This window comes from Macaca fascicularis, chromosome Y (assembly GCF_037993035.2).
Source record: "Macaca fascicularis isolate 582-1 chromosome Y, T2T-MFA8v1.1".
NCBI lineage: Eukaryota > Metazoa > Chordata > Mammalia > Primates > Cercopithecidae > Macaca > Macaca fascicularis.
This window is the reverse complement of record NC_132903.1, coordinates 9,624,810-9,913,167: the sequence shown is the minus strand read 5'-3', so window position 1 is coordinate 9,913,167 and position 288,358 is coordinate 9,624,810. Positions and strand designations below refer to the sequence as shown.

The following is a 288,358-nucleotide window of genomic DNA, read 5'->3' as shown; positions in this document are numbered from 1 at the left end:
TCCCAGGGAGATGAGAGTTTTATCTATGAGACCATGACTGAGGGTGTTGTCTTTCTTTCAAAGATGCCCTGCCCAGTGAGGAGGAATCTAGAGAACTAGTCTGGCCACATCCACTTTGCCACACTTAAGTGAGTTCCATGCAGTCTAAATTTCCTGATGTCTTCCTGAATGCTGTTAAGGGGAAAACCACCAACTCTTGCCTAAGTAATAGCAGTCGCCCCTCCCTGCACCAAACTTGATTATCCCAGGTCAACTTCTGTGTTGGAAATGAGAATTTCAAGCTAGTGGTTCTTAACTTGCTGGGCTCCGTGGGAGTGGGACCCACTGAGTAAAACCACTTGGCTCCCTGACTTCAGTCCCTTTCCAGTGGAGTGAATAGTTTTGTCTCACTGGGCTTCCAGGTGTCACCCGAGGTACACACACAAACACACACACACACACACACACACACACACACACTCCTGCAGCTAGTTCAATGTCTGCCCAAGTAGTCACACAGTTTTGTGCTTGAAACTGAGGGCCATGATAACATAGGCACACTAGGGAATCTCCTGGTCTGTGAGTTGCAAAAACCATGGGAAAAGTACAGTATCTGAGCCAGATAGCAGAGTCCATCACAGCTTCCCATGGTAGGAGAGGGAGTTCCCAGTCTCTTGTCCTTCCTAGGTGAGACAACACCCCGCATACACCCACTCTGAACTTCCTTCAGAGTTCAGGGGTCTTCCAGGCCTGCTTCTGCTTGTCCTCTGTGGGTTGCACCCACTGTCTACCCATTCCAAATGAGGTAAACTGTGTACCTCAGTTGGAAATGCAGAAGTAAACCACCTTCTGCATTGGTCTCACTGGGAGCTGCAGACCAGAGCTATTCCTAATTGGCCGTCTTTCCAGATCTCTGCTGGCTTTTATTTTTATTTAAAGCATGCACTGTTGAAATTCCAGAAGTTTAACTTGTGATACCTAAAAGCAAAAAGTAAAAGAACAGTGATGAATATTTTGATAAATAAGTCTGTCTTCAATTTTGAATCAGAGGCAGTGGCATGTTTTGTGAATAGTAAGGAAAAGCTAACAGACCAAAAACATGTGATTTCACCTTTTGGTTCACTTTTGAAAAATCAGATTTAGAAAAGCAAAACCTCCAGACTTATAATCTATGTCAAGTGTTTAGCATTGCAAAATATATTGTGAAATGGAAATCAGTGCTTTTTGCCAATTCCCACAGAAAGTAATTTGTACTCTAGAAATTCCTGTTGCTGCCTTAATATCTGTAAAGGAATCACTTGTTTGAAAGTGTTCTCTATATAGTGCAGCATCATGCTAATTAAGCAGATTGTTTCATTCACTACAGTTTAGTATAGCATTGTAGAAACCATGAATTTAAGAAAAATAAATGCTATATGTACTAGCATAAATTTTTTTGGTTTTACTAAGTAGAGCTTAGAGTACGTTTTAAAAAATGTTTTCTGTGGCACAACACGTGCATGCTTTTCTGGGGGCAACAATATAAATATAACAACAAAAAGTCAACAATAAAATAATGCTCAACAACACTTGTCATCAGAGAAATGCAAATTAAAATAATGAGATAGCCCTGTACATTATAAAATTGATAATTTTTTAAACATACAACCAAAATTGCAACAACAACTCTCACTGTGTTGCTTGGGGAATGCATTTTATATATATATAGACACACACACATACACACACACACATATATACATAGAGAGAGAGAGAGAGAGAGACAGAGAGCTGGGTGTCATAGCAGGGATGTCTCATCCCAGCTACTCAGGAGGCTGAGGCAAGATAATTCTTTGCAGCCAGGATACAGAGATTGCAGTGAGCCAAGACCACACCACTGAAATATAAATGAATGCAGCCTTGGCATAAGAATGAGACTTCATCTCAAAAAAAGTGTGTGTGTATATATATGTGTGTGTGTGTGTGTGTGTGTGTATTCACATAGATATCATATATATCATTCTATACACAGATATCATATATATGTGTGATTCTGTTAAGAGAATGAAAAAACAAGCCACAGACTGAGAAAAATATAACAAACACATCTGAAAAGTGACTTGTATGTACAATACATAAAGATACTCTAAAAATCAACAGGATAACACAATGAAAAGGTAAAGACCTGAATAGATAACTCACTAAGGAAGATATAGGTATGGGAAACAGGAACACCTAACACTGCTTGCTGAGTCCCTGCCGCTTTGCTGAAGCCTGAGGTTTCAAGCCATCCCCTCGAGAGAAGCAGTGGTTGCTACAGCATCAGTGGCTCCAAAGACTATCCCCACATACACCCACTCTGAACTTCCTCCAGAGTTCAGGGGTCTTCCAGGCCACTAGACAAGCTCTCTCAGAAGGAGTCAAAAGCTAGCTGCTTTATTTCTCAGCTTTTCTTAAAGTTCTGGAGGACACCAAGTGTCCTTAAGTTGGAAGTTTTATTTTGTCCTAAGAAACTTGAGGCACTGTAAAGTTTTAGGAAAGCTGGTATTCAACAGACATTTGTATCCATGTAGAGATAAAGGTTTTGACTGCAGTTGTTTTTAGGAAGTTCTTTTAGAATGGGTGGAACAATGCATTGTTATTTTGCTTTCCTCAAGAGAGAAAGCACATTAAAGTAGTAAGTAAAAGCCAAATAGGGAGTCATTATAAATTAATGGACACTATTTAGTCTGTCATTTTTCCTGTCTTTTTTTACTCAAAGTATGCATTGATGAAATCACCAGAAGTTTCACTTGTGATGTCTAAAAACAAAAAGAAAAAGAACACTAAAAACTCTTTTAATCTTTTAAAAATAAGTCTCTGTCTTCAAATCTGAATATGAGGCACTGGAATATTTTGTGAAAGAGGAAGAAAAACTAACAGACAAAAAACATGTGATTTCACTTTTGAAGAAGCAGATTTAAGAAGCAAAACCTCCAGACTTCTAACTTGTGTCAAGTATTCAGCATTGTAAAATATGTACTGAAATTGAAATCAGTGCTTTTTGTCAATTCCCGCAGAAACTACTTTGTAATGTATAAATTCCTGGTGCTGCCTTGACACCTGTAAAGGAATCACTTGGTTGAAAGGAATCTCTACATAGTGAAGCATCACACTAATTCACCATATTGTCTAATGAGATATGATTTACTATCTCTTCGTAGTAACCATGCAATTAAGAAACATACCAGAATAAATGATTATGTATACTAGCATATTTTTCTTAGTTTTCACTAAGTGGAGTTTACAGTACATTTTTTTTCTAAGATGGAGTCTTGCTCTGTACCAAGATGAAATGTAGTGGCACATTCTTAGCTCATTGCAACCTCCGCCTCCTGGGTTAAAGGGAATATCCTGTTTCAGCCTCTCGAGTAGCTGAGACTATAGGTGAGTGTCACCATGCCCGGCTAATTTTTGTGTTTATAGTAGAGACAGAGTTTCACCATATTGGCCAGGTTTGTCTCGAACTCCTGACCTCATGATCTGCCCACCTTGGCCTCTGAAAGTGCTGGAATTACAGGTATTAACCACCATATCCAAGCCTAGAGTTTGTTTTTTAAAATTGGTTTTCTGTGTGGCACAACACATGGATGCTTTTTTGGACCAATCCTAGAATAATAAAAATAATAACAAAAAGCCAGTCTGAAAAAAATCACATATTGTATGATCCCATTTCTATGACATTATAGAAGAGTCTACAGAGACAGTAAACAGACATGTGATGTACAGTGGTTTGTAAGGACAGCGACTGAGTTGAATAGAGGAATAGGATTATGGAAAAAGGCAAAAATAGGCCAGGTGGGACTGAACTCCCTTTGATTGGTTAGATTGTGTTGCTTATGTGGAAGAGCCAGTAGGGTGTAGTGTTAGCATGAATAAAAAGCCTCTGACTTCTGTCCTAGGAGAGAAGGCTCTTCTTTTATAACATGTGAAACTCTATGAGGGCCAGTTTTGAGGAGACTTTTGTTGTATGTGGTAAAATATACATAACATAAAATTTACCAATCTAAACATTTGTAGGTGTACAGTTCAGTGACATTATGTATGTTCACATTGTTCTGCAACCATCACAATAATTTTACATTCTCACCAGCAATGCACAAGAGTTCTAATGTCTCCACATACTCTCCAACACTTCCTTTTTTTAAAAAAAAAAATGATATTCTAAGGGTTTTAAGTGGTAATCTCATTATGGTTTAGATATTTATTTATGTTAGTAATGTTGAACATCTTTTAATGTACTTATTGGCATAGATTTGACAATTATTTATTGAGCATGACACCGAATGCACAGAAAACAAAAGAAAAAATAGATAAATTGAAAATGAAAACTAAAAACTTTCATGTATGAAAGGACACTATCAGGATAATGAAAAGACCACCAGCACCGTAGTATAAAATATTTGCAACTCATATATATGGTAAGGGTCTAATATCCAGGATATAGAAGGAACTCGTACAACTCAAGAACAAAATGTCAAACAATCTAATTTTTAAAAAAATGGGCAGAGGACTTAAAAATTCTTTTCCCCAAAGATACACAAATAGCACACAAAATGATGCTCAACCTCACTTACCACAGGGAAATGCAAATACAAATCACAGTAAGATACCACTTCACACTCATTATAATTGCTATTATTGTTTTAAAAACATTAACAAGTGTTGCCAAGGAAATGGAGAAATATGAATGTAAATGGTGCAGGTGCTGTGGAAAATAGTTTGGTGGTTCTGCAAAGAGTCAAACATAGAATTACTATAGAACCCAGCAAATTCCCTCTCATATATACACAGAAAATAACGTACAACAGGTATTCAAACAGAAATATGTGTACACATGTTCATAGCAGCATTATTCATAATAACTAAAATGTGCAAACAAACCAAATGACCCCCAACACATAACAGAAAAACAAAATGTAATATATTCCTACAATGGCATAATATTCAGCTGTAAAAAATACTGAGACACTAATAGTACAATGTGGAGGAACTTCAAAATCATTGTGAATACAGAAACTAAACACAAAAGACCACATGCTGTATAATTTCCTTTAGATAAATATCCAGAATAAGGAAATCCATAGAGACAAAACAGAATACTAGTTGCCAGGTGTCAGAAAGAGAATAGATTTTGTTGTAGCTCTTTAATAGGTAGAAAAGTTCCTTTGGGGATGATGAAAACAATTTGGAACAAAGAGGTGGTAGTTGCACAGGAATGTTCATGTACTAAATGTCACTGAGTTATATATTTAAAAACAGTTAATTTTATATTATGAGAATTTTACCTCAATAAAACAACAACAACAAACATCCCCAGCATTTTCTCAGCAGGGTGATTTCTCTTTCCATGGTGTGCCCTTAGCCTTAGGTTCAAATCTTTCCACAGTCCAGAACTTCCTGGGACCTAACCAACCACATTCCAGGCACATACTCCAGCCACACTGTCTACCAGCTTCTAGACTTTTTATTTGTGGAAGGTATCTGAGTTACTGGCAACACATCTATCCAGGTCTGCAGCAACATCAATTCTGCCTCCTCAGGTGAAAGACTTCAACTGAAGGGCATAAAGCAGAAAAAGAGACTGAGGGGCCAGGCACAGTGGCTCACAGCTGTAATCCCAGCACTTTGGGAGGCCAAGTTAGGTGGATCACGAAGTCAGGAGATCCGGACTATCCTGGCTAACACAGGTGAAACCCAGTCTCTACTGAAAATACAAAACAAGTAGCTGGGCATGCTGGCATGCTATTCTCTTTCCACGGTGACCCCAGGCTCAGTCCTAGGACCAGACTGCAGAACACTGAGAGAACAAGCTTATTAAAGAGACAGAGAAATGGGTGAAGTAAGCAAGAAGAATCTGCAATTCCAATTTTTCTGCAATACATGTTTAAATTATGTGTTTAATAAAATTAGATGTATGAGTACATATATATATAATGTTTACCTTTAAAAATGCATTCTACCTGCATTTCATGTGTAGGATGATGTTATGGGTTACATATTGATATTTAAAAGGTTACGATACTGAAACAAATTAACATATTTGTAATCTCACATAGTTACTGCTATAGTTTGGATATTTGTCTTTACAAATTTCATGTTAAAATTTGCTATCAGTTGGCTGGGCGAGGTGGCTCACACCCCTAATCTCAGCAACTTTGGGAGGAGGAGGCAGGTGGATCACAACGTCAGGAGATCAAGAACATCCTGGCTAACAGGGTGAAACCTCCTCTCTAATAAAAGTACAAAAAAATTAGCTGGGCGTGGTGGTGGTCACCTGTAGTCCCAGTTACTCGGGAGGCTAAAGCAGGAGAATGGTGTGAACCTGGGAGGCTGAGTTTGCAGTGAGCAGAAATCGTGACACTGCACTCCAGCACAGGCAACAGAGTGAGACTCTGTCAAAAAAAATAAATAAATAAAATAAAAAATAAAATAAAATTCTATATTGTTTTAACTACTTCAGCGCTGTAACAAAAATAAGTTATTAACACAAGAATAAAAATGTTGATGGAGGTTGTGATGTCTCTCCTGGCCTCCACCCCTCACCATAGTGCAACTCAGCACCTCTTCTTTCTCTGTGTGATGATCTCTCCCCAGAAGCAATCCTAGATCATCTGCAAACCACACTTCGGTAGCTATGACGATGCGTGGCCACAGCCTCACTCAAGGGCCACTTTTGTAAAGTCAGAGTTAGAGGCTAGGGCTGGGAAATAAGTCCCAGGGTAGTGCCCCTCCTCATTGCTGGGTGCTGCAGACAGGGTGTCTTTTCCTCACCTGGCCACCAGATGTCTCAATGCCACTGACTCTCCTGGGCGGGTCCTGAGGAGAAGGCTTCATTCTCACATGGACACAGCACCAGGTGTCCTGTAGCAACAGCCCCTTCTGTGTAGGTCCAGAAGAGAAGGAGACTTCCTCCTCATCATGGACGCGGTGCCAGGTGTCTCCAGGTGTCCCAAAGCTGTGATCACTTCTGGGCAGTTCCTGAGGAGAAGGAGGCTTAGTCTTCACCATGAACATGGCCACAGGTGTCCCCAGCTACCTGGAAACCACAGCCCCTCGCGGGTGTGTCCTGAGGAGAAGGAAGCTCTGTCCGCACCACTGGATGGCTGCCCTACTGCTCAGAGTCAGTTTGTAGGATCTCTGTATGGGCTCCATGCACCCCCTCATGGTAGAGCTGGAAAAATCTCTGAAAGTCAGGGCGGATCAATCTAGGTGGTAATCTCAGGAAGTGGAAGTGAAATAGAGTCCACCTCCCCATACGTTGAATGGGGCTAAGAAGCAAAGAAGATGGTCAATAGATTTTTTCTATATCAGCAATAATGAATAGGAATAATTGGAATTTGAAATTTTAAGACACCATTTACAGAGTACCCCCAAAATTGAATCCGTTAAGTATTAATATAACAAAATATGCAAAATTCATTAAAAAACATTGAGTCACCACTGAGAGAAATCAAAAGAAATATCAGTAAATGCAGACAAGCCAGGTACTGTGGCATATGCCTGTAATCCAAATAGTTTGGGAGGCTACAGCAGGCAGATCACTTGAGCCCAGGCAGATCACTTGAGCCCATGAGTTGGAGACCAGCCTGGGGAACATGATGAAACCCCATCTCTACTAAAAATATAAAAAATAAGACAAGTTTAGTGGTGCACGCCTGTAAAGGCGTGGTCCCAGCTACTTGGGGCACTGAAGTGGGAGAATCTCAGTGAGCTGAGATTATGCCACTGCACTCTAACCTGGGTGACACCACAAGACCCTTTCCCAATAAATAAAGGCAGAGAAGTTCCTTGTTTTGGAGAAGTACGCTAATTATTATTTTAGCCTAATCCCAATCAAATTCCAGGCAAAGATATCAAGAAAGTAGAATACATAAAATAAAGCTGAGAAAGAACAAAGCTAAAAGACTTACACATCTGGATATGAATACTTACACTAAAGCTACCATAATAAACAAGAGTGTGGCATTGATGATTTGAATAGGCAAGTAGATATGTGGAACAGAATAAACAGCCCCAAAACAGACCCAAGTCAATTGATTTTGTAAAAATTCAAAAACTATTTTTTGGAAATGGTAAGTCTGTTCCACAAGTGGCAACAGAACAACTGGAAACTATATAGAAACAAAAGAACATAGACACAAACGTTGTAATTTAAAACAATTAGTCAAAAATACCCATAAATTAAAATTTTGCAATGCAAAGTTGTAATGGGAAAATATCTGCATGGGCTTGGGGTTTGTAATGAGTTATTAGCAAGTCCATGAAAGAAAAATAAATGGATAGTGTGGACTTTATTGAAAATGGAAATGTCTACTCTGTGAAACATTCTGTTACAGTTGGGCATGGCAGTTTGAGCCTATAATCTCAGCACTTTTGGAGGTCAAAGCAGCCAGATGAACTGAGGTCAGGAGTTCCAGATCACCACGGTAAACATGGTAAACATGGTGAAACCCCGTCTACTAAAAATACATAAGAATAAAAATAAAGGAATAAGAATAAAAATAAGAATAAGAATAATTGGGAGTGGTGGCATGGGCCTGAAAACTCACCTGCTCAGCAGTCTGAGCCAGAAGAATCCCTTGAACTTGGGAAGTGGGGATTGCAGTAAGCCTAGATCGGGTCATTGCACTATAGCCTTGGTGACAGAACAAGACTCTACCCCCACACCCCCAAAGAAAATCCACTTAAGAGAGTCAAAAATCAAGCCACAGACTGAAAAATTTAGCAAACTCATCTGAAAGGTGACTTGTATATGCAGTATACATAGAAACTCTAAAGCTCAGCAAGATAAGCAATCCAATTCCAATGTAAAAACCTGGGCAGATACCTCACCAAGAAAGATAAAGAGATGGAAAACAGGCACACCAAACACTGCTTGCTGAGACCCTGCTGCTTCTGCTGAAGGCTGACTGCAAGCCTTCCCATGGCAAGCAGCAGTGGCTGCCAACTGTCCTGAACTACCCAACCTAAGTCCTTCCTCCAGGGCCCAAGTTTCCCCAAGGCACTGGGCATGATGCTCTCCCAGAAGGAGCTGGAAGCTGATTACTTTATTTCTTTTCTTAAAGTTCTGGAGGTTGCCAAGTGTCCTTAAGTTGGAAGTTTTATTTTTGTCCTAAGCAATTTGAGACCCTGAGAAGTATTATTAGCAGAGCTGGTTTTCAATCCACACTTGTCTTCATAAATAAATAAAATAATTGGCTCCAATTGCTATTTTGTATGTTCTTTTAAAATGTTTGGTACAATGCATTGTTATTTTGCTTTCCTGAAGACATAAAACACAGAAAAATTAAGTAAAAACCAAGTTGGGAGTCATCATAAATTCATGGATACTATTTAAGCTGTCATTTTACCTGTCCTTTTTTTCTTTTAAAAAATTATACTTTATGTTCTAGAATACATGTGCAGATTTGTTACATAGGTATCCAAATGCCATGGTGGTTTTCTGCACCCATACACCCATCATCTAAGTTTTAAGCCCTGCATATATTACGTGTTTGTCTTAATGGGCTCCCTCCACTTGCCTCCTATTTTTCTGACAGGCCCCAGTGTGTGATGTTCCTCTCTTTGTGTCCATGTGTTCTCATTTTTCAATCCCCACTTATAAGTGAGAACAGGTGGTGGGTTTTCTGGCTGAGGATGATGGTTGCTAGCTTCATCCATGTCCCTGTAAAGGACATGAACTCATTTTTTTTTTTAGTGGCTGGATAGTAGTCCATGGTGTATATGTGCCAGATTTTCTTTATCCAGTCTATCACTGATGGGCATTTGGGTTGGTTCCAAGTCTTTTCTTTTCTGAATAGTGCTGCAATCAACATACATTTGCATGTGTGTTGCTAGTAGAATGATTTATAATCCTCTGAAATACTTCTGTATACCCCATAATGGGGTTGTTGGGTCAAATGATATTTCTGGTTATAGATCCTTGAGGAATCGCCACACACTCTTCCACAATGGTTGAACTAATTTACACTCCCACCAACAGTATAGAGCATTCCTATTTCTCTACATCCTTACCTGCATCTGTTGTTTCCTGAGTGTTTAATGATCACCATTCTGACTGGTGTGAGATGGTACCTCACTGTGGTTTTGATGTGCATTTCTCTAATGACCAGTGATGCTGAGATTTTTTTTTTTTCATGTTTGTTGGCTGCATAAATGTCTTCTTTTGAGAAGTGGCTATTCATAACCTTTGCCTACTTTTTGATTTTTTTCTTGTAAATTTGTTTAAGTTCTTTGTAGATTTTGAATATTAGACCTTTGTCAGATGGATAGATTGAAAAAAAAGTCCCATTTTCTGTAGGTTGCCTGTTCACTCCAATGATACTTTGTTTTGCAGTGGAGAAGCTCTTTAGTTTAATTAGATCCTATTTGTCAATTTTGGCTTCTTTTTCTGCAATTGTTTTTGGTGTTTTTGTCATGAAGTCTTTGCCCATGCCTATGTCTTGAATGGTATTGTCTAGGTTTTCTTCTAGGGTTTTCATAGTTTTAGGTTTAAGTCTTTAATTCATCTTTTTTTTTTTTTTTTTTTTTTTTGAGACGGAGTCTCGCTGTGTCTCCCAGGATGGAGGGCAGTGGGGCGATCTCGGCTCACTGCAAACTCCGCCTCCCGGGTTCACGCCATTCTCCCGCCTCAGCCTCTGAGTAGCTGGGACTACAGGCGCCCGCCACCACGCCCGGCTAATTTTTTGTATTTTTAGTAGAGACGAGGTTTCACCGTGTTAGCCAGGATGGTCTTGATCTCCTGATCTCGTGATCCGCCCGTCTCGGCCTCTCAAAGTGCTGGGATTACAGGCTTGAGCCACCGCGCCCGGCCCTTTAATTCATCTTGAGTTAATTTTTGCATACGGTGCAAGAAAGGGATTCATTTTCAGGTTTCTGCATAAGGCAAGTCATTTTTCCCAGCACCAGGGAATCCTTCCACCATTGTTTGTTTTTGTCAGGATTGTCAAAGTTTGGGTGGTTTTGGATGAGTAAATTACTTTAAGGAGTATGGTCATTTTCACAATATTGATTCCTGTTATCCATGAATATGGAAATTTTTTTCCGTATTTTTGTTTCCTCTCTTATTTCCCTGAGCAGTGGTTTGTAGTTCTCCATTAAGAAGTCCTTCAAATACCTTGTAAGATGTATTCCTAGTTATTTTATTTTCTTTGGAGGAATTGTGAATTTGAGTTCACTCATCATATGGCTCTCTGATTGCCTATTATTGGCGTATAGGAATGCTTGTGATTTTTGCACATTGAGTTTGTAGTATGAGATTGCTGGAATTGCTTATTGGCTTAAGTAGTTTTTGAGCTGAGACAATGGGGTATTCTAAATATGCAATTATATCATCTGCAAACAGGGACAATTTGATTTCCTCTACTGCTATTTGAATACCCTTTATTTCTTTCTCTTGCCTGATTGCTGTGGCCAGAACTCTCAATATTGTGTTGAATAGGAGTGGTGAAGGAGGCCATCATTGTCTTCTGCCTTGTGTCTTGTATTTGCAAAGGGAGTGCTTCCAGCTTTTGTCCATTTAGTATACTATTGCCTATGGATTTTTCACAAATAGTTCTCATTGATATGTTCCATCAATACCCAGGTTATTGAATGTCTTTAGGATGAAGGGATATTGAATTTTATTGAGTCTTTTTCTACATCTATAGATATATGGTTTTTGTCATTGGTTCTGTTTATGTGACGGAATATGGTTATTGATTTGCATATGTTGGACCAGCCTTGCAGCCTAAGGATGGAGCTGACTTGATCATAGTGGATAAGGTTTTTGATGTGTTGTTGGATTAAGCTTGCTAGTATTTAGTTGTGGATACTCACATCAATGTTCATCAGGGATATTGCTAACATTTTCTTTTTTTGTTGTGTCTCTGACAGGTTTTGGTATCAAGGTGATGCTGGCCTCATAAAACAAGTTTGCGAAGAGTCCTTCTTTTTCTATTGTTTGGAATATTTTTAGAAGGAATGGTACCAGCTTTTCTTTGTATGTCTAGTAGAATTCTGCTGTGAGTCTGTCTTGTCTGGGCATTTTTTTTTTTTTTTTTTGGTTGGTAGGCTGTTAGTTGATGCTTCAGTTTCAGAACTTGTTGGTCTATTCAGTGATTCAAATTTTTTCTGATTTAATCTTGGAAAAGTATATGTGTCCAGAAAATTTTTTATTTCTTCTTGATTTTCTTGTTTATTTGCATAGAGGTGTTTATAATATTCTCTGATAGTAGTTCATATGTTTGTGGGATCAGTGGTGACATCCCCTTTGTCCTTGTTTATTATGTCTGTTTGATTCATCTCTCTTTTCCTTCTTTATTAGTTATGGTAGCAGTCTATCTATTTCATTAATCTTCACAAAAAAAACAGTTCCTGGATTCATTGATTTTTCGAATGGCCCCTTCCCCTTGGTAGTCCATCTCAAAGAGATCAGAGTATTACCTATAAGACCCTGACTGGGGCTGCTGCCTTTCTTTCAGAGATACCCTGCCCATTGAGGAGGAATCTAGAGAGCCAGTCTGGCCACATCCACTTTGCCATGCTTCAGTGAGTTCCATGCCGGCCAAAGTTCCTGGCAGCTTTCTTAACACTGTGAGGAAATCTCCACTACTCAAGTCTCAGTAATGGTGGTCACCACTCTTCCCATCAAGCTTGATCATCCCAGGTTGACTTCAGACTTCTGTGCTGGTAGTAAGAATTTCAAGTAGTGGTTCTGGGCTTGCTGTGCTCCATGGGAGTGCGACATGCTGAGTGAGACCACTTGTCTCCCTAGCTTTGGCCTCATTTCCAGGGTAGTGAATGATTCTCTCTCACTGGGGTTCCAGGTGCCACTGTGGTATAAAAATAATCTTTTGAGGTTAGCTCAGCATCTGCCCAAGCGTCACACAATTTTGTGTTTGAAATCCAGGGCTGTGGTTGTGTAGGCACACTAGGGAATTTCCTGTTCCGCAGGTTACAAAAATGAGAAAACTGCAGTATCTGGGCTGGGTAGCACAGCCCCAGATGGCTGTCGTCAGCTAGGAGAAGGAGTTCCTCGTACCTTGCACTTCCTGGGTGAGGTAACACCTCACCCTACTTCTGCTTGCCTTTCATGGGCTGCACTCACTGTCTAACCAGTCCCAATGAGATGAACTGTGTACCTCAGGTGGAAATGCAGAAATCACACATCTTTTGGGTTGGTCTCACTGCAAGCTGCAGATCAAAGCTGTTCCTATTCACCTATCTTGTGAGATCACTACTGGCTTTTATTATTATTTAAAGTGTGCACTGTTGAAATTATCAGAACTTTTACTTGTTATGTCTAAAAGCAAAAAAGGAAAAGAACAGTGAGGAATCTTTTAATAAATAACTCTCTCCCTTCAAATGTGAATCTGAGGCAGTGGAGGGTTTTGTGAAAAGTGAAGTAAAACTTACAGACCAAAACCATGTGATTTCATATTTTGGCTCACTTTTGAATAAGCAGGTTTAAGAAGTAAAACCTCTAGAGTTCTAATATGTGTCAAGTATTCAACATTGCAAAATATATACTGAAATTGAAATCAATGGTTTTTTTCCAATTCCTGCAGAAACTAGTTGTACTCTATAAATTCCTGTTGCTGCTTTGACATCTGTAGGAGTTCAGTCAGGATGGTGGGGAAAATTATAAGACACAACCCTTCTTGGAAGGCCTGGGGGGTTTGCATAAGCTCCAGTAATAAACTTGGCTGAAGGTGGCCTCATCCCCTTAAACAAATTAGAATAGAAACAAAGGAATTTGGGAAATTTATCTAACTAGCTTGTTTATTCATGTGATCAGTCCTAAGTCTAATCTTTGATTTACCATGGGTGCTTAATAGCTTTCAACTTGGGAAGCCCACAATGTCAATTACCCTTTAGTATTGTTGACTCAAGCCTTTGTCAATTAATCTTTACTGAAAATGTGAGTCTCTCTAGCTGGTCAGGACATGGTCACAACTGTTTACAGCATTCTACCTGGAGTGTGTCCATGGCCTGGACCCTCAGCTGAACAGACAAAGCAGAATAGCTGGGTGTCAGTGTACTTTATTAATCCATTGTTGGATAAGGGTCTGTGGGACAGACCCCCACAGGCACCAGTGGGACAGACCCCCGCAGGCATCTGCATAGGAGTCACTTGGCTGAAAGATATCTCTACATAGTAAAGTATCACACTAATTCAGCACATTGTCTCATTAACTGCAGCTTACAATCTGATTGTAGAAATCATTAACAAAAAATTACAGGATAAATGCAACAATATGTACTAGCATAATTTTTTTTATTTTTTTCTAAGTAGAGCTTAGACTATGTTTTATTAACATCAGTTTTCTGTGGTACAACATATGCAGGCTTCTTTTTGAGGAATTATAGAATAATTAAAAAACAATAACAACAAAAAAAGCCAGTGTGAAGAGATCACATGTGGTATGATCACATTTCTATGACAGTATAGAAAACTCTATAGAGATGGTAAACAGACCTGTGACGTATAGTGGTTTGTAGGGGTCAGGGAGTGAGTTGAATAGGGGAATAGGATATTGGCCAGAGGCACAAATGGGCCTGTTGGAATTGGACTCTGCCTGGTTGAAGAGGTCGTGCTAAGTGTGTGGAAGAGCCAGGAGTGTATAGTACCTATAAGGGTAAACTGAGGCTGGAGCTGAACCGGGAACGAAGTCACAAGGCAAATGGCAGTGAGAATAGCTGTTATTAGGGCTTGCCGGTGAGGTTCCTCGGTCCAAAGGTATGGGCTGAAGAAGTTGCATTGAGGGAGGAGGGTAGTGACTTCTTACAGCCAGAGAGGTAGGGAAGCTGGTTGTGCAAACAGGGCCTGGGGGGTCTTGAAACTACTAGGGCAGGAGTTAAGTAAGGGTCACGAGGAAGGGGTCTTTGGAAACTGCCAACCGAAACTGCTGTTTATGAACTTGTGGAATGCAGGTGAGCTGCAGGTCATGGGGGAGTGTGGCTGCCCAGCTGGAACCTCTGATGTATGTAAGTCTGCAGGTGTGTACAAGGGTGAAGGGAGTCTTTAACAAAAGGCCTGCTATGCCGGGTAATGCCGCCATGTTGGGTCTTGATTCCTGCCTAACATTCCGACCTCTTTCTAATAAGAAATGGGGCGATGTGTTTATCTGGCTGCTTCCTGCTGGTATGGGTCGTCGTGGGGTTCTTTGGAGGTCGGAACTCGGGTATAGGGGTGGAGCAGCATCTGAATGAAAGTGACCTGGGAGACTTCTTTCACGCGGTCCTGGATGAAGCGGAGGACACAGGGAGCTATGAGTAGCAAGAAGCAAATGATTAGTAAGGGGCTTAGAAAGAGTAGGACTTAACCAGCCACAGACGACTGCCACCACCTAAGTGAGGGCCTTGATCCAAGGTTTTTCTGGTGGAGTCTTTCCTGAATCTTTTCTAGAGTGAGGAGATTGGTTTCTACTAGTCCTGACTCATTGATGTAGTGTTCAGCCGGGAAGGGGAAAGGAGGGGGTTAGGTTAGAGGAGTTAAAAGGGCTGGGTGAGGGTACTGCAACCAGTGGGGGCTTATTCAAGGCTACACACAGGAAACAACGAGAGATGTTGTGTACCTCGGCCATGTGTACCACTTGAGCCCCTTTCCTGACTAAGGTTAGCCAGGAAAAAGGATTGCTGCTGTCCTGGGGCTTGTTGCCTGGGCTAGAGTGGGGATGGCTTCCTCCTGTTTTCTGATGTCAGAGACCAGGCTGACGAGGCTGCTTACAACCTCGATGTAGGCCTTAAAGATCCTGAGTCGGGCCACAGGATAAGACTCACTGTGCCCACCAGTCCTAGGAAGGACAAGATCTCTTCCGCATCCTGAGGAGGCTGGAGAATTTCAATGAGGCTTATTCTATCTGCTGTGAGGTTTTTGTAGTGGATGTGAGGAGTATGCCTAGGTAGGTGACAGAAGGGCTGCAAAGTTGAGCCTTAGCCAGGGTAATCTGATAACCTCGGTCACCTAAAAAATTTAAAAGTGTAGCAGTATCTGCAAGGCAGCACTCCTAGGAAGGACTACATAGTAATAAGTCATCTACATATTGCAATAATGTGCTGTGGGTCAGGGGACAGAGGACAACATCCTGTGCCAGTGCCTGTCCAAAAAAATAGGGGCTATCATGGAACCTTTGAGGCAAAACAGTCCAAGTCAGCTGGGAAGAAATATGAGTGTCTGGATCTTCCAATGTAAAAGCAAACAGAAAGTGGCAGTCTGGGTGTAAAGGGATGGTAAAGAAGGCATCCTTCAGGTCAAGGACAATGAAATGGATGGTGTCAGGGGGAACATATAAGAGGAGTGTATATGGATTAGGAACAACTGGAAAGGTAGGGACTACTGCCTCAATGATGAGGCGTAGGTCCTGTACAAGGGCTGAAGCCCCAGAGCTTTTCCATACAGGCAGGATAGGAGTATTACATGGTGAGTTGGTGGGAACTAGAATGTGCTGCCAGAGCAGGCGTGTAATGATGGGTTTTAGTCCTTGTCAGTGTTCAAGGGAGATAGGGAACTGGGGTCTAGAGGGGAACTTAGAAGGGTCTTTTAGTTGGATGCGGACAAGAGTGTGGTGCTAGGCAATGATCAAGGTGGAGGTGTTCTACACCTCAGGGTTAATGGGGCCTGGAAACGGGAGTAGGGGGTCAGCCTGGTGGGGTTTGTCAGGGGAGAGAAGGGGTAAGAGGAACCTGAGGTGTGCGGCGGGGTTGGGTCAGAAGTGAACTGAGGCCCCTAGCTTGGAGAGGAGATCTTGTCCTAACAAGGGGACCGGGCACGAAGGAATGATAAGATATGAGTGCAAAAAGAAAGAGCCATCCAGGCGGCAAGACAGAGGAGGAGTCTGGCGGTAGGTGGAGCGAGTGCCATCAATTCCCATGACTGTGACAGTGGAGAGATGACTGGGGCCACTGAAAGAAGGCAAAACAGAGTAGGTAGCCCCCGTGTCCATATGGACTTACCTGCTACCTGAAGCATAACCCTGGATTTGGTGAGAGTGAGAGGGATCCCCAAGTCTGGGCCTCTTCAATCTTCGTCAGTGTCGAGGAGCTGGAAGGCGCCTCCAATACCTGGAGGAGGGTCATCACGTGGAGGCACAGCGACCGTCCTTAGGTTGGGGCAATCTGACTTCCAGTGGCCCATCTTCCAACAGTTCGGATAGGGGCGAGTTGGCTCCTTTGGGTGAGGGCACTGCCTGGCCCAGTGGCCATTGTTGCCGCACTTGAAGCAGGCACCAGGTAGCGCTCGGGTAGTACCTCTTTTCTGGGAACTTCTGGAGCTGGCCAGCCTCAGGGCTGCTACCAAGGCCTGGGCTTGGAATTGTACCTTGTGTTTTAGCCTAGCCTGTCGTTGGGCCTCAGCTGCTTCCTCCCTGGAGTTGTAGACCTTGAAGGCCAGTTTGACTAATCTTGGATGGGAGTTTGAGGGCCTTCCTCTGCCTTTTAAAATTTTTTTTGGATATCGTGGGCCGACTGAGAAATGAAATATGAGGCCAAGATGGTTCCTCCTGCAGGGGAGGCAGGGTCAAGGCAGGTGTACTGAATAAGTGACTGTCAGTCAGTTAAGAAAAACAGCCAGATTTTCATCTGAGCCTTGGACTACCTCCTTTAACTTATTAAAACTGACTGACTTATTGGAGGCTGCCTGCATGCCAGCAAGAAGGCACTGGACCATCATATCTCAGCAGCGGTGGCCTGCCTGACCAACCTGCTAGTCCTAGTTGGGCTCGGCTGAGGGCAACGCCTCAGTGCCAATTGGCATGGCATGGTCAGTTAAATGAACCTGGTCAGCGTGCTGCCTGGCTGCCGCTAGTATATGCTCCTGTTCCTCAGGGGACAGGGATGAGGTCATAACGACATGGGGATCATGCCAGGTGAGGTCATACACCTGGCACAGGTATCTGAACTTTTTGAAATACTGAGTGGTGTTGGTCGAGAAAGAACCTACACGCTTTTCAATCTTAGACAGGTCTGCCAGCGAAAACAGCACATGGACCCGGACTACTCCTTCAGCACTTGCCACCTCTTGAAAGGGACACAGGAGGTTGGTCCCGGACCGAGCATGGGCTGAGACAGGCGAGGAGGGGGAGGAGGTGGAGGTAGGGGAGACAGAATCTATCGGGTTTGGTGAGGGCACAGGAAAGGTGGAAGGGAGGGGAGGCATTGACGAGGACGGGGATAATGCTAGGTCAGGGTAAGGAGGAGGTTGGGTGGGAAACCAGAGGGGTGGCCAGGATAAGGTGTCAGGAGGCTCAGAAAAAGGAGGAATCATCCCTCTCCTTGCTCGAGGGAAGAGACCCTGTGAGTAGGACCTGAGCTAACGAGCACTGGGCGCAGAGATCTGGGTGAGAACACAAGTCCCAAAAGGCTTGAACATAGGGTATCTCATACCATTTGCCTAGTCTCTTGCAGAAGTTGGTCAGATCTGTGAGGATGTTAAAGTCTAGAGTGCCTTCTGCAGGCCACTGGGACTGATTATCCAATTTAAACTGCGGTCATGCTACTGTGCAGAAGAAAATGAGCCGCTTTTGTTTTAGGTCTTGGCTGAGACTTAAAGTCTGGAAATTAGCCAAGAGGCACCTCAGAGGGGATTTTTGGTTTGGTTTGGACAGGGTAGTTCCCATGGTCCTAAGGCTGGCAGTCCAGCGGCAATGGGAGCGTCCTCTCACTGCCACGCAGAGTGCGGAGTACGGTGGCTTCCAGGGTGATTGGATGTCTCCTAGTTCCTGGTGCCAAGGTCACAGTTGACCAGAGAGAGCCCCTGACGGGGCCACGCATTTCAGACAGGGACTCCCTGAGGGAGCCTTCAGGACGGGGGGTAAATTACCCAACAGTGATAGAATTGAGTCTTAAATGTGGTGAGATGGCTCCAGGCTTGAGGAGGGGATCCTGGCTTAGGGAGAGGAGAGCCTGCCCTACCTGGCAGGGGTCCAGGAAGGGGGTCTACTCCTGGGTTTTGGCACCAAATGTAAGGGTAAACTGAGGCTGGAGCTGAACCGAGAACAAAGACACAAGGCAAATGGCAGTGAGAATAGCTTTTATTAGGGCTTGCAGGCGAGGTTCCTTGGTCCAAAACTGTGGGCTGAGGAAGTCGTGCTGAGGGAGGAGGGTAGGGGCTTCTTATAGCCTGAGGGGTAGGGAAGCTGGTTGTGCAAACAGGGCCTGAGGGGTCTTGAAACTACGAGGGCAGGAGTTGAGTAAGGGTCACGGGGAAGGGGTCTTTGGAAACTGTCAACCAAAACTGCGGTTTACGAACTTGCAGAATGAAGGTGAGCTGCAGGTCATGGGGGAGTGTAGCTGCCCAGCTGGAACCTCTGATATACGTAAGTCTGCAGGTGTGTACAAGGGTGAAGGGAGTCTTTAACAAAAGGCCTGCTATGCCGGGTAACACCACCATGTTGGGTCTAGATTCCTGCCTAACAGGACCAATGTAAATAAACAGCCTCTTACTCTAGGAGAGAAGGATCTTCTTTCATCACACATGGAACTATTTCAGGACCAGTTCTCAGGAAGCCTTTGTTGTACGTGGTAAAGTATACATAACATAAAATTTAACAATCTAAACATTTGTAGGTGCACAAGTCAGTGGCATTAAGTATGCTACATTGTGGTGCAACCGTCACCACCATTTCACATTCACCAGTGATGCACAAGGGTTCCAATCTTTTCACATACTCTCCAAATCTCCCGTTTTTTAAGACATTCCAGTGGCTTTAAAGTAGTAATTTCATTGTGGTTTAGATATTAATTTAGCTAATGGCTAGTGATGATGAGCATACATTCATGTGCTTATTGGCATTGAATTTGTCAATGATTTCTAGGATATAACGGAAAATGCACAGGAAACAAAATAAAAAATAGATAAACTTCATTAAAACTAAAGACTTTTGTGCATCAAAGGACACTATCAGAATAGTAAATCAAAAATCCACACCATAGGACAAAATATTTGCAAGTAATATCTAAGAGTAAGGCTCTAGTATCCATGATATTGAAAGAATTCTTACAACTCAAGAACATAAAGACAAACAACCCAATTTAAAAAAATGAATAGAGTAATTGAAAGTACTTTTCTCCAAAGAAACACAAATAACACATGAAAAGTAGCTCAACATCACTCACCTCAGGGAAATGCAAATCAAAGCCACAATAAGACACCATTTCACACCCCTTATAACTGTTATTATTATTTAAAAAACAAACTAACAAGGCTTGATGTGGAAATGGAGAACTGTAAATGTAAAATAGTTCAGCTGCTATGGAAAATAGATTGGTGGTTCTGCAAAAAGCTAAACTTAGAATTACCACAGAAACCAGCAAATCCCCTCCCATATATATACACAAAAAATTGTAAAGCAAGTATTCAAACAAAAACATGTACACTTATATTTATAGCAGAATTATTCACAATAAATAAAATGTGGAAACAAACCAAATGACCACCAATAAATAATAAGAAAATAAAATATAGTATATCAATTCAATTGCATAATATTTAGCTGTACAAAGGATTGAGACACTAATACTACAATGAGAAGAAACTGCAAAAACATTGTGTTTAAAGAAGCTAAACATTAAAATCACATACTGTATGATTTCATTTATATGAAGGTCCAGAATAAGTAAGTTCATAGAGACAGAAAACAGATTAGTAATTACCAGGGGTCAGAAAGAGGACATCTGTTCTTCTCATATTCTAAATATCACTAGTGTACACTTTTCTATGATTCTTCCTTTAGTGTGGGCTGCTCACAGGCACAATGCCCTCATTACCCTTGGGAAGTGAGCATAAGCAGTGTGTTTAAGTAGTTATATGCATGCCCATCTGAGGTTTCCTTACTTTTTTTGGTGCAATGACCCCAGAAAGTCATACTCTGCCATTTTATCTCTTACTGTGCACACCTGGATTCATTCACCCAATATCCGAGATTTTATTGGAAGTCCTTTCTCTTCCTCCTTGGTGCGTGAGTTTAATTATCACTTTAATGTTACCAGTTCTGGATCAGGAGGAACTTGTCTCTCCCTGACTCCAGCTGCTAAATATTATTTTCAGAGAGCCAATATTATAACTGTCCAACCATCACCCAATGACCTGATATTTCTGGTGGGTGGGTAGGAAGAACCCTCTGCTGCCCCACTCATGCCTATCTAACTATGTGTTACAGACCTAGTGGCCATTTTCAGCTCCAGATAACTTTTTCTCTGCTGTATTCCAAGCCACCCAGTGATCAGTGATGCCTCCTGAGGGTTCACAAGGTTTTCTGAATCTTGCTGTACTATAATCCAAATCTCAGCACATAATATTCATGTGTTATCACATTCCAGTAAAAGGAAAACAGCATTTTCTGAGATACTGGGGAGGCCCATTTTCTTAATGTCCCTCAAAGCGATCAGATTAGGGGAGCTTTCATGGGCTTTGAGTCCCAGCCTGCTTCCCAGTAGGTACAAGCAGTCCTACTGTCTGGAAAAGGGATCACCACAGGGCCACCCCAAAATTCTTTCTTTGTCTCATGTCCTGTCATTGGTCTCAACCAAAAACCTGTAATTACTAACCCAGGACATCCTAAATTTTGGAACTTGTGCCATCTCTCAAATCAACTCACCAATCACTCCTCTGGAAACATGATGCACTTGTCTCTAGCCTAAGAGTTTGCCCTGCCACACAGAGACCTCAAAATACAGAGGGGCAGCTAAAGCCCTGCTTGGGCCTATTCTGAGCCTCAGGTCCTCTGCCTTAGTGATCTCACTCCCACAGAGTGAAGACCTAAACCTACTGATTGAGGGAGGGCTGTCCTTATAACTAATGTGATTAACTAGGTCTGGACTTTGTCAGAAATCAGTTCCCCAACCACAAGGAAACTGGGGCTCTTGAAAAACTCATCTGACCAAAGAAGTCTGTCTACACACCCAGAGTCAACATGGGGTTCGCCTGAGGGCTGCAGGAAGTGGGGACCCTCTCTCTGCACTCAGGTCTTCTGCCCTGGCCTACTGGGCTTGATTTAGGTGCTGGCAAAGGGCTGTTGTGAGCTGCCAGTAATTGGAAAGCCAGTTGAACACCTGCTCCACAGTAGAGCTCATCTCCAAGTTCTCCTGCCCCAATACTACAAAACTTATGGGGGAGCAGGGGTCAGAGAGGTGAGTCTGAGAGATCATCCCACCAAGAACGGGGGTGGGAATCCTGCCTAACCTCTCCACTGACAGCAGATATGGAATTCAGTGCACTAGCAAATTGGATAAGAGAATGTCTCCTGAGCATGTACTGTCTGGGTTGTCCCAATTCCTGGCCAGGCCATCTATGCAGCTGCATGTGCACATACCCCTAGGTGGGTCCCTGCTGTCCTCCAGGACAGCACACCCAAGGCCAACCTGAGTCCCTGGAATGGCAGCGCCTGCAGAACTGTGCCACCTGTGCTCTACAAAACCTCTCTGCAATCAGAGAGCACCTTAGACCTTGGCTGTTCCCAAACAAGACTCATACATCTGAGAATGTGCCTTTCTCTTTCCTGAGGTGACCCTGGGCTTAGTCCCAGGAGCAGGGTGCACAGCACTGAGAGAACTAGCTGATTGGAAGGTACAGAGAAGTGGGTAAAAGAAACAAGAAGAACCTGCAATTCACATTTTTCAGTGATACATGTTAAATTATATGTTTAATAAAATTAGATGTATGAGTACTTAAATATAATGTTGAGCTTTAAAACTTGCATTCTATTATGTGCATTTCATGTGTAGACATGATGCTATGAGCTACGTATTGATATTTAAATGGTTATTATAGTAAAGCAAATTAATATATTTGTAATCTCACATAGTGACTTGTATAGTTTGAATATTTGACTTTACCAACTTCATGTTGAAATTTGATCCCCAGGGTGGGAGGTGGAATTAAGTGGGAGATGTTTAGGTCATGTGGGTGGAATCCTTATGAAGGGCTTGGTGCTGTTCTTGTGGTAATGAGGGAGTTCTTGCTCTATTAGCTTCTCATAAAAGAAAAGCATGGAACCACCTTCCCTTCTGTTGCGTATAATCAGATTATAAAATATTATTGTTTCTGTCTGGCTTATTTCACTTAGCATAATTTCCTCCATACTCCTCCATATTGTGGCAAATGTCAAGATCTCATTCCCATTTAGGGTTAAATAATATTCCATTGTACTGGACACTTAGGTTGTTTCCATATCTTAGCTATTGTAAATAATGATGCAATGTACATGGAGTACAGATATCTCTATAAGGTGATTTCCTTTAGTTATGTGCATGAAGGAAGAGTTGGTAGGACATATGATAGTCCTATTTTTAATTTTCCAGAAACCTCCATACCTATTTCCATAATGGTATACATTACTGACAAGAGTGTACAAGAGTTTCATTTACTATCCATCATGGCTAACATTTGTAATATTTGGAGCTTTTTATAATTGGCCATCCCGATGTGAGTTAGGTAATGTCTCATGGTAGCTTTGCTTTATAATTTCCTTTTTATTAATGATGTCAAATATGTTTTCATACACCAGTTGCCCATTTTTTATATGTTCATTGAAGAAATGTCTATTAAGAGTTTTTGCTCATTTTTTAATCTGGCCATTTGTTTTCTTACTATTGAGTCATACAAGTTTTTATAAATTTTACATCTTCACCCATCATCTGATGTATAGCTTGAAAACATTTTTTCCAGATCTTTAGGCTATTGTATTTTGTTGATTTCCTTTTTTTTCTTTCTTTCTTTTTTTTCTTTTTTTACTGTGCCGAAGCTTTTATATTTGATGTGGCCTTGTTCATTTATTTCTGCTTCTGTGGCCTCAGTTTTTGGGATGTCCAAAAAATTACTGTGAATGCCAATGTTAAGGAGGTTTTCCCCTATGTTCTCTTCTAGGTGTTTTAGAGGTTGTAGTCTAAAATTCAGTGTTTTTCAATTCATCTTGAGTTGATTTGTGTGTATGATGTAAAATGGGGGTCCAATTTTATTCTTTAGCATATGGAAATCCAGTTTTCCCAGCACTACGCATAGAAGATGTGATCCTCTTCTCATGATGTCCTTTTGGTGGACATTTCAAAAATTAATTGACTGTATATGCTTGGATTGATTTCTGGACTCTGTTCTGTCTCATTGGTCCATATTTCTGTTTTCATGACTGTTTTAAATAAGCCAGTGTGATTCTTCCTACTTCATTTTTCTTTCTCAAGGATTGTTTTGACTCTTTAGAGTCTTCTATATTAATGTACAATTTGATATTTTGTTCTCTATTTCTGTGAAGAATGTCATTAATATTTTGTTTGGATTGCATTGAATCTGGATATTACTTTGAATACTATGAACATTTTAACTGTAGTAACTCTTCCAATCCATAAACATGCACCATCTTTCCATTTATTTGTGTCTTCTTCAATTGCTTTAATCAATGTTTCATAGTGGAAAGATCTTTTACTTCCTGGTATAAGTTTTTCTTAAGTATTTACTTTCTTTGATGTGCTTAAAATGAGGTGAGATTCTTGACTTATCATTTAGTTAATTATGTGTACAATGACTGAATTTTTTGTTTAGTTCTAACAGCTTTTTAATAAAATATTTGGGGTTTTCACATACAGGATCATATCATCTACAAACAGAGGTAATTTTACTTCTTGCTTTATTATTTGGATGCCGTTTTGTTTTTCTTTCTTGTCTGATTATTCTTGCCAGCACTTCCAGTACGATATTGAATACAAGTGGTGATAGTGGGCATCCTCGTGTTATACCAGATCTCACTGGAAAACCATTCAATTTTACATTGTTGACTATAATCTTAGCTGTTTTTTTTTAATGGCATTTATTACAAAAACTAACTTTCTTTTTATATCTAAACTGTTGAGGGTTTTTTAATCAGGAAAAATTGTTGGACTTTTTCAAATGCCTTTTCCTCATTAATTGGGATATATGTATGTTTTTAATCTATCATTCTGTTAATGTGAAGAATCACATTGATGTATTTGTACATATAAAAAACCAGCCTTGCATGCCAAGGATATATAATCTTGGCCATAATGTATAATATTTTTGGCACATTGTTGGATTCAGATTGCTAATATTTTATTGAGAATTTTGCACCAATGTTCATCAGACAGACTGACCTGTAGTTCTCTCTTCTTATGAGGTAGTTGTCTGCCTTAGTATCAGAGTGATATTGGCCTCACAAAATATATTTGGAAGCATTACATTTAACTTTCTCTTTTTTTTTTTTTTTTGAGATGGAGTCTTTGTCACCCAGGCTGGAGTGCAGTGGCTGGATGGCAGCTCACTGCAAGCTCTGCCTCCCGGGTTCACACTATTCTCCTGCCTCAGCCTCCTGAGTAGCTGGGACTACAGGCGCCTGCCACCATACCCAGCTAGTTTTTGTATTTTGTAGTAGAGACGGAGTTTCACCGTGTTAGCCAGGATGGTCTCGATCTCCTGACCTCGTGATCCACCCATCTCGGCCTCCCAAAGTGCTGGGATTACAGGCTTGAGCCACTGCGTTTGGCTAGTTTTTTTTGTATTTTTTAGTAGAGACGGGGTTTCACCGTGTTAGCCAGGATGGTCTTGATCTCCTGACCTCGTGATCCACCTGTCTTGGCCTCCCAAAGTGATTTAACTCCTTTTTTTTAAGAGTTTGAAAATGATTAATATTCTTTTCTGAATATTTGGTAGATTTCAACCCTAAAGCCATCTGGTCTTGGGCTTTCTTTGTTGGAAAGTTTTATAAAGTCACTTCTTCAGGCTTCATTTATAATTAATTTATTTAGGCTATTTCTTCCTAACTCAATCTTTGTAGGTTTTATTTTATTTTGAATGTATTCATTTCCCTAGGCTTTCCAAGTTGTTATCATATAAATGTTCAGAATAATTCCCTTTGATTCTTTTTATTTCTAACATATCTGTTGTAATTTCTGTTATCTAATTTTTAATTTTTTTCAGTTTTATCTTTTCCTTAGTTAGTCTAGCTAAGGGTTTGTTGATTTTTTTTTACCTAAAATTTAACTCTGAATTTCACTGATTATTTCTATGATTTTTAGATTCTCTATTCAATTTCTTTTTGTTTTAATTTTTATTATTGTCTTCATTGTGCTAATTTTGGATTTAATTTTTTCTTTGTCTAGTTCCTTAGACATATTGATTATTTCTGTAATTTTTAGATTCTCTATTCAATTTATTTCTGTTTTAATTTTTATTATTGTCTTCATTGTGCTAATTTTGGATTTGGTTTTTTCTTTGTTGAGTTCTTTAGGTACAATGTGGGGGTGCTTCTTTGGAATTTTTTTTTTTAATGTATGCATTTATTGCTATAACCTTCCCTCATAAAGCTGCTTTAATGAATACCATAGGTTTAGCTACATTTTCTTTACACTATGATTTATCTCAATATATCTTTGAATGTTCATTTTTATTTTTCCTTTCATCCATTGATTGTTTAGGCGCAATTGTTAAATTTTCGTGTATTCATGATTTTTTCCCAAGATTCTTCCTGTTACTGATTTTTAGTTTCTATTATGATGGTCTGAAATAATATTAAATATGCTTTTAATCTTCTTAATTTTGTTAAGGCTTATTTTATGGCCTAACATACGGTCTTCCGAGAGAATCTTTCCTCTGTGTTACAGCAAAATATTTATTTTGCTACTACAGAATAGAAAGTTCTTTCTAATCCTGTTGGGTCCATATAATTAAAACTACAATGTAAATTCAGTATTTTCTTTTTAATTTTCTGTAGTGTTTATCTATTTTTTGTTGTAATTGAGGTACTGCAGTTCCCTACTATTATTTTATTGTCATTTTCCCTTCTTGTCTGTTTATCTTTGCTTTAAATATTTAGGTACTCCAATGTTCAGTGCATATGTATATAACTGTTATATTCTCTGGATGAATTAACTGCTTTATCATTAATGATGACCTTCTTAGACTTACGACAGGTTTTGACTTGAAATCTCTTTTATCAGATATGAGGATAACCACCTTTAATTTTTTTGATTTCCATTTGCATAGATTATCTTCTCATATTTCTTCACTTTCAGCCAACGTGTGTCCCTCAAGTTTAAGTGGGTCTCTTGTAGATAACATGAAGTTGGATGTCATTTTAAAAATCCATTAGGTCACTCTATGTCTTTTTTTGGATAATTTAATTCATTTAAATTCAAGATAATTATTGATAGGTAAGTTCTAACTACTGTAATCTTGTCACTTGTTTTCTGATTGATTCATACCTCATTTTTTTCCTTTCTTACTTCGTTGTCTACTTTTAAATTTTTTCTGCAGTGAAAAAAATTGATTACTTTGTCTTCATCGTTGGTGTAGCTACTGTAATTTTTTGTTGGTTTGATGGCTATCATAAGGCTCACATAAAACATAATATAGTTAATAGTCAATTGGTTTAAGTTGATAACTTTGGCCACATAACTGTAGACTGTTACCCTCCCTTAGAATTCAGTCTTTGATACCACAATTTACATATTTTAATATTTTGTGCCTTCCTTAAAAACTTATTATTGACAATACTTTTGCTGAATTATTTAAAACCTTCTCTACAATTTTTTTTTTTTTTTTTTTTTTTTTTTTTTTTTTTTTGAGACGGAGTCTCGGTCTGTCACCCAGGCTGGAGTGCAGTGGCCGGATCTCGGCTCACTGCAAGCTCCGCCTCTCGGGATTTCGCCATTTTCCTGCCTCAGCCTCCCGAGTAGCTGGGACTACAGGCGCCCGCCACCTCGCCCGGCTAGTTTGTTTGTTTGTTTGTTTGTTTGTTTGTTTGTTTGTTTGTTTTTTGTATTTTTTAGTAGAGATGGGGTTTCACCTTGTTAGCCAGGATGGTCTCGATCGCTGTCCTAGTGATCCGCCCGTCTCGGCCTCCCAATGTGCTGGGATTACAGGCTTGAGATATGGTGCCCGGCCAACATTCTCTATTTTTCTCTTTTTCCTTATTGTTTTTAGAATCCTCTTTATTCCTTAATCTTTGAGAGTTTGATTATTACTTGCCTTGGAGTAGTTTTATGGAATGTTAATATTTTTGGTAGTCTCTGGTCTTTCTGAACCTGTACATTCATAATTTTCTCCCATTTTTGAAAGTTGTTATTATTCATTTGAATATCCTCACTATACCTTCCTCTTGCTGAGCTCTGTCTTGAACATTACTAGTTCTTAGATTTGCTCCTTTGAGGTAATTTTGTATATCTTGTAAGTGTTTTTCATTCTTTTGCATTGTTCTTCTATTACATTCACTGTGAATTTGCTAAAAACGTGTTTTATTTTTTTATTTTTATTTTTGGAGACAAAGTCTCAGTGTGTTGCCCATCCTGTAGTGCAGAGGCATGACCTTGGTTCACTGAAACTTCTACCTCCCAGGTTCAAGTGATTCTCCTGTCTCAGCCTCCTGAGTAGCTGGAATTATCGGTGTGCACCACTATGCGCAGCTAATTTTTTGTATTCTTAGTAGAAACGGGGTTTCTCCATGTTGTCCAGGGTAATTTTGAACTCCTGACCTCAAGTGATCCACCCACCTCAGCATCCCAAAGTGGTGGGATTACAGTTGTGAGCCACCATATCTGACTCTAATAACCTGCTTTAGAACTCACTGCTTCTTTATTTTGTTTGATCTATTCTGCTGTTGAGAGCCTCTTGAATTTCTCACTTCAGTTAATGTATTTCTTAGTTCCAGAAATTTTTTATTTTTTAATAATTTTATTCAATTTTTAAAAATTTCTCTCAGAAGCTTATTGGTTCCTTTTCTTTATTGTTTTAGAGATCTGAATTTCATGACAAATGGCTATTTTGAATTCTTGATCACAGAATTCACTGACAGCCATCTCATTAGTTAGCACTGGTCAATGGTTTATTGACTTGTTCACTTTGAAAGATTATGATTCCCTGTTTGGTATCATTTCTTGTGGTTATATATCTATATCTTTTTATTGAAGGACGGGTTATTTACTCCATTCTTCTCTCTGTCTTATTTTGAATGTTACTGAATATGTTTGCTTTGATGTTTCTTTACAACATACCTATTGCGGGAGTTTTGTTTGCTTGCTTTTGGCTTGGTCAGTGCCTGTGTTCTGGTAGTAGATGGTTCCTTAAGCCTAGGTTTGCCTTAACTCTAGCAAACTTCAGAAGACTGCCACTCCCCTATCTGAGAGATCCTGAAAGGCATATCCTAATAGTGTGGGAAGGCTGGCTATGGGTTTGTGCTCAGGGAAATTATGAAATATACCTCCTACCTCATGGCACTACTGTGCAGGCACTCTGCTTGTGCATCTCTGTAGCTGGGATATCTAGGTTGGATATGGTAGTCCTAGCTTTCTGCTTTGTTCCTGGTCATCCTCAGAAATTTTTCCTCTTTAAGATATTCACAAGGTTTCCTGTGGATTAGGCAGGAATAGGTCTCCTGTCAGGGAATCAAAAGTGGTGGGGAAGCTGGTCATCCACTTCAACTTTATTATATCCAGTGTAGTAACAATAAGCCATAGAATTTTTGTTTGTTTTGTTTTGTTTGTTTTTTCACACTTGCTTGCCAGGAGACCAAGGGAGGAGTGTCATGAATATAAAAGCCTAACTTTCTTACCATCTGCCTGGTTTCTTCACTTCTCTGCCACCTAAGGAGCTGTCTCACTCTCATATTTGAGTTCTGGGTATTGCCAATGATAACCTCTGCTCTATATATTTGTTAGCAGTTTCCTGAGTGTGTTCTGGGGGGACTAGGTTTGCAGGGGGGAATGATACCAGCTTCCTTTATTATGCCATTTTTTTTTTTTGTAAAAGTACTCTCCTCTACTTTGTGCTTTTTCCATATCCTTGTGTGTAAATTTGTGTTATTAAATTTAAATTTCTTCCTTTGTATTTATGTGTTTACAACTATATATTTCTCAGCATTGATTTCCAGAAGTTTTAGAATGTTTTCATTTTTCATTTATCTGCAAGGATTCTTTAGTTCCTTGCAGATTATTCAGTTAACCATAGGTTGTTCAAGAGTGTATTATTTAGGTTCCAAATACTACACGTTTTTCTGTTTTTAGAAAATGGGTCTTGACTGGGCAGGGTGGCTCACACATGTAATCTCAGTACTTTGGAAGGCCAAGGTGGGTGGATCAACTGAGGTCAGGACTTCAAGACCAGCTTGATCAATATGGTGAAACCTTGTCTTTACTACAATTACAAAAATAGCCAGGCATGGGTGCATGTACCTGTAGTCCCAGCCACTCAGGCTACTGATGCAGAAGAGTTGCTTGACACCACTAGGTGGAGGTTGTAGTGAGCTGAGATTGCGTGACTGCACTCCAGCCTGGGTGACAGAGCCACACTGCATCTGAAAGAAAAAAGAGAAAAAGAAAATGGGTCTCTAAATTTATTACATTGTGGTTGGAGAAAGCATTTTTATGTGGGATTTCAATAATTTTAAATATAATAAGACTTGCTTTATGGCCTACCATCAGTTCTCTTCTGGAGATAGCATGGAGAAAGATGCATATGCACTTTAGAAGAATGTGTAGTCAACTTGTGGAGTGTTTTCTATATATCTGATAGCCTTATTTTTTTTACATTGCTGTTCAAGACCTTTGTTTTCTTATTGAACTTCTGTTTGGTTTCATCCATTGTTGAAAGTGGGATGTTGAGATCTCCAAGTATTATTGCAGGGCTGTCTACCTCCTCAAATCTGTCATTTTTGTTTATATATCCTGAATATTTATTATTAGGTTTATATGTAAGTATTAGATCTTCTTAATGAATTAAACATTTTTTATACTTCATCTAGTTTTATAGTTCATCTAGCTGTATTTTGGTTACTGTTGCATAATTATTTTTCCTCCCTTTTAAAACATTTAAAAAGTTATTCTATCAGTCATGACTTGTAACTGGAGTTTATTTTCATTTAAACTAACCACTGATAAGAAAGAATTTATTTTGCTATTTTTGTCCCTGTTTTCTACAAGTTTTCTTTTGTCATTGTTGTTATTCTTCAATTCCTCTGAAAACTTCTCATTTTTGCATTTGATTAGTTTTCTAGGGTACCATTTTGACTGCCTAATTTCTTTTCAGTATATTTTAACAGTTATTTTCTTAGTGGTCATTAAGGGTATTATAATTAATATCTTAAATTTATAAGAATGTATTGTGAATGTATTGTTGACATAATAAAAAAAAATTTCCGCATACTGCTGCTCCTACATTCTGATGCTTTTTTTTTTTTTTTGTCAAAAATTGCTTGCTATACAATATAGGCTAACAGTACAGATATATAATTATTGTTTTATTTTTTGTCATCTTTATTATTTTTATTTTACTTTATTGAGATGCGATTTCAGTCATACAAGCTAAACATGGTTCACTACAGACTGAAGCTCCCTGGCTAAGGGATCCTCCCACCTCAGCCTCACAAGTAACTAGGACCAGAGGTGTGTGCCACCACAACTGGCTAGCTAATTTTGTTCATTTTCTATATAGACAAGGTCACACTTTTTTTGCTTTGGCTGGTCTCAATTTTCTGTACTCAAACAATTCTCCCACTTTGGTCGATATTAAAGGTGTGAAATACTGTGCCTTACCTCTTGTCATTTATATCTAGTAGAAAAATCACCAAAACTCCAAATACAATAATATTTGCTTTTATATTTTTTGTCTAGTTACTTTACTGATGTTCTTTATTTCTTTATTTCCACATCAGTTACTGTGTATTGTTCTTTCATTCCTTACTTCCTTCATCATATTTTGAAAGGCTGATCTAGTAATGATATACTCCCTTTACTTCTGTTTGCTTGGAAATGCCTTACTTATCCATAAATTTGAAGTTGGATTTTGCCAGATAGTGAGTTTATGATTGACTTCGTTTTTATTTTCATCACTGTAAACATGTCACCCAAATTACTTCTTTCCTCCAAAAATTTTAATGAGAAATTGGTTGTTAATGTCATTGAGGATTACTTGCACGTGATCACTTACTTCTGACTTGTTTCTTTTAAAGTTTTCTTTGTATTGTCTTTTGTCAATTTCAGTGTATTTGTTTCAGTGTGGACGTCTTTCGGTTTATTCATCTTGGAGTATTTTTTTCTTTTGAAATTCTTGGATAAGTAGATCTGTATCTAGCAGCACATTGGGAAATTTAAGTCACTGTTTCTTCAAATATTCTTTCTATCCTTATCTCTCCTTTTCCTGTGGGGATACCATTATGAATATGTGATATACTTGATGATGTCCCTTGTCTACCTTAGTTTTGTTTGTTTTTCTTGTTTTTGCTTTCTTGTTCCTTAGACTGAATGATATCAATTTTCATGTTTCCTGATTATGCTTACTGCATGCTCATGCATGCTATTAAATCCTTCTAATTTCAGAGTATTGATTTCATTTTCAAAAATAATGTATATGTCTTTATTGGTATTTTCCATTTTTGAAATACTGATCTCCTTGTTTCCTTTAGGTCTTTCAGAACATTAAAGTCAAGTGAAGGAAAATATTTGCCTAGTAAGTACCATGACTGGGCTTGAAGTACCATTTATTTTCAGTATTTTCTTTTTGAATGTGCCATTTTTTTGTCCCTTTGAATGCCCTGTATTTTATTGTTGAACACAACACTTTGGATATCATTCAGCATATCTGGAAAACAGATTCCTGCCCTCCGCAACTGCTTAGTTTTGGGGTTACTTGTATAGCAACCTTCTAATGCTATTTTTGTACTCTCCATTCTTTTTCATGTATAACCACTTAACCTGTGTTCTGTCATCCTATTGGCCACATACTGTTTTTGTCACATTTTTAGAAAACATTCAAAGAAAAAAAAAAGGAAAAGGGGAAAATAAAGAAAAGAAAAACTGCTCATACTTTGCAGATAGACTCTTTGAGTAACTCCAGAATTTAGCCAAAAGTCAAGAAAAAGTGAAATGGATATCCATATGTTCAGTACTGGAAGCATGCACAGAGAAGACCTTGAAGACCATGGGCTCTAGTGATCTTCCCACCTACTGCAGTGAGCCCTGATCATGCCACAGAGAGCCCTGATCATGCCACAGACATCTAACCTGGGCCACAGGGCAAGACTCTGTCTCTATTTAAAACCAAACCAAACAAACAACAACAACTCACTGAGAGTTTTTTAAAGCTGATTTTCCACATTAATGTCCTTCCCTAGCCTCTGACTTACAGGCATTTTGTTTGTGCCCTGCTTGACCTGATTGTTATCCCTTGCTTCATGTGGCTCTGATTAGTATATTTCTTTTGCACAAATGCCTCCTAGGAGTCAACTTCTTCCCCCAAGAAAGCTCTGATGTGGGCTAAAGAAAAGCCTTTGAGCAAATAATGTTAAATGGAACCTGAGACCCTGAGACAGGTCAAATCACACAATGGACTTTTTTTTTTTTTTTTGAGACGAAGTCTTACTCTGTCACCCAGGCTGGAATGCAGTGCCATGATCTTGGTTCACCATATTCTCAATCTCTGGGGTTCAAGCAATTTTTCTACCTCAGCCTCCTGAGTAGCTGGGACTACAGGAGCTCCATGCCACGCATGACTAGTTTTTGTATTTTTAGTAGAAATGGGTTTTGGCCATGACAACCACAATTCTTTGAGATAAGCTTCGCATTTTTCCAACATGTATCAAAAGCTTTACCTAGAATTTAATCTTCTTAACTGTTGCCATGAAGTCATGGAGTGGGTGATGATGGGCAGTTAAAATGCCACACACCGTCTTGCTAAAACTCAGGGGTAAGGTCTTTCTTCATTAAACACCTCCTAGTTCCAGAGCTCCGAGAAGTCAAGTTCAATTTTTTTTTTCCTCTGCCTTATACCCTTTAAATTTAAACTAATGAATGTTAATGACAGTATAAAATAGAAACTTTCTTAAATTTTCCTTACTTTCCAATGTTTAGGAAGACTTTTTCTGAAGTACAGTCTTACTTTGTCACCCAGGCTGGAGTGCAGTGGCGAGATCTCTGCTCACTGCAACCTCTGCCTCCTAGGTTCAAGCAATTCACCTACCTCAATCTCCTGAAGAGATGAGATTACAGTCATGCACCACAATGCCTGACTAATTTTTGTATTTTTAGTAGAGAGGGGTTTTGACCATTTTGGCGACGCTCTTGACCTCAAGTCATCCTCACACCTCAACCTCCAAAAGTTCTGGGATTACAGGCCTGAGCTGTTATGCCCCGCCTGTTTAGTATGATTGCATTCAAGGCTGCTTCTATCATTATCATGAGAGCCATCTTCTTTTTGTTATTATAGGAAATAGTTTAGAAATATACATTTTTGTTAATAACTGTTAAGTGATATAATTTTATTATTTTCCAAAAATACTGAGAGTTCAGTTAGTTTATTTTACCACAGTATCTTAGTTATTACAAATGATCAAGTTCCATCTTGGGCCTGTTTAATCTCACATTCTGTAAGCTATTTGAGTGTAAAAAATTAATGATATAATTAGACTACATAATATACAGCTTATATATTACATATAATAAAATGTAAGGTTGATATTTTAAGATAATATCACATTCATCTTATGGAATCATACCCTCATAAGAAAAAATAATTACATTTGGTAGTTGTAGGCACATCGCTATGAAGTCCAAAACACACTCCACAAATTTTATTGGGAAATGAAAGATGAAATATTATGACTGTCTTGGAACTATGGCTCTAACCAGTAAGGAGATGGCTTGTGTATTCTATGATAAAAAGAGTAATAAATAATGAAGCACTTGAGATTTTCCCACATGTTTGTTTCCTGTACTATTTACATTTTAAATGATAAAAAATCTAAATAATAAATGTAATAATAAATTTAAGTAATAAAAATATTTAAACATTTAATTATATTAATTAAATGGTCAATGTACATTCTTTTACTCATATAATAGACTCTCAATTACAGAGAAGAATATGCCAAGTCCTCACCTCTAAATGTCTTATAGCTAGGGTGGATAAAAATGGAAGAAGTCAGTGAAAAAATAGCAACTCAGTCAAAATCTTGTTTTATAATAATCTATAGAATTGGTATTCAAAAATTTAATACTGAAATTACAAATTGTTATTATTACTTAAAATATTAAACACTTATAGAGACCTTATTATATCTCTGAATTTTAGCCTAAAATTGTGCATGTAACAGTAAATAAGACTGAAATGGCTCCTCACATTGTGAAGCAATTTAATAGTAAAGCAGAAAGAAAGAAAAAGTAGATGTTTATTAAAAACAGGAATGATTCTAGACGTGCAATGAAACAAATTGAACATGGTAATGCAGAAGCAAGAGGTCAATTAAGATGTTGATACTATCATTTAGGGAAAAATGAACGATGACCTCAACTGGAATGTACAAACAGAAATAAGAAAAACATCTGTAAATGGTAGATAATACAAAATTTATTATAGGTAAAATATGAAAGAGATGAGGGAAAACAATATATTTGGAATATCCCGAGTTTTTGTGTTATGTAGATGATGTATTTTTGGACATAAAATGATGTCAGGGAGACATGTGAAGTATAGAGAAGTTCAGGGGAAGTTTTGAATTTAGCTTTCTTGATCTTGGTAGACTCATAAGAAAAAAAGGCACCATGCGTAGGAATCCAGAGGTCATAGCACTGGCTGATTTCATTGAAACTACAGGTTTAAAATGTAAGAGGCCTTTGTCTCAAAACAACAACAATAAAAAGCCAGTAAAAAAGGTGTAATGGTGTGCATCTGTAGTCCCAAGTAGTGGGGAGACTTAAGAAGAAAGATTGCTTGACCAGAGTCAAGATTGCTTGACAAGAGTGGCTTTGTTTAATTGGGTATAAGTCCCCCATCCACTTCAGCCCCTCACCCTCCTGTTGTTTTGATTCCTCAACTGGTCACTTTGCCATCCACTCTGCCTGCTTCTTTGTACCCTTTCTTCACACATGAGCACCAGTAATCACCAGTATACTTGTGCACCTTCTGCTCACCCAATCCCTCTTTCTCACACTCATTCAGGTCTGAAACCTTCACCCTCAGTTTCCCTTACCTGTGCATGCTTTTCCTGTCACTTCTATGCTGCTCCAATATGTGTGTGTGTGTGTGTGTGTATATATATATATATATTCTTTACTAGATTTATTGCTTCACAATGAATTGTGAAGATTTCATGGACACTTATCAATTCTCCAATCAAAACCCCTGTGATTTCCTATGTCTGTCTTTAATCTTTTAACCCCATCATCTTCTTAAGCTGAGGAGGATATTATGTCACCTCAGGACCCTGTGACGATTGCCTTCACTGCACAGTTTGTAGAGCATGTGTGTTTGAACAATATGAAATCTGTGCACCTTTTAGAAAGAAGATAACAGCGATGTTCAGGGAACAAGGAGGATAACCTTAAACTCTCACTGCCAGTGAGCCAGGCGGAACAGAGCCATATTTCTCTTCTTTCAAAGCAAATAGGAGAAATATCACTGAATTATTTTTCACAGCAAGGAATATCCCTGAGAAAGAGAATGCATCCCTGAAGCTTCTAAAATGGCCTCTTTGGGGGAGCCTGTCTTTTATGGTCATAGACAAAGGGATGAAATAAGCCCTGGTCTCCCATAGCACTCCCTAATTTCTTAGGATGAGGAAATTCCCACCTAATAAATTTTGGTCAGACTGATTGCCTGCTCTCAAACCCTGTCTCCTGATAAGATGTTATCAATGATAATGTGTGCCCAAAACTTCATTAGGAATTTTAATTTCACCCCATCTTGTGGTCCTGAGATCTCGCCCTGCCTCCATTTGCTATGTGATATTATATACTTTGTGAAGCATGTGATCTCTGTGACCCACACCCTATTTGTACACTACATCCCCTTTTGAAAATCTCTAATAAAAACTTGCTGGTTTTACAGCTCAGGGGGCATCACAGAACATGCCAACATGTGATTTCTCTCCCGGTCACCCAGCTTTAAAATTTCTCTTTTGTACTATTTGCCTTTATTTCTCAGACCAGCTGACACTTAGAGAAATAGAAAAGAACCCACGTTGACTATCAGGGGTGGGTTCCCCTAATATCTGATGTACAAACGTGGTTTCTCCTTTTTTCCTAAGTACATGTGGGAACTTGATTCCCTTTGGTAGGTGCGGACCAAATAGCATCACTGTGGTCCACAGATACATATGTTCGACTCTTTTACAACTGGTGAGTACTCTATGTATGGTCTGGGTTAACTGTGGGTCACGTGGAGTCTAAATACCATACTTATCTCTACTATATTAAACTCCTATTAAAACAGGGCAGTGCTTGAGTGCCTATGGAAAATATGGTCACTCTATTCAGGACAGTGGAACAATACTGTCCTTGGTTTCCTGAAAAAGGATCCTTAGATGTAGAACTATGAGATCATGTTGGTGCAACATTCAGGGAACTGGTCTCCACGGGGAATTATGTTCCCGTCACTGTTTGGGGTGATTGGGCCTTGGTATGTGCCGTCCTGATGACATACCAATCCTGTGACCACCTACAGTTACCTCAGTTTTCTGAATCTGACAACCCTCCACCTCTTCCTCAACCTTCCTCTCCCACACAGCCTTTGTTATCTCATCAGCCTCTCCCTTCAGCTACTCCTCCCCCACCTGACAATGCTGAGAATTCAATGTCTATCTCTGGTGACTCTGCATTACTGTCACCCCCCTGATGATCTTATTTCTTTTCATGAATAGCCAGTACTTGCAGCTCCCACGGCTGTGACTCACACAGCCCAGGACCACATATGTGCTAATTCTCTCTTCAGACCTCTGGAGTCATCTCATGGCTCCAGGACCAAACTATAATTTACCTATAATTCTTCAGGTGCTCCCCCATCCACTTCAGCCCCTCACCCTGCTGTCTTTTTGATTCCTCAACTGGTCACTTTGCCATCCACTCAGCCTGCTTCTTTATACCCTTCTTCACACATGAACGCCAGTAATCACCAGTATACTTGTGCTCCTTCTGCTCCCCCAATCCCCCTTTCTCACACTTTTATTCCAGTCTGACCCCCTCACCCTCAGTTTCCCTTATCTATACATGCTTTTCCTGTCACTTCTATGCTGCTCCATCTCAGATGCCTACTCTTGAAACTTCAATATAATGCTTATTATGCCAAAACAAAGAAACAAGTGGATTAGACGCATGGACTTACCTGGTCGCCCTAGACCCACACACTTTCCAAGGGGTACAAATGTGCCATTATGTACTCTTAATCTTACCCCTTTAAAATAATTTAACTATGCTTGTACTCAGCATGGTCCCACTTCTCCTCATGTTAAATGGTATTACAAACTTTTTGTACTTAGGTCACTTTACTTCCTTTAGACTGGGATCTTTTGGCACAAGCTGTTCTGACCCCATCTCAGCATTTACAATTTCATACTTGGTGGTTACAAGAGGCTCGTTTGCAGGCTCAACTAAATCAGACTAACAGCATTGTAGTTACTCACGCTCAGATCACAGGTTCCAAAAATTTCTCTGATACTTATGCCCAATTAAACATTGGTGCTTTTACCATAGAACAAGTAACAAAGGTGTGTATGAGAGCTTGGGATAAATTACACTCTCGAGGCCAAGGTCCTGTTTCTTTAACCATGGTTAAACAAGGTCACTTTTAATGATATCCTGATATTTTAGTGAAATTACAAGATACTGTTGAAAAATCTGTCTCTGATGAGCATGCTCAAGGTATTCTTCTTTGTATGTTAGCTTTCGAAAATGCAAACCATGAGTGTAAAATGGCCATGTGTTCCATCCAAAGACAAAATTTACCTGATCACGAGGTATTGCCTGCATATATTAAAGCTTGTGAAGGCCTTGGATCAGACACCCACCAAGCTATTCTGTGGGCATGGGCCATGAAGGATACCAACGAAACTGGTCCCATTAATTCTTTTCTTGGAGCCTGCTATAATTGTGGTAAACATGGTCATACTCGAAAATTGCACTGTTAAAAACTTAAAAGCAGCCACGCCGGCTCAACAAACATGGCCAAATGCTGCTGCTACTGTTTGTCCACATTGTCACAAAGGTAAAAATTGGGCACGTAATTGCTGCTCTAAGTAAAATATCGATGGAAACCACCTGCCACAACACCAGGGAAACGGGGAGCAGGGCTGGTCCCAGGCCCTGACATCAAATGAGATGCTTCAGACTCAGACCAACATTGTGTCTCCACTTCAAGTGGTCCCAACACAACCCCCAGCACAAACAAGCTTATCTGTAGCCAACCCAAATGGGTCCCAGTCTCTCCTTTTGTCTCAGTAAAATGCTTTGTCTATCTCCATGGTAGGTGGCGGGGTAGTTGACCTCTGTAGTGTTATTCCTCTGAATTTACTACCTAACTCTTTGCCTTTAACTGTCCCCATGGGGGTCACTGGCCCTTTGCCTCAAGGTTCAGTGGGTCTGGTGTTAGGTAGGGCATCTGTCTCTGCTAAAGGTATCATCATTCATACTGGTCTCATTAATTCTGATTCCATTGATGAGATTAAATTAATCGTGTCTGCCAGGACTCCTGTTTCCATTTTGGCTGGTGAGTCAATTGCTCAATTGCTTGTACTGCCTAATACCATTTTAAACAAAAGAGATAAGACACATGGCCCTGGAATGGGCTCCAGCAGTGAAAAGCAGCACTTTTCCAATAAAGTTGAAAATACATTAATCAACTTATTGGATTAATGTAATTTCTAAACAACGGCCCACCTGCACCATACACTTTCAAGGAAGAAAGTTTGAGGGCCTACTAGATACTGGTGCTGATGTTTCTGTTATTTCCTCTAGTTTATGGCCTTCCTCCTGGCTTAAACATCCTACTAACATGGGATTTGTAGGTGTTGGAAAAACTGGTGAAGTTTACCCGGGCACATTTATCTTGCCTTGCACTGGCACTGATGGTGAAAAGGGTACAATTCAGCCCTATATTACACCAATTTCCATTAATCTTTGGGGTAGAGATTTACTGGCACAATGAGGGGCTGAAATTAACATTCCACATAACTCTTATAGTGCTGCCAGTCAGCATATGATGGAAAACATGTGGTATTTTCCTGGGCTCAGTCTCATTCCAAAGCATGAAGGGATTACTAAACCCCTCCCAGTTACTATAAAAGAATACAGGGCAGATTTAGGTTATCCTTTTTAGTGGTGGTCGCTGCCACACCTCCTGATCCTATCCCTGTACAATGGAAATCTGACACACCCATTTGGATTCAGCAATGGCCACTTTTGAAAGAAAAACTGGAGGCTTTCATTCAATTGGTTTCTGAACAGTTACAACTTGGAAATGTGTAACTCTCTCTTTCCCCCTGAAATTCTCCTGTGTTTCTAGTAAAAAAGAAATTAGGCAAGTGGTGTCTGGTAACCAATTTAAGGGCCATTAATGCTGTAATTAAACCTATGGGAGCTTTCCAACCTGGTGTTCCTGCCCCTGCTTTAATATCTAAAAATTGGCCTTTCATAGTTATTGATCTTAAAGATTTTTTATATTGCTTTACATAAATCAGATTGTGAAAAATTTGCTTTTACTGTGCCATCTGTCAACAGTCAGGAGCCTGCAGCTCATTATAAATGGGAATTACTTCCTCACAAAATGCTGAATAGCCTAACAATCTGCCAACTTTATGTTGAACTAGTGTTTTCACCTGTTCGAGCCCAATTTCCCCAGGCCTATATTCTTCGTTATATCAATGGTATTTTCATTGCTGCCTCCACTGATAAATAATTAATTGATTGTTATCAAATTTTGAGCAGCCATGTTACAGAGACTGGATTACACATTGCTCAGGATAAAATTCAACAGATCACTCCTGTTCAATATTTAGGAGTGGTAGTCGATAAACAATTCATTCAGCCACAATAAGTTCAAATTAGGAGAGATTCCTTGAAAATTTTTTTTTTTTTTTTTTGAGACGGAGTCTCGGTCTGTCACCCAGGCTGGAGTGCAGTGGCCGGATCTCAGCTCACTGCAAGCTCCGCCTCCCGGGTTCCCGCCATTCTCCTGCCTCAGCCTCCTGAGTAGCTGGGACTATAGGTGCCCACCACCTCGCCCGGCTAGTTTTTTGTATTTTTTAGTAGAGACGGGGTTTTACCGTGTTAGCCAGGATGGTCTCGATCTCCTGACCTCGTGATCCGCCCGTCTCGGCCTCCCAAAGTGCTGGGATTACAGGTGTGAGCCACCGCGCCCGGCCGATTCCTTGAAAATCTTAATGAGTTTCAAAAACTTTTGGGTAACATTAATTATTTAAGACCAACTTTAGGTATTCCGACCTATGTGCTCTCTAACTTGTTTTCTATTCTGCGGAGAGATTTCAATCTTCACAGTCCCAGGACTTTGACCCCTGAGGCTTTACTAGAACTGGAATTCACAAAGAATCCAGACCGCCCAATCATCTACAGTACGCCATTTCAGCATTTTCAGCTTCTCATTTTCGCTTTATTACGCTCTCCCCACGGTACTAATTGTTCAACATAATGATTTAGTGGAGTGGTGTTTTCTTCTTCATTCTGTATCAAAAACTTTGTCTGTCTATCTGGATCAAATAGCCATATTAACTGGACAGACTAGGTGTAGAATACTTCAAATTTCTGGATTTGATCCAAATTTAGTTCCATTGTAAAATTTAGATCCATTGTAGTTCCTTTAAATGGGCTTGAAGTTCAAGTTGCCCTTCAACATTCCGTACTGTGGAAAATTCACTTGACTTATTTTATTGCAGTTATTGATAATCACTGTCCAAAAAAAAATTGATTTTATAAAAATGACATCTTGGGTGGTCCCTTGATTAAGCAAAGATCAGCCCATTCGTGAGGCCATTACAGTATACACTGATGGCTCCAGTAATGGCAATGCTGGTTGTGTAGGTCCTACAGATAATCTTATTTCTACCTCTTATACTTCTGCTCAAAAGGCAGAGTTAATTGCTGTGATTACTACCTTACAGGATTTCCCCAAACCTTTAAATATTGTCTCTGATTCTGCTTATGTTGTACATGCCACTAAAAATATAGAAACTGCTGCTATCAAACATACTGATAATTCTGAATTGGCTTCATTATTTTCCAGGTTACAACAGGTGGTTCACCAACATAGACACCCTTTCTATATTACAAACATTAGATCTCATGCCATTTTACCAGGACCCATATCTGCCAGTAATCATAAAGTAGACTGTTTGGTGTCTTTTACAACCCAGGAAGCTCGGGAGTTCCATAATCTCACTCATGTCAATGCTGCTGGATTAAAAGATAAATTTGCCCTTACCTGGAAACAGGCTAAGTTCATTGTTCACACTGCCTTCAGTGCCAGGTCTTCGTACATCCAAATCAGTAACCTCGTGTTAATCTCAGAGGCCTAACTCCTAATGCTTTATGGTAAATAGATGTGACTTATGTTAGCTCCTTTGGCAGACTGTCATACGTACATGTTTCTGTAGATACCTTCTCAAGTTTTATCTGGGCTTCTTGCCAAACAGAGGAAGGCATGGCCCATGTTAAAAAAAAAAAATCTGTATTCTTGCTTTGCAGTTATGGTGCTTCCAAATCAAATATAGACAATGCCCCTGGATAAAGTAAGGCTTTTATTTATTTATGCAACAGTGAGGAATTTCTCATCTTACTGGAATCCCTTACAATTCTCAGGGACAGGCTGTGGTGGAACGGGCCAATTGCATTTAAAAACCCAATTGTCCAAACAGTGTGAACAATGAAAACATGATTAACTACCTCTCACTCCCAATTACATGTGGCATTTTTTACTTTAAAAATTTTAAATGTTCCTAAAAATAATGCTCTTACTGCAGCCGAACGCCATTATACAGGCCAAAAATTCTCCCCAAACGAAGGCAAGCTAGAGTTATGGAAAAACTCCCAAACCAATACCTGGGAACCTGGCACAATTATAACGTGGTTAAGAGGATATGCTTGTGTTTCACCAGGAGATCATGAATCCCCTGTCTGGGTACCCACCAAGAGACACAAGCTTCAGGTAAATACTGACAATGAAAACCACAGGGAAAAGACATCAGTGTCAGAGAACTCCCTCAGATGTGGTGAGATCCATGTCAACTCCTCAGAAACAGGCACACCAAATGACAATGGGTCTGATTCAATCCTCTCTGATGACAATGGAGAACCATCTAACTAATCCCACTTCTAATTAGCTTTCTTTTTCTCCTTACAAACCTAAAAATCTCACCATTTCTATTAGCCTGAAAATAACATCCCTCTGTTCTCTTCCTCCTTCAGCACTCAATCTTGCTTACAATCGATTTTATTTAATGATTATCATCCTTATACTTTCTCAGCAGTTTTCTCTCACACTGATTTACCTGCTACACGTAACTATTCTTATTGGGCTTCTGTGCCTTTTCCTCCACTTATTCTACCTCTCACCTGGATGAATGCTTCTGCAAAAATCTGCACTAAAAATAATGTGTGGATGCCTGGAACTACAGATGACTGTTGCCCTGCTCAACTAGGAGAAGAAGGCAATACATTTAATGTCACCATGGGTTATAAATACCCACCTGTGTGCCTCAGACATGCACTTGGTTGTATCCACCTAGAAACTCAAGTCTGGGCTGCTTGTCTTCCGGATAAATCAGCTACAGTGGAACTGGGACATTTGGTCTCTGGCTTCTCCCTTTCTCCTTTAAAACAAATGAAAGGGGGAGTAATGGGAGATACCACATACTTTCAATCTAAACCTACAGGAAAACCACGTCCTAAAAATTTTGAGGGCCTATCTAAAATTTAAATTTCGGAAAACTGTATTAACTCACATGCAGTAATATTAAAAAATGACTCGTATGGTTTAGGAATAGACTGGGCAGCAAAGAGCTATTTACAAAATTGCTCCTCTGGTGGAAAGGAACTCCTGGACACTACTTTTTTTTTATTTCTTACTTGGAGAATGAGAATTATCATTATACTTTGCATAGGAGGTTCAGCTCATTCTTTCTCTTAAAATTGGAAGATAAAGGCATTACTCCCACAAGACCTTGTATGATACTTCCCATTCTGAGCCCAGAACATCCAGAACTTTGGAAATTGGCTATTGCCATGTCTGGACTGAGAGTATGGGAAGGGGAAATTATTCTGTCTGTTGTCCCTGCTATTGCCTCCTGACTTGTCTTAACTCCCATTTTGACTCCAGGGAAAGTAACGTTGGTTCGAGCTTGAGAAGGAATCTGGATTCTGGTAACTTTGTCCAGAACTTGGGAATCCTCCCCCTCAATAAATTTAATTAATGAAGTGTTACAGTGAATTCTAAAAAGATCTAGGAGATTTGTTTTCACTTTAATCGCTGTGATCATGGGTCTAATTACAATCACTGCACTGGCCACCACTGCCAGAATGGTCTTACATCAATCTATTCAAATTGCTCATTTTGTTAATGATGGGCAAGCCAATTCCACGCAAATGTGGAATTCTCAACAAGGCATTGATCAAAAATTGGCTAATCAAATTAATTATTTAAGACAGTCTGTTATTTGGTTTGGAGATCAGGTAGTGAATCTCAAACATCACATGCAAATGCTGTGCGATTGGAACACTTCTGATTTCTGTATCACCCCATATTCCTATAACAAGACTGATAATTTGTGGAAAATTGTCAAAGGACACCCTCGGGGTAGGTAAGATAATTTATCATTGGATGTAACTAAATTAAAGAAACAAATTTTTGAAGGCTGCCAAGCTCACTGATCCATTGTGCCTGGAGCTGAGGCGTTATATCAGGTGGCATAAAATCTCCATGGGTTAAACCCCATGACTTGGATTAAGTCTACTGGGGACTCCACTGTAGTAAATTTTGGAATTATGTTTCTCTGTTTAATTGGCTTGCTTTTAGTGTGTTGGACCAGTCAAAGAATCCTGCATCAAAATCGAGAGAACGAACAAGCTTTCATTGCCATGGCACATTTATATATAATGAAAGGCAGAGATTTTGTGGGAAGTCAGGGCCCCCAAACGGAGGGACCAGCTGAAGCCATGGCAGAAGATAAATTGTGAAGATTTCACGGACACTTATCACCTCCCCAATCAATACCCTTGTGATTTCCTATCCCTGTCTTTAATCTCTTAATCCCATCATCTTTTTAAGCTGAGGAGGAAGTATGTCATCTCAGGACCCTGTGATGATTGCATTAACTGCACAAATTGTTTGTAGAGCATGTGTGTTTGAACAATGTGAAATCTGGGCAACTTTAAAAAAGAAGAGGATAACAGCAATCTTCAGGGAACAAGGGAGAAAACCTTAAATTCTGACTGCCAGTAAGCCGGGCTGAACAGAGCCATATTTTTCTTCTTTCAAAAGCAAATAGGATAAATATCACTGAATTATTTTTCTCAGCAAGGAACATCCCTGAGAAAGAGAATGCATCCCTGAGGGAAGGCCTCTAAAATGGCCGCTTTGGGGGTGACTGTCTTTTACATTCATAGATAAAGTGATGAAATAAGCCCTGGTCTCCCATAGTGCTCCCAGGATTATTAGGATGAGGAAATTCCCACCTAATAAATTTTGGTCAAACCGGTTGTCTGCTCTCAACCCAGTCTCCTGATAAGATGTTATCAATGGCAATGCATGCCCAAAACTTCATTAGCAATTTTAATTTCATGCCGTCCTGTGGTCCTGTGATCTTGCCCTGCCTCCATTTGCTTTGCGATATTTTATTACCTTGTGAAGCATGTGATCTATGTGATCCACAACCTATTCATACATTCCCTCCCTTTTTGAAAATCTCTAATAAAATTACTGGTTTTAAATCTCAGGGGGCATCACGTAACCTGCCAACATGTGATGTCTCCTCCAGACATCCAGCTTTAAAATTTCTCTTTTGTACTATTTGCCTTTATTTCTCAGACCAGCTGACACTTACGGAAATAGAAAAGAACCCACGTTGACTGTCAAGGGTGAGTTCCTCTGATAATTTTGCTCTTGTCATCCAGCCTGGGGTACAGAGGTGCAACCTTAGTTTACTGCAACCTCCAGTGAACCAGTTAAAGTGTTTCTTCTTTCTCAGCCTCCCAAGTAGCTAGGATTACAGTCGCATGCCAACAAACCTAGCTAATTCTTGTATTTTCAATAGAGATGGTGTTTTACTGTGTTGGCCAGGCTGGTTTTGAACTCCAGACCTCAAGTGATCTGCTGGCCATGGCCATCCAAAGTGCTGGGAGTACAGGCATAAGCCACAATGCCTAGTCTGTTTCAGCAATTTTGAAGTGTACATTTATTAACTGTGATCACAATTCTGTGCAACAGATCTCAGAATTCCTTCCTTACTGAAATTTTTTAGCCTTTGACGAACATCGCCCCTTTCCCTATACATTCTCATCACCATCCTACACTTCAATCTCTAACTACATTTTATGTTTGTTCAAAGAGTCAGGGTCTTGCTGTGTTGCCCAGCGTGGAGTACAATGGCACAGCTATGGCCCACTGTGGCATCAAACACCTGGCCTCATGTGATCCAGCCACCTTATCCTCCCAAAGTGCTGGCGTTACAAGCATGAGCCACAACACCCACCATATTCACTGTTTTCATGAGTTCAAGTTTTTCAGATTTCACATATAACTGTTATCATTCTGTGTTTGTCTTTCTGAGCCTATCTTATTTCACTGAGCATGTTTTCCAATTCCATTCTTTTGTCATAAATAAATAACAGAACTTTCTCCTTTTATTAAACTGTATAATGTATTGCATTGTGTATATGTGCTATACTTTGTCTTTTAATCTGCTGATGAGCACTTGGGTTGTTTCTGAGCTTGGCTATTGTAAGTAATGCTGACATGAATATGGGAGTGCAAATATCTCTTTGACATACTAATTTTATATCCCTTGTGTACATATTCAGGAGTAGCTGGATCATGTGGTAATTCTATTTTTAATTTAATATTTTTTTGAAACCTCAATTATATGACACTGAAAGCACATTAAAAAAGAATGTTTTCTGGATAAACAGAATGCATACAGTAGGTAAGATATATATTTACTCCTTAAGAGTGGAGGTAGAAATTTTATATAATTGCAAAAGTTGTGTTGTTAATTGCAAAGTATTCCTGTTAACAATTAAATGTCTGTCTACTCATCAGTCTAGATGAATGACATATTAAGCACATCTCACTGCAACTGGAATTTGTCAACATAAATAGATAACCATCAAATTTGCTACAGGTGTATATTGAGACAATCCTACTAAGGTATTCAAATGTATGACTGCTATATTATCTTTAAAATTTTTCCGTATTTTGATATTTAATACTTTGTCACATCGTATGTTATCAATTATTGTCCCTCTTTATTGCATTTATCCTAAAATTATCTTTGTCCAATGTAATATCAGTGGCTTATCTTATTTAATAAATATTTGATAATGTTTTCTAAAATTTTGATTTTGATATTTCAATGGCATTATTCCTAGGTAAAAGCATATTTTTCTCATCTAATGTTAGAATATTTTATGTTTTAACACACAAGCTTAAACAGATTACATTAAACATGATTACTTTCTTATCTACATAAATGATACTTGATTAGACAGTTTTTTATTTACCCAAGATTTTCTTAGTCTGCCTTTACCTCCTCTCTTTCTGCCTTTGTTTTTCTCTCATTCTTCCCACCTTAAACCTTTTTTTCAATAATACCAATTCAGTTTTCTTACCCATATTCATTTTTCCCTACTTTTGTCATTAATTACCATATTTCTACACTTTTTGCAGTCATTCATTTTTTAAAAAATTTTCATTTTTTCTGCTGACATTAATTACCATATTTCTACACTTTCTGTAGCTATTCAGAAGGACCCAGTTAGTTGACATTTTTTTTCTAAAAAGTAAAATGTACTTCTAGCCCCCATAACAAAAAAAACATAACTTCTAGCATATCTCTTTCATTTTGAGATTTGTTTTTCTCTTTGTTAAAAAAAATAGGTTTTATGCTTCCTTTCCTTCAGTTTTCACTGCCTTCAATATTTGCTTAATCTTTATGAGTTCAAAAATATATTTTTATGATAATTTATGTGGAATAATGCCTTGTTTACAATTTATTTTCATATTTTGCCTTTTATCACTTCTTTTTTTTATTATTACTATACTTTAAGTTCTAGGTTACATGTGCATAACGTGCAGGTTTGTTACATATGTATACTTGTGCCATGTTGGTGTGCTGCACCCATCAACTCATCAGCACCCATAAAATCGTCATTTACATCAGGTATAACTCCCAATGCCATTCCTTCCCCCTCCCCCCTCCCCATGATAGGCCCCGGTGTGTGATGTCCCCCTTCCCAAGTCCAAGTGATCTCATTGTTCAGTTCCCACCTATGAGTGAGAACATGTGGTGTTTGGATTTCTGTTCTTGTGATAGTTTGCTGAGAATGATGGTTTCCAGCTGCATCCATGTCCCTACAAAGGACACAAACTCATCCATTTTTATGGCTGCATAGTATTCCATGGTGTATATGTGCCACATTTTCTTAATCTAGTCTGTCACTGATGGACATTTGGGTTTATTCCACGTCTTTGCTATTGTGAATAGTGCCGCAATAAACATACGTGTGCATGTGTCTTTATAGCAGCATGATTTATAATCTTTTGGGTATATGCCCAGTAATGGGATGGCTGGGTCGTATGGTACTTCTAGATCTAGATCCTTGAGGAATCTCCATACTGTTTTCCATAATGGTTGAACTAGTTTACAATCCCACCAACAGTGTAAAAGTGTTTCTATTTCTCCACATCCTCTCCAGCACCTGTTGTTTCCTGACTTTCTAATGATTGCCATTCTAACTGGTGTGAGATGGTATCTCATTGTGGTTTTGATTTGCATTTCTCTGATGGCCAGTGATGAGGATTTTTTCGTGTGTCTGTTGGCTGTATGCATGTCTTCTTTTGAGAAATGTCTGTTCATATCCTTTGCCCACTTTTTGATGGGGTTGTTTGTTTTTTTCTTGTAAATTTGTTTGAGTTCTTTGTAGGTTCTGGATATTAGCCCTTTGTCAGATGAGTAGATTGCAAAAATTTTCTTCCATATAAAAGCTCTATGGGACTCTTAACTCTGAATGGCAACTTATTCTTGCGCCAAGCTTGGTTTCTGGAACTATTCTTGGTGAGAAAGTCAGGTGTCATCACCTCTGGTGCTGCGTTGGAGCTTCCTGTGCATGGCCAGTGTGTCACCAGAGAGGGAAGCATGTATGCACTACCCAGCCAGGAAGTGCCACTGAAGATCACTGAGGTTCTTTTTTAAACCAGTAGGTCCTGATGAAAAACATGGTCATGAAAACTGCCTGGACTTTCATGGATGCCATTTCAAGGCAGCAACCTACCAGAGGTGGACTATGTTTTAAGTGCTCAAGCAGCAGCAATTCATGATGAGTGACATAGTGAACTGAGTATCATGGGGAAAGCCAGAGCATCATGCTAGTCTGTGCTGAATTAAAGGATGAATCAATAACCCCAAGGATATTCCATGTCTGGCTTCTCTTAGTCTATGGGACTCCAGAGAAAGCCTCACCTAATTGTGATGGAATTCATTTACCTCACGCATCCTTATCTTCCAGTTCTAAAATCGTATTCCACCGTATCATTTCAATGGCATAAAAATTCTTATAAAATTTGAGGTTTCACATGCTTTTGGATTCTGCCTTCCGAGCTGGAAAAAAAAAATCCATTTCAATAACTGGATTATCATGGTGTGAACAATAACAAAGTACAAGCTCCTAGACATGCTCTTAAATATATGGGTCCTTATTAAGCAGTGAATAGTACATATTTTATTAGTTTATATTGAAATTCAAACCTGACTAAGGGGATGTGTAGAATTATTCTTCTGTTTTGCTTTCTAACTTAAACCTGACATCGCAGAAGAACATGGCACTAAACTTGGCACCGTTTCCTGTATACTAGTGAAGATATGTGGCTTCTGGAAAAAAACAAATTATATAACTGTGATATTTCCTGTAGAATCCAATGAATTTCCATAAGAAAAGTAGAAGACCTCTAACATGAAATCACAAAGAGAACATTCTCATGATCTGAAAGTATGGCACATTCAGCTCAAGAGACCCTGAGTGTCTGGTGGAGTAAGCTGGGCTTCACTTGGACTGGACCAGTTAGCACCAGCACTGACACCTAGAAAATTTAACAGCGGTCGGCAGTAAGTTAACGACAATACAGGGTGGTGAGAAGACCACGGAAGTAATTAGCTTTCCTTAGAAATTTCCAGGAGGCATCTGTTGGAAGAAAGCTAAAACCAACTCTGCAGCATGTCACTTACCTAGAAAGGAAAGCCACTTTAGCACTGATCTGCAGACTGCAGACTTCAACCTGAAATATGTGTGCTATCAGTTTTTGCAAATGCAAGAAACTACGATATGCCCCTGATATAGCTATTTATAAGAAAGGAAGTTTTGTATTCTAAAAAAGGTGGAAGAAATAATCCATAAAAAAAGACATTCTGAGGCATTGAGAGACCTTGCAACTAAGTGCAAGAGGTTGGGCCAGGTGTAGTGACCCATGCCTATAATCCCTGCACTTTGGAGGGATGAGGCAGGCAGTCTGCTGGAGCCAGGAGTTTGAGACCAGACCAGGCAACGGGGCGAAACAAGAGATACATGTCTATCAGCAATATGAAAATTAGCCAGGTGTCGTGCTGTGTGCCCATATTCCCAGCTAATCTGGAGGCTGACAGGGGAGGATCACCTGACCCCAGGGGGGTCAAGCCTGCAGTAAGCTGAGAGTACCACTGCCCTCTAGCCTAAGTGACAGAATGAGACCTTGTCTCAGAAAGGAAACAAAAATAAAATAAAATTAAATTAAAAATTAAACAGATTGGCAAAAGAAGTAAAACTATAAGAAACTGGGGGAAAAATATAATGATTTCATAGCTTCTTGCACATTTGAAATAGATGAATGATGGATAGGTGGGACCATGGATGAATATACGCCATGGTAAACCCAGAGTGTGTAATTTTTTTTTTTAATTTTTTTTTTTATTTGTTTTTTGAGGCAGAGTTTCGCTCTCGTTGCCCAGGCTGGAGTGGAATGGCATGAATTCAGCTCACTTCAACCTCCGCCTCCTAGGTTCAAGCAATTCTCATGCCTCAGCCTCCTGAGTAGCTGGGATTACAAGCATGTGCCACCAGGCCCAGCTAATTTTCTACGTTTTAGTAGAGATGGGGTTTCTCCATGTTGGTCAGGCTGGTCTCAAACTCCCAACCTCAGGTGATCTGTCCGCCTCGGCCTCCCAATATGCTGGGATTATAGGCATGAACCACTGCGCCCGGCAACAGTGTGTATTTTTAACACAAGAGTTTTGAAATCAAATAGAGTGAGGTTTCAATCTAGCTCAGCTACTTACTGGCAAGCACAAGCAGCGCTTAATTGCCTAATGTGGGTTTTCTCCTCTGTGAAACTGTGGTAACATTGTAGCACCTTATGGTGCACCCTATGGTGGAGGACTAGACAATCTAATGCAGGTGAAGTACCTGAAACAGTTTCTGACTCACAGGACCTGCTCAATTAATGTTATCTAGAATAACAGGGAAGGCCATGTGCACAGTGGAATGTGGTGAGTAGTAACTTCTCAACATAGGATGGAAATCAAGTAAACCAGGACTCAATGTCCTGGAACATACATCTGAGGTGTGTTAGAAGACAAGACTCATCAAGCCCCACTGGGTCTTCTGCTAATTCACCTACATACAATGAAATCAAAAGAAAACTGATATGTACTGACAAATGAATGACACATGATATAAAGGAAATCAAGGCACAGCTGGCACTTTTAACTTTAGGAGTGGAAGGCTACGACCATGGAAGAAGAGGCAGATAGGAGGCTCTCAGCATGATGAAGAGGAATTTAAAATACTATTAGATGTGGGGAAGTATAGCCTTGTCCTGCTTCTTGCTACCATCAAAGGCTGCTCTCACACTTCAATGGCAGAGTTAAGCACCTGAAACAGAGACCAGCTGTCCCACAAAGCCAACAATATTTACTATCTGATCCTCTAAAGAAAATGTTTGACCCTGCTTTAAGACAAAGATGAGATACAGATTGAGATAGAAAAAGTAGATAACAAAGACAAGCAGGAATGATATAAAAGCCGTGCAAAACTAGATGAACTGGCAATAATTCTCCAGAGAAGGTGATGGAAGAAAGGATGGAGAGTTGAAATTTGAATAAAGTAGACAACGATATCATTAATTTGTGCTAGACTAGATTTCAAAGATGAAGTTTGCCAAGAGGAGGGTTTGTTACTTTCTTCAACATTTAAGCAGCAGCAGCAGCAGCAGTGAACACACACACACACACACAAGCAGAAATAAATATATGTATGTGTGTGCGTGTGTTTGTGTGTGTAGGTACAAGGGAGATAACATGCATCCCCACACTCACCCCTATATGGAAAGCTACAAATGGGCAAGAAACATGGTCTTAAGTTAGCAGGAAGACAGACAGAAGGGGAACTCAAAGACCAATTGAGGGCACTGTTACCAACTACCTAGATGGGCAGAAAATAAGAGCTTTCTTTGTATAGAGTCTGGGCTTGCCTTGAGCTGCCAATTTGATATTGAGTTTGTAAACCACTGAAGAAGCAAGAAAGGCTCTAATTTTTTACTCAGTTCTGAAAGGAAAAACTGACAGGTGAAGCGGAAGAATTGAAAACCCTGGGGAATATGACCTCATTGTCTCAGGAAATGAATAGCTGCAATGACTAAGCAAACACTTGACGGTATCAGGAAAAGGTGAGACATATACTAGGATTCTGCACTGTTTAATCTGTGGAACTTTTTGCAAGGATTCAAATGTTCTAAACCTGTGCTGTCCAACATGGGAGCTGCTGAGCATTAGAAATGTGGCCAGTGTGACTGTATAATTGAATTTTAACTTAATTTTAATTACAAAATTATAGCCACATGTAGCTAGTGGCTACACTATTGGACAGCACAACTTCAGATTCAGGAGATTCTCCAACTTCCAGATTCAGGAGATTCTCCTGCCTCAGCCTCCTGAGTAGACGGGATTAGAGGCATGCACCAACACGTCGGGCTAAGTTTTGCATTTTTAGAAGAGACAGATTTTCGCCATATGGCCCAAGCTGGTCTGCCACTCCTGGCTGATCAATGGGTCTGCAGTCCTTGGCCTACATAAGTGCTGAGATTACAGGCATGAGCAGCCATGCTGAGACTAATTCCAAACGTTTTGTAAACGTTCTGTGACTTCCTCCACCTTTCCTTCACCCACAACACAAGTATTACTTAGAATTCCAATACATAATGAAAATAAAGCAACTGCCATGACCGACACACCTGCATTGGCATGAGTGTGTATTCATGGTCTGCTCCGTTTTCCCACTGCCTTAAATAAGAGCATTTGAAGCATCTCCAAGGAAGAGTTGGCCCAGAAGTGTTGAGTAGGCAGTTATAGAGAATTTGGGATTAGATTGAGAAATTGAGGACAAGAGTAGAATCTAGGATGGTTTCCAAATATCTAGCTGAGTGGAAGAAGCAGAATAGTGGCCCCTCTTCTAACATGTACACATCCTAATCTCTGGAACTTGTGAATAGGTTAGGGCACATGGCAGAAAGGAATTAAGGTTGGTCAACGGTTGACCTTAACACTAGGAAGATTGCCCTGGATGATCCAGGTGGGCCCAGTGCAATTAAAATAGCCTTAAAAGTAGAATATGGAAGCAAGTGATGAAAGTCAGGGAGAAGTGACAGAAGAACGGCCAAAGCAGTATGATGTTGAAGGCTTTGGAAACAGAGGAAGGGGTCACAGCCAAGAAATGCAGGAGGCCCCTAGAAGCTCGAAAGTACAAGGAAACAGATTCTCCTCTACAGCCTCCAAGAGGAACACAGTCCTGAGAACACTTAGATTTTAGCCCAACAAGACCTGTGTTGGACTCCTGTGCTACAGAAAAAATGATACACTTGTCTTGCATTAAGCCACTAAATTTGTAATAATTTCTAACAGCGGCAATAGGAAGCTAACATAGGTCAAAACAGGAAAAACATGCAGATATGAGAGAAAAGGAAAGAAACTCAAGTAATGGTCAGCAAATGAGTAGAAGGCACATTCTATGAAGAGACTGGGGACAAAGGCAATTTATCTGCCAGGGGGCATGTGTTTGAAAACACTGTGGAAAAGGTATTGCACAGAGGCAATAAGATGCATCAAGTTGAAGGTGTCCGAAGCAATATGCGGAAACGGTGTTGCGCAGACGCAATACGATGCACCAAGTTGAAGGTGTGCGGAGCAATATGCGGATAAGAGTGTGAGGAATAACGGGCTGCGTCTTCTCCACTGTGTATCCCCAAACTCTAACACAGAAACTGGTACACAGTAAGTGCTCAGTGCTTGCAGAATGGAACTGGAGGTTGGGGGCAGGGGCTGCAGGTTAGACAGTATTTTCAGAGTATCTTGAAATTCAAGAATGACACACATGGTAACATTTTGGTGTTAAGTAGCCTCAGCAATGCAGACAGCCTTCTGAAAGTTCCAGTGCTGAGGTCTCAGAGGTTTCCAAGGCTCCATGACAAAGTCTATGTTCAGGTGGTCAATATCAACTTTGTGAGAAGTGAAAGTTTTTTAAGGTGCCCATAAAGATATTCTCCAGAACATGGAACTGGGCTTCATGGCTAATGAGAGGGAGCCAGGACTCTCACTTGTGGTGGAAACAGCAGCTGTCCCTGGTGCCTAGGGCAACTTGGGCTTTCAAGAAAGAGAATACTAAAGTAATCAAGTTGGTGATATGCAGAGTTCTCTGACCACCTTAAATTTAAAGAATCTACATATAAGATGTAAGAAGTAAGACACAAACTAGTGATGAAAACAAGCACAGGACCATGGGACTAGCAAGTAGTGAACCTAGCATCCAAAGGGAAAAGATCTATGGAGAGTTTAAATGTGTCTCATATACACACACACACACACACACACACACACACACACACACATACATGAGAGAGCGGGGCTTTTTAGGCTATGATAGGGAAAAGCAGGGGAGAAGCACCAGGTACACACTGAAATAATGGAGGATGCTAATCTGTTTACCTTCCACTTTCACTGTTAAAAAACAAAAGAAACAAACAACAAACCTTTTGTTTCTTCTGTATTGCATAAGTGATCCAGGTACACTAAAAAATAAAAATAAACAAATGAAATTATAGCACTGTAAATTTTACTAGTAGCCAAATATATTTACCTATATAGGCAGAAATGAGTGATATACATATGTTTTAAAGAAAACTTGAGAGCCTTTTACTTTCTTTGTTACTACTCTTTTATTTTAAGTCCTGGGATACATGTGCTGAACGTCCAGTTTTGTTGCAGAGGTATACACGTGCCACGGTGGTTTGCTGCAATTTGTCCTAATGCTCTCCTTTCCCTTGCCCCTATCCCCCGACAGGCCCCAGTGTGTGATGTTGCCCTCCCTGTGTTCACGTGTTCTCATTGTTCAACTCCCACTTAAAAATGACCACATGCAGTGTTTGATTTTGTGTTCCTGTGGTAGTTTGCTGATGATTATGGTTTCCAGCTTCATACACGTCCTGTAAAGGACATGAACTAATTCTTTTTGTTGCTCCATAGTATTCCATGGTGTATGCGTGCCACATTTTCTTTATCCAGTCGATCATTGATGGGTATTTGGGTTGGTTCCAAGTCTTGCCTACTTTAAACAGTGCTGCAGAAACTATTATCAGAGTGCACAGGCAGCCTACAGAATGGGATAATAATTTTGCAATCTATCCATCTGACAAAGTGCTAATATCCAGAATCTTCAAGGAACTGAAATTTACAAAAACAAAAAACAAAACAAAAAACAGCCTATCACAAAATCAGTGAAGGATATGAACAGATATTTATAAAAAAAAATATGCACCTACAAACATATGCAAAAAAAGCACATCATCACTAGTCATTAGAGAAATACACACAAAATCCACAATGAGATACCATCTCATACCAGTTAGAATGGCGATAATTAAAAAGTGTGGAAACAACAGATGCTGACATGGATGTGGAGAAATAGGAGTGCTTTTACACTTTTGGGGGGAGTGTACATTCAATCATTGTGGAAGACAGCATGGTGATGCCTCAAAGACCTAGAACAAGAAATACCATTTGACCCAGCAATTCATTTACTGAGTATACACCCAAAGGATAATAAATGACTTTTTAAACAGCAAGCACGGAGAAACAAACCTAGGCAGGCTATGAACTTCGAGATATAGGTATATTAAGAAATTTCAATACACATTTCAATAAATTCAAGTCATCAGGTCCTAGAAAATTATATACCTTGGATTAACAAACATGATTGACTAACTTCAGGTCAGTGACATTTGAGAAATTGCAGGAAAAGTGCCATATTATCTGCCAGGTTAAAAGCATTTCCTACTTTCAGATAGACGACAAATGACCTACCTCCTAGCCTATAACAGGTACATTCAAAGTGACTTAAACACCAACAGAAACATGTATTAAAAGCCTCTTATCCTTTGGATGCCATGTAAGGCATTTTCGGTATGCGATAACTCATTTAATGTGAATCCCAAGATAAAAACAGATTATTTTTCTTTCACATACACATGGTTGTAATGAGAACAAGTCATGCCAGACTTAACTTTTGTGTGTGTGTGTGCGCGCGCTGAAGTCAGATATGGTAGGTAAACAGAAAGTCATTTGGTGAAATACATTGGTATCTACCTAAGAACAAACTGGAGACTTGGAGCCTGGGTGACAATACAGAGTCTTGCTAGAATGCTGCCCTCCACAAGAGCAGATACCCCATTTGTCTCAGTCACTGTGGTATATCTACAGCTACAAGAGTGCCAGAGACCCAAAAAGCACTCATCATTTGCTGAATGAGGAATGGCTCATGGCCAACTTGAGTGTCAATACTCGGAAAACACTGGGTGCTTCTTGTCAATGTGTGGCCTCTAGGAACGCTTTGAGTTTGCCTTTAACCTAGTCTAGCTCAGCATTTAAATCAAGAACTTGAATGGGGACAACTTATCATATCCAAAGATAACATCCAGGACAGCTAATTATTAGAAGGTAGAAGTTAGGAGCCACAGTGATCTTCATGGCTATGAGAGTTAGGAAAAATTAACAAGATTGAAGTTGAGGGAATAAGAAAGAAAACCTTGTGCATGGGCTTAAAAATAAACTGTACAACAACAGGACAAAAGAAACCTACATTAAGAACGTTCATCTACATCAGCCCAAAAATTTTAACTTACTGCAAGCTCAGTAGAGGCAAAAGTCTGATAAGTTTGTCAACAAAGTTAATGCAATTCTGGGTGTTATTAAGAACAAGATCAGGGAGAATGCGCCTGTCCTCTTTGGGGAAGGAACTCAGTTCTGGGAATCATACCGTCTTGGAGAAGGTATTCATTTTGGGGAATCTACTGTAAAATGATCAATAACTCAGACCTGTGTGTGTTACAGAGGAGGGGAGAGCAGCATTGAAGCTAGTGAATGCTCTGGTCAGGAGATAAGAACAACTGAAGGAAGTGAGCGTGTTTAAACGGGGCTGGGAGAACTTTTTTGGGAGTGGAAAGGGACGGAGGCACAGCATAGTCCTATCTTTACATACGATAAGCCGTCTGATGGAAAAAAGATTTAGGTCGGGATGGCAAATGAGTTTCCTCTTGTGAGCTAATTCTAATAACTGGTAGTGATTGCCAGAAACTGATGCTGAGAAAAATTCTGAGACTAAGTGTGGTCAGTACGAAAGAATGCTGTGATCAATTATCCATGTACCCTGTGGATTTGGGGAACTGCAGTGCCTACATGAGGGCCAAGTATTTTCTGCCTCTGGACTAGACAGACTTATTTAACCAAATCGTACCATAGGTCAAGCCTAGGACTGCTCATTTGAAGTCACTGGAAACTAGAATCTAAGGGGTGGCTGGAACACTACCAGTGTGAGAGTGGGAGGATGCATAGTGAACTTGGAAGTAGCTGCTCTTATTTTAAGCTGCAGGCAAGTGCACGGTAAAACTCATGGACTCCAGCTCCAAAGACATCATTTCTGTAGCAAGCCTCTTTACAGCCTCTGTAGAATAACCTCAAGAAAAACGGCCTGGTGCTTCTGACAGTCTGGTTTCAAGTCGTTCCATAGACCTGGGGTCATGAGACTAAACTGGTGTGTGATGGGACATGTCTATTACAATGAAGAGGGACAGTATGAATACTAATGGTAGGTCTCTAATGTGACATTTTCGTATTAACATTATAAGCAATTCTCCCACCACTAGAAGTTACGCTAGTTTTTGGAGAACACTTTATCTAATTATACTCATATATTCAACTGTGACCGAAGGTTGGGGTGGGAGTGGGAGTGAGGGAGTCTTCAGACACAGATTGTTTTAGTTTTTTAAACAGTGAACTGGTGATTCTACCTAATAACATTTACAGCCTATCAACCTATTTTTAGAACACTGTTTTCATCATTTCATTATTCCACTCAAAAGTCTTGATGTGTCTCAGATACAGAATCATGTACTGGTATTCAAAACGGACTCCCACATTGATCCGCATGTCTTTTCCCAGCCCTACTGTTTCACCTCTGCTAGAGCTGAGTTGTTTACTTATTTTTCACCTAAGTTTACATCTACTGTATCCACTTCAGAGCTACTATTATTTCTCTCATCATGCCTGGAATGTTTTCCCTGATTCTGCCTGCAAAACTTCCCAGTTCTTTAAAATCCAACTAAGTAAGTCTCTTCTCCTCCTCGATTATTTCCAACAAAGTCCTATACGTTTTCTGTCTCCTAAGAAGTCCTGTCACTCTTGACACTGATCCAAATTTGTCCTCACAGGACTTAGATAATTTATCAGGCTTATATTCCCAGCCACTCTGAACTCAGGGTAGATCCCTCACTGCCCTCAAGAAGGTCCTGGAGTTTTTTTTTTTTTTTTTTTTTTTGAGATGGAGTCTTGCTCTGTTGCCTGGGCTGGAGTTCCCTGGCGATTTCTTGGCTCACTGCAAGCTCCCCCTCACTGCAAGTTCATGCCATCCTCCTGCCTCAGCCTCCCGAGGAGCTGGGACGACGTGCGCCAGCCACCATGCCCGGCCTATTTATTTATCTATTTATCTACTCATTTATTTATTTTGCATGTTTAGTAGATACAGAGTTTCACTGTGTTAGTCAGGATGGTCTCGCTCTCCTGACCTCCTAATCTGCCAGCCTCGGCCTCCCAAAGTGCTGGGATTACAGGTGTGAGCCACCGCGCCCGGCCGTTTGTCTGTTTTTAATTCCTGTCCTCAATTTTCCCCTTCCTGCAATGCTCCCCTTTTTGCCCACTACCCAAATCATACCCATGAAAGCCCTGACAAAGTCACACTTTTTTCAAGAGATGATCTGGATCACTTCGATCTTTAACCACCTCCTCTTTAAACGACTTACTCAGCGTATAATGTTATCTTAGTTCTTGCTCAATTCTCTGGCTGTAATATTTTCATTATTGATACTGAGACGTTTGGTGCCTTTTCATTCGAATTACATTTAAGCATTGTGAGAAAGGGCTCACCTTTCTTCACAACACACACGGGTGGGTACTCAAAAATGTTTAGCTCTGTGGATGTGAACCCCGAGCCATCTTGCTTCTGAGAGGACATACGGCAATATTTGGAGACATTTTTAGTTGTCACGTTTAGTGGAGAAGGTGGTACTGATGAAACAGGATTCAACTGAATCTACAATGCACAGGACAGCCTGCCAAAACGAAGAATCTTCCAGCTCCAAAAGGCAACAGTGGCGCCATTAGGAAGCACCGGGTCAGTTGAATGACTCAGTAAACCGCCAAAGCCAAGCCCCGGAGAGGGCGGACACTTGCAGGTGGCAGTTCTGGCTCCATGGAGGAGCCGGTCAAGGCCTGGCAGGTCCGGCGCGGCTACCCCAGGGAGGAGTGGAGAAACAGCACCAACCTCCGCAGTCATGCAGGGCCTGTTAAGTACCCCACGGTCTCAAAACGCCCATTCCCCACTAGCTCCATTCCCCACCTGCAGCAAGAGGCCCACAACCTAAACGCAATGTCAGTCCCACCCTAGAAACCCGCCCTCTGCAGCCTCAGCCGGTATTTCCACCGGACAAGTTCCCAGGACCCCTTGGGCATGTGTTCTCGTGAGGTCTGGGTGGAGCTTCCGGCCGGTGCTAGGCAACCAAGCGCATCTGCTCTGTCTCTTCTAACCAGGAGGGCTGTGCTTAGTAGGTTTCCGGGAGCGGCAGGGTGGGATGTGAGGGTTGTAAACTCGCAGTCCTGTCTCCCCGACTTCTGCCTTTGGTGTCTGGGTCCCTGCCCTCCAGCCGCCTTTGAGTTGTGCCTCGGTCACGCTCCTCGCCCATGCCTCAGAAACATGAAGAAAGGAAGCTCTCGTGTTTGATAGAAAACCTAGTTGAAGTGAGCTGAGATCCGGCCACTGCACTCCAGCCTGGGCGGCAGAGCGAGACTCCGTCTCAAAAAAAAAAAGAAAAAAAGAAAACCTAGTTGAGAGTGCAAGGCAGAGAGCGTTCAGCATGCTTGTTCCTCCCCCGGGACAGAGGCAGTGCCCTGAGGGCAGCGATTCCCGTCGTGTTGATCGTGCAGCCCGGGTTGGGCAGGCCACTTGGGCCACGGCGGGGCGAGCAAGGCGGCTAGGGAGCAAGCTGACCTCTGATAATGGCTCAGGAAGACATACCTGCCCCTCCTTGGGGACAGGCAGAAATAAAGTTTTCTTGGTGTCCCTTAAAACCCTTTTCCCTCCTGGCCACTTAGGGCTTCCCTGGAGGCCACTGGTCTGTTTTCAGTCATTCACGTTCCCTCCTTCTGCCCCCCAGGTAACCTGTAACCATTATGTCTTCTAGTGCAACATGCTCCCCTTGTCTGACGTGTTTATTCAAGATGAGCTGCGCAAAAAGTTGCATCAGACGTTGAAGGATCGGGGTGTACTGGGCATACTCAAGGTATCGGATTTAGGCATATTTATGTCATAACTTTTACAAGTGGAACCTGTAACAGGTAGTTCACATTTACATTCATTTAAAGTTTGGGTTTTAATAATCGTATGATACATAGATTGTATTGGCGAATTACATTTTTATATTCCTGAATAATTCTATCCTGAAATAGTACAGTCTCCTGAAGTCATTGAGAAAATGTTGTGTTTGGGTCGACTTAAAGAGGCATGCTCAAATAATTAATTGAACTGTCAATAAAATAGGAGCAGGAAGACTGAACACATTTTAGTAAGGTTAGGCTTGTTTTACATATCTGGCTTACAGGTTCCTCAACTAATAAATGGGTTTGTAAATAACATTTATATGAGGAATATTGACACAGTATAGAAAATACTAGTGTACCGTTTAATAATAATTTGGGGGCTGGGCGCGGTGGATCAAGCCTGTAATCCCAGCACTTTGGGAGGCCGAGACGGGCGGATCACGAGGTCAGGAGATCGAGACCATCCTGGCTAACACGGTGAAACCCCGTCTCTACTTAAAAAATACAAAAAAAAAAAAAAAAAAAAAAAAAAAAAACCTAGCCAGGCGAGGCTGAGGCAGGAGAATGACGTGAACTCGGGAGGCGGAGCTTGCAGTGAGCTGAGATCTGGCCACTGCACTCCAGCCCGAGCGACAGAGCTAGACTTCGTCTCAAAAAAAAAAAAAAAAAAAAAAAAAAAAAAAAAAAAAAAAATTGCGGACTGAACAATTTCGTATTTCAACTATGTTGAAATGTCTGAATATTTAATTCAAGCAGCATATATCTATTAGTATACTTTATATGTGGATCAAGATCCAGGAGTAGGATTAGCTCAATGTGTTTTTGTTGCAATATCCATTTCAAAAGCATATGTTTTACATTTAAAATATGTACATATATCCTGTGTATATATCATTTTTAAATTTAAGTTATATAAGGTGAGCATTACCCTGTTTTTTTTTTAAATTTCTTTTTTGAAATCCTCATTTTCAGTGGCAACAGGCTTATCTTTGGATACTTTTGCAATATAGGTAGCTATCCCCTGTTGTTGAATATTTTGGTTATATTCCCCAACAGCCCACAGAGGTGTGATAAACTAGCAGAATTTTTTCCTATACTTCATATCCCAATCGTAAGCTGCTGAAATGGGCTTCTAGGGAAGTGAAATGAAGAGTCTGCAAGTGAGCCTGGCTAACCACCAGTTTCCCTTGGAAGCTGGGGAAAGCAAGCTTTTTCTTGAATGCACTGACCTGCTTGTCTCACAGGGTAAGACATGTGCAGGGGGAGGTTTCTAACTTCTGGCCATGGATCAAGAACCATTATGGAAATAAAAAGAAGGTTTCCAATGAATGTAACATATCTGTGTATATCTCTATTGAGACAATCTTGCTGAAATTTCTTTATCTTGTTTCTTCCTTCCTACCAACCTACTTTCCTTCCCTTCCCTCCCTTCCCTTCCTCTCTTCCTCCCTCCCTCCCTCCTTCCCTCCCTCTTTTCTCTTCTCTTCCTTTCTATTCTCTTTCATTTTCTTTCTTTTTTTTTTTTCCTTTCTTTGCTAGACACAACTTCAAAACCAGCTATTTGGTGTGTGAATGCACCGTGTATTGAAAGGAAAACTGCATCCTCAGTCCATTGCAGTGGAAGGGAGCTTCTTCTTACTAGGGGCCACTAACTCTTTAGTGGCTAATTACTTACAAAGAAGTGGCTATGACTATTCATTTTCTGTTTTCTTTCCAGAAAGTGGTTTAGCAAAATGAAAGGTAAAGTGTTTCATTATCTTTTGAATTTTTTTATTAACAATTTCTGCCACTGCTGACTGTGAAATGCTGCGTTATATCCAAGAGATCCTTGACTAGGTCTATTTTTCTTTTCTTTTCTTTTCTTTTTTTTTTTTTTTTTTTTTTTTTTTTTGAGATGGAGTCTCACTCTCTTGCCTAGGCTGGAGTGCAGTGGCATGATCTGGGCTCTCTGCAAGTTCTGCTTCCCAGGTTCACACCTTTCTCCTGTCTCAGCATCCTGAGTAGCTGGGACTACAGGTGCCCGTTACCTTGCTCGGCTATTTTTTTTCTTTTTTTTAATTTTTAGTACACATGGGGTTTCACCGTGTTAGCCAGGATGGTCTTGATCTCCTGATCTTGGGATCTGCCCGCCTCAGCCTCCCAAACTGCTGGGATTACAGGCGTGACCCCTATTTCTTTATCCTATTTGAATTCACATTGTACCTGCACATAGTATATTTGAAATGCAACAAATGGTTTGAAATTAATTTATTGACACCTCATTTAGTCTTTTGTAAAGTCGTGATACAGAATCTCTAAATGTTTCAGAGCTAAAATTGATCTATCTATTCTCCATGTTGTCTAATAAGACTCTACCAATCTGGTGAATATGTGCTGTGGGCTTGGCATTTTTAATATGAACACTGCAGATATTTTGTGTGTTACAGGTGAGGAACCAGACTCTAGAAAGATGAATTAAGTAAACTGTAAGTGATAATGCGAGGCAGTAAACCTAGATCTCTAAAATGAGCCCTTTTTTTCTGCACTAGAATCTGCAGATGTTTCTCTTCTTTGCAATTATATAAGTGAAGAATATGTAATTTTAAAAAATCTATCAACGTCTTGCATCAAACTGGTACATATGCTACAATTGATAACTCTCCCACCCTGACATGTCATGGTCACCCAAAGTCCATAGTTTATGTTAGATTTCACTCTTGGTACTGTTCACATGTTTTTACTTTCTTTACATTGTCTATAATTATCCAAAGTTTCATGTTTCAAAGTTTTAAGGACACAAGAAGCTTAGTGCAATATTTTGTTTTGTTTTTGTTTTGAGACGGAGTCTTGCTCTGTCACCCAAGCTGGAGTGCAGTCATGTGATCTGGGCTTACTGCAGCCTCTGCCTCCAGGATTCAAGCATTTCTCCTGTGTCACCCTCCAGAGTAGCTGGTACTACAGGCACATGCCCCCATGCCTGGCTAATTTTTGTATTTTTTAGTGGAGATGGTGCTCCGTGTCCCACAGTGTTGGCCAGGTTAGTCTCGGGCTCCTAGTGATCCACCCACCTCACCCTTCCAAAGCACCAGGATTACAGGTGTGACCCATTGCACCTGGCCTTAGTACAGTATTTGAATGAAAACTTTTTTTATTTTTATTTATTAAAGTTCTGGTTTACATGTGCAGAACCTATGGGTTTGTTACATAGTTATACAAGTGCCATGGTGGTGTGCTGCACCCATCAACCCATCATCCGCATTGGGAATTTCTCTTATTGCTATCCCTCCCCCAGCTCCCCACCCCCTGATAGGCCCTGGTGTGTGATGTTGCCTTCCCTTTGTTCATGTGTTATGGTTCAGTTCCCACTTATGAGTGACAACATATAGTGTTTGGTTTTCTGTTCCCGTGTTAGATATGCTGAATTTCTTTGTAAGCAACCAAATTTTATTTATCAACATTAGGGATGTATTTACTCAATTTTTTTTTTTTTTTTTTGAGAAAGGTTCTCTCTCTCTCACTCAGACTGGAGTACAATAGTACGATCTTGTCTCACTGCCACCTCTGTCTTCCAGGTTCAAGCCTGTCTTGCCTCAGCCTCCTAAGTAGCTGTGATTACAGGTGCACACCACCACACCCAGCTAATTTTTGTATTTTTAGTAGGGTTGGGGATTCATCATGTTGGCCAGGCTTGTCTTCAATCCTGATGCCAGGATATCTTCCCTCCTCAGCCTCCCAAAGTGCCGGGAATATAGCTGTGAGTCATTGTGCTTGGCCTGGAATTCATTTTTGATACCTATTTCTCTAAAATTTTAATCACTTTATACTTTTGCCTATTGTGTAATAATTATTTGTATAATTATTATAGCAGGAATTAATCCCACTCATATAACTTAACAGTTTCTACTAATATCAAGTGCCCATGTAGAGTATTTTCTTAAAGGAAATCCAGTTGAAGACAAATACTGGTGTTCTCAGAGTAGACATAATAAATGATATATACTGTAGAGAAATATGTATAAATAGCTACCTAAAATGTCTGTTTAACAATATTTTAGGTACACTTTAGTCATGGTTGTAATGACAGTAAAAATTTAGTTTATTAACATTTTTAAACGAGGAATACTTAAAAAAATTGAAATTGAATGACCCAAGAACTCATTCACACATTCATTGGTTTATTAGATGTTTCAGTGACATCTCTAAGGTATTACACATTTCTGTCATTCCGGTTAGACATAACATCTTTAATGTGAAGTACTTAGAGGTTAATTACATGATCAAGAAAGATATTTTAGCTTTTTGACCTCCGTGTGTTTATTGTAATTCAACTAACAGTGTAAGAAAGAGCTTTAATTTTGCTTTGTTCACATAGTCATAATTTATTAATTTATTCTGTACAATATTTCTAAATTGCATATTCAGAAACATATCCTAGTTTGTAATTTAAACATTGCTATAAAACTATGTGCAACTGGTATTTTTGTTTTCCTTAAGGTATTTACCATGCAGGATCTATTACAACTCATTAAAATCAATCCTACGTCCACTCTCTACAAATTATTGGTAAGATTGCTTAATTAATATAATCTATTTTGGTTTGTTAATTAAACTGAGTAGCTGAATAAACCTTATAACAGATTTCAGGATTTGATAAAGAAAACCAAAAGGTAGGCGCCTACATCTTAGGATAAACTATAAAGTAAACTATAGCAAGATTTTTCTATGTACTTTTTCTTATAAAAGAATGAAACTAATTTTTAGGGAGAAGAATAAGACATTTAATTTGATTTAAATTAGTTGATTTTTCTTGCTGATCATACCTTATAAACAACAGTTCACCTATTCTGCAGGTCATTTCCCTTATATTTTCATTTTTGCAATAAACTTTAGATACTCAAATAGGAAAACTGCAGACAGTATCAAGGACCCTACAGACAGACACTCTAAAAGATGCTTTTTGAAAAAATTTCCACTGCTGGGAATATTTCTGAAAAACAAAGCAAAACAAAAAGTAACTTTTAGGCCAAGTGCCTTTGTGTACTAGGTATCTCTCTCAAGTACAATTTATAGAGTATGAAATGTATTAACATTTCATCCTAAAAGAATAAGATGTGGTTCAGTAATGAGTTATGTATCTTTTGTTTGTCTGTGTTTATACGGACCTGGTAAATTGCCTTAATTATGGCCTAGATAATAAACTTTCATAGAGTAAGTAACTACTGTGGGTTGCAGACCATTGGTTAGACTTGATGATGGGCTTTATAGCATAAACATAAGCTGGCAACTTGCCTTTCATATATAGTTACTCTTTAGGTCTTTCAAAATAATTTGTGAATTAGTAATTGTTCTTTTCTGTTGGTATACCCTTTAACCAAAGGGTAAACCTGTTGCCTGCGTTGCTGTCACCCCCACAGGGACATTCAGTAATTCATCAGTTCATTCAGAACTTAATCATTTGAGCGCTCACATTCTGCCACCCATTAAGTAAGTCTGTGAGTTAATTGCCAAGGCTCTTGGTAGAAGTCTTAGCATGTAATAAAGAAATCAGATCACAAGACCTTTTGGGCTGCCTGAAAACCAGACTATACCTATGGAAATTCAGTATGATTAATAATTGTACGTTCTGTGCTCTAAGCACCATCCAGAGTAACTCTCTGTGAAGATTGAAATGTCTGTATCTATGGTGTTTAATGTGGTAGCTGCTAGCCTCATGTGGCTTTTGAGCACTTGAAATGTGGCTAGTGTGACTGAATGACTGACTTTTATTTATGTTTAATTAGCTACATGTGCATTGTGACTACCATACTGGGTAGGATAATTCTAAGGTATACAGCTAGTATCTGTTGCTTAAGTGTTACTTCAAAAGGAAATTTATGGCTTTAAAGGATGTTAAGAAATAATTTATGGGCCAGGTGTGGTGACTCATGCCTTTAATCCCAGCATTTTGGAAGGCTGAAGCAGGTGAATCACTTAAGAACAGGAGTTCGAAATCAGCCTGGCCAACATGCTGAAACCCCATCTCTTCTAAAAGTACAAAAATTTTCCAGACCTGGTGGTGAGTGCCTTTAATCCAAGCTACTTGGAAGGCTGAGGCAGGCGAATCACTTCAACCTGGAAGGTGAAGTTTGTATTGAACCGACATCATCCCACTGCAGTCCAGCCTGGGTAACAGAGCTTGAATGTATGTGTCCCTCCAGAATTCATACTTTGGAATTTAAAGCCCCCAGTGAGACAGAATTAAAAGGTGGAGACTTTTGCAGGTGATTAAATGGCCTTATAAAAGGGGTCAACAGAACTAACTAGGTCCTTTTTCCCTTACACCATTTGAGGATACTGTATTGGTCCTCACTGGAGAACACAGCAAAAATGTGCCATCTTGGAAACAGAGACCGGGCTTTCACCAGACATTGAATGAGTGATCTTGGACTTCCCAGCCTCTAAAACTCTAGGAAATACATTTCTGGTTTTTATAGGTTACCCAGTCTAAGATATTTTGTTATAGCAGCAGGAACATACTGAGATAGCATCTTTATTGTGGAACCTTTGGTCCTCATACTTAATGAGTGGGCTTTAAGTATTTCATTAGTTTTAGTTTTTAAGTATAGGGCTTTTTCCCTATAATTGACTTCAATTTCATCTCATAAAAATCAAGTTTTATGGCCAGGTGCAGTGGCTCATGCCTGTAATCCCAGCACTTTGGGAGGCCGAGGCAGGTGGATCACGAGATCAGGAGATCGAGACCATCCTGGCTAACCTGGTGAAGAGCTGTCTCTGCTAAAAAAGTACAAAAAAAAAAAAAAAAAAAAAAAAAAAAGCAGGGCATGGTTGCAGGTGCCTGTAGTGCCAGCTACTCAGGAGGCTGTGGCAGGAGAATGGCATGAACCTGGGAGGTGGAGCTTGCAGTGAGCTGAGATCAGGCTACTGCACTCCAGCATGGGAGACAGAGCGAGACTCCGTCTCAAAAAGAAAAAAAAAAAAGTTTTACAAGGCAGAACTGAAAACAAATCTCTACTAATCCTGTAGAGGGTCCTAATGTTACCAGGGAGTGGTCCTTGCTCCCAGAGCTTCCAAGATGATGATGGTGGGCTGCTTCCAAGATGGTGGCAAGTCTCGTGTTCTCTGACCTGGGGTTCTTGGCTTCACGGATTCCAAAAATTGAATCTTGGGCCATGCAGTGAATGTTATAGCTCTATTAGAAGTCATGGGTCATGGAAGAGAACCGTGGAACTCAGTGACTAGTGTTGAGCTCAATTAGGATGAACCTGGACAATGGCAAGCCTTTAGCCCAATCAGGAGTGGCGATGAGCACCTCACTGGATCAGGAACACAGTGGACACCCTGCCATATCCAGAGGAATGGAAGTCAGTGGCAGGTCTGCGATGGCAACAAACAGCAGTGGTGGACGGGGTATGAAAGCTTAGCTTGAGCTGTAACAAACACAGACCAGAAGAGTCGCAGTTGAAAGATTTAATAGAGTGAAAACAGAGCTCCCCTACAAAGGGAGGAGACCCAAAGAGAGTAGCCATTGGCCCCCTGAATACCTGGGTTTATATCTGGATCATTGTCCCTCCCACTGTGCTCTCAGGTGACAGATCATTGGCTATTTCTTTACCTCTTGTTTTTGCCTTATTAGCATTTTAATGAGTTCCCTGATTGGTCTGGTGTGAGCTAAGTTCCAAGCCCCTTGTTAAAAGGTGGATGCAGTCACATTCCCAGCTAGGCTTAGGGATTCTTAGTCCGCCTAGGAAATCCAGCTAGTCCTGTCTTTCACAAGGATTTGTGGCAGGCTCACTGTGGATAATTAAGAAGTTGCTTATGATCTGATCTAACCATTATTTACAGTTTCCTCTGTTAACGCATGTGACTCACGTGACTTAAACAATTGCACAAAATGCTACTTAAACAGAATGTACTAAGTAGTGTGAGAGATATCACACTCACTGAGTTGCTAACTCTTCTCCTGCCATGCATGAATGGAGGGTGATGACCCAGAATCAGCACCTCATTTAGGAATGGCCACGTGTCAACTGGGACAAAGGTCTCACTAAGAAATGTCAGATGTAGAGTATCCAAATGCATAATCATGTTGACAGATAAGGAGTTCAAACAGATTAGAAAAAAAAAAAAATCCTAAGTAACATATTTAGCTCTGCTACTCTAGAAAGTAACTGTTAGAACTAGGTTTCCAGTCAGGCATGGTGGCTCACCCCTGTAATCCCAACATTTTGGGAGGCCAAGGCAGGCAGATCACTTGAGGTCAGGAGTTTGAGACCACCCTGGCCAACATGACAGAACCCCGTCTCTACTAAATATACAAAAGTTAGCTGGGAGTGGTAGAATCGCTTGAACCTGTGAGGCAGAGGCTGCAGTGAGCCAAGATTGTGCCACTGTGTTCCAGCTTGGGCGACAGAGGAAGACAGTCATTCACATTCCCTCTGCCCCGCAAGTAACCTGTAATCATATTGCCTTCTAGTCCAACAGGCTCCCTGTGTCTGACTTGTTGAATCAAGATGAGATGCACAAAAAGCTGTACCAGACATTGAAGGATTGGGGTGTACTGGACACACTCAAGGTATCGGATTTAAGCATATATGTGTCATAAGTTTTATACGTGTAAACTGTAGCAGGTAGTTCACATTTAAATTTATCTGAAGTTTGGGTTTTTATAATTCTATAATACATAGATTGTGTTTTTGAATTACATTAGTATATTCCCAAATAACTCTGTCCTGAAATATTACAGTCTCTTGAAAACACTTGAGAAAATGTTGAGTTTGAGTCGACTTAAAGGTGCATGTTCAAATAGTTAATTGAACTGACAATAAAACAGGAGCAGGAAGCGTTTATATAATGAACACATTTTAGTAAGATAGACTTGTTTTATAAATCTGGCTTACAGGTTCCTAAATTAAAAAGTGGGTTTGTAATACATTTGGATGAGGGACATTGACACCATATAGAAAATACTGGTGTAGTGTTTAATAATAGTTTGGGGAATGAAAAAATTTATCTTTAAACTATATTGAAATGTCTGAATATATAATTTGGGCAGCAAGTATCTATTAGTATACCTTGTATGTGGATTAACTGCCAGGAGTAAAATTAGCTAAACCTGTTTTCATTGCAATGTGCATTTCAAAAGCATATTTTACGTGTAAAATATGTGGCTATTTCCTCGGTATATATCGTATTTTAATTTAGGTTCTATGGAGTGAACATTACCCTGTTTTCTTAAAAGTCTCTTGAAATCTTTATTTTCTGTGGCAACAGGCTTATCTTTGGATATTTCTGTAATGTATGTAGCAGTCCCCTGTTGTTGAATGTTTTGGTTGTATTCTCCAACAATCCACAGAGGTGCGATAAACTGGCAGAATTTTTTCCTATACTTCATATCCCAATCGTAAGCTGGCGAAAATGGGCTTCTAAAGAAGTGAAGCAGGTCTGGCTAATCACCAGTTTCACTTGGAAGATGGGGAAAGAAAGGTTTTTCTACAACCCACTGGGCTGCTTCTCTCACTGGGTGAGATGTGTGCAGGGGAAGCTTCCTAACTTCTGGCCATGGATCTAGAACCATTATGAAAATAAAGGAAGATTTCCAATGAATATAATGTATTCTAATCTCTCTATATTTCTACTGAGACAGTTCTGCTGTCATTTCTTTCCCTTGTCTGTCTTTCCTTTTTTTTTTTTTTTTTTTTTTTTTTTTTTGAGCTAGACACAACTTCACAACCTGCAGATTCATGTATTGATGCACCCTCTATAGAATGGAGAACTGCAGCCTCAGTCTATTTCACTGGAAGGGAGCTTCCTCTTACTAGGCGCCTCTAACTCTTCATTGGCCGAGCACTTACCAAGATGTGGCTATGATTATTCATTTGCTGTTTTCTTTAGAGAAAGTGACTTAGCAAAAGAAAAGGTGAAGTCTTTCATTGTCTGTGTTTTTACCTTTTTTATTAACAGTTTCTTCCTCTGATGACTGTTAAATGCTGCATTAGAGCTAAGTGCTCTTTGACTAGGTCCATTTCTCATTCCTCTTTGCATCGACATTGTAACTTAAGTGCTTTTTAACTAGGTCCATTTGTCATTCCTCTTTGCATTCACGTCGTACCTGCACATAATATGTTTGTTATGTAACAAGGGGTCACTAAATTTCGAATTAATTTCTCGGCATCTCATTTAGTCTTTTGTAAAATTATGCTATAGAATCTCTAAATGTTTCAGAGCTAAAATTGATCCATCTATCCTCCATGTTGTCTAGTAAGACCGAGAATCTACTGAATGTCCACTGTGAGCTTGGCACTGTGTTAGGCACTCTGCAGATGTTTTGGGTGTTACAGATGAGGAACCAGACTCTGGAGCGGTCAGTCAAGTAACTTTTAAGTGACAATGCAAGGCAGTAAACCTACAGCTCTAAAATAAGCTGGTTTTTTTTTTTTTTTTTTGCCTAGTCTTTTAATGTATTTCTCTTCTTTGTAATTATATGTGAGAAATACAAAATTTAAAAAAAGTCTGTAAATGTCTCAAATATTAAAAAGACTTTCCTTTTGTTTTTAGTACATTTCTAATTATTGTAACTAGATTTCTTCACTATTACTGTTGAACATTAGTCCCACTTTGCTATTTTAAATGCAGATTCAGCAAACTACCTGTAGATATGAGCGTGTGTATGTGTGTTTAGCAGACTTTATTTTTCAAAACAGTTTGTGTTTACAGCAAAGTTGAGTGGGAAGTACAGGGAATTCTCATACACTTGCTGATCCTACACATGCACAGCCTCTCCACTGTCAAAGTTGTATACTGGCTACAATTCATAATATACGGTGACATGTCATTATCGCCCAAAGTCTAAAGTTTACATTCGATTTCACTCTTGGTTTTCTTCATAGGTTTTTACTTTCTTTTTGTTGTTTATAATTATCCCAAAGTTTCAGGTTTCAAAGTTTTAAGGACACAAGGATCTTAGTACAGTATTTTTTGTTTTGTTTTGTTTTGTTTTTGTTTTCGTTTTGGATGGGGTCTGTCTCTCTCAACCAAGCTAGAGTGCAGTGGCGTGATCTCGGCTCATTCAACCTCTGCCTCCTGGGTTCAAGCAATTCTCCTGTCTCAGACTTCCAAGTAGTTTGGACTCAAAGCTCACACCCCCACTCCTGGCTAAGTTTTGTGTTTTTAGCAGAGATGGGGTTTCACTATGTTGGTCAGACTGGTCTTATTTTCCTGACCTCAGGTAATCCACATGTCTTCAAACTCTCAAATTGGCGAGTTTACAGTGTGAGCTACCACATTAGCCTTGATTGCTTAAACATATTTGTTGAAGATTGTGGTAGTTTAATATCCATTTTTAAAGTGCTGCCTACCACAACTGTTTTTGCCCCCTTTCCCCTATTGGTAGTCTGGGATTACAGGCACCGGCCCCCATACCTGGGTAATTTTTGTATTTTTAGTGGAGACAGTGTTTCATCACGTTTGGCCAGGTTAGTCTAGAACTCCTGACCTGAAGTGATCCACCCGCCTCGGCCTCCCAAACTGCTGGGATTACAGATGTGAGCCACTGCACCTGGCCTCAGTAAATATTTAAATGAAAACATTTTTATATATACTTTATGTTCTGGGATACATGTACAGAACATATGGGTTTGTTACATAGGTGTACACACATGCCATGGGGGTTTGCTGTACCCATCAACCTGTATCTGTATTAGGTATTTCTCCTAATGCTATCCATCTTCTAGCCCCCCATCTCCCAACAGGCCCGGGTGTGTGGTGGTCCCCTCCCTGTGTCCATGTGTTAGTGTTCAGCTCCCACTTATGAGTGAGAACATGAATTTGTTTTGCTGTTCCTGTGTTAGATATGCTGCATGTCTTCAGAAGCAGCCAGGTTTTATTTATAGACATTAGGAATGTATTTATATACTTATGTATTTTTTGGAGACCCGCTCTAGCTCTGTCACTTAGGCTGGAGGGCAATGGCACCATCTCGGCTCACTGCAACCACTGCCTGCACTCCAGCCTGGATGACAGAGAGAGACGCCATCTCAAAAAACAACACACACACAAATTGTACTATGCAGAATCTATTACAAAACATTAAAATTAACCCTACTTCCAGTCTCTACAAATCACTGGTACGATTGCTGAGTTTCTATAATGTACTTTGGTTTGTTAATTATGAGTATGAGCAAATAGCTGAATAAAAGTAAAATATTTTCTTTTTACAGGTTTCAGGATTTGATAAAGTAAACCAAACAGGTGGGAGTCTACATCTTTGTAAACTATAGCAAGAGTTTTCTATGTAACTTTTTAAATAAAATTCAATGAAGCTAATTTTTAGGGAAAAGTGTAAGAAATTTAATTTGATTTAAATGACTTGATTTTTCCTTGCTAACCATACCTTACCTAATTTTCTTTTCTTTTCTTTTCTTTTCTTTTCTTTTCTTTTCTTTTTTCTTTCTTGAGAGGAAGTCTCACTCTTGTTGCCCAGACTGGAGTGCAATGGCATGATCTTGGCTCAGCACACTCTCTGCTTCCTTGATTCAAGCGGTTCTCTTGTCACAGTCTCCTTAGTAGCCTTGATTGCAGGCACCCACCACCACACCAGGCAGATTTATTTTTTATTTTTTATTTTTTGTATTTTAATAGAGATGGGGTTTCACTTTCTTGGCCAGGCTGGCCTCAAACTCTTCATCCCAGGCAACCCTCCTGCCTTGGCCTCCTAAAATGCTGGGATTACAAGGGTGAGCCACCGACTCTGGCCTATATTTCCATTTTTGTAGTAACTTTATATACTCAAATAAGAAAACAGCAGACAATATCAAGGGCCCTGGATATGCTAAAAGGTACTCTTTGTAAAAATATTCACTGTTGAGAACATTTCTGAAAGAAAAAACCAAAAACTGATTTTTATACCATCTGTGTATACTAGATATCCCTCTCAAGTACAATTGATAAGAGTATTAAATGTATTATGCCCTTCAAGAATGAGATATGGTTCAATAATGTGTTATGTGTCTTTTGTTTTTAAATGTTTATGCAGACGTGATAAATTGGCTTAATTTTGGCCTGGATAATAAACATTCATAGAGTCCATAACTACTGTGGGTTCCAGACCATTGGTTAGACTTGATGATGGGCTTTGTAGTATAAACATAGGCCTGTAATTTGCCTTTGATGTATACTCTTTAGGTCTCTTTAAACAATCCGTGAGTTAGTGAGTTAGTACTGGTCCCGTTGTGTTGGTACATCTTTGGGTTTTGTCTGTTGCCTGTTTTGCTATCATCCCCACAGTAACAGTCATTCATCCATCCATGCATTAATTCATCAATCCATTCAGAACTTAATCATTTGAGTACTTACTTTCTGCCAGCCATTAGTTAAGTCTGTGAGTTAACTGGCAAGGCTGTTGGTAGTAATGTTAGCACATGATAAATAAATTGAATCACAAGACGTTTTGGGCTTCCTTCAAACCAGGCCATCCCTACTGAAATTCAGTAGGGTAAATAATCCCACATTTTCTGTTCTAAGCACCATCCAGTGTGACTCTCTGTGAAGATGGAAATGTCTATAACTATGCTGTTTAATGTAGTAGCTGCTAGCCTCGTGGTTGTTGAGCACTTGAAATGTGGCTAGTGTGAATAACTGACTTTTAAATTTATGTTTAATTAGCTACATGTGCATTGTGACTACCATACTGGGTAGCATAATTTTAAGGTATATAGCTAGCGTATATTGCTTAACTGTTACTTCAAAAGCAAATATATGGCTTCAGAAATATTAAGAAATAATCTATGAGCCAGGCACATTGCCTTGTGTCTGTAATTCCAGCACTTTCAAAGGGCAAAGCAGGAGAATAACTTAAGGTCAGGGGTTTTATATCAGTCTGGCCAACATGGTGAAACCCTATTTCTACTAAAAATACACAAACTTGCCAGACCTGGTGACAAGTGCCTGTAATCCCAGCTGCTTGGAAGGCTGAGTCAGAAGAACTGCTTGAACCTGGAAGGTGAACATTGTTATGAACCGAAATCATCCCACTGCAATACAGCCTGGTTGACAGAGCTAGATGCCATCACAAACAAGAAAGGGAGGAAGGAAGGAATGTGGAGAGAGAGAGAGAAAGGGAGAGAGAGACAGACAGACAGAGAGAGAGAGAGAAAGTCTGTGTACTTGCAATTGGCACATTATCTTTAAAATTCGTTTTTCTACCTCTACACAGCCTCTTTAAATGCATCAGGTTCAGGAAGACATCTGTTTGACAGCGCTTACCTGCTTTATCTAGCATCCCTGTATAATTTCTAGAAGTCAGAAAAACATTAAGTAGCAGACATTTCAAACATCCTAGGGCCAAAATTTGGGTAGAACTTTAGCTAACAATAAAATAGCTCCTGGTAAAATACAATTATTTTAAAAATTGATGGACTGCAATTAACCAACAGAAATCTGTAACAAGGTATTTTTTACCTAACTGTTGTCTCTTCCCTGACTCAGAGACCTGTGGTCTTACTGTATCCTAATATATCTATGCTCAGGTGGTGCTAAGCTGTTGAATGGCCACAGTAGATTCCCCCAAGATTCTACTCACTATTCTTCCTACTCCTAGTATTTCCTGTCAGAGATAATGATGCACAGAAAGTGATGAGGGAAGAAAGAATTTGGATGAGGGAAGAAAGTCTGGACATTGGCCCTTTGCTTTGTGAAAGTTAAGATTCTTATCTTCAATTGGTAAAATAATAGACACATACATCAATGGGGACAGAATTATAAACTCCAAAAGTATATTCACACAAATATAGTCAGTTGATCTTTTTTAACAATGGTGCAAACACAATTCAATTCCACAAGTTGTGCTGGAACAATTTGATATTCACATGCACAAAAATGAATGCTAGACCTAAATATAAAATGCAAAACTGTAAAACTTCCAAACAAAAACAGGATAAATTCTATGTGAGATATAACACCAAAAGCAAGATAAATGAAAGAAAAATGTGGGCGAATTAGACTTCATTGAAATTAAAAACATCTCTATGGAAGACAGTGTTAAGAGAATGCAAATATGGAATGTCAAAACCCATAGAACTTTAACATCAGCAAGAGTGAACCTTAATGTTAGCAAGTTTGGATGAGGTGATCCAAGATGAAATGCAGACTGTGACAAAACAATCTAACTGTAATTCCCTCATTGAAGGGGGTAGGGATAGAGGAAAGGTGCTGAGCAGACTAAGGTTTTTGTTCCAAGAAACTAAAAGTTTCTTAAATAATTTAGGCTTGTGGTTTAAAACAAAGTTTTAAACTATTCAGAAAGATACACAATGATAGCAAAGTGGCAAATTCTGCCCATTTTCTGTAATCTCACTCTCCACTGATAATTAGAATGAATAATTTTATTTATCGGTCTTCCTTGTAGAATTGAGTTTAAAACTCTCTGTATTCGTAATTAAAACACACAATCAAGTGGGATTATATTGTAGATTCTGTATGCAATTTGCTTTTATATTCACCAATATATCTTTCTGCAGCAGTATATTTAGACTAATTATTTTTAAAAGAATGTATTTAACCCCATATTGATGGAGATTTAGTTGTTTTATTGTTTGCTTTTGGCCATTAGAAGTAACCATCGTGCAGTGTGCACTCTTTGTGCCCTTTGTGAAAGTATAGCTGTGTAAATTCCTAGAAGTGGAATGACTACATTCAAGGGCACTTACACTTTGAATATATATAAACACTGACAAATTTCTCTTCCAAGTGAATTAGCATCGCTATACATCCACTCTCTTTCCAATATTAGCATTATCAAAGTTTTAATCTTAGTAGTGTTATAGGAAAAATAATGGTTTCTCTGTTGTATTAATTTGCATTTATGATTTTGTTTCTGTTCATTCAACATATAAAGATTTTGTTTGTCTGTGTTTAACATTTTGTTCACCTTTGTTTAACGTTTTGGGTTTTTTTTGCTGCAAACCGTCCATGCGTTTCCCCATTTTTCTTTTATTAATTGATTTTTAAGAGCTCTTTCATATTACGAAAATGTCTTCAATTTAGTCCTCGTTATGATATGGCTCCGATGAGTGAGTACCAGGGCTCTTGTCTCATGTGAACTGCATAAAATGACATGGACACACGTGGAGTGGTTTTAGAAACCAAGAGTATAATAGACAAGGAAGAGGAAAGAAGGAAGAAGCTCCCCTGTACTGAGGCAGAGGGAGGAGGTTTCCAAAGCTGAACAAGGAAACCCCAAGCAGTGGGGAAACCAGCCAGTTACATGGGGAGGCTGGAAGAGGTGATGTCTAATTTGCATAGGGCTCAGGGGATTGATTTGACCAGGCAAGTTACTCACATAGCCCCTGAAAAAACTGGCCCTCCCACCCTAGCCATTTAATATGCAAATGCAGGGCACCATGATATTCTACATACGTGGGGCTATGTGGGGGTAGCCATGTTGCTAGGCATATTTGAAGGCAAGGTCAAGGAAAAGAGGGCAGGAATTGCCACATTTGAATGGACCCAACTTTTTATGGGCAGCATTTGCATATCAAAGTTTGTCTGCTGGGCTCTAAGAGCCCTGGCTGTCCAGCTAGACAAGAAACATTTATGGAGCTGCTTTAAAAGACACAGAAACTTTCCAAGGGCTCCTTGTCCCTTCTATCTGCTTAAAATCATTTCTTAATAATATCTATAACATATCCCGTCCCGCCCCCCATTCCCAGAAGAAGTCACCTTAACTGCTGTTAGAGGGGAGATGACTCTTTCTGGCTACTTCCTGCTGAAAAGGGGCATCGAATGGGGAACAGCAGCTAGGGCTCCTCCTGCGGTTGATATAAGGGTCTTCAGAAGAACAGTGTGTCCATGCATGGTTCAGTTTGCAGCACCATATGGAGTTTGATGCCTTCTATGGAAGAGATAAACAGTTTGAGTTATACTGTTGAGTATTCAGGGTTCAAATATTAATGCAAGACGTATAAGCAAGAGAGAGTTTAATACAGGGATTAACTGATTTTATAAAGTAGACTGCAATTCATTAAAGAGAGATTGTAGTCACCCGGGGCTGAAGGCTGCATTTTTCCTGAGCCTCTAAATAATTTTGATTTGATATTTAAGTACCTGTAGATTTTCCTGTGTTTTACTAGAGGTGTTAGTCCAAGATATCGAATTTCCTTTTGGAAGTCTATGAAGTTCCTTTATTTGATTTTCCCCAACAAAGTTATGGGCACCCTATTCAATTTTATACCTGGAAGAATTTGCAGGATAACTCCCTAGAACTAGTATATTGATCCAGATAATTACCCATCCCTTTTTGTTTTTACCAAGCTGCAAGAGATTACCACTTGATTCACAGGAATAAGCATGGTTAGTCTAAAATGTAGACAAAAAGCTTAAAAGACAATTAATGGTACTGTGTTCAGAATTTATTCCTTCCAGTGGGTTATTGGTCTTGCTGACTTCAGCAATGAAGCCTCAGACCCTCACGGTGAGTGTTAAGAGTTCTCAAAGATGGTGTGTCTGGAGTTTGTTCCTTCAGATGTGTCCAGAGTTTTTTCTTTCCGGTGGGTTCATTGTCTTGCTAACTTCAGGAGTGAAAGTGCAGACCTTTGCAATGAGTGTTACAGCTCTTAAAGGTGGCATATCTAGAGTTGTGTGTTCCTCCTGATAAGTTCCTGGTCTCACTGACTTCAGGAATGAAGCTGCAGATCCTTGTGTTGAGTGTTAAAACTCCTGAAGCTAGTGCATACCCAAACAGTGAGCAGCAGCAAGATTTACTGTGAAGGGTGAGAGAACAAAACTTCCAAAGCTAGGAAAGGGACCCCAGTGGGTTACCACTGATGACTTGGGTGGCCAGCTTTTATTCCCTTATTTGGCCCCACCCACATCCTGCTGATTGGCCCATTTTAGAGAGCACTGATTGGTCCATTTTACAGAGTGCTGGTTGGTGTGTTTACAATCTTTAGCTAGACACAGAGCACTGATTGGTTCATTTGCAATTCTTTAGCCACACACAAAAGTTCTCCTAGTCCCCACCAAACCCAGAAGCTCAGCTGGCTTTGCCTCTCAGTGCTAGGAGTTAATGATAAATGTATTATAAGCTTTAGAGCACAATTTCTCTCTGCAGGCCTCATTTTTGGTTAAAAAAAAAAAAAAAAAAGTTGTGACAGGACTGTGTGTGCTGTTCATAGAATGAACTTTATTCTTATACTTGGACTGATTACTTGCATAACGTGCAGCAAGAATGGTTATTTTTACATAGGCCTTTTTGGGTTAACTTTGATGAAACTCTGTTCCACAAATAACGTTAGATCAGACCTTTAAAACTGTGCCCAACCGTGGTTTGTATCCTCAAATACCTGTGAGCTGGCTGGTCCTCTCCTCTTGAGGTCCCAAATAAAGTTGAAACTCCCAGACCTTTTTGAAAGGGACATTATTTACTGTCCACAGGTTAGGAACCCCTGTGCAGGGACTGTGTAGACAAGGTATGAAGCCAGTTCTCCCCAAGGAGGTTTTATTGGTTCTGCATGTCAACCTTGATTCCTCAAAGGGAAACACATTATTTTAGTCAATTCACGGTAAAATAACCGGTTTTTCCAATTCTGTTCAGTGGACAAAGTAAATGGATTCTTATTGCACTGATGCAAACAACTATCTTGCCATAAGTTAAGAGTAGTCACAGTTTACAACAAACATGCTCCAAATTTTGATTACAGGAGAATATATTGCTCAACTTTTAAAGGCCATAAATAGTTTAAAATAAGTTTTCTTGACTCTGAAAAAACAAAACAAAACAAAACAAAAAAAACAAAAAAAAACAAAAACAAGGACCATCAGTATTCCAAACCAAAGTTAAAAAGATGGCTTTAACTTTCCGAGTGCCACCCAATTAGTTAACTCTTCTTTTGCTTGATATTTGTAAATATATCAGTTCTTTATGAGGTCTGTACATTCTTTCCCTGTTCCAATGTTACAATCTTCAAAGCTATTAAAAACCTGCATTTGAGAATACCTATTAAAGTCCTTAAAATAGCACAATTATAAACCATCTTTTTAGAAGGAACAAAGCAAGAAAACCATTATCTGTGAATGAAAAAGCTTCCAGGATAGTTAACAGTTAAAAACATGACTGACAAAGAAGTTTGTTTATCTGCGTGGTTTACAATAACTGTACCCTTAATTATGATTGACAGCATATACTTAGACATTGGAATTTTAGAATTTCCATACAATTTTGGAACATATGTTAGTATTATTCACTAAAATATAACTTAAGATTGGACATCATTTTGGCAAGCTCATGTGAATAAATTCGTCCTGTATACCTCTTTTTCTGAGTGTTTCAGAGGCCCTCTAAACCATCCAAAAATCTAGGCATTAGGAAGGACAACTTTGAAACTTGAAGCTTCCTTTTGGGATGTCTTAAATGTTAGAGGTTTAGAACACTTGATTTATGAAATAGAATTCCAGATTGCCACAAATTATTTGTTTTGCCGAAGTGATGGCTCAAAAGGCAAAAACTTTTCATTAGCCATTGCTTTTACATGAAAATCCTTTCCAAAGCCAAATTTTACCCTTGCATTAGTTTGTTAATGTTAGCCCCAATTTGTTTAAATAAAACCTTAGAGATCATTTCATTTAATCTCAACCAATTTGACCATGAGGAGAAATATTTACAAGCTTTTTATAATTATTTTTCTAAAGGGCAGATTAGTTTCTTAAGACTTCCTTGATGTCTTGGCTTTTATTTCAATGCTCAGTTTATGAAAAGACCATACAATACCCGCTTGAGTTTGGGTAACGTTCACTGTTGATGTTTAGCAACTTTCATTTTTGGTGAAAACCCTGGCTAGTAAGTGATTTTAGTTGTATACCAGGTGTGGATGATAGAAGATGCAGACAGAAGTGCAGATAAAGTTTGATTTTCCAGCATCTAGCTCCACGTGTCCCAGGCCTTACCTCTCTGTCAAACAGGCAGTGTATCACCTTGGAAAATTTTGAAACCTGATATCTAAGTTGTATGATTTAGACCTCCTATTTGCATTTTGAACACACTTGCATTTTGCCAATAATTCTTAGGACTTTCTTTCTTAAAGTCACATGAACTAAAAAACCTTTCACTTAAGTGCTTGTTTTTCCTTAAGGCAGTTAATTAGAGCTTTTTTAAATAGACATTACACACAACACATAGATAGTAAAACAAAGAGAAGATTTATCCAAGATTTTTCATTTGCCAGGTTTTAAATTTGGATTACTGGTTTCAGTTTGGAGCCCTTGGAAGAACAGGGCCAGTAGCATACCTTTTTGGGGCCTAATGAGCAGACAGAGCTGAAGGCAATTAACCCATCACCCATGGGACCCTTGTTTCTTAGTCGGGGAGATGAGGATGTTTCCACATATTTTAAGTGGCCAAGAGCATGCTTTTCTGATATATAACTATGATTAACCAATCCATACAGTGTATTTTCTACTTAGTAATTACACATCAAAGCTCTCTCATAATGTGAAATAATTTGATATCCCTAAGACCCAAAATAGTGGCAACACCATACATAACAGAACAGAGCCTTTGATTTTGAGAGGAAACTTCTCCTTTTAATTATGGAGGATTCATCAGGAAAATGGTGATTTGGGGTGTGTGTGTGTGTGTGTGTGTGTGTGTGTGTGTGTGTGTGTTTTCCAATATGAGGTCTGTGGCATCTACTCTGTTTTCCCCCAGGAATCCCATGCTATCGTAAGTTACCTTAGGGCCTCTAATGCCTGCATTGAGAGTGGTTAGACAAAAAACAAACAAAAATAGTTCAGTTGACTGAGCAGAGAAGAGCCTTTTTTTCCAGAAAAAGTTTTAATGTATCTATAACTTAAATACCCACTTTTATTGGAGCTGAAAACTTATTCAGAAAATTTCTTAAAAATTCCTTGTTACTTGACCTTAGCCAGGCCAAGCTCTTAAGATTTTCAGCTTTCGACCTTTAGAAAAAGTAATCTCGCAGATGAAACCAACAAACCTTAATTAGGTTATTATTTAACCGTGAGTTTGCAAGGTATTTTTATAAAAATGATAGACAGGTTTTGAAACTGTCATTGCAAAATTGTCACAGAGACAGTGAAAGAGAATTGACCCAAACAACTCAATTTTGTTTCCTGCCCCCATGCTGTCCTTGCCCATAACTGGGTTTAGGCTCGACCAATTTTAGAAGGAACCTGATACACAGTCTACAGTCTAAAACAAAGATGGTAACAGCTGCTTCCCAATATATACTTCGTTATTGCCTGGGGTTTAGACCAAGAAGATGGCCACAAGATTAGATACCAGGGTTTAGCTGTCAGGCAGCTGGAGGCTGCAAGATTTTGACCATACGTAACCTGCTCTCAAGATCAGTGCTTAAGATATTTTGTAAACTCTGGTATTGATGGATTAGCTGACGCCAGCCAGATTGACAAACTGGCTTATCCGATTTTGTGGCCCTCATCCAGGAACTGACTTAGTGGAAGAATACATCCACCCTTGTAAAATGGCAGAGGCTAAAACAAAATATTGCCACATGGTTACAGGTTATGGTCCCAAGGACAAGACACAAGATGGAGGGCTGTAGCCCAGTTTGTTGCTGGCCATTTAGTTGGGCTGGCTTGAACCACAGGCTTATGGGGTCCTGGGCCTGCAGTCTGACTTCACGTACCCTTTCGTTGACAGAATCATACAGAAACACATATAAAGCCAACAAATAGTCTACAACTTAACACTGACCTCACAAATCCTTTGTTATTATATATACATTTACAGATAATATAAACAATAATCCTTATGTTTCCTTTTACTGGTTTGCTCAGGGAGACAGAAGCCAAAAGCCCAGCTGGAAAAAATGTTTTACCTTTTTGTTGGCATATCAGGCTTCTGGGTTTCCTTTCCCCTAGATCAACTCTAAGCCAAGTATTTTAGGTTTTGAAAATTAACTTTTCCCAGGTTGGATGAACATTAACAAAGTGATAGAAGACATATTAAACCACAAAAGAAGGAAAACACGAAAGGAAGCGGTTCCTATTAGGGCTGTCAAGAGGTATTGCCTCTTTTCCTATTAGGAATGGTGTTTCCCCTATTTCTTTGCCTTCCTTATTTTCCTATTTTCTCTTTTCCCTTTTAACCTACTACAGGGGACTGATTGCTCATCTCCAAAATTTTCTTTTGCTTGCAGAGCTGCCTGTTTTAGCTGGAGTGAGGGTTTGGCTTAGGAGCAGCATAACAGTCCTTCATAAGAGATCAAATACCTGAATTAAATTTTGGAAAGCTTTTATTTATCTATCAGGATCATCAGAAAATTTAAATGAGTCTCCTGTTACTTGAGGAAGGCCCTGCGATGAGAAGGAAAATCAAAGGGGCCACAGATAAGGGAATCCTCAGATAGTTTCCCTGAAACTTGCTTCTCTAATTTTGGGAAATTTTTTTCTTTGGACCTGCCTAATATGACTGCTAAATGGGCTGAATTATTTTGCAACACTTGCAAAGATCTAGTAAGAAGGCCATACTCCTGAGCAAAAGAAAACAAGACACTTCTTCACAGTTTCAGAGTCAATGGAACCTAAGTGCTTTAAAATACAGTTGGCCAGTTGCGGTGGCTCACACCTGTAATCCCAGCAGTTTTGGAGGCCGTGGCAGGTAGGGAACAAGGTCAGGAGTTCAAGAGCAGCATGCCCAATATGGTGAAACCTCATCTTCACTAAAATACAAAAATTAGCTGGGCGTTGGGGTGTGCGTCTGTAATACCAGCTACTCGGGAGGCTGACACCGAAGAATCACTTGAACCCAAGAGGCAGAAGTGCAATGAGCTGAGATCACACCACTGCACTTCAACATGGGTGACAGAGCAAGATTCTATTAAAAAACAAAACAAAAAAATGAATAGTGAGTACATGTTAATGCACTCCAAGCCATGGCACCAGAGAAACTAAATTTGGGGTCTTATTTATGCTTCCTGCAAGCAGTCTTAATCTTCTTTTATTTCCCTTTGATCCCCTAGACCTGTGTTGCCTGTGTGCCTTTTTTAAGAAATGGATTTCAGGAAAAAAAGCACGTAATTTGTCAAGGTTACCTTAAGTGAGAAGTGTGCTAGATGGAACTCTATATCCTGCCATTATGGCCCAGGCTAAAGCATTTATCCATAGACAAATGGTTCCCATTAACTTCTGGACTTAAGTCTCCTTACTAATTACATACTGTCTTACTAGGAGACAGAATAGGTGCCTGAAAGGAATATGGGAATGGAATGGCCATTTCCCTACCAGTGGGACACTATCGAGACTAAAATCTGGCTACAGAAAATATCCTACTCCTAATTGCTAAAGCCAGAAACTTCTAAAAGAAACTGCTAGAGACCTGGAGCCTGATTTCTAACCCTGTGAAAGAAAGCTGTGGTGTTGCTGTGAAAAAGGAACAAAGCGTGCCTCGAAGAAGATTTCCATTAGCACTGGGTGGCGATGTTGGCTTAGAGATGCTATGTCCTCAACAGAGAAGTGCTAGCAAGTAGCTTCACCCCAGGGGAAACAGGAAAACTCTGTTCCTAGACTATAAAAATCTGTACATGTTTCATACAGAGAAAGTGTAAGAAGCTGCAGCTAGAGAAAAATAGTTTTGCAAGAGGATAGTTAAAAATTCTCTGCAAACTCCTGGAATGGGCTGTTGGATGCTGTGTCCAGGCCAGAGACCTTTGAATCATGCCAGGGTATGCCCTGGCCAGAAATTCAATATCCGTGTGTAACAGGGGGTTCTCCATGTTTGTCCTCACATCCATGTTTTAGTATGGCAGCCAGCACTAACTGTCTGTATTAGGCTGATGGATGCCCATTGATTTGTTTGATTTATTTTAAAATAGAGCTGTCACAATGAGAGGCAGGTTTTAAGCTTGCTTCCACAGTTGTCACTCTTGACAAAGACTGTACCTTGCATTCCCGGCCATTGCACCAAAGTTATGTGAAGAGGCTGGAGGAGGTGATGTCTGATTTTCTTGGGCTCCGGGGATTGGTTTGACTAGGCAGTCACTCACATAGCCCCTGAAAAAACTGGCTCTACACCCTAGGTTTTACTATGTAGATGAAGGGCACCATGATGTTCTGCACACATTGGGATATTTGGGAGCAGCCATATGGCCAGGAACATGTGAGTGGCAAGGTCAAAGAGAAGAGGGCAGGAATTACAATGTTTTGGTGTACCCAGTTTCTAATGGCAGGCATTTGTGTATCAAAGTTTGCCAACCCGACTCTAAAAGCCAGGGCATTTCTTCTGGTCAGGAACTGCTTCTGGAGTTGCTTTAAAAGAGACAAAAATTTTCCAAGGACCCCTTTGTCTCTCTGTCTGCTTATAATAATTTCTTAATAACTCCTGTAACAGTTATACCCCCATATTATTGCAGGGTTTTGTTTTTGTTTTTGTTTTTGTTTTTTTACCTTATGCCATTTGTAGATTTTCAATTTTCATGTAGTTAGATTGATAAATATTTATCCTTATTCCCTCCATGTTTTGTAGCATGCTTGGGAAGGCATTTCCTCACATTTATTCTTAGAAGCTATGACTGGGCACAGTGGCTCATGCTTGTGATCCCAGCACTTTGTGAGACCCAGCTAGTAGGATCACTTGAGATCATCAGTTTAGACCAGACTGGGCAACATAGCAAGACCCTATCTCTACAAAAACTAAAATTGGCTTCACGTGGTGGGTCATGGTACATGCCCCTACTCCCAGCTGCTTGCGAGGCTGAAGTAGGAGGATTGCTGGAGGACAGAATTTTGAGGCTTCAGTGAGCCATGATTACTCCACTGCACTTCAGCCTTTGTGGCAAAGCAAGACTGTCTCTAAAAGAAAAGAAAAAAAAAGGCATATGATGCGTAGAATGATAACGTCATAAAAGTAATATTGTGTAAACAGTGACTAAACTCAGAGTGGCTGCAAGCTCTGAAACAAACCTGTATGCATTGTGTTTCTTCGGTTTCCTTATGCATTTTTTTTTAAAGAATTGACAGAATATTATCGAGCTAAAGAGAGTTGTAAGATACTTTGGCAATTATAGCCTCCATTCTTAATTTCAGTTCTGCTGTTTTCATTTGGAATGAAGGAGGATACTGGATTTACCAGATTGTGTGGTGGTTCCTTGAACCGGAGGGATGCAACTTACAGGTAACAAGGGAATTCACTTTTTCTAGAATCATCTTGGGGGGCCAGGAAGTGCTTCCCAGTGTCATCGCCTGGCTTCATGAATGCCAGGGCTCTGCTGGTCAAAGCATGGAGTGATTCAAAGGACCATAATCTTTCTGTCTGTTGACTTTCACCTCTCTTAATTCAGAGGTTCTTCCTCATGGTTTGTCTTAACTTTACAGTTACGAAGTTAGAAGACTGCAGACTATTTGCTTTGCAAAGCACTAGAGGAGTTATTGGCTTATCGCTTCATTTTATAGTTGAGGAAATTGAGGTCATCAGAAGTGGAGCAACATGGAAATATTCAGTCTGCATCAGAACAGAGAGTGGAGTCCAAATTCTCCCATCCATGATCTAGAGCTTTTGGTTCTTTACGCCAGTCTGCATTATCATCCTGACCTTCAGTTTTGTGCTCAGTAGAGATGGGGAGTAGCCATTTAAAATGATGTGCTTAATGGAACTCTTGGCTGTCTTTACTCTTAAATAGTGAGAATAAGTTGTAAGAAGATAAGTTTGTAATTTGTACAATGTATTCTATGACTATGCCTTTAATTAAGTATAAATTTAATTCCATTAGAAACACATTACTTGCTAACTAACAAGCAGTGTTGTCCAATACGTGAGCCACATACATAATGTTAAGTTTCCCAGTAGCTACATTGAGAACAATAGGAAGAAACTGGTGAAATTTGTTTTAATAACATATTTAAACCAATATATCCAAAATATTGTTTCAACAGGTATTCAACATAAAATACACTAATGAGATACTTTGCGTTTATATTTTGCACTGAGTTTTGAAATGTGTGTGTGTGTGTGTGTGTGTGTGTGTGTGTTTTACATTTAAAGTATATCTCAGTTCAAACTGTCACCTTTCCAGTGTCAATGACCCCATGTGGCTGGAGAGACCTATGTTGTACAGCTTTTGGAAAACACAGAGAAGTTGATGAAAAACTATGTCTAAAATCTTGCCTACCAGGGACAAACACTATCAATGTGATAATCTACTTCTGCCAGTCTTTTTCCCATTGTACATACTTTTTTGATGGGTGTTATACATGGTTGAGATTGGACCCTGGATTCTTTGTGGTTGATTTTGATGCATAGTTGGTTTGAGGGCTGCTGGACTAATTAATGGAAGAGTCAGTAGATCTCACTTTAGTCCTGGCTATGCTGTTATTTAGTCAATTATTGAGCTATCTTGGGATTTGTTCTTTATCTGTAAAGTGGAGGCATTGAAGTACGTGATCTTTGATTCTTTTAAAGTTATTGTTTCGAATCTGAAGTCAGCTTTAACCAAAGTCCAATAAAGAGCTCTCTGCCTTAGCACTTAGAGAGTAGGGAAGAGACTTAGGTATTTTCAGACTTCAAACTGTATTCTTGGGTTTGTTTTTCCTCCAACATGTTACAATGAACACTTTCAAATATACAGAAAAGTTGACACAATTCTGGTCAACACTTACATACCTGACAAGTAGATTCCACTATTACATTTGCATTATATATGCTTCATCATTTTTATCTGTTCATCCATTCATCCGTCTTACTTTCTTGTATATTTCAAAGTAAATTGCAGACCCTCAGGCATTCCCCTAGGTATAGTCTTTCTTTCACTTTTTTTTTTTTTTTTTCTGTAATGGAGTCTCACTCTGTGGCCCAGGCTGGAGTGCAGTGGAGGGCTCTCTGCTCATTGCAAGCACCTCCTCCTGGATTCATACCCTTCTACTGCCTCAGCCTTGAAGAGGTCTGGTGGGGCATGGTGGCTCACGCCTGTAATCCCAGCACTTTGGGAGGCCCAGGCGGGCAGATCACGAGGTAGGAGATGGAGACCATCCTGCTAACATGGTGAAATCCCGTCTTTACTAAAAGTACAAAAAATTAGGTGGGCGTGGTGGCAGGCGCCTGTAGTCCTCGTTACTCAGGAGGCTGAGGTAGGTGAATGGCATGAACCTGGGAGGAGGAGCTTGCAGTGAACCAAGATTGCACCTCTGGCCTCTCTTACACACCTGACCATGCTTCTATGTCCTAATTTGACGTGTTTTTTTTTAATAGCTGAGAAGTTTCAGCTTATTGACAATCAGTTTGCAGATGCTTACCCCCAGCCTATCAAGTGTGAGTCTTTAAAACTGAAGCTAAATGAATATAAGAGAAAACTAGAAGAGCAACTTGAGGAAGAAATTCAAAATTTACAAATAGTCAAAAGATGAGCTTTACCTTGTTACTGTCAACAAGAGTGATGATTTTGTTTGTCTTCTAAAGTCTTAATCTTATGTATATCGAAAAATATCTAGAACTTTTAATAAAGAATGGGATACTCTACTCTTGTGAATGTTATTTTTATTTCCAATGACATTTGTTTGACATTTGAGTGAGTCCTACAAATACGGTGAATGAGATTATACTCAATGAAACAAAACTAAACATCAAATAAATGTAACATATTTGGACAGAGCATTAATGTGGAACCTAGCTGTGTAAGATAATTTGTTACTGTTTTTATAGTATAATACTTGAAATTTTTAATTGTTTGTGGTCAATTTGCAGTTGAAGTTTTTTAAAGATGCCAAGATAGTGAAAGTTAAAATGAAAGCAAAATGAAACTATGAGAAGGAATTAGCTGTGTTCCGGAATGTTTTTGAGAAAGACTTGACAAGCAAAATCTGAAGCCCTCATTCTTCATGAAAAGAATAGTCTTGAGAGAATTCAAAAGCACCAAGAGGTGATATTTACAAATAGTTTACTGTATGGGTATATTCTGCAGCCATTAGTAGATTGGCTCAAGATCCCGGAATGAGATGGGATAACTGATGAAACAAGGGTTCAGAAGAACAGCAGGCACTGGAGCCAAGAGTGCAAATAAAAAGAAAGATGAGCCTTGAAAAGGATACACAGATTTGCTTCTTCTGAGACTTGAGGAAAGGCAAGAATTGCAGCGGTGAACACTGAAGTTGGGTTTCTGGGAAACACAACCTAAATAAGCTCCATCTTTCTCAGGCAGATTAGAGGGTTAGATTATGGGTTTTAGGAGCAGCTCAGAGGTATAGACTAGCTCATGAAAGGGAAGAACAGCTCTTTAAGGCAGAGAGGACTGATCACCTGTATTGAGACTGGCAGGTGGAAGAATAAGGATAGTCCAATAGTACCAAATTGCAGGATGAGGTTTCAGGTGGAAACCAGAAACCCAATACAGTGTGATGCTATTGACAGAACCATGGAAATGAACAAAGGTAAAGGTCACCAGGGTCACAAGGGTCACCCATGGGGCCATTTGATCTGGTCACCAGGAAAGTAACTGGTGAGGCAAGAGATGGTGAGGATGATGAGTGCAGGAGTTTGTGTTGGCAAGTGGGATTGGATCTATTCCTTTAAGAAGTAATACTTTTCGACCAGGGGTGTGTCTTAGACCAGACTGGATTTACAGCAGTGTTTTTGGCCTACATCCAGAATTGCTGCTATCAGATGTTAAAAGTAGGAAGGCTTCCCCCTAATGGCAACTCGTGCTTGGGGCTTGAAATGAGACCTAGTTGTTTAATGCTACGGGCACCCCCTTTAAACTTTTGTATAGCATTTCTGAGGAATGGACTTTCTTCAGCTATAATGTTGGCAGCACCGATCATTGAGATGATTGTATTGTGTTTAGTCTAATAACTTCAGATTCAAGCTAGATGACAGACTAGATTCCGGTTTATTTTAACGCGAGTATCTGAAGGCTTTAAGGAAGATTGTCATCCTCATAAAAAGCGCCATGTCTGTATGTCTTCACCTGGAATGTCAAATTCCTTCTCTCCCTGATAAAACTATATTGTCTTTCAAGACCCAGCTTGGATGTCACCTCAATGATGCATTCCCCGACTCCCGCTAAGCAATGCATTTAGGCCTCATTCCTTCATGCAGTCTTTATTTACCTCAGTTATGAAATTATCGTATCTTATTGTGATTATTTCTCTCTGACTAAATCATGAGGTGTTTAGCAATGAGGCCTATACCTGTGTACAATTTTATATTCTGTCCCCAGTATGCTGCTTTATTTGCAACGGGTAGTTAGTAAATTGTTGCTCTGTGAAAACATAAATGGAAGTGAGAGGTGACAATGTGCTAGCAGCCCTCACTCGTAGTGCCTCCTCGGCTTCATTGTCAACTCTGGTGGCACTTGAGGACCCCTTCAGCCCATCATGGCACAGTGGGAGCCCCTCTCTGGGCTGGCTGAGGGCGGAGCTTCCTCCCTCTGCTTGTAGGGAGGTGTGGAGGGAGAGGTGCTTGCAGGAACCGGGGCTGCACCGTGCTCTTGGGCAAGTGCGAGTTCTAGTAGGTGCTGGCAGGGGCTTGGAGGCCCGCACGTGGAGCGGTCCCCCGGCACCGCCAGCCCAGGGCAGTGAGGGACTTAGCACCCGGGCCAGCAGCTGCGGAGGTTGCACTGGGTCTCCCAGCAGTAGCGGCCCACCAAAGGTGCACTCAAATTCTTGCCAGGCCTTAGCCGCCTCCCCATGGGGCAGGACTGGGGACTTGCAGCCCGCCATATCCGAGCCCCCACTCCACCGTGGGCTCCCCAAGGTTGCAACCCCTTGCCCCATGTCACCGGGTCCCATCAACCGCCCAAGGGCTGAGGAGAGCAGATGCAGCTCGGGACTGGTGGGCAGCTCCACCTGCAGCCCCCCTGCAGGATCCACTGGGTGAGGATAGCTGGGCTCCTGAGTCTGGTGGGGACTTGGGGAACTTTTATGCCTAGCTAAGGGATCATAAACACACCAATCAGCACTCTGTGTCTAGCTCAGGGTTTGTAAATACACCAATCAAGTACTCTGTGTCTAGTTCAAGGTTTGTAAATACACCAGTTGGTACTCTGTATCTAGCTAAGATAGTGGGGACTTGGAGAACTTTTCTGTCTAGCACTGTGTCTAGCTCAAGGATTGTAAATGCACTAATCAGCATTCTGTGTCTAGCTCAGGGTTTGTATATACACCAATCAGTAATCTCTGTCTAGCTCAAGGTTTGTAAATACATCAATTGGTGCTCTGTATCTACCTAAGCTAATGGGGACTTGGAGAACTTTTATTTCTAGCTAGAGGATTGTAAATGCACCAGTCAGCACCTTGTCAAAATGGTCCAATCAGCTCTCTGTAAAGTGGACCAATCAGCCCTCTGTAAAATGGTCTAATCAGCAGGATGTGGGTAGGGCCAGATAAAGGAATAAAAGCAGGCTGCCCAAGCTAGCCAGCAGCAACCCACTTGGGTTCCGCTCCACACTGTGGAAGCTTTATTCTTTCCCTCTTTGCAGTAAATCTTGCTGCTGCTCACTCTTTGGGTCCACGCTGCCTTTGTGAGCTGTAACACTCACTGTGAAGGTCTGCAGCTTCACTCCTGACAGCAAGACCATGAACTCACCAGAAGGAAGAAGCTCCAGACACATCTAAATGTCTGAAGGAACAAACTCCGGACATCCCATCTTTAAAAAGTGTAACGTTCACCGCAAGGGTCCATGGCTTCATTCTTGAAGTCGGTGAGACCAAGAACCAACCAATTCTGGACACATTTTGGCGACCACAAGGGGACTTTCACCTATCATCACGTGGTGAGACTTTCACCTATCTTCAAGCACTGGGACGTTGACTATTGCCGAGCGGTGAGCACCAACAGACCCCTTTTTCTTGCTATTCTGTCCTATTTTACCTTAGAATTCAGAGGCTAAATACCGGGCACCTGTCGGCCAGTTAAAAGTGACTAGTGTGGCTGCTGGACTTAAGACATGGGTGTCAGGCTTTCTGGGAAAGGGCTCTCTAAAACCCCTGACTCTTTGGAGTTGGGAGCGTTGGTTTGCCTAGAACCAGCTTCCACTTTTCCTGTACTTCTGGGCTGACCTGTGGGTCGACTGAGAGGAAAGCCATGCAGCTCTGGGGTCCTGACAACAAGTTGGTTGAGCCTGCGGCCATGAGTGGAACTCTCAAAGGCATGTCACCCAAGCGAGACTCACCTGTCTATTCTATCTACCCTGACCCTTGCCCCCTGGGTCCTAATGCCTTCCAGACAAACTTCCTCTTGCTTCTCTTCTCTGAGGTTACTACTGCTTCTAAAAATCACTCCCTGTCTCTGGTGCTTTTCTAGTTTCTCCTATAAGAATGACCTCTAGTATGAACTCCAGGACTTTGTTACCTTCTTTAGGCACCTGGGCTCACCAATCAGAAAGACATAATTTTTGCCCAAATCCCTATTGTAAGAGGGACTATCTGGAATTTTAGGATCCCTCCTCAGAGTAGCAGGCCTAACAAAACTATTCCTGAAGCTAGGATATGGGGAGCCTCAGAAATTGTATCCTTCCTGTTCATATAAGCAAGGACAAAAGATGTCACTCTTCCAACCCTAAAGATCCCTTCCCTCCCTCAGGGAATTGCCCTCCCCTTCATTTTGGGTCATAACATCTTTATAGGACAGGGGTAAAGTCCCAATACTAATGGGAGAATGCTTAGGACCCTAACAGGTTCAGGTTTTTGAGAATGTGTCGGTAAGAGTCGTTAAATCCGATTTTTCTTGGTCCAGACCTCCATGTGGTCTGGGTGGACAGGCAAGGGTGCAGATTTTTGAGAATGCATCAGTAAGGGCCACTAAAGATCTGACCTTCATTGGTCCTCCATGTGGTCTGGGGAAAAAGCTAGTGTTTCTGCTGCTGCATTGGTGAGGACAACTATTCTGATCAGCAGGGTCCAGGGACCATTGCAGGGGGAGAAATAAAACAAACTAAAACTGCAGATGGTTTTATCTTTCAGATGGGAAACACTCAGGGATCAACATCGCATCCTTGAAATGCATCCTAAGTCATTGGGACCAATTTGACCCACAAACCCTGAAAAAGAGGTGGCTCTTATTTTCTGCACTACTGTTTGGCCCCAATATTCTCTCTCTGATGGGGAAAAATGGCCACCTGAGGGAAGTACAAATTACAATACTATCCTACAGCTTGACTTTTTTTGTAAGAGGGAAGGCAAATGGAGTGAAATACCTTATGTACAAGCTTTCTTTTCATTAAGGGAGAATCTACAACCCTTCAGAGCTTGCAGTTTCCATTCCACAAGAGGACTTCTCAGCTTACCCCCATATCCTAGCCTCCCTATAGCTCCCCTTCCTATTAATGATAATCCTCCTCTAATCTCTCCTGCCCAGAAAGAAATAAACAAAGAAATCTCCAAAGGACCACAAAAACCTTCAGGCTATTGGTTATGTCCCCTTCAAGCTGTGGGGTGGGGGGGAGGAATTTGCCCTAACCCGGGTACATGTCCCCTTCTCCCTCTCTGATTTAAACCAGATCAAGGCAGACCTGGGCAAGTTTTCAGATGATCCTGATAAGTACATAGGGCAAACCTTCAACCTTGCTTGGAGAGATGTCATGCTACTGTTAGATCAAACACTGCCCTTTAATGAAAAGAAGGTGGCTTTGGCTGCAGCCTGAGAGTTTGGAGATACTTGATACCTTAGTCAAGTAAATGATAGAATGACAGCTGAAGAAAGGGACAAATTCCCTACCAGTCAGCAAGCCATCCCCAGTTTGGATCTCCACTGGGATCTTGACCCAGATCATGGGGACTGGAATCATAAACATCTGTTGACCTGTGTTCTAGAAGGACTAAAGAGCATTAGGGAAAATGTCCATGAATTATTCAGTGATGTCCACCATAACTGAGGGATAGGAAGAAAGTTCTTCTGCCTTCCTCGAGTGGCTACATGGGAGGCCTTAAGAAAATATACTCCCCTGTCACTCGAATCACTTGAGGGTTAACTGATTCTAAAAGATAAATTTATTACCCAGTCAGCCCTAGATATCAGGAGAAAGATCCAGAAGCAAGCCCTGGACCCTGAACAAAATTTGGAGACATTATTAAACCGGGCAACCTCAGTGTTCTATAATAGGGACCAAGAGGAACAGACCCAAAAGGAAAAGCGAGATCAGAAAAAGGCCGCAGCCTTAGCCATGGCCCTCAGGCAAACAAACCTTGGTGGTTCAGAGAGGACAGAAAATGGAGCAGGCCTATCACCCAGTAAGCTTTGTGATCAGTGTGGTTTACTAGGACACTTTAAAAAAGATTGTCCAATGAGAAACAAGCTGACCACTCATCCATGTCCACTATGCCAAGGCAGTCACTGGAAGGTGCACTGCCCCAGAGGATGAGGGTTCTGTGGGTCAGTAGCCCCCAACCAGATGATCCAACAACAGGACTGAAGGTGCCTGGGGCAAGCACCAGCTCATGTCATCACCCTCATTGTGCTCTGAATACACTTAACCATTGAGGGCCAGGAAATTGACTTCCTCCTGGATGCTGGCATAGCCTTCTCAGTGTTAATCTCCTGTCCTGACGACTGTCCTCAAGGTCCATTACCATCTGAGGAATCCTAGGACAGCCTGTAACCAGGTATTTCTCCCACCTCCTCAGTTGTAATTGGGAGACTTTACTCTTTTAACATGCCTTTCTTGTTATGCCTGAAAGTTCCACACCCTTATTAGGGAGGGATATATTAACCAAGACTGGAGCCATTATCTACGTGAATATGGGGAACAAGTTACCCATTTGGTGTCCCCTACTTGAGAAGGGAATCAACCCTGAAGTCTGGGCATTGGAAGGACAATGTGGAAGGGCAAAAAATGCCCGCCCAGTCCAAATCAGTTTAAAAGATCCCACCATGTTTCCTTACCAAAGGCAATATCCCTTAAGGCCTGAAGCTCATAAAGGATTACAGGATATTGTTAAACTTTAAAAGCTCGAGGCTTAGTAAGGAAATGCAGCATTCCTTGGAACACCCCAATTTTAGGAGTACAAAAATCTCAGTGGAGACTAGTGCAAGATCTTAGACTCATCAATGAGGCAGTAATTCCTCTGTATCCAGTTGTACCCAACCCCTACACCTTGCTGTCACAAATACCAGAGGAAGCAGAATTGTTCACTGTTCTGGACCTCAAGGATGCCCTCTTCTGTATTCCCCTGCACTCTGACTCCATGTTTCTCTTTGCCTTTGAGGATCCCACAGACCACACGTCCCAACTTATGTGGACCATCTTGCTCCAAGGGTTTAGGGATAGTCCTCACCTGTTTAGTCAGGCACTGACCCAAGATCTAGGTCACTTCTCAAGTCCAGGCACTCTGATCCTTCTGTATGTGGATGATTTACTTTTGGCTACCAGTTAGGAAGCCTCATGCCAGCAGGGTACTCTAGATCTCTTGAACTTTCTAGCTAATCAAGGCTACAAGCTGTCTAGGTTGAAGGCCCAGCTTCGCCTACAGATGGTCAGATATCTAGGCCTAATCTTAGCCAGGAGGACTAGGGACCGCAGCAAGGAGTGAATACAGTCTATACTGGCTTATCCTCACCCTAAGACATTAAAACAATTGTGGGGGGTTCCTTGAAATTACCGGCTTTTCCTGACTATGACTATGGATACAGCGAGATAGCCAGGCCCCTCTATACTCTAATCAAGGAAACCCAGAGGGCAAATATTCATCTAGTGGAATGGGAACCAAAGACAGAAACAGCCTTCAAAACATTAAAGCAGGCCCTAGTACAAGTTCTAGCTTTAAGCCTTCCCACAGGACAAAACTTCTCTCTGTATGTCACAGGGAGAGCATGTATAGCTCTTGGAGTCCTTACTCAGACTCGTAGGACAACCCCACAACCAGTGGCACATCTAAGTAAGGAAATTGATGTAGTAGCAAAAGGTTGGCCTCATCATTTACAGGTAGTTGTGGTGGTGGCTGTCTTAGTGTCAGAGGCTATCAAGATAATACAAGGAAAGTATCTCAGTGTCTGGACTACTCATGATGTAAATGACTTACTAGGTGCCAAAGGAAGTTTATGGCTATCAGACAACCACCTGCTTAGATACCAGGTGCAACTCCTTGAGGGACCAGTGCTTCAAGTGCATACATGTGTGGCCCTCAACCCTGCCAGTTTTCTCCCAGAGGATGGGGAACCAAATGAGCATGACTGCCAACAAATCCAGACTTATGCCACCTGAGATGATCTGTTAGAAGTCCCCTTAGCTAATCCTGACCTTAACCTATATACTGATGGAAGTTCATTTGTGGAGAACGGGATACAAAGGGCAGGTTATGCCATAGTTAGTGATGTAACCACACTTGAAAGTAAGTCTCTTCCCCCAGGGACCTGTGCCCAGTTAGCAGAACTAGTGGCACTTACCTGAGCCTTAGAACTGGGAAAGGGAAAAAGAATAAATGTGTATAGAGATAGCAAGTATGCTTATGTAATCCTACATGTCCATGCTGCAATATGGAAAGAAAGGCAGTTTCTAACTTCTGGGGGAACTCCCATTAAATACCACAAGGAAATCATGGAGTTATTGCACTCAGTGCAAAAACTCAAGGAGGTGGCAGGCTTACACTGCCAAAATCATCAAAATGGGAAGGAGAGGGGAGAATAGCAGCATAAGTGGCTGGCAGAGGCAGGGAAAGACCAGCAGAAAGGAAAGAGAGAGACAAAGAAGAAGTCCAAGAGAAAGAAAAAGAGATAGAAGTAGTAAAGAAAAAACAGTGCCTACCCAGCCAAGGCATATTCTTCTTATGTGGAATGTCAACTTGTATCTGCCTCCCCACTAAGTGGACAGGCACCTGCACCTTAGTCTTTCTAAGTCCCAACATTAATATTGCCCCAGGAAATCAGACTTTATCAGTACCCCTCAAAGATCAAGTCCATCAGCACAGAGCAATACAACTAATACCCCTACTTATAGGGTTAGGAAACCAGAATAGCTGGGTTATCTACCTCATTATCCTACTACCACACACTCTCAAAATATTTCTCAATTTACAAGAAATAACAAAATCTATTTTTACTCTATGATCCCAAATACACTCTTTAGCAGCAGTGACTCTCCAAAACCGCTGAGGCCTAGATTTCCTCACTGCTGAAAAAGGAGGACACTGTACCTTCTAAGGGGAAGAGTGTTGTTTTTACACTAACTAGTCAGGGATAGTACGAGATGCCAACTGGTGTTTTCAGGAAAAGGCTTCTGAAATCAGACAATACCTTTCAAATTCTTACACTAACCCCTGGAGTTGGGCAACATGGCTTCTCCCCTTTCTACCTCCAGTGGCAGCCATCTTGCTATTACTAGCCTTTGGGCCCTGTATCCTTAACCTTCTTGTCAAATTTGTTTCTGCTAGAATTGAGGCCATCAAGCTACAGATGGTCTTACAAATGGAACCCCAAATGAGCTCAACTAACAACTTTTACTGAGGACCCCAGGACCAACCTGCTGGCACTTTCACTGGCCTAGAGAGCTCCCCTCTGGAAAACACTACAACTTCAGGGGACCTTCATGGCCACTAACCAGCAGGAAGTAGCTAGAGCAGTCATCGGACAAATTCCCAACAGCAGTTGGGGTGTCCTGTTTAGAGGGGGTATTGAGAGGTGACAGTGTGCTAGTACCCCTCACTCTCAGGGCCTCCTTGGCCTCAGTGTCCACTCTGGTGGTGCTTGAGGAGCCCTTAAGCCCACCATGGCACCATGGGAGCCCCTCTCTGGGTTGACAGGCAGGAGCTACCTCCCTCTGCTTGCCAGGAGGTGTGGAGGGAGAGGTGCGGTCGGGATCTGGGGTTGCCCCAGAGCTCTGGGGCCAGTGTGAGTTCCGCAGGCAGGGGTGCGGGCTCAGCGAGCTCGGCACATGGAGTGGCCGGCCAGCGCCACTGGCCCAGGGCAGTGAGGGGCTTAGCCCTGGGGCCAGCAGCTGTGGAAGTTTGGCCAGGTCCCCCTACTCAAATTCTCGCCAGGCCTCAGCTGCCTCCCCACAGGGCAGGGCTTGGGACCTGCAGCCCACCATGTCTGAGCCCCCCACTCCACGGTGGGCTCCCCAAGGGGCATTGGCCCCTGCTCCGTGGCTCCGGGTCCCATCAACCGCCAAGGGCTGAGGAGTACAGGCGCAGCTCAGGACTGACCGGCAGTTCCACCTGCAGCCAGGGTAGAGGATCCACTGGGTGAGGCCAGCTGAGCTCCTGAGTCTGGTGGGGACTTGGGGAAATTTTATGTCTAGCTAAGAGATCGGAAACACACCAATCAGCACTCTGTGTCTAGTTCAAGGTTTGTAAATACAACAATTGGTACTCTGTATCTAGCTAAGCTAGTGGAGAACTTTTATGTCTAGCTAGAGGATTGTAAATGCACCAATCAGCACCCTGTCCAAATGGTCCAGTCAGCTCTCTGTAAAATGGACAAATCAGCAGGATGTGGGTAGGGCCAGATAAGGGAATAAAAGGCTGCGGGAGCCCTTCCACACTGTGGAAGCTTTCTTCTTTCTCTCTTTGCATACATCTTGCTGCTGCTCACTCTTTGGGTCCACGCTGCCTTTGTGAGCTGTAACACTCACCATGAAGGTCTGCAGCTTCACTCCTGAAGCCAACCAGACCATGAACCCACTGGGAAGAATGAGCAACTCCAGACGGCTGCCTTTAAGAGCTGTAACACTCACCGCAAAGGTCTGCACCTTCACTCCTGACAGTGAGACCATGAACCCACCAGAAGGAAGAAGCTCCAGACACACCTGAACATCTGAAGGAGCAAACTCCGGACACACCATCTTTAAGAACTGTAACACTCATGGCCAGGGTCCGTGGCTTCATTCTTGAAGTCAGTGAGACCAAGAACCCACCAATTCTTGGCACAAAAGGGTGATCCATTCATTTAGGAGTTCATATGATCTTGCTAACTCTAAGTCAGGATGAGGCATAAACTGAAACATTCAAACAGCACCACCAGTAAAATGCGTGGTGATTTCATTCTTTGGAGTATCATTTCTGAATGTACATTTTGTGCAATTTCCTTCCTGAAGAACTTATCAAATTTTAGTTAAGGGAGCCAGATGTGGTGGCTCATGCCTCTAGTCCCAGAAGTTTGAGAGGTAGAGGTGGGCATATCGTTTGAATCCAGAGATTCAAGACAAGTCTGGGGAGCATGGCAAAAGTCCGTCTCTACGAAAAATACAAAAAATGTAGCCAGACTTGCTGATGTGTGCCTGTAGTCCCAGCTACTTGAGAGACTGAGGCAGGAGGGTTCCTTGAGCTCAAAAGGCAGAGGTTGCAGTGAGCAGAGATTTCACCATGCACTCCAGCCTGGGGAACTGAGCTGGACCCTGTCTAAATTTTTGTTTGTTTGTTTGCTTGCTTGTTTGTTTAGATAAAGGACTGAGAGATGTTCTATTTCTAAGTAGCATATATTACATGAGGGAAGTTAGGAAGGTATGATAATGCAGTTTAACAGTAATTAGAGGAGTCAATTTTTATGCAGCTAGAATATCTAGTTGAATGAGGTTGAAACTTTGCTTTCCAACAAAGTTAAAGATTCCATCTCAAGGCTGGGATTTTCGTTTACTTTCATTATTTATTTATTATTTATTGAGATGGATTCTCACTTTGTAACCCAGGCTGGAGTGTAGTGGCAAGATATCAGCTCACCAGAACCTCAACCTCCCGTGTTCAAGTGATTCTCCTGCCTCAGTCTTCAGAGTAGCAAGGATTACAGGTGCCCACCACCATACCCGGCTAATTTTTGTATTTTATTAGAGATGTGGTTTCACCATGTTGGCCAGGATAGTCTCAAACTCGACCTCAGGTGAGCTTCCTTGCTAAGAGCAAGAGAAGGAGAGCTGACTCAGAGAGATGACGCTTTTAATTGTAAGTAATGCACCCTTATTTTGGATATTCAGAATAATGAGATTTAAAAGAATTACAAAATATATGTCAAAATATTCTATCGTTTATTGACAAATAGAGTTCTTGTTTATGAAGGTTATATCACCTAGTATTAGAAGGTACAATTGAAGAGGAACTAACACTAGGGTTTTGCTTTTGAACTATTGAACATTAAGATGAAAGGCAGAATGAGATACTATAACCAAGCTTCAGTGAGACCAGACAGAAAATTAGGACAGGCTATTGATACTTGAACAGATCATATGTTTGCAGTTAACTTCAGTCCTTCATGTCTGATAATTTTGTGTGTTTATGTAAAGTAACTGAATTCTATATTTCCAGGCCTGTAGCTCTTACCAATTCTGTGCTCAGAAAACAAAGCATGGTGGTCTGACTCTACTTGCATTGGATGAAATTACTCCTTGTGTGTTATTCATTTTTTCTAAGTGCTCACAAATGTTCCATCTTTCAGATCTTACCTAGGATTGACAGCAAGCTCACCTGTATATAGTTTGTGCAAGAAGCTTTCTTTTCCACTGGAAATATGCTGTTAATTGACACCCATAGATGGTCTAGGAATCTTAGTTCATTAAAGAATTTGTCTCCATCTTCTCTAAAGTTGTTTTCTCACTTGTATAGGTTTGACTGGTTTGATTTCAACTCTCTGCCTGCCTTACTCTCTTTTTGGCAATAATAAAAATGTAAATTGATCAACAGAATGGGGAAAAAAAAGAAACAACATTTGGGCAGAGAGAGTTCATCACCTCTTTACCTCTATTTTCTCTGCTCCTATTCCCTCTCTATCAGCATATAAACTAGTTTTCACCTCTCCATGGCTTTCTAGATTACCAGCAGAGGGAGCTAATACCTAGAGTCTTTAACTGCTCTTAGACTACTCAGTGTTTTGTAGCACTTCTCAGGTTGACTGGATCTCAGCACCTGTGAACTCGCCTCCCTGGCTTGGGAATTGGTGCTATGGTTGATCTGAAGTCTCACTATGAAGATCATTCTATTCTTAAGTATTTGAAAGCCCATATTTGGGCTTCCATATTTGGAACATCCATCTATCTTTTGCCATCTCTTTTGGTAATTTTTCAATATTTAATCAATAGTTTTTGCTTTTTAGGGTTTTTCATTTTTGTTTGTTTTTGTTTTGTTTTGTTTTGTTTTAAGAGACAGGGTCTTGCTTTGTTGTCCAGGGTGACATCCAACTCTTGGGTTAAAGTGATTCTCCTGCCTCAGCCTTTTGACAAACTGCAATTATAGTTGTGAACAACCACACTTTGCTACATCCGGTATAGTACTAGATGTCAAAAACAACTATTCTACCTTAAATATGTATGGACTAATTAATTAAATCCCACAGTAAGAAACAGCATTATAAAAAACTCAAGTACATAAATACACTTTTGTTGCTTTGTAACTAATAGGATCATTCTTTCATTCCACAATTGATTGTAGCCATTTATCACCTGCAACCATTGTTTAAGTGTTAATTATCTTCTATGGGAAACCACTTACCTCTTGAGACTCTCACACACCCCTTAGCCAGACACCACAGCCCCCTGGTTCTGCTAGTTTCAATACACTGTAACTAGATCAGTTCATAAAATACACTGAGGACTTCTGGCTGTTTCCTTCTGCTTCCCAGTAGTAATAGTCAGGTAGCAGTTTTAGTCTACTAAATTAAAAACACTTGATGTTTTTTCCTAAATTTGTTACATTAGCTATTGAGTTTATTTACTTTTTATACTTTTGCTAATTTCAGGACCCAAATTCTCCAGGAAGAAAAACATAAAAGTGTGAATGAGGCACTTAGGATGGGGGAGCAGAATATAAACTTTCTTGAGAAGACCTATGACCAAAGAGCTTAAGAGTGAACTTCTGAAGTGATTGTTTGGCACTTTTGAAGGAGTGATATGTTTAAATTAAGTTTGTGGAAACATAACAAAAACTGAGGAAGTAGTCTATGATTAACATCCTATGCAAATTTTAGTGTTTGAACAAAAAATACATATTGTCATCAATAGCCAATACTTTCCTACATTTGAGTTAGGGTATTTTAAAAAGATAAGGTGTAGAGAAGTACATGCTCTGCTTTTCTTTCTCTGGGCTTCTTTAATGTTTGTTGAGGTCTGTGATTTGCTTTAATTTTCAGAGTACCTTGTGATTTACTCAGCTTGCACAGTTGATAAGCTGTAAAATTTGAATTATAGTCACTTTTAGTGACCTTTTCCCATACTGCCACAAAGATGGGGATATCTATCAATATATAAATTATATTTAGTGGTCATAGTATTTGTCAGTGACCATATGCCTTGCATTCCTTCATGATTCTGCAAAGCTAGAATCAAAAGAAGGGAACTAAAATTAAGTATGTGAGGCAAAATGTGATACAGGGAAAGGAGAATAAGGACAACTATGGTTACTTTGGCTTTTCTATACTCTAAGTTTTGTGTATCAGTGGATAATAGCTCAGTGCTAGGACATCATGCCCCTATGGTAAGTTTTCAGTGGATGAAAAGCATCTGCCACATAAAGAGTGCCTAGTGAATATTTGTTGTAAATGTGCCATGAGACACAATTCAGGTCCTCTTGGCATTTATTTGGCCTCTTTTTTATTGTCTTACTCATAAGTTGTCGTTGATACTTCATTACATAGTACATATAAGGGTTTCTTAAATTCTATTTTTTAAAAATACAGCAGCTTTTTTATCGATTTTGAAATGATGCATTTTACACACTTCTTTTATGTCAATTCCTATACTAGAACAGCTACATGGAAGTTGCTGTAGTTACTAAATTTTTAGGAATAAATAAATTAAAATATGTGTGTTAATTTTATATTGTGTATTAGCTAATATATAATTATGGAACTAGTGAACTCTTTGTTACCATTGTGACAGCTTCTGCTGTCTGCATGGTGTCTGTCTGGCTTTGTGAATCTTCATATGACTCTGGCAAGTGTTGGACTTTGGAGGCTGTTCACCACAGGAGTGTTTCCTTTTTCTTTTGGAACCAAAAGGGCAGCTTTTAACAGCTGAGACAGAGAAGTGAATCTGTGAAAATGTGCCTTTGGGCATTTCTAATCCAAAAGTAGTTCTCTTGCCACTTGTCTCTCAAGACCGTTCCTACTCCCTGGGCACAAAGTTCTTATGTTGGTTGGGAGTGGGCAGATAGTACAGGTGAATTGGAAGTGATTGTCTAATTATCCTTTGGGATAGAGTCTATTGTGTTCTCTGTAAGTCTAATTTTCTTCTTTGCTCTTTGTGTCAGTTGAGAGCAACTGAAAAGTGATGATTTCAGTAACCTTACAACAATACGATTCCTCATTTTGTATAGTTGAAGCTTATAGGGTAGAGGCAGGGTTTTAGTGAACGCTTTATGTTTGGAAGTCACATCATTGGCTTTAGTACTGAGGGACTTTGAAGTTTACATAATGTCATGTTCAGTGCCCTCAGGTATGCCTGTGCCATAGATAAGCTCCTGCATTGATATCAGTCTTTCCAGAAAGGTAACTGAGGAACTCATATTTAGTCGTTCTGATTCTCAGGTGTCAACTTGAACTAAAGGACGACTACCTCATTAGGAGTAATTGAATGATTGAAGATGAAAGGAAGAATAAAGGTGATGTTTGGGTGAGAAAAGGAGCTGTATTTTTCAGTTCCAATATAGGTTATTAACTTCCCAATTGGGTCCTGTCCTATATTCTAAAAAAGTACAGCTTACACTTCATTGTTCTCACAACATTATAGTTGTTTGTAATTTTAATTATGTAAAATTAACAAAAGATTGTCTTCCCTCTCTTTTGAGAAACCTTAATGTTTAATGTTTTGTGTATTCACAAAGGCCAGTGATTTATCATAGATATTTTATTCTACTTTATTTCAATATATTTTGATAAATCTGTAATCGTCAAGAAGTTGGAAGCAACTTATTGCCCTCTGATATACATTACTTGTAACCATGAGATACCTTATTTTTCAGTATGAAAAATTTTACCTTTTCTATAGTCTGTGGACCTAGTTTCTAATTTCTTTTGCTTCCTCCTCTGTTATTTCTTTCTTTCCATTTTTTGTTTTGGAGATGTCTTACTCTTGTCACTCAGGCTGGAGTGTAATGGCATGATCTTGGCTCACTGCACCCTCCGCCTTCTGGTTCAAGTGTTTCTCCTGCCTCAGTCTCCAAAGTAGCTGGGATTACAGGTGCATGCCACCACGCCCAACTAATGTTTGTATTTTCAGTGGAGATGGATTTTCACCATGTTGGCCAGGCTGGTCCCGAAATCCTGACCTCAGGAAACCCTCCCGCCTCGGTCTCCAAAACGCTGGGATTACAAGCATGAGCCATAGCACCCAGCCTCTTTTGATTCCAGTATAGTTTTACTCTTTATAATATTTCTTTTACTTGATATATAACCTCCTGAACTTTTGTATACATTGGCCTGAGATTATTGAAATAGAGTAATTCTTTGATCTTCAGATACTTTACATTTCAATGTATTTCTAGGAAATTTCCTGTAATGGAAGTAAAGCTATCGCTTTCTTCCTGGATCCCAACTGCTGCTGACAGATGCACAGATCCTATTGGCTCTTGGGGCCATTATCAATAGGTAGAAGGCATAGAGAGCACCTCTGTGCATGGTAGAGGAGAGAAACAGGTTTTCAGGTGAATTTGAGGATTTAAAAGAGTTCTTTTACTTGGAGTAGGTCTCCAAGAGTAATAATGTTTCATTAAAATGCACTAAATTACTTTGTTCTGAAATCTGAGAGTCAGGATTGCTCTGAGCTTTCAGATTAGATAGATTTGAGCTCTGAGATTAAATAGAATTAATAGCTCTGAGATTAAATAGAATTAATATCATATTTATTGGGTGAGTACAAAGAAAAGGAACAACACATTAAAACCCTTTTACCAGTTTTTGTTAAATGAAATAGAAAAGATTGATAATGAGTAGGATTTTTTTTTAACCTTCATAGGTCTAGCTCAGGTGGCTCCTGAGGTTAAGGTATTTCAGAAAGAACTGCAGAAGGCAGAAAATGCTATTGTAGCTGAGTATGAAAAGTTTGAAAACCACAGGTAAGCTCTGCAAAAGCAACTGCAAGATGAAGTGAGTATTGCTCTTTGCCAGTTCCAGTATGATACCAGTACATTTTGTCAATAGGTAAGCTTGGCACAAGTCACACCAGTGTAAATTAGATTTACTTTAACATCAAACGTTGCTCCCCCAAATATGCTAAAGGTATTCTTTCCCATCTGAGAAAATTCCCCAGGGATAATATGACTTTTTATTTGTAATAGTAAAAAAATAGAAAAGAAAGCAAACACACCTAAACATAAAATTTTCAGAATGCCTGATTGTACCCACTGTTATCTCTTGATTCTCACCCTGAGGAATGTTGCAAACATTCCCTGTGTCTGCTGTCTGCCTGTTCTAGAATTCTTTGATATGACTGAAAAAGATGTGAAAATTTTGCTTGTGTGTTCTGTTTGTGTGTGTGTGTGTGTGTGTGTGTGTGTGTGTGTGTGTTTAAACAGGGACACTGTTGTTACTGGCATGAAGCTTCTCGACAAAATGAGTACAAGCATGATTAGAGAACTATTTTCTTTTTAAGCAAGTTGTGATCATCTGTTTTGCATTGATTTCTTTTCCTGTTAGTCTCTTCAGATTGAGCATTCTGCCCGGCTGAAGGCCCAGACACTATCATACAAAGCTTCTGTAAAGAGCTTAACTGTTCAGGTTGCTGATTTAAAACTGCAACTGAAACCAACTCAGACAAGTTAGGGACATTTTTAATCCATAAATATTTTGTGTGTATAAAACTTCTGATGCTTGTGAAAATATAATAATCATAATTTATTGAATATTAAGTAAATATTGTGTTAGGAGAAAAGCCAGAGAAACATATCCCAACTTAGAAGTAAAATATTCTGTATATTTTGGTAATACCATTTGGATCATCAGCAAAAGTGACTTGCTTCATAGGTGCCTCATGGCTTGGGGGAGCCTCAGGATCCAAATGGGAAAGGCGTGGTGGTGACATAGAAGTCTCCACGTTCAACTTAGGATTTTCTTTTCTGTTTGTTACCCCAATGTTAACATCAATTCAGTAGTTTTACAGATGCCGTGATAGACAGACATATGCATGCACAGGAGGAGCAGAGTGGTTTAGCAAAGAGAACGTTGCCCTCAGAATCAGAGAACTGTTCTTTTGGACCCCAGTTTTGAAGTTAGTTGTTTGATCTTGGGCATGTTACTCTAACTTCCTTGGGCCTCAGTTTCCTCATTTGTAATGAGGATAATAATACCTAAAGAGTCATGATGTAAAAGATGAAATGAAGTGGGTTTCAGTCCAGTGCCCGAGACATAAAAAACACTCAAGAAATGGTTATTGGTATCATTTTATGATTATGTCTTCACTGTGAATGCATCTCTGCCCTTTCCTACTTCTTAAGAAGGATACTGAGGCTTACAAGCCTTATTCTTTAGTTGCTTTAAAGCTCAAAGAAAGTGTGTATGTGTTACAAATTCAACTAATTTCTCATACTCGTTCTGAGTCTTTCTGGTTCCCATTTGCACTCTTTCCTCATCAGCCCTTTCCTCTCTTCTACCACTACTTCGCTTATTTTTATCTCTTTACTTGTTTTTACTTTTTTCTGTTCCTCCTTTCCTTTCAGTTCTGTTTGTGAAACTTCTCACAGCTGAAATCATAGTCTCATGTTAATAAAAATAGTTGAATGAGTGTAGAACCCTTTCACGTGCATGCATTGCTGAGGGCATGCTTCTTTTGGGTAGCATCATAGAGAGGCATTGTAGGAGAGTGGGGCACACACACTGGCTTTGCATTAGGAAAGCCCAGTAGCTCTTGGATGTGCTAACTGTGTGACCCAGCCTCAGTAAGCTTTAGTTATCCATCTGTAAAATGGAAGCAGTGAGAGTTCCTTGGACACAGTGTTGTTGTGGATGAAGGCCCTTACTTCCTTGTCTTAAATCCAAGCTGTATGCTGTGGATTTCAAAGCATATGAAATCCACAGCATGTGAGTTCTAAACAGCCAGCTGTAGTGAAATGCATTAATTATTTTCTAGTCAACTGTATGAATATTCATGTTGGGATAAACAAAGATAATAAAAGGGTTTACATCACTTCAGGCAGGTCAGACTTTTCAACTAAATTAGTTCAAGTCTGGTTAGGTTTGCCACCAAATAAGTTATGAATAAATTTTTGGCTCTCACACCATTTTGGATTTGAAAATTGGATTCTGAAATTATACCATGTTACAAAAGACATATGAAGCTGTAGCTGCTACAATAAGCTCTCAAGAGTTGTTAGTTGTTATTATTACCATGGCTTCAGAAACAGTTTTATGTGTAAGTTTTTCCTTATTATTACTCTCCTCCTCTTTTCAAAAAAAAATATACACAAGTATATTAATTTTCTTCTCTGGCTTGTTCACTCACTTTTCAAATTAGTTTTCTGTACTCTGCAGCCCTATAGAATGAAGTATACTGCAGTTCAAAGCAGTCTCCAATCGATCATTCTGTCAGTGGATTAACAAGTGGCAACATGGTGCCTTGCAATGGTCACATGCATCAAGATTTCTTGAAAAATTATTTTAAACAGGAAAAAGTTCTAGCAGGTGTGGTTGCATCAACGATCTCAAATCATCCAAATGGATGGTTGGAGGGTAGTTCTTCTGATTCTGACCTTGATGTTTTAGCCACAGTAAGGGAAGGCTCAAAGAGCTTGAGCAAGTGGCTGAAAGCTTGGAAAAGGCTTTCAGAAGTTGCCATCGGAGAGTCATTAAAAACTCTGCCAAAAGTCCTCTACCAGCAAAGAGCCCACCATCTCTGCATTTGCAGGAAGCTTTCAAAAACCTTACTTCCAGTTCCCCAGAAAGACATGTTTTTGCAGAGAACAGAGTTTTCTCTGAGCAGCCTCAACTGAAAACACTTAAAGAAGAAAGAAATGGCATCTCGGAAGCACTGGCAGGCAGTGCAGCCTCAAGGTTATGCAGAGGTACTTCCTCCAGATACCTCTCCTCCACTTTGCTTCCAAAAGCGAAAAGAAGCCTTGAAAGTGAAATGTATCTGGAAGGTAAGCACCTGCCCATGATACAGAGTTGTGAGGGTCAGTGGCACAGACCGGCAAAGTCTAATGTTTTCTTGGTACACAGAGGTGTTTAGGGGCTGATAGTTGCCTTTCCTTTGCTGCCTGTTGATTTCATGCATTTTTTTATTGCCACTGCAGTTTAATTTAGGTGCTTAGATGTGTGGATCTTCTGCATCATAATTGGCTATTTGCAAGAATAACAATTTATTTTCACACTAATAGAGTTATTTAGTAGTTGGTATCTTTATGCAATTGGTAATATTGTTGCCTGGTTTCCTTCTGCACCTTAGGTCTGGGCAGATCACAGGTTGCTTCCGTCAGTCTTTGTCCTGACAGAATGCCCTAGCCACCACCCACTGAGTTGAGGCAAAGCCTCTCTATCCCTCTTTTCTCCAGCCCAGAACAGAAGGTGGAGTAAGTACAACTTTCTGATTGATTGGCTACAGCGGAATCAGGTTATTTGCTCTGCCAGCCTTTACTTGCTTTACTCGGATTTTTTATTGTTGTTGTTGCGGGGGAAAATTGTTGCAGACCATGTGGCTGTATAGTGTTTGAAATCGGACTTAAAAATGATGTTTCATCTTTGAGAATCATCTAAATTTTCTGGAGGGAAAAAGATAGCTTTTAGCAAATAAATAGATAGTGCTTATTTGTTAAACTGGAAATATAGACCATGCAATATGGTATTAATAAGCATCTTCATAGTTCTGTGAATAGACTCAATTTATTAAGATAAAACACAAATGTACAAAATCTGTGAAAGCAAATGAATGGAGGTTATTTCTGAAGTTGGAACCATTTCACACATCATTAAAATTCTGTTTAAAAAATATTTTGGCATTGAAATATAAACAGATAAGGTCCTTTCTTTATTTTATTTTATTTTATTTTATTTTAGGTGATTGGGGCAGAGTCTTACTCTGTCACCCAGGCTGGAGTGTAGTGGCATGATCTTGGCTCATGTCCACCTCGACCTCCCAAGTTCAAGCATTTCTCCTGCCTCAGCCTCCCAAGTAGCTGGGACTTCAGGCTTGTGCCCTACCATGCTAATTTTTATATATTTATTAGAAATGCTATTTCCACTATGTTGACCAGGCTGGTCTCAAAATCCTCAGTTAATCCGCCCACTTCTGCCTCCCAAAGTGCTGAGATTACAGGCATGAGCCACTTTGCCCTGCCTGGATTAGGTTCTCACTTGAGTATCATTGAAATAAATTCAAATGTGGCATTGGGCTCTGGAGTCTGATGTTGAAACTGTAAGGAGTGGATGTTTTTAGGAACTAGGCCAGTGGGTCCACCAGCCTATGGTGTGAGTCATGAGCAGACTCCTACCCATACCAGGACCCCACAGCAGAGAGAACTGACTCCAAAGTTCTGGGATCGAGCCTCAACATCTGCATGTTAATATAGTTCTCTGCCACAAGTGCCAGTCATGGCCCTGGAGTGTTTTTAAGTTTTTCTTTTGAGACTGAATCTGGCCCTTTCAGCCAGGATGGAGTGGAGTGGTGCAATCTCAGCTCCCTGCAGCCTCTGCCTCCTGGGTTCCTGTGATTCTCCTGCCGCAGCCTTCTGAGTAGCTGGAACTACAGCCACACACCAACATGCTTGGCTAATTTTTGTATTTTTAGTACAGACAGGGTGTCACCATGTTAGCCAGGATGATTTTGACCTCCTGACCTCATGATCCATCCACCTTGACCTTCCAAAATGCTAGGATTACAGGCGTGAGCCACTGCGCCCAGCCAGTTGTTTCTTTTTAGTTTTTTTGTTTGTTTGTTTGTTTGTTTTGGTACTTGTGACATTCCAAAATGAAGGATAAGACACACACATATGCTGAGTTAGGTTATTGTGTTCACTCAAGATTGTGCTATTGCAACCTCAACTGGTTCATGCTAGTAGTGTCCAGGATTTTTCTTCACAAATGTTTCATGTTTATTGAGAAACGAAACTCTCAAGTATAGCATTCAGAGAAAAACGTTATTCTCCTTTAACAACTCGAGTACCTACTTCACAGCATGAGATAGTACAAGGTGTAACTGGGTAAGCAGTTATTAATTTCTGAAAACAATGCCTCACGGTGATGGTGAGGTAGAGCTATTCTTTATAAAACAAAGAGAAAAAAAAATGTGGAGCCTGTTCTTGAGTAACAAAAGGCTTTTTGCCACTCGTGCTCTTGGGTTTTCCATTATTAAAACTTCACATTCATGAGTTTTATCCTTCCAATCTAGTCTTTACTAGGGAGAAGCTAAACTTCAAGACAAAAGTGAATTTTCAAATATGCACAAGCTAGCTTTTAAGGATAATGAGAAATTTGAATCATCTTTTGAAAATAAGTTCCAATATAAATACCAGTTTGTATAAGTTGAAAATCTAGAAAGCTTAGTTTTGTTGAAACATATCCATTGGTATAAAAAGAAAGGCAGTTACAAATTGGGACATTTTTATTCTGTGGTGCAACTGCAAAGCAAGTACAGCTATATCACCCCATTTTTTTATCTTGAAGATTTTCATGGGTGTGTCTGTTTACTTGTTTTTAACTGTTTGATTGAACTAATAAATGCATTTGTTAAACTCAGGATAAATAATAAACATAAAAATGCCTGTGGGGTTTTTTGAGACAGGGTCTCACTCATTTGCCCAGGTTCATCTCAAACTTCTGGGCTCAAGTGATCTACCTGCCTCAGACTCTGAAAGCAGTGTGATTAGTGAAATAAGGCACCACAGCTGGCCTAACATACAAATATTTGTTGCATTTCCATACTGTAACAACAAGTGTTCACAAAAAAAGAAAAAGTTTTTATTTATAACAGTATAAAAGAAGTTTAATAAAAATAAATTTAACTGATAATATAAAAAGATACAAAAATTTATACCCTAAATACAATAAGATATTGATGACACAAATTAAAGTAGCCCCAGATCAATAGAAATATCTTTCATTTGAATAATTAATATTATCAAAATTCCATATTATCCAAAGTGGTCTACAGATTCAAAATGTTAGTGGCATTTTTCACAGTAACAGAAAACACAATTGTAAAATTTAAGTGTAACCTTAAATAACTTGAAATAACCTGAGCAATCTTGTAAAAGAACAAAGCTGAGAGCATCATTCATCCTTATTTCAAACTTTATTTAAAGATTATAGTATTGAAAAGCATGTAGTGTGTGCATAAAAACAGATACAAAAACAATGGAACACAGTAGAGACCCCAGAAGCAATCCATGCATACAAGGTCAATGAATCTTTGACAAGGGCATCAAGAATATACAGTGCAGAAAGTAGAGTCTTGTCAATACATAGTGCCAGAAAAACTGGATATCCACAGGCAAAAGAATATAATTAGATTATTCTCTTTTATCATACCCCCAAATTAGCTCAAAATAAAAGACTTAAATCTAAGTCACAAAGCCTTAAAACTCCTGAAGAAAACGTATTTGAAAATCTTGTTGATATTAGTCTTGGCAACAGCTTTTTAGATATGACACCAAAAGCACAGCATCAAAAGAAAATATAAACAAGTGGGACTGCATAAAAATAAACAGCTCCTGCTCAGGAAAGGAAAAAAAAAATTATTTAAACCCTACCAGATAGAAAAATATTTGCAAATCATGTATTATAAGTTAATGTCCAAACTGTATAATAAACTTTTGCAATTCAAAGCAAAACAATAATGATGATAACCCATTAAAAAATAGGCAAAGGATTATCCTGTTCCACACACACAAAAGACATGCATACAAGGGAAATCCTGTATGCTGTCAGTGAGGTATAAATTGATAAAATTATCATAAAAACCAGTGAAAAAACGAAAATAGATGTATCAGATAATCCAGTAATACCACTTCTAGGCATACTACTACCAAAAGAAATAATATTTGTACCTTGAAGAAGTATCTTCAGTCACCATGTTCATTGCAGTATTGTTTACAATAGACAAAAAATGGGTTTTTTTATGCAAACACAGACACACACACATACACAGAAGAATACTATTCAGCCATAAGAGAGAAGGAAATTTAGTCGTTTACAACATGGATAGACCTGGAGGACATTATGCTGAATGAAATAAGCCAAACACAGAAAGACAAAGAATCCACATGTTCTCAATTATAGGGGGAATCTAAAAATGTAAACTCATAGAAGCAGGGAATGGAAGGGTGGTTGTTAGTGCCCAAGGGTGGGAATATGAGGAGATGTTTTCAAAAAGTACAAATATAGTCATAAACTGAGCAAGTCTAAGAAAGCTAATGTACATTACCATTAGATCATGAAATAGCATTGTTTATAGTTAGTGATACTATAAAGTATGCTTAAAATTTACCACAACAGTAGACCTTAAGTGTTCCTATTACAAAAGAGGGTTATCTATGTGAGGTAAGAGATGTGTTCATCAACTTGACTATGTTTTATATCACAATGTATATGCATATCAAATTTTTGTATTGTACATATTAAATATATATATATAATTTTTATTTATCCAAAAAATCCATGTGACACAAACACAATCATATAGTTAGTCTTCACTTGATGTTCAAAATAGGTCCTTGAAAACTGCCTTTTTAAATGAAACGATGTTGCTATATGCCATTGGATATCTTTTGTTTTTATCAATTAAACTGTGGTAAAGTTTGTTTCCTTAAGCAATATGTTGCTTCACTTGCAAGTTAAAGCTTCCAAGAACCTATCAATTGACTATACAAGTTGATGTGTTCATCAACTTGACTATATTTTATTTCACAATGTAGACGCCTATCAAATTATTGTTACAGCTTCCTAGAACCTGTCAACTGACTATACACATAAACAATATATGTAGGTGTGTGTATATGTATCACCTTACACATTTTTATATTCAGCTATATCTCGATGACACAATCCCAGCAGGCTTCTTACTAAATAAAAAAAAAAGATTATATCATAATAGTTGTTAAACAATAAAATAATAATGGCTTAATATATGCTGAGCAATGTTCTAAGCTCATTAATGATATAAGGCATTTTAAAAATCTAAAATGTGAGTGGATACTTTCAACCAGTTGTGTGCAACCAGGCTTTTGAATGATATAACTGTTTTGCTTATCTGTGGTGACAAATCTGTGCACGAACCTTTTTTTTTTTAAGCTTATCAGTTATCATGAGTGTTAGTGTATTTTATATGTGGCCCTTATCTGCCGGGGAAGCCAAAAGGTTGGACACCCGTTCTTCAAACTTTAATTTGAAAATATGCACATATAGGCCGGGCGCGGTGGCTCACGCCTGTAATCCCAGCACTTTGGGAGGCCGAGGCAGGCGGATCACAAGGTCAGGAGATCGAGACCACGGTGAAACCCCGTCTCTACTAAAAATACAAAAAAAAAAAAATTAGCCGGGCGCGGTTGTGGGCGCCTGTAGTCCCAGCTACTCGGGAGGCTGAGGCAGGAGAATGGCGTGAACCCGGGAGGCGGAGCTTGCAGTGAGCCGAGATCGCTCCACTGCACTCCAGCCTGGGCGACAGAGCGAGACTCCGTCTCAAAAAACAAAAAAAAAAAGAAAAAAAGAAAATATGCACATATAAAGTTTAAATTACAAATCTCAGTTTATACTAAAACAGTAACATGAAGTAAAATAACATTACTTTTTTTCATATTTAGAAAAATGCTTGTTTTTCTGATGAAATTGCTGAGTAAGAATGTTTGTGGAATCCCATTTACAACCTCTAAAGGATTCAAAATTATTAAGGAGAACGATGCAATGTCTGTCCCTGGAGCTCCTGGGATTTCTGAACCCAAATCCCAAAATATCCACCACCTATCTTCCACATTTTAGATATCATGCAAAAAGAATATCTGAAAAAGCTACTTTAACATAGAGCTCCTGAAAAATACAAACATTCCTGTGTCTCCAAAAGCAATGGAAAGCAGTCAGATTGTACAGCAATCTGTACATTCTGTACAGATTGTGACAAAGTGACAAAGTGGTCATTGGCTCTCACTGTAAACTTGAAGGGAGATCTACTAAAGAAAATAATTCTTAGAGCCTTTAAAAGCATGAGACAGAAGATGTCCCTTTCTCTGAATCTGAAAAAAAAAAAAAAATGCAACCTTTTCATTGGAGCAAATCTTCCTAAACTACATGTTAAGTCTGGCTTACTTGTTTACCTTTGGTCCGCTTGCCTGCGTCATCTCCTTCTTTCACTGTCACCTGCTTGAGGGTTTTGGATACTGTCTCATGAATCTTCACATTGTAGGGCTCTTTTCTTTGCTCCAGACAGTGACCAGGTCTGGTTAGAGATAGCACACCCAGGGAGACAAGGCTTCTGTAGTTCTCCAACATCACATCTCTACATAAATTCTGCTGGGAAGGGTCCAGGCATTTCCACTTTTCTGGAGAGAATACTATGGTCACATCCCTGAATGTTAAGTGTTCCTCTCACTAAAGTATCTGGAAGCCCTCATGCTTGACCCTGACCTCACCACCGTAGAATCATGCGAGAAATTTAATTTAAAACACAAGGATGTTTCTCCCCAGAACAATAGACAGAATCATTTCTTGGCTTCAGGGGTGTCCTGGAGTCTTAGATATATAAATTGTTCAATGCCAGCAGGTCACAGACCTGTGACAGAATCACCTAGGCCTCCCGGAGTGGCGGGCACAGGGCAGTGAAACCTTAACTCTCTAGAGTTGTCTGTTTACTTTTTAAAAATTTGGATATGACCAACAATTTCAAAGTTAGAGCTAAGCTCATAAAGGAATTTTTAACTTATGAAATTTAAAGTAAGTAATTTTAAAAAATTTGTTTCTTCCTTTATATGGAATACAAGGACGTTATTTTTCTGTAAATTTACTGATTCTGTTCATTGCCTCAAATTTAGAAAACCTCATTTTTATTAAAAGAGTGGAGATAAAAGAATATTAAGAGTCCAGAAACTAGTGTCCTGGCTATGGCACTGGCTTAGATTGTCTCACTTTGCAGCCTCTTTGTAAATGTAAAAATAAGCATGTAGAGCCTTTCATCTCTAAGGTTCTTTCTAGCTTGAGAAATCTTTACATTTGTATATAACCTATTGGTTATTTTTGTAAACATCGTCTTCAAATCTGGAAGTGTAATATTTTGAACAGTTAATTGAGAGGGCTTAATACATTTTGTGAATATTTGTTAAAGTCCTGATGTTAAATCTTTGATATTTCAATACAATTCAAATGATTATCAACAAGCCAGTTGAATTCTTCACTCTAACTGGGTTGTTGATGTTCCTGTTGGGAAATCCAGTTTTGTAAACAAAGTTAATTCTTTCAAATACAATAACACTCTGACAGCAAATACATTGGAACATCATTATCTTGGGAACTTCACAGAATCCTGTTAGAAAAGGGCACACCCAGTTACTTTGGCTGCAGTTCTAGTCAGTTGCCCCCACATGGCCCTCCTCTGTCTTGCTGTTATTGTTAAGGAAGGAGTCATAGAAAAATCGTCTGTGCCTCATGCAGATGCAGGGAATGTGCCAAGGCAGCTTGAAATGAACGAGCTCTTGCCTGCTGGAGACGTGCCTCATGTGGACACTGCTTCAGCTGCTATGCCCATCTCATATCATCACTCAAGTAAGTTCTTTATTTTAACTAATAGTCAGCAGGGTTGTCTACTGAATACCAGTCTGTGTACTCTGTGAATTATTTCATGTATTGCTGAAGGTCTTTTTGTAGGTGTAAATTAGTCAAAGTCTTGGCTTACAGTATTGTAGTGTTATCATGTTGTTAATGACATTTCTGAAGTAATTCCCGTGTGATCATGTAAAGACAGTGCTGAGAAAAGGACACATTGCAAGGAAATACTTATCATTTTTAGTAGGGATGGAGTTTCACCATGTTAGCCAGGATAGTCTCAATCTCCTGACCTCATAATCCACCTGCCGCAGCCTCCCAAAGTGCTGGGATTACAGGCATGAGCCACCGCGCGCGGCCCAAAAACTGTTTTCATTTACTCCTCAGTGTCTGGCATAGTAGTTGGACTTTACCTATTTAATGCTCAAATCTGAAAGGAATTTTCCCAAGTAAAGCCACCTCTTAGTCCCTCCTAAACAGTGGAAAAAAGTCATCCCCAAATCAGCTCCAAAATCTCTTCTTAGCAGTTTCCTGGTTGTAGTCATGGCACTCAGGAATGTGTAGAATTATTGAAAGAGTCAAGGGATTTTGAGAGGTTTTGGTTTTGTGGATTCCAGAGTAAATCTGCTTTGGAAAGCACTCAGTGAGACTTGATCTAGAACCTGTCTCTGCTGAGCACTTTCCTCTGGGCTGAGAATACAACAGTGAACCAAATCAAGCCCTTGTCTTTCTGTGTTTCTAGTTCCTGAGGCCATGACCCAGGACTGCAGCAGGGAGGGGCTGCAGCTGAGGAGTAGGGGTCATGGTCACAGGAGGGAGTTTCTGACAGGCAGTCATTTGTCACAGGCCTGCGCAAGGGAATACAAATAACATGAAAGGATAAGGAAAATCAACTGACTATGTAGGTATTCTGCCTTTGGGATGAAATGTAGATTACAATCCGGGCTTTAAAAATTGTTAAGCAGCATAGTGAGTAGCATTGTTGTTATTGAGAAATTTTTATATTCGTCAACTCACCTCTTCATCTGGGCACAACAGGAATTGAAAAAGGCTGAAATTTGGTATCTCTAACGTGAGATGCCCAGTGGACATACTTCCTTTTTTTTCCCATTGTGTCCAAAGACATTTCTGAATATCACCATGCAGGTACAAAATATACAACACAGCAGAGAAGTAGATTGCTCTTCCTCTTTACTTTTTAATAAAGAGGTACTTAAACAACATTCCTATTTTGAGATTAGTATTCCATATTAAAAAGCAATCTCATTTAGGAGTAACATTTTTTTCTTCTTGTAGCTAGGGAGGAAGTTACATTTCTGCCTGTGGAAATGATCAACGGTCTCCTCTGGTATTTTAATCAGTGACAAGGATTGAGAAGAAATGGCAGTTGGACAGACAGAAAAACCTGTGTTGCTCCTTTCCTGTTCATAAAACTAACTCAGTCCCTGCTGATGACTTTACAAGTCACAGCAAAAGAGTCAGAGTCCTATGATGAACCTATGAATTTTTCTGCTTATTAGCATTGCTTGCGTTTAAAAAAAAAATAGGTTATGAGTCAGAACCAGCAGAGAAAGCTCAGCATAATTGTCTCTTGGATTGAGGTCTAATTAAACCCTTGAGAAGTAGGAACCTGTGCCAAGATGCAGGGGGCACAGACAATTTACTAAAATATGGACTTTCCCTGGAAGGAATAGAAGTGGAAGAAACAAGCATGTATAGGTTTTCACAAACCAGGTACATGATATTGTGGAAGTAAGTTGCTGGAGTGGTTACTTCTCATTTCAGGAATAAGGAGGAACTGCCATTTCTGTTGGATCTCCAATAGCATATCAGGCTTTGTGAGAAAATGGAAGTGCCACAGGCTGAGGAGGCAGTGAAGGCAAATGCCCAGCAAGGAAGATACAGTCATGGCCAGGCTGCAGTGAGTGGGTTGGTACAGATGAAATATTTCTACTACAAAGTTGGTGCTGGTCTAGGAAATCAATCTGGAAAAAAAAGGTACATTATCAGAGACCAGACTACCATGGCATTGGACTATACCAGAGCAGATATACTATACAGAAGATCCACATCTTCCCCTCAGGAAATACCTGGTGCAGATGAGCACAGGTTGCTGGAAGGCAGAGACTGACTTCAGGGAAAGCCTTGACTGGGCTGCTTCAGTATTCCAGGGAGACAGTGAGGAAGGTTCTTGTAGCTGCAGAAGAGGGAGTGCAAACATGCCAGCACTGGTTGGCTGGGTGAATGGAGGATAGAAAGGGCATGATCAAAACCCGGGAGGCGGAGCTTACAGTGAGCTGAGATCCGGCCACTGCACTCCAGCCTGGGCGACAGAGCGAGACTCCGTCTCAAAAAAAAAAAAAAAAAAAAAAAGAAAGGGCATGATCAAAGGACCGGGACAGTCATGCCTGGGACAAAGCTGGTGCTGAGTGATTTCCACATGAATATGGCAGGAGAGTATTAGAAGTGTGGACGCAAGTCTAGGGAGAGAGACCAGGAGTAGAGGAAAACATATGGAATGGATCCACATCTAAGTAATCCCTAAAAGCCAAAGAAGGGCTGCTATCTGTTTGGATGAAGTAGGTAGTGAACAGTGAGATGGCTGGAATGGCTGGGGGAGGGCAGTGGTGTGATTTCTGCCCTGTTTTTTTGGCATAGGAGAGACTTGAGCATCTTTATGAGAGTAAGAGTTATAAAACTGCTGTGTACAGATATAGGGATCAATGGCTCAGTCAGGGTCCTAAAGACAGGGGAGGGATTATAATCAAAGGCAGAGGCAGAAATGCAGTCTTTGTTTTGGGAAATAGGGAAAGATCTGTGAAGAAGATGAAAACATGTGACATGGAGGGAAGACATGCCAGTTGGAGTCAGCCATGATGAGGGTGACTTATATTCATCCCTGTCAAGAAAATTGGGATGCAGTGGCTAGGAGTACAGTTGGGGGCTTGAAGTCAATGAAAAGAGAACAGTGACTTGAATCAGGTCACAGAGTCTGATACTAGAAGCATCTCTGTTTTCTGTCCTATTAGGCGTAGATCAGAAACAAATTGAAGAACAGAAGGAAGAAGAAAAAATATAGAAACAGCAAGTGGAAGAACAAAGGCAGAGAGAAGATAGAAGGCAAAGTAACTTACAAGAAGCTTTAGAAAGGGAATGAATAGAACTAGAAAAACTGGATCAAGAAAGGGTAACAAATATGACTGGATTTTCTCCAGTAGTTGGTCTGTTGTACACGTTTAGTAAGTACATTGAGCTCAGAGAGGGGAGTCAATTAGTGTCCAAAGTCAGAGGAGTGGCAGGTGCCCTAAAAGGCATCCAGTCCTCTCCTCATCATACAAGCAGCGAGAAAGGCTGCCTAGAATGTGCAGCTTAGGGGTTTGATAATAAAGAATCATTTTTGAAGGTAAATTTTGTCCATTCTCATCTGATCCTTAAAACAAGGCTGTAAGAAAGGTAGACTAGGGGCTGCTCTGGCATGGTGGGAACTGGGGTGCAGCTGCCATGTGCTGGCTAGCAAGCCCCAGTGGTCTTTAAATTCTCTCCTTACTTAAATTCTCCCTAAGAGTACTCCCGGGCTGCATACTCTTACCTGCCGTGGTGCAGCAAGTGTCCCACTGCTCTGCACTTCCAAGGACTCTTGTCATCTGCTTAGGCAGGAAATGTTGTTGCTCGATTACAACCTGGAAGTGGATGGTCTGAAGCATTTGCTGGGGACAGGGGCATCAGTAAACACAACCATGGATCCCTGTGAGCAGTCACCTGTCCACTTAACTGCTGGAGGCAGCCTTGTTGATTTCTTCTCTGGCAGCTGCAATTGGGCCCTGACCTCAATGAGCAGGATGTTTTAGGAGCAGCTCCACTGCACAAGGCAGCAAAAGTTAGAAGCCTGGAGTGCCTTAGCCTGTTTGTAGTCAGTGATGCCCAAATTGATTTATGTAATAAGAACGGGCAAACAGCTGAAGACCTTGCTTGGTCGTGTGAATTTCCAGACCTTGGCAAGTTTCTTAAAACAATTAAATGTATGCAGACAATAAAATCAAGTGAACACTTGATACGGATGATTGTGATCTTGTGATCAGACAGAAATGAAGTTTTGGAAGTGTAGAAAATATCAGTGGGAATAGGAAGTGTTGATTTCTTTTACGGTCACTAAGTTATTTTATTCAAGAAGAAAACTTGAAGAAAAGCCAATGAGTGGTCTGTGTTATATTATTCTCAAATGAAATGCTTTGAGAAATCCTTGCAAGGAGACTAGCTGAGGCCTCTGAAAATACTGTCGTGTTCTCCTAAGGAACTCTTCTTTATGCGAGAAGCTTTCTATAGAAGCTGGTCGGCCCACTGCTTTTGCAGATGGATTTGCTGTCCCGAATATACTCTAATGACCAAGACCAAAAGTGGACCCCTAATGCCTCTAGGGACTGCAGCTGACCACCTAGTAGTCTTCAAGGAAATAAAATTGTTACAAGATGTTTTTCCCCTGGTATTTAAAAGTGCAGTGGTTCAGGTGGAAAAAATGGTAGACGGTGCTTTGCTTCAGAATGCTGCTTTGAAAACAGGGTTTAAAGAAGAGGCTATCAATGTCAGTTAGCTGGCACTAGAAGAACCGAAGAGAGGAGGTGACTGCCAGTCCAAAGTTGCTTTCAGGGGTGTACCCTGCCTCCTTCCTTCCTCTGGTTCTCTTCTTCCCTTCTGTGTCCCGGTTCTGGCCTTAGCAGATGGATTACTCTGTCCACTTAACACACTTGCTAAGTCTTGCTTGAATTACTGCAACATATGAATGTTCCCTGGACTCCTGGCTAATTCAAGTCTAAAACACAGGACACTTGAGGCAAATTAATCCTTTCCTTGATTGAGATGACCTGTTTGTCTTCCACTGATGATAGCAGTGACTGCAATTTTAAACATTAGTTACTGGCATACAGGCTATACTAGAAGGATCTGGATTATACTACTGCATTTTTTAAACACTTAAACATTTTACAAATCTAATTGTGTATTTTTCTGCTTTAGTACCCATCTGTTCTATAGAGGATGATTGAAGAATCAGTGAAGATTGAATTGGAAAATGATTAGAAATAAAAAATGAATTAGGAATGAGTAATCAAGAATGAAAGACAAACTGCTTACAGTGAAAATCTTTTAGAGAATTCTCTAGATAAACACATAAAAATCATCCAGTGGGAATAAGACCAGGAGTTGGCAGATAAGGTGCCAATGTATAGCTTTTTGCTTAAGGGAAAATATTTAGGAGATTTTGATTTGTCAAAGTTTGTAAAGGTTGGGATGGCTCATTGTTTTAGGAATAAGAAAGAAAAGACATCATATAACAAATACATGAGTACTAATATTAATATTTTATATAAGTCTGAATTATCATTTTAAGTCACTGCTGTTTTAGGCTTTTAAATTACTTGCATTTCAAAAATAGTTCTTAAAGAAAAGTATTTTATACAATTAATGCATACCTAATTTCAAAATTCTTCTCTCCCCACTGTGTAATTGGAGCTCAAGAATGTGGTCCAAAAGGGCTCCCTATGGACATGCTTCAATCTAGTGACAAAGTCGAAACTTACTTGGTTTCCCCACACACTGTGTTCCATACACAGAGGGTTACTTTCTCATTTTGTAAGCCAAGAGAAATGGTTAGAAATTTGAGGTTGCCTGTAAGAAGTTATTGAGTCAGTCAGAATTACTGACTATAAAAACAACTGAGTTTCTTAAGTTGTGAAACTGATCCTAATATAATTTATAAGCTAGGGCAGAAACTCCCCAGGGAAGAAATTGAAAACATTATGAGGATACCAGATATACCTGACACAAATTTTTAAATTTTTTACATTATAATTTTTGTCATTCCCTTAATTTAATAGGCTTTTCTCATGAAGAACAAGATGACTCTTGGTAACTACTTTTGCTGCCCAGCTTCTTACTCACATACGATGAGAAGTTACATAACATCTACTTCTCTGTAAATGTTTATCTGTCATCAGACAAAACTCTCAATAAAAATCTGCGTGTACTCCAGTGTGTGTGTTTTTTTCCCATAATTTTATTTGGTACTATAGTGTATGAACCAAGAATAATCTAGTCCAGTGATACCCCTTCTCCAGTCATATAATTTCTCATTCATTACAATAATAATAATAATAAAAAAAGCTGTTTCTTAACCTCTTTATTTTTGTCTTAAATTTTTAAATGAGTATAGCGTATCTTATTGGTCAATTCCGGCCCACATTTTGCAAGATTAAGCTGTGCTCTTTCCTCTCCACAAAAGCTGTGCTCTTTCCTCTCCAGAATAGGGATGCCATCTGTAAAACAGGAGGTCATTTTTCCCAGCACATTTCTGTTTTCTCCCTGAACATAAAAACACAGATTTTTCTAGGCATTAGAAATAGTATGATATAGGCCGGGCGCGGTGGCTCAAGCCTGTAATCCCAGCACTTTGGGAGGCCGAGACGGGCGGATCACGAGGTCAGGAGATCGAGACCATCCTGGCTAACACAATGAAACCCCGTCTCCACTAAAAACACAAAAAAATTAGCCGGGCGTGGTGGCGGCGCCTGTAGTCCCAGTTACTCGGGAGGCTGAGGCAGGAGAATGGCGGGAACCCGGGGGGCGGAGCTTGCAGTGAGCTGAGATCCGGCCACTGCCCTCCAGCCTGGGCGACAGAGCCAGACTCCGTCTCAAAAAAAAAAAAAAAAAAAAAAAAAAAAAGAAATAGTATGATATTGCCTCTGGTCTTTACATTTGATGTCTGTGGTTTGAATGTGTGTGTCCCTCCAGAATTCGCATGTTGGAATTCAACCCCCCTAGTGTGATAGAATTAAAAGGTGGGGACTTTCAAAGGCAATTAAGAGTGGATTAGCGACTGTATAAAAGGGCTCAATGGAACTAACTAAACTCTTTTACCCTTCCACAATTTGAGGACACTGTATTCTTCCTTTCTGGAGAACACAGCAACACAGAGCCATCTTGGAAGCAGAGACCCGGCATTCACCAGACATTAAACCTGCCAGTGACTTGATCTTGGAATTCCCAGCCTCTAACACTATAAGAAATACATTTCTGGTTTTTCTAAGTTACCCAGTTTAAGGTATTTTGTCATAGCAGCAGGAACATACTGAGATAGCATCTTTATTGTGAAACCTTTCATCCTCATACTTAATGAATGTGCTTTAAGTATTTCATTAGTTTATAAATACAGGGCTCCTCCCCTAAATTGATGTCATTTTTATCTCTTAAAAATCAAGTTTTATAAGGCAGAACTGGAAAAAAAAAAATTTCTACTCAAACCTGTAGAGGGTCTTAGATTTTTGTGGCAGGATCACTGTGAATAATTTAGAGGCTTCTTGTGATCTTATCTATTATTTACAGTTTTCCTCTGTTGATTCATGTGACTTAAATAATTGCACAAAATGCTACTTAAATAGAAAGTAGTAAATAGTGTGACAAATAGCACACTCATTGAGCTGCTGACTGTTCTCCTGCCATGCATAAATGAAGGGTGATGATTCAGAGTCAGCACCTCATTTAGGAATAGTCATGTGTCCATAGTGACAAAGGCAAGACCTCACTAAGAAATGTCAGATGCGGAGAATCCAAATTCAGAATCATGTTGATAGATAAGGAGTTCAAACAGATTATGGAATAAAATCCTGAGTAACATATTTAGCTCTGCTACTCAAGAGAGTAGCTGTTAAGAGCTAGATTTCTTTAGATTCCTGAGTAAATCTTTCAATAGACTTTTGAACCTTCAATTTGAAAAATAACCAACTATACACGGATCTTTATTGCTTGCAGTTTGCCCCAGTTTAAGCCTTGTTAATACTGTAGGTATGTTTGGGTGATCAGACCCAACACCAGGCCATGCGGGCTATGAAGTCCAGTGGAGTCAAAGGAATGAGAAAAGACAAGAGAGAAAGTTGGACCAGGGGGTCAATGCTAATATGGAGATTGCGAAGTTCCCGAGCTCTGGGAGCCCATGCTATTTATTGGTGATCAAACAAAGAAACAGGTGGTGAGGATGTGGGGATTGAAAGAAAGCGGTGTGTCAAGTGGATGAGCTACAGCTGTGACGGTGTAACATTTTTCTTTGAAACATATGGCTACTTGAGATAAAGGGAGTGCTAGAAGCAAGGAGACAGCAAGTCCAGACACTTTCCAGAGGCCATGAGGGGTTTTAGACCCTGGCACCCAGACATGTTCCAAGCGCTGCCTCAGCTTCTCTCCCAATGCTCAACTTTTCTCCCAACATGCCCCCCTTTTCTTTTTTGTAAAACTGCCACAGCTATCATTGCTTGTTCTCAATGGTGGCTTTCTCTCCACAGCAGCTTCCATATCTGCAGACTAAAAGGAGACAGCATAAGCATGTAATTATTAGAACAAACTCCATAAGCGTAAGGCTTCCAGTGGTTTTAATCCATTTAAGAGGATTGATTGTAGACAACCCATTGGCTGTCTTCTTCAAAATATCAGTTCCAGGGAGTAGGTTCAAATGAGCCTGAGAGGCTTCAGAAACCTGCTCTTTCAGTTTCACAATATCAAGGGTGAGATTTTCATCTCTACCCTCCAGATGACATTTAAAAGTAACATAACTTTGAATCCAAAAGATCCTATTTTTGTTTTTAAATTAATTGAGCAAGGCAATTGCAGGCTGTGCAGTCCATAATTGCCTGTTGGTGATCCAGCTTCATTTTTCTTAGCCCCTATTCAAAATGGAGTCGCTCTGGTTTGAATGCTTCTTATATATTTCCCCTTTTCCTTTTACAAGAGGACCCTTAATTTTAAGGGTTGCAGAAGAATGAAGGTCCGTCTTCTGTAACCTCTTCATGCTGAATAGGAGCAATGATATTCCTGCCTACCTATTGGGGTCTCTTGTATTTGGGATAGAGAGGAGCTCAGTCAGAAAGCATTGGTCTGTTAAGCATCTGCTGTACCTCTGAATCCCAGCAAAAGGTAAAACCCTGGCACTCCAGCAGTTTCTCAGCTTCCTGTGTAGTTTTCTTGATCTGTCCCCATGTTAAGGGGGTTGATAGCAGCATGACTTCAGTCGGTACTCGTTCCATCGTTGCATTCAGATTCAACTAGGTCATGGCTCATACTAAGGGAACCTGGTCCATGGTTGGGATTCATGGGTCCCTCCAGGCTCCTGTTTCATGGTCATACATATTTGAGGGCACCCACATGGTTTGTTCATCTCCTGCAAAAACAAAAACATACCCTCACCCCCATATTAGTAAATCTACTGAAACAGAAGCAGAAGCAAAGGCTTTTTTTTTTTTTTTTTATTGCTGAAGCATTTGTAACTCAGCATCTGCTTCTTTGGTTAATTACTATGGGGTAAAATGTATCATTGATCATGAGAAGCAGGCTTTTTATTATTAACAGAAGGCATACAGAAAGCAAATCAAGGCTTATCCTTCTTATGCAACAGTATAGCAAGAAAGCAATCCTGAAACCTGCAATTTGTATGGTACAGTTGGGTCTACTAGATGCTGTGGATCATGATAGATCTTCAGATGTTTGATGGGCACCCACAAGGCACTTGATTGTCATCTGGAGAGACACAAGCATATCCTCTTCCCCATATAATTTTCTTTCCTTTTTTTCAGGTCTTTGTATGTGCATCCCTCCACCATATATCTTGTCCAGCCTTTTTATTTTCCTTTTGTCCTGTCAGGTGTTGTTCCAGTATTTTGGAATCATTATCAGGGAGGGCAGGCCTGGTTGCAGTGCATCCATGGGTTGAATTACAGCATTAACAGTCCTCAAATCTGTTAGTATTCTCCATTTACCAGATTTTTTCTTAATGACAAATACAGGAGAATGCTAAGGAGAGAAAGTAGGCTCTATATGTTCCTTTTGCAATTGTTCCTGCACCAGTTATTTTGAAGCCTCCAGTTTTTCATGTTCAGTGACCATTGCTCCACCCAAACTGATTTGGCAGTTAGCTAAACAAGAGGAATTGGAGCTGAAGGCTCAACAATGGCCGCTCCTAAAAATGATATCCTAATCCAGTCCAATCTGTTTGTCCTTCTAAAGGTTTTGATTGGCCATTTTTATTTTTTACTAGTCCTTCTCTTGGGCAGTATCCCATATTTTCCATCATTTGTCTACTATTATTACTATATTGATCCATAGGAATAGATATTTCAGCACCTCATTGTTGCAATAAGTCTCTATTTCATAAATTGACAGGAATAGGTATAATAGTATGTTCGATTGTCCCTTCCTGGCCATCTGGCCCTTAACATGGCAAAATTAAGGAACTTCGAAAAACTTCTGAGGCAGTCCTATGCCAACAGTACCCATGGAAGCCTTTTGTTTGGTCCAGTGTCAGGGCCATTGATTTAAAGCAATAATAGAGACATCAGCTTCAGTATCTAGTAGTCCTTCAAAATCCTTTCCCTGAATAGTTGCTATACGAATAGGTCTTTTGTCAGACAATTGATTAGCCCAATATACAGTTTTTTCTGCTGGATTAGTATTACCAAAGCCTCCTGTTCTTTTCATTGTGCTGCTTCCTAGTTTTATGTAGGGTAGTAGCAACAACTGAGCAATTCTTTCTCCTGGCGAGGCAGAACATGGAGTCAAGGAACGGATAACTAGTTGAATCTCTCTGGTATAATCAGAGTCAATTATTCCTGTATGCACAGTGGCACCTTTTAAATTTCAACTAGACCTTCCAAGTAATAGATAGACTGTTCCTGGGGGTAAGTGTCCCCTAACTCCTGTGGAGACTTTCTTTGGTGGCTCCCCAGGAAGTAAGGAGAAGGGAATTGTGCTGCAGAGGTCTATGGCCAACTGCCTGCTGTGGCGGGGGACAATGATTGTATGTTTGTACGGGCACTGGCTGTGCCGGACATGCCGCAGTTTGTTGAGGCGCCTGAGGCAGGACAATCTTCCCGATTCCTGAAAGAAGTTGTCCATCTTTGCTAAATTTAGAATGACACAGATTTGTCCGGTGATTGCTTTCTTACACCAGGGACATACACCAGGACTTCTCTGTTGATTGATGGTAGGAGCTTTTGCCTTTTTTTCCTTTTCTACATTCCATTTTTGTGTGTCCAATTGCCCACAATTAAAGCAAGAGCCTAAGAAATGGGGCATATTCTTTCGTACTTTCAATGCCGTCACAGCCTGAGCTAAAAGAGTAGTCTTATGAAATTACCTCCAATGCCATCGTAAGTCTTTATATATTCAGCTAAACGAGCCTTTCCTCTCAGTGGTCTAATAGCAGTTTGACACTCTCCTTTAGCATTATCATGTGCAAGAAACTGTATTACAACATCCTGAGATGTTTTATCAGTTGTGGCTTTATACACAGCCTCTTGGAGCTGAGCAATAAAATCAATATATGGTTCTTTAGGTCCCTGCCAGACAGAACTGAAAGAAGGATATTTTTTCCCCTGTATCACTTATCCAACACCAGGCCGTGGGGTCTATGAAGTCCAGCAGAGTCAAAGGAATGAGAAAAGGCAAGTTAAGAGAAAAAGTGGTACCAGGAGGCCAATGCTAGTATGGAGGTTGCAAAGGACCCGAGCTCTGGAAGCCCACGTTATCGATTGGTGATCAAAGAAAGAAACACTTGTGAGGATGTGGGGGTTGAAAGGAAGCAGTTTATCAAGTGAATGAGCTACAGGTATGATGGTTTAGCTTTTTCTTTGAAACATATGGCTACTTCAGATAATGGAGTGCTAGAAGCAAGGAGTCAGCAAGTCCAGACACATTCCAGAGGCCACAAGGGGTTTTAGACCCTGGACCTCAAACATGTTCCAAGCGCTGTCTCAGCTTCTCTCTCAACACTCAGCTTTTCTCCTAACATAGGTCGATGGAATTTATTTGTTGCAAAATTTGTCAGAAAAATTTTTGCTTTATATAGAGAACTACAGAGGTGCTGGTAGCAGTTTTATGCCCAATACAGCCCAGTGGATTACAATATTTTCTTAAATTGCTGAAGAGATTCCTCCAGAAATGAAACAAGTAGCACTCACAGACTTGATTTCTATACCAATGTGAAATCCTGACTATGCACATTATTCAATAGTGACACCATACTGAGGACAAAGAAAGATAGGATTTATGTATGGTAAAAAGGCAAGTGAATGAAGCTGTAATTTTATTTCATTAGTCTTAGTACATCCACAACTATTTTCACCTAAATATCTTTAAAATAAGCATGCACAAGTATTGACTATTATTTACAAATATTTATTCCAACACTTGAATAGAACTATAGGGAGCCCTTGGCACTGATTGAAAATGTTGATTCACTGTTAGGTTACAAAAATTTATACATAGCAAAATTTAATTCTCTTTATATTAAAATATTAGACTACTTAAACAAAGCTTTCAAAAATTTCTGGTAATAGCTATCAGAATTAGAAAAGTAAAATTAGGCTTGAGACACTGCCTATTCTAGAGCACTGGACTCTGATGGCACCACCACTGCTGGAAAGAATAGTTAAATCTGTCATGCACCTGGAACACAAAACACTAAGCTATTTTTGAATAGCTGTTTTACACAGATGAGATCTTCTCTGAATTAAAAAAAAAAGAAATCCACTGATACATGACACTTGATGTTCAAATTTAATAGCATCCTGATAAAAATGTGCTTCCTTCCTCAATTTTGAATACATTTCTGCCCATATATGTTATAACAGCCAAATCACAAGTTAACTCTTAACATGAATATACACAGTTAATCCTGTATTAAGCAACCCATGTGAAAAGGACTGATGTATCCAACAGTTATATAGATTATTTCATAATGAACAAGACAGAGTTTACCATCACATATAGTACCTATAGTCACATAATGTCTGGAACACAATTACGAAGAAGCAAGTTTCTTTTGAAAATGTGTTAAACTCAAGCAGTTTTCTTGCTGAACATCAAACTTTATTATTCCAGAAAACTAAGATTTAGATAAGAAAAAAATGAAATACCAACCCTAATTTAAATTACATCTTCAAGTCTGTAAAAATAAAAGATTAGAAGTCTATGGTCAGTTTGAAATGAGATTTTAGATAGTTGGTATGAAACTGTTTACCCAGACCACTGAAAAATGGTTTAAAATGGTGCTCATTTTAATAAGGTAACACTTCTTAATTAAGAAAAACATTTATGGAACAAAATTCTGTGAAAGATATTTGGGTCTCTGGGTATGATATAAATTCTTAGAAATTTAAACAAATACTCCTTAAGGCAGAACTGACATGTATTTCCTAAGGATAATGAAAACCAGATCAGTATTTTGTTGAAATAAGACCTATTTAAAAATTGTACTTGGAAGCTTTTCAATAAGTCAGAATCCAGATTCTTTACTAATAGGTAATAAAATTGCTTCTGGAAAGCTTGTCAATGAGGCATAATCCAATTCTTTAGTAGTCAAGTCAGCAGAATTGTAGCTAATATTAGCATTATTGAATAACATTCTTATTGACTCAAGAAATTAATTGGCCCTGGACTTTGGCAGAAAAGCTAATTTGAAGTCAGTCATGAGAATTACATTATCTTTGAGCCAAAGTTTAACAAATGTCAGCTATCAGAATTGGAACTTCACACTAATTTCATTTTATTTTCTATGTCAATAACACTTATTTTAAGGCAGATGGCATATATGTGAATTTATGATCTCATCTTTTGATGCTGACATGTCCGAGGTCCCTATGAAGGAGTATAACATATTCCATTGAGTGTCTTGTTAGAACTCCTCTAACAATAAATGTGAACCTGCCACAAATTTCCAAAGTATAAACAATCATTTTGTCAAAGTGTTGCCTTAAAATGGCTAACATGAAACTGCCAGTATTTGTTCTAAAGGAAGCAATTTACCCTCTGGAAAATACTGAGATACATCCCAGCAGCTTGAGAGATAAAGTGAGGTATTTGAACATCTACATTAGTTTGGTAGGATACGCATTTGTACTTCAGAGCAGTTTTCTGATGATGAGTCAGAGCGGTAAATGTGTCAGCCAAAACACTGTGGCAAATATTTATATGTAAGAATTAAGTTATTATTTTTACTGAGACTGGATATCTTGCAGTTCCTGCTCTTTCTTTTCTTTGATATCCAGGTAAGCCTGCATTTTGCCAGCATCTAAGTAAGCCCAGTTGGAAAACAGTATCATGTGAAAGTGAATCTTGAAGGAAAGGGTGAACATGATGACTAGTGAGCATGTGAGAAGGCAGAGCGAGGTGCTAGTTATATTAGATGGACTTGACTTTAAAGAGGATGAGGGCTATTTTTATTAATACTTGCTCTATGAGCAGAGCTGTCAAATTGTTAAAGCATGCTGTGCTAGTTGGCTTCACATTAAAAGGCTGATGAAAAGTTAGTACACAAACATTGCAAAGTATTTCTATTAACCACTGAATAATGTCTGTATACTCATCAGTCTAGATGAGGGATATATTAAACACCTCTCACTTCAATTGGGATTTGTCTACATAAATAGATATCCACCAAATTTGCCTCAGGCATCTATTGAGACAGTGATACAGAGGCATTTAAATTTGTGTCTGTTATCTTTAAATTTTTTTTCATATTTTGATATTTCATATTTTGTCTGTCACTTTTTATGTTATCTACAATTGTCCCTCTTTATTCCTTGCATTTTTCCTAAAATTTTCTTTTGTCTAATATAATATCAGTGGCCTAACTTTTTTGATAAATAATTGTTAGTTTTCTCTAAACCTTTATTTTCAAAATTTCAGTGTGATTATCCCTAGGCAGAAGAAAATTTTTACTAATCCAATCTAATGTTCAAATATAAGTTTAAACAGTTTACAACTAATATGGTTACTCTTTTATCTACATAACTAATACCTACTTAGACAGTTTTTTATTTACCCTAGAATTTCTTTGTCTCTGGCTTTGTCTCCTGTCTATCTGCTTTTGTTTTTCTCTCCATCTCCTCACCTGTCACTGTTTTTCTAATTGTATTGATTTACTTTTCTTACTCGTATTTATTTATTTTCCTGCTTTTGACATTAATCACCATATTTCTCTGCTTTCTGTAATCAGAAGGACCCAGTTAGTTGACTTTTTTTAAACAAACTAAAACATATTTCTATCCCTCTTTAAAAAATTCTTGCATACCTCTTTCATTTTGGGATTTATTTTTCTCTTTGCTAAAAATAAAACTTTTATGCTTCTTTTCCATGGCCTTTTCAAAAGTCTTTAATATTGCCAAATATTAAAGTTGAAAAATGTTATTAAATATTAAATAACTTAGGTAGAATAATATCCTGAGTAGACATTATTTTCATAATTTGCATTTTGCCCTTTCTACCCATTTTTTTCTTCTGGTGTTTCTTATAAATGTATATGAAAGCTTCCAACTTTGAGTTCATCTTTCCTAACTTCTCTTCTATATATGGTCACCAGATATAATACAGGATTACCAATTGCATTATCATTTTAAATAAGCAACAAATAGCATTTAACATAATTTTCAATATTCTAGTAATTTAGTACTATTCTAAATATTGCATGGGACAGGTTTATACTAAAAATAAAATGCTTTGTTATTTGTCAACAAAGTATCAAATTTCTAATTGAAATATGACATTTAAATTCCTGTATTTTCCCCCTACACCTGGCAAACTTACCTTCAGATCTCCTTAGGAAATTACTTATTCTTGCTATATTTGTGCTGAATCTAGTGTAAAAGAAACAACCAAAAAAAGTTGAGTTCCTTTAGTATATGGTTCATTTTTCAATCACGTATAATTGTCTATTTAAAAAATTTATTTTTGTCCTCCTACCCACCTGTTTTGCTTTTAGATTCCATTTATTCATCTCAGAGAACACCTAAACTACTTATTATGATGACTTTTTTCATTCCATTTTTTATTCTTAAGTGTGACCTTTAAATGTGTCTTCCTTGGCTAACTCTTGGGGCATGGAATATCCATTCATGAATTAGTAATGTTGTCTTTGAGGTGGTAAAGCAATCTTAAATTCTTAAATGTGAAGTTATTCTTAGGGGGGTGCAGTTTTATGTTAATCTTTCCAGGTTTTTAAGAACTTAATTGTTCAATCTAGTATTTTATACCAGTTTCTGCTTTTGAGGTAGTTATATATTGTAGACAATATGAAAAATCTAACCTCGGTCTACAATATCACACAGGTCAGCAGTTGTGATACGAATCTTTCCCCTCATGACTTTGAAGGAAAACTTCATTCTGTGTTAGATCGTAGTATCCATGGGCAATGGATTTCCGTATTGACACAAATATTTCAGCTAAATGTCTAAATAACACTTTCTTTCACCAATTATTAGGCAGGGAGCCCAGCCCCATTGGACGTAGAAAGGGTCTCTTTCCTGGGAATATATCCAAATTTACTTCTCAATTAACTATTTCAATGAACTGCAAAGTTTAATCTCAAATTAATAGTATTGGAGTCCAAACCTCAGAGCTGTTTTCTTTCTTGATACCCAGTTTGATTTTTTAAAAAGAAATTTCTTTTATAATCACTTGCTTTCATGAGATTATTTGCAACTGTTCATAAGATTTCATAAGATTATGTTGCAGCTGTTCACTTTGCAACAAAGACCTAGAAATGAGTGCTTGGTTTCTATTAAATCATGTATTACTTAACAAATAAAACCTATGAGAAAGATATTATTACTATATCTCTACTGCAGTTGAAAAATAACATATTTTTGGTTATATTTTCTGGAAGCATTGCTGACATTATTTTTCTCCCAAGTGTATGGCAGGTATTTCATTAGTTCTTCATTGACCAATATTATTTATGTGCTAAAAATCATTGGCTTTTTCACATATATTATAAAGACTTCTTTGAGATTATTTAATTTTAGTGAAGATTTTATTTTATAAAATCACTTCACTGTAGATATATTGTAATATTTCATTCTCTGTAATCATATCTTCCCACATTTTGCTTTACGGGATTTTGTCTGCATGATATTTTAAAAGCCTTCCTCAAACTTTGACTTCCTAGGACTTCCAGTTACAATGCAATACCCCGGTGTTTCCTCGTAACAGCTAAAACACCACAGACATAACAACAAGAAACAAAGACAGACTCTGAAAGGTAGAAAGAGGAAGATAGTTTGTCTAGGGTCTTTAGGAATTCAAGAGTAATACTATGGTAAATTTACTGGGTTTTCTTATTACCTTCAGTGTATCCCAGGTGATGGACTATAGAGGCTTCCAATCCAGAATCTCCATTAGGCACAGACTTCAAGGAAATCCTGTTCTCTCCCAGCCAAAGGACCAGGAGAGGATGACTTAACCACACACAACCACTCAAAACCCTTCTATGGGAATAACCGAGCTATTCCAGACAAACACCACAGAAAAAACTACTACGGCAGTTTCTGTGGAACCATGTACAGAGATGAGCTTCTCCCAGATCAGTGATGCTCTGATTCCCTCCAAAGGCAGAGTAGGCAGCTAATCTTCTTTTACCCACCTAGAGTAAACAGAGGACAGCATTCCAATTCCCTAACCAGGGTCAGCAGAGTCCAGTAGCAAGCTGAGCATCCAGGTCAACCCAACCACACAGTTTTTAAAGAGCCGGAGCTAAGTGGGGTTGATTGCACTGTGCTTCTTACCTGCCCTCCCCACTATCCTGTCACCAGGCTCCAGTGGGGAGTTAAGCATCTACTACCACCCAACCTCCTAGGCACTGAACAGTTGAAGTGAATCTAAACTAGTCAGCACTCTGCCATTTCCCCACAGCACAGGTCAGCAGTATCCCAATTTAGCAACAGTACCATCTACAATTGCTCCAAAGTACATGAAATGCTTTGTAATATATTAAAACAAAACAAAACAGATATGGCATCTGTGTGCTGAAACATATAAAACACTGGTGAAAGAAATCAAAGCAGAAATAAAGGGAGATACACTGTGTTCATGGATGGGAAGACTGAATATATTGTGTTAGTTGTCCCCAGTTTGATCTATATATTTGATGAAATTCCTATCAAAATCTCAGCAAGAATTTTTGTAGACAAAGCAAACTTACATCCTTGGATAGCTAAGACAGTTTTGAAAAAGAAGTATATAGTGGGAGGAATCCATCAGCATTTCAAGGAATTATTGCACAGCTAAATTAATCATGACAGTATGGTATTCGCACAGGGATAGATTCATATAAAAATGGAGCCAAAGAGAAGGCCCAGAAATAGAACCACACTGGTATGGTTATGACCAATTGATACATCACAAAGCTGGCAAATACAAGTCAGTGGAAGAAAAATAGCCTTTCAACAAATGGTGCTAGGGCAAGTGAACATCAATAGGTTTAGGGAAAAAAGCCTTAATATAAACCTCATACTACAGAAATTAACTTAAAATGACTTATGAACTTGAATGTAGTATAAAATTATAACACTTTTTATGAAACATTTTAGAAAAATATCATAAAGAAAATTCAAGTATCTTAGATGTAGCAAAGAGTTACTACATTTTATACTAAAGGTATAAGCATAAAAGGAAAACTGATAAACTGGATGAACTCTAAATTAAAAACTTCTGCTTTGTGAAAGAACTTATGAAGAGACTAAAAAGCCAATCTGCTACAGAAAAGTGTACTTTTCCTGCTGATAGCTGGGGACAATGGGAGGACCAGCTGCAGAGAGCAGTACCTTCTCTGCCGAGAGCAGCAGCTACTGCAGAGAGCTTCTGAGACCTGCAGAGACATTTAAATAACTTACCTGCAGAGAGAAGCCACCTTCTCCAGGGCCTTCTCTCTGCTGAAAACTGAATGCTCCATGGGAGGACCTCCCTATAGAGAGGAGCTACCCACTCCTCTGAGCTCTTTTAACGCTAAATAGAACTTTTCTTCTTCTTCACCTTTCACTTGTCTGTGTATCTTGTTCTCCTGCATGCAGGACAAGAACTTAGGCAAATGCACCATGGCCACAGAGGTTTCTGGCCCAAAAATCAACATCTCAGTGATCCTGTAACAATAGCACTGACATTTCTGTGTTGATATTTATCATGTTGTTTCATTGATGTGCAGAGCTTCCTATTTCTTGTCAAGATGAGAGAATTTTTATTTTCAAGTTAAACATTTGGGAGACTACTAGGAGACACTGGGTCTTATTATGGCATTCTGTTTTTCGTTTGTACCTGGCTTTGTCTGAAACCAACATAACAGAGGAAAGGGTATGCTTGTCAACTAGCGGCACAATTCCAATTTCCCTTTTTCTGTTTGACATGCAAGGCAGGGCTCATTACTGATAAATAAATATCCAGATTCTAGCTTCAGAGGTCTGGGGTGCTTCATTACTGCCTGGTAGAATGGATGTTCCCATTTGGACTTTGTTGTCCTGGCTAGGATTTTTATTTTGCTTTGTTTTGTGCTGCGTAGTTTGGCTAAAGTAGGATGGTTATTATAAAAATTATTTTTGTCTTAGTAAAATGTTCCTTTCCTACCCCTTGGCTATAAAAGTTGGGCTTTTAGGGGAAATTTTTGTCTTGGCTTGCCGCAACCTGTGCCTCCTGGGTTCAAGCCATTCTCTGGCTTCAGTCTCCCAATTAGCTTGAATTAAAAGTGCCCACCATTATGCTTGGCTAATTTTTGTATTTTTAGAAGAGATGGGGTTTCACCATGTTGGCCTAGCTGGTCTCAAACTCCTGACCTCAGGTGATTTACCTGCCTGGGCCTCTCAAAGTGCTGGGACTACAATCATGAGTCACCATGTCTGTCCCAAATTTTTATTCTTTTTAACATTCTTCATGTTCAGCGTTTAACCGTGTATATCACAGTACCCTCTGAAAATACAGTTTGAGAAGTAAAATGTGGTATATATCGTAATACCCTGTGGACATAGGTGAAATGACCATTGTCTTGTGTCATGATATGCCAGGATAAAGAGTCAATATTCTCCGTGTACATAATTGATTCTGAACTTTTTCTATTTAGGCACAACTTAAAAATATATGCATATGGCAGGATGGCAGTAGTAGATTTTCAGCCTGAGGAATCTGGCTGTCCAAATCCATACCCCATTCCAACCCCAGCTTTCCCAGAAAACTGAGTGATAAATATTATTAGGCCTTAGCTTGTGACACCAGAAATTGTATAGTAGACCAAATCCACCATGAAGGCTGCTTTTGAAAAGCTGTGCTGCTGGGATCCCCAGTGTAATCCATTTCAGCACCACAGCTGGGAATCTCTGCTGCAAATAAAAGAAAGAGTAATAAGCACACACCTAATTCTTTCAGGCAAAGACCTGTAAGTCAAAGCAGAAGACGAAAAATAAATTTGAGAAGAAGCAGGGGAAAATCAGAACTAGATCTAAAAAGCAAGCATGATAGAAGTGATAACCAATGACACTAGTTTTAGTAAGTCAAAATTATTGCATCTGTAGTGAACAGTACTGTGACCTACCCTTGAACATCACACACCGGGGCCTATCATGGGGAGGGGGGAGGGGGGAGGGATTGCATTGGGAGTTATACCTGATGTAAATGACGAGTTGATGGGTGCAGCACAGCAACATGGCACAAGTATACATATGTAACAAACCTGCACGTTATGCACATGTACCCTACAACTTAAAGTATAATAATAATAAATAAATTAAAAAAAAAAAGTTGTGGTGAAGAACAAAGAGTAAAATGTAGTGCCGCAACACCATGAATATTCTTTTTTGACAATAAAAATAGATTCTATGGTTTTGAGTCCACAGTCAACATTGACTAATTCACATACATATGTGTGTGTATAATGTACATACATACAAACACACATACATACATATATCAGGTACTGTGTTACATCAGTGCTGAGTGTCCAAGACAGACAAGAAAACTAATCTGTTAGATAAGAAGCACCTCCTGGAAGGAGTGATGTCTGTGCTACAGGAGCCTTAAGCAGGCAAAGAGGGAGAGAGCTTTTTAACTCCAGGAAAGAAATGGGGCAAAAGCTACCAGATGAGAAAAGGCATGGCTGAAAGTGGAGTTGCCTGAATGTTGCTTCAAATGGACAGTGATGAAACAGAAACACATGAAGTTGAAAGGCAGAAATATATCAGGTCTTGAAAGGATTTGTTTAGTTATGCTGAGGATATAGGTTCAGAATATAGAAAGTATTAAATGCCAACAAAAGAATTTAAATCAGACTTTGGATGGAGCATGAAATCAATGCAACAAAAATGTGCATTTAAAGGCCGGGTGTCATGGCTGAAGCCTGTAATCTCAGCACTTTTGGATGCTGAGGTAGGTGGATCACCTGAGGTGAGGAGTTCAAGACCAGCCAGGCTAACATGGTGAAACCCCATCTCTACTAAAAATACAAAAATTTGCACGGTGTGGGTGCACATCTAATCCCACCCACTCAGGAAGTTAAGGCACAGAATTGCTTGAACTCAGAGGTTGAGGATGAAGCGAGCTGAGATTATGCCATTGCACTCCATCCAGCCTGGGCAACACAGCAAGACTCTGTCTCAATAAAACAGAAGGAAAATGTGCACTAGAAAAGGTGAAAGGTGGACTCTTACAGGAGGTAATTAAAGGCACAAGCCTGTTGGAATGCTTTGTTGGAAGATCAAAAAGGTCTACTGATAATGCCAGCTGAAAATTCTACCATGTGCCTACAGTGATGCAATCCATGAGCAAAATATCATGTGAAGTTTATTACCCAAGTGATGACACAAATAATTGTGATCATGGTTACTGAGCTCACTAGGTATGAATTGTAATGAAGAAAATCTTTGCCAACTAAAATTGAAGTTTAAAATAACTAAGAAAAAGTAATTGAGAAAATAGTGAAGTATATAGTATGTATTAACCTTTCTCTAGATTTTCTGTGTGTGCACATCTATTCTTTTTTTGCCATCCTAATTTAGGCCATCATTTGATTTATGCCAGACTACTTGGAAGTCAGTTATTACTCTTTTCTAACTCCAATTCCTTCTTTTTCCCTTGCCTGCTGCAATGGTTTTGAATATATAAACATATGTGTGTGAATTAGCCAATGTTGACTGTGGACTTAGAAACCATAAAATCATGAGGGTACACCCTCATGGCTGGATTGATAGATTATCTGAAGAATAGGTTAGTTATTGTGTGAGTGGGCTTTGGAACAAAGGATGAGTTTGGCCCTGATTTTCTTTTTATCACATGTCCTTTACTATATGATACCCTCCTGCCATGTTGCAACATAGAAAGAAGATCTCATCAGATGCAGCCCCTTGGACTTCCCAGTCTTCAGCATAATGAGCAAAATAAGTCGTTTTACAAATTACCCAGTCAGTGGTATTGTGTTGTTGCAGCAGCAAATGGACTAAAACACTCTATTATTTCTTCCTCTTTAGATAACTAAATAAACTAACTTACAAAGGGTCATGTCAAAAAGCCCATGTATTTTTTTAAAATGCAGTACAAAAGCCTGCCACTGAAACAAAGCCCCATTTTACTCTTAACCATGTTTTTAGAAATAAAGGGGAAACAACCATAAAGGTCAACATGTAATTTTACTGTTCAGTAAGAGAATTGCAGGAATTTTTAATGTTTTTGTTAATGTAAATTTCAGTCTCTGTTGTCATGCATACTCTGGTACTCTTTTGGAGGAAGATCAGTTGTAACTAGGGTGATATTTGTCCAGTAAAGATGGTTGAAGAGTTGGCCTGTAACGAAAGGCAACTGATGTATCAGCTATTGTAGTCATTCACAACCATGGGTTGCCTGCTGGTAGCAGGTTAGAGTAAGGAGCCTCATTGGCTGATAATTCAGGATATCTGTATGGAAAAGTAGATGGTTTCACTATCAGCCCCGAAAAAGTGAGATACAATGTAGTATTGAGAAGCTGTGGTTGTAACAAAATTCACAGTGTGGCCATTTGCTTACATGTCACTGCTATGAGAATGCATATGAATATGCATCAACTGATTTAAAATAGCATGTTGATCTGTTCTAATTTGTCCTGATTGTCCAATTCAGTTTGAAATGGAAGAGGAGAGAAACCACTTCTAACTGGGTCAGGTGAACCAGCAATTCCCTGATTGACAGAAGATTTCCTTGTTAGAGTCATATTTAAATTCGTAGATGTTGAAAATGAACTTTCTCCACTAGTTTCAGCAGCTAAGACAGAATTATGTTTGTCTTTGTTAGCCCCTGCTCTAAAGTGCTTTTTGAAATATTCAGTGAAGTAGATACAAGAGAAGCATTTTTAATCCTAATTCTTCTTGTCTTTCTTATTAAAAGTTGGAGACAGCCACATTTGAAATTTGGATGATAATACAACTTTAAAACCAAGGAGAAGGTAATTCAGTGCCATTTTAAACCAAGAGACAAGTAATAATAACAAACATAACACAAAAAATATCACTCAATATCATCAAATAATGAATGAACATTGGTTACTATCTTTAAGAACATGCTTGTTGGGGAAAAAACACTCAAGTTTTGAAGCCCTCAAGTGAAAACATGTTATACATTAATAGTAACATTTCACTAAGTGACTTTGGTATCTTTATTTGGAGTTCACTGGTAAGATTCAAAGAACTCAAACAAATTTACAAGAAAAAAACAAACAACCCCATCAAAAAGTGGGCAAAGGATATGAACAGACATTTCTCAAAAGAAAACATTCATACAGCCAACAGACACATGAAAAAATGCTCATCATCACTGGCCATCAGAGAAATGCAAATCAAAACTGCAATGAGACACCATCTCACACCAGTTAGAATGGCGATCATTCAAAAGTCAGGAAACAACAGGTGCTGGAGAGCATATGGAGAAATAGGAACATTTTTACACTGTTGGTGGGATTGTAAACTAGTTCAACCATTATGGAAAACAGTATGACTATTCCTTAAGGATCTAGAACTAGATGTACCATATGACCCAGCCATCCCATTCCTGGGTATATACCCAGAGGATTTATAAATCATGCTGCTATAAAGACACATGCACACGTATGTTTATTGCAGCACTATTCACAATAGCAAAGACTTGGAATCAACCCAAATGTCCATCAGTGACAGACTGGATTAAGAAAATGTGGCACATATACACCATGGAATACTATGCAGTCATAAAAAAGGATGAGTTTGTGTACTTTGTAGGGACATGGATGCAGCTGGAAACCATCATTCTCAGCAAACTATCACAAGAACAGAAAACCAAACACCGCATGTTCTCACTCATAGGTGGGAACTGAACAATGAGATCACTTGGACTCGGGAAGGAGGACATCACACACCAGGGCCTATCATGGGGAGGGGGGAGGGGGGAGGGATTGCATTGGGAGTTATACCTGATGTAAATGATGAGTTGATGGGTGCTGACGAGTTGATGGGTGCAGCACAGCAACATGGCACAAGTATACATATGTAACAAACCTGCACGTTACGCACATGTACCCTAGAACTTAAAGTATAATAATAATAATAATAATAAAAAACAAAGTTGTTAGCAAAATTTCTTAAAACACTGAAAGTTTAGTGCTCAACCTGCAGTCAATAATTTCAAAAAATTAAATAATTTTTACCTTAATATTTTATGTAATTTTTAAAAGTTGATCTTACTGCATGTATTAACATAGTTACTGATGTACAAAATGAAATTACATATATACTCTATTTAAAGTGGTAACCAAAATATTTTGAATACCTTGCTTAAAACAGGAATTTTTTCTTCTGCCAGAAAGTTGACTAGAAAAGCAGATCTTTGAAAATTCTGTCGAATTGTACTAAATCCATAAAGGTTGAGCTGTAGAACTAAGCTTTTCATACTGTCAGTTTCAAATATTCTGTAAGGGGCCTTTGTTTACAAAATTTCTTTCTTGAAGAGTTCTTCATTAATCACTATACAAGTTTCATTCTTATCCCATGAATTAGACTTGAATTAGTCACTTTCAACTATTTTCCAAAGTTTACTGGGAAAAGTCAGAGAAAGAAAATCATTATCTTTATCTGACTCAGAGTCACAAAGTGTAACGTGGCCTTTTTATCAAGGATCCTTGTGGCAAAACCTGAAAATCATTTCTTCAATCTTTGTGCTTAAGGCTGAGTCCCCAGGGATTATGTGTTCACGCAATGGAGACCTAGTGGAGGCTTCTGAACCAGTTGATTCATCTTTGGGAGAAACATCTTGAGTTTCTGAAGAAACATGTGCCATCTCAAATAAGTAATTATTAGCTACTTTTCCAGCCTGCATGTGTTTCAAGACTGCAGCTTCAAATGCTGCTTCAGTAGGTCTACTCAGGTAAAGTAATCTAGACCATCACAGGGGTTTCCAACCTGAGTAGCAATGGCATCACAAGAGGACTTTGGTCACCTAGTAACAAACATACAAATTTGGCCAAGAGTGTTTACTTCCCAGTCTTAGAAATGTATCTCGTGAAAATAAAATACAGAATGATTACTTACACAGTATATTCTGCAAAAATTTCATATCTGCAGAATCTTTTAAATTAATAAGGAGGGCCGGACATGGTAGCTCACACCTGTAATCCCAGAACTTTGGGAGGCCGGGGCAGGCAGATCATGAGGTTAGGAGTTCGCAACCAGCCTGACCAACATGGTGACAACCTGTCTCTGCTAAGAATACAAAACTTAGCTGGGCGTGGTCCATGTTCCTATAGTCCCAGGTACTTGGGAGGCTGAGGCAGGAGAATTGCTTGAACTCAGGAGGGGGAGTTTGCAATGAGCCAAGGCTGCACCACTGCACTCCAGCCTGGGCAACAGAGTGAGACTCCATCTCAAAAAAATAAAAAATAAATAAGGAAATAAATAATATCCTCAGTCCCTGAAGTAAACATAACTTTCTCTTTGACACACACAGTCTTACTAGATTGGTGCAAGGAGCCTAGGGCCTGGTAATTGGACAATGCAAAAATAAAAATAAAAATGAATGATTTTAAAAGCTCTCTGTTTGGTGTGTTGGACTAAAAACTCATGCAGTGTAAAACTGCATTATGCATATGGTAAAAAGACATGGTCATAGAGCTAAAAGGTAAGTTAATGGTTGTCAGGGGCTGGGGAATAGAAAGAACTGTTAAGTAGATGTGAGATTTCCTGTTTGATGATAGAAATGTTTGAATAATATAATTTTGAATAACATAATTTTATATTATGTGAAACTTAAAAAATTAAGATAAAATCAAATATGAATAAAACTGATTAGATTTCAGAACAAAAGGTTATTCATGTATATATCTATTCAAAACATTTTTTATTCATATCAGTAGAATAAATAATACTTTCATTTGGTATGTCTGTAAATATCTGACATGTTAATTATGTAAGATTTTGAAAGCAGGTGACCTACTGATAAGGACATCCCGAAGAGTGGGAGATTTTAAAATACAATAATAACAAGAAAGTGTTTTAAGTACATTTGTATGTGTGTCTAAGCAGAAAATTTTATTGTTTGGTTCCAAGAGCCAAATATCTATTTTAAAAAGATTTCTTAAGGAATAAACTTTGTGTCCTGCAACATAAAGTTATCATTATAATACAGGACTCGAATTTTTGAAGTAATCTTAGTATTGAATAAAATATTTCTTCTCTTTGAAAAATCATCATGCCCCATTTACAATAAGAATTTTTATATGTTCATGATTGTGATGTAGTATATTAAAATTCGAACTCCTTGGCTTTGGTAACTGTTGAATATGTATAGCAAAAAAAAAAAAATGAGTTTGATATTTCTCATACTGTAAGAGGCAGTTCTCTCATACTGGAAAGAGGTGTCATTGTTAGAAGGTTGTCTTAGTTTAATACAATTTAGGTTTTGGGGGTGTTTTTGTTTAGTTCAAAATTTTCCGTATTAATAGTAAGTAACAAAAATGTCCAGATCAAAAAACTCTTTGTGAAAATAAAACAGGTGCTCCTACCAAATGTGGTTCATCAATTTTGACAGTATTTTCATTTAAAGGAATGCAAAATTAAAATATTTTTAATTGTTTGCTTTCTGGGGAATTTTCATTCTGCTTTATCTGAAGGGAGTGCAGATTTCTTTTGTGATGGGAGAGGATGAATGGCTACTGACAGCAGCAAAAGATGGGCCATGTGTGTGAAGAAAAGAGGGAGTTAATGGGAGAATCAGAAAAAAATCACCTTAAATGTAGGACAATCTAAGTCAAATCGTGACTGAGCATTTTGGGGAGCTAAGATGGGTGACTGTGTAGGGAGGAAGAATGCCTTGGTGTTTTCAGGGGGAAGATGGCCCAGCTAGAGCAGTCACCTGACTCCAAACTGAAAGCCTAACTTTAGTCATCAAAAGGCAAGAAAATAAGCAATTTTATCTGAAAAACATAAATATAAAATTGTCTGTATCCACTTAGCTATGTAAAAGAGTAAGATGTCTGTCAGAGCTCTCAGATCTCTTTAGTGGCAGCCTGTGATACACATTATTTTCTTGTTAAATGTGTATGTAATTTCACAATAAATTTGTTTTCCTTTTCTCTCATCTTTGTGAAGAGGTTGTCTGGGTTGGGAGTAGATTTTAGTTTGGATTCTATTTTTCCATGGAGAAGGCTCAGTGGATCTGAGGAAAAAAAGTAGGAAGAACAGGCTGGGCGCAGTGGCTTATGCCTGTAATCCCAGCACTTTGGGAGGTTGAGGTGGGTGGACCACCTGAGGTCAGGAGTTCGAGACCAGCCTGGCTAATATGGTGAAATCCTGTCTCTACTAAAAATACAAAAAAAGCCAGGAGTGATTGCTCATGCCTGTAATCCCAGAACTTTGGGAGGCCGAGGCAGGCAGATCACCTGAGGTCAGGAGTTGGAAACCAGTCTGACCAACATGGAGAAACCCCATCTCTACTAAAAAGACAAAATTAGTTGGCTATGGTGGCAATGCCTGTTATTCCAGCTACTCAGGAGGCTGAGGCAGGAGAATCACTTGAACCCCGGAGGCTGAGGTCGTGGTGAGTCAAGGTTGTGCCATTGCACTCCAGCCTGGGCACCAAGAGTGAAACTGTGTCAAAAAAAAAAAAAAGTTGAAGAACAGGATGTGGACAATGGGAATGGCAAATTGTAAAGAACGTAGTGTTGAAAACAAGACCAGAAATGGTGCTGTTAAAGAGGTGAACAAAATCATTTACTTTTAGAGCAAGTTTCAATATTGTGAGGGTGACAAATAGAAAAGGTAGGTGGGGGCAGCCCTCAACCATTTCAAATCAGCTACTTCAGCCTACCTTGACCTCTTCGTATTTCAGCTGGGAATCTTAACATATATCCCTTGATACCAGGGGTTGCTTTTCCCAAGTCTTGAGCCTAGAAACTCCCTCTCTTGATTCTGATTTTCAGAGAAGAAAAGCAGCTGCTTAGCATTTAGGTGGGACAGTGGTTAATTGTTACTAATATATTACAAATTTCAGCATGGTGTTAAATATCAGAAGGAGAAAATGCTTCCTATTTAAGTGAAATCTCAAACTGGCAGAAATCTACCATATTCTTTGTTATTCAGATACAGTGAGGTACTGGCTAAGTGAGTACAATAAACAAGTTCACTTAATTACAAACACATGCCTAAATTCCATTGTTTGGTGACTTGACTTTACTTTCACTTTCTACCTCTAATTTTAAACTCTGGAAGATCCACTTCTAAACTCTGTAGCCCTTTTGTATGTTCATATCTGGTAGCTGCAACTTGTTTATCTTCTTTCTGCTTTTCTTACTCACTTACTCTACTTACTAGGTATTTAACAATTGTCTTTAAAAGTAACATCCTTTCTTGCTTAAAATGTTATCCCTAGTGGACATTATTCGGAGAAAAAACATTTTTACGGCACCTCTAGATAAGTAATTATATCATCTGCACATGATTCCCATATTTTCTTACATGCCTGTTCCTCATAGGTGGAAAAGGGTACTTCATTGTACTCTTCTCTCTTTATTTGCAAGAGTGTTTTTTCTATCCCATCCCTTTAAATGACACATTGTCCCTCTTTTTGTCACATTGAATTAATTAGGTCAGATGCTATTTTTCTCATCTATTCATTTGAAGAATATTTCCTTTCACATTGCTTCCAGGGCCTGTTTGCAAGCAACAAATTTCTTTTTGTTATTGTTCTTTTCTTTTTCTTTTCTTTTTTTCTTTTCTTTTCTTTTCTTTTCTTTTTATTTGTCTCATCACTCCAAGAAGCAAGAATTAGTTCTCATCATTAAGATCCCTTCAAGATTTCATTCACTTGTTTCTGCAGACTTGAATTATCATCACCTGGACCTGTTGTTACATCAGGAATCTCTAATTTCTAATGTTCTAATTTGGACACTCTGTTACCTGTCAGTTTGAATGTTTACATTTAAAGAAAACCTTTTAGTACTTGAGTACCCTAAAGTTTCATCTTTTGAATTGGTGTGAGATTTATTATTATTGATCTCTCCATTGATGAAGAAAATTAAGCAATACGTAAACTATATTCTTTTTGTAATTTATGTTTTCTGAATGTTCCACAGTAAATGTTTACTACTCTTGTGATACTGCAAATTGCCAATCAGATATATTTTAAAGTGACAAATTTACCCTGTTCATCATATTATGTATATCACACAGCTCAAAAGTAGGTATTTAAGTTCATTTTAAATGTTTTTCCCAAAAATCCTGCTTCTACCACTTTTCCAAGCTCTACCAGATAGACATTTAAGAACTGACCAAGGAAATCTCTTTTCTCATATTTCACTGTCAAATACTCTTAATCAGTGAGTCCTGTCAATTCTGTGTTTCTAAGAAATGATGATGGTGGTTATGATGATGATGATATCAATAGAAACACCTTTCCAAATTTGAGTATGTACTACAAACTCTTCTGCCTGCTGCCGATGTGTTACTTTCTCTACACTGCTACCTCCTCAGGAAGATTCTAATAATGTAATTATTACACAGATGTGGAAACCGTAGCTTTATGAGGTTTTAATTATATAATTCAAGGAAATGACAGGATTCTGGCAGTGTGGTAGCTCATGCTTGTAATCCCAACACTGGAAGGCTAAGGGAAGTGGATCATTTGAGCTTATGAGTTTGAGACCGGGAAGATGGTGAAACCCCATATCCTCCAAAAAACACAAAAATTAGCTGCACATGGTGGCATGCACCTGTGGTCCGAGCTACTTGGGAAGCCAAAGAAGGAGGATCACCTGAGCCCTAGAGGTTGAGGCTTCAGTGAGTCTAGGTCACGCTACTGCACTCCAACCTGGGTGACAAGGCAGACCATGTCTTAAAAAATAAACAAATAAATACCCACCAAAACCACAAACAAACAAAGCAAGCATAATAAACTAGTTGATATGCTTGTTAGCAATGTGGACGTTTATTTTATAGTTAAAATAAAAAATAGAAAGAAGTGACAGTATTCTAATTCAGAAAGTCTGGTTCCAGAGTTTCTACTGCTAACCAGAACAACTTGAGCATCAGTTGATATTTTCCATTTTTTACTCTACTTTGTCTGATATTAATATAGCCATTCTTGCTGTCTTATCACTAGGGTTAGTAGTGCATATCTTTATTCCATCTCTTACCTAGTAATTGTGTCTTTATGTCAAATGTGTGTTTCCAGCAGGCAACATATAACTGGATTTTACTATTTTTATTTCTCTCATAGGATCTACCTTATAGTTGTGGTATATAAGCCATTTACAGTTAATGTGCTCATTGATGAAGCTTTCTGTTTGCCCCATGTGTTACTTGTTCCATTTTCTCTTATATGTCTTCTTTTCTATTATTTAAGTTTTTTGATTTTTTTTTTTTAATTTCTTGTTATGGCCTTTGTTGATTTCTTAGCTGTTACTGTTATTTTAGTTCTTGCTTTAAGATTTGAAGTGTACATCTCAAACTTACCACAACCTACCTTGAAGAGATATTATACTTCTTTATGGACAATATTAAAATAAACACTAAAATAACATGTACCATTCTCCCCTCATAGCCACTGTGCTACATGCATTTTTTAAAAATTACATAACCACAGTATTTTATTATGTCAACTGTCAATTGCATTTTTAAAAGATTTGATTGAAGAAAAAAGTCTAAAATTTACACACAAAATTGCCACTTTCAGTTTTGGACATTTTATAAGACCTACTATATCTTTGTGTCACCTATCATAGCCATTTGATAAATTAATTTGTAGATACAGTAAGAAGGTCAGGTATTTATTATAAAGTTTTTAATAATGATTTTAAAATTTCTTATAATTATTAGGTGGCAAACAATAATAAAAATAAATGCCCAGAATAAGTATGTTATAAAAATAATCTCTAACTGTGTGTAACAGCTATAGCATAGTTCGTTTGAACTGAAATTCACATAAAATATCATATTGAAGTCCAAAAAAACTAAAAATTTAGTGTAAATTCAATTTATATAAAATTGAAGCACTAGGTTTCCTAGATACCTGCTGCCTACAGAGTTAGAATCTAATTCTCTCTGATTATTCTTGTAACAAAATCTTTTGAAATTCTAAATTCTGAAGCAGAACATACCAGTGAAACTCCCTACCACTGCCTCTTGTATTAGCATCAAGGGAGAGAGAAAAAATAAGGTAAAAAAACAGTCTGCTGTGTTTTTTTTTTTTACCTTCCAAATCTTGCTGAGTATTACTATTCAACAAATGAAAAAAAAATTCTGATCAGTTGTACCTGTTTATTGCCAATATACCTGGAAAGCAAATTCACTTTGTCTACAAAACTGCAGCTGTTTCCAGGTACTTAAACACAGTAACCAATAAAAATACTACTTATAATTAGGCCCTGGATTTTTGAGATTTTTTTTAATCTACCATAGTACTCTTAAGATAATGTGTTAGAATTATTTAAGTATTCTTTCTATTGATTTTTTTTTAAGTGTGGTTGTACTGTCATAAATAGAGTTTTCTAGAAGGAAAGCAAGTAAAGTTGCTTAACAGCTTTGATATATATATATTTTTCAGTTAAGGTCAATGCTATCATAGAAAACTACATTTTATTTTTAAATTGTGGGTTGAAAGTCTAATCTGTGACTCTTAAACTTGAAGATATTGCTTAATATTATTAGTCTTAAACTTGAGCATCAGATGATATCAGAGTTGAATACTAACTTTATATAACATCTTTATATAATATCTAACATCTTTATATAATATTCTAACATCTTTATATAATATTTCCATTTACTTGAAATCTATGTCGGTCATATATCTTATTTGTCTTAGTCATAATTGTTTTGTGGATGACAATAGTTTGTGTTTTAGTTTTAAAACACACACAAAAAAGATATTCTATCACAAAAGAGGGGTATTCATGAAGGAGTTATAACTTACAAGAGATTGTGAAAAAGTCATCCTATTTCTAACATCTGTTAGGTTTGCTTTCTCATCTATAACTGTGCATGACATTTCAGGGGTAACATCAAATCTTTTTATAATAATAGATATATTATTGACCTGTCACCACAATTCTTTCCTGATTACTCTGTCATTTCTTAGATATTATGCAAGTATTTTTTTAAGTAAGGATAGTAAGTGATTGAATGAAAGAATGGTCTCAGTATTAGGTACCGGAGAGGGATGTCAATGAGATGGTGTACTGGGAAGTGTCAGGCCTTCATGCCTTCACAGAGATCGTGAATTAACAACAGTATTTGGACCACAATACCTTTTTGAGAGCTCCAGAGACCAGCTGAGAATCTATAGCACCCAGGTCCATGTTAAATGTGAAGAAATTCAGCCAAATGAGTATGAACATTCATGTCATTTTGCATGTCAGTCTGTTTTCATTTCTCTATGTTGCATAGTGTGGCAGAAACAGGAGGAACACTTCCCTGCCAAGACTCCTCATTCAGTTTAACTCCCTGGGATTCTTTCAATTATACATACTAATAGTCTATTTCTTTTTTATTGCTGAGTAGCAACCCATGGTATAAATGTACCACAACTTGTTTGAACATTCACAATTGAGGAACACAAGGGATGGTTTTTAGTTGCCATATACCTTCATGTACAGTTTTTTTTTTGCATAAGTTTTATTTTCTCTAGGATAACTGCACTCAGTTGCAAGGTTATCTGACAGCTGCATGGCAAACAGTTTTGGACTGACCCTACCATTTTACCTGCCACTGAGCAATGCATGAGTGGCCTATTATTTCTGCATCTTCACCAGCATTTGGTGGTGTCATTACTTGTTAAAATTGTAGATGTTTTAATAGACGCAGTGATGTAGCTAATAATGTTCAATGGCTTTTTATGCATTTATTTCACACAGTTATATCCTTCTTGATGAAATGGCTTTGTGCCCTTTGTTCATTTGCTAATTTTTACCTAAGTATAGTAATCGGGTACACATTTCATAAATGCTTTCTTGCATCTGCACATTGGCTTTTTAGTCTCTTCATGAGTTATTTCACAGAGCAGAAGTTTTAAATTTTGATTTGATCTAATTTATCAGATTTTTTCCATGGCTTGTATTTTTGGTATCAAATCCAGTAACTCTTTGCCACCCCTAAAAGGGTTGAATTTTATTTATTATTTTTTAAAGTTTCATAAAAAGTGTTATGATTTCCTACTGCATTCAAGTTCATGAGCCATTTTGAGTTAATTTCTGTAGGGTGAAGTTTATGTTAAGGCTATTTTTCCTTAACCTGTGGATGTCCACATACCCCAGGACCATTTGTTAAAATGCTATTTTTCCTCCACTGATTTGTATTTGCCAGCTTTGTGACATATTGCGTTATGTCCAAATCAGTGTGACTCTATTTCTGGGCTTTCTCTTCGGCTCCATTTTTACATGAATCTATCCCTATGCAAATACCACACTGTCATGATTACTTTAGCTGTGTAATACATCTTTAAAATATTGTTGGTAGATTCCTCCCATAATATACACTTCTTTTTCAAAATTGTCTTAGCTGTCCAAGGATGAGAGTTTGCTTTGTCTGCAAAAAATCTTGCTGAGATTTTGATAGGAATTTCACCAAATACATTGATCAAGCTTGGGAAGAGTAACACAAGATATTGAGTCTTCTGATCCATTAACACAATGAATCCTTCTTTATTACTACTTTGATTTCTTTTTTTTTGTTTTTTTTGTTTTTTTTTTTTGAGACAGAGTCTCGCTCTGTCGCCCAGGCTGGAGTGCAGTGGCCGGATCTCAGCTCACTGCAAGCTCCGCCTCCCGGGTTCCCGCCATTCTGCTGCCTCAGCCTCCCCAGTAGCTGGGACTACAGGCGCCCGCCACCTCGCCCGGCTAGTTTTTTGTATTTTTTTTTAGTAGAGACGGGGTTTCACCGTGTTAGCCAGGATGGTCTCGATCTCCTGACCTCGTGATCCGCAACTACTTTGATTTTTTTCACCAGTGTTTTATATGTTTCAGCATACAGAGCCCATACTTGTTTTGTTTTAATGTATATCAAAGCATATTATATTCTTTGGAGCAGTTGTGGATGATACTGTTGCTACTTTGGGGTCCTCTTGACCTGTGGCATAGGGAAATAGCAGATTGCTGACTAGTTTACATTCACTTCAACTGTTCAGAGCCTGGGAGGTTGGGTGGTGGTAGATGCCTAACTCCCCAAGGGAGCCTGCTGACATAATAGGGTAGGATAGTGGGGAGAGCAGTCAAGAAGCACAGTGCAATCATCTCTACTTAGATCTGGCTCTTTAACCACTATTGTTGTTGAGAGAACTTAGATGCTCAGCTTGCTATGGACTCTGCAGACACTGGTTGTGGAATTGGAATTGGAATGCTGTCATCTGTTTTCTCTAAGTGGGAAATAGAAGATTAGCTGCCTACTGGGCCTTTAGAGGGAATCAGAGCATCACTGACCTGGGAGACACTTGTCTCTACATGGCTGCAGAGAAACTGAAGTAGCAGTTTTTTCTGTGGTGTTCCTCTGGAGTAGTTTAGTTATTCTCCATAGAATGGTTTTGTGTGGTTATTCTCCATAGAACAGTTTTGTGTGGTTGTTTGTAGTTAGGTTATACTCTCCTTTGGCTGGGAGAGAACAGGATTTTCTTGAAGCTCTTTTTGTCTACGCCTATTGGAGATTCAGAATTGGAAGCTTCTATAGTCCATTATCTCGGATACATGGAAGGCAATAAGAAAGCCCAGGAAATTTACCATAGTATCAATTTTCAAGTCCTGAAGTCCCTGGACAAGCTGTCTTCCTCTTTCTTCCTTTCAGAGACTGCCTTTGTTTCTTGACATTATGTCCGCGGTGTTTTAGTTGTTCAGAGGAAACACTGGGGTGTTGCATTGTAACTGGAAGTTCTGGAAAGTCAAAGTTTGAGGAAGACTTTTAACATTCCATGCAAACTAAATCTCATAAAGACAAATATGGGAAGGTATGATTGCAGAGAATGAAATGATATCTGTAATAAAGTTATTTCATGAAATAAAATCTTCACCAAAATTAAATAATCTCAAAGAAGCTTTATAATATACGTGAAAAAGCCGATGATATATAGCATATAAATAATACAGGTCAAGGAAGAACAGATGAAATACCTGCCATACACTTTGGAAAAAAAATAAAGTTGGTAATGCTTCCAGAAAATATTACCAAAAATATGTTATTTTCCAACTGCAGAAGGGATATAGTAATAACGTCTTTTCATAGGTTTTATTTATTAAGTAACAAATGATTTAATTGAAATCAAGCACATATTTCTAGTTCTCTGAGGCAAAGTGAGCAGTTGCAAAACCAACTCTTATGAAAGCCAAAGATTAAAAGTATCATATAATATTCTTTTTTAAAAAATAAAAATGGCTATCAAGAAAGAAAACATCTGTGAGATTTGAACACCAATATTACTAATTTGGGATTAAACGTGGTAGTTCATTGAAATAGTCAAGTGAGGAGCAAATTTGGATATAGTCCCAGGAAAGAAATCATTTCTGAGTCCAGTGTTCGGCTTCCTGCCTAAATAATATGTAAAAAAAAATGTTGTTCACACATTTAGCTGGAATATTTGAGCCAATTCAGAAAGGCATTGATCACAGATACTAGGATCTAACGCAGAATGAGGTTTTTATTCAAAGCCTTTTATTCAAAGGGGAAAGATTCATGTCTCAACCTCCATCCTATGTGATATTCAAGACTGAGGTCAGATTTTTCATATTACCTGTAAGATATAACTACCTCAAAAGCAGAAACTGGTATAAAATACTTTACTGAACAATTAAGTTCTTAAAAACCTGGAAAGGTTAACATAAAACTGTCCCCCTAAGAATAACTTCACATTCAAGACCTTAAGATTGCTTTCCCACTTCACGGAAAACATTGCTAATTGATGGATGTTCCATGCCCTAAGAAATAGCCAAAAAAGACACACTAAGGGGAACACTCAGGGATAAAAAGTTGAATTAAAAGATTCTTCATAATAAGTATGTGTTGTTATTGTATGAGATGAATAAATGGAATCTAAAGGCAAAACAGGTGGGTAGGAGGACAAAAATAAGTTTTTAATAGAGAATTATACATCATTGAAAAATGAAGCATATAGTAAAAACTAAATAAATGTTTGTTTATTTCTTCTGTAGTAGATTCAGCACAAATATAGCAATAATAAGTAATTTTCTAAGTAGATCTGAAAGTAAATTTGCCAGGTGTAGGTGGAAAATACAGAAATTTAAATGTCACATTTCATTTTGAAATTTGATAATTTGCTGACAAACAACATATAATTTATTTTTGGTATGAGTCTCTTCCTTGAATATTGAGGATATAATTATACTAAAATGCTATTTATTATTTATTTAAAATGAAAATGCAACTGGGAATTCCATGTTATATCTGATGACCATACATGAAAGAGCAGTTAATAAAAATTGAGCTCAGAGTAGATAACTTTCATATTAAATTACAAGATACACCAGAATAAAAAAAAAAATGTATAGAAGGGCTAAAAGGCAAAATACGAAAATAAATTCTACACAGGATACATAAGTTATCATTTAGTAAAAATATCATTTAATAAAAATATATTTTTCAACTCACAAAGATTAAGTAAATACTAAAGACTCTGTGAAAGACAAAGGAAAATAAGCATAAAACCTGTTTTTTTTTTCTTATTTTTTAGCATGGACAAAAACAAATTTCAAAATTAAAGTGGTATGTAGGAATTTGTGTGGGGTTTTTTTTTTATTTTGTGGAGCCTGGAAATACATTTTACTTTTTTAGGAAAAAAATGTTAATTAACTGGGTCCTTTTAATTAACTACACAAAGTATAGAAATATGGTAGTTAATGTCGAAAGCAGGAAAAATGGATATTTTTTCAAAAAAATGAGTGCAGACAGTGTAAAAATATGGTAATTAATGTCAGTGCAGGAAAAAATAAATGTGAGCAAGAAAAATAAATTAATACAATTAGGAAAAAGGTTTAGGGTAGGGAGAGGGATTGAACAGCAAAGACTGAGAGACTGCAAAGGCAGAGACAGAAAATCTTGCATAAATAAAAAGCTGTCTAATCAGATATTAGTTATATAGATAAAAGAGTCATCAGATTAGATGTAAATGCTTCAAACTTATGTGTTAAAATATGAAATACTTTAACATTGGGTTGAGAAAAATATGCTTTTACCTGGGAATAATTACACCAGAATATTAAAACAAAGGTTTAGAGAAAATTAACAAATATTTATTTAAAAAGGTAGGCCACTGCTATCATATCAGACAGAAGAGAATTTTAGAAAAAATGCGAGCAATAAGGAGGGACAATAATAGATAACATAAGAGGTGACAGACAAAATATGAAATATCAAAATATGAAAAAATTTTAAAGATACATAACAGTCACAAATTTAAATGCCTCAGTAGCATTGTCACAATATACGCCAGAAGCAAATTTGATGGATATTTATTTATGTTGACAAATCACAATTGTAGTGAGAGGTGCTTAATATATCACTCATCTAGACAGATGAGTATACAGACATTTAGTTGTTAACAGAAATGCTTTGTAATTAACAATTAGCAAACCTTTTACATGTATATAAATGTTACCACCTTCACTCTTAAATAGTATATATATGACCCCAGAAAGCATTCTTTTTTAATAATGATTTAGTTAGTTTAAAAATGTGATGTCAACAAGTTTTAGATATATAATTTCAGGTAAATCTGATTTTATGGCCAAATGTAACCGATATGAAATTAACAGACTTTGCCACTCATTCTATGAGGCAAGTAGTACTCTGATAACAAAACTAGAGAAAGACTGTAGAAGAAAAGAATGTTACAAACCAATATCTTTCATGAATACAGATAAAAATTCCCAAGGAAATACTAGCAAATCAAATCCAGCAATTTATGACAAGAAGTACATTCCATAACCAAGTAGAATTTATCTTAGGAATGCAAGATTAGCTTAACATTCAGAAATCAGCTGGGCAATACTGATACAATTAAGGAATCCAAACCATATGACAATCTCAACAGATGTGGTAAAATATTCTATGAAATCTAACACCTTTCTATGATAAAAGCACTAGGTGGGAATAGAAAGAAAATACCTCAGTCTGAAAAAGGACATCTACACAAAGCCTGAAAAAGGGCATTTACACAAACCCCAAATCTAACATGAAACTTAATGCTAAAACCTGAATGCACTTTCCTCATGACTCAGAATAAGGCTAGGAAGTCCACTGCTGCCACTTCTCTTTGACATTTTACTGAGAGTTTGATTTTGATGAAGGGCAATTGGGCAAGAAAATAAAAACAAAACCCATCTAAATTGGAAAGGAAAAAGTGAATCTCTCTCTGTTTGCAGATGACACGATCCTGTATACAGAAAATTCTGATAAATCAGAAGTAATAATTAAGTCCAGCACAGTTGCAGATAACAAGATCAGTAAACAAAAGTCAATTATATTTCTACACACTAACAAAGAGCAATCCAAAAATAAATGAGATTAAGAAAAACATTTCACAAAGACAGCAAGAGAATAAAATACTTAGGAATGAATTTAACAAATGTGCAAAAATTATAATCTAAGAACTCTAAAATATTGTTGAAAGAAATTTAAGAAAATTGAAATAAATGGAAAGATATCCAATATTCATGGATTGGAGGATAACATTAAGTGACAACACTGCAAAACTGACCTACAGTTTCAGTTAAGTCTGTAGCAAATTCCAGGTGGTTTCTTTACAAAAATTGCCATGACAATTTTACTATTCTTATGGACTTTCATAGGACCCAGAATAGCCAAAACAATACTCACACTTTCCATTCAAAATATACCACAAAGCTGCAGTAACGACAGTGTGGTACTGACACAATACACCAATGAAATAGAATTGAGATTTCAGAAAGAAGCCTTTCCACCTGTGCTCAATTGATTTCCAACAAAGGTACCAAGATAAATGAATGAGGGAAATGTAGTCAAAATTTCAAGAAATGGAGCTGAGACAACTGGATATTCACATGAATTTGGAACCCTGTCTTATACCACAATTATCTCAAAATGTATCAAAAACCTAAATTCAGAAGCTGAACACCATAAAATAAAACTCTTAAAAAAAGTAAATGTTAATCTTTGTGACCCTAGATTAGGCAAAACTTTCTTCAATATGTAACCAAAAACACAAATAATAAACGTCAGTTAAATTGAATTTCATTGAAATTAAATTTCTGTGCTTCAAAGAAATAATAAAGGAAGTAAAATGACACTATGAGAGAAAAACATTGTCACATCATATCTAGAGCTATGCATATGAAATGATAATTATCTATCAGAAAAATGAAAATCAAACCACAAAGAGATACAATGAATCTCTAACCACAATGAGATTTATTGAATAAAATAGAGTGTAATCAGAAAGAAATAACAGATGTTGGTGAACATATGGAAAAATTGGGAACCTTATCCAATTGCTAGTGGGAACATAAAGTGAGATTGCTTCTTTAGAAAATAGTCTGGTAGTTTCTCAACAGATTGGACATACATTCACAATATGTTTCTAAAATTAAGGTATAATTATGCCAATTTGTATATGAATGTTAGTAGTAGCATTATTCACAATATAAATGTTTCCATCAACTCCTGATACGGAGTTGGGCCTAGGTTGATGTTACCCTTGCAGTGGGTTTGCATCATACATTCACTCACCATATATCTGATATAATTGATGCAAATCCATATATTCTATAATAAAACCACCAAGATAAAGAATTTGGACAAATTACTTAAACTTTCTTGCCTCAGTATGCTTGGCTTAAAAATGGAACAGAATAGCAAACCTGTTATAGAAATCCCGAGTTTGGGAAAACCTAGCCTTTTAAAGGGAGGTAACAGCAAACCTGCTTAACCTTTGCCTTAGAAAGACGCATTATCTTTATCTTCCATGGTGTTTGGTATACACAGTTCCTTGAAGATAATCTGAAACAAAATGGTGTAAGTCACAAGCAGCATCATATTGTATAAGTCCGTTTATATGAAGTGTCTGTAGTAGGCAAATCCACAGAGACAGAAGATGGCTCATTGGATACCAAGGACTCTAGAAAGGGGGAAGCTGATATAGAATGCTAATAGTACAGAGTTTATTATTAAGGTGATGAAAATCTTCTGTACTTAAATAGTGGTGATATTTGTACAACTTTGTGAATACCCTTAAAATCACCGAGCATGTATTTTATTTTTTTATTATTATTATTATTAGACGGAGTCACAATCTGTCTCCCTGCCTGCGGTGCAGTGGCACCATATCAGCTAACTGCAACCTCTGCCTTTAGGGTTCAAGTGATTCTCCTGTCTCAGTCTCCTGAGTAGCAGGGATTACAGGTGCACACCACCATGCCCAGGTAGTTTTTTATTTTTAGTAGAGATCTGGTTTCACCATATTGGTCAGGCTGGTCTCAAACTCCAGACCTCATGATGTTGATCTGCCTGCCTGCCTCAGCCTCCCAAAGTGCTAGGATTACAGACATGAGCCACTGCACCCGGCAAGTGTGTACGTTAAAATTGCTAATGTTGTAGTATGCAAGTTCTCTCTCAATTAAAAAAGTGTTTAAATCTTGGTTAAAGTTGTGCGCACTACAAGACTTAGAAGGAATGTATACGCAGGTTAAACACACAAACAAAAGTACTGAATGTGTCCCAGTGACATAAACTGGCAGGGAAGTGAACAACTGGAAAACAATGTGAGCTCAACTCAAAATGGGCATTGAATATGAAAGAATGCTTTCTCCAGTGTATGTAGGAAAAACTAGTGGAAGTGGCCATGTGGTTGGATAATTTTTCACTTATAACAAATATGTGTAAATATGTCCCTAAGTATTAAACCTTTTTTGTTTTGTTTTTGTTTATTGTTGTTGTTTTTTGAGACAGAGTCTTGCTCTGTCGTCTCTGTCGTCCAGGCTGGAGTACAGTGGCGCGATCTCTGCTCACTGCAAGCTCGGCTTCCAGGTTCACGCCATTCTCCAGCTTCAGCCTCCGAAGTAGCTGGGACTACAGGCCCCCGCCACCATGCCGGGATAATTTTTTAGTTTTTTTTTTTTTTTTTTTTTTGAGACGGAGTCTCGCTCTGTCGCCCAGGCTGGAGTGCAGTGGCCGGATCTCAGTTCACTGCAAGCTCCGCCTCCCGGGTTCACGCCATTCTCCTGCCTCAGCCTCCCGAGTAGCTGGGACTACAGGCGCCGCCACCTCGCCCGGCTAGTTTTTTGTATTTTTTAGTAGAGACGGAATTTCACCATGTTTGCCAGAATGGTCTCCATCTCCTGACCTCGTGATGTGCCCGCCTCAGCCTCCCAAAGTGTTGAGATTACCTCCGTGAGCCACCGCACCCAGCCATATTAAATCATTTTTTTTTACAAGAAAGTTCACAATCTAGAAAGGATTTGGCAGTACCAACATTAAATTATAAATTATTTAGTGTACACGTGAAGAATATAACTTACTTTTTAGTTCACGTTGTACATAAATATAAGCAAACAGAATTTTCTATTTTGATAACAAAACCACCAGGATAAAGAATCGAGTCAAATTACCTAATCTTTTCTTGCTTTAGTCTTCTTAGTTTAATGAGAAGTCCGAATAGTAATCCTGTTATAGAAATTAAGTCTCTGGACCTTTTAGAATAAAGATCAGGCCAGCCATGGTGGACTCACGGTGAATCCAAACACTTTGGTGCGACCAAGGCCCCTGGACCACCTAAGGTCAGGAGTTTGAGATCAGCCTGGCCAACATTGGCAAAACCCCATTTCTACTAAAATTACCTAAAAAATAGCCAGGTCGGGTGGTGGGCGCCTGTGGTCCCAGCTACTCAGGAGGCTGAGGCAGGAAATCGCCTGAACCCAAGAGGCAGAGGTTGTGCGGTGAGCCAAGATCCTGCCACTGCAGCCTGAGCAACAAAGCAAGGTTTTGTCACTCCCTATTAAAAAAAACAGAAGAAAGAAAGAGAAGGAGAAGGAGAAGGAGAAGGAGAAGAAGAAGGAGAAGAAGAAGAAGAAGAAGAAAGTGAAAAAAAAATCAAAGTGAACTGAAAATATATCAGGTATTGTTTTCTAGAGTTCACCTGACAAAAGACAAAAATCCATGTACTGATGGAACTTACATTTTGGTTTTAGTAGGAAGTAGTGGCAACAACTATTGACTTTTTTTTAAAGTAAGAAGCATAAGGATTGTGGGTTCATGTATATGAAGGTGCATAATACAAACTTAAAGGAGATTTGAGCAAATTTTTTGAAATGGCAAAGAGAGCAAAACCTCTGAGGTTGTAGTATACACTGGGGTCCTGAACAAGAAAAAGAATGGTAGAAGAAGATATGTAAAGGATAGTAAGAATAAAGTTATCAATGTATTTTTGTTACATTATAAGGATCATGGTTTTAGCTTAGGAAAGGGAAAGGCTGGGATTGAATGTTAATGGGTAGAGTTTCTTTTTAAGGTGATGGCAACATTCTATATATAGTGTTGATGGTTCCCATAACTTTGGGAATACCCTGAAAATCACTAAATATGTACTTCAAAATGGTTAATTTTACAGTATCTGAGATATAGCTCACATAGTATAAGAGGTAACAGAGGAAAGTAGGGGATCACTAAAGAGGCTGAGTTAATCTCCTGAAAAATGTGGATGGCCTACATCTGGGTGATAGCAGGAGGGGTAGGGAAAAGTGGTTAGATTGTGGATGTGTCTTAAAAGTAAAACACGCAGAATTTGAGGATTAATAGAAATTATGCAATGAAAAGAAAAGCATCAAGGATGACTTTAGAGGCCTTAGCAACAGGATGTAATTTTTCTCAGGTGAAATGGGAAACATTTGGGGAAAGTTGTTTGGAAAGCGGATCAGAATTCAGTTTGTAGCTTTGAGTTCAAATTGCCTGTTAAACTTGAATATGTGCAACAGGTTCCTGTAAGATAGGGGCATTGTTAAGAGATTGACTGGAGATATAAATTTGGGACTTTTAATACCATTCAGAAATCCATTGTATAGGAAGAGATAACTAGGAGATTGAGAGTAAATGCATCAGGAATAATTCAAGTAAGAGGGAGATGAAGAAATAACTGTTTTAATTGGCCAGGTGTGGTGGCTTGCACCTCCAATGCCAGCACTTTGGGAGCCTGAGGTGGGCAGAAGGCTTGAGCCCAGGAGCTCGAGACCAGACTGGGCAATATGAAGAGACCTTGTCTCTACAAAAATACCAACATTAGCTAGGCCTGGTGGCCTGCAGTCACAGTCACCGGAGAGGTGGAAGTGAAAAGATAGCTTGAGCTATCTTGGGAGGTTGAGGCTGCAGTGAGTCCTTGATTGCACCGCTATACCCCAGCCTGGACAACAGAACCAGACACTGTCTCAATAAACAACAATAAGAAATTAAAAAAAAAAAAAAAACTATTTTATTTGGCAAACAGGAAGTTAAATATACTTCTTTTGGTGGACTGTTGGGGATGAAAGCCTGACTGGTTAATGTAAGTGGAATTTTCAGATGAGAACATATTAATGTCAAAAATGTTCAACTGAAGTTTAAGGTAATATGACCTTTGAGAAACAACTGTGACTTCACTGTTGTGGGATAAAACCTGAGAAAAAATAAGAACTGATGGAAAGGAAAAGCTAATAGAAATTCTCTGTGGAAATTAAAAGCAGAGAGAAAGCTCAGCACCATAATAGTTTTTGTTTTGAATTGTAAAATATGGTGTTTTTTTACATGTGTGATAAGGAAATCATGGCAATGACAAGGAGAATAAACAAATTATGCTAAAGAGAAAAAGATCAATCATATTTATGGATTGGGCCCAGGAGGACATATTTTAAAATGTAATGAAGGTTTTCTCTTTGAATAAATAAGTGCATACAGACAAAGGTATGATTTAGATCAGAGTAACAAAAAAAAGAAGTTGAGGAATTTAATATTCTGCAGCATAAAAGTTAAACAATTGGAGGAATTATATTTATGATAAATTATGAGAATTAAAGGAATGCAAAGAAAGTTCAAGAATTGAACATCTTATCAAATAAAATAGATAACTTCTTGCTTCTTCTCTCCCACCTTTTTTAACTGCTACTTTTACTTTTCCCATTAATATGTTTTAAAAAACGACCAACATCTTCTGGGGAAATACTATCTTTCTTTTTGGAAATTTGCATTACTTACTCATTTTATGTGCTTTCATTATATTAACAGCATTTTTAGTCAGAAAAAAGTTTCTAAAAATATTTCTTTCTAATATTTACTAGATTTAAAAGTAGTGTTGCCTTTTATTTTCCATCTTATTCATTTTCTTTTATATTGCTTCCCACACATTGTGACTAATTGACATTCACAATATATCAGTAATTTTTCTGGCATATCTTGGAGATAGGACTGTCATCTCAGTGTTAAGAGGCAGTTGATTTCTCATGGAAGTTTGATTGCCTACTTCTTTAAAACAATGTTTTCTGAAGAAATAGTATGTCAAGTTAGACATTGTAGTTCAATATTTCCTAAACCAGTTATCAATTTTTCTATTGTGATTAGTGATCCGTATTTACCTGTTAACGTTTTCTGTGAATAGTGAATTATAGAGAATCTTGTTTTCTTCTGTTTAAATTTGCCGAACTATACCGGATTCACTGACAAGACAACTTTGAATTAACAGCACCCTGAGAATGGACCCAGTGTTTGAAGAGACAGATGAAGAAAGCACAGGAGGAGTTTCTTCTTTGGAAGAAGAAATAGTCCTTGGCCAGAGACCCCATATAAGCTTTCCTTTTAGCATTCTCTTCTCAACTGTTCTCTACTGTGGTGAGGTTGCCTCTGCTTTATATATGTTTGAAATTTATCGAAAAGCTAATGACAGATTCTGGATGTCATTTACCATCGTCTTTATTATTGCGGGGGTAACTTTGGATCAGATTACCCTGATGTTTTTCAACAAAGACTTGAGGAGAAATAAGGCTGTATTACTTTTTTGGCACATTCTTCTTTTAGGACCTATTGTGAGGTAAGTGACACATATGTTTCTCATTCACTGCTTCCAACAAGTAAATTGAATATAAATAGATGGCTAACAAAATTAAGGATGCCATAATTATCATTTCTCAAATTGAAATAGTTCCCTGTTTAGTTTTATTTAGTCTTCACACTTTTGAAACTGTTCCTATTTAATTGTCATCAATTATAATGTAATGATGGTTTTTTACTATGCAGCCATAACAAAGGATGAGTTTGTGTCCTTTGTAGGGACATGGATGCAGCTGGAAACCATCATTCTTAGCAAACTATCACAAGAACAGAAAACCAAACACCGCGTGTTCTCACTGATAGGTGGGAACTGAACAATGAGATCACTTGGACTCGGGAAGGGGAACATCACACACCGGGGCCTATCATGGGGAGGGGGGAGGAGGGAGGGATTGCATTGGGAGTTATACCTGATGTAAATGATGAGTTGATGGGTGCTGATGAGTTGATGGGTGCAGCACAGCAACATGGCACAAGTATACATATGTAACAAACCTGCACGTTATGCACATGTACCCTAGAACTTAAAGTATAATAATAATAAAAAATAAATAAATAAAATGCAAGTGTGAATAAGTCATTTCTTCTATTCTTTTTATGCATGTGTTGTATTCCACTCATTAGTATTTTTCTTATTCAGCCTAATGGGCATTTTAAATAGTTACGAGGACTAGAAATATAACCTTATATTAAGGAATGAGAGTAGAGTGAGTGAGAAGAGAGAAAGGCTTGAAAATAATCTCATAAATTTTATTTATCAACTCAAGCGAATTTAACTTTTTAGTGATAGATTCTCCAGACATCCTGAAATTTGTCGCTGTGACTTGGAATATCAAAATGTAGCTTACCAATTCATTTCCATATCACTTCATTCTGTTACTACACTGATTTGCATGAGTACTGTAAATTTTGTTGTGTTAATCTGTCTTACTTATAGTTCTAAACTGTTAGTTACTATATATGAAGAAACATAAAATCTGACAGGTAAATTCTTTTAAAACTTTCTTTTCTCTGAGTGTTTTAGGTAAACTCGTTTATTTTTCTATGTGAATTTCAGAGCTAGGTGTTGATAAATTTTATGTTATCAAATTAAACTTATAGATTAACTTTAGGAAATACTAATGTACTTTGAAAGAACAATTCTTCATGTTTATGGACCATATAGGAATTAATATTTATTTAAGATTGATGTCTCTTAAGTGTTTTTTTTTTTTGGTTTTTTTTTTTGGTGTGTTTTCTTTATTGAAGTTTTCATATCTTTTAGGATTCTTGCATCATGGATTTACATTTTAGGTTAATGCTATGCAAAGTATATTTTCATTTTACTTTTTATTATTGTGAACTGTTTTGTTATTGATTTAAAAGTTAACTGTAGGCTGGGCGTGGTGACTTCACCTGTAATCCCAGCTCTTTCAGAGGCCAAGGAGGGTGGATCATTTCAAATCAGGAGTAGAGTTCAGCCTGATCAACATGGTAAAACACTGCCTCTGCTAAATATAAAAAAATAAAGATAGCTGGGCATGGTGGTGCATGCCTATAATCCCAGCTACTTGAGAGGCTGAAAACCAGAGAATCTTTCGAAACCAGGAGGCAGAGGTTGCACTCCAGCCTGGGCAACAGAGCAAAACTCTGTCTAAAAACAACAACAACAACAAAAATACCTTAACTATATTCCATCAAAAAATGTGATCTGCATTATAAAATGGAAATGTATGCTTACATATGAATTATATAAACACATAAATTAAAAAATAAAAATATATAAAGGGAAACTTAAATTATTACCAGATCTGATGTCAGCTGTTATAAAGGTTTTTCACATGAGCTAAATTAGAAAGTATTGCCTAATTGACTTTCTTTCCTTTTTTTTTTTTTTTTTTTTCTGAGATGAAGTATCATTCTTTTTCACCCAGGCTAGAGTGCATTGACACAATCTTGACTCACTGCAACATCTGCCTACAAAGCTCAAGAGATTCTCCTGTCTCAGCCTTCCAAGTAGCTGGAATTATAGGTGCCTGCTTCCATGCCCAACTAATTTTTATATTTTTATTAGAGATAGGGTTTTCCAGGTTGGCCAGACTGGTCTCCAACTCCTGACCTCAAGTGAGGAATTGCCAGACTGTCAGACTGACATTTGAGAAACTCTCGGGCTGTTTATGGAAGTAGCTGTACTTTCTTACCCTTACCTCCCACCAGCAATAATTAGGAGTTCTTATTTTTCCACATCCTTCTCCACTCCTGCTATCTTTTTAAATCATAGCTCCTAATGTGAATGAATAAAATGTCATTGTGATTTTGGTTTCCATTTCATTTTTGAATGGTCCTGGAAGACTTGTTGAAAATCAACTGACAGTAAATATGAGTGCGTATTTTGGAGCGTCATATCTATCCCATTGATCTATGTATTAATCCTTATTACCAGACAGTTTGATGAATAATGTTTTGTAGTAAGTTTTTAAGTAGAAAGTATGAATTAACAAATTATTTAAGTTGATATTATTATTTTTGCAAAATTGTTTGGCTATGTGGAGTCCTTTGCATTTCTAGAGAGATCAGTTGTTTGTTTCTGCCAAATATTATTAATGATAATAACAACAATTAAATGGCAATGAATTTTGATATGGAATGAATTGAATCTGTAGATAAGTTTGGGGAGTGTTGTCATCTTAACAATATTAAGTTTTCCAACCCGTGGTCCTGTGATACATTTCCATTTACTTAGGTCTTTAACTTCTTTTGCTGATGTTTGGTAGTTTTAAATGTACGGTCTTACATTTATTTGTTAAAGTTATTTCTAACTATTTTCTTTTTTATATTATTATAAATAAGGTTTCTTTAAGCATCATTCTCAATTGTTCATTGCTAGAATGTAGAAACACAATTTGTTTTTGCATACAGATGTTGTATACTGAAATTATGCTGAAACTATTTGCAAGCTTTAATGTTTTTTGTGTGGATTCCTTCAGATTTTCTAGATACAAATTATGTTATCTTGAATAGAGGTAGTTTCACATCTCCTTTTTAAAATCTGTTTGCCTTTTACTTCTTCCCCAGTAACCCAACAACTAATTGTTTTGGTTAGAACCTCCAGTACCATACTGCAAATGAGTTTACATGTTTCACTTTCTGATAGAAGGGAGAAAGTTTTCAGTCTTTGGTTGATGAAGAGTTAAACTCTGTAAAATATTTTGAATGGATTTCTTCTGAGCTAGATATGAGTGACCATGGGCTATGATACAGTTCCCAGGAAGTCCTGAGTACATGTGCCCAGTGTGGTCAGGGTACAGCTTGGTTTTATACATTTTAAGGAAGCATGAGACATCAATCAGATAAAGAAATACATTGGTATGTTCCAGAAAGGCTTGACAGCTCAAAGTAGTGGGGTGGTTGGGTGGATTCTAGGCTATACATAAATGTAAACATTTTCTGGTTGACAACTGGGTGAATTAGTCTAAACATCTGGGATGATAGAAATGAAATAGGTTAAGATAAAATAGTGTGGAGACCAACGTTCTTGTGAAGTCTTATAATTGCTGCCCTTAGAGTATATATGACAAATGCATTCTATTCACACCTTTCAAAAGTGCTAGACTTTTAGTTAATCTCTTCAGGATTTGGAGGACCCAGAAGTAAGAGATCTAGGGAAGTTAACAGAGATTCGTTACAGATCCAAATTCTCTCCCACACGACAGCTTTGTAGGGCCATTTCAAAATATGCGGGAAAAATGTTTTGGGGTAAAATATTATTGCTCTCTTCTTTGTTTTGTTATGCCTGAGTCAGACTGGAAAGTAAGTCACCATATATAGGGTTAATTAAAACCCATCTGATGAGAATTTATGGTTTGTAGGGCATTAGTACCCAGACCCCTTATATGGGAATTTGGGCAAGATTACAAAATGAGAGCTTAGTCCTCATTTTTGTCATGAAATATTGTACTAACTTCTTTTTTCTTAATTGATGTTCTTTGCTAATCTGAGAAAGTACTGTTTGTCGATTGTTTTTATTGTGAGATGTCTTGGATTTTGCAAAATGATTTTTTCTGCCTATTGAGATGATCCTGTGATTTTTGTTCATTATTCTGTTAATGTAATATATTTCACTGATTTTTATATGTTGAATCGTTTTAGGAAAGTGAACCTGATCCAGACCCCAAGCGAGGGTTCTTGGATCTTGTGCAAGAAAGAATTCAGGGCAAGTCCACAGTGCGAAGGAAAGCAAGTTTATTAAGAAAGTAAAGGAATGGAAGAATGGCTACTCCATAGACAGAGCCGCCCGAAGGGTGCTGGTTGCCCGTTTTATGTTTATTTCTTGATGGTATGCTAAACAAGGAGTGGATTATTCATGCCTCCCTTTTTTAGCACATATAGAGTAACTTCCTGATGTTGCCATGGCATTTGTAAACTGTCATGGCACTGGTGGGAACGCAGCAGTGAGGATGATCAGAGGTCACTCTTGTGGCCATTTTGGTTTTCAAGCATTTCGGCTGGTTTCTTTGCCAGAAACTGTTTTATTGGCAAGTTCATTATGACCTGTAGTTTTCATTACACACATTTTAGAACACATTTGTCATGTATCCTCTAAGGGCAGCCATTATAAGACCTCCTTTTTATCCTGTAACTTAGAAAACCTTAAATATCTGGGAATGCAGCTCAGTATGTTTCACAGTCATTTTTCTTAGCTCCTGTTTAAGATGGAGTTGCTCTAGTTCACATGCCTCTGACAAATCTCTTCTTGTCACAGGAATAAATCCTATTTGGTTGTTGTGTATTATTGTTTTTTATATGTTGGTGAGTGTGGCTTTCCAGTGTGGTGTTGAGAACTTTTTTGTCCGTGATTCATAAAGGATATTGGTCTGCAGTTTCTTCTAGCTTTTCTCTCATTTTTGACATGCTATAGCATTTTTAATAGATTGTATTATATTTATGCCTTAAGACAAAACAACTATATGCAAAAGTGGAAAGGTAATTTATGAAAATATAATGATTGTTAAATTCTGGTCTACTATAAGAGGAAAATTGTGATGTATATGTCAATTGAGGACACCTACCAACCTTAAGATGGATTGACTTGGAAGTCCCTGATTAACATAACTTTACAGCTTAACATCCTCTCGAAGATCTCCACAAGTTTTTAGAAAGTCTTATTTTCATAGTCATCTTTTTAACTTGTGTGACTATTTTATTTCAGCAAAGGTGTCTTAATGTCTTATTTTAATGTCAAAAAAGTAAAAAAAAAAGGATGAAGGAAAAATCTTTTTTTGTTTTTCACAAGCATCACCTTTGGTGTCAGTTAATGAGTTTGTAGAAAGACTGGGATGATTGCTGGGTGCAGTGGCTCATGACTATAATCCCAGCACTTTGGGAGTACCAGGCAGGCAGATCACAAGGTTAAGAGATCAAGACCATCCTGGCCAACATGGTGAGAACCTGTCTCTACTAGAAATACAAAAATTAGCTGGGTTTAGTGGTGCCCACCTGTAGTCTCAGATACTTGGAAGGCTGAGGCAGGAGAATCACTTGAACCCAGGAGGGAGAGGTTGCAGTGAGCCAATATCATGCCATTGTACTCCATCCTGGCAACAGAGCAAACTCTTTCTCAAAAAAAGAAAAAAAGAAAAGAAAGAAAGATTGGGTTGGTTTACATGAATTATCTGTATCTGTTAGGATTAAATAATACACATTCTACCTATAAATGTTCTCGGTTATCTTCTTTCTTTTACTCCTTATCTTTTATTTTTCCTTTTTGAAGCTACGACAATTCAATCAAGTATCTATAAATTTTTGCTTCCCCAAACTCTGATAAAATTCCTCAGATAAGACAATGAAAGATAAGAGATGGGAGAAAAACTGTTTTCTATTTGGTCAGAAGCAAAAATAATGTAGAGAATAAATGATAGTGATACTTAAAGGCCAAAAGTATCTAAAATGTATAGTGATATGATTTTCTACTTAATTTATTATACATTTCGTAACTGCTAAGGAAGAGCTATTTAATAGGGTCTAATGGAATGATATGTGGTAAGAGAGAGGTACAATAATAGTAGACAACGACAGAGGAGACTTTGGAGATATTGAAAATATCCTGTTTGTCTAAAGAAGGGTGTTACTTACAATAATGATTTTTTAAAATTTTAACAATGTATGCTTTCTGAAAACTGCCATTTGTATTATAAGAGAAAATGGGCTCCAGACCATAAAATTCTATAGTAGCATATTTTTCTTTTAGATTTTTGCTAGATTTGTTCATTTTTGCAAGTTATTGGGTGTATAGCTTAAAATTAATACATTTTTCTGATAAAATATTATTTTGCACTGACGTTTATTATGCTGATGCTATTTTTGCATTGACATATTTCTTCTGATTTGATAAAAGCACAAAGAGCCTTTTCTGCTGTTTGTATTATGTTTTGTTTCTTTTTTCATTTTTTGCTGATTGCTTTTATTTCTTGTTTTTATGCTTTAATTGTAACTCTTTAACACGTGACAACTTATTTCTTGTTCTTATGCTTTAATTGTAACTCTTTAACACGTGACAACTCCTAGTTCTGAGCATGTAAGTTTAGTCTATTTGCCCGCATTGTGTTGTTTTGAAACTTGCACTTACTTATATATTTATTTTTTTGAGATGGCATCTTGCTGTGTTGTGCAGATTGGAGGGCAGTGGTGTAATCTCAGCTAACTGCAATTTCTGCCACCCAGGCTCAAGTGATACTCCTGTCTCAGCAATATCTGGGACTACAAGCACGCACTGCCACTCCAAGCTAATTTTTGTATTTTTAGGTGAGACAATGTTTCACCATGTAGCCCAGGCTGGTCTCCAACTCCTGAGCTCAAGGGATCCACCCCTCCTCGACTTCCCAAAGTGCTGGGATTCCAGGCATGAGTCACCGAACCTGGCCACATTTACTTAATTTTATTCTTTATAAGTCTTTTCTGCTTAGGATATATAAGACTTCTTTTATCTGAGAATTCACAATTGTAACAATTTGAAATTCTTTTTCTAATCATTATTTTAAAAATACTGCCACTTCCTGTATTCTTTTAAAATTCTGATCAGAAGTGTAGGCTTTGTCACCCTTTTCTTAAATGCCCTATAATCTCCATCATATATTAGATGCTTCTTTCTCTCTTTGCTACATTTTTTGTAGTTTTGTTAACTTATTTTTCAGTTATGTAATTAGCTTTCAACTATTTAATTTACCCAGTGATTTTTATATTTTGTTTTCTAGACTTTCTGTTGGTTCTTTTTAAAACTTGTTCATCGAGAAGCATTCTTTTTTCATACTTCTGAGGTACTCTATTATTTCTTCAAAAAGTAAATATTTTTGATTCAGTAAATTTTACATAGGAAATATGTTGGGGTCATTTTTCACTTCTTATTCATGGTATCTTGTTTTTCTTCATGTTTTGTAATTTCTTATAAAGATCTGCTTATTTCCTATAGATTTTTATTTGTGAAAGTTCTTTGAGGAGTACTTTGAAGTTAAACTCCACTATAGATCATATCTGTGTATGTTTTTGTCACTTACCTGGGACTGCTTTAAGCATTCATTGAGTGTTTTTAGACTGCTGTCTTAAAATAATGCTAAATGAGCTAAATTTCATCACTAGAGAAAAATCGTAAATCAAAATATGTTCCATTGGAAATTTGGGGTCCTTTGAGGCAGTTGACATTTGTATCATGGGAAGAACACCTAAAAACACTGATGTCTTTAAAAAGTTGTCAGAAGAGTATGTTTCTGGAGAAATAACTTTTGTATGTGTCAGAATATTAATGCGTTAGAAAAAATTTTGGATATAATTTAATCAAACTGACCTTGAGAAAGTGAATTGAATTGTGTATGAATGAAGGAATTTTTACTTTTTCATCTGTTGTTTAAATTTTTTTTTCAGGCTGTAGTTATACAATATTTCAAGTTGAAAATGAGGGGAAGAACTTCCATAAATAATAAGATTAGAAACTGTTAGAAACTTATTTTTTATCCAGTGTGATTAAGTTAATGATTGCCATTTGATGGTGTAATTTCAAAATTAAGAGTTCCTATGCTGAAAAACTTTCAAATATTTCTAGATGTCTGACACTAATAAATGTTAATTTCAGATGTTGCTTCATGTTAACAGGTGTTCACAGGCCATTATAAATTACCACAAATTGTTGAAAAATCTTAAACAGGAGAAGGAAGGGAGTCAAGATAGCATCACAAAGAGAAACACGATGCTGGAAAGGGAGATTGCATTCTTAGTCCGGGATAATTTCATGCAGCAGAAGGCTTTCAAGTGCATGTCAGTGATTCAGGCTTTTCTTGGTTCTGCTCCACAATTACTTTTTCAGATATACATCACTCTCACTATAAGAGAATGGCCTTTTGGTAGAGGTAAGTTGAGTTATTTGGTGCTGAAAGACAGACAAAGGACAGTAAGGTGAAATAATACAACAGAATTTGAGAAGTTGAAATATGTAATCCCAAATTACAGTTGCACTAAATTTTTTATAAGATTGAATTTCCATGAATTTATTTTGTTAGCAGCTTATAAAAAGATGCTGTTGGAATCCATAGAAATTTTATATAAATAAAAGTTAGCATCAATTTATTTTATTGATCCTGAAGAGTTAAATTAAGCATGATATAATATTTAGATAAGAAGCGGAGGAATAAGTTTCTATCTAAAACATATTTTTGTTATAATCTGCCTTTTATAAATAGCATTGCTTTTTTTCCCTCCGCTCACTGCAAGCTCGACTTCCGGGTTTACAGCATTCTCCTGCCCTAGCCTCCGGAGTAGCTGGGACTATGGGCTCCCGCGACCACGCCCAGCTAATTTTTTTGTATTTTTAGTAGAGACGGGGTTTCACTGTGTTAGCCAGGATGGTCTCGATTTCCTGACCTCGTGTAAAAAATCCCAAAGTACTGGGATTACAGGCATGAACCACGGCGCCCGGCCAAACAGCATTGCTTTTAATAGAAATAGCAACTGCATGAAAATTAGAATGTGCCTAAGACTATAAAATTTTATAAAAGTCACCAGGCAAATAGTTATGTATCTGTTATTTTAAATTTTTTACCTTAGATACAGGGAGTATATGTATAGTATATGTACAAGTTTGTTACATGAGAATATTGTGTGAGATGCTGAAGTTTGGAGTGCGGATCACATCACCCAGGAAGTAAGCATGGTACACAATAGGGAGCCTTTTTTTAGCCCACTCCGTCCTTCCCTGCACCCACTAGTGGTCCACAATGTCTGTTATTTCCATATTTATGTTCAGGAGTGCTGAATGTTCAGCTTCTGCTTATGAGTAAGCAAATCTATTTGCTTTTCTATTTCTGCACTGATTTGCTTAGGATAATGGCCTCAACCTACATTTATGTTGATGCAAACGACATAATTTATTTATTTTGTATGGCTGCACGGTATTCCACATACACATACATGGAATACAATGAAACCATACGAAAAAAATCAATCAATCATTTTCCTTATCCAGTGTACCATTGATGGGCACCTGAGTTGATCCCATGTATTTGTTACCATGAATAGTGCAGCAGTGAACACATGACTGCGTGTGTCTTGGACATATAATGATTTATATTCCTTTGGGTACATACACAGTAATGAGATTGCTGGGTTGAAATGGTAGCTCTATATTAAATTCTTTGAGAAACTTCCAGACTGCTTTCCACAGTGGCTGATGTAACTTACACTTCTATCAGCAGTGTGTAAGCATTCCCTTATCTCAGCACCCTCATCCAGCATGTGTTGGTTTTTGACATTTTAATGGTAGCCATTTTTGCGGATGTGAGATACTATCTCACTGTGGTTTTGATTTGCATTTCTCTGATGAATACTGATGCTGAATTTGTGGAGGTTTTTGTTGTTGCTGTTTTTTGAGATGGAGTTTCACTCTTGTTGCCAAGGCTGGAGTGCCCTGGCATGATTTTGGCCCACTGCAACCTCCACCTCCCGGATTCAAGTGATTCTCCTGCTTCAGCCTCCCAAGTAGCTGTGATTACAGGCATGTACCAACATGTCCAGGTAATTTTTACATTTTTTGTAGAGACAAGGTTTTGCTATATTGGCCAGGCTGGTCTTGAAATCCTGACCTCAGGTTATCCACCCACCTTGGCCTCCCAAAGTGCTGGGATTACAGGGGTGAGCCACCACACATGGGCTGATGCTGAGCAGTTTTTCATATGCTTGTTGGCCACTTGTACGTCTTCTTTTGAGAAGCATCTGTTCATTTTCTTTTACCTATTTTTTAACAGAGTTATTTGTTTTGTGCTTGTTGGTTTGTTTAAGTTCTTTATAGATTCTGGATCTTAGACCTTTGTTGGATGCATAGTTTGAAAATATCTTCTCCCATTGTGTAGGTTATCTGTTTGCTCTGTTTACAGTTTCTTTTGCTGTGCAGAAAACCTTTTGTTAAATTAGGTCCCAATTTTCTATTTTTATTTTTGATGCAAAATTGCATTTGGGGACTTACCTAAAATTTTTTTGCCACTATTGATGTTTAAAAGAATACTTCCTAGGTTGTTTTCCACGATTTTTGTAGTTGAGGTCTTAGATTTAAACATTTCATCCATTTTGAGTTAATTTTTGTATATGGTGAAAGGTAGGAGTTCAGTTTAGTTCTTCTACCCGTGGCTAGCCAGTTATCCTAGAATCATTTATTTAAAAGGGAATCCTTTTCCCATTGCCTGTTTCATTGGTCTTATCAAAGATCAGATGGTTGTAGGTATATAGCTTTATACCTGGGTTCCCTGACCTGTTTTCTTGCTCTCTGTGTCTGTTTTTGCACCAGTGCCAAGCTGTTTTTGCTACTGCAGCTTTTAAGTGTAGTTTGAAGTCAGGTAGTATAACATCACTGTCTTTGTTATTTTTGCTTATGAATGCTTTGACTAATTCAGCATTTTGTTGTTGCTGTTCCACATGAACTTTATAGTAGTCTTTTTTTCTAATTTTGTGAAGAATGGTACTGACAGTTTGACAGGGATAACATTAAATAATTTGAGCTTCTGCCCATTCAGTATGATGTTGGCTATGGGTTTGTTATAGGAGACTTATTATTTTGAGTACATTATTTTGATGCTTAATCTGTTGAGTTTGTCATCAAGAGATGTTTGATTTTATCAATCCCTTTTTCTGTTTTGGCTTTTACCTTTGATTATGTGGTGATCACATTTATTGATTTAGATATGTTGAGCCAGCTTTGCATTCCAGGAATAAAGCCTACTGTGATTGTGGTGTACCAGCTTTTTGATGCACTGTGAGATCCAGTTTGCTGATATTTTGATGAGGATTTTTGCATCTGTCTTCATGAGGGATATTGGTCAGAAGTTTTCTTGTGTCTCTGCCAGGTTTTGATATCAGGCTGATGCTGGCCTCATAGAATGAGATGGAAAAAAGGCCCCTCCACCATTTGTTTGAATAATTTTAATAGCATTGTTATGAGTTCTTTGTACATCAGGAAAAAATTGGCTATGAATTCATCTGCTCCAGGGATTTTTAAAAAAATTATTGGTAGGTTCTTAATTACCTAAACATAGATATTGGCCTATTCAGAGTTTCAATCTCTTCTTGATTTAGTCTTCGGAGATTGTGTGCTTCCAGGAATTTATCTGTTTCCTCTAGATTTTCTGATTTGTGTGCATAGAGTTGTTCATAGTTGTCTCTGAGGATCTTTTGTATTTCTGTGGGATAGGTCATATACTGCCTATGTTGTCTTTATTTTTTGGATTTTGTTGTCCCTTCTTTTTTTTTTTTTTTTTTTTTTTTTTGAGACTGAGTTTTTTCTGCCACCAGGGCTGCAGTTGAGTGGCATGATCTTGGATCACTGACACTTCCACCTCCCAGGTTCAAGCAATTCTCATGCCTCAGCCTGCTGAGTAGCTGGTATTACAGGTATGAACCACCATGCCTGGCTAATTTTTGTATTTTTAGTACAGACAGGGTTTTACCATGTTGGCCAAGCTGGTTTCAAACTCTTAACCTCTAATGATCCACCTACTTCAACCTCTCAAAGTACTGAGATTAGAGGTGAGTGATCATGTTGAGGTTGTTGTTTTTTTTTTTTTTTTTTTTTTTTTTTTTTTTTTTTTTTGGTCTTGGTTAATTTAGATGGTAGACTATCCATTTATTTATTTATTTTATTTTCAAAGGTCAACTCTTGGTTTGGTTAAGTGATCTTTTATATGTACTTTGCACCTCAGTTTCATTAAGTTCTCTAGGTTTAGTTATTTTCTTCTGCTGGATTTAATGTTTGTTCCCTCTCCCTCCCAGCTCTTTTAGGTGCAAAGTTAGATTGTTAATTTGAGATTTTTCTAACTTTTTGATGAAGACATTTTAGGGCTATAAACTTTCCACTTAACCCTGCTTTGGCTGCATCCCAGAGATTTGGAAAAGTTTTTCCTATTTTCATTTATTTCAAAGAATTATTGTAATTTCTGCCTTAATTTTGGTATTCACCTAGGAGTTATTCAGGTGTAAGTTGTTAGATTTCCCTGTATTTGTGTATTTTGAGAGATCTTCTTGGTATTGATTTCTATTTTTATTGCACCGTGGACCAAGAGTGTGCTTTGTGTGATTTATGTTTCTTTTGAATTTAATGAGGCTTGCCATAGTAAATTGCTCAGAGTCAATCCTAGGCTATGTTCTGTATGCAGATGGGAAGAATGACTATTCTCTGTTTATTGGGTGGCATGTTCATTCTGTAGATGTGTGTTAGGTCCTGTTGGTCAAGTGTTGAGTTTAAGTCCAGAGTTTCTTTGTTAGTCTTTTCATAGGTCAAGAAGAACTAGTTCTGGGGGCCGGGAACGGTGGCTCAAGCCTGTAATCCCAGCACTTTGGGAGGCCAAGATGGGCAGATCATGAGGTCAGTAGATCAAGACCATCCTGGCTAACACGGTGAAACCCCGCCTCTACTAAAAAAAAATACAAAAAAAAACTAGCCAGGCGAGGTGGCGGGCGCCTGTAGTCCCAGCTATGCGGGAGGCTGAGGCAGGAGAATGGCGTGAACCCGGGAGGCGGAGCTTGCAGTGAGCTGAGATCAGGCCACTGCACTCCAGCCTGGGCGACAGAGCGAGACTCCGTCTCAAAAAAAAAATAAATAAAAAATAAAAAATAAAAAAATAAAAAATAAATAAAAAAGAAGTTCTACAAATCAGGGTGTTCCATTTTTATATGTATGTGTATTTAGTGTCATGCACATCCATGTGAAGAGACCACCAAACAGGCTTTGTGTGAGCAATAAAGCTTTTTAATCACATTTACATAACGTGCAGGCGGGCTGAGTTTGAAAAGAGTCAACGAAGGGAGATAGGAGTGGGGCTGTTTTATAGGATTTGGGTAGGTAAAGGAAAATTACAGTCAAAGGGGGTTGTTCTCTGGTGGGCAGGGGTGGGGGGTCGCAAGGTGCTCAGTAGCAGAGCTTTTGAGCCAGGATGAGTCAGGAAAAGGAATTTCACAATGTAATGTCATCAGTTAAGACAGTAACAGGCCATTTCACAAGGTAATGTCATCAGTTAAGGCAGTAACAGGCTATTTTCACTTCTTTTGTGGTGGAATGTCACCAGCTAAGGCAGGAACCGGCAATCTGGATGTGTATGTGCAAGTCACAGGGGATATGATGGCTTAGCTTTGGCTCAGAGGCCTAACATTTATGATAGTGTTTGATTGTACCCATTATTATTATGTAATGACCTTCATTGTCCTTCTCAATTTTCATTGGTTTCACATCTGTTTTCCTGTTCTCTTTGTTTTCCATTAGCATGATAGATCTTACTTGCTCTTTTACTTTGAGGGTATGGATGTCATTGGATGTGAGATGAGTGCTTTGAAGACAACAGATGGGTGGGTTTTGTCTTTTTATTCAGCCTACCACTGTGTATCATTCAAGGTGAGTATTGATATGTGTGATTTTGATCCTGTCATCACGTTGTTAGCTGGTTGTTAGGTAGACTTTGTTGTGTAGCTGCTTTAAAGTGCCTGTGGGCTTGCACTTAAGTGTGCTTTTGTGAGAACAGGTATCATTCTTTGAAATTCATGTTTGGCATTCCCTTGAGGATGTCCTGAAAGCCTACTCTACTTGAAGTGTATATCTTTAGCATTTGTTTGAGAAGAATTTTCTTTCTTTTTCGCTTGTGAATCTTCGTTTGGTGGGATATAAAATTCTTGGATTTTTTTTTTTTTTTTAAATGTTGAAAATATGCCCTCAGTCTCTGGTTTCTGCTGAGAGGTCTGCTGCCATCCTGATGGTGTTCTCTTTGTAAGTGACCTGCCACTTCTCTCTAGCTGCATTTATATTTTCATTTTTTTGTTTCCTTTCTTTTTTTTGTTTGTTTCTTTTTACACTGACCTTGGTGAATCTGATGACTATGTACCTTGGGAATGGTCATCTTACATAGCATTTGGCTAGGGTTCTCCATATTATTTGGATTTGGATGTTGACCTCTCTAGTGTGATGAGGAAGACCTTCATGACTGCCTCCTCAAATATATTTTTCAAGTTGTTTATTCTCTCTCCTTTTCTCTCTGGAATGCTGATGAGTCAAGTCATAGATTTGGTCTCTTTACATAACCCCTTATTTCTTGGATGTTTTATTCATTTTGAATTATTTTTGCTTTATTGTTGTCTGACCAAGCTGATTTGAAGAACCAGTCTTGGAGTTCTGAAATTCTTTCCTCAGCTTGGTCTATTCCCATTAACACTTCCATTTGTATGATAATGTTCTTATTGTGAAGTTTTCAGCTGAAGAAGTCAATTTTTGGTCTTTCTTTAAGTGGCTGTTTCATCTTTCAGCTCTTGAATTTCTTTACTTCATTGCTTGGCTTCCTTTGGTTGGTTTGAAATTTTAGTTACTTACAGTAACTAAAGTACTATAAAAGAGACCCAAAACTACATGCTGACTTTAGATTTTCAGAAAATTTGATTATTAAATTCCCAGGTAAGGAGTTTTGCCTCTTTGGCAGCCTATTTGATGGTTACCACGTGGTCATTGCTCCCATTTAAATTCATCAGATAAGAAGTTTTGTCTCTGCATTGTCTGTTTTATGATCGCCAGGTGATTTCTGCTCTCCTCAATAACATGATTGTAGAGGCAGTTACCTGAATCTACACCTAAATAGCATGAAATAGAACCCCCAACACACACACACACGCACACACACACACACATATATTGAACCAATGCCAGTTTCCTCTTAACATGTGTACTAGAATTATGAGAAGTTATTCAAAATGTAGCCTTTGGAGGAATATGTGTAAATGTACACTGAATATGTCTGCACCATTTTTGTACCTTTTCATTAACCTGTCACGTCAAATTTAAAAAATAGTCATTACCAGGGCTGGGTGCAGTGGTTCATGCCTATAATCCCAGCAGGTTGGGAGGCCAAGGCCGGCAGATCACCTGAGGTCGGGAGTTTGAGACCAGTATGGCCAACATGGAGAAACCCCGCCTCTACTAAAAATACAGAATTAGCTGGGCATGGTGGAGCATGCCTGTAATCCCAGCTACTGGGGAGGCTGAGGCAGGAGAATCGCTTGAACCTGGGAGGCCGTGGTTGCCATGAGCTGAGATGGCGCCATTGCACTCCAGCCTGGGCAACAAGATGAAGCTACGCCTCAAAAAAATAAAATAAAATAAAAACTAAAAAATAGTCACCAGGAATGTACACATTTAGATATATGCTCTTCGAATATACATGAAGAGGAAGATAACTAGTTGAACAGATGCATGTTGATTAGCTGCAAAGGTAAAATAAAATCAAAACATTTTTATTTGACGTTTAAGAGGGAAGTGCTGATTGCAACATGTAAAACGAAGGTAATCAGTTTTTATTTTCAGAGTTGACAAATATAGACTTGAACAAAACATCGCTAAAAGACATGGAATGTACAATATTTCATTACAAAGATGCCATTTGACATCAGATGTCATTTGAAATTCTTTCGTAGCAAGGAAAGTTTTTAGCATATATGTGAACAACAAACTAAGACTAAGAAGTTGTTTGTCAAAGAAACAGACATTTGACAAGTGGGCATTCAAATCAAATGAGAACCAGCTAGGTACACGTTTGCATGTGTCTAAAATTATTGAATTATATATGATATTCAGCAGTAAAACAAATGATGGCTAAGTAAACCTATAGCTACACGACCATATCCCATTGGATAGGATCTATAGTTGGAAAATTTTTTACAAAAAGTTCTACTAGCTTCATGGCATTAGATGCAGTTTTCATTGTACTCACAGATCTGTAGACTGTGTATTTGTGTGTTCACTTGTCCTATTACCACCAGTTTTTAAACAAGATTCATAATTATTTGCTTTCTATTAACTGACAAAATTTAGATGGACACCTATTTATAAACATATGAAAATTGTGTCACTGTAGGCTGGGCACGGTGGCTCACACCTGTAATTCTCGCACTTTGGGAGGCCAAGGTGGGTGGATCACATGAGTTTAGGATTTCAAGACTAGCTTGACCAACATGGTGAAGCCCTGTCTGTCTCTACTAAAAATACAATAATTAGCTGGACATGGTGGCAGGTGCCTGTCATCTCACTATTCAGGAGGCTGAGGCAAGAGAATGTCTTGAACCCAGCAGGCAGAGGATGCAATGAGCCAAGAGAGTGCCATTGCACTCCAGCCTTGGGAACAAGAGCAAACCTCCATCACCTACAACAACAACAACAACAGGAGAAAACAAGAAAAAAAACAAACAACAACAAAAAAAAAACAGAGAAAAAAAAAAAAAAAACCAAGAAAATTGTACCAGTGATCAGTGTAATGCAATTTTATGGTGTGGCTGTTTTTCCCCGTTAGTTTCAGTCTTTCTTTCTCTCTTTCTCTTTCTTTCTTTTCCTCTTTCTTTCTTTCTTTCTTTCTTTCTTTCTTTCTTTCTTTCTTTCTTTCTTTCTTTCTTTCTTTCTCTTTCTTTCTTTTCTTTCCTTCCTTCCTTCCTTCCTTCCTTCCTTCCTTCCTTCCTTCCTTCCTTCCATCCTTCTCTCTCTCTTTCTTTCTTTCTCTCTCTGTCTCTCTCTCCCTCTGCCTCCTTTCTTTCTCTCTCATTTTTTTTACATTGACAGTTTACATTGCATGTTTTCATTGTGTACAAGATGATGTTTGAAGTGTATATAACATGGAATAGTTAAATCCAGAGAATTAACAAATACATTTTCTCACGTAGTTCTCTCTCTCTCTCTTTTCTTTTTTTTTTGGTAAGAGCAAATAACATCCATTCTGTGTACATATTTCAACAATACACGGTCACTAACTGTAGTCAGCCTACTATACAATAGATATCTTTAAATTTATTACTCCTATCTGACTGTAATTATAAATCTTTTGATAAAATTCTCCTCATTCTTTCTTTTCCCATAACCACTCCAGTCTCTGGTAGCCATTGTTTCACTCTGTATATCCGTAGACTCTTTTTTTTTTTTTTCCTTTTAAGCTTTCTCATAAAAGTGAGACTTTTTTTTTTCACTCAACATAATGTCCTCCAAGTTCATCCCTGTTGCTGTACATGAGAATTTCATTCTTTTTTATAGCTGAATACTATTCTGTTGTGTATAGGTACCATATTTGCCTTATGTATTCATTCACTGATGGACACTTGAGGTGATTCGTTATCTTGGCTACTGTGAATAATGCTGGAATAAATATGGGAGTGTATATATCTCTTCAACATACTGGATTCAATTCCTCTTGATACATTCTCAAAAGTGGAATTTCTGGATAATGCATTAGTACTAATTTCTAATTTTTGAGGAAGCTCCAAACTGTTCATGGAATAAAATGGGTTTAGTGATGTATAATGAGTGTAATAATTTACATCATCACTCATAGTGTGCAAGGGTTTTCCTTCCTCCATAGTCTTTTGGTTTTTTGTTTCATCTTTTCTTTTTTCTTTTTATTCTTTAAATAATGATGATTCCACTCAGGATGAGGTGAAGTCTCATACTGGTTTGATTTACATGTCTTCTTTTGAAAAAATATCTCTTGAGAAAGGCCTATTAAGAGACCTATTTTTTATACAGAAATTTTTTTTTTCTTTCTAATTTTTAAAATTAATTTCTATTTTAGGTTTAGGGCCACCTATGCAGGTTTGTTATATAGGTAGACTCGTGTGAAGAGGGTTTGTTGTACAAATTATTTCATCACGCAGGTATTAAGCCTAGTGTCCATTAGTTGTTTTCACTGATGTTCTCCCTGCTCCCACTCTGTAGCCTCCAATGGGCAACAGTGGGTGTTGTTCCCTTCTATATGTCCCTGTGTAACCATCATTTAGTTCCCAATTATAAGTGAGAACATGTGGTATTTGTTTGTTTGTTTTGAAGAAAGAGGGAGACCCTATCATGTTGTTTTATATTGTTTTATACTCAGTACCGGTTTTTTTTTTTTTTTTTTTTTTTTTTTTTTTCTTTTTTTTTTTTTGAGACGGAGCCTTGCTCTGTAGCCCAGGCTGGAGGGCAGTGGCCGGATCTCAGCTCACTGCAAGCTCCGCCTCCCGGGTTCCCGCCATTCTCCTGCCTCACCCTCCAGAGTAGCTGGGACTACAGGCGCTGCCACCTCGCCCGGCTATTTTTTGTATTTCTTAGTAGAGACGGGGTTTCACCGTGTTAGCCAGGATGGTCTCGATCTCCTGACCTCGTGATCCGCCCATCTCGGCCTCCCAAAGTGCTGGGATTACAGGCTTGAGCCACCGCGCCTGGCCCTCAGTACCTGTTTTAAGAAAAAAACACAGAAGTAAAACCAAAGACAGGCAGCCTGGCATCAGGCCCAAAACCAGGCCGGGGCCTGCCTGGCCTAAACCCAGTAGGTAAAAATCAACTCATAACTTAGAAACCAATGTTATTCATAGATTTCAGACATTGTATAGAAGAACACTGTGAAACTCCCTGCCCTGTTCTGTTTCTTTCTGACCACCGGTGCAGGCAGCCCCTGTCTCTTAACCACTGCTTGCTCAAATTAATCATGATGCTTTCTCAGTGTCTGAGAGGTTTTGCCTGTGGCCCCTCCTGCTACATTTCTTGGTTCCCTGATCCACCTGCTCTTTAACAAAAATTATAAAATATTAAAAAGACTATAAAATCTTACCTGATGGTCAAACATAAAAAATTAAATATGTCTACAAGGTTTTATTAAAATTAAGATTAATGTTAACACACTAATATAAAGGTAAAATTTAGCTTATCTGGTATAAATATCATATAAAAAGCATTATTAAATATAAAATAGTGTTTAGCTTTTCTTTGGTCTAAAAACTAATAAAAATAGATGCTAAAAGAAACATTCATTTTACTAGAGGATCATAGAAGTTAAAGACTTAAAATAAACTTTGGCAATTAAGACAGCATACCAAGATGCAAATGCCTGGTTAAAATGGATCAAATATTCCATCTGCACGTTAAACAAAAGCAATTGTTATGCTTGTGCACATAGCAGGCCAGAGGCCCTGATTGTCTCCCTTCCACTAAGGTGGTCCTCCAGTCGACCAGGTGTGGGCTGCATGGTAGCTCTTTTCCAGGATTCTACACTCTGGAGTAATAAGTCATGCCAGGATCTCTCTGCTGTATCCCCAAGTCCCTGAGGGTCAGCCCTCGAGGACCTTCCATCTCCCAACACTAAGTTCACTTCATGTCTCTCATGGCAGGAAAGAGAATTAGCATTCCTTGGAGACCTGAAGGAATGCAACAAGATTAAGAATTTTCAAGAGTTTATCAATTAGTGAGCCCTTGTTTATCCCTGAGTGGATGTTTAGTGGTATTGTGGTGGACTTTACTGGGCACTCTACCAAATAACTATAGAGTGGCACTTGTGCTTTAGTCAATTTGGCTATCCCTTTCACCATGGCATTTCATCAACCAGAGAAAATAATAATAATAATAAGACATCATAAAGCGAGAGAAGTTCTTTATAAGTCTTTCAACTCTCACATCTATTTAGATGCAATTGGAGCCCCACAAGAAATACCAGATCAATTCAAAGCTTGAAATGAAATAGTTACAGTATTTAAATCAATATTTTAGTAGATGACAGTCAATAAAAATGTAGATTAAATAAACTACATCTGTTACAACCAATAGCAATGAGCTCCTCATGAGTTAAAAAGAAAACTCATGTTGGCCCCAGCCCTGAGGCTACCTGCACTGACAAAACTTTTTACACTCTGTGTGTCAAAAAAAAAAAAAAGATGGCAGTTGGAGTTTTAACCGAGACTGTAGGGCCCTGGCCAAGGCCAGTGGCCCATCTCTCAAAACAAATACATGGGATTTCCAAAGGCTGGCCCCCATGTCCACGGGCACTGGCAGCAACGGCCCTGTTAGCACAAGAAGCAGATAAGCTAACTTTTAGACAAAACCTAAATGTAAAGTCTCCCCATGCTGTGGTAATTTTAATAAATACTAAAGGACACCATTAGTTAATAAATGCTGGACTAACTAGATACCAAAGCTTGCTCTGTAAAAAATCCCTGCATAACCATTGAAGTTTGCAACACCCTAAACCTGTCAACTTGCTCCTGGTATTAAAGAGCCCACTTAAACATAACTGTGTAAAAGTATTGGACACAGTTTATTCTAGTGGACCTAACCTCCAAGACCATCCTTAAACATCTGTAGACTGGGAGTTGTACATGGATGGAAGCAGCTTCGCTAACCCCTCCAAAGTGACTCTGAAAAAGATGACGAGCCCTTCTCCAGTCATACCCAGAAGCTGACTGGTCCACACATGGCCAAAGCATGAGCAAACTCATTGTGGGGCTCATTTTCCTTAAAATTTGGATGTGTACAGTAAGGACTTCAACTGACCTTCCTCAGACTGATGACTGTTCCCAGTGTATACATCAAGTACCTAAGGTAGGACAAAAGATTGCTACAGTCCTATTATTTTATGGTTATTATAAGTGAACCAGGACTCTAAAAGAAACTTGTTTGTATAATGCTATTCTATCCAAGGTATGTAGCCCAGGAAATAACCAACGTAATGTGTGTTTTGACTCATTTTAAGCCTACCATGATCACAGTTTTTAAAATAAAATTAAGGACTGGTCCTTTTCTAACTGACACAAGTAAAGTAATAGCTAGAACAGAAGAAAGAGGGGTCCCCAAAAATGTAATCTTAAAATTTGATGCCTGTGCTGCTATTAATAGTAAGCAGCATGGGATGGGATGTGGTTCTCTAGATTGAGAAAAAAGTTACACAGCAGAAAATAAGTGTATCTGTCAATAATCATATTTATGTGAAATGTGTCAATACTGGTCTTGTATCATTTGGGCTACTTAAAATAATAATAATAATAAAAAAGGTCCTGTTTTGCTCCAAAAAGGAAAAGTCAGCCCCTCCTGCATGAGTGGGAGCTGCAACCCTTTAGAATTGGTAATCACAAACCCCTCAGACCCAAAATGGAATAAAGGAAAATACGTAACCTTAGGCATTGATGAAAAAGGACCAGATCCTAGTGTAAGCATCCTAATGAAAGGAGAGGTTCAAAGACGCTCTCCAGAACCAGTATTTCAGACTTTCTATGATAAATTAAATGTGCCAGTACCTGAGATTCCAGGAAAAACTAAAAATTTTCTTTTGCAATTAGCCGAACATGTAGCCCAGTCTCTAAAAGTCACTTCATGTTATGTTTGTGGAGGAACCGTAACAGGAGATCACTGGCCATGGGAAGCCCGAGAATTAGTTCCTACAGACCCAGTTCCTGATGAGTTCCCAGCCAAAAAGAACCACCCTAACAATTTTTGGGTTCTAAAAACCTCAATTATTAGACAGTATTGCATAGCTAGTGAAGGAAAGGGATTCACTCATCCTGTAGGGCGGCTGACTTGTCTTGGGCAAAAGCTATATAATGGTACCACAAAGACAGTTACACGGTGGAGTTCCAACTACACAGAAAGAAATCCATTCAGTAAATTTCCAAAGTTGCAGACTGTTTGGGCCCACCCAGAATTCCACCAAGACTGGACGGCGGTTATACTGGATATGGGGACACAGAGCTTATGCTAAGCTGCCTGACCAGTAGACAGGTGGTTGTGTTATTGGCACTATTAAACCATCTTTCTTCTTACTGCCTATAAAAACAGGTGAACTTCTGGGCTTCCCTGTCTATGCTTCCTATGAAAAATGAAGCCTAGCTATAGGTAATTAAAAATATGATAAATAACCTCCTAAAAAATTATACAATAATATAGGCCTGCCACTTAGACACAAGATGGCTCATGGGAATACTGGAGCCCCATTTACATGCTCAATTGAATCATACAGTTACAAGCTGTTTTAGAAATTATTACTAATGAAACTGGTCAAGGTTTGACTATTCTGGCCTAGCAATAAACTCAGATAAGAAATGCTATGTATCAAAATAGATTGGCTCTCAACTACTTGCTAGCAGCTGAAAGAGAGGTCTATAAGAAATTTAACCTTACTAATTACTGTCTACACATAGACAATCAAAGGCAGGTAGTTAAAGACATAGTCACATGTGCCCTTACAAATGTAGCACAAATTGGACCCTGAAGCCACATTTAAAAATTAATTCCCAGCACTAGGAGGATTTAAAACTCTTATAATAAAAGTTATAATAATAATAAGAACCTACTGACTGCTCCCTTGTCTGATACCTGTACTTCTCCAAATGATAAAAAGCTTTGTTGCTACTTTAGTTCCCCAAAATGCTTCAGCACAAGTGTACTATATGAATCACTATCAATTTATTGCACAAAAAGACATAAGCAGCAAAAATAAAAGTGAGAACTCCCGCTAATAAAAAGTGACAGTCTCAAAAGGGGGGAATGAGGAAAGAGGGAGACCCTCTTACATTGTTTTATGTTGTTTTATATTCAGTGCCTGTTTTAAGAAAAAAACAAGGAAGTAAAACCAAAGACAGGCAGCCCAGCACCAGGCCCAAAACCAGGCTTAGGACTGCCTGGCCTAAACCCAGTAGGTAAAAATCAATTCATAACTGAGAAACTTATGTTATTCATAGATTCCAGACATTGTATAGAAGAACACTGTGAAACTCCCTGCCCTGTTCTGTTTCTCTCTGACCACTGGTGCAGGCAGCCCCTGTCACGTAACCCCTGCGTACTCAAATCAACCATGAAGCTTTCATGTGAAATCTTTAGTGTTGTGAGCCTTTAATAGGGACAGAAATTGTGCACTTGGGGAGTTCCGATTTTAACACAGCAGTCTGCGGACGCTCCCAGCTAAATAAAGCCCTTCCTTCTACAACTCTGTGTCTAAGAGGTTTTGTCTGTGGCTCGTCCTGCTACAGTTTTGCTTTTGAATATTTTTTAAGTTCCTTGTATATTTTAATTAACCCCTTGTCTGATGTATAATTTGCAAATATTTGCTCTCATTCTATCATTTTGATTTTTTTTTTTCCTTCTGTATGCAAGCTTTCTAGTAGGAAGAAACCTCATTTGTCTGTTTGTGGTTTTGTTGTTTCTGGTTTGAGCTCTTTTCCAAAAATAAGTCCTTGCCCAGACCAAGGACATTAAGTTTGCCCTGTGTTTTATTCTAGCAGTTTCACAGTTTAGGGTTTTTATTACATATTTACTTTTAAACATTTTTAAAATTGTAATTTTACAGATGAGTCACACATATTGCCTAGGGTTAGTGCAGTGGTGTGAGTGTGGCCTGCTACAGCCTTGAACTCCTAGGTTCAAGTGATCCTTCTGACTCAGACCCCCGAGTAGCTGGAACTACAGGTACATGCCACTACACTATGCTTTTTAATGCATTTGAGTTAATTTTTGTATGTGGTAAGAGATAGGGTTCTGATTTTGTTTTTCTGAATGTAGTTCTCTTGTTTTCCCAGCACCACTTATTGAAGAGATTGACATTTCTTCATTTTGTGCTCTTGGCACCTCTGTAAAGTATCAGTCGGCTATCCATGTGTGGAATTATTTCTGCTCACTATGTTCTGTTGCATTGGCTTATAGCATCATGATGCCTCCAGCTCTGGGGTTTCACTCCCCAACCCCACAGCCATCTTCAGAATTGCTTTAGCTATTCAGGATATTTTTCTGTTGTGTGGTTTCATATTAATTTTGAACCTTTTTCTATTTCTGTGAAAAATGCCATTGATATTTTGATAGAGATTGCATTGAATCTGTGGTCCTATTTAAGTCCTGTAAACATTTGAACCACATTACTTTTTCCAGTCAATTAACATAGATATCTTTCCATTGATTTACGTTATTTTAATTTTTTATTAATACTTTATAATTTTCAGAATGCAGATTTTTTTCTGCCTCCTTGGTAATATTTACTCAAAAGTTTTTTTTGTTCATTCATTTTTCTCATAGCTGTTGTAAATGGAATTGTTTTCTTGAGTTTTTTTTTTTTAGACATTTTGGTATTTGTATATGAAAATGCCACTTAATTTTATATGTTGATATTGTAAACTGAAACTTTACTGATTTTCTGAATTGGTTCTAACTGCTTTTTAATGGCGTGTTTAGGGATTTCCAGATTATATCATTAGCAAATATGGACAATTTACTTCTTTCCTGCCAATTTGGGTAACTTTTCTTTGTTTCAGTTGCTCTGGCTGAAAACTTTCAGGATTATGTTAATATAAGCAGTTTAAGTGAACTTCTTAATCTCCTTTCAGATCTTCAGAGAAAAGCTTTCAGCTTTGAATTCCCATTGACTCTGATGTTAGCTATGGGTTTGTCATGTAAAGCATTATTTGGTTATTCTTGTTTATGTCATTTGTTGTGTTGAGTTACAATTGTTCTATGAATAATTTGTTAAGAGATTTTATTATAAAAAGATGTTGAATTTTGTCAAATGGCTTTTTTATTTATTGAAATGACCACTTAGATTTTGTTATTTATTTTGCTGATGTAATATATGACATTTAATGATTCTTACATATTAAACCATTCCTGCATCCCTATAATCTCACTTGATCATGGAAAATCATGAATGATTTTCTAAATATGCATAATAATTCCATTTCCAATATTGTGTTGAGGATTTTTACACTATGTTAATCAGGTATATTAGCCTGTAGTTTTCTCTTTGTTGAGTCCCTGTCTGGTTTTGTATTGAGCATAATGCTGGCCCCACAGAATGAACCAGAATAGTTCGTATACTTTCTTTTTTTTTTTTCTGCTAGGTTAAAAAGAATTGGTAGTAGTTATTTTTAGGGGTAGGTAGAATGCAGTAGTTAATCCATCAGGTCCTGGGCTTTTCTTTAATGGGTTACTTTTTATTTTGGCTTTTTATTTATCTAATTCTTTGACTTGGTATATTTGATATCTTCTTTTTGATGAAGGCATTTATTGCCATAACTTTCCCTTTAAAACTGCTTTGGTTGTGTGGCCAGGCGTGGTGGCTCACGCCTGTAATCCCAGCACTTTGAGAGGCGGAGGCGGGTGGATCACAAGGTCAGGAGATCAAGACCATCCTGGCTCACACGGTGAAACCCTGCCTCTATTAAAAATACAAAAAATTAGCTGGGCATAGTGGTAGGCGCCTGTAGTCCCAGCTACTCGGGAGACTGAGGCAGGAGAATGGCATGAACCCTGGAGGTAGAACTTGCAGTGAGCTGAGATTGTGCGCCACTGCACTCCAGCCTGGGTGAGAGAGCGAGACTCCATCTAAAAAACAAACAAACAAAACAAAACAAAACAAAACTGGTTTGGTTGTATGCAGTAGGTTTTGATGTGTTGTGTTTCTATTTTTGTCTCAAGAAATATGGTATTTTCTTTGTAATGTCTTCATTGACTCACTGGTTTTTCAGCAGTATGTTATTTTTCAAATACTTATGAATTAGTGATAACAGAAGAGATACCTTATATGACTTTGATCTCTTCAAATTCATTAAGATGTGTTTTTTGGTCTAATGTATGACATATCCTGGAAAATGTTCCATGTATGCAGTAGAGAAGAATGTATATCTATAACTCTTGGATGGATAGTTCTGTAACTGTTTTGTTCATTTGCCCTGCAGTGCATTTTAATCCAATGTTTACTTACTGATTTTCTGTCTGCATGATCTATTCATTGCTGAAAGTAACGTGCTGAAGTTTTCTATTAGTACCTTATAGATTTTTCTCCCTTTGCATCTATTAATATTTACATTATATATATGCATATATTAAATATACAGGTGTATTCCTGATGTGATATTTTCTTTTTTATCCTGCCTTTTTTTTTTTTTTTTTTTTTTTTTTTTTTTTTGAGACGGAGTCTGGCTCTGTAGCCCAGGCTGGAGTGCGGTGGCCAGATCTCAGCTCACTGCAAGCTCCGCCTCCTGGGTTTACGCCATTTTCCTGCCTCAGCCTCCCGAGTAGCTGGGACCACAGGCGCCCGCCACTTCGCCCGGCTAGTTTTTTGTATTTTTTAGTAGAGACGGAGTTTCACCGTGTTAGCCAGGATGGTCTCGATCTCCTGACCTCGTGATCCGCCCGTCTCGGCCTCCCAAAGTGCTGGGATTACAGGCTTGAGCCACCGCGCCCGGCCTTTATCCTGCTTAATTCTGTATGCTCTCTTTGTCTTTGATATTGGTTGGTTTGATTATGTTAAGCCATGGGGTATTATTTGGATTTAATCTTATTGGAAGCCTTTACCTGAATATTCATATTTTTATTTAGGTTTGGAAAATTTTTGTTATTATTTCTCTAAATAGATCTTTTACTTTTTTTCTACAATATGCTTTTTTTTTTTTTTTTTTTTTTTTGAGTTGGAGTTTTGCTCTTATTGCCCAGGCTGGAGTGCAATGGCGTAATTTTTTGAGTTGGAGTTTTGCTCTTATTGCCCAGGCTGGAGTGCAATGGCATGATCTTGGCTCAATGCAACCTCCGCGTCCTAGGTTCCAGTGATTGTCCTGCCTCAGCCTCCTGAGTAGCTGGGATTACAGACATCCACCAGCACGCCCAACTAATTTTTATATTTTTAGTAGACACAGTTTCACATGTTGGGCAGTCTGCCCTCAAACTCCTGACTACATGTGATCCATCCATCTCCACCTCCCAAATAGCTGCGATGACAGGCATAAGCCACTGTACCCAGCTTTACCTTGACACCAGTGACTAATACATTTGTTCTTTGGATGTTATCCCATAAATCCTATGAACTTTCTAGACTTCTTTTTTTTCTTCTGATTGTATATTTTTAATTGACTTGTCTAAGTTTTTCTGCTTGGCCACTTTGTCAATGATCTCAATTGCTTATTTTTTAAATTTTATTGTGTTTTTGTCTTCAACATTCCTGTTAGTTTTTTCCTCCCATGATTTGAATCTCTTTGTTAAGTTCCTCTGATAAATTTCTGAATTGTTTGTGTTTTCCTTAAGTCCACTACATTGTCTTAAAACAAGTATTTTGAATTTTTTGCCAAGCTATGTGTCCATGCCCATCTCTTTCGGGTCACTCACAACTGGCACCTTATTTTGTCTACTTGGTGCCATGATGTTCTCATCATTGATCCTGATCCTTGTGACTATGCATTGTTGTCTGCACAATGATATGGTGCCTGATTTGGTGTTCACGGTTGGGCTTGGTTTGGAAGCTTCCTTCTACAGTAAGCCTGCCCAGAGATTCAGGGCAAGAAAAAGAAGTAAATTAAGGTCTTTAAGTCTATGATAGCTTCAGTCCTGGTAGAAATAGGGGGAATCTGAATGCCTATACTTTGATGGCTGAAGTAATTTGACCACCAAAGCTGACTCAGTGCCAGGTTGCACCTGTCACTGGTAGCCCATAGTAGAGCACTGGAGGCACTCAAGGCCTGCAGCTACCATAGTCTTCCCTCTGAGGTTTATTGAGGACCTGAGGCCACTGTAGTCAACCAGTAGGAATATTGACTGTAACTTGACTCCATCGTGCTGTCTGCAGTCTCCCATCTGTTGCCGGGATGGGTCTAGAAGTTTGCCTCTTGATATCATCCTCCCAAAGTGCTGGGGTAAGGGGACAGATAAACAAAAGTCCCAAGTGAAAGTCATGTTTCCTGGGTTCAAATAATCCTCCCACCACAGCCTCCTAAACAGCTGGGACTACAGGCATGTGCCACCATGCCTGGTTAAATTTGTCTGTGTGTGTGTGTGTGTTTATGTGTGTGTGTTTTGTGGAGACAGGTTTTCACCATGTTGCCCAGGTTGGTTTTGAACTCCTGGGCTCTAGTGATCCATTCATCTCAGCCTCCTAAAGGTCTAAGATTACAGGTATGAGTCACCATACCTGGCCAAATTTTACTTTCTAAAATTTAATTTTTAAGTCATTTATTATATTCAGTCTCATTTCTCAAAAATGCAGTTAAGAATGCTAATGTTTTAGAGTTTCACTTTGAGTATTCTGTAAGGAATAAATGGAGTGTTAATATTCATTTTCTAAATGGTGTCAGAAAGTGAATAATAAATTTAGATGAGAAATGACTATTTTGCTATCTGGCCTCTTCTTGTTTTCTGGCTTAAGTTCATCATGTATGAAGAGTGTTTTTTTGTTTGTGTTTGTTTTTTGAGATGGAGTCTCACTCTGTCACCCAGGCTGGAGTCCAGTGGTGCTATCTTGGTTCACTGCAACCTCCACCTCCCAGGTTCAAGTAATTGCCCTGCCTCAGCCTCTCAAGTAGCTGGGTGTACACCTGGCTAATTTTTTGTATTTTCAGGAGAGGTGGGGTTTCACCATCTTAGCCAGAATGGTCTTGATCTCCTGACCTCGTTATACACCTACCTCAGCCTCCCAAAGTGCTCACAGGTGTGCGCCACCACGCCCAGCCAAAGAGTGTATTTTTTAAACCTGCATGAATATGTAAAATGAGTTTTTACTCTTTCAACTTAATGTAGTACAAAATTGTTTAAACCGATTATTCATCTACTTCATAATTTTGCTTTTCTTCCATGTGCTTATTTGTCTAATTATTAAGAGAACAATGTTGAAATTAATTTTGCTTATGAAAAAGTTTCTCGTAAAATTGCATGGATACACACAAACACACACATGCACACACACACTTCTTAATTTCTGTAAATTTTTATTTTTTCTGCTTCTCTATTACCTTGTATTCAGTCACTCAGCAGAATCTGTCAGCTCCACTTCCAGGATTTACTTTAACTCCACAGCTTATTTTTTCTTTTCTGTTATGACCATAATATAAAACACAATTTATATTACATTAGTCTCTATTTCACAGGCTAACTTCCTACTTGACACTCCTAACTGTTTTTTCAATGTCTAATTCAGGAAATTTTTTTAAATTGACACTGCTTTCTATGTGCTATCACACCTTATAGCATCAGATCTGAATGTCTGTCTCCCATTTCATCTGTGCCAGTCTTCTCTTTGAGGGAATGTGTATATACATGTATAAATGTAGATATGTATGTATCTGCTTATTATTTGTTTTTTCCAGTTGTAATATATATTTTGCATGCATACACTTACTGTATCCCTGAAAATGGAAGATTAACAAATCTTTCTTTTTATAAGCAAATGATTTTCTAAAGGAGGTGGGTGAGGAAGAATATATCTTAAAATGGCAACTTTAAAAGAGAAAGTGGTCATTAGTAATGAAAAATATTCTCTAACATTTTCATGTTTGTCTTTAATAGCATTCCTGATGACATGTTCCCTGTTATCAGTTACTTATGGGGCCATTCACTGCAATATACTGGCCATCCAGATCAGCAACGATGATACTACCATTAAGCTACAGCCAATAGAATTCATCTGTGTCATGATATGGCGTTTTCTGGAGGTTATCTCACGTGTAGTGACTCTGGCATTTTTTGCTGCATCTCTGAAACTGAAGTGCCTACCCTTTTTCTTAATCATATATTGTGTACCATTGTTGGCACCATGGCTGGAGTTTTGGAAAAGTGGAGCTCATCTTCCTAACAACACAGAAAATAATTCCAATATGGTGGGTACAGTACTGATGCTTATCTTGATCACACTACTCTATGCTGCAATCAACTTCTCCTGCTGGTCAGCAGTGAAACTGCAGTTGTCAGATGAGGAAATAATTGACAGGAGACAGAGGTGGGGCCATAGATTCCTACACTACAGCTTTCAGTTTTTAGAAAATGTGATAATGATATTGGTATTTAGGTTCATTGGAGGGAAAACTTTGCTGAATTGTTGTGACTCATTAATTGCCATGCAGCTCATCATAACCTACCTATTGGCCATTGGCTTTATGCTCCTCTTCTATCAGTATTTGTACCCCAAGTGGTCAGCTAAAGTGTTGCCAGGACGTACTGAAAATCAACCAGAAGCACTGTAATATTATGTAAACATCTAGAGAAAACTCAATTAAAAGAATAAAAATAAGCAGCTGAGGAATTACTATCACTCCTGGAGTAGGGCTGAATATTTTTCAATCAAAAGTATGTCATATTCATAAAATATACATACATACTTTCACAGAACAATGAGTAAAGATGCTGAATGTGACTTTATTTAGAGGCTCTTAAAATAAGTTATACACAGAAAAATCTTGGAAGTGGTTTCTAATAAAATTCATTTTTCTCCTGTGAATGTGCGGTAGTAATTTTTGTTTCCTTAGCTATAATTATACAATTCATTAAATAAAACAAAATAAAAAATCCATCTGGATCCAAAAACTGAGCAAGAAAAATAACCATAATGCATTTTTCACCTACTACATTTTTGGAAATTATGCCTTTAACAAGTATTTGTAGCATATACATTATCAGTGAACATTTTTCCTTCAGAAAGAGTGTTTACCACAGGTTTTATTCTGTACTTAAGGAGAACCTGAAAGATCAGTCTTATGAGTCTGCTCCTATTTATATTAATTTAGGATAACTAAGGTATTTCTCATTGAACTTTGACTAACAGAAAGCAACTCATATTAATGAATCTTAAAGCACAAAAATTTTTTCAATTAAAAATAATCATGTTAATAATTTGAAATACTAATTTACATTTCTACCAACAGTGCACAAGGATTCTCTTTGCTCTAAATTCTCAATAGCACTAGTCATCTTTCATCTTTATGGTAATAACTGTTCTAACAGTTTTGAGAAAAGTGTGCCTTGTTGGTTTTAATTTGCATTTCCCTGATATTGGTGGTGAAGCATCATTAAATATACGGTCATTCAAAAATTGCCCAGGCATAGCGCACAACTGTAATTCCAGCTACTAGGGAGGCTGAGGCAAGAGAATTGCTTGCACCTAGTGGGTGGAGGTTTCAGTGAGCCGAGATCGCACCACTGTACTCCAGCCTGGGAGACAAAATGAGACTCTGTCTCTAGAAAAAAAAAAAAAAAATGAGTAAGGCCGGGTGCAGTGGCTCAGGCCTGTAATCTCAGCACTTTGGGAGGCCGAGATGGGTGGATCATGAGGTCAGGATATGGAGACCATCCTCACTGACATGATGAAACCTCATCTCTACTAAAAACACAATAAAAATTAGCCAGGCATGTTGGCACGCACCTGTAGTCCCAGCTTCCTAGCAGGCTGAGACAAGAGAATTGCTGGAACCTGGGAGGCAGAGTTTAAGGTGAGGTAAGATCGCACCACAGAACTCTAGCCTGGGCGATAGAATGAGACTCCATCTCTAAATAAATAAATAAATAAATAAATAAATAAATAAAATTAAACATGGTTAAATATAGCCTTGTTGGCCATTTTTATGTGTTTTTTTGAGAAACATAAATTCAGGTCCTTTGCCCATTTTTAATAGGTTTGATTGTCGTTGTTGTTAAGTGGTGTGAGTTTCTTGTATGTATTTGTTATTCACCCTTTATCATACATATGATTTGCAGACACTTTCTCCCAGTGTAGGGGTTTTCTCTTCACCCTCTCTGCTAATTGTTTCCTTTGCTGTGCAGAAACTTTTTAGTTTGATGTGATGCAATCCAATTGCTGTTTTTCTTGTGCTTTTGTAGCCTGCACTTCTGGGTGACAGAAATGAGGTTTCAAAAATAAAATGACATTAAAAATAGAATTACCACATGGTCCAGCTACTCTACTTCTGAATATTTACTCAAATGATACAAATTAGTATTTCAGAGAGATATTTGCAGACCTATATTCATGTCAGCATTATTCACAATAGCCAAGATAAGGAAACAACTGAAGTGCTCAACAGAGCAACACATAAAGTGTGTCACATATACACAATGGAATATACTATACAGCCTTTAAAAAAAGGGAGAATATTCTGTTATTTATTTATGATAAAATCAATGGAATTGGAAAATATTATGCTCAGTGAAATAAGATAGGCACAGAAAAACAAATATAGCATGGTCACAATTATATGTAAAATCTAAAAAAGTTGAACTCATAAAAATAGTGAATATGCTGGGTGTGGTGACTCATGCCTGTATCTCCAGTACTTTGGGAGGATGAGGTGGTTGGATCACTTGAGTTCAGGTGTTTGAGGCCACAGTGAGCCATAGTTGTGCCACTGCCCTCCAGCCTGGCCAACACATCAAGATCCTGACTCTTTATACAAATTCACAGAAAGTAGTGAGAGATTGGAGTGTGGGGTCATGATAGGAATACATAGGGAAAGGGATGATATTTGTCAAAGGGTAAAAAATTTCTGTGAGGAAGGAAGAAGTTCTGGTGATCTGTTGCACAGAATGGTGATCACAGTTAAAAAATGTACACATCAAAATTGCTGAAAAAGGCAGACATGGTGCCTCAGGCCTATAATCCCAAGACTTTGGGAAGCCACGACAGGCAGATCACTAGAGGTCAGCAGTTCAAGACCAGCCTGACCAACATGATGAAGCACTGTCTCTACAGAAAATACAAAGAACTAGCTAGGTTTGGAGGCACATACCTATAGTCACAGCTACTCAGGAAGCTGAGGCAGAAGAATCACTTGAACCTGGACAGTGGAGGTTGCAATGAGCCGAGACTGCACCACTGCACTCCAACCTAAAAAAAATGTTGGAAAAATAGAATTTAAATATTCTCACCACAAAGAAATGATAAGTGTGTGACGTGATGTATATGTTAACTAGCCCAATTTAATTATTTTGCAGTGTATACATGTATTATAAAATCACTTTGTGTCCCATAAATGTTTACAATTGTTAATTTAAAATAAAATTTCTAAAAGAATGAATTAAAGTTAAACTTGGCTTGATACACATAGACAGTAATATAGGCCTATGTGTCCTTCCATTTCTACTATTTTGCTTCCATTATTTCTTGGGGAAACGATCCCCATGAGAAATGATGAAGAACATTAAAGCTTAATATTATATAATGCTCATTATTTTGTTGTTTTTGTTTTTCCTCCTACTTTTTTCTACCAAAGCAATGTAGACAATTTTCTTATTCATATTTCCTTTTATGTTTTTTTTTTCCTGATGAGAAATCACCACCGAAAATTAAGCTTATGTGGATTTGTGTAATCTTTTCTGCTCCTACCTATAACCATCTTTACCTTTGCTTTAGATTTCACAGCTTCTTAAAATACCTATTTATTTATTATTTATTGTCTCCTTGTATCATTATTTTTTTTTCTTTCTTTTTTTTTTTTTTTTTTTTTTTTTTTTTTTTGAGAAGGAGTTTCACTCTCAATGTCCTGGCTGGAATGCAAGGGCGTGATCTAGGCTCAATGCAGCATCTGCCTCCGAGCTTCCCGGGTTTAAGTGATTCTCCTGCCTCAGCCTCCCAAGTAGCTGGGATTGCAGGCATGTGCCACCATGCCCGGCTAAGTTTTTGTACTTTTAGTAGAGACAGGGTTTCACCCTGTTAGCCAGGATGGCCCTTGTCCTTGTGATCCACCCACCTCGGCCTCCCAAAGGGCTGGGACCACTGTGACCAGCCAACTATTTGTTATTACATGAAAGAGAGAATGGCTCTCATAGTAATGATGGAAGCAGCCTTGGATGAAATCTTACTAAACAGGCTGAATGCCGCCTTAACATTAAAAAGCAAGATAAATTTAAGCAAGTTTATATTTTATGCTCTCATTACATTTAATTGGGTTAAAAGTTAAGGGGTATAAGGCAGAGAAAGAAACCTCAGACTTGACTCTTGGAGCTCTGGAGTCTAATAACATAACTCAGGGGAGTGGTTAAGGAAGACCTTACCCCTGAGTTTGGGAAGACAGTATGTCTTTTTTTCTTCTTTTCCTTCTTTCTTTTTTTCTGAGACAGACTCTCCCTCTGTCACCCAGGCTGGAGTGCACTGGCACGATCTCTGCTTACTGCAACCTCTGCCTCCTGGTTTCAAGTGACTCTCCTGCCTCAGCCTCCCAAATAACTAGACTACAGGTGTGTGCCACCACGTCTGGCTAATTTTTTGTATTTTTAGTCGAGATGGAGTTTCACTGCATCAGCCAGGATGGTCTCGGTCTCCTTAACTCATGATCCACCCGCCTCGGCCTCCCAAAGTGTGGGGATTACAGGCGTAAGCCACCACGCCCAGCCAGTATGTGGTATTTTAACTGTCCATCATTACCCACTCCATGGCTTCATGGCAACAGTGAAGAAAATTAAGTTCTAGGTGCAGCTTTTGATGCATGTGGGAAAAATATGGAGCTTATCTCAAATAATTGTGGTTGTCATGGTGAAACACTGTCTCTACTGAAAATACAATAATTAGCTGGGCCTGGCAGAAGAAGCATGTAGTCCCACTACTCAGGAGGCTGAGGCAGGAGAATCACTTGAATCTGGGAGGTGGAGGTTCCGTTGAACTGAGATTCTCTCACTGCACTCTAGCCTGTGCAACAGAGTGAGACTCTGTCTCAAATAATAATAATAATAGTAATAATAATAGTGGTTTTATGATTTGAACTCTCTGAAGTTCTCTTGAAGATTATTAGCTGAGTCTTTAGCCCACCTCATAGCTTTCTTGGTGTCAGAAGTCAACTCCCAAGAGGCATTTGTGGAAGGGAAGTATACTAGTGAGCCACCTGGCAGTCAAGTCAAGCAGTACACAAAGAACATTTAGAAGGTAGAGGCTGGGGAAGCTGTGGAAATTCAGCTTTGAAAAACTCTCACAGTTTGTTGTTGTTTGCTTTGCTTTTGTTTTTAAATAGACAGTCTTGCCTTGTGGCCCAGGTTGGAGTCATGTGGCATGATCATGGCTCACTGCAGCCTCAACCTCCCTAGGCTCAAGTGATCCCACCTCAGTTTCCTCAAGAGCTCAACCTCTCTGGATTCCATGATCCTCCCACCTCAGCCTCCCACAGTGCAGGCATGGGTCACCACACACAGCTTATTTTTGTATTTTTTGTAGAGACAAGATCTTGCCATATTGCCAAAACTCGTCTCGAACTTCTGGGCTGAAGCGACTTGTTCACTTCAGCCTCCCAAACTGCTGGGATTACAGGTATGAACCACCATGCCCAGCCTCCTACTGGTATATTTAGAAGGCTATAAATATGTCCAGTATTGGATGTATGCACAGAGAAGCTCCTGAAGCTTTCACTTTTCCTTGACCTTGGGCTAAACACTGGAGTTTCTCAAAGAGTCAATCTGCAAAGTCTGGGCAGTTTTACTTTTCTTTCTTTTCCCTTTTTCCTTTTCTTTGCTTGGAGTGTTTTCTAAAAATGTGTCAAAAACAGTAGATGGCAAATAGAGGACAGAACACAGGTTAAGTGTCCATACATGACAAAGAATACAGAATACAAAAATAGCTTTAGAGGGTTGCAGAATAAGTAAATGACCCCCAAAACTAAGCAATTATGGAGGGCAGGAATCCATTTTCTGGATATGCTGAATGATATCCAGTGTTGAACAATAAAATACAAGGCATTCAAAGGGAAGAAAAAAAATGGCAAACTCAATGGGAAAATAATGAACAGAAACTGTACTTCAGGAATCCCAGGCATGGTATATACTAGGCAAATATTTCAATTTACTTGATTTAATTATTCTCAAATCCTAAGAGAAGCCAGGAGAACAGTGTTTCACAAACGGAAAATACCAGTAAAGGCCTACAAATTACTTTTAAAAATGAAATTAATAATCTGTATTAATTGCATGCATTTTTTAAAATGAAATTAATACCCGGTAATATGCATGAAGAGTATGCATGAGCATGCAGGAAGGATAATCAAGGAACTTGAAGATGGATTGTTTGATACTCAGGCTAAGGAAGGTACAAGAAGAGAAAAACAAGAAAAATGAATAAAACTAAGGTAGCCATGGAACAACATCAACTATATCAACATATTCATAATGGGAACCCCACAGGAAAAGGAGAGATAGAGATAAAAAGAATATTTGAAGAAACAATGGCTGAAACTTCCCAAATGTACTGATAGATACAAATTTACTTATTCAAGAATCTCAAAAAAAAATACTCAGAGAATAACCTCAAAGATATCTACACTGAAACACATACACTGAAACTGACAAAAGACAAATAGAGAACTTTAAAAGAAGCAAGACAGAAGTAACTGATCACGTGCAAGTTATCCTCAATGACATTAACAGCCAATTTCTCATTAAAATTTATGGAGGAAAGAAGTCACTGGGGTGACATATTTAGAGTGCTGAAAGAAAACATAAATCAATCATACACTCAATGTCTGGCAAAATCAAACTTCAAATTTATGAGTAAATAATATATTTCCAAGCAAATAGAATTAAAGGGAGTACATTACTACTAGATCAGCCTTACAAAACATGATAAAGGAAGTAAGGAATGAAAGAACAATACACAGTAACCCATGTGCAAATAAATAAATAAATAACATCAATAAAGTAATTACACCAGGAAATAGAAAAGCCAATATTATTGTATTTGGGGTTTCTGTGACTTTATTTTTCTACTAGATTTAAATGACAAGTGGTATGGCATAGTATTTCACATCTGTAATCCCAACCAAGGTGGGAGGATTGGTTGAGCGCAGGAGTTTGTGACCAGCCAGGGCAACAAAGTATGACCCTGTCTCTACAGAAAATAAAGAAAATTAGCCAGGTATGGTGGAATGTACCTCTAGCCCCAGCTACAAGAGAGGTGGAGGTAGGAAGATCCCTTGAGCCCAGGGCTCGAGGCTGTAGTGAACCATGTTTAGCCTGCATGACTGAAGCCATGTCTCAGTAAAGTAACATAAAATAAAATAATAAAATAAAGAAATGACATATATAATAAAATAAGAATTATATATCTGTGCTATTAGTACATATTGTGTAAGAAGCAATTTTTGACCCAAAAAAAGCATAGGAATGGAGGGACAGCAGTATGGGAAAATAACTTTTATACAATGTAAACACTCAGTTGTGATAATTCACACTATATTATTATAAATTTAAGGTATTAGTTATAATACCTTTAATGACCACTAAGAAAATAACTGTTAAAATATACTAAAGAGAAATGAAACAGTTAAAATGGTACCCTAGAAAAACAATCAAATGCAAAAATGAGCAGGTTTTGGAGGAATTGAGGAATAACAATGACAACAACAAACTTGTAGGAAAAAAGGACAAAAATAGCAAAAGAAATTCTTTCTTATCAGTAATTACCTTAAATGGAGATAAATTAAACTCCAGTTGAAAGTCAAAGATTGATAGAACAACTTTTTAAATATATTAAAAGAGAGGGAAAAATTAATTCAAACAGTAACCAAAATAGAGCTAGAGGAACTATGTAAATATCAAGAATGTTTAATTCATCAGAAAGACATTATACTTACATATTTACCTAATAAAATATCCTCAGGATATATGAAACAAAAACAAACAGATTTGAAGAGGTAGACAGTTCTGCAATAATAGTTGGGGAGATCAACATCCCTCTTTCGACAATGGATGAAACAACCAAACAGAAGTTCAGTAAGAAAACAAATGTCTTGAACAGCATTATAAACCAAAGAAGGCTATTGGACATATACAAAAACACTACACTTCCTCAAACATATTAAACATTCTTCTAAAGGGTTTATGGGTCCAGAATAGTCTTTACGGTAGACCACAAAGCAAGTCTCATAGTTAAGGTTATTGAAATCACACATAATGCTTTTTCCAACCACAATGGAATAAAACTAGAGATTGCCCCCCTCCTTTTTTAAGATGGGTTTTTGCTCTGTCACCCAGGCTGGACTGCTGTGGCACAATCTCAGTTCACTGCAAACTCCGCCTCCCATGTTCAAGTGATTCTACTGCCTCAGTCTCCCAAGTAGCTGAGACTACAGGTGCACATCACCACATGTGTCTAACTTTTGTAATTTTAGTAGAGATGGGGTTTTACCATATTGATCAGTCTGGTCTTGAATTCCTGATCTCAAGTGATCCATCCCCTTCAGACTCCCAAAATGCTGAGATTACACATGTGAGCCACTATGCCCACCTGTGTCCCATTTTCTAAAAACTGAAAAATGTATATTTGGAAACTAAACAATACACTCTTCAACAATCTATGGCTAACTGAAGAATCTGCAAGGAATTAAGGAATCCTTGAACATAAATGAAAAATTAAAACATACTGAAACTTCTGGAATGCAGCAAAACCAATACTGAGAAATATATAGTTGCAAACACATAGATGAAGAAGAAATGTAAAATTATAACACAAATTTACACACAAGTAGAAAAAGTGCAAACTAGAGAAGAGTACTTTCACAAAAAAAAAACTGACATAGTAAAGGAAGTCAGCATCTTTCTCCCCAAACCCTAACTCCCCCTCCCCCCGAGAACACATATAAGAAACCAAAAACCAATATACAGTGCAGAGGTTATCACCAGCAATACCTCAGAACTCAAATATGAGGATGAGACAGTTCCCCCGGTGACAGAGAAGTAAAGAAACCAGGCAGATGGTAAGAAAGTTTGGCTTTTATATTCATGACACTCTCCCTCTAGTCTGCTGGCAACCAAGTGTTAAAAAAAAAAAAATCCTTTGTTTCATGGTTACTATACTGGATTAAATAAAGTTGAGGTGGACAACACAAGCCACTTTTGATTTCCTGGCAGGAAACCTGTTCCTGTCTGTCTTAACCCACAGGAAGCCTTGTGAATGCCTGAAAGAAGAAAAATTCCTGAGGACAACCAGGGACAAAGCAGAAATGCAGGACTGCTACATCCAGCTTTGACATCTCAGTCACAGGATATGCCAAACCAGAGTGCCTGTGCAGCAGTACCATGAGGTAGGAGGTATATTTCATAATTTCCCTAAGCACAAAGTCATAGCCAGCCTCCCCTCACTGTTAGCATATCCCCTTTAGGATCTCTCTGATAGGGGACTGGCAGTGATTCTAAACTTGCTAGAGCTAAGGCAAACCTGGGCTTAAGAAAGCAACTACTGTCAAAAAAGAGGAACTGACCTAGGCAAAAGCAGGCAAGCAAAACCCCCACAATAGGTGTATTGTAAAAAAAATCTCAAGGCAAACATACTCAATAAAACACAAAATAATACAGAGAAGAGAATGAACTAAATAACTAGTCCTTCAATAAAAAGATATAGATATATAACCACTAGAAATAACACCAAACAAGGAATCATAATCTTCCCAAATGGACAAAGCACTAAACCACTGACCAGTGCTAACTAATGAGATGGCTATCAGCGAGTTCTCTAATCAAGAATTCAAAATAGCAGTTTTCAGGAAACTCAGATCTCTAAAATGACACAGAAAAAGAACTAACAAACTTCTGAGAGAAAATTTTTAAAAAGAAATAATTTAAAAATTATAAAATCCTGGAACTAGGAAAACATTGGCCGAAGTGAAAAATTTAAGAGACTCTCACCAGCAAAACAGATCAAACAGAATAAAAAACCAGTGAGGTCTAAAACAGGTTATTAGGGCCAGGTGTGGTGGCTCACACCTGTAATCCCTGTATTTTGGGAGGTTGAGGTGTGTGGATCACTTGCAGTCGGGAGTTCAAGACCAGCCTGGACAACATGGTGAAACCACATCTTTACTAAGAATACAAAAAATTAGCTGGGCATAGTGGTGCACACCTGTAATTCCAGCTAGGTATTAGACCTCCTATAGAATTGGTAACCTTGTCTCATCTGCCAGAAGCACAATTTAGATAAAATGTAAAATGGATATAAACTAGTGAGTTTTATATTACTCTATTGCCTTATTCATGAGTAAATTTTCTGAAGGCTATAAAATCTGCTTGCCTTTATCTATACTTTTGGCATATAGATTAAGTGTGTGTGATATATTTCTACCTCTGGATGTTATTACCAAGTTAATTTTCAATATAACCTAAAAGGGTGCTATCCAAATTGGCTTAGAGATAAATGAGCAGTATTGTGAATTACATACTCCTAAAAATCCTAGAAATAGATATGTAAGTTCACAAGACTCATGCAAATGTTTAGTAAATGAGATTAGTTCAAAATGCTTTATTGCACACAGTCACATATTACGAGTTTTTGTTATTAAGTACAAGAATACATTTGCAGGCCAGACATGGTGGCTCACGTCTGTAATCCCTGCACTTTGGGAAGCCAAGGCGGGTGTATCATCTGAGGTCAGGAGACCAGACCAGCATGGCAAATATGATGAAATCCCATCTCTACCAGAAATACAAAAGTCAGCCAGGAATGGTGGTGCACACCTGCAATCCCAGCTACACAGGAGGCTAAGGCAGTACAATTTCTTGATCCCAGTTGGCAGAGGTTGCAGTGAGCTGAGATCACAACACTTCAGTGCAGACTGGGTGACAGAGGGCGACTCTGTCAGGAAAAAAAAAAAAAGAAGAAAGATAATACATGTGTATACTTCTTGAATTTCCTAATGTACTAATTGAGCAGCGATACACTCACTGGATGTTTAAGATTTTATATACATTTTATGGCAACAGAGGCATTTCTGCTGCTTAGTAAAAATGTATTCTACTTTGAATAGAACATAACTGGAAAGTGGTTTTATTACCAAGCCTTGTTTGAAACAGCAAATATGTTTAAGAATTATTTCCATAGAATCAGATATAACCAGGTGGCATTAAGAACTGAAGTTGATTTTGATTTGCATTTCTCTGATGGCCAGTGATGATGAGCATTTTTTCATGTGTCTGTTGGCTGTATGAATGTCTTCTTTTGAGAAATGTCTGTTCATATCCTTTGCCCACTTTTTGATGGGGTTGTTTGTTTTTATACCATCTCACACCAGTTAGAATGGCGATCATTAAAAAGTCAGGAAACAACAGGTGCTGGAGAGGATGTGGAGAAATAGGAACACTTTTACACTGTTGGTGGGATTGTAAACTAGTTCAACCATTATGGAAAACAGTATGGCGATTCCTCAAGGATCTAGAACTAGATGTACCATATGACCCAGCCATCGCATTACTGGGTATATACCCAAAGGATTATAAATTATGCTGCTATAAAGACACATGCACACGTATGTTTATTGCAGCACTATTCACAATAGCAACGACTTGGAATCAACCCAAATGTCCATCAGTGACAGACTGGATTAAGAAAATGTGGCACATATACACCATGGAATACTATGCAGCCATCAAAAAGGATGAGTTTGTGTCCTTTGTAGGGACATGGATGCAGCTGGAAACCATCATTCTCAGCAAACTATCACAAGAACAGAAAACCAAACACCGCATGTTCTCACTCATAGGTGGGAACTGAACAATGAGATCACTTGGACTCAGGAAGGGGAACATCACACACAGGGGCCTATCATGGGGGTGGGGAGGGGGGAGGGATTGCATTGGGAGTTATACCTGATGTAAATGACGAGTTGATGGGTGCAGCACACCACCATGGCACAAGTATACATATGTAACAAACCTGCACGTTATGCACATGTACCCTTCAACTTAAAGTATAATAATAATAAATAAATTTAAAAAAAAAAAAAAGAACTGAAGTTGACCATGAGGACACTACTTATAAAGCCTCTTGGAAAAACCAGCCTGGTAATTGGTTACAGAGTTCCTAGCCTACAAGATGAGAAAGGTCACTTCTGGGCAAGCTCTGGAACCTCATGATATTTGAAGACTTTGAGAGGAGTGGAATTCAACCAAATCTACAGGTTCTGACAGTGAAGTCTGGTGGCAAGTTCCTGGCTTGGCTTCTAATCCTGAGGCTTCACAAAATACAATCTGAGACTAGTCTCAGTTACTCCAGTGGCTGAGATGGGAGGACTGCTTGAGCCCAGGAGGTGGAGGCTGCAATGAGTCAGACACTCTTTCTAATTTAAAAAGGAATAATGAATACATGAAGAAATAAATAAATAAAGGCCTTTGTGGTCAATGACCACTCTTACTGCATTTAGATAAATAATGACAAAACTAGTAAGACCGGACTTATTTCGTGAATAAGAGACAAGTGAAGTAACTGTAAGAGTCAAGAGAATTATGTTTCAATGGAAAACTATAGAACATCCACATGAGATATCTTACAAATTTTATTAGTCTACATTTCAATTCTTGTTTTATTCAATATATTGCTACAACGCTCCAAACTCAAACTTCAACACTGTGTCCCCCTTTCATGATTTAGCAACACTGAAATCTAAAACTGCCCAATTGTCCGCAAACCTTGTAATCTGAAGCTGGATGACTCAGTACCAACATTTAAGAAAATCATCTTCATGCTGTTAATACCTGATGGTAACAGCGGAGACACTAAGAATGGCAAACTAGGGAATTCATTCAATCATCACTGCCATCCTCACTCCATCATCTAAAATATATACATTAATCTCAACATAGAGAAATGTCAGTTGGCTGACCTCTGGATGGGGAACAGGGCCTTTGATTATAAGTGATCAGGTCAGAAAGATAGCACCCTCATAAATGTTGTTAGTGCCCTCCTAAAGAAATCCAAGGGTTCCCAATCTCCCTCTACAATGTGTAGTCTCAGCAAGACGGCTGTTTAAAATCTGGGAAGTGGACCTTCACCCAAACAATGTACTTGCTGATGACTTCATCTCGGGCTTCTCAGGCTCTGACTTTACAGGAAATGTTTGCTATAAAGCACCAAGTCCAGGTATTTTCTCGTGGCAATCCTAATGGCCTGAACCATCATACCTTAACAGACACCATTTCTTATGATGCTGCTATGAAGATAGAAAAGACTAGGGAGTTTTATCCTTTCATTTAATCCTCACAGTCCTACATTATAGTTGAAGGAAAACATAACTTCATAATGTAAATAACTTACTTGAAAATCAAAGTTGTTAACTTCTCCCTTAAAATTATTTGCAGCTTTTCCCTTTAAACACTGATGATCTTGTCAACATATTCTCATGAAAATGCTTCCTGCTTGCAGATTACTCCAGTAATTGTAAGAACTATGGACTACAAAAAATGGAACTTTGTATATTCCATTTCTTTAAGTCTTATGTTCAAGGAAAGTTAATTGGTTTACTTATTTGGTTCCTATTCTTTATATTTTTATCATCAGATAATTTATTAAATATTTAAGCCATCCCCTATAAGAAATTTTATGCTATTGTTTTATACACTTAATTTTCCAAAAAGCATAATGTTTAAAGTATTCCTATTCATATCTTCAATGATATCTGATAGGCTCAGCGTGATGGCTCACGCTTGTAATCTGAGCACTTTGAGAGGCAGAAGAGGATGGATCCGGATTTTTAGAGAAGCCTGGCCAACATAGTGAAATATTGTCTGTACTAAAAATACAAAATTTCAGCCAGCTGTGGTGGCACACACCTTTAATGCCAGTTACTCGAGTTGCTGAGAAAGCAGAATAGCTTGAACCCAGAAGGTACAGGTTGCAGTGAGTCAAGATCCAGTCACTGCACCACAGCTTAGGTGATAAAGCTAGACTATCTTAAAAAAATTGATAAATTCCCAACCTTCCTAGATTATTCTTATTTGTAAAAATATATTGCTAAAACATTGCTTAGGGCATCCATTGCCAAATATTTGAAGACAATATTAATGTACCTCCCAAAACTAAACACTCATTTTTCACTGTGTAAACTAGGACCATTTTATTTCATTAAGCTATGTTCTTAAGAAACTTAGGTAGTTCACTTTTGATTTTGGTGCAAAATGTGTTTTCATTACCATTGTCCCACTTCAATCACAGAATGCTTCAAGAAGAATGTTGTGGATGTCTCAAACTCTAGTATCAACCATATCTAATTGTTTCCTTTGACCTTTACTATTCCTGTAAAGGTTACACGTTTTAGGGTGAGGCAGACATTTTTGTAGTCTTTCTGAAGACTTCTGAAACCTGACTTCTTGATTCGACCAGCTTGGTCCCTAGAAGTGAACGTCACAACCTTGCAAAGGAGCCACCTTGCAAGATGACAAGTAAACCACATTGCCCAGCTGAGACTGTATTTTTTTTAATACAGCCTCATTAGGAAACTTGATCAGCTTCCAAGGGAGACTTCACATATGCCTACTTTTGTATCTACTTATGTGCAAAGCAACAAAGGCAATTTTCTACAAGCAACACAATTTACTCTCCTATTGAATTTGCTTTTGAGCATGTGTAGCAACAAAATCAGGCATTTTGCATTCCATGTATAAATATATTCTGATAATTGTACTACAGACATTACACCTAAACAGATAGTTTTCAAATAGCATTAAAGATTATGAAATTACTTTGAAAAAATTCCTTTTCATCTGAATACCTCAAAAAATTCATGGAGGAAGTTAGTATCTACCTCTCCACACAAAACTTACTTATTTCTTGTGGTGGTACTCAGGTAATAATGCAGAAACAACATTTTTATTGTCAATATGCAAGCAAGGTTTAATATGCAAGAACTATTATTTTAAATATCTGCTTCAGTCTCCTTTTTCCAACTGGATTTCACCAACACATTTTCTAGAAGCCCTGTTATTTGAGCTACCATATGTTTCACGAGGATCATGGTGCACCTATTCACTGATGTGGACAGGTTCGTTCCCTTCTGCCACCGTGCTCACCACCACTGAAATAGAAATCACCACAGCTCGCTGAGTAACTCTCCCGACTTCTGTCATATATATCTTGTGTATTGTTATAATGGTGACTGCTTCCACCAAAAGTCATTCGAGGACATGGTGCAGGTGCTGCACCATGAGAGGTCCCTGAAGGGTTGATAAAATAATAGAACTTATGTTGAACTACATTTACACATTATTACTGGTATCACTAAACCATGAATCAGTTAAAGCACTATTCAGAAATGTCTGCTTTCCTCTGCCTCTGTTGACAGGATATGAATTGGGACTGCAATAGTCAAAATGTTTTATTTAAAAGAAGTGTAAGAGTAGTATTTTGATGCTTAAGAAAGTTTATTCTAAAATAAAGGTTGAGTCACATTTTCTGTAACTGAATTGAAGTTCTAATTTTCTTATAGATTCCTATGCTTTATATTGTTAACTTTTCCAAATATTTAAACATATTATTTTTTCCTTTGTAATTTTCCTTTAAATTTTATTAAAACAATGATCTGGTCTATTAAATGTAATTCTATAATTTACAAATCCATATCTGGACTCTTACTATAACTCTGATATGCATCTCTGTAAGAACTTCCATGGGGAGGTCCTGAATGATCTCTACCATGGCCAACATGATCACGATATTAAACAAATAAAAACTTTGTTAGTGTCGAAATGAACAATTTAAGATACATATTCGACAAAATCAGAATATCTTACAGTACCTGTATCCTCTAGAGGAATGTTCACCAAAGTGAGAACCATCGTAATCATGCCATGCATAGTCTTTACATAGTGGAGTATAATCCCTAGTGTCTCAGGAACTTCAATGATTTCTGCTTGCATTAGCTAAAGCAACAAATTTCAAATGATCAACTTCTAGTATCCAAAACATAACCTGTTTACAACTAAAATAAATAAATAAATAAAGGGCCAGACATCTAAACAGACATTTCTCCAAATGTAATATATGCAAATACCCAAAAAGCACGTGGAACTGATACTCATAATTAGGGATTCAGAAAATGCATTTCTAAGCCAAAATGTGATACCATGCTTCCCACATACTGGAATGCCTATAAACTGTAACAAGCTAGAAGTATAGAGTCTTTGAGAAGACGTAGGTAAACTGGAACCATGAAACAGTGCTTGTTGGAATGGAAAATTATGCAGCTACTATGGACACATGTGGTGGGTCCTCAAGAAAACAAACATAATTATCATATGATCAAGTAACTCCACACATATATATCCAGAATTGAGTAAGTGTACTCAAACTAATATTTGTGCCTAGAGATACTGCGGTGGAAACAACCCAAACAAAATAATGAGTTAACGGCTTGTGTAAGGAGTGAAGTGCTACGATGTTCATAAACCTTCAGGGCATCCAGCAGAAAGAAAAGAGACAGACAGAAAAAGCCGTGTAGTGTTTGAGCCCAATACAAGGAAATGCCCAGAACAGGTAAGTTCACAAACAGAACACAGATTGGTGTTTCCTGGAGGCTGCGCAAAGGAAGAAAATGAAAGGGACTGCTTAACCGGTAGTGTAGTTGTAGTTTGGAGTGATGAAAATGCTTTTCTACTAAATAGAGGTGGTTGTTGCACAACACAGAATGTATTAAATGTCACTTATTTGTTAACCCCCAAATGTTTAATTTTGTTATGTGAATTTCATCACCACAACAAAAATCAACTATTTTTTCAATTTTCCTTTACCTATCCTTAGTTGCATAAGCATCATCTCTTGGTGACATACTGTCGTTTCTCCAGGAGGAGAATGGCTCTCTGCGTAAAGGACCTGCGTAGCTCTCTCTTCCACGTGACATGGGACCTTTAATTTAACATGATTACGTATTATGTAAAGTACAGAGAATTTCAAATACTATCGTTTCTTCTCTAAAACGACTTTAAAAATTATTTCTCCCCTGACTCTCTTTCTCTTTCCCTGAGTTACCAGACATTCATGACACCCTCATTATAGCTTAAAGCTTTGTATAATCTCTTGGCTCCTGCAAGCCCAGTTCTTCTTAAACACAGCTTAAGCTAAACATTAATTCTCAGGGTAACAGTTCATTCTTAACTGTTAACAACTAGCTAGTTATTATTTTCCTTTCCATATGAATTACTGATGACTATTAATGACACAGGGAAAACATGTAAAACCATCAAAATGTACACTGATTTTAAAGTTTACATGTATCATCCTATCTCACCTGAAAAAAGTAAATTTATCCACCTTGTTCAGTCCATCTCACACACACAAGTACTGTAACCTGTGAACTACCGAATGTGAAATTTATACATAAAAGTTCTCCTTTATCTCTAAGTGGTTGGCTCTATCTTAAATGAGGACAAATTAAAATATGCTACTCAAGCTTTTCTAATGATGGCTAAGATTTATTTTACATGGAATAAAAAATACTGGTAAAAAGTCATTACATTATTGTGCCTCATTCAAAATAGAATAGTTTTTCCCTTTAATATACTCTTCAAGTGCTATTTCTTACAGGTCAGTCTCTCACCTGTGATGTGTTCACTGGCTAATCTTTTAGTAGAAATCTGCTAGCTTATGTATTGTGAACTCAATTACTATCTAACTTCACCAATCCTCTAATACGAAATGGAAAATTGAAAATGGAAGGTTTCCATTTCCTCCATATTATGATGTAGGCCTTAGTAAGAATTTTAGTTTGTTGTGCCTCAACTTCTTTGCTGAAAACTGTAACTTTTTGTCTTGCTTTCTTCTGTTCAGTCTGAATTCTTACCCTTCTCCTTCTCAAGATTATTAGTTCTATTCAATCTCACTGCTCACCTCATGTGGCTTAGTTCTAAATTCTCTCCTCAAATAATTTCAAATCCTGCACTAAGGAACTTGTGTTAAGGTTTAAACATCCCCGCACAATCTTAATGGTAAATATACAGCCCCCTTTATTTCACAACACTGCATTTCTGTGATATCCACTTAACTGAAAAATATTGGACTCCTTCCTGTCTACATTTCAAGTCTTACTTTTCTTATAAATAGTATTTAAGTCCAGTGACTGCTTTTCTCCTAAATCTTCTTGTAGTATCACCACATAACCAGTAAGAATGCCTTGCCCATAAGCATTACCAGGGTCACAGAAACTGGGTGGCCAGGCACAGTAGCTCACATTGCTATCCAGGGTGGAAGGCTGAGGCAGGCGGACCACTTGAGCCCAGGGCGTTAATGTCAACTACGACATTAGTTACATGTAGTGAGGTCCTGTTTCTACAAAAATACGGAAAGAAAAACTGGATAGGTGTTGTGGTGCATGCCACTTGTCATAGCAACTCAGGAAGCTGAAAGAGTAGAACTGCATGAGCTCAGAAATTTGAGGCTGTAATGAGTCATCGTCTCACCAATGCAGTCTGGCCTGGTGAGAGCAAGATTCCAACCTAACAAAGAACCCGAATATGCAATTTTTACCATGGAACACCAGGGGTCAAATGCAAAAGGACCTAGGATATGGAAGGATTCATTAGATTAAGAAGCTTCCCATCAAAGAATACTGTCAGGACCTTTAAGAAAAATTAAGAGGAATTATCTAGCAAACAAAGCATTAAATGGAATGTTTGCCTCACTGTAATTACTTCTTCTATCTACAATTAGAAGGTCAAGTATTTCTTCACAATAATTTGAAATTCACCTAGTAAGATGGAAACTATAATAAAAGCTATCAATCAATAAATATGTCCATGAATGTGTCAATTCTAATATGTTTCTCAATCTTAAAGTTAAGCATTCAGGTAAATAGCTCATTTTCAGTCATTTCAGCATTTACTTTGGCCTCCCATCCCAGTATCGGTTTTTTTTGTTTGTGTGTTTGTTTGTTTGTTTCAGAGACAGAGTCTCACTCTGTCACACAAGCTGGAGTGCAGTGGCGCAATCTCGGCTCACTGCAAGTTCTGCCTCCCGGGTTCATGCCATTTGAAAACATCTGTTTAGATGTAATGCTTGTAACTCAGTATTTTAGGATTGATTTTGAGGTGAAGCCAGCTGGACTTCTGAGTCGGGTGGGGACTCAGAGAACTTTTCTGTCTTGCAAGAGGATTCTACTGGCTGGGTGTGGAAGCTCACACCTGTAATCCCAGGACTTTGGGAGGCCGATGTGGGTGGATCACGAGGTCAGGAGATCGAGACCAGTGAAACTCCATCTCTACTACTGGTTCATGCCAGTCTCAATTCATATTCTGTCAACAGAGGCAGAGGAAAGCAGACATTGCTGAATAGTGCCTTAACTGACTCATGGTTTAGTGATACCAGTAAAAATGTTTAAATGTAATTCAACATAAGTTCTGTTATTTTATCAACCCTTCAGGGACCTCTCATGGTGCAGCACCTGCACCATGTCCTCGAATGACTTTTGGTGGAAGCAGTCACCATGATTATAACAATACACAAGATATATATGACAGAAGTTGGGAGAGTTACTCAGCGAGCTGTGGTGATTTCTATTCCAGTGATCGTGAGCATGGTGGCAGAATAGCCAACACCTCAAATAACAGGGCTTCTAGAAAATGTGTTGGGGAAATCTAATCGGAAAATGGAGACTGAAGCAGATATTTAAAATAATAGTTCTTGCATTTTTGAATTTATATGGCAAAAAGAAGAAGATGGCTGAAGCATGTTTGTCCAAATGGCATTCTGCTATCTTCAAATGTTTTGTAATACTAAAAAGACCTAGTAATACTGCTAATTGAAAAACAGAATAGGATATTATTCACTAGGGACACTTACCTTTCCATTCATTTCTGTGGCAGCATTCTTAGCATCTGCAGGGTTCTCTAAAGTAATAAATGTGAAGCCTCTGCACTTGTTTATTCGACCTTTCTTCCAAGCAACTAAAATATATGAAAACACTTTACATTTCTGTAACAGACTCACCATAGTATTAAATACCTAAGAGTTACATGAAATAAAAAAATTGCATTTCACACAGTTACTATGATTCTTAGTACTAGGTCACCCACATAATCTGCCTATTTTATTTCATTTTGTTCGCTGGCTGCACAAATAATTTACTTTTGCTCATTTTCGTTTCACAATAGTAGGTGACCCTTACCACAGAAACGTCACCTGCAGGCCATGAGAATTTTTCAAATATCAAATGGAAACTTCAAAACAGCAGTTTAAAAACAAAATAAAACAAAAAATCACTTTGAATTTATGTACTCAAGTAAATATATTGAGTATATGTTTTCTTGGGTAAAAAATATATACAGAATATATGAAAATATATGTTGGTGTTAAGAGTTACCTTCCAACAAGGGATCATGTTTCCCAAATATTGCCTTAAGCATCTTTTCATTGGTTTATCTACTTAGACCACAAATGAACAGCTCGCCAGGCTGATTCCCTTCCAACATTTTGCTGTAATTGTAAAAAATTATCTTCATTTAAATAACAATAAGGAAGCCAAAAAGATAAAATTTTATTACATACTGTGTTGAAAACTCAAGTGAAATATGCTTACAGAGGCTGGCACCTTTTCAGTATTTCTTACTTGAAATATGAAAAACGTGTAACATACAGAGCAAAAGCAGCACTGTCTTCGTGGACAAATGCTGAATTTTACTGCATACCTCACAAAAACTCGTTTTTAAAACTTAGATAACAAAAGCTATTGTGATTTTTTAAAGTTGCAATACTCAGGAAGCCCCCATTTAAATACTTTACTTTGAAAACTATACATTTAGGAGGTACAATGTGATTTTCTTTGTTTGTTTTCTTTTTTTTTTTTTTCCCTAGAGACTTCAACAAAGTGTCTAGGAAAAAAGTGCACTTTTTCCCTTCGACAAAGCACACTGCTCACTGAAGTGTCCTCTACCCAGTCTCAAGTGGTCATGCCTCATCTCAGCTTCCCAAGTAGCTGGGAGTACAGGCACTTGCTACCTTAGCTGGGTGGGGGTGTGTGTGTGTGTGTGTGTGTTTTAATAGACACAGGTTTCCTCATGTTGCCAAAGCTGGTTTTAAGCTCCTGGGCTCAAATGATCTGTGGGCATGAGGCTGTGAAATTGATGGGATTTCAAGGGTGAAACACCATGCCATGTCTGATATTTTGATAAATGATTGAATTCGCTCAATTAAATTACATGCTTTCTTGTGGGAGAATATTTTAAATATTTTACAAACTCTTAGTGATTTGAAATATACAAGAGATAAGGGATCTCCGAACACTGACCTCCAACGGGTACCTGGCTCTGGCCTGTTAGCAACTCGGATACAGAACAGATTGTGAACCACTTGTACTGCCTCAGCCCTGCCTCCCGTGGGATGAGCAGAGGTAGTGGATTCTCACAGACAATCTACTGTGAACTGCACATGCAAAATATGTAGGTGGCATCTTCTTATGAAAATGTAATGTATGAGGATGAGCTAAGGTGAAACCGTTTCATCCAGAAACCATCCTACCTATCCTTCCCCTGACATGCCCTGTCCTCCTCACAGATCCGCTGCCCAGTCCCTGCCCCCATCACATTGCTCTGACCCGAAGCCCTGCCACACCCCCTGCCCATTGGGGTCCTGACACCCACCATCTTCCCCACTGTGTCCAACTTACAGCCTTTCCCCAAACCCACCCCTCTGGGGAAAAATCATCTTCCATTAAACAAGTCGTTGGTGCCAAAATGGCAACAGATAAAAGGAACTCATTACGTTACACAGGCTGTTCTCCAACTCCTGATCTCAAGCCATCCTCACACCATCACCTCCCAGAATGCCAGGTTTACAAGAGTAAATCAGCAAGCCAGATTTAAAAAATAACTTAAGCATGAGATTATTTTGTTTCTGTTTTAGACTATTGCCATTTATCTCAATTACACTCACTTATTCCGTTTAAATTATTCACGATACCAGAGATACAGGAAACATGTTTCAAATACTGTCATAAAAGGAGGGAGATAATTCAAGGCTTTACAGAGACAAATTTAAAGTTTGATTATTTATGGCCCCAGAGTTCTACCTACACTAAAGTAACGCAATTTACATCCAAATTTGATAATTCCTGCCAAGCAAATCAGAAATTTGACATGTGCTGACTAAAAGGACAAGTTTTTAATCACAGTGGTTAAGTATATTGCCTGAATATTTAAATTATGGCCACATTCTCAAAGAAAAACCGCTATAATAAAAAGTGAACATGAAAACAACGGCGCCCTAGTTCGCTGTCCCACAACTTACCCACCTGTTAGACATGGCCGACGGTAAAGGGAAGAATCCTCAAGAAACAATGAGTTTACAAAAATGCGTTTCTTAATAACACTAGCGATTTCTTTCCCTACTGTCTCTTCCCATAATTCACTACCAACATATAGAAAACCCATCCCCATTTACAGACAACATCCAGAAACCTCGCTGTCTTTGGGTTTTTGACTAAAGACCAACCTGAGCAGAGAAACAGAAAATAAAGATGCTTTTGAGTAGGACAAACAGTGAGGGTCGCTTTGGGATGACGGTTGCCCTACTGCGGAAAGATCCCACATGCAGACTTTATATCAAGGACGCGGGAAGTGCCAGAACAGTCCACTTCCACCGACTGTCTCGCAGGTCTAGGCAAATACAGGCTCCCACTACCATGCTTCCTCCCTGAGGATGCTATATTCCCAGGAGCATTCCTAATGTCTTCTGGTCCAGTGCCCTGGGCACACTGGAGGCCAGCAGCCAGGAATGCCCATTGATGGCCTGTGTGGAGGCTGTTGTGCACTGCCTTGGAGACTCAGAGGCTCCCACAAGTGCAGCTGCAGCCACGATGCCTGCTGCAGGTTTCTGCAAGACCAGGACTTTGGCCTTTTGCTCCTAGGCTCCTCTACACAGGTAACCTTGTAGTGACCCAGGGCCCCAAGGGGAGTGCAGTGGGCTGCAGGACCTGCAGGGCTTCCTAACAACACTGGGTCCACGTAGGTGTAGCACAGGATTGTCAGCAGGGGAAGGCCCATGGGTCTTCAGGGGAGCAGCCCCCAGTGGCCAGCTGTCAAGGTTGTGTGGGATGGGAAGAGTAGGCCCTGGTGTGTAGAAGCTCTGGAGCCTCCTCCTATGGTCAGCCATGAGGCAGAAGAGGGCCTTAGGAGTGCAGAGGGAGGAGGAGACCTTCGGGAAGGAGGCGATCTTGCGGCAGGAGGCGGTGCTAGTGGTAGACAACCTAATCCAGGTGGTGGCCAGGGAAGAGGCCAACACCAAGTGGCAGAAAAGGATCAGAGGGCACTGTCTGGCCTTGGCTCCAACCAGCAATGGACTCTCTAAACATCCTTCTCTTGGAGCTGGGCTCCATGAACACCCCAACCCCCAGGGCATACCCTGCTTTGGGGAATGAGCCTTAGCCTTGCAGCTGCCCTTTAGGGATGGCTGGTAGCTGGGGGTGGGTGATAGGCATCCCAAGGAGGGGTGGTGCACGGCCAGGCCAGAGGCACAGGGGGTTAGCCAGAACACAGGGGATGGAGGACAGGAGGGAATACAAGGCCATGCTCCTGTAGATGTGAGGGCAGCTTGCTTGTGGGTGCTCTGAGAACATGTAGTAGGGATGGGGAGAAAACATCATCACTAACAAGGGAGGATAAGGGGGCCAAGGACTCTTCATGCATAGCAGAATTCTGAAGGGCACTTTTATTTTGGAAAGTCACTGGAGGAAGAAGAGTCTGCATGCCCATGCCAGCCATTCAACCATCCCCACTCCCCATGCCTGTTTCCAGCAGGTTAACCCCAAAAACCAAAGGTTCACATCCATAAGTTGCCTCGGATCATAAAGCATGAAGAATTACATGTCAGGCTGTGGAGATTGGGCCTGAGGAATAGGTCAGGTTTCTGACTTAGGTTGATATACATCAAGGGGTGTCTGAGCAGGAGAGCTGAGAAGAAGAAAACATGCTTCACCCTAGCTAGCAGGCCACCTCAGCCCATCTAGATGAAATGGTCACTTTGATTCTCTCCGCGTTCTCCTTCTTAGTCAGTCAGGTGGAGGAACTCAGCCATTCCAGGTACCGGTAGCAGGATGAAGTTTTCCTCTTGTCACATTTACTTCTGCATTGAAGTGAATATTAAGGAATATCGTCTTGGCATTCTTGGAAAGGAGTGCCTCCAGGCATGGTAGAGGAGGCAGTATGTGGAAGGGTATGCCTGGGCATGTAGCTTAATTCCCTGTAGTACTACCTGAGGGAGTTAGAGTGGGAACAGAGAGGAGGCCAGTGTTGAGGGTTGAGAGCCCTGTGGGTGCTGAAGCGGGACACACATGGAGAACACAAAGCTCAGGGAAGAGACTGCCATAAGCAAACCCAGGCCATCCATGGGCTGAGGGAGAAAGATTCATCAGGGAACAGTAACATCAACAATTCAGGATTATGGAACCTTAAGCTGCCTAAGAGCATAAGTGGCTAAGTTCAGTGGGAGAGAAGCAAGTCTCAATAGGTAGCTGCTTCATCATCCCTTGCTGGCTCCCTTCTCTGCCCTGAGGTCTGCTACAACCTAAGGTGGAGTTTGGTTTCAACTAGGGCCCTCTCATCCTCTATGCAGATGTCCATCCCAGGCTTGTCTACATTTATGTGCTCCCACAATGGCTCTCCCAGGCCCATCATATACTTTGTGATGACCCCAGGCTTTCTTAACATGCTGTCTTCCATCTGCCATCATCACTCATACATGGCATGCCCAGCAATACAAGCCACTACACAGGGAATCTGGATGACCATACTGGACTCACAGTGGGGAGGAAATTGAAGAGATGGCCAAGTGTCAGGAGACCTTCTGTGTGTGTCCAGGGAGGGACTCTTGATGGGCATTAAGTCCCACTTAAGTATTGATGTGAACACCGGTGTCACTTGTCCCTGAACCTGTGCATGTAGTCACAAGGATTAAATGATATTCACAACAATACTACCTAAGTGATCTACAGATTCTATGCAAACTCTGTGAAAATATCAATGACCCATTCCTCACACAAATACAATATGAAAATCCTAAAATTCTTGTGAAGTCGAAGAATATCCTGAAGATCCAGAGCAAACCAGTAAAACGCACAAAGCTGGAGTCATCAAACTACTTAACTTCAAAATATACTGCAAAGTTTTACTTACCAAAATAGCATAGCACTCTAGGAAAAGAAGAGAAATGAGCTAAATAAAAACAATAGGGGCACAGAACTAAGTCACTTCTTTTGCTTCTCATGACCTATTCCCAAAGAAGCAAGAATGGTCGATGCAAAATCAAGTCTGTTCTATAAACTAGGTGAAGAAGAACTTTGATATGTACGTAAAGGATTTTAAAATTAGATTATTTTGGCCAGGCGCGGTGTCTCACTCGTGTAAGTCCAGCACTTTGGGAGGCCAAGGCAGGTGGATCACCTGAAGTCAGGAGTTCAAGACCAGGCTGCCCAACATGGCAAAACTTTGTCTCTATGAGAAATACAAAAAAGAAGGAGGAAGACGCTCCATGACAATGGTGTGGGTAACGATGTTCTCAAAGTGACTGCAAAAGCACAGGAAAAAATATGAAAAATAGAGAATGGGGTTATATCAAACTAAGGTGCTTCACGAGAACACAGGAAACTAAACAGAGGATGGGAGAAATTATTGGATCACCATACATCTTATAATGGGTGAATAGTTACAGATCGTAAGGAACTCAAACAACTAAATAGCATGAAAATGGGCTAATGACGTGAATACTCATTTGTTTAAGTAAAGCATACAGTTGCCCAGCAGGCACACTACAAAGTCCTCATCATCCCTAATCCATAAGGCAAATCCAAATCAAATCCATGATGAAATGTCATCTCACTTCAGTCAGAATGGCTATTATCCAAAACACAAAAGAAACACATTTCTGGTGAGGATGCAGAGAACAGGATATACATGCACCCTTTTGGTGAGAATGTAAATTAGTGCAGGACTTACACAGAGTTTTATGTCAAATTAAGTGTGAAGAGTCCTCAGAAATCTGCAAGCAAAACCACCCACCATATGCTCCAGCAATATGAATAGTAGGGCAGAATCATTTGTTTTGTGCCCTTCTTTCTAGCATATTTCCTGAGTGAACATTATTTCTTGACTCCCTATGTTTGAGATTCATTTTCCTTAATGGTATTTTTACCATTTGCCTGGTATTTCTGGAAGTTTCTCTCTATCATTATGTCTACATCTGTGTCAAGGTCTATTTCTATATGTCTATTTCTATCTCTCTTGTCTGTCTGTGTCTCTGTATCTCTATTTCTGTCTCTGTCTCTGTATCTCTCTAACTCTATCCTTATCTCAATTGAAGCTGTTTGACACCTCTTTGCTCTTTATCTGGATTTTTGCTTATGCCATATGAATCTCTTAGTAAACTAAAACCCATCTTTTTGAACCCTGGTGGATTTAGACTTTGCTAAATAGACATCCTGGAGTTTGGAAGCTTTTACAAGGATAATTTGAAACCTCAGTGATCTTTGAGAAATTTAGTATCTTCCTGCATTTGTGAATCTTTCATATCTTCCTTGCTATTACTTGTGCTCCTTACCCATCCTTTTACTAACTTTTATCTTCCACTCATCTCCCTTGAATAGTTTGACATATCCTACTTCAAACCTCTCATCATCCATCCTTCTTCTATCTACCACTAAACAAGCCTTCTTCTTTCTAGTTAAGCCTCTCAACCCACTATAGGGATGAGAAATTTACACTCTGTAATCAGTGACTCTTGAGGGACTCAAGGATCATCCCCACCTCCAAAAAATTATCTGACTGAGGTGGAAAAGAAAAATGACTAATTAGAAGAGATTGAGGATTTTAACTACCCAGCTTTTGAAGACATTCAGACTGTCACTGGATGTATCCTGTAAGTAAAATGCACTCCTCTTTCTCCCTAGATTAAATATTATGGAAAATAATCTCAGAAAAATTATTCTTTAACAACACAGAAAAAAGGTATTAGATCTCTTATTGAATAGGCAACCTTGTCTCACTTTTCGGAAGCACAATTTAGATTAAATATAAAGTGAATTTAAACCAGTGAGATTTATTTTATTCTAGTGCTTTATTCATGACTAAATTTTAGGAGAGCTATAAAATCTGTTGCTGCTAATTACAATTTTTGCATTTACATTATGTGTGTGTGCTATATTTCTACCACCAGATGTTATTACCCAATTAATTTTGAGTATCACTTAAAAGGGTGCTATTCTAATTGGTTTAGAGATAAATGAGCACCATTGTGAATTATATACTCCTAAAAATCCCAGAAATAGATGACCAAGTTCACGACTCATGCAAATATTTAGTAAATGAGATTAGTTTAAAATGGTTTATTGCATACAGACACATATTAAGAGTTGTTGTTATTATTAAGTGCATGAATACATTTGTGGGCCAGGCATGGTGGCTTATGCCTGTAATCCCTGCACTTTGGGAGGCCAAGGCAGGTGAATTATCTGAATTCAGGACTTTGAGACCAGACCAGCCTGGCCAGTATGGCAAAACCCAATCTCTACTAGAAATAAAAAGTCAGCCAGGAATGGTGTTGCACACCTGTAATCCTAGCTATGCAGGAGGCTGAGGCAGGGCAATTGCTTTTTCCCAGGAGGCAGGGTTTGCAGTGAGCCACGATCTCACCATTGCACTCCACCCCAGGCAAAAGGGGGTGATTCTGTCAGTGAAAAAAGCAAAAACAAAAACAAAAACCAACAAACCAAACAAACAAAAAAACAGAAAGAAAAATAATACATTTGTATTTTTCTTGAATTTACTATTTCACTAATTGAGCTGCATTACATTCACTGGATATTCAACATTTTATAAACATTTTTATGGCAATAGAGGCGTTTCTGCTGTTGAGTAAAAAGCATTCTTTTTTTTTTTTTTAACAGAACATTATTGGAAAGTGGTTTTATTGCCAAGCCTTGTCTGAATATCAAATATATTTAGGAATGATTTCCATAGAATCAGATATAACCAGGCAGAATTAAAACTAAATTTGACTGTGGGGACAATACTTATAAAGCCCTCCTGGGGAAAGTGGCCTCATAATTGGTAATAGAGTTCCTAGCCTAAAAGATGAGAAAGGTCACTTGTGGGCAAGTTCTAGAATCCACAATATTTAGGGACTTTGAGAGAGGAGAAATTCAACCCAGTCTACAAGTTCTGATAAAACAAATACCAAATTAGCCAGGCATGATGGTGTGTACCTCTGGTCTCAGTTACTCCAGAGGCTGAAGTGGGAGGACCACTTGAGCCCAGGAAGTTGAGGCTGCAGTGAGCCAGACACTGTCTCTAATTTAAAAAGTAAATAATGAATAAATGAAGAAATAAATAAAGAACTTTGTGGTCAATGACGATTCTTACTGCATTTAGGTAAATAATGACAAAACTAGTATGACCACACTTATTTTGTGAACAAGAGTCAAGAGAAGTAACTGCAGAGAGAATTGCATTTCAGTGGAAAACTATAGAACACCCACATGAGATGTCTTACAAATTTTATTAGTCTATATTTTCAATTCTTATTTTATTCAATATATAGCTACAACTCTCTAAAGTAAAATTTCAACATTGTGTTCCCCTTTTGTGATCTGGCATCACTGAAAACTAAAACTGCCAAATTGTCCCCAAATCTTATAATCTGAAGCTGGATGACTGAGCATCAACATTTAAAAAAAACAACCTTCATGCCATTAATACCTGATGGCAACACTAGAGACAGTAAAAACTGCAAACCAGTGAAGTCATTCAATCATCACTGCCATCCTCACTCCCCCATCTAAAATATACACATTAAGCTCAACACAGAGGAATGTCAATTGGCTGCCCTGTGGATGGGGAACAGGGCCTTCAATTAGAACTGATCAGGTCAGGAAGACAGCACCCTCATAAATATTATTAGTACCCTCCTATAAGCAACCCAAGAGTTCCAAGCCCCTTCTATCATGTGTAGACTCAGCAAGACGGCTGCTTAAAATCCACGAAGTGGGCCCTTGCCAGAATACTATATTTGCTGATGCCATCATCTTGGGCATCTCAGGCTCTAAGATTACAGGAAATGTTGGTTATAAACCACCAAGTCCATGTATTTTCTCATAGCAATCCTAGGGGCCGAAGACTATAAAATGTATTCTATTATTCATTAAAAAGCATAATTTTCCTATGAAAATTAAGGAATAAGGGTTTGCCTCTTATTATATAAAGACTTTTCACTATTTACTCTAACTTGCTGAAACACAGACCCTATTTGAAGGTTGATGAATTGTATCTTACAGCTTATGCTTCTGTTTCCCATTCCTTTAAATCATTACCACAAAATGTGTCATGGAGATAATTTGGGTTCAAAACTCCCAGGGTCAGAGTGTCATAGATACTTTGTGCTTCTTTGTTGTTGTTGTTGTTGCTGTTATTTGTTTGTTCACTTGTTTTACTGGGTCTCACTTTGTCTCCCAGGCAAAAATGCAGTAGAGCAATCACGCTCACTACAGCCTGGTCCTCACGGCCACAAGCGATTCTTCTGCCTCAGTCCAAGGAGCAGGACTGCATAGATACACTACCACATTCAGAAAATTTCTGTCTGTTTTATATCGACAATGTTTCTCTGTGTTACCCAGGCTTGTCTCAAACTCCTGAGTTAAAGTGATATGCCTGCCACAGCCTCCCAAAATGCTGGGATTAAAGATCTGAACCATCACAACTTGACAGACACCATTTCTTTTCTTGCCACTGTGAAGATAGACAAGACTAGGGAGATTAATCTTTTCAATTAATCCTCACAATGCTACATTATAGGTGAAGGAAAACAAAACTTCATAACATAAATAACTCCCTTCAAAATCAAAGTTGGTAACATTTCCTTTAACATTATGTGTATCCTTTCCCTATAAGAATTGATGACTTTGTCAACACTTTCTCACGAAAATGCTTCCTTCTTGCAGATTATTCTGTTAATTGATGACTTTGTCAACACTTTCTCACGAAAATGCTTCCTTCTTGTAGATTATTCTGTTAATTGTAAGAATTAGTGACTTCTGGAACTGCATATATTCCATTTCTGTAAGTTGTATGTTCAGGAAGCTAAATTGGTTTACTTTTTTTGGGTCCTATTCTTTATACTTTTATCACTAGATAATTTCATGAACCATTAAGTCATCCCACATCTGAACCTTTATTCTGTTGTTTTATATACTTAATTTTCCAAAAAGCATAATGTTTAAAGTATTCCTATTCGTATCTTCAATATCTGATAGGCTGAGCATGGTGGCTCATGCTTGTAATCTTCACACTGTGGGAGTCTGAGAGAGGGGATCAAAATTTTAAGACAAGCCTGGCCAACATGGTGAAATGCTCTCTGTACTAAAAATACAAAATTTTAGCCAGCTGTGGTGGCACACACCTGTATTGCCAGTTACTTGGAATGCTAAGAAAGTGGAATACCTTGAACCCAGAAGGTGGAGGTTCCAGTGAGTCAGGATCAGGTCACTGCACCGCAGCTTAGGTGATAAGGCTAGACTCTGTCTCAAAAAAATAATCTGATAAATTTTCAATCCTTCTCGGTTATTCCTATTGATAAGAATATATTGCTAGTCTGTTGGTTACAACAACCATTGTCAAATATTTCAAGACAATATTAATGTACTTCCCAAAAGTAAACACCCATTTTCCACTATTTAAACTAGGAACATTTAAGTTCATTAAGCTATCTACTTAGGAAACCTAGCTGGTTCAGTTTTGATTTTGGTGGAAATTATGTTTTCTTTACCATTGTCTCACTTCAGTCACAGAATGCTTCAAGAAGAGAATTCAGTCACAGAAGGCTTCAAGAAGAATATTAAACTCTAGTATGAACCATATCTAATTATTTCCTTTGACTTTTACTATTCCTCTAAAGTAAAAGTGTTTTAGGGTTAGGCAGACAGTTTTGTAGTCTTTCTGAAGACTTCTGAAACTTGACTTCATGATCCATCTACCTAGGTGCCCCAAAGTGCAGGAATTACAGACATGAGCCACTTTGCCGAGCCAAATCTGGTAAGTTTTTAAAAAGAAATACAGACTAATTAGGGAACTTGTGCAGTTTCCAAGGGAGACCTCACATATGCCTAAGGTTGTGCCTATTTATGTGCAAACCAACAAAGGCAATTTTCTACAAACAACACAAGTTACTCTCCTATTGCATTTGCTTTTGAGCATGTATAGCAATAAAATCATGTATTTTACATTACAAGTATAATTTTATTCTGATACTGTTAATACAGACATTACACCTAAACCACAAGTTTTCAAAGAGCATTAAAAATTATGAAATTACTTTGAAAAAAATCCTTTTCATCTGAGTACCTCAAAAACTTCACAGAGGAATTAGTATCTACTTCTTCACACAAAATCAACCTATTTCTTGTAGTGGTACTCAGGTAATTGTGCAGAAACAACAGTTTAATTTTCAGTATGCAAGCAAGGTTTCATATGCAAGAACTATTATTTTAAATATCTGCTTTAGTCTTCTTTTTCAGTTTGGCTTCCCCCAAAACCTTTTCTAGAATCACTGTAACTTGAGCTACCATATGCTTCACAAGGAGCACAGTGCACCCTATCTACTGAAGGTGGATAGATGTGTTCTTTTCTACCACCTTGCTCACAATCACTGGAATAGAAATCACCACAGCTCCTTGAGTAATTCTCCCGACTTCTGTCATATCTACCTTGTGTATTATTGTAATCATGGTGACCACTTCCGCTGAAGTTCATCCAAGGACCTGGAGCAGGTGGTGCACAACGAGAGGTTGCTGCAGGGTTGATAAAATAATAGAACTTATGTAGAACTACATTTAAACATTTATACTTGTATCACTAAACCATGAGTCAGTTAAAGTATTATTTGGAAATACCTGCTTTCCTCTGCCTCTGTTGACAGGATATTAATTATGCCTGCAGTAGTCGAAATGTTTTATTTAAAAGAAGTGTCAGAGTAGTATTTTGAAGCCCAAGAAAGTCTGTTCTAAAATAAAGGTTGAGTCTCGTTTTCTGAAAATAAATTGAAGTTCCAACCTTCATGTAAATGCTTTATACTATTAACAATTCTCAATATTTTCACATTATTATTTTCCTTTGCAATTTTCCTTAATATTTCTTTAAAAGAATGATCTGCTGTATTAAATATAGTTCTATAATTTACAAATCACACCTGGACTCTTACAGTAACTCTGATATGCATCTCTGTAAGAACATCCATTTGGACATTCTTAATGATCTCTACCACAGCCATCATGATCACTATATTAAAAAGAAAATTTTAGTGTCACAGCGAACAATTTAAGAGATCTGTTAGACAAAACCAGACAATGTTATAGTACCATAGTACTTGTATTCTCTAAAGGAATGTTCATCCCGGCAAAAACAATCATAATCACAGCAAGCAAAGTCTTTACATCGTGGAGCACAATCCCTGGTGTCTCGGGAACTTGGATGATTTCTGCTTGCAAAAGTTAAAGCAACAAACTTTAAATGAACAACTTTTAGTATCCAAAACCTAACCATTTGCAACTTAAAAAAAATAAAGTTCCAGACCTCTAAACAGATATTTCTCCAAATACAATATGCAAATACCCAAAAAGCATGTGGAACAACAGATACTCATAATTAAGGATTCAGAAATTGCACTTAAAAACCAAAATGAAACACCACACTTCACACACACAGGAATATGTATAAATAGTAAAAAGCTGGAAATATCAAGTCTTTGAGAGGATGCAGGTAAATTGGAAACCTGAAACAGTGCTTGTTGGAATACAAAATGATGCGCAACTATGGAGACATGTGGTGGGTCCTCAACAAAATAAACATAATTACCATATGATCAAGCAGTTCCACTCATAGGTACCCAGAATTGAGTAAGTGTACTCAAACTAATATTTGTGCCCAGAAGTACTGTGGTGGAAACAACCCAAACAAAATAATGGGTTAACAGCTTGTGTAAGGAGTGAAGTGCTATGATGTAAATGAACTTCAGGGCATCCGGCTAAAGGAAAGAAGACAGAAAAACTCGTGTAGCATTTGAGCCCATTAAAAGGAAACTCCCAGAACTGCAAGTTCACACACAGAACAGAGATTGGTGTATGGGAAGGAACCCCAGACTCATAGGGGAGGCCCACTCTGTCCTAGGGAGCCTTAGACTGATGGGGGAGGCCCAGCCCTGCTCCAAGAAGCCCCAGACTGATAATGGACTGCCCTACTCTTAGGGAGCCACAGGCTGACAGGGGAGGCACAGCACTGCCCTCAAGGAGCCCGACACAGATGGAGGAGGCACAGCCCTGCCAAGCCTCAAGGAGTACTGGACTGATGGAGGAAGCACAGATCTCAGGGAGCCGCAGACTGATAGGGGAGGCACAGACCTGCCCACAGGGATTCTCTGATCACAGGAGACACAGCCCAGAACCAGCTCTGTGGCAGACAGGGTTTCTCACACTTGGAGCCCAGGACATGAGCAGGCGCCCTGAGGTGAGTGTGGGCCCCAGGCAGAGAAGGCAGCAGCCACCTAGTCCTAAACTCCCCCATGCCATACCTTAGACTCAGTGTGAGGTCATCAGAGGCCCCTGAACTGGATGAGGATGACGTCTTTGGTGACTGGTCCCAGAGGCCAGAGCAGTAGCAGCAGCGAGACGGGGCCAAAGGCGCCTCGGACAACAGAGAGTACCCGGCAGTGCAGGAGTCCTAAAGGGGAGCAAGAAGACGGGTGAATGGGGGTGTAGAGGGCTGGCGCTAGGGAGAGCAGGGCTCTCCCTTCAGGCCCCCAACCTGAACCTCAGCGGCCACCCTGTGCCCCCCTTTCCAAGCAGTCCCTGAAATGTCCCCATGGCCAGGAAACAGGGAGAAAGGAGGGAAGGGAGTAAGAGGGCGAAAGAGCATGGCAGCTGGCAAGAGGCCGTGAGTAAACCTCATTTTGGGGTTCCTCAGGGCCCCTGGACCACATCCAGGCAGAGGCCAGGCCAGGTGCTGTCACATCAACACACAGTTGCGACCGCTTCCTTAATGCAGACTGAGTGCCTGCCACCACGGCCCCTTCCTACCTCGGGGCTCATTGATCTCCATGCCCACGGAGGGAAGCAGGTATTTCCAGATGTCCATGCTCAGAGTCAGCTGGGAGAACACACTCTATGGATGTGTGGATGTGCCTGTTCCTGTCTGAACTCAGGCAGGCCCAACAGGGGCTGCTCCCCAGCCCCACCTCGCTACCCCTGCTCAGGGTCCTTGCCGCTCTCAGTCACCTGTGGACACAACACGGCCGACCCCACTCACCCTGCGTGGCCCAGGCCATCTAAGACCCCAGCCCTGCTCAGGGCCCCCTTGCCTTGATTGGGACCAGAGCCCATAGCTGAGCTGACAGTTTTCCATGGTCATGGTCTTTCCTGGCCCCTGTGAGGCCCTAAAGCAGCCTGAAGCTCTAGAGATTGGTGTTGCTGAGCCACACTCGTTTATCCTCCTACAACCAGGCTCCCACTCCCCAAGAGCCACTGGTCCTGGCCTGGTGTGTTGCCCACCACCTGGCCCCCTAACCTCAGCCTCAGTCCCTCCATACGTGCTTGGGCATCAGTGGCCCTGCATTTCTGTGATAGGCAGCTGCCTTCTCCCTGGCCTCAGGCTTAGGAAGGTATTGCTGCTCCCAGCAGCAGGGGCCACTTTGAGTCTTCCCTAGAGCCCAGCTCTGCGACTGTCACAATATTCCCTGCACCTGCCTGGCCACATGGACCTGCTCCGGAATGGCCCCTCTGTGTGGCTACAACACCCATAGGCCTCTTCAGGGAGCAGAGCATGAATCCCAGCATCCTGTCCCCCGGGGACCCCACAAGACTAACTGGGTGGGCAAGCAACTGCCAGGCTGAGGCCCAGCTGGAAAGCAGAGGGTTGAACCCAGCCTCTGCCCCTGCGGGACCCTTAGTCTGTAGAGCACTGCCCAGTGTGGAGTGGGCAGATCCCCAACAGCCTCAGGCCCTGACACCGGGGCCCGTGTAGACTGCACTGACTCTGAAGCCCCTGGACCTTCTTTCCCAATGGGCTTGGGTCTCAGACACCTGGCACTCAACTAGGCTGACTGCCCCTATTTTACAGATGGGGAAACTGAGGCTTGGAAGTAGAATCCAATGGCCCTAGAATGGCTTTGCCACCCTTTCCACCAACAGGACCAGCCTGCATACCTGCGAAAAGGAGGACCGTGATGAAGTCCACCTGGAGGAGTTCAGTCTGAGCAAGGAGGGACCAGAACCAGAGGACAATGTCTAGGACAACCTGGGGGCCCCAGGGGCTGAGTAGGAACAGGAGGAGGTGATGGCTCTGCCTCAGAGGATCTGAGTGCACCCCCACCCCATGGATAAGCCTGCTTTTGCTGTCCACACTCTGTGAGCTCTGGGGGACTAGCCCAGAGTGGGTCAGCACCTCACACCTGTAGACCTTGCAGTCCTTTCTGGTCCCACGTTTTCTGAGAGGGCAAGGCTTGGTTACCCTCTTGCAAGATCCGGAGACATTTCCCCAGACTCCTCAGTTCATCACCACTAGCTCCAGAACTGGAGCACATCAGAGCCATAGAAAACCTCAGGCCCAGGGAAGGGACAGCATTTGTTCCCACAGATGCTGGGTGGGGCAGGAAAGGAACAAGCAGGAGGTCATCTGGGATGTCTGGTTTTATTTTTCCCTAGGATCAGAAATGTCAGCAGCCCCGGAAACTCAGCTCCTTGGTCTTGGAGGGGACCATCGAACAGAGCCACCTCTCCTGAGCACCACCACCAAAGTAGGTTAAGCTGCCAAGACTACCAAACTTCCCCTTCTTCAAGACTCATACACAAAAGGCCAATCCCACATGCCAGCCACAGGAAGACCAAGCACAGACCTGGCTTTTGTCTACTATTCTGCTGTTACCTGGTGCTCAGAAAACCCCTGTGATATAAGGATTGGAGGTTGGATTGGTGGATTGAGTTTTGGGGAGATGGAGGGTGGGCTTTGCCTCGGCTGCTGCCGACCCATGTCTGTCTCCACCTTCTGCTCGTTGACAGGGCCCAGTCCCTAAACTGCTCCATAGAGAAGAGATCTGTCTGTCTGCCTGTCTGTCAGCCTGCCTGTTTTCTGGGCTCAGATCTTAGGTTTCCCCAAATGGAGGCTGAAAGGAGTCACAAGGTAGAGATCTGGAGACAAAACAGGGCTCTGGGAGAGGCTTAGGCATGTTGGGAGGAGCCTTATTGGGAGACATGGGGCCTGACACCTCTTCTACCCTCCAGTAACAGTGTGAAGAAGTCCCAGCGAGACTTGCCCATTTCCAAGATTGAATAGCGGCCATCGAGTTATGACCTGACTCCCCTCTGCTGCCAGGTCCCTCCTCTATCCTGACACCATTCCCTCATCCAACCAACGCCCTTCCATCCAATCAATGCCGCACTATTCAACCAACACCCTACCCAACCAATACTTCTGCATCAAATCAGTGCCCCTCTACCCAACCTGTGCTCCCCCATCTAATCATTGTCTCTCCATGTCATCAACACCCCTCCATTCAATCAAGGCTACTCCATCCAAACAATAATCTCCCATCCTATCAATGGTGCTAGACCCAATTAATGTTCCTTTGTACAACCAATGCTCCTGCAACCAATACTCCTTCAATTATTCAGTGTTCCTCCATTCAATCAATGCCCCCTATTGGAACAATACTCCACCATCCAATCAATGCTCCCCCGTCCAATCTATGCTCTTTCATCCTATCAATGCTCCTATATCCAGCCAATACTCCTCCAGTCAACCAATGCCCCTTTATCCAACCAGTGCTCATTAATCCAATCAATGTCCCTCCATCCAATCAAGATTTCTCCATCCATCCACCACTACTCCATACAATCAATGCCTCTGCATCCAATCAATGCCCCTTTACCCAATCAATGTCCCTCCCATCCAATCAATTCTCCTCCATCCATCAATGCTTCTCCATCTGACCAATACCCCTCCATCCAACCAATACTCGACTATCCAATTAATGGCTCTCCAGGTAACCAGTGACCCTCCATTCAATCAATCAGTGCCTCTCCATCCAATCATTGCTTCTTCATTCAACCAATACTCCTACATTCAAACCACATCCCTGCATCCAATCAATATTCCTTTATCCATCAACTCCCTTCAATCCAACCAATACACTTTCATCCAATCAGTACTCCTGTTCATTCAGTGCTCCTCCATTCAATCAATTCCCCTCCATACAAACACTATTCCTCCAGGCAACAAAACAACTTCATCCAATCAGTGCCCCTCTATCCAATAATGCCTTTCCATCCAATCAATGGCCTTCTATCAATTTCCCTCCATCCAAGCATTATTCCTCCATCTAAAAAAAATAATTTCACCCAGTCAATGCCTGACCTTCCAATCAGTGCCCTTCTATTCAACCAATACTTCTTTATCTGATCAGGCCATCTCCATATAACCAGTATCCTTCCATCCAACAAATACTCCTCTACTAAATCAGTGCCCCTTCATCCATCCAGTGCCCCTCCATCCACCCAGTACTCACTTATCCAATAAGCACTTCTCTGTGTTACCAGTTTTCCTCCATTCAGTCAGTTCACTTCTGTTCAATTAATGATCCTACATCCATACGTTACTCCTTCACCCAATCAACAACCTTCCAATTCAACCAATACTTCCAATTTTAATTAACCCCCCTTCAACCAACCAATATTCCTCCATCCAACCAGTGCTCCTCTATCCAAACAATGTTCCTCTATCCAACCAACACCCTTCTATCAAGCCAATATTTCTCCATCCAATTAATGCATCTCTATCCAACCAGTAATCCTCCATCCTATCAATGGTCCTGTATCCTATCAATATTCCTCCATCCAATCAATACTCCTTGAATCATTCACTCCTTCTCCATCTAGTCAATACTGTTGCATCCTACCAGTGCCGCTCCATCCAACCAATACTCCTTCATCCAATCAATGTCATTACATGCAATCAGTCCCCTTCATTGAACCAGTATGGCTGTATCCAACCAATCCTACTTCATTCAATCAAAGCCCCTCCATCTAACAAAGACTCCCTCATATAATCAATACTTCTCTATCCAATCAATATTCCTTCATCTATCAACACCTTTCCATACAACCAGTACTCCTCCATCTAATCAATGCTCCTCCATCCAACCAATACTTTGCAATTTAACCACTGTCCCTCCATCCATTCAATGCCCCTCCATCGCAACCATGGTCCCCCAGCTTTACCCCATGAGCAGCATGGAGGCAGACCCACATCTGTCCTGTGTGCCATAATCTCCTAGGTGCTCTTCAGGACAGGGAAGTGTCTCACAATTCCATCCAGTGAATGAAGGCACATCTTTTCAGTGATCCGCACTTTAGGGCTGCATTGGGAAAGTGCTCCCAGGGAAAATATAAAGACAAAGCAGAGAGTTGCCTGGTGTGTCCCTCTGATGTGTCTGCAGTGGTTGTCCACTAAGGTAACTCTGATGCTTTACCTCCTCTGTGTCTGGCTGGACCCCCAAGCTAGCCTGCCAGGCCTCCAGAGAGCATGGCTTTGGCCAGTACCAACGGTCGGTGGGAGACAGGTGAGATGCAGGTTCAGCCTGTGTTCAAGACTCTGTCCTGTAATATAAGGTCCCCTCCAGGGGCAAGGCTGGGCTGCAGAGCCAGTGCCTGGGAGTTTAGCAGCAGGCCAGGTTTCCTTGTTAAGGCTAACATGGGACTGTCCAGCATAAAGGTGGGTAGACAGAACACTGAGAAATTGCAGTAGGGTTGGGTTCACCCTTGTTGGTGTTGACCAAGCAGAGGTGGATGGCACCTTTATGCCTTTCCCTGCCTCTTACACTGGGATTGCACAGAAAGCGTAGGTAGGTAGCTCCCAGGCATGCTGGCCAGATAAGGCAAAGCAAGAGAGAAAGGCCCAGGGCTTCTACTCCCTGAGATACAGGAGCCTGCATTTGTGACATATTGTACTGCTGCCCCCAGGATGTTGTGCCTGGAGAATGAGCAAGAAAAGCCTCTGAGAGCAGAAGGGAGGCTCCAAGACCTCATCACCAATTAAGGGATAGCCTAAATGTGGTTTGGGCAAGCAGGGTGGGTGCAGCACGGGAGGGCAAACAGGGACTGTCCTCTGTGTATCTGGGAGGGCTTCCCAGAGGCGGAGCCAACATCATCTCCTTTCTGCGGTTCTGACCTTCATTCTTAGTCTCCTTCCCCAACAGAGCACCCCATTTGTGGCCACTGGGCATGGGAAGAATGAGAAGGTGCTTGTGGAAGGGGGCCAGTGCCCTAGGCCTCCCATCTCGGTGAGTCCCTGGCAACCCAGAGAGCAGGACAAGGTGCACACACATGCACCATGCTGAGAAGTTGGCAAGCTGGAGGGGGCATGGAGCACTGTTGCAGGCTACAAGAGTGGGCCCTGAGTTGGCCATAACCCAGACCAGCTCTGTCTCCCAGCGCTGTGCAGATGCCGCCTCCCTCACCTGACACAAGATTCAAAGTCTGCTCATTTCACCACAGTCAGCCTGGCTCAGCCACTGCTCCAAAAGGGAAGCTCAAGACTTCCATCTGGGACTCCCCAAAAGCCCCAGCAATGCTCATGAGGGAAGTGAGGGGCAGTCTGGCCACCAAACGGCTAGCATTTGGAAGGGGATGGTATGGAGCTCAGCTTCCCTGCCTATCTGTGTGCTGGGGGTCCATAGAGGGGCAGGAACTTAGGTCCTACTCCCTGTCCCAGCCGAGGAACATTCAGGGGTCCTAATGCCCTCCCCATCTTATGCTGCAGACAGAGCAGTGCCACTCCTGCCATGCTTAGAAACACATTTATTTGTGACCTGCGCCTGGAGCTCTGATTCTAGCACCCATCACACCCCAAGATGGGGCAGGCGGCCTCCTGCCATCTTTCCCTGCTAAACCTGACTCTCAAGCAGCTGCAGCAGAAGCTTTTATTGGTACTTCTGTGTCCCACTCCTGTGGTTGTTGAACCCCACTGGGGCCTGGCTGACTGCTGACTGGGCCCCTCCCCTGTCCCTACTGGGGCCACAGCCCCTTCTTGGCTGCTCTTGGCCAACCTGTTCTCTCAGGGTTGGGACTGAGGGCTCCCTCCTTACCCAGTTTTCAAAGCCTGGGCATGGCCAATGCTGAGACCCTTTTTCTCCCACCAGCCAACCACTGGAGTCCTGGTCGAGGCCGGCCTCACTCATGGAGGTTAGGGAAGTGTGGAAGGTCCTGAGTGGGGCAAGGTGTGCACCCCCTGTCATCTTTTTCCAGATTGGTTTCCTCAGGAGCTTCTGCAGATGCAGGTAGTCCCTCCCAGACTTGGACAGCAGGGGCGATGGGAGTCCAGGGGTTCCCTGAAGGTTCAGGCCATGCACCATGGGTGCCATCATGCAGCCCAGATGAGCACGGCTGTGTCCTGGGGTGGGAGGGACGGCGGTCAGGCCAGTCTTCCTCCCTCCTGAGGTGGGAAGACTGTGTCTCCCTTAGTCCAGGGAGAACTTGGGGCCAGGAGTATGGAGACCTGATCATTCTGCTTCGTGAGCACCCAGAACCTGCCCAGGGTGTCCTGAACTCAACTGTGCCTCAGGGGCTTTGGGGCGACCCCACCATCACCTTCGTGTAGAAATGAGGTCACAGAGTCTGATTGTCTCTGGGGATGGGGCTACAACCTGCCTAGAGGTTCTGTCCTCCATCCCACCCTGGCAGAAAGCAGGCCCCAGGTACACAGCTTGGGTCAGGTCACAATGCCGTGTGGGCCAGGCTGGAGGATGCAGGTGAGCTGCAAGTGAGAGGCATGCCCCTGGCCAGCTGCCAGCCACTCAAGGGCTGGAAGAGTGGCTGGCTGCAAACACATGAGGGGTGCCCTGCCATAGCCAGCCTGACCACGATTGCATCCACTGCGAGCAAGCAGTGAGGGGTGGCAGCCACGAGGTTCCAGAAAGCTGAGGCTGCGTCATCACAGGTATACTGGCCAGAAGGTGGGAGCAGTTTTCGTTGAAGTATGCTAAATGGGATATTCCCACAAACCTCCTATCTGGGGTGGCCTGACCAAGCTCCCCACCCTGGTGTGTGGGCACCACATGTTTGCAAAGACATTGATTAATGACATCTGTCTGAGCCAGACGCTGTCTAGTTTGGAGAAGGAGGGAGACCTTGGGGCTGCTGCTGGTGGGGTTCTGCCAAGGCAAGAACAGAGCTGCTGGAGGGGTGAGGATGGAAGGAGCCTGTCCAGGACTCACTCTCAGCCTCCGGGCTCCTCTGGACACCGGGACTGCAGTAACCACAAAAACCGCATTCTAGCTCCTGGGGTGGGCAGGCTGCTTGGCAGGCAGGCCACTTTCCCTCCACCTGGAGTCAGGTCTCCAGCCAGAGGCCCAGACCTAGGGCACAAGTGCTCATGCTGAGAAGCAGACCTCTGAGGCAGGCAGGGTGTCTTGTCCCATGGTGGAAACAGGGTGTGGGCAGGGCAGGGAAGCCAGCAGAGATAGGCACAGGGAGCAGGCTCTGTGGGCTTGCAGGAGGCAGGTCTGTGGCCCCTCCCTGGACCTCAGCCTAATGCCCCCTATACCCTATGCCTATGTTCCAGCTTCCTGGGTCTGCAAGTCCAGCCATGTGGCACCCTCCATGTATCCAGGTGAGATCCTGGCCAGACAGCTGCCCCGCTGTCCTGGCTAAGGAGCTGCTGCTTGTTGCCAGCATGGCCTACCCTAGTCTCCTTGACACCCCCCGCTGCCACATTCTTTTGCTCCTGGACCCTTTAACTTCCCTGCCCTTCCACTCTCTGACCCCCACAGCTCTGATTCTCATTACTTGGGGGAGGAAAGAAACTCCTGATCGTTGGCCAAACGGACTTATCCTTGGAGAGGTCAAGTGCCTTCTAGGAAGGTAGGATGTTGAGGCATAGCCTGTGAAGAGAAGGTGGGTCACCCCCCGACCCGAGGGGAAACTGCAGGTCAAGGACTGAGAATAACCATGCAGGATGCTTGATGCTGCCTCCCCCCTGCACTCTGCTTGCCACCCCTCACTCACCCGTTTTGTGTAATAAAGCTCACTGTGTATTCCTGTGTGCTGATTGTCTTGTACTCATTAAGGGGGCAGGGCTGCCCAGGATGGAAAATCTAGGCTAGTGGACAGCCCTTTCCCACACCACACAGTATACTGTGGCCTCTGGGTTCAGACAGTCTGCCCTGTCTCATGGCCTTTGCAGTGTAAGCCTCCACCACATAAGCTCTGTGGTGGCCTAAGTCAGGGCACACAAAATGGGTGGGGTCCAGGCTTCCTTTTCCAGAATGTCTGTGATATACTACCCCCAGTATGATTAGCCAGCAAGATCCACATCAAGGTCTACCCCAAAACCCTGCCAGCATGTGCTCAGTGAAAGTTTTATGAAGAGACAAATGGGTGGATGGGTGGGTGAGTGGATAGATGGGTGGGTGGATGGATAGATGGGTGGGTGGGTGGTCGAATGGATAGATAAATAGATGAATGGATGCATGACTGGATGGATAGGTGGGTGAATGGATTGGTAGGTGGGTGAGTGGATGAATGTTTGGGTGGGTTAATGGAGGAATAAGTGAGGGGATGAATAAGGTATGGATGAATGGATAGAGGGATGTATGGGTGAATGAGTAAGTAGGTGCCTGGATAGATTGATGGATGGATGAGTGGGTGAATAGGTGAGTGAATGGATGGGTAGTTGGGAGGATGGATGGATGGATGGATGGATGGATGGATGGATGGATGGATGGATGGATGGATGGATGCATTGATGGTTTAGTGAATGGATAGGTGGATGAATGAATGGAGGGATATATGAGTGGATGGGTAGATGAGAGGATGGTTGGATGGATGAAGGGAGACTGGATGGATGGAGGGATGACTGCATGAATGAACAGAGGGAGGGAGAGAGAAATAGGGTGAGGGATGAGTGAGTGGATGGGTAGAAGTGTAGGTTGATGGATCGATGCATAGAAGGACGAAGGGATAAATGAAAGGATGAGTTGATGGTTGGATGGATGGATGGGTGGATGAGTGGATGGATGGGTGAATGAAAGGATGGATGCATACGTGGGCAGATGGATGGATGGAGGTGGATGAATGGATCAATAGGTGGATGTATGAATGGGGGGTGAGTGTGTGAATGGGTAGATGAATGGATGGTTGAAAGGACGGATGGATAGATAGGTGAGAAAGTGAATGGATGGGTGGATGGATGAATGGAGGGATGGATGAGTGGATGGGTAAATGGGGACGTGGATGAATGGGTGAGGGAATGGATGAATGTATGGACATAGGGAGAGAGAGATGGATGGAGGAAGGAATGAGTGAATCCATGGGTAGGTGGGTAGGTGGAGGGATGGATGAGTGGGCATGTGGATGGATGCATGAAGGGAGGTAGGGAGGGGAAGGAAGGATGGATGGATGGATGGATGGATGGATGGATGGATGGATGGATGGATGGATGGATGGATGGCTGACTGAATGGTGGGTGAATGGATGGGTGGATGGAGAGAGGGAGGGAGGGATAGATGGATGCGTGGATGGGTAGATGATTGGATGATGAGATAGATAGATAGATAGATAGATAGATAGATAGATAGATAGATAATAGCTAGAGTAGATAGATGTATATGTATGTGCGAGTGGATGGAGGGATCAATGAATAGATAGATGAGGGATGGATGGATGGATGGATGGCAAGAGGGATAGATGAAATGGAGGGATACATGACTGGATGGTTAGGTGATTGTATGGGTGGATGAAGGGATGGACAGACACAGGGAGGGATGATGGAAAAGAAGGAGGGAAGATGGAAGTAGTGAAAGTGAGAGTGAATGCATGGGAATGAATAGATGGGTGGATGAATTGACAACTGTAAAAGTAGCAGACAGCCTAGGGACATCCTCCCTCCTCTCCCTTCTCTCCCAGGTCCAACACTGGGGCCTGACACTCAGCCCTGCAGCCCTCAGTGTCTGGGAAGCCCCTTTGAGGAGCAGATCCTCCAACCTCTGATGTTCTAGCTTTCATTTTGCCATTTCATCGGCTCCTCAGAGGCACTGTTTTCTGAAGGATTCATGTCAAACTGCTTGCCTCATGAATACACATAGCTCAGAAAAGTGAAACCTTGACAGACCCACCACCAACACAAGGGAAATGACATGCTCCCATCCTTTCTCAGAGGCCCCAGCCACTGAGAGATCATCCAGGTCACCCTGCCCAGCTGGGGAGCTACCCAGTGACAGCACTCCCATCCTTTCCCATCTGATCCAGATGGGAAGGTGACCAAGGGCAGCTGGCAGAGGTATGCCTAAAGGCCACAGCTGGGCACTCAACACTGGAGTGTAGAGTGGACAGCACCGGGGCAGGTGATAGCTGGGGTCAGCAGTGCTGAGGAGGCAGCCACTGCCCGCCCCCCAGCCCCTGACCAACTCTGGTCCCTCGTCAGATCCTCTGCACCCCTCGGCTCAGTCCCAGGGCTTGTCCTTCAGAGCTCTGCCCAGTCACAACTCTGCTGTGTTTCTGGTGCAGCCTCCCCTCCATAGCCACAGCAAACCCATGCCCCTGCTCCTAGAAATCTGGAGGTGAGGCCATGACCAAAATCAGGACTATGTGGGGAGGCAGCTACCTGGGATTGGAGAACCTCAGTCCACAAGTGCTGTGTCAACTGCTCCTATCCTGGGCCTGGCAGTGTCTAAGACCACAGCAAGGCCAAGTGGGCTCCAGGCTGGATCTATCTTGGGCACTCAGGTCAACTCAGGGCACCAGTAAAGACTTGGACCCTCTAGGTCTCCACCATCCCCAGCCATGCACACTGGGTGCTGGGAACTAAATTGAAGGCCCTGGCCACCATCTGGGTATCACTCAGGCAGGGAACTGGAGCCAAGACACTCAAGAGACTGCCCTCCCTCCCAGAGCCTGCTCCCCACTCTCTGGGCTCAGCTAGTATTCTCCAATTTCAGAAACTCCCTACCCCCAACAACCGCCTTTGAGCCAAGGTCCCGTGGTCCATCCTCAGACTCCTGAGTAGAAATGCCTCCCCAACCCAGGCTGGGACTCTCTTGTATCATGCACCCATCCAGGTCTACAGTGACCCCCAGGAGGCCCTTACTTTGCCTCCTCTCCTTGGACCACCCAGTAAGGCCACATGGCAGCAGGGCACAGGTTATCTGCTGCAGGCCCTCGAGGACACTGGTGCTTGCTCTGTACTGTCACTGCTATGAAAGATGGTTGGCACCTCATTCAACGCCTCTATGGAATAACAATGCCACAGAGCCCAGGGACAGGCAGAATGTGCCTGAGGCCAATGACAAGGTGGGCTGGCCCTAGGCTGCCAACTCAAAAGACAAGGACCATCCCCTGACTGCCTCCTCCTCCTGAGTGCTGGGCACTGGGAAGGTTGTTGGAGTTTTAGTTGCTGGGAACATCACTGTCCTCCTGCTCTGGGTCTGTGGCTTTCTCGGCACTGCACGCCTTCTTCTCCCTGTCTGTGTCCTTGATGGGCAAGGCTTTGAAGGTAGCATACAGCCCTGTCCCCTGGACATCTGTGACCAGCTTTCCACCCACTGGGGACGTCTTCCGGCACCAGTCCCATGGGAAGTAGAGTAGACTTGGGCTGCAGCCAGCCTGGACATGTCTCTCACCTGCTTATTGTGTGGGACCCAGTGGTGTCCACCTGGGAAAGCACAGTTGACTTCTAAGGGGGTCTCAGATGGGCTGGGGGTCTGGCCTCAGTTCCATGGGGGGGTCTCCCAGGCCTCAGGCTGCTTCCTCCCCAGGGGGAGACAGCGAAGGGCCTGGGGCATTGGGCCCGGTAGTAGGAGGGAACCCTGGCTGTGCAGACCCATTTCCTGAACCAAATGTTTACTCTCACAAAACATGCTGGGAAACTTGCCAGTCTGGTTCTGGTGACTGCCACACCAGTTTGGCCCTAAAAGACCCCTTGACTTTGTGCCCCAGGGCCACCCAACACTGTCCTTTTCCCCTCCTCAGCCCAACTAGAATGTACACACTGCTGGGAGTAAAAATAGAAGCTTACATCTCCTAGGGGCAGGAGGAGGACCTTGCCTCCCACAATCACATCCCATGCATCCTGGATTCCTTCAGCCTCCTCCACTGGCCATTCCTATATTTTGTAAAGGGCCTGCAAGGGCACAGCCCCCCAGCCCCACACACTTCCCACACACTGTGGCCACCCAGCCACTGGCCAATGGGCTGCTAGGAAGAAAAAATGTCACTAAACAGGAAAGTGTGAGCTGGGCGCCAGTGTCTGCAGCCAGTACTGTCCACAGGGAGCTCAGGTCCTTCTCACACTCAACCCGCAAGTGGGTATGGGCAGGAGCAGCCACCCAAGGGTGTGGCCGGTGAGGCCTTGGGCATGTGGGTGGATGGCCCCTTGTTCGAGGGACACTCTGGGGTCCTGGGGCACCGAGGTCCCAGGCTCTTGTGGTACCAAGCATCTCAAGTTGAAACATCATGGTTCGGAGCCCCCAGGTGGCTGCTGTAGGGGTTGGAGAGTCTGTGATTTGACACAGTGCTATGACGGTCTCAGCACCAGGAGGATGCAGAAGGCAGAGTATGGGAAGCTGGGAGGGGGAAAATCAGTGCTCAGGGAAGCCCAGCCCAGTGGTCTGAGGCAGGAGGGAGAGAAGCGTGGACTGAGAGCGGCATGGGAGAGGCCACACAGGGGCGCTGCCAGAGTTTAGGTTGCTGGCTTGCGGCCACCATGCAGACAGACATTTGCCTGGGCTAGTCCTGGCCTTGCCATGCTGCTCTCACAGCCTTGCCCTACAAAACTGCCATTGTATAGAGACAAAAACAAGGACAGAAGGGCAGGGGCTTAAGTATGGCCAGCTGAGTAGTGTGTCAGGATGTGGGCCTCTAAAGCCCATGCAGCCTTAGGGGCCAGCGTCTGGAGGTGCAGGACAGAATTGGACAGGGACGGGACTGGGACAGGACAGGGCTTGAATGAGAGACTGGGCTTCATCACTTCCCATTGGCTGGAAGTTGGAGGAGCTGGTGCTTCTTGGAGTCCCCAGCCACCCTCCCTGCCCTGGACAAGGTCCCCCCAACTTGTGTCATCTGATCAGTGCTTGGCCGCTCCTCCTGAAGTCCATGGGGAGACATGGGATAAGGCAAAGGCTGGCTGGGTGGACAACAGGTCTAGGGTCATGGTCAGGGCCACAGCAGGTAAGGGGCAGTGGCTCCTGCCTCCCCAACCTGCCCTGGCCCTGTCACCTCTGAAGGAGGGAAGGGTGATACATGTGCCCAAGGAACCTGATGGCATAGGTTATTTTTACTCAACCCATCTGAGGCAGGAACTTACTGGACACCTGCTTTTCTCTTCAGCTGTTGAAATGACATCCCCTGCCCCCAAGCCCTCCCTGCAAAAGGGGCGATGACACAGCCCACAGTATGGGGAATAGAGCAGCCTTGTGTTGTTTCCAGGCACTCAGCAGAAAAGCAGATGCCTCAGTTTCCCCACTTGGAGAGTGGGCCTTTCCCACCTAACATTGGAGTCCTTGAGGTCACCTTGCCTAGGGGTATTAGGGCACCCATCTGACTCTGGCCAGGGGCACAGGAGGGAAATATGAGGAGCTAGGGAGGGCGTCACTGCCCAAGTGTGAGGGGACCATTGTGGCTAAGGGGGGCTGAGCTTTTACACCCGCTTAACCCATATCTTGGATTTCTGGGCAGAAATATCTTGTCTATTTCTGGACACCTCAGCAGTCACTGGTTCCTTATAAATAACTCACCTCAGGCGAGGGTGGCATGGCCCACATCTTGGGGCTGCCTACAGGTGCCAGCACAGCTGGGTTCGGGGTGGGCAGAGCAGGGTGGGGCCAGGCTCCATTCCCTTTCTTCACTGACCTTCCTCTCTACAGAGGGTGACCCTAGAGGAGGCTCTGGGGTTTGGGGCCTGAACCAACTGGGAGGACAGCACCAAGGGCAAAGAGGAGCCAAAGGGGCTGGTGGGCAACCCAGGGCTGGGTCACACCAGGGGCCTGGGTAACGCTGGCTGGTGAGGTTGAGGACTGAGGAGAACCTTGCCCAGCCATGGCAGTTACAAGAGGCTTAATCTGAGGTGCAGCAGTCTCAGGAAGAGATTCTGGGATAGGAACAAGCTGCCACCATGGCCTGGAAGATAGCTATCTGCTGGGTAATTTTGCTTGGAGCTTAAGTTGCTCTGGGAAAATTAACAATCTTGACAGAGGGTTTGGAAAACAGTTCCCACCTCAGGGATGTAATGTAGATGCATTTTTAGTTGATGTACATGTGTTTTCTTATACAACACTCCTGGGAGGACGATAACTATTGTCTTCCAGTGATCAGTACTGTGTTGTAATGAACTTTGTTTTCTAAAACCCCGGCCATCATGCCGTTGCAGCTGCTCAGAACTTCCCCAGGCCTGGCCACCCTGGTGTGAATGGTGGCCAGCTCACAGAGAGACAGTCCCCAGCATGCTGTCCTGGCATCACCGATGCACATAGACAGGGCAGCCAGTCCCGGGCATGGAGCTTCTAGACAGGGACAGATCTCTCTCTCATTCTCTCTCTCTCTCTCTCTCTCCCTCCCCCCCCCTTCTTTCCCTCCCTCAACCTGACAGCAGAAAACACCCACCTTCACCAAGTCTGACGAGGAAGTATGATTACCCAGCTGGTAGCTGCCCCCCACCTGGCTCAGGAACTTGGCCCCTTGGCTTGTGTGGGGCTGGAGCATACACTAACTTGCACAAGTCCAAGTAAAGCCCAGTTTCACCACCTCTCTCTCTCTCTTCTCTCTCTCTCTTTCTCTCCCTCTCCCTACCCCACAGTGAACAGGTGGAGGATAAGTGTAACAGCCATTTTCTTTCTACTCCTGCTCTAGATGCAAGTGTTACACACGGGCAGGGGTTGAATGGTGCATACCCTGTGTCCCCTTGGCAGCTCTATGTTGGGGTAATCAGACCCAACACCAGGCTGTAGGGGCTACTAACTCTGGTGGAGTCAAAGGAATGTGAAAAGACAAGTTGGGAGAGAAGGTGGGACAAGGGGGCCAATGCTAGTATGGTGGCTGAGAAGTCACCAAGCTAGAGAAGCCCACACTATTTACTGTCAGTCAGAAAAAGAAACAGGTGGTGAGAATGTGGGGGTTGAAAGGAAGCAGTGTATCAAGTTGAATGAGCTACAGCTGTGAAGTGTAGCATCTCCTTTGAAACATATGGCTACTTGAGATAATGAGAATGCTAGAAGCAAGGAACCAGCAAGTCTACCAGACACGCAAGCCCTGCCTCAGCTTCTCTCCCAATAGTCAGCTTTTCTCCCACCAGCCCTACCTCATTTCCATTCCATGGGTGGCTTCCAAGTGATCCCCTGAAAACAGCTCTCTGACAGGGGCCTTGTCTTTTCCCCAACATGTGACCACATAGTGCTGAGGGTCTTGCAGGGAAAGGTCAGGCTCTGAGTCCTGTGTCTCTGCCCCTCATGCTCACTGTGGGACCTGGACATCCAGTACTACTGAGCCCTCCAAAAGCCACCATCATCACTAGAGCCTCTGCCTTCCACAGTGCCTCTTCTAGGCCCAAGGACCACTAATTTCCTGCCACTGGCCAGGGGAGTCACTGGTCTGTCCGGGGCTGGGACACAGTGGACCTCCTCCCTTCATGGGCAGCTCCTTCTAATGTGGTTCCCCTGTTTTGTTCTGTTCCAATGCAGAGCACTACAAAGAAGATAACTAAGACAACTGCCAGAAGCCCTCCAGCCCCTCCTTGGAAATTAACTCTCTTTTCACTCACAGAGCCCTCTCCCCAGTCTGCTCCAGGCTGCCTTCAGCTTGTCAATCAACTATCTATCTTCCTCATCTTTAGTCATTAATAATCACCATTCATCATTAATGATGAATGAGGCCATTGTATTCAGAATTGGGGTTCCTACCAGTGGGTTCTTGGTCTCACTGACTTCAAGAATGGAGCTGCAGACACGCAAGGTGTTACAGTTCTTAAAGATGGTGTGTCCAGATTTTGTTTCTTCCGATGTTCAGATATGTCTGGAGTTTCTTCCTTTTGATGGGCCTGTGGTCTCACTGACTTTGGGAGTTAAGCCATCGACCTTTGCAGTGAGTGTTACAGCTCTTAAAGGTGGCACGTCAGGAGTTGTTAGTTCCTCCCAGTGGGTTTGTGGTCTCGCTAACTTCAGAAGTGAAGTCACAGACCTTCACAGTGAGTGTTACAGCACTTGAAGGTGGTTTGTCTCAAGTCGTTCATTCCTCCTGGTGGGTTTGTGATCTCCCTGGCTTCAAGAGTGAAGGGGAGTGTTGCAGTTCATAAAGGTAGAGCTGACCCAAAGAGTGAGTAGCAGCAAGATTTATTGCAAATAGCAAACAAACAAAGCTTCCACAATGCAGAAGGGAACCTAAGCAGGTTGCCACTGCTGGCTCAGAGGGCCAGTTTTATTCTCTTATTTGGCCCCACCTACATCCTGCTGATTGATCCATTTTATAGAAAGCTGATTGGTCCATTTTATAGAGCGCTGATGGGTCCATTTACAGAGTGTTGGTTGGTGCATTTACAAACCGTTAGCTAGACATACAGAACACTGATAGGTGCTTTTATATGTATATATGTTTTATGTTCTAGGGTACATGTGCACAACGTGCAGGTTTGTTACTTATGTATACATGTGCCATGTTGGTGTGCTGCACCCATTAACTCGTCATTTACATTAGGTATATCTCCTAATGCTCTCCCTGCCCTCTCCCCCCACCCCACAACAGACCCCTGTGGGTGATGTTCCCCTTCCTGTGTCCAAGTAGTCTCATTGTTCAATTGCCATCTATGAGTGAGAACATGCGGTGTTTAGTTTTCTGTTCTTGTGATAGTTTGCTGAGAATGATGGTTTCCAGCTGCATCTAAGTCCCTACAAAGGACATGAACTCATCCTTTTTTATGGCTGCATAGTATTCCATAGTGCATATGTGCCACATTTTCTTAATCTAGTATGTCATTGATGGGCATTTGGGTTGGTTCCAAGTCTTTGCTATTGTGAATAGTGTTGCCATAAACATACATGTGCATGTGTCTTTATAGCAGTATGATTTATAATCCTTTGGACATATACCCAGTAATGGAATGGCTGGGTCAAATGGTAATTCTAGTTCTAGATCCTTAAGGAATCACCACACTGTCTTCCACAATGGTTGAATTCATTTAGAGTCCCACCAACAGTGTAAAAGTGTTCCTATTTCTCCACATCCTCTCCAGCACCTGTTGTTTCATGACTTTTTAATGATCGCCATTCTAACTGGTGTGAGATGGTATCTCATTGTGGTTTTGATTTGCATTTCTCTGATGGCCAGTGATGATGAGCATGTTTTCATGGGTCTGTTGGCTGCATAAATATCTTTTGAGAAGTGTCTGTTCATATCCTTTGCCCACTTTTTCAGGGGGTTGCTTTTTTCTTGTAAATTTGTTTGAGTTATTTGTACGTTCTGGATGTTAGCCCTTTGTCAGATGAGTAGATTGCAAAAATTTTCTCCCATTCTGTAGGTTGCCTGTTCACTTTGATGGTAGTCTCCTTTGCTGTGCAGAAGCTCTTTAGTTTAATTAGATCCCATTTCTCAATTTTGGCTTTTGTTGCCATTGCTTTTGGTGTTTTAGCCATGAAGTCCTTGTCCATGCCTGTGTCCTGAATGGTATTGCCTAGGTTTTCTTGTAGGGTTTTTATGGTTTTAGGTCTAACGTTTAAGTCTCTAATCCATCTTGAATTGATTTTGGTATAAGGTGCAAGGAAGTGGTGCAGTTTCAGCTTTCTACTTATGGCTAGCCTGTTTTCCCAGCACCATTTATTAAATAGGGAATCTTTTCCCCATTTCTTGTTTTTGTCAGGTTTTTCAAACATCAGATGGTTGTAGATTTGAAGTATTATTTCTGAGGGCTCGGTTCTATTCCATTGGTCTATATCTTGGTTTTAGTACCAGTACCATGCTGTTTTGATTACTGTAGCCTTGTAGTGTAGATTGAAGTCAGTTGGCACAACTTTGTTCTTTTTGCTTAGGATTGTCTTGGCAATGCGGGCCCTTTTTTGTTTCCATATGAACTTTAAAGTAGTTTTTTCCAATTCTGTGAAGAAATTCATTGGTAGCTTAATGGGGATGACATTGAATCTATAAATTACCTTGAGCAGTAAGAACATTTTCATGACATTGATTCTTCCTATCCATGAGCATGGAATGTTCTTCCATTTGTTTGTGTCCTCTTTTATTTCATTGAGTAGTGGTTTGTAGTTCTCCTTGAAGAGGTCCTTCACATCCCTCGTAAGTTGGATTCCTAGGTATTTTATTCTCTTTGAAGCAATTGTGAATGGGAGTTCACTCATGATTTGGCTCTCTGTTTGTCTGTTATTAGTGTATAAGAATGCTTGTGATTTTTGCACATCGATTTTGTATACTGAGAATTTGCTGAAATTTCTTATCAGCTTAAGGAGATTTTAGGGTGAGATGATGCAGTTTTCTAAATATACAATCATGTCATCTGCAAACAGGGACCATTTGACTTCCTCTTTTCCTAATTGAATACCCTTTATTTCTTTCTCTTGCCTGATTGCCCTGGCCAGAATTTCCAATACTATGTTGAGTAGGAGTGGTGAGAGAGGGCATCCCTGTCTTGTGCCAGTTTTCAAGGGGAATGCTTCCAGTTTTTGCCCATTCATTATTATATTGGCTGTGGGTTTATCATAAATAGCTCTTATCATTTTGAGATACGTTCCATCAGTTCCGAATTTATTAAGAGTTTTTAACATGAAGAATTTTTAACATTTATTATTAAGAGTTTTTAGCGTTTATTAAGAGTTTTTAGCCTTTGAATTTTGTCAAAGGCCTTTTCTGCGTCTGTTGAGATAATCGTGTGGTTATTGTCTTTGGTTCTGTCTGTATGCTGGTTTACATTTATTGATTTGTATATATTGAACCAGGCTTGCATCCCAGGGATGAAGCTCATTTGATCATGGTGGATAAGCTTTTTGATGTGCTGCTGGATTTGGTTTGCCAGTGTTTTATTGAGGATTTTTGCATCAATGTTCATCAGAGATATTGGTCTAAAATTCTCTTTCATTGTTGTGACTCTGCCATGCTTTGGTATCAGGATGATGTTGGCCTCATAAAATGAGTTAGGGAGGATTCCCTCTTTTTCTATTGATTGGAATAGTTTCAGAAGGAGTGGTACCGGCTCTTCCTTGTACCTCTGGTAGAATTTGGCTGTGAATCCGTCTGGTTCTGGACTTTTTTTTTGTTGGTAGGGTCTTAATTATTGCCTCAATTTTAGAGCCTGTTTTTGTTTTATTCACACATTCAACTTCTTCCTGGTTTAGTCTTGGGAGAGTATATGTGTCCAGGAATTTATCCATTTCTTCTAGGTTTTCTAGTTTATTTGTATAGAGGTGTTTATAGTATTCTCTGATGGTAGTTTGTATTTCTGTGGAGTTGGTGGTGATATCCCCTTTATCATTTTTTGTTGGGTCTGTTTGATTCTTCTCTTTTCTTCTTTATTAATCTTGCTAACGGTCTATAAATTTTGTTGGTCTTTTCAAAAAACCAGCTCCTGGATTCAATGATTTTTTGAAGGGTTTTTTGTGTCTCTATCTCCTTCAGTTCTGCTCTGATCTTAGTTATTTCTCACCTTCTACTAGCTTTTGAATGTGTTTACTTTTGCTTCTCCAGTTCTTTTAATTGTGATGTTAGGGTGTCAATTTTAGATCGCCCCTGCTTTCTCTTGTGGGCATTCAGTGCTATAAATTTCCCTCTACACCCTGCTTTAAAGGTCTCCCAGAGATTCTGATATGTTGTGTCTTTGTTCTCATTGGTTTCAAAGAGCATCTTTATTTCTGCCTTCATTTCGTTATTTACCCAGTAGTCATTCAGGAGCAGGTTGTTCAGTTTCCATGTGTTTGAGTGGTTTTGAGGGAGTTGCTTAATCCTGAGTTCTAGTTTGATTAATCCTGAGTTCTAGTAGTCTGAGAGACAGTTTGTTATAACTTCGTTTCTTTTTCATTTGCTGAGGAGTGCTTTACTTCCAACTATGTGGTCAATTTTGGAATAAGTGCAATGTGGTGCTAAGAAGAATGTATATTCTGTTGATTTGGGGTGAAGAATTCTGTAGATGTCTTAGTGCAGAGTTGAGTTCAATACCTGGATATCCTTGTTAACTTTCTGTCTCATTGATCTGTTTAATGTTAGCAGTGGGGTGTTAAAGTCTCCCATTATACTTGTGTGGGAGTCTACATCTCTTTGGAAGTCTCTAAGGACTTCTTTTATGAATCTGGGTGCTCCGGTGTTGGTACCATGTATATTTAGGATAGTTAACCCTTGTTGTTGAATTGATGCCTTTATCCTTATGTAATGGCCTGCTTTGTCTCTTTTGATCTTTTTTGGTTTAAAGTCTGTTTTATCAGAGACTAGGATTGTAACCCCTGCTTTTTTTGTTTGTTTGTTTTCCATTTGCTTTCTAGATCTGCTTCCATCCCTTTATTTTGAGCCTATGTGTGTCTCTGCATGTGAGATGTGTCTCCTGAATACAGCAAACTAATAGGTCTTGATTCTTTATCTAATTTGCCAGGGGCTCTTGTAGGGCAGGTCTGGTAATGACAAAATCTCTTAGCATTTGATTTTCTTTAAAGGATTTTATTTCTCCTCACTTACGAAACTTAGTTTGGCTGTATATGAAATTCTGGGTTGAAAATTCTTTTCTTCAAAAATGTTGAATATTGACCCCTACTCTTTTCTGGATTGTAGAGTTTCTGCCAAGAGATCCACTGTTATTCCAATGGGCTTCCCTTTGTGTATAACCCAACCTTTGTCGCTGGCTGCCCTTAACTTTTTATCCTTCATTTCAACTTTGGTGAATCTGATAATTACGTGTCTTAGAGTTGTTATTCTTGTGGAGTATCTTGATGGCATTCTCTGTATTTCCTGAATTTGAATGTTGGTCTACCTTGCTAGGTTGGAGAAGTTCTCCTGGATAATATCCTGCAGAGTGTCTTCCAACTTGGTTCCGTTCTCCCTGTCACTATCTGGTACACCAATCAGATGTAGATTTGGTCTTTTCACATAGTCCCATATTTCTTGGAGAATTTATTCATTTCTTTTTAGCCTTTTTTCTCTAAATCTCTCTTCTCATTTCATTTCACTCATTTGATCTTCCATCACTGATACCCTTTCTTCCAGTTGATCAAGTTGGTTACCAAAGCTTGTGTATTTATCACGTAGTTCTCATGTCATGGTTTTCAGGTCTATCAGGCCACTTAAGGACTTTTCTACATTGGTTATTCTAGTTAGCCATTTGTCAAATCTTTTTTCAAGGTTTTTAGCTTCTTTGCAATATATTCAAACTTTCTCCTTTAGCTCGGAGAAGTTCGATCATCTGAAGCCTTCTTCTCTCAACTCGTCAGTCATTCTCTGTCCAGCTTTGTTCCATTGCTGGTAAGGAGCTGCATTCCTTTGGAGGGTGAGAGGTGCTCTGATTTTTATAATTTTAAGCATTTCTGCACTGCTTTTTCCCCATCTTTGTGGTTTTATCTACCTTTGGTCTTTGATTATGATGATATACAGATGGGGTTTTGGTGTGGATGTCCTTTCTGTTTGTTAGTTTTCCTTCTAACAGTCAGGACCCTTAGCCTCAGGTCCATTGGAGTTTTCTTGAGGTCCACTCCAGACTCTATTTTCCTGGGTATCAGCAGCGGAGGCTGCAGAAGAGTGAATATTGCTGAGCAGCAATTGTTGCTGCCTGATCATTCCTCTGGAAGCCTCATCTCAGAGGGGTATCCAGCCATGTGAGGTGTGTGGTGTCAGACTGCCCCTGGTGGGGGGTGTCTACCAATGAGGTTACTCGGGGTTCAGGGACCCACTTGAGCAGGCAGTCTGTCCATTCTCAGATCTCAAACTCTGTGCTGGGAGAACCACTACTCTATTCAAAGCTGTCAGACAGGGACATTTAAGTCTGCAGAGGTTTCTGCTGCCTTTTGTTGGCTATGCCCTGTCCCCAGAGGTGGAGTCTACAGAGGCGGGCAGGGCTCCTTGAGTTGCGGGTGGGCTCCACCCAGTTTGAGCTTCCCAGCCACTTGGTTTACCTACTCAAGCCTCAGCAATGGTGGCACCCCTCCCCCAGTCTCACTGCTGCCTTGCAGTTAGACCTCAGACTGCTGTGGTAGCAATGAGGGGGTTCCATGGGCATGGGACCCACCGAGCAAGGTCTGGGATATAATCTCCTGGAGTGTCATTTGCTAAGACCCTTGGTAAAGCACAGTATTAGGGTGAGAGTGACGCGATTTTCTAGGTGTTGTGTGTCATGGTTTCCTTGTCTAAGAAAGGGAATTCTCTTCCTCCTTGCACTTCCTGGGCGAGGCGATGCCTCACCCTGCTTTGGTTCTCACTCAGTGGGCTGTACCCACCGTCCTGCACCCACTGTCCAACATGCCCCAGTGAGATGAACCTGGTACTTCAGTTGGAAATGCAGAAATCACCCATCTTCTGTGTCGCTCATGCTGAGAACTGGATCCTGGAGCTGTTCCTATTCGGCTATCTTGGAACCACCCTGACTGGTGCATTTATAAACCTTTAGCTAGACACAGAGCACTGATGGGAGTGAGTGCATTTACAGTCCTTTAGCTAGACAGAAAATTTCCGCAAGTCCCCACAGTTTCACCTCTCAATCCCCCCTCTAACAGGACACCCCAACTTCTGCAGGGAATTGAGCAATGATGGCTCTAGCTACTTGCTGCTAGATAGGGATGAAAAAGGAGCCCTGCAGTTGTAGTGTCCTCCAGAGGGGAACTCTCTAGACCAGTGAGAGGGCCAGTAGGTCTCTCCAGGTGTCCTCAGTAGAAGGTGTTAGTTGAACTCATTTGGGGTTCCTTTTGTAAGACCATCTGTAGCTTGATGGCTTCAATCTTAGAGGAAACAAATTTGATACGTAGGTTAAAAATACAGGGCCTGAAGGTAAGTAACAGCAAGGTGGCTGTCATGGGACTTAGAAAGGGGAGAAGCCATATTGCCCAACTCCAGAGGTTGGTATAAGAGTTTGAAAGTCATTGTCTGATTTCAGAAGGCTTTTCCTGTAAACTCCTGGTGGTATCTCATACTATACCTGACTGGTTAGTATAAAAACAACACTCTTCCCCTAAGAAGGTGTAGAGTTCATCTTTCTCAGCAGTGAGGGGGTATAGGCTTCGGTGGTTTTGGAGAGTGCCAAAGACTCTAATTGGGATTATAGAGTAAGGATAGATTTCATTATTTCTTGCAAACAGTCTGAGAACTACTTTGAAAATGTGTGGTAGCAGGATAATAAAGTAGATACACTGGCTATTCCAGTTCCTGTAGCAGTAGCCATTCCTAACCCTATGAGTAGGGGTATTAGTTGTATGGCTCTGCACTGATGGACTTGAGATTTGAGGGGTACTGATAAGGTATGATTTCCTGGAGAAATGCTAATGTTAGGACTTAGAAAGACTAAGGTGCAGGTACCTGTCCACTTAGTGGGGAGACAGATATATGTCAACTTTCCACATAAAAAGAATATAATTTGGGTTGGTAGAAAGAACTTGTTGTGTATGTTAAAAATGTGGGTGAGTTTGTTGTTTTCATTTTGCCATTCTCCTAGAGTACTTGCCAAGGTAGCTCTGATGAGTGGCTGTAAAGGGATGTTGAGAGGTAACTCAGTGGCTCCCTGTGTTCTATTTTCCCATTGGAGAAAAAACTCATTTTGCATCAGGGTGAAGGAACCCTTCAAGAGAGTGATTGAAACAGAGGATGAGAAGGCATTCATTAGTGGTGTGGGTGCTGCTGCACGGGGTCCAGGGATGAATCATCATACAGGGAGTATGTTTGCCATTACAAAATCTGGACGTTTGTTAAGCAGGGAGGAGGTGATGATTTTTTGGAGGTCCTGAGAAGTTTACAAGCCATCTGAATGGAGATGTTTGAGTGACTCAGAAGTTACTATGGTCAGTTGGTGGTTGAAGTTGTAGGGTGTAATTACACTGATGGGGTAGTAGGTGCCCCAGGGGCAGGCCTGATAGCAGGTTGCATTGGATGCATAAAGGGGCTTAGAAAGTTAAGATGGGCCGGGCGCGGTGGCTCAAGCCTGTAATCCCAGCACTTTGGGAGGCCGAGACGGGCGGATCACGAGGTCAGGAGATCGAGACCATCCTGGCTAACACAATGAAACCCCGTCTCCACTAAAAACACAAAAAAATTAGCCGGGCGTGGTGGCGGCGCCTGTAGTCCCAGCTACTCGGGAGGCTGAGGCAGGAGAATGGCGGGAACCCGGGAGGCGGAGCTTGCAGTGAGCCGAAATCGCACCACTGCACTCCAGCCTGGGCGACAGAGCGAGACTCTGCCTCAAAAAAAAAAAAAGAAAAAAAAAAAAAAAGAAAGTTAAGATGATATTCGTAGTTACAAGGCTGTGTATGGGCTTTTCATTGCTGTGCAATTGGTGAGGTTGGAAATATAAGAATGTAAAAGTTGGATTGCATGTCCTGTTAGGGTATTCTTGGTACTATCAGAGATGGGGAAGTCAGCTAATGATTGCATATTTAGAAGTTAGAAAGGGTCTTTTCTTTCATAAAGAAGGTGGTAGATTAAGTTGGTAAAGACCCAGTTTTTTTTTGTGGGAATGGGAGTGGCAATATAGCAGAAGTTGATAAAGAGATACAAAGCCAACAGTCATTTGCCAGGGAAGGATTGGACTGGTTTCACAGGGAGTGGGTTAAGTTGAGAGTCTTGTAGAGGTAACTAGGAGCTAGTGGAAGAGGAGGGGTGATTGTATGAGGTATCCAAGGAAGCAGGAGGGATAGATAGGCAAAGAGTATTTAGGAAGGTAAAGAGGGTGCTCTGGAAGATGAGATCATTTTATCCAGCCTGAGTTAAAGGTAGGAGTATATTTCTGTCAGAAGGAAGGAAGATAGAAAGAAGGTGGATGTGATTAGGATTTTTGACCTGGCAGGAGCTACGGTATATAGTCCTATTGCAAAGAGTATGGTTAGTATGCTGCTTAATAATATGATGAAATAGTAAAAGGATTCCATTAAAGGAGTAAGGAGTGGTGTTAAAGATAAAGAATATGTAGGTTTTTACTTATCATTTTTAAGGAGGAAGGGATTTTTCTTCAGGATCAGTGGTAGGAGCCTTTTTAGTCTGGGATGTTTCCTTCCAAAATAGGAGATACAATTCCTTCAATGGTTCGCAGGTATATCTAAGCTGATCTGGCTGATCTTGGGACTCCTGAGTTGACGGTCCTGCAGGTTCTTTGGGGGGTTCCAAAATTTAACTCGGCTGTCATGAATCCAAGATTCCACTCCTCCCACCTTAACTGCAGTGCACGTAGAGAGGATTGCTGAATGTGGTCCTTCCCACAAAAAGTCCATAGATGGGGAGGTAGAAGGGAAAGATTTGATCGACATTAGATCTCCTAGTTGAAACAACTCTGTTCTCTTTTCTCTGTAACATCTTTCAGATAGGTTTTAAAGGTGTTGTGGGTATTTTTTCTAAGAAGTTATATCTTTGACCAAGTTGGCCGTTTCCTGATCAAGTAGGAGGTCATTTGTTAGAAAAGGTCGTCCATATAGAATTTCATATGGACTGAGCCCCATTTTGTGAGGACAATTTTGGATTCTCAACAAGAGCAAAAAAGTAGGTCATGGGAGATTAGTTTGTTGTGTTAGTTTCCTTAAGTGCCTCTTGAGTGTTTCATTTGCCTTTTTGACTTTTCCTGAGGATTGTGACCTCCAGGCGCAGTGACGGTGATATTGTATCCATAGTGCCCTGGAAATTCCCTGAGTTATTGTGGTTTTAAAAGCAGGACCATTGTCACTCTAAGTTTTGGGGAAGCCCAAATCTAGAAATTATTTCATGAATTAGGACTTTGATCACTTCCTGAGCCTTCTCTGTCTTGCAGGATAAAGCTTCTATCCAATATGTAAAGGTATCAACACAGACCAACAAGTATTGAAATCCCTTGGACTTAGGCATATGGGTGAAGTCTAACTGCCAGTCCTCTCCAGGATAGTCACGTATTCTTTCTTCCCCTAAAGGGGCCTTACAATGGACAAAGGGATTATTCCTTTGGCACACCTCACAGGTTTTGACTACCTGTCGGATGGTCCAGAGGATATTTGGCCCTGTAAACAGGGATTTTTCAATTTGATGAGTGTTTTCAATACTCAACGCTAATCTGCTGTCCTGGTGACTGTCCTCAAGGTCTATTACCATCCAAGGAATCCTGGGACAGCCTGTAACTAGGCATTTCTCCCATCTCCTCAGTTGTAATTGTGAGACATTGCTCTTTTCACATGCCTTTCTTGTCATGCCTGAAATTCCCACACTGTTATTAGAGAGGGATGTGTTAGCCAAAGCTGGAGCTATTATCTACATGAATATTTGGAGCAAGATACCCATTTGTTATCCCCTACTTGAGGAGGGAATCAACCCTGAAGTCTGTGCATTGGAAGTACAATTTGAAGGACAAAAATACCTACCCAGTCCAAATCAGGCTGAAAGACCTCACCACTTTTCCTTATGAGAGGCAATATTCCTTAAGGCCTGAAGCTCATAAAGGATTACAGCACATTGTTAAATATTTAAAAGCTCAAGGCTTAGTAAGGAAATGTGGCAGTCCCTACAACACCGCAATTCTAGGAGTACAAAAACCGAATGATCAGTAGAGACTAGTGTAAGATCTTACTCATCAGTGAGGCAATAATTCCTCTATATCCAGCTGTACCCAACACCTACACCCTGCTCTCTCAAATACCAGAGAAAGGAGAATGGTTCATGGTTCTGGACCTCAAGGATGCCTTTTTCTGTATTCTCCTGCACTCTGACTGCCAGTTGCTTTTTGCCTTTGAGGATCCCATAGACCACACTTCCCAACTTATGTGGACAGTCTTGTTCCAAGGGTTTAGGGATAGCCCTCACCTGTGTGGTCAGGCATTGGCGCAAGATCTAGGCCACTTCTGAAGTCCAGGCACTCTAGTCCTACAGTATGTGTGTGATTTTCTTTTGGCTACCAATTCAGAAGCCTAATGCCAGCAGGCTACTCTAGATCGCTTGAACTTTCTAGCTAATCAAGGGTATAAGGCGTCTAGGTTGAAGGCACAGCTTTGTCTACAGCAGGTCAAATATCTAGGCCAAATATTAGTCAGAGGAACAAGGTCCTTCAGCAAGGGATGAATACAGCCTCTACTGGCTTATCCTCACACTAAGACATTAAAACAGTGTGGGGGCTCCCAGTAACCACCTACTTTTGCTGACTACGAATTCTCGGATACAGTGAGATAGCCAGGCCCCTCTATGCTCCAATCAATGAGACCCAGAGGGCAAATACTCTGGGTATTTGCAGGGAGAGAAGCAGGGAGAGAAATAGCCTTCAAAATCTTAAAGTAGGCACTAGTATGATTTCCAGCTTTAAGCCTTCCCACAGGCCAAACTCCACTTTATATGTCACAGAGAGAGCAGGAATAACTCTTGGAGTCCTTACTCAGACTCCTGTGACAACCCCACAACCAGAGGCATACCTAAGAAAAGAAATTGATGTAGTAGCAAAACACTGGCCTCACTGTTTAAGGACACTTGCGGCGGTGACCATCTTAGTGTCAGAGGATATCCAAATAATACAAGAAAAGGATCTCACTGTCTGGACCACTCATGATGTAAATGGCATATTAGGTACCAAAGAAAGTTTGTCTATCAGACAACAGCCTACTTAGATACCAGGCACTACTCCTTGAGGGACCAGTGCTTCAAATACATACGTGTGTGGCCATCAACCCTGTCAATTTTCTCCCAGAGGATGGGGAACCAATCGAACATGACTGCCAACCAATTACAGTCCAGACTTACACTGCCTAAGATGATCTTTTAGAAGTCTCTTTAGCTAATCCTGACCTAAACTTATATACCAATGGAAGTTCATTTGTGGAGAATGGGATAAGAAGTGCAGGTTATGCCATAGTTAGTGATGTAACCATACTTGAAAGTAAGCCTTTTCCACCAGGGAGCAGTGCTCAGTTAGCAGAAATAGTGGCACTTCCCCAAGCCTTAGCACTGGGAAAGGGAAAAACAATAAATGTGTATACAGGTAGCCAGTATGCTTATCTAATCCCACATGCCTATGCTGCAATATGGAAAGAAAGGGCATTCCTAGCCTCTGGGAGAACACCCATTAAATACCAAAATGAAATTATGAGTTATTGCACGCAGTGCAAAAACCCAATGAGGTGGCAGTCTTACACTGCCAAAGCCATCAGAAATGTGAAGGAGAAAAGGTAGAAGGAAACGCTTGGGCAGATGCTGAGGCCAAAATTTCTGCCAGGCAGAACGTCCCAGTAGAAATACCTACAGAAGGACCCTTGGTATGGAAAAACTCCCTGCAAGACATTAAATCCCAGTATACCCCAACTGAAACAGAATGGGAACTTTAAGAGGGGCAAAGTTTCCTCTCCTCAGGGTGGTTAATGACTGAAGAAGGAAAGGTACTTATTCCCAAAGCCTGCCAGTGGAAAGTGCTTAAAACCTTCCACCAAACTTTTCATTTGATTCCCTCCTCACGTAGGGGATAACAAATGGTATCTTGCTCCAAATATTCATGTAGATAATAGCTCGAGCTTTGGCTAATACATCCCTCTCTAATAACAGTGTGGGAATTTCAGGCATGACAAGAAAGGCATGTGAAAAGAGCAATGTCTCACAATTACAACTGAGGAGATGGGAGAAATGCCTAGTTACAGGCTGTCCCAGGATTCCTTGGATGGTAATAGACCTTGAGGACAGTCACCAGGACAGCAGATTAGCGTTGAGAAGGCTGTGTCAGTGTCCAGGAGGAAGCCAATTTCCTGGTCCTCAATGGTTAAACATACCCGAGTCTCAGTGAGGTTGATGACATAAGCTGGCACTTGCCCCAGGCACCCTTAGTCCTGTTGTTGGATCATCTGGTTGGAGGCTTCTGGCCCAGAGAACATTGTCCTCTTGGGCAGTGCACCTTCCAGTGATTGCCTCATCATAGTGGAACTGGGCAAGGGACAGGTTGTTTCTCACTGGACAACGTTTTTTAATGTGCCCTTGTAAACCACGCTGATAACAAGCCCTACTGGGTGATTGCCCTGCTCCATTTTCTGTACTTTCTGAACCACAAAGGTTTGTTTATCTGAGGGCCAAGACTAAGGCTTCAGCATTTTTCTGATGTCTCTTTTCCTTTTGGGTCTGTTCTTCTTGGTCCCTATTATAGAAAACTAAGGTTGCCAGGCTTAATAATGCCTCCAGATTTTCTTCAGGGCCCAGGGCTCACTTTTGGAGCTTTCTCCTGATATCTGAGGCTGATTGGGTAATAAACTTATCTTTTAGAATCAGTTGACCTTCTAGTGGGTTGGGTGACAGGTGAGTATATTTTCTTAAGGCCTCTCATAACCATGCAAGGTAGGCAGAAAGATTTTCTTCCTTTCCCTGAGTTGCGGTAGACATCATTGAATACTTCCTGGGCTTTTTCCTAATTCTCCTTAGTCCTTCTAGAACACAGGTCAACAGATGTTTATGACTCCAATCCCCATGATCTTTGCCAAGGTCCCAGTGGGGATCTATACTGGGGATAGCTTGCTGACCAGTAGGGAATTTATCCCTTTCTTTGGCTGTCATTCTATTATTTACTTAACTAAGATACCAGGTATCTCCAAACTCTTGGGCTGCAGCTAAAGCTGCATTCTTTTCATTAAAGGCCAAGGGTTTGGTCTAACAACAGCATTATATCTCTCCAAGTGAGATCAAAGGTTTACCCTAGACCCTGTCAGACATTTATGTACCTTTCAGGGTCATCTGAAAATGTCCCCAGATCTACCCTGATCTGTTTTAAATCAGAGAGGGATAAGAGGACCTGAGGGGTAAAAGGAATTTGGTTGAGCCAAATTCCCCTCCCTTTACAGCTTGAAGGGGACATAACAGATAGCCCAGGGGTGTTTGCGGCCCTTTTGAGATTTCTTTGCTTGTTTCCTTCTGGGCAGGGGAGATTAGAGGAGGCTTATCATTAATATGAAAGGGCACTATAGGGAGGCCAGGATATGGGGTAAGTTGAGAGGTCCTCTTGTGGGATGTAAATTGCAAGCTTTGCATAGTTGTGTATTCTCCTTCAATGAAAAGAAAACTTGGACATAAGGACAGTTCACAGCATTTGCCTTCCCTCTTACAGAAGAGGTCAAGCTGCAGAGTAGTATTGCAATTTATATTTCCCTCAGGTGGCCATTTTTCCCCATCAAAGAGAGAATATTGGGGCCAGGCCACAGTGCAAGAAAAAAAATGAGCCACCTCTTTTTCAGGATTTGTGGGTCAAATTGGTCCTAATGGCTTAGGATGCATTTCAAGGTTGAGCCTATTGATGCCTGAGTGTTTCTCATCTGAAATACAAAACCATCTGTGATTTTGGCTTGTTTGTTTCTTCCCCTGCCCAAGGACCAGCAATGGTCCCTGGACCCTGCTGATCAGAATAGTTCTGCTTACTAATGCAGAAGTAGAAACATTAATTTTCATCCTAGACCACAAGGAGGACTGAGGAAGGTCAGATTTAGTGGCCCTTACCAATGCATTCTCAAAAACCTGCATCCTTGCCTGTCCTCCTAGACCACAGGGAGGCTGAGAAAAATCAAATTTGATGGCCCTTACTGACACATCCTCAAAAGCCCTGTTACAGTCCTAAGCATTCTCCTCTTAGTATTGGGATTTTACCCCTGTCCTATAAAGATGTTATGCCCCAAAAATGAACTGGAGGACCATATCCTGAGGGAGGGAAGGGATCTCCAGGGTTGGAAGAGTGATGCCTTTTGTCCTCACTTGAATAGGAAGGATATCATTTCTGAGGCTCCCCATATCCCGGTTGCAGGAATAGCTTTTGCTATGCCTGCTAGTCTGAGGGCCAAGCCTAAAATTCCAGATAGCCCCCGCCCTGATGGGGCTTCAGGCAAAAATTATGTCTTTCTGATTGGTGAGACCAGGTGCCAAAAGAATGTAACAGAGTCCTGGAATTTATACTAGAAATCATTCTTATAGGAGAAACTAGAAAAGCACCAGAGACAAGGAGTGGTTTTTAGAAGTGGGAGTAACCTCACAGAAGAGAGGCAAGAGGAAATTTGTCTGACAGGCATTACTAACCATGAGGCAAGGGTCAGAATAGATAGGATAGACGAGTGAGTCTCACTTGGGCGACATGACTTTGAGAATTCTGCTCATGACCACAGGGTCAACCAACTTGTCAGGCCCCTGGAGCTGAATGGCTTTCCTCTCTGTCAACCCTGGGCTCAGACCAGAAGTACAGGAAAAGCAGAAGCTAGTTCCAGGCAAACCCACGCTCCCAACTCTGAAGAGTGTCAGGGGTTGTTAGAGAGCCCTTTCCCAGAAAGCCTGACACCCTTATCTTTAGTCCAACAGCTGCACTAATTGCTTTTAATTGGACAACAGGTGTCTGGTATTTATACCCCAAATTCTAAGGAAAAATAGGGCAGAATAGAAAGAGACAGGGGTGTGATGGTACTGACCACTTGGTGATTGTCCCTTTGTGGTTGCAAAAATGTGTTTGGAATTGGTTCCTTCCAGTGAGTTCTTGGTCTTGCTGACTTTAAGAATGAAGCCACGGACCCTCGTGGTGAGTGTTACAGTTCTTAAAGATGGTGTGTCCAGAGTTTATTTCTTCAGATGTTCAAATGTGTCTGGAGTTTCTTCCTTCTGGTGGGCTCGTGGTCTTGCTGACTTTAGGAGTGAAGCAGCAGACCTTCACAGTGAGTGTTACGTCTCTTAAATGTGGTGTGTCTGGAGTTTTTCATTCCTCTTAGTGAGTTCCTGGACTCGCTGGCTTCAGGAGTGAAACCGCAGACCTTCGCAGTGAATGTTACAGCTCTTAAAGGGGGCATATCCAGAGTTGTTTGTTCCTCCTGGTGGGTTCATGGTCTCACTGGCTTCAAGAGTGAAGCTGCAGACCTTCATGGTGAATATTGCAGTTCATAAAGATAATGCAGACCCAAAGACTGAGCAGCAGCAAGATTTATTGCAAAGAGCAAAAGAACAAAGTTTCCACAGCGTGGAAGGGGACCCAAGTAGGTTGCCACAGCTTGCTCAAGTGGCCTACTTTTATTCCCTTATTTGATCCCATCCACATCCTGCTGATTGGTACATTTTATGTAGAGCTGATTGGTCCATTTTACATGGACCTGATTGGTCCATTTATTGGTCCATTTTACAGGGACCTGATTGGTCCATTTTACAGAGTGCTGATTGGTTCGTTTTTAGAGTGCTGTTTGGTGTGTTTACAAACCTTTAGCTAGACACAGAGCACTGGTTGGTGCATTAACAATTCTTTAGCTACACAGAAAAGTTCCCCAAGTGCTCACCCAACCCAGAGGCCCAGTCTGCTTCACCTCTCACCATCACTTAAATAATGACGAATGACAGTCACTAAATCATCACTAATCTCAATCTCTTTAATTAATTAATATACACTCATGATCCTTCATTAATCTTTCATCCTCCAATTGCAAGGCTGTGTGAGGTTCGCTGGGGCTGGTCATGAAGGCCTCACTGTCATTAACGCTGAATGCCCCACCATGCCCAGTGCTGCTGTCTCTCAGTGTCTCTCTCTATCTCTGCCCTCCCAGCATCTGAGTCTCTCCAGCTCTCTCCAGTTCCTTTCCATGTCTCTCTTGGCACCCTCATCTCTCTGTGTGCCTGTGTATCTCTCAGCTTCTCTTTGTCTCTGTATCTCTCAGCCTCTTGGTCTCTGTCTCCCCCTGCCTCTCTCTCTCAGTCTCTGTCTCTGTTGGGCTCTCTGTCTCCATTTCCGCACCTCCATCTTCATCTCTGTCTATCTCCATCTCTCCATACCACCCACTCCCACCCTGTGCTGTAACCCTGGGTAGAGCCTGGAGCCTCCTCCCTGTGCTGGCAAAGCTTGGTCTGTGGGTGCCTCCATTGTGCCCGGGCAGGTGTGGGCAGGTGTGGGCACACCTGGGAACCACGCAGGGTGGCAGTTCTCTGGTCAATGGCACTGCCCTGGAATCCCTGGCACCCACTCAACTTGGGAGCAGGTTCCCACAACCTTGCAGGGGCAGGGCTGTCCTGTGAGGAGTACTGAGTACTATGTTTTCAAAATATTTTGAAAATACTTAGCTACCCTAAGAACGTAAGCAAAATATTTCTCTTACTGCCAAAAAGGTGGAAAGACTCATTTCTGTAAGGGAAATGTGGCTCCAGGGAGCCATCTTTTCTCTTGAGGTAGCCACGTAGCAGGCTCAGATGCCATCAAGGGGTCTTCATGCGACATGTCCCCAAAGACCCCTCAGTGCCAGCCTTGTTTCTGGGTGCACACAGAGCCGGGGTTTCCCCCAGGCCCTTTGGGTTTTGTCTCCATCCTCCCTTGTGTCACCTGTAGAGCAGGACACAGCAAGGGCCTCTGTGTACAAATGCCTCTAGGTATGAGAATAGCAGGCCCCCAAGAGGCAGAGGGCCTCAGAATCCCCCTCAGGGGCCAGGCCCAGTCCAGTTGATGTTGACCAGCTCTGCTGGTGGGAGTCGTTTCTTCCGAGGCTGGCCAGAGATGCAGGACTGAACACAATCTTTCACTCCAACCAAGGGAGCCCCAGGCCCTCTTCTCCTGGCTGACCAGCCTTCTTTCTTTGCAACCTGAGTACGCTCTAATCACTGTCTTTGTATCCTTTCTCCCCAGACCCCACCTTCTCCTACTCCAGGCTTCTCCAGCTCTCAGAGGAAGTCTGAGGTCCAGGCCCCGGCCCCCATTCCCCCTCCCCAGCCTTTCTGCCCTACAAGACATTGACGTCCACCTCACCTCTAAGGATTGCCGTGTGTCCCTGTCTAATCCTCTCCTATCTCCCCCTGCCACCTGCAAGCCCCAGCTCTCATCAGCTGCAGAAATCCATGAGGAAAGGTATGAGAACACAGGACTTCTGGTTCCCATGAGGGGCCCAGGGCCTGGCTTGAGCCCACATGGGAGTGTGGGAGAGGGTACCCAACAGCCAAGGGGCACGAGCTACCAGCCAGCCAAGGGGCCCCCACAAGTGGACCTAATGTGACCCACTAACAACGGCCAATGCTTGACCAGAGAGCGAATGGGGTCTCGAGGGTGGGACCCCTTCCCAACAGTCCTCCAGGCAGCAGTAGGGCCAGGGACTCCCCAGGCAGGTGCAGGCTAGCCTCCTTGTCACCAGGGCATCCCCAGGCATGGGCCAGAGGGGATGCTTCGTGGCCAGAAGCGGGCGCAGCCTAGGCTTCCACCCCAGGGTGGGCAGCCGAGAGTCCGTGGTGGCACTGACCCCTGGGCCTGGCCAGGACCCCAGCCACATCTTGGGACAGTAAAGGGTGAGGGGAGAGAAGGAAGCAGGGGGCAGAGCCCTGCAACCTGGCACTGTCAGCTCCCTTGTGCGCATGCCCTTGCCACCCCCGCCGCCAGGCCCCCGCACAGCCTTCTGCTATGAGACCCTTGTGGTGCACACAGCCTGGGGGCAGATAAGACGGCTGGGGTGTCATGCCCAGATCAGCAGACAGAGCTGTCATTGGCGCCCTGGGCTGCCAGTACCCTGGGAGGGTGGAAAGAATCCCATCAGGGAAAGAACGAATGGGTCGTCAGCTATTGGGATGGCAGGGAGTGGGGGTCCGGGGGACTCCTCCCATAGCCCATCTGTGGCTCTGCCTCCCAGGGCCACCAGCCCTGCCCTTGGGGGCCCCTGGTGCTGCCCAGCCAAGTTGCAACCTCACACATGGGCCTTGGCGCCCCAACCAAAGGCAGGGACACCCTTCGGAGGTGCCCTGGGACAGAAAGGGGATGGGGACTAGCAAAGGACTGCCCAGCCCCAGTTCTGAACCTCCACCACTAAGGGCAAGAGCCACAGCTCCCGGCCACCCTCTGAGGCTCAGTTTCCCCATCTGGGGTGCTCCCAGATGCTGAGATCAGGGTTTGGGGACATGGGACTGGGGCAGTGGCGGCTCCTGGGCTAACTCTCCACCGTGTCTCGCTAGCTCCCCGCACACACCCCACCCTTGGGCTACAGTGGTGATGGGTGGCTTTTCCATTAACTTTGGACCCTTCTCCTTTGACCGCTGACCTACGGTTTTACCTCTTGTTCAGTGGCCTCCTTGTCCCATGAAGTTCATGTACCAGGTATGTGCATGATTTCAATACCACATGGGCAGGTGTGGCCATGTGGGGGGTGCAGAACCCAAGAAGAAACAAGAGGGGCTCCGTAACCCCACACAGCCTGGCCTGCTCACACCACCGCCTCGACCCTGCCCTCTCCTCCTCTCTGGGCTGCCACCACTCACACCGGTTCTCTCTCCCTCCTGCCCTTTCTGCCCACCATGATGATGCTTCTGCAGAGGAAGTTCAAGAAGGTATGCCGGTGCTCCCCAGCCTCCAGGTCAGAGCCCCTGTCCTCCCTTCTGTCCTCTTTCACTTCCTCCCTCTTGCACACCCCCTGTGAGGTTTGCCACCAAACACTTAACCTGATCTGGCCTCTGGGCTGGGGACAGAGTGAGGACCCTGGCTGAGGAATGGCTGGCCGATGGAATGCAGGTCTCCCAGGCAGAGAGGATTGATTTATAGCTTGTGGACGAGGCTTTTCATGGGCCACCGACAGGAAGATGAGAGTTGGGGGTGGCCAACCTTGAGTCCGAGGCAGAACAGGCCTTGGGAGGACAGTGCTGGGGTCCAGTGGGACCCTCTGCATCCACGGGGGTAGGGTGGGAAGAGTGCAGGAGGAGAAACCTCCACCCTGCCCCAGTTGGCAAGCCAGAAGCAGGAAGGTAGGGAGGAGTGAGGTGGGAGGGATTGTGGAGGAGCAAGTGGAGTGAAAGCCAGGCTGAGGCCCAAGGTGGGAATGCTGGGGACCTGAAACAGCCGGGGGCCATGCATGCAAAGGCACAGTCAGGTCCTAGCATCCCACCCATCGCCTGGGCCCGAGCCAGACACACCCGGTATGAGGATACCCCCTGGGTGGGCCTGGCCTCCCTGGCAGTGGGGCCGGCAGTACCACTTGGTAGAGGTCGGAGAGCTGCAGATTCAAGTCAGGGGCCCCAGGTGGGGAGTGCTTCCCAGCTCCCCCCATTCACAAGCCTGTGGGGCTGAGGGGCTCCTGCGTGTTGGGACTGAGCTATTGCATGACTCCAGCCCCAGAGACTCCCTGGGACAAGGATGGACATGCTAGGAGGGGGATGGGGCTCCAGCCATGCAGGGAGAAGGTGTCCAATAGATGGCCTGTGGGAGACACAGGGCCACCAGGTCACTCTGGAAGCAGCACTGAGGCCAGCGAGCGAACAGACAGACAGACAGCAGGGCAGAGTGGGACAGGAGCAGAGGAGGCAGGGCCACCAGGAGAGCTTTGCCGCTTGGCTCTGTGGCCGCTCCCCACAAGCACTCAGCCTCTTACCAGACCTTTCTGGCCAGCCTTACCACCACAAGGGGTTCCTCCTTAGCCAGGTACTGCGTCCAGCAAGACCCCTAAGTCAGGGAGGCCGGGCCTGGCAGCCCATTCTTCGTCCTCACCACGCCACTCCTTCTGGGCCCTTGGCCAGACTGCAGTGCTCAGGATATCCCACCGCTCACTCCCCATGCACACACACCCACTAAGGTATCCGGAACGGGTGACCTCAGGCCCACCAGCAAAACCAGGAGCTTTGCGGTATATGCAGGGGGCTCCCAGGCAACGAGAGATCTGCCAGTGAGGACACTCGAGGGCCAGTGTGCACTGGGCTGGGCACTGGCAAGGCAGGACCCTACCCCCACCCCTGGGCAGCACCCCCACTCCCACCCCCAGGCCCAGGCCTGCTGACCTCAGCCAAGTGCAGAGGAGGGCACTGGTTCAGACTCAGAGGGTTGAGGGCATCGTGTGTCAGCGACCTTGCTGCCACCTAAGGCCCAGAGCAGGGACTGATGGGTCAGGGTGGGCAAGTGCCTCTAGGCCGGCAGCAGACCCCCGTTCTGGGCCCAGCTGGGCCAGGACAGCCAGGTCCAACCCAGGGTCCAGCAGCAGAGTGTACCCGAAAGGAAACCACCAGTTATGAGGGTAGCCAGGGCAGGCCAGGCAGGCCCCAGAGGTGGCCAGGGAGAAGTAGCGGGGTGTCCCAAAGGGGCCCGTCCCAGTCTCAGGAGAGCAGCCATGTGGTAGTCAGCGGGCAGGCCCTGGGGAGGTCAGGGATGACCTCACCTGGGCTCCTGGCCCGTGGACAGCAGCTGTGGTGGACATTCTGGACTCGGGTAGGGGCTCCTAGAGTTGAGACCAGCAAGGAGTTAGACATCACGTTGCCGGCAGAGGCTCCTGATGCCTGAGGGCCTGTAGTCATTCCATGACCTGATGAGTTCTACCCAGTAACGCAGACTTTACAGGCAGGGGTCACACTCTGGGAAGCACCAAACGATGGGGCGGCACCCATCCCAGCTGCTACGCCCTCTTGGTGGTGAGGGTCCCAGATTCCAATTTTGGCCCTGCCAGACCCGAGGACAGACCTGGGGGACAGATGAGACCCAGTGCTCTTAGTCCCCTACCTTGCCCCACGAGGTCCCCATGGCCCCCTCCTCTCCACCAGATCTTCAGGGGAGGGGCTCCACTGGGCACCCAGCCCCTTCCACCCTGTCCGCAAGCATCGATTCCCCGGCCTAAGCTCGGGGCACCTGTATGGACCCATAGGCACACCCTGGGGAAGAGAAGGTCCGAGTGAAAGGGGCCCCTTGTCCACCACACACCCCATGCCCACTGCTCCCCCGCAGCCATGCTGGCTTTTCTCTTGCATGTGTGCTTGTGCTTTTTACCGCCTCAAAGACACCGCAGAGGAAGACTCGGAAAGTAAGGGCCCGCCCCTCTGGCTGCCCTGTCTCTGTCTCCCTCTGACCTCTTTCTCTTCCCCTGACACAGGGACCTCAGAAGGCCAGGCCTTGCTGCTCCACATGGTGCTGCCAGGGTCAGGCTGCCAGGGCCTCCCAGGTGCCACCGCTCCGAGCTTCTGCCACCCTGCAGAGGGGGAGGTAGCGGGACCACCCAGCAGTGCTAGAGCCCGGAAAGGGCGCGCCCCCTCTCCCCTTTCTCCCAAGCCTCTTCCTTCCCAATCTTCTTTCCAAGCCCCTCTCTCCTTTCCTCCCTCTCCTCCCTTCCCAGCCTTCAAGGATACTGCCTGTCTCACTCCTATTTCTTCCCTTCCTCTTCTTCCTGGCCCCAGGCCCTGGGGCTCTTCCTCTCCAACTCTGCTTGGGGCTTTTGGAGGCCTAGAGCAGAAACCGGACTGTCTTGTTTCTGGGGGATAGGGGTACGCCCAGCTGAAAAGGAGGGCAGCCTTCAGCAGGGGGAACCCAAGGCTCCAGGCCGCCTAGTCTCATGCAAGCTGTCTCTCTCCCTCTCCCCACGCTGGTGATGTGCTGACCAGAGGAGAAGCCAAGACCCAAATGAGTGTGAGGTCCTGGCAGGCCTGGCACCAAGTGTGTTCCATGGTGGGGGTAGGGGAGTGGGCCAGGGCCAGCTGGCTGGAGCCTACACTCGGAGAGATGCTTGGAGGAATGCTCAGAGTGCAGGGTGGGAGGGACGAGGGTCACCTGGGAGATGGGCTTGGGAGGCCCAGCAGGATGTGATTTTGCCCAAGGTCATGTGGTGCAAACAAGGAGGGCTTCATGCAGGAGGAGGCTACCGATGAGGAAGGAAGGAGGAGAGGTGGGTGGGAGAGAGTCAAGGAAGGAAGACAGGGTGCAGGGAGTCAGACCACCGCAACACCCACAGGCTTCGGGAGACTGCAGTATGCCCCACCATACTTCGAGGACTCCCAGAGCCCTAGATGTGAAAATCAACGGGAAAGTGAATCAGGCAGTGGGAGAAAGGTGGGGGACTCACCCCAGAAACCCCCCTCAGAATGACACCTTGACCATGTCCAAAATAGCTTGCTGTGCAGGGGCCCCTGTTCCCCTTTGGGGCAGAATTTGGAGGCTCTTATTCTCATCGTACTTGCTTGTGAGCAGTTCATGGATTTGTTTTTTTACTGCAGCTCTTGCAACTTTTCTGCTTTTGATCAGTACTCAGAAGCCACAGCACTCACTATGTGATTCATCTCTTGAGTGCTTTTGCCTGTGTTTTGCTCTGCACCGGGGGCAATCTTAGAGTATGTTAGCACACTCTCACTGTTGGCTCCCACTTGGGGAGCATTGCAGAGTCTCAGAAGAAGAGTGAGAACATCCAAAGGGTATCGCCGGCATATTTCCATCCTTTCCATTTTATTTTTCAGTGATTTTAAGTAAAGTAATGCCGGATCACGAGATATTTTCTCATTTTAGAGAAAGTGTTTGTTTATTCATTAAGAAAATAAGGATGATGGCCAAATAGAAACAGCTCCAGTCTCCAGCTCCCAGCGCGAGCAACACAGAAGACGGGCGATTTCTGCATTTGCAACTGAGGTACTGGGTTCATCTCACTAGGGATTGCCGGACAATCAGTGCTAGTCAGCTGCTGCAGCCTGACCAGCAAGAGCTGAAGCAGGGCGAGGCATCGCCTCACCTGGGAAGCGCAAGGGGGAAGGGAATCCCTTTTCCTAGCCAGGGGAACTGAGACACACAACACCTGGAAAATCGGGTAACTCCCACTCCAATACTGCGCTTTACCAAGGGTCTTAGCAAACGGGCACACCAGGAGACTATATCCCACACCTGGCCGGGAGGGTCCCATGCCCAGGGAGCCTCCCTCATTGCTAGCACAGCAGTCTGCGATCTAACTGCAAGGCAGCAGCAAGGCTAGGGGAGGGGCGCCCGCCATTGCTGAGGCTTAAGTGGGAAAACAAAGCCGCTGGGAAGCTCCAACTGGGTGGAGCTCACAGCAGCTCAAGGAAGCCTGCCAGTCTCTGTAGACTCCACCTCCGGGGGCAGGGCACAGTTAAACAACAACAACAACAAAAGCAGCAGAAACCTCTGCAGATGCAAAGGACTGTGTCTGACAGCTTTGAAGAGAGCAGTGGATCTCCCAACATGGAGGTTGAGATCTGAGAACGGACAGGCTGCCTGCTCAAGTGGGTCCCTGACCCCTGAGTAGCCTAACTGGGAGACATCCCCCACTAGGGGCAGACCGACACCCCACACCTCACACGGTGGGATACACCCCTGAGAGGAAGCTTCCAAAGCAAGAATCAGACAGGTACACTCGCTGTTCAGCAATATTCTATCTTCTGCAGCCTCTGCTGCTGATATCCAGGCAAACAGTGTCTGGAGTGGACCTCAAGCAATCTCCAACAGACCTACAGCTGAGGGTCCTGACTGTTAGAAGGAAAACTAACAAACATGAAGGACACCCACACCAAAACCCCATCAGTACGTCACCATCATCAAAGACCAGAGGCAGATAAAACCACAAAGATGGGGAAAAAGCAGGGCGGAAAAGCTGGAAATTCAAAAAATAAGAGCACATCTCCCACTGCATAGGAACACAGCTCATCGCCAGCAACGGATCAAAGCTTGACGGAGAATGACTTTGACGAGATGAGAGAAGAAGGCTTCAGTCCATCAAACTTCTCAGAGCTAAAGGAGGAATTACGTACCCAGCGCAAAGAAACTAAAAATCTTGAAAAAAGAGTGGAAGAATTGATAACTAGAATAATTAATGCAGAGAAGGCCATAAACGAACTGACAGAGATGAAAACCATGACACAAGAAATACGTGACAAATGCCCAAGCTTCAGTAACCGACTCAATCAACTGGAAGAAAGCGTATCAGCGATTGAGGATCAACTGAATGAAATGAAGCAAGAAGATAAATCTAAAGAAAAAAAGAAGAAAAAGAAATGAACAAAGCCTTCAAGAAGTATGGGATTATGTAAAAAGACCAAATCTGCGTCTGATTGGGGTGCCTGAAAGTGAGGGGGAAAATGGAACCAAGTTGGAAAACACTCTTCAGGATATCATGCAGGAGAACTTCCCCAACCTAGTAGGGCAGGCCAACATTCAAATTCAGGAAATACAGGTGAACGCCACAAAGATACTCCTGGAGAAGAGCAACTGCAAGACACATAATTGCCAGATTCACCCAAGTTGAAATGAAGGAAAAAATGTTAAGGGCAGCCAGAGAGAAAGGTCGGCTTACACACAAAGGGAAGCCCATCAGACTAACAGCAGATCTCTCGGCAGAAACTCTCAAAGCCAGAAGAGAGTGGGGGCCAATATTCAACATTCTTAAAGAAAAGAATTTTAAGCCCAGAATTTCATATCCAGCCAAACTAAGTTTCATAAGTGAAGGAGAAATAAAATCCTTTACAGATAAGCAAATGCTTAGAGATTTTGTCACCACCAGGCCTGCCTTACAAGAGACCCTGAAGGAAGCACTAAACACGAAAAGGAACAACCGGTACCAGCCACTGCAAAAACATGCCAAAATGTAAAGACCATCGAGGCTAGGAAGAAACTGCATCAACTAACGAGCAAAATAACCAGTTAATATCATAATGGCAGGATCAAGTTCACACATAACAATATTAACCTTAAATGTAAATGGACTAAATGCTCCAATTAAAATACACAGACTGGCAAACTGGATAAAGAGTCAAGACCCATTTAGTTTGCTGTATTCAGGAGACCCATTTCACATGCAGAGACATACATAGGCTCAAAATAAAGGGATGGAGGAAGATCTACCAAGCAAATGGAGAACAAAAAAAGCAGGGGTTGTAATGCTAGTCTCTGATAAAACAGACTTTAAACCCTCAAAGATCAAAAGAGACAAGAAGGCCATTGCATAATGGTAAAGGGATCAATTCAACAGGAAGAGCTAACTATCCTAAATATATATGCACCCAATACAGGAGCACCCAGATTCATAAAGCAAGTCCTTAGAGACTTACAAAGAGACTTAGACTCCCATACAATAATAAAGGGAGACTTTAACACCCCACTGCCAACATTAGACAGATCAACGAGACAGAAAGTTAACAAGGATATCCAGAAATTGAACTCAGCTCTGCAGCCAGCAGACCTAATAGACATCTACAGAACTCTCCACCCCAAATCAACAGAATATACATTCTTCTCAGCACCACAGCACACTTATTCCAAAATAGACCACATAATTGGAAGTAAAGCACTCCTCAGCAAATGTACAGGAACGGAAATTATAACAAACTGTCTCTCAGACCACAGTGCAATCAAGCTAGAACTCAGGACTAAGAAACTCAATCAAAACGGCTCAACTACATGGAAACTGAATAACCTGCTCCTGAATGACTACTGGGTAAATAACGAAATGAAGGCAGAAATAAAGATGTTCTTTGAAACCAATGAGAGCAAAGATACAACATACCAGAATCTCTGGGACACATTTAAGGCAGTGAGTAGAGGGAAATTTATAGCACTAAATGCCCAGAAGAGAAAGCTGGAAAGATCTAAAATTGACACTGTAACATCACGATTAAAAGAACTAGAGAAGAAAGAGCAAACACATTGAAAAGCTAGCAGAAGGCAAGAAATAACTAAGATCAGAGCAGAACTGAAGGAGATAGAGACACAAAAAAACCCGCCAAAAAAATCAATGAATCCAGGAGTTGGTTTTTTGAAAAGATCAACAAAATTGATAGACCGCTAGCAAGAGTAATAAAGAAGAAAAGAGAGAATAATCAAATAGATGCAATAAAAAAATGATAAAGGGGATATCACCACCGACCCCACAGAAATACAAAGTACCATCAGATAATACTATAAACACCTGTACGCAAATAAACTAGAAAACCTAGAAGAAATGGATAATTTCCTGGACACTTACACTCTCCCAAGACTAAACCAGGAAGAAGCTGAATCCCTGAATAGACCAATAGCAGGCTCTGAAGTTGAGGCAATAATTAATAGCCTACCAACCAAAAAAAGTCCAGGACCAGATGGATTCACAGCTGAATTCTACCAGAGGTACAAGGAGGAGCTGGCACCATTCCTCCTGAAACTATTCCAATCAACAGAAAAAGAGGGAATCCTCCCTAACTCATTTTATGAGGCCAACATCATCCTGATACCAAAGCCTGGCAGAGACACAACAAAAAAAGCGAATTTTGGACCAATATCCCTGATGAACATTGATGCAAAAATCCTCAGTAAAATACTGGCAAACCGGATCCAGCAGCACATCAAAAAGCTTATCCGCCATGATCAAGTGGGCTTCATCCCTGGGATGCAAGGCTGGTTCAACATGCGCAAATCAATAAACGTAATCCAGCACATAAACAGAACCGAAGACAAAAACCACATGATTATCTCAATAGATGCAGAAAAGGCCTTTGACAAAATTCAACAGCCCTTCATGCTAAAAACGCTCAATAAACTCGGTATTGATGGAACGTATCTCAAAATCATAAGAGCTATTTATGACAAACCCACAGCCAATATCATACTGAATGGGCAAAAACTGGAAAAATTCCCTTTGAAAACTGGCACAAGACAGGGATGCCCTCTCTCACCACTCCTATTCAACATAGTGTTGGAAGTCCTGGCTAGGGCAATCAGACAAGAGAAAGAAATCAAGGGTATTCAGTTAGGAAAAGAAGAAGTCAAATGGTCCCTGTTTGCAGATGACATGATTGTATATTTAGAAAACCCCACTGTCTCAGCCCAAAATCTCCTTAAGCTGATAAGAAACTTCAGCAAAGTCTCAGGGTACAAAATTAATGTGCAAAAATCACAGGCATTCTTGTACACCAGTAACAGACAGACAGAGAGCCAAATTATGAATGAACTTCCATTCACAATTGCTTCAAAGAGAATAAAATACCTAGGAATCCAACTTACAAGGGATATAAAGGACCTCTTCAAGGAGAACTACAAACCACTGCTCAGTGAAATAAAAGAGGACACAAACAAATGGAAGAACATACCATGCTCATGGATAGGAAGACTCAATATCATGAAAATGGCCATACTGCCCAAGGTAATTTATAGATTCAATGCCATCCCCATCAAGCTACCAATGAGTTTCTTCACAGAATTGGAAAAAACTACTTTAAAGTTCATATGGAATCAAAAAAGAGCCCGCATCTCCAAGACAATCCTAAGTCAAAAGAACAAAGCTGGAGGCATCACGCTACCTGACTTCAAACTATACTGCAAGGCTACAGTAACCAAAACAGCATGGTACTGGTACCAAAACAGAGATATAGACCAATGGAACAGAACAGAGTCCTCAGAAATAATACCACACATCTACAGCCATCTGATCTTTGACAAAGCTGAGAAGAACAAGAAATGGGGAAAGGATTCCCTATTTAATAAATGGCGCTGGGAAAATTGGCTAACCATGAGTAGAAAGCTGAAACTGGATCCTTTCCTTACTCCTTATACGAAAATTAATTCAAGATGGATTAGAGACTTAAATGTTAGACCTAATACCATAAAAACCCTAGGAGAAAGCCTAGGTAATACCATTCAGGACATAGGCATGGACAAGGACTTCATGTCTAAAACACCAAAAGCAACGGCAACAAAAGCCAAAATTGACAAATGGGATCTAATTAAACTAAAGAGCTTCTGCACAGCAAAAGAAACTACCATCAGAGTGAACAGGCAACCTACAGAATGGGAGAAAATTTTTGCAATCTACTCATCTGACAAAGGGCTAATATCCAGAACCTACAAAGAACTCAAACAAATTTACAAGAAAAATACAAACAACCCCATCAAAAAGTGGGCAAAGGATATGAACAGACATTTCTCAAAAGAAGACATTCATACAGCCAACAGACACATGAAAAAATGCTCATCATCACTGGCCATCAGAGAAATGCAAATCAAAACCACAATCAGATACCATCTTGCACCAGTTAGAATGGCAATCATTCAAAAGTCAGGAAACAACAGGTGCTGGAGAGGATGTGGAGAAATAGGAACACTTTTACACTGTTGGTGGGATTGTAAACTAGTTCAACCATTGTGGAAAACAGTATGGCGATTCCTCAAGGATCTAGAACTAGAAGTACCATATGACCCAGCCATCCCATTCCTGGGTATATACCCAAAGGATTATAAATCATGCTGCTATAAAGACACATGCACACGTATGTTTATTGCGGCACTATTCACAATAGCAAAGACTTGGAATCAACCCAAATGTCCATCAGTGACAGACTGGATTAAGAAAATGTGGCACATATACACCATGGAATACTACGCAGCCATAAAAAAGGATGAGTTTGTGTCCTTTGTAGGGACATGGATGCAGCTGGAAACCATCATTGTCAGCAAACTATCGCAAGAACAGAAAACCAAACACCGCATGTCCTCACTCATAAGTGGGAACTGAACAATGAGATCACTTGGACTCGGGAAGGGGAACATCATACACCAGGGCCTATCACGGAGAGGGGGGAGAGGAGAAGGATTGCATTGGAAGTTATACCTGATGTAAATGACGAGTTGATGGGTGCTGACGAGTTGATGGGTGCAGCACAGCAACATGGCACAAGTATACATATGTAACAAACCTGCACGTTACGCACATGTACCCTAGAACTTAAAAGTATTATAATAATTTTAAAAAAGAAAGAAAGAAAAAAAAAGAAAACAAGGCACCTCATGAAAGAGCATTTGGAAATATATAAAAGTCAAATGAAGAAAAAACGTCATCTATAATTCTCCCACCCAGCCAGCCACACTGTGGAAAAGAGATAATAAAAAGAAATAAATAAAGAGCCTTATCTGTTCCTTTTTCCCATACATAGGGCCTCGAAAAAAAGACTTAAATTGGGCACTGTTTTTCAAACATCATACTGTCTATACAGCCTTGAATTCTGCTTTTGTACAATGTAGCACTATTCGTAAGTATTTTTCCATGTTTTTACACAGTCTTTTTAAATATTTTGAATGGCCACATAATATTCCATCAATTGGACAAACCGTAATTTTCCTCACCATTCCCCTATTGCAGGCTTTCCCCAATACTTTACTGTCATAAATAACATTGGTTGGAAAGCGTTTTTGGTCTTTAGGGTTATTTCCGTAGGCCACATTCCCAGAACTGGAATTACTATCTCAAAGAGTATGAATGTTGTTAAGACTTTGACATCCAATGCCAAATTGGTTCCCACGAGGCCTGGCCAACATTGTCTTCTACGTGCGATGTGAACGGGTCTGTGTCCTACACCCTCCTCACTCAAGCACAGAAACGTGCTTTAATGTCACAGCCTGTGATGGATGAGAAAGAGCACCTCATGGTTGCTTGGCTTTGTGCCCCGATAGTCACTTGGGGCCAACGTTTCCCTGTATTTGTGGATGGGTCGTCTCTCTAAGAACTCGTAGCTACGGCCGTTGCTCATTTGTCTCATGGTGGAGGCGTCTCTGTGTTTTCTTAGTCATCAGTTTGCCTAAGGATGTAAGTCCTCTCTGTATTTGCTGAAAATATATTTTGAGTCTTTCTTTTTGGCCTTTATATTGTTCTTTTTTTTTCACATACATAAGTTTTTCATTTGTGTGGCGTCATCTGGCTTTCCTTCCCTTAGAGCCACCTTCTGCTGCTTCTGAGCTTAGGAAACCCTTCCCTCCTCCAGTTTTTGATTGATATTGTTGAAAAAAAAAAAAAGTGTTGTTTTAACTCTTTGCTGCATCTGGAATGTGTTAGTGAGAGGAGGGGATCACACACCCATCCGTAGAGGGGGCCTCATTTCCCCTTCAGATTGCTTTCTTCACAGCCTCCTCTCCTCTTTCCTTTGGGTCCCCAGAGAGAAAGATGAAAGAGGGGCTGGGGAAAAAGAGGGGCTGGAGAAAATCAGGAGTTGGGGAAAGGCAAAGGCTTGCAGCGGCCATTCCTGCCCAGGGAGTCCACCGCACCATAGCTGCTCACACGACCTGACTGCGTTAGTTTATCTGTTTGAGAAGGAAACGGAGGTACCCTTCCTGGTAGCTGGGGTGCAGCGACACTTGCAATGGCCGAAAGCCAAAAGGCAGACAGCGGCGCTGGAGCTGAGGCCTTCTTGACGGGGCTCAAGCCACTCTTGGGATGGTGGGCTACAAACCTCAGAAGCATAAAGCTAGGGCAAACATACCACTAGGCAGGGCATCCTCAGGAGGGGGCCAGAGCAGGAGGTCACCAGGGTCAGGAGGAGCCAGGCAGAGAAAGGCACGAGGCTGACCCTCTGGGATGGCTTCCCGGGTCTCTACTCAGCAGCCTCTCTGTCTGCTCTTGAGACTCACTGCTCCTAAGATCCCAGAAAAGGAGAAAGTGGACTTCCATGCAAGTTTATAGGGCTCCGGTCAACATGGCCACCATTTCCCCACACCCCAGCTTTTCGGCTCCAGGCCAGGCCTCAGAAGGTCACTTCTTCCCCAGCACGCACAGCTGAGGACCCCTGGATCCAGGCAATTCTACCATAACCTTTGCCTGGACCAGAGGAATCCTCTGTAAAAACAAACATCTCTCTTCCCTTCTCCTCCATCTATCTTTCTATCCATCCATCCATCCACCCACCCACATAAGCACCTACGGATTCACCTACCCATCAATACACTCACCGACCCACTCACCCATTCACCCAACCATCTATCCCTTCATTCATCCATCCACCCACCCACCAACCTACCCATGCACCCCCCTAACCATAGATCTCTCCATCCATCCACTCACCCGTTCACCCTTCCGTTCATTCATCCATCCATTATCCACTCACCCATGCAATCACCCACCCACCCACTCATCCACCCATCCATCCATCCGTCCATCTGTCCATCCATCCATCCATCCATCCATCCATCCATCCATCCATCCATCCATCCATCCATCCTTACTTCCATCCATCCAACCAGCCACGTATCCACTCACCCATTCATCAATCCATCTACCCACCCAATCACCCATCCGTAAACTCACCCACTTATCCACCCACTCTTCTATCCATTCACCTACCCATCCATCCATCCATCCATCCTCCATTTCTCCAATCATCCATCTATCCACCCACTCATCTGTCTCCATCCTATATCACTCATCCACCCATCCATGAGTTCATCTGTTCACATGCCCATCTATTTATCCAACAAATTTCTCTCATTCGGCAGTCTTCTCTCTGTCAGGCCCATTTAGGGCAACTCTGAGGTTGATGACAGAGCAAGTCAGAATCAGTCCATCCCAACGATGCTGAGGACCTTCTGGCTAGGCACCATCCCTGCTTTGTGGCTCTGCAGTCAGGTCACCCTTGGCCCCTATGGGGATAGCAGCCATGGGAATGTGAAGAAGGCAAAACATTCCTTGCCACTTGCCATGTTCATGGTGGCCAAGGGAGACAGGGCTTCTCTGCTGGAGCAAGGGAAGGGGCCTCTTGCTGCAAGGCAGGCCAGGCAGGGCAGCATTTGGAGAGAGGGTTGGGGCTGACGCCCACTGACCCTGCCCACAGCACATCCAAAAGAAGCGTCCGAACAAAGACCTAATGGAGCTCCGGGCCCTCATTGACAGCCACGTTGAGGCTCGGAAGAAGGAGGAAGAAGAGCTGATCGCTCTCAAGGAGAGAATCGTGAGAAGGGCAGTTCAGGTTGCAGCACGGACTGGTGGGCACCCTGGGAGGAGCTGGGGACATGGCTGAGCAGACCCCGGTCTCTGGCAGCAGGAGAAGCACCCGTGCAGAGACAGCAGAGGAGCAGAGGATTCGGGCAGAGAAGGAGAGGGAACGCCAGGTCAGACTGGCAGTGAGGAGTGCACCATCCCCACCACTGCCTCATCAGTGAATGAAACCCAGGTCCAGAGAAATGTAGGGGGCTGAGGCCTTCCTCCTCCCGGGTTTCTCATGGTCACTGGCCAATGAGCAGAGCCACTGACTAAGACCCCCACACCCTGCAGTAACCCGCACAAGGGAACCAATCCTGGCCAAGACCTGGAGCTTCCTTCCAGACAGTTCTAAGCCCAGGGCGGGTCCCTAAAGCCTGCCCAGAAAGCACAGCACTCCCTCCATCCCTGAGCATCTTGGGGCCAGGGTCTCCACTGGAGGAAAAAGCCAGAAGTGAGGAGGAGGACACCATGAGGAAGGCAGAGAACAATCTGAAGAAGAGGAAGGCTCTGTCTTCCATGGCAGCCAACTACAGCAGCTATCTGGTCAAGGTGCGTACCGCTGCTGGGAGCATGGTGGCAGCCTTCAGTGTGGGCTGCTCCCAGTGCCCTCCAGAGACCAGGCCCCTCTCTTTGGGCCTGGACCCTACAGGCTGACCAGAAGAAAGGTAAGAAGCAGACGGATTGCAAAATGAAGAAGATTCTGTCTGAGAGATCCGATATCAACCACCTCAGTGAAGACAAACTGAGGTGAGGGGTAGATGTTGCAGGACTCAGCCCTGAGGGTCGGGGGGTGACCCTGCAGGACCTGGCAACTCCTCCCCAGGCACCCCAGGCCCCTGTTCCTCGCTGGCTGGAGGAGGACTCCAGGGGCCTGGCCCTACCTTGGGGGCTTATTCAGGTAAGCCTCACCACTTCCTCTGCCTCAGGGACAAGGCTGAAGGGAGCCAGAGTTGGGAAGGAGGTGTCCGCAGGCGTCACCTGCACCTTTGCCCCATTCATGGTTCACATTCCCCGCCCCACATCCTGCCACAGGCTGAAGGTAAGTGGCCAGGTCTGGACTGCTGTGTGTGGCAGCCGAGTCCAGTACAGGCCACTGAGAGTAAGACCAGGTACGAGCCAGAGGGCCAAAGGACGGCGTCGCCCTGCACAAGGAGCCAGGAGACAGTAAGGGAACCGAAGAGCCCTGGTGGGGTCCCAGCAGCCCCGCCCACCCTGTGGTGGAGATGGGCCTTTGACCAACACACGCAGGCCTGACCCTCGGGTCGTCACAGTGAGTCACTCGTGTTGTTCACAGATCACCATGCTCAGGAGGTACACTGACCAGGCCCAGAAGCAATGAGTAGTCCTGCCGTCCTTGCTCCATGCCAGGCACAGGGGCCTGTGGGACCAGCTGCTGATCCCTAACACGGGCTGGTGGTGGCCGGTCTCAGCAGGACAGAAACAAGACTAATCTGGCCAGGCCACTCGGGCCAGTATCTGCAGGCCTGTGACCAGCGACCTGGAGCCTCCTCCCTCTCCTGCACCCAGGGGAGCCCTGGCGGATGGCAGAGTCAGGAGGAGGGAGCCCAGTGGGACTCGCCCATCATGCCCTCGCCCCGAGTCTGGCACTGGCTGCAGGGAGAAGGCAGCCAAGGGACCTCCGGATGGAGCTGCGAGGGTGGCCTTTGGTGTGGCCAACCGGGGCCCTCAAGTGACCCGCCCTCCCAGGGACCTAGGACAGGAAGTTAAGCAGCCAGGGCTTTGTCACCAGCCCCTCTGTGACGCTGGGCAAAATCATGGACTCCTCAGGATGGTGATGCCTCTTCCATAAAATCGTGTCCCTGGAGGCTGTGGAATCCCTTGGCACAGCTACTCGACCACCTGCACGGGGCTGCACTCAGGGTGCTCCCAACGATGTCACGCTGGGCATCCTGTCACCAAGCCCAGCTGTGCAGCCAGTTCCATTTCCCCAAGGATCGCCGTGTTTGGGGGCTACTTGGAGTTTGGATGTTTTCTGGGATTCTTCTCCCTCCTCCTGTGGCCCTGGCTTCCCTGCGGCGCCTAGGGCAGTCTCCTCCACAGTGCAGGTGACGTCACAGCTTCCCCGTTGTGCTGTCAGGGATCCTGTGCAGGCCCTTCTGAGGGCAGGCAATTGGCGTGGTGTGCATGTGCCTGCGTGTGTGCACGTGTGCATGTGCTGAGGGTGCTCAGGAACGTGTGAGGGCACGACCTTTCCCAGCCACGCATCCTGCTGAGTAGCCTTGTCTGAAAGGGGCTGGCCTGGCAGGCCCAAGCACTCCTCTCCCCCGCCTGCCTCCATCCCTCAGCCACACCCAGCTCCTCCTCACTCAACGGCCATGTGAAGCCCTCTGACAAATGGGGCAGGCTCCTGGGATCATCACCCCTCGGAGGCCACCGCCTGGAGGGCCATGAGCTCCTTTGAGGCCAAGCATCTGGGAGGATTATTGTCTGCCAAGACAGTCTTCCCCAGCTGGGGGTCTGTCTGCAGTGGTACCTCAGGCAAGGAAGGAAGGACAGAGGGAGTGTGTCCCGGGCTCACGTGCTAGCCCCCTAACCACACTAACGACCCAGGCCCGCCAGGCACAGGTGAGTGCGCTCTGCCTGGACTGAAACTGGGTGTGCGCCCTGAGAGCGGCCTGGCATTGGGCTGACAGTCCTCCCAGAGTCGGGGAGTGAAAGGGGTATGGCCAGAGGCCTTGACCCTCAAGGACCACTTGCTTCCCACTTGCAAGAGCAAGAAGGCTGGGTCCTGGGCCAAGGGCAAAGTGGGTGGGTGCTGGAAGTAGAGAGGCCAGAAAGGACCCTCAAGGCAGAGACCCTCCGCCTCTCCTGGGACTTCGCATCCTCCAGCCCCACAATCTTATCATCAGGGGCTCCCTGACAATCCTGGGGGTGGAGAGGCCATCCTGGAGCACCGCCCCCATCTCTGTCCTCGCTGCCTCCGTCCTCCCGTGGCCTGTGAATAAAGCCTCAGACCTCCCTCCACAGTGTGCTCTTGCTTTTGCATGGGGGCCCTGGGCGACATGGGGTGAGGGAGGGTAGGGGCTGCCCAAAGGCAGAGCATCCTGGCCACCTGCAGGCCAGCTGAGGAGAGGACTGGCCAGCATGTGCCACCAGCTGCTACAGCCAGGGCAGTGCCCGAATGCCCATCAGATGCTGCCCATGGCTTTTTCCTCTAAAATGTCGGCTTTGTTCCTGCTGTAGCCTATAGGACCCCTCTACTCTCCACTTCCACGGGGTCTTCATGCAGGAGAGATCTGCAGACCTCACCACCAGCCCCAGACCCCATCCGTCCATGCTAGCTCTAAATCCACTGGGGGCAGAGAAAGTTTGCCTCAGGAGGGGGTGAGAGAGGAGGGCAAGGCTGCCAAGGAGACTTTGCCATCCCCCAGAAAGGCGGAGCCAGGCATGAGGGGGCCACACACACACAAAAACATCTCAGGCGTGTGAACCCACAACATGTAAACACGCACACCGAAACATCATCCAAGGAGTGTAACCCCACAACACATACACGCACAGCAACATCATCCAAGGTGTGTGAGAGCAAATACACACCCACACACAAAACACCCCTCCACCATGCGCGCACACACACACACATCTTCTCAGGTGTGTGACCCCAGAACACACAAACACACACCCACAGAAGCATCATTCCAGTTGTGTGACCCGACAATGCAAACACACACAGAGCAACATCATTCCAGGTGTGTGAGACTTCACAACACACACACAGACAAAATATCACCCCTCCACAACACACACACAAACATCATCTCAGGTGTGTGACCCCAGAACACACACACAGAAACATCACCCCGTGTGTGAGACCTGACAACACACACACACACACACACACACACACACACAAATATACACAGAAACATATTCCCAGGTGTGTGAGACCCCACAACACACACACACACACACAGAACCATCATCCCAGGTGTGTGAGACCCCACAACACACACACAAACACACACACAAAGCGTTACCCCTCCACAACACATACGCACACAGAAACATCATCTCAGGTGTGTGAACCCACAACACACACATACACACAAACAAACATCATTCCAGGTGTGTGACCCCACAACACACACACACAGCAACATCATCCCAGGTGTGTGAGACCCCATAACATAAACACACACAAAATCACCCCTCCACAACACACACACACGCACACACACAAGCATCATCTCAGGTGTGTGACCCCAGAACACACACACACACACACAAAAACACAAACACATACAGAAACATCATCCCAGGTGCTTGAGACCCAACAACACACACACACACACACCCACACACACACACACACACACACACACACACACAGAAACGTCTGTTAAAGTTTTCCTTTAATATACTCTTCACGTGCTATTTCTTAGAGGTCAGTCTTTCACCAATGATGCGTTCATGGCTAATCTTTTAGTGGAAACGTGCTAGCTGGTGTATTGTGAACTCAATTATTACCTAAATTCAGCAATCCTCTAATTGAAATGTAAAATTGAAAATGGAAGTTTTCCATTTCCTCCATGTTATGATGCAGGCTCGAGTAAGAATTTCAATTTGTTCTGCTTAAACTTCTTGCTGAGAACTGTGACTGTTTTGTCTTCCTTTTTTCTGTTCAGTCTGAAATCTTACTCTTCTCCTCCTCAAGATTATTCCTTCTATTCTATCCTACTGCTCGCTTCATGTTGCTTGGTTCTAAATTCTCTCCTGAAATAATTTCAAATCCTGCACTAAGGATCTTGTGTTAAGGTGTAAAGTTCCCTGTACAATTTTAATGATAAATATACAGCCCCCTCGTGTTTCATAACTCTGCGTTTCGGTGATACCCACTTAACTGAAAAATGTTGGACTCTTCCGTGTCCACATTTGAAGGCTTACAAATACTTTCCTTTTTAAATAGTATTTAAGCCCAGTGACTGCTTTTCTGCTAAATGCTCTTGTAGTTCTTAGTATCCTCACATAACCAGTAAGAATGCTTTGCATATACTGAAGTCACAGAAACTATGGCCAGGCACAGTGGCTCACACTGGAGCCAGTGTGGAAGACTGAGGCAGACGGACTACTTGAGCCCAGGGCTTTAATGTCAGCTCTGACAATGTAGTGAAATGCTGTCTCTAGAAAAATATAGAAAAAAACTATTGGATAGGTGTGGTGGTGCATGCCACTAGTCACAGCAATTCAGGAGACTGAAACAGAAGAATTGCATGTGCTCAGGAATTTGAGGCTGCAGTGAGCCATCATCTTACCAGTGCCTGGCCTGGTGGGAGCGAGACTCCAAACTGACAAAGAAACTGAACATGCAATTTTTAGGTTGGAACACCGGGGGTCCAATAAAACGGGACCTAGGAAATGGAAGAATTGATTAGATTAAGAAGCCTGTCATCAAAGAATACTGCCAGGAACTTTAAGGAAAAGTGAGAGGAATTCTCTAGCAAACAAAGCATTAAATGGAGCATTTGCCTCTTTGTAATCATTTCTTTGATCTGCAGTTAGAAGGTCAAGTATTTCTTCACCATAAATCTGAAATTCGCCTAGTGAGATTCAAACTAAAATAAAAGCTATCTATCAATAAATAGGTCCATGTATGTGTCAATTCTAATATGTTTCTCAATCTTAAGCTTTCAGGTAAATAGTTCATTTTCAGTCACACAAAAACTACGGTCTGGCTCTCAGGTAGCATTTACCTTGGCCTCCCATCCCACCATTGCTTCTTGCCACAGTCGAAGGGGCAGCTTTTTTAGGAGGAGGACTTCCAATTCTTGAAGATGGACCTCTTTTAACTCCAAATGTTCCCTAGAAGAACTCAGGTGGAGATCAGCAGTGTATCTGCCCTTATCTGTGTTTCAAACAAAATCTTGAGAAGTATCACTGTTTCTTAAATGGCTAAATTTTAGATGTTATAAATCTTTCTTACATATTGCAATCTTAAAATTGCACATTTCTCTAAATAAAATTCAGCACTTCTATATGAGATTAGTGTAATTCAAGCAATAAAAGTCCGTTTAGAAAATCTACAAAAATAATCAGGAATCATTATATATTGGTGTGTGAAAGAGATATGGGATAAGTGGAGAGTGGAGAGCAGAAAGCTATCAGTTAAATATGTAATTATAATCTAAATCAAGAAAAACATATTAGGAGATCAATGATAAATGGCTGTTCATATCATTATGGTATGAAAAAAGCTTCATCAAAACATCAGAATGTTAAACCAAATTCCACTCAAAGGAAATCAAATAGTTACAGAATCAAAAAGTGACACCTCAGAAAAATTAATTCTCTGTAAAATGTGCTAACAGAATTTAGCATTCCTACAGTTCCTTTATGAAACACAGTAATTTTCAGCTTAGGCTATGCTCATTTTAATAATCTTTAAGAATTGCATTCTAAATAATGAAAAATTTTTATATGTCTACAAAAAATGTAGTTATATTCCAATTCCCTGGTGGTGTCACAGGCATCAACAGTGACATTCTCCTGCATGGCAGAGTATTATTAAACTTCAACCTCAAGATCAATTGAGACTAAAAAGGACACAAAGCTCTGTCTCTTATAAGAGAGTGGAACATACACTGCAATTTCAACCTGAGAAAACATCTTCAATGAAGTACACATCTAGTTGTTCAAACTCCAAATGACATGTTAGGTTTTTGAAGGTTGGTTGATAGATAATACAATCTAACCAATAGGTATATTTTTAATGCATAGTTTGCTTTTTGTTTTTTTAAGTAAAAATTGGCCCCTCATTCCTATCGAGTAAATCTCTCAGAAATACCATTTTCAGTGACTCATCTTCCAGCGAGGAAAGTTACATACTTGTTTGTGAAGCAGTGGTTTTTAGACTTCTCCTGAGTCATAGACTCTTTGGAGAAATTAAAGTTCTACATTCCTTAAATGAAAGATTCTGTATGGCAGGCCAATGTGCATCTTCTCCATATCAAAATGAAAAAGGAATAGATCTGCCTACGTGTGTGCACGTGTATTCAGAGAAAAACAAATATTGTGAAATCATTTCTAAAACACTGAGTTACTAATGTCCTGTTGGAGGGTTTCCATGATTTCGTCGTATTTTGACAATGCAACTTTTATGAACTTTGGGGTCCCAAAGTAAGAAACTCTAAAGTAATAGGAATGGGAATGAGTTCTACAGAAATCCTGTTGAGTATAGACAATCAGCAATCATAAACTCAATTCAGTTTGAGATTTGCATTATTTCTATGCATAAGATTTGAAAACAATTTTTAGATATAAGTTCAATCATTCTTGTAATACTTCTTTAGGATTTACAAACCATTTTGTTCATTAACAAGAATTTAATTTACTTTTCATAGGAAGTAAATATAATTGAGAAATTTCTACATCTCCAAACGCTGTCTTTCATTTACTCTGGTTTCATCTTTATGTGTTAAAATATTACCCTAGTGTCCTCCACCTGAGGGATGCCATCCTCTTGTTCCTCCGCTACATCCTCTTTTCAATCTCAGACTTCCTAAAGGGCTTATGTGTCCTGAAGGAGATGGTGTTCTCCACGTACCACCACTGTGAAAAGACGGTTTGTTGGCTTGTTCTACTTTTATCGCTTTTCCATGCAAAAACTAAAAGTATTAAGTATACTATCAATACAATTGTTACATTTAACCTAAACACATTTTACAAACATTCTTCAACAACCGTATTTCAGGTCTAGATGTTTTCTTTGAAACAAACTTTTTTCTTTTTTTTTTTTTTTTCCTGAAATGACCACACCATTCACAAGGTGAAACTTGAGATATTTACGGAGTACATGCCCTTCCATGAAGGGATTCACACATATTCCATTATTCAAATTTCTTGAAAGGCCTCCAGTGTTAAAAAATAACACCTCAAGAAAAATTAACCTGTCATAAATTCTATAAGACAAGGTAGCACATCTTTTTTTACAATGCATAATATACTTCATCTTTGCATCCACATCATTAACTAAAAAACGTCAGTGTCTCAGGTGTATATGAAAGAATGTCTCATTAGAAAAGTAAGGTTATTGTCCAGACGTGGTGTCTCATGCCTGTAATCCCAGCACTTTGGAAGGCTGAGGTGGGCAGATCATGAGGTCAGGAGATGGAGACCATCCTGGTTAACACCGTGAAACCTGAATTTCTACTACAGAAAAAAAAAAAAAAAAAAAAAAAACTGGGTGTGATGTAGTCTACTAGAGGAAGCTGAGGCAGGAAAATGGCGTGAACCTGGGTGGTGGAGCTTTCAGTGAGCCAAGATCACGCCACTGTATTCCAGCCCAGGTGACAGAGGGAGACCCCATCTGAAAAAAAAAAAAAAAGAAAAGAAAAAGAAAAAAGAAAGAAAAGAAAAAGTGAGGTGAGGTTATTTAGTCAAAGTGATTAGTCACATTATTGATTTTGTATTGTTTCTTGTTTATTTGGCTTATAGTTATGTACAATGTCTCTGTATGATTTAAAATTCTACACTTACTCTACTTCTGTTTCCTTAAATGTGATCCTTGGTTGGTGTCGTTCATGTTTTCAGCCTTACTCGTTTCTTATGTGTCCCTAAAAAACAACTCTTAGTAGAGTACTACATGTCATTTCTCAGAAATGCTTAAATGTCCTAATTAAATTCACAATAACTTTCTCCAGTTTAATCTTTTCTATAGTCTAAAGTAATGTTTGAAAACAGTTCAGCTAAGAACTCTATTTAAAAATTACATGGCTTTGGTCCTTGGTGGAAGATCTTAAATCCCTTCCAAGATCTCTTTCAGTCACATAGCCAACTTTTCTTACTTTGAGACTTCTTTTGTTATTTCTAGTCCTAAAAGATTTTCCCCAGATTTGCATATGGGTGCTTGCTTCCTAGTATTCTGAGGTTAGTCAAAATTTCTTAAACTGTTCTTTGCCCCTGAAAGTACCTCCTTTGTGTCCATTCTTAATACTTAGGTGCATATAACACACACGCGCGCGCACACACACACATGTATGTATAATATAATATAAATATATATACTACCTATAGTATATATATACACACACACAATAAACCTTGTGACATGAAGTAATTTAGAAATCACATCTACAAAAATTGCCTGTTTTCTGCTTGAAAACTAGTGGAAAAATATTATCACAGATTATTATACATAAGTCAGAAACACCTCCAGTCCTGACACCATGCAATGAACCAAAAGAAACTCTCAGGTTCTACCACACCTTCAGATACAAAAGTGGAAGAATAAATAAACATGTTCTGTCTGCTATGTACTGGGAAGTGTGCTACATGTGACAGAAATATAAGCAACTAGGAAAATTTAAATATACACTAAAGGCAATTTAACAATCAAGAGATATGATATACATGGTACAGGGAGTACAAAATACCTACTATATAGGATGAGGAAGAAACTATAAATTCTAAGTTGTTTTTGAAGCGTAAATTGTTATTTCTGAGACATTTACAGAGAACAGTAATGCTCACGCAGTTCAAGAAAGCATATTCAAGATAGCATGAGGGGTAACAGAAACTACAATCAGATTGTGATAATGTTATAAAACAAAAAGCTCCCAAGGGTCCAGAATGGAATGATCTTGACTGCAACGTAAAGGAATTCTGTAGTTAATAGTATTACAGAAGAGTTTAAAGCTGCAATAAACAAACAATCCCTTGACTGTTAAGACTCAATAGGACAAGAGACCATTGATTGCATCAAAACAAGTTATCCAATACACTGGGAAAACTAGTAATTACGTATGCATGTTACATAAACCACTCTGATGACTAAAGACATTCTTAGGAGAAAAGGGCAACGATGGGGTAAAAATGCCAGTTAGTTGTTCTGTTATCCAAATTCAATGTCCTCAGATTATTTTCTATTTTCAACTTCTTAACACTTCCTTAAATGAAAACGCCTTCTTTAAATATACTTTCTCTAGAATGTACTTTCAGAGAGTGGGGAAGAATGTTTCCATCACGTGAGTCTGTCTAGGTGTCTTCTACAGAAGATTTCTTTCTGGTAAGTCAGACTCGGTGTCTATCCACAGTGTGTATATGCTACACAATTATTTCTATAATTGGAAATAATTCCATTACTAGCATTTAATAGATACTGACTGCTTTCTCTCATTTTCCTGAGGATTTCTTCTAAGTTGTACCGCTCTTTGTAAGCTTTGAAAACCTGCTGACACTCCTATTGAAATACAAACATGGAAACTGGATTACCATATACTAATTTATGTAATGTGCATTCCTATATCGTTTCAACTACACTTGCATTTATATGGCAAAAGGAAGAGGATGGCTAAAGCATTTCAGTTCATGTGGCATTCTGCTATCTTCAAAAGTTTAATCCTACTAAAAAGACCTACTAATACTGTTAACTGAAAAACGGAGTTAGGATATTATTCACTAGGGACCCTTACCTTTCCATTCCTATCTTTGGCAGCATTCTTAGCATCTGCAGCGTTCTCACAAGGAATAAATGTGAAGCCTCTGCACTTGTCGGTTCGATTTTCTTCAAAAGAACTAAAATATATGAAAACATTTTACATTTATGTAACGGAATAACCACAGTACTAACCATCTGAAAGTTACATCAAACCAAAAAAAAAAAAAAAATGCACTTTACATCATTACTGTGATTTAATACTAAGTCACCCGTATAGTGTGCCTATTTTACTTCATTTTGTTCGCTACCTGCACAAATAATGTACTTTTGCTTGTTTTCCTTTCACAGTAGTAGGTGACCCTTACCACAGACCCTTCACTTGCAGGCCATGAGATTTTTTCAAATATCAAATTGAAACTTAAAACAGCAGTTTAAAAACAACAACAAAAAATCACTTTGGACGCATATATTCAAGCAAATATATTGAGTATATGTTTACTTGTACTTGTAAAAATATATGTATACAGAATACCCAAAAATAGATGTTGGTGTTAAGAGTTACCTTCTGATAAGGGACCATGTTTCCCAAATACTGCCTTAAGCATCCTTTCCTTGGCTTCTCTACTTAGACCACAAATGAACAGCTTGCCAGGCTGATTCACTTCCATCATTTTGCTGTAAATGGTAAAAAATTATCTATATTTAGATAACGATAAGGAAGCCCAAAAGATAAAATTTTATTACATACGGTGTTGAAAACTCAAGTGAAGTACCCTTACAGAGGCTGACATCTTTTTAGTATTTCTTACTTGAACTATGAAAAATGTGTAACATACAGAGCAAAAGAAGCACTGACTTCATGGACAAACGCTGCATTTTACTATGTACCTCACAAAAACTTGCTTGTGAAAATCAGATAAGAAAAGCCTTGTGATTTTCTAAAGTTGCAATACACAGGAAGCCTATTTAAACACTTTAATTTGAAAATTATGCATTTGGGAGGTACAATGTGATTTTGTTTGTTTTCTTGTCTTCCCCCCCGCCCCCCGCCCCTCGCCCCCACCTCGAGAACCTTCAATTTCCTTTAGCCAAAGTGCACTGCTCACTGAAGCGTCCTCCACACAGCCTCAAGTGATCGTGCCAAGTCTCAGCTTCCCAAGTAACTGCGAGTAGAGGCGCTCGCAACCTTAGCTGAGTGTGTGTGTGTGTATGTGTATGTGTATGTGCGTGTGTGTCCGTGTGTGTGTGTGTGTGTGTGTGTGTGCGTGAATACACACAGGTTTCCCCATGTTGCCGAAGCTGGTCTCAAACTCCTGGGCTCAGGTGAACTGCTGGCATGGGGCTATAAAATCGATGAGATTTCAAGGGTGAAACACCACGCCAAGCCTGATATTTTGATATATGACTAAATTAACCTAATTCAAGTACATGCTTTCTTGGGGATAATATTTTAAATATTTTACTAACTTTTAGTGATTTCAAATATACGAGAGATCAGAGATCCCCAAACACTAGCCTCCAGCGGGTACCTATCTCTGGCCCGTTGGCAACCTGGATGGTGAACCACTCGCACTGCCTGAGCCGCGCCACCCGTGGGATCAGCGGAGGAACCCTACTGTGAACTGCGCATGCGAAAGATCTAGGTGGCGCTCTCCTTGGGAAAATGTAATATCTGAGGACGACCTGAGGTGGAACAGTTTCATCTGCAAACCGTCCTACTTATCCTCCCGCTGCCACGCCCTGTCCTCCTCACAGATCCGCTGCCCAATCCCCACCCCCGTCACACTGCTGTGACCCGCAGCCCCGCCACAACCCGTGCGCACTGGAACCCTGACGCCCTCCAGGCTCCCCAACGTGTCCAACTCACAGCCTTCTCCCTTTACACACTCCTAGTCTGGGGAAAAATCATCTTCCACTAAACGAGTCCTTGGTGCCAAAATGGTAACAGATTAAACGAGTTCATTATGTTACTCAGGTTGGTCTCCATCTCCTGACCACAAGCCATCCTCCCACCTTCACCTTCCCAAATGCCAGGATTACAAGAGTAAGTCAGTGTCCCAGGTAAATAAAATAACTTAAGCACATTTATTTTGCTTCTGTTTTAGGCTATTGCCATTTATCTTGATTGCACTCACTTATTCGGATTAAACTATTTACTATGCCAGAGATACAGGAAACAAGTTTCAAATCCTGTCATGTAAGGAGGGAGACAATTCAAGGCTTTACAGAGGGAAATTTAAACTGTGATTATTCATGGTCCCAGACTTCTACGTACACTAAAGTAACGCATTTTATGTCAAATATCCATAATTTCTGTCAAGCAAACTAGAAATCTGACATGTGCTAACTGAAAGGACAAGTTTTTAATCACAGTGGTTAAGTAGATTGCCTGTCTATTTAAATTATGGCCACATGCACAAAGGAAAACTGCTTTAATAAAAAGTGCACATGAGGCGCCCTAGCTCGCTGTCCCACAACTTGCCCACCTGTCAGACATGGCTGACAGTAGAAGCAAGAATCCTCATGAAACAGACAATGAGTTTACAAAAATGAGTTTCTAAATAACACTAGCGATTTCTTTCCCTACTCTCTCTTCCCGTAATTCAATACAGACACATTAAAAACCCAGCCTGTTTTATAGACAACATCCAAAAACCTCGCTGTCTTTGTATTTTTGCTGAGAGATCAACCTGACCACAGAAATAGAAAACAAAGTTGCTTTAGAGTAGGACAAACAGCCTCTGGGTCACGGGGCCCTCACGGCGCATGCATCTGGTTTTGGAACCACAGGTGGCCAACTGCGGGGTGAGATGTCACATCCGTACTATACCTAAAGGATGCCGAAAGTGCTGGAAAAACCCAGCCTCTCTCTGAGGCTGATCAGTGCGAGGGCGGTGGGCATCTTCTGAGGCTTTCCGCACCCTGGTGGCCTGCAGTTCCACCCTCCTGGGGAAAACCTCCTGCGAGAAGCCATCAGAGCTTGTGCCAGGTGGCGCCGGCATTGTGCACTTTGGAATTGGGTGCTTGGATGTCCCATGCCCTAACCGGCATCCTGACAGTTGCAAGCCGTTGATCCACAGTGAACGCATGAAACATCTCTCTTCCTTTGGCAGGCCAGAAAGATGGTACTGCATATTGCCGATCTTGTGGAGAGAGAGAGGGATCAGCGCTGGTTGCTTGGGCATCTTGGGGCACTGGGCCTGGGCAGGAGTGTGGGAGGAAAGTCGCCTTGTACAGTGGAATTCCCCTGCTCTTGAGGCCAGGAATCCTGCAGGGACTCTGGCAGGTCTAGGCAAATAGAGTCTCCCAGTACCATAGTTCCTCCCTGAGCATGATACCATGCTGAACTCCCAGGAGCATTCTGAAGGACCTCTCACCCAGTGCCCTGTGAACACCAGAGGCCAGCAGCTAGGGATGCCCATGGATGGCATGTGTGGATGCTGTTGTGCACTGCCTTGCCAAGCCCGAGGCTCCTGTAAGCACAGAGGCACCCGCGATGCTTGCTGGCAGGGCTCTGCAAGACCAGGGCTTTGGCCTATGGCTCCTAGACTTCTGTACGCAGCAGACCGTGCTGTGGCCCAGGGTCCCACAGTCAGTGCAGCGGGCTGTGGGCCTGGCAGGGCTTCCCAGGAACCCTGGGTCAACGTAGGTGTGGCAAAGGATTGTCAGCAGGGGACGCCCACCGACCTCCAGGGGAGCAGCCCCCAGAGGCCAGGGGTTGCGGTGGTGTGGGGTGGGAGGAGTAGACCATGGTATGTGGGAGCTCTGGAGGAGGGTGCCCCTGTTCAGCCTAGAGGCAGGGGAGGGCATCTGGGGTGCAGAGCAAAGAGGCAGCCTTGGGGGATGATGCAGTGCTGGTGGTGGACAACATAATGGCGATGGTCAAGGTCGTGGCCAGGGAGGAGGTCGATGAGAAGTGGCAGAAGCACCAGAGGGCACAGCCTGGCCTTGGCCCCAGCCAGCAACGGACTCTCTGGACATCCAACTCTTGGAGCTTGGCTATCTGAACACCCCAGGCCCCAGGGCATCCCCAGTTTCTGGGCCAGATCCTAAACTTTGCAGCTGCCCATTCGGGATGGCTGGCAGCTGGGGCTGGGTGTTATGCTTCTCAAGGCAAGATGGGGTGGGGCCAGGCCAGAGCTGCAGGGGGTCAGACAGAAGACAGGGGATGGAGGACAGAGGAGAAACCAAGTCCAGGCTCTTGTAGATAGGAGGGCAGCTTGTTTGCGGGTGCTGTGAGAGCACGTGGTAGGGAAGGGGTAGCCCAGATCATCACTAACAATGGAGAATAACGGCACCAAGGACCCTTCACACACAGCAGACTGTTGAAGGGCACTTTTCTCTTGGAAAGTCCCTGGAGGAAGGGGAGTCTGCATGGCCATGCCAGCCATGAAACTATCCCCACTCCCCATGCCTGTTTCCAGCAGGCTCATGCCAGAAACCCAATGTGCATACCCAGAAGTCAGCCCGGATCACACAACATGAAGTCCTGTTTAGCTACATGATGGAACTGCATGTCAGGCTGTGGAGACTCGGTCTAGAGAAGAGGTCGGGTTTCTGAGTCAGGCTGATGTCCCCCTGGTACCTCCGGGTGTCTCAGCAGGAGAGCTGAGAAGAAGAAAAGCTTGCTTCACCCCAGCTAGCAAGCCACCTCACCCATCTACATGAAATGGTCACTTTGAGTCTCTCCTCTTTCTCCTTCTTAGCCAGGCAGGTGGAGGAACTCGGCCATCCTGGGTCCTGGCAGCAGAATGAAGTTTTCCTTTTGTCACAACACTTACTTCTGCAAGGAAGTGATCACTAAGGAGCATTGCATTGGCGTCCTCCTAAAGGAATGCCTCCTGGCATGGTAAAGGAGGTGGTATGTGGAAGGGTATGCTTAGCATAAGACCTTGGGA

At 40.8% G+C, this 288,358-nt stretch overlaps 1 protein-coding gene and 4 pseudogenes across 1 annotated transcript; 3 read left to right on the top strand and 2 right to left on the bottom strand.

The window, feature by feature from the left end:
* The first annotated feature begins 60,439 nt into the window (after positions 1-60,439).
* Positions 60,440-121,321, top strand: LOC141406942 (centriole and centriolar satellite protein OFD1-like; annotated as a pseudogene).
* On the top strand, positions 119,076-119,550 carry LOC141409555 (ankyrin repeat domain-containing protein 37 pseudogene; annotated as a pseudogene).
* Positions 121,322-137,986: 16,665 nt separating the features above from the next.
* LOC141409554 (heat shock transcription factor, Y-linked-like) lies at positions 137,987-140,535 on the bottom strand (annotated as a pseudogene).
* Positions 140,536-160,429: 19,894 nt separating this feature from the next.
* XKR3 (XK related 3) lies at positions 160,430-191,144 on the top strand. The gene is given in 3 exon segments (XM_074030621.1): positions 160,430-160,764; positions 168,906-169,159; positions 190,351-191,144. Coding segments are annotated over 3 exon segments (1,383 nt in total).
* A 14,293-nt stretch (positions 191,145-205,437) lies between these two features.
* On the bottom strand, positions 205,438-284,131 carry LOC141409580 (RNA-binding motif protein, Y chromosome, family 1 member B-like; annotated as a pseudogene).
* Positions 284,132-288,358: the final 4,227 nt, after the last annotated feature.